The following is a 209,079-nucleotide window of genomic DNA, read 5'->3' as shown; positions in this document are numbered from 1 at the left end:
ACTGTGAGGCCCAGCTCCTCGAGGTGCTCGAGTAATGCGGCCCTGTGTTCTATGAGCTCCGATCGTGATCGAGCCAGAATCAGCCAATCGTCCAAGTAGTTCAGGACTCGCATGCCCTGAAGTCTCAGGGGTGCGAGCGCCGCGTCCATGCACTTCATAAATGTACGAGGTGCTAGGGACAGGCCGAACGGCAGGACTGTGTATTGATATGCCTGGCCCTCGAAGGCGAATCTCAAGAATCGCCTGTGATGGGACGCTATTTGTATTTGGAAATAGGCGTCTTTCAGATCTATCGACATAAACCAGTCCCCGTGGCGCACTTGCGCGAGGATTTTCCTGGTCGTAAGCATTCTGAACTGGCGTTTCACAAGCACTCTGTTCAGCTGTCGTAGATCTAAAATGGGTCTGAGACCCCCATCCTTTTTCGGTACCAGAAAATATCTGCTGTATAGGCCCCCTTCGCTCTGAGCCTGAGATAAAGGTTCTATAGCCCCTTTGCTCAGTAGTTTCGCTATCTCGGCACGAAGTAGATGAGACACTTCGTTTTTCACCGTAGTTTCGACACGCGCCGTATAACGGCGCGGGCGTCAAGCGAATTGTAGCGAATAGCCTCTCTTTATAGTGTTCAGCACCCATTCTGATACCCCGGGAAGCTTTGACCACGCATCTGCGTGAATAGCTAGAGGCAGAATGAAATCCGGGCTCCGGCCGCGACAAAACGGCAGCTCGAGAGCCCGGGCATACTGGGAACACAACACCGTGTTTACAGCGTTCGAGGCGGGGGGCGCGCTGATCACAGCGGGCGGCCTGGCCGCGCTCAGCTTTTTTATGGCAGATTGTGCAGAAAAAGCGAGCGGGGGAGATCCCGTAGGAATCGGCGTGTCTGTGAGAAAATGTGGGCGCGGGGCTGCGGGCACATTCATTACACTGAAAACATTGTCGGTCATGGCCGACTGAATGTGTGTTGGTTTCGTTTTTACAGAAACCAAGGGACACGCAGCATGTAGTGTGAGCGGGCATGGTGACATGGGCGCGTTTACTACATTGTTTGCACAATCGACCTGAGTCGATTTTATTTGTGCTAGCCCTGCACCGTGGCGGGCTGTGTCTGGGTGTGGGAATGGGCACTGGGTGGGCATTCTTACAACACTCATAACACCATCGGCCGTGGCCGGATTGTTTGTGCGAGCCCTGCATTTTTGCGGGCTGTGTTTTGTGTGTAGAAATGAGCCCTGGGTTGTAGGCATTTTGAATACACTCATAACACCATCGGCTGTGGCCGGAATACCAGAAAATACACCATTTATGTGATTTATCTGGGTCGCCGTGGGAACAGCATTTGTGTGCAGGCAAGCGGGCATGGTACTGGCTTGCTTACTGCAAAATACACTGGAACAGTCACATTTTCTGGAACTGAACGAGCGAAAATTTCAGTGGAAGTCTGGCCACGGCGAGACTGAAACACCGTCGATTTCCTAGGAGGCTAGGAAGACTTGTGTTGGTTTCGTTTTACAGAAACCGTGGTAGTGTTTGTGGGCACTGGGTTGTGGGCACATTCACTACATTTAATGCACAATTGACATGCGTCGATTTCATTTGTGCGAGCCCTGTACCGTGGCGGGCTGTGTTTGTGTGTAGAAATGAACACTGGGCTGTGAGCATTTTATTACACTTATAACACCATCGGCTGTGGCCGGAAAACCCGAAATACAATGCTTACATGATTTTTCTGGGTCGCCATGGAAACGGCCTTTATGTGCAGGCAAGCGGGCCGTGGTACCAGCTTGTTTACTGCAAAATACACTGGAACAGTCGCATTTTCTGGAACTGAACGAGCGAAAAGTTTCGGTGGAAGTCTGGCCGCGGCGAGACTAAATTTTTATCTGCTGCGAGAGCCAGGATCGAACACGGGTCTCTCGCGTGAAAGCTACAGGTTCTGCCACTGGGCAAAGGGAGAACTACACTAGCGCAAGCAGATAAGAGAGTGTCATCACAGTTTTGTGTGTGTCGGCGTTTGTATGCAGGTGTGCGTGTTATACAACAGGCTCATTGCTGCAATAATGACATTTTCAGCCGCTCAAACTAGGAGCTGAGAAATGTTTGAGAAATGGAGATTAGTCCGGCCTCGGCGGGGACTAAAACACACTCTTTTCTCATTTGCCGGTGACGCACGCCCATGGGGGGCGGGGTAGATTTCTTATAACGTAAAGAAAGCTAGCCGCGGTTTTTAGGGCTCGCGGTCTTGATGCTGGCCCGTTTCCTTGACGACTCGCGGACAGAAGGCGGAGGTCCACAGAGCTCGCCTGTTGCGCGGGGGTTGCGCGGGCGCCTCCCAATCGAGGCCGATGCTTCCCACGGCCTGAGAGAGGAGACGCATCAGCTCATTCTCAATGCCGGCTCTCTTACCAGTGGTCTGGCGGGAAACGCTAGCGGAGGGGAGATCCACGGAGCTCGCCCAATCCTCACTATCGGATGCCAGAAGAGAACACGCCTCGGTGGGTTCGTCAAACTCGTGGATGGACGCGGCGGCAGGCGGCGGCCGTTGTCCGTCAGTGAGCGACTCGAGCGAAACCGGCGAAGCTGGCGGGCGAACCGGCGAGCTTTGGCGGGCTGGAGAAAGCTCGGGAGCGCGCTGGGCGCGGCGCTTCTTGCGGCGCGGCACCACGGCGGGCTGCGGTGAAGGCTCGGAGAATGATGCCAGGCGAGTCCTCAGAGTCACCATGGGCAAAAACTCGCAATGAGGGCATCCGCCGTCAGCGAGCGCGAGAGCCGCGTGATCCTCACCCAGGCAGGAAACACAGATGACGTGCCGGTCTCCATCGCTGAGCGGGGCGCGGCATGAGCCACAGGAAGGCATCTTTAAAAAGATGCAGCTCTTTTTGTGAGAGAAGTGTGAGTCGCGTCAAGTAAGCGAGCAAACACTCTCAACAGAGTAAATACACACAGAGTATGAAAGGATATAGAACGCCGGAAAGCGCAGCAGGTACGGCAGTTGAAGGCGGCGAGGCCAGCGACTCCAGAGCTCGTCCCGCTGAAAGGCTTGCTTCGACGGCGCGGCTTCTCACTCCGGATCCAGCGATGCGTGTGCTTCGCTGAAGAGGTAAAAATCAGCTTGTATCAGCCTAACGAGCATATTTATAGGGTGAGACCACGCCCCTTCTGGCGGGACGTGACGATATGGGCGCGAATTGCCCCCATTGGTCATTACGTCACGCAGAGTCTCTCTCGATAGGCTGCTGCATTTGCTGCAGAGCAACCAATAGGCGCGCGAGCTGTTTCGCCTATGTCTGCTTGCTGCTGCAAAGCGTTTTACATTAATAAAAAATTAAGGATAATTTTTGGCTTCAATATCTCGCGGAAAAGAGTTTTTCCCCCTAGCGTAAGCTATTACGCAGTACGAGAGATACTCTCGTAAGAGAACTGCCTTGCAATTTCATAGCATCCCTTCAGTGCAACACACGTCAGCAGATTTGTCTATGAATTTATAATTTAAATTTTATAATGAGGTCTTATTAAAAAGTCAACACCTAACACCACTCTGTAAAGGCAACTCCACTGAGAGGAAATTGCCTGAACAAATGTGAACTAATTAAAGCTTTCATGTCAAGAATCACTGAATGTGTAAACCGTGTACTGTTACCACAGGAAACGAGCCTGATAGCTTAGTGATGTTTCTAGGAAACGCAATGAACGTGAATTTTGGTGCATACAGTGGAAAATGTTTGGTCTGTAATACATTAAGTGGTTTTGTGTTTAATTCATTTGAGCGCGCACGTGAATACAGATGCAATAAGGCTGAGTGCCTGAAACTGTTTTAGATTGTCACAATGATTGTGCCCGATATCCTGGACCGTTTCAAGTCTTTCTTTCCTCAGGACCGGGGCACAGACCTCTCCATCAAAGAAGTGTCCCCATATTTTGGTTCTCTTTTTTGAAACTCTGTCTGTGATACTGTATCAGATATATGGATATACATTTTCTTTACCTGCAGACTAGTAGCTATAAAATGTGTTGGTCGTCCATAAGCTGCACACATGCAATAAAGAGCTGCTTCATCACATGACAGCATTATCGAGGTTTGTTTCATACAATGGATTGCAGGTAAATATCACTCCATCCAGTGCTATTTTTGTTTTCAATGCAATTTTTGTAGGTAAGGAGCAAGAGGGGTTTTCTGCACTTCCACCTGAACATATGAGATCGGGCCGTATTGAGAGCGCACACAAATAGGTCCCCGCTTACCGCCAATGCGATAAATTAAATGTATGAAACCAGCCAAACAAACAGAGTTCGCTTGAGGGAAGAAAAAACTCTTCGAGAAGTGGTGTCTATAGTTAGATCACAAGCCTTGAGCAGTTGCAAGAGCTCATCTTAGTAGAAGAGGGAAGTGTACACACACACACACACACACACACACACACACACACACACACACACACACACACACACACACACACACACACACACATATACATTAAGTGCATATAGTGATAGATGCTCACACTAAGTTAAAATAGCATATTTTCTTAGCTGTAGATGTTATTTACACCAAGTGAAAATAGCAGCATTTTCTTAGCGATAGGCCTTTGGTTACAAAGTGAAAATAGTGATAGATTCTGTTTACTGTATAAAAGTAGCAGTTCTTTGCAATAAGTGCAAATAGTTTTTTGATGCTATTTAGCCTAGCCTACTTATAAATAGTGGCAGATAGCTTTTGCACTTCAGTATTGTTGTACATTAAACGGTATGCAGTAATAACATATAGAGTGTAAATGACTATAATCATTAAAATTATTAAATGGTTGCCGCCTTATCGGGACAATAAAGCCCGTTTACACCTAACGCTAACCGATAAACAGTTTATTATTAAACAGTCATTAGGCACATTATTTCCACTTTTCAAATATTTTCTTCATTTTTTATTGTAAATAAATGCCTTTTTTTAAAAGGGAGAAGAGCGAGTTCAGCAAAAGGTGGATTCGAACCCGGGTCGAACACGTCAAAAGCTACTTTCAGGCACCTCACTCCCTACGGCAGAGGTCTTTAATCCTGCTCCTGGAGAGCTACAGTCCTGCAGAGCTTTGTTCCAACCCTAATCAAACACACCTGAATCAGCTCATCAAGCTCTCCAGGATCGCTTGAAAATACAAAGGCAGGTTGGAACTAAACTCTGCAGGACAGTAGAACTCCAGGAGCAGGATTGAAGACCTCTCCCCTACGGCCCACTGCATCCATTGCAGTGGCGCGTGTCTTTTTTAATCTTATGTGGCCCAACCAGACATCAGTCTAAATAGCCTTTGACAACAAGACAACAGACACTCCGATTTATATACCATAAATTTGATTTTATTCAGAAATCATAGGCTACATTTGTTTTACCAAGAGAGATAGGCTAAACAATTCAACAATGTGAATGTCTCAGCAGTGCATTATTTGTTTGTATTCAGTGCATTTCACTGTGTATTTGGTAGTCGCGATTTCGACACAGGCTTTGCAAACAGACTTTTACGATATGGATCTGCCAGCAACGCAACAAACATGTAAGTATTCATGTTTATTCTCATGCCTTATGTGATCAGTGATTTCTGATGTGTAATTATTTTAGTTCAGAGATCTTTCTCTCAAAATCATTACTGTGACTAAATGATAATCTTCACATCGTTTCGCTTAGTAGGATGAAAATAATCTTATTTAAACTGCGATTTTCCCGAAACCATAGTTGCTAACCTAACCAGCGCATGTTTATCTGGACACTTGCCAAATTATATCAATGACGCTGTTACACTGCACAATGAAGCTCTTACTGTATTTACATCGTGTTTGCATTGTTATTTTGTGAAAGCATTCGTGAGAGTGCAGAAATTGCGTTGCTATGATGAGATCACTTCATTCAAGCGATCAACAGACTATCTGTTATCTGCTCAATGCTCATCACTGCAACCTTTCATGTGTTGGGAATGGATCTAAATATAATGCCATAATAATTTATTTTCATGATTCGTTAATCTCGATAGCTAATAGTAAAAACTAGGGCCGGGACTCGATTAAAAAAATTAATCTAATTAATTAGAGGCTTTGTAATTAATAAATCGAAATTAATCGCATTTTAATCGCATAAATATTTGACCTGAGAACAGTGAGAAGTAATTTTTTTCACATGGATTTTTAGTATACCATTGAATAATGACTGAATACATAAGCTTAAGCAACACAATATTGTTTATTTTTGTTCAACCAAGTCCAGCAGACCAGTGCAATTTTTGCCATTAAGTGTAGCAATAGCATATTGCTACACTACACTAATAGCAATAGCGAATTCCTTGTTGCATAGCTTGCACACAACCATAGACAGTAAAAGAAATGGACAGAGCGACCCCATTGATTTCAACGGAGAAGACTGAAGCCCGATTATTGCACTTCCTGTCTGATGTCTGAGCGACTGCGCAGGCTCAAACTGAGCGTGACGACAGTCTGGCAGTTGAAAATCTTCTAGCTGTGCCAAGCCAAATCTGAATCACCTAATTCCTCAAAAACGTTGTTGAAATATTTTGTCCCATTGCTTTTATAGACTCTCTATTTATGGGCTTCTACCTTGACTTTGTGCCTCCATGTCCCCCCGATTGCCTCATAGGCAGTTAAAGATTGCTAGCGAGCTTCTCCTCCTGTCTATACGGTAATGTCTCTATTGTGCGACAGAAAGTCCCGTGGTTATGACGCAATCTTTAGCCTATTTTTAAAAAAACGGCTTCTACGGGGCCGTAACGTAAGATACAAAGTAATGGAACATTTTATACATTGTCGTGTTTCTTTAGAAATAAATAATGGACAAATGAAGTCTTTGGACGCCTCAGATGTAAAGTTATTCGCTGTCAAAGTGACGCCAAAATGAATGGGAGTCAATGGGATGCTAACAGCAGGTGATGGTCTGCTACAATGGCGGCTCCCGCGAGGCTTCAACTTCCGGCTAATGGATTACCCCCTTGCACACAACCATGCTCTTATCGACGCTTCCATCCGTTCGTTTTTTTGTAACAAAATTTCCCAGCCACCGGCCAACCAAAGCGATCTCGTCAGCTTCTTCGTCATGAACGCTAGTTGGTGCGCCAGTATAATCGGTCCGCCGAAACTCATCCAGTGAGAAACGTTCCGCGGTGCAAAAATAAGTGCGATTAAAATAACTTGTGTAATTAATTAACGCGTTAAAGTGTGTAATTAATTAATCTTAATTAACGCGTTAAAGTCCCATGCCTTGTTAAAAAGGTAAAAGATTTCGAGAGAGAGAGTTCCACAAGTAATGCTTCATATGCAAACATGTCAGGCAATCACAGTTAATGGGTGTTTACACTGAAGTCTCACACAGACACTCCCCTTCAAACAGAGCGTTCAAATCAGAAGCTAAAATCAGGCTAGGAAAAAATGCCTTTTATTTCTAAATTATGAAAAAAAAATTATGTAAAAATCATACTAACATTATAAGGGCACCCCACGAAACATTATAAAATAATAAAATAATCCAGTTCATGACCCCTTTAAAATAAGAATAATGAATTAAAGTTGTACACAAGCTGTGTTCTTGTTCATGATGAGAGAAGCTTTAGTAGACTCAATAGCACTGCAGTGCATTTCCCCCTCTATCCATAGTAGCCCATGTGATGACAGCTCATTCTTGACAGCTTCACAGGCAGTGATTGCCATGGTCTGCATCAACAACAATAACTGATGATGGTCTTGTTTTCCAAGAACCGCATTGAGTGTGATTTCTGGGAGCACTCATTTGCCTTGGACAGTATAGAGCTGACGGGAACAACAACCACCAACATTTAACATAATAGCGTTTTTTTTAAAACAGATTGTTATTGATTGTGTTACACTCTTTTGTTTAATCAGGTAAAGGAGAAAAATCCTTACTGTGATTTATAAAGAAACAGGCAAACTTCATCCCCTCCTGGCCCTCACGAATGAACACTTGCTTATTTTAAGTATACATGGAGTTTATTCATGGAGTTTATTCAACTTTATTCATGGTTAATGTTGGTACAATGAACATTAAATGCTGAATAAAAACAATATTTACAGCACTGATACAGAGAATGTATCAGAATGTATCATATCTCCCCATCTGACACTCAGACCCTGAAGTTAGGCACGTCGTGACCTTCAAGGTCGCAGATTTGGGTTACTGGGCACCAGCCTGTCCAGAACAATAACTCAGTCAGTCTCCAATAATGCAGTTGTTCCTTAACCTGTAGCTAAGAAGACTAACACACACACACACCGACACACATCTTTTTCAAGGTTGGATTGGCCAGGCTCTAACTATAAACAGGAGAGTCCTCTCAAAACATCAAGATACTACGTTCTTTCTCTCAAGGAGAGGACACTTAAATATAACACAGTAAAGTAAAGCTTTAATACGAAATGGTCCCTTAAACTATAGACTTCAATGACCCTTATATGTTTTAACACGTTGAAGACCTTTCTCAAACACAAAACGAGTCCATATTTAATTTCTGGAAGCCGGGCTAAATGAGCAAGCACTGTTACTGCATTCCTAACATCAAATATAGACATAAGAGAAGAACATTTCAGTAATCACATTGGTAACTTCTACAACAAAGTAAACTCTCATACGCCTAGAGAAGTCATTCAATTTATGTGATGTTTAGAAGGAAACATATTGATTAATACCTTGATTATAATCACTCATTGCATATACATTGAAGCAGCAGTGGATTCCAGAATCCACCCCCTTCAGTACTTTGCCAGAAAACAATTTTTGTTTTCAAGGTTGGATTTTGGGTTGCAATAACCCCCAGGCTTTTTGTTTATTTTATCACAAGTCATCTCTTTTTCCATTTCCAATTCCATTTTATGTGAAATGCCATTTTATTGTGATTGAAGTAAACAAAGGCTGTGTTAGTCATGCAACATCATGCATGAAGTGTATAAAAAAATCCATAAAATTTACGGTTAAAAAAATGCAGCTATGGTTGAGAACTTTACCTTAAAAATAAAGTAGCATTTTAGGTTTTAAAGACTGACCTTAAATTTACAATAAAAAAGAAAAAAAGAATGGGAAAAATAAATTCTTATATTTCATGACCTGATTTAATGTTAATATACCAACCATCATAGCAACCCACATAACACTAAAACAATGCAATAAACATTTAATTAATTTAACAATCCGTCCTTCGGATGAGACGTTAAACCGAGGTCCTGACTCATCATTAAAAATCACACGGCACTTCTCGTAAAGAGTAGGGGTGTAACCCCGGTGTCCTGGCCACATTCCCTCCAATGGCCCTTGCCAATCATGGCCTCATAATAAGCCTCAATTGGCTCTATCACTCTCTCTCCTCTCTCCCCTCTCTCCACTATAGCTGGTGTGTTGTGAGCGCACTGGCGCCGTTGTACTGTGGCTGCAGTCGCATCATCCAAGTGGATGCTGCACACTGGTGACGGTTGAGGAGAGACCCCGCCATGACTGTAAAGCGCTTTGGGTGTACAGTATATGAAACACGCTATATAAATGTGTAACCCGGGGAAAAATGGGTAATATAATAAATCAGACCTGGGTCAGAGGGTTGTTAAATTTGTTTATTTTCATATTGTACATTTTTCCAGTTCTGTAAAAAGAAATTTACATTGTTACCTTTATTTTACATGTAAGATGTTTACTTTATTTTATAAAGTGAAAGTTACATTATGCTCATTGGCTGTGTTGTGCGATTGCCGAAGAAGAGAGGAATGACGTCAGACAAGGAAGAGGACAGTGTACAGAGAGCACGAGGAGTAGAGACCGTAATATGTTAATAACATATTTATCTGGTAACATCTGGTAGATTAGGGTGACTAATCCTGATAAACTATCGGTTGATATCTCAACGATGAACAGTGCTTTGACGAAGAGCTCAATTCAGTTTGTTTAAGGACAGTTGGAAGTTTGACGCGAGCTGCTGACGGCTAGTGAGTGATCGGCGGTGACGAGAGACTGCCTGTTTGTTGACTAAACAGACGGAGCTACAGTCTGGGACATTCGATTGCATCGCCATCGAGAGAGTCGCACCGGGACCGAGACAACACGAGTGATCGGCGGGGACGGTGCTGTTGCGCAACACACATGTGGTGAGCTCATTCATTTGATTTGATTTTGCTCCACGGAGTGAAGCAGCCACGAGTTTTAGGCTACAACGAACCCGAGCGTCGATTCAGGCCTGCAACGAGAACTGTGGTATTTTTGGTTTGGGGATATTTTTGCCGGCTAGTTTAGGAATTACACTGTCAATCATCTTTTGATTGTTTGCCAATTCATATTTTTGTGTTATCATTTTATTTTATATTCAGTAAAAAGCGTGGTCATTCGTTTCAATTGTTGTTGCTATTGTTATTTCATTTCCATTTCCATTTTATCATTGCGGGTTCATTTGAGAGCAACAGCACTGATTAATCATTTGCCCTTATTAAAATAATATTAGAATTTGAAGAATTCAAATTAAAAGTAAATTAACAAATTAGAATTAAAAGAACACAGGTTAGCTTTCCCCCATAAACAACTGTTGGGGGCGCTACATAAAATGGAGGCACCGCTGGGATAAGGGCTTTTGGTCAGCTGCTTCAAGTGTTGTGCGTGGCAATAGCAACAGTAAAATGGCTGACAGATCAGAGTTAGTAGCTGAGCTGAAAGGATGGTGTCGTGGTGAGGGTCTAGATGAAGCTCACTCGCTTATGGTGATGGTTCCTGAGCATGTTGAAATTGCTCAGATTGAGGATACACTGCATACAGTGAAATGTCTAGGCCGCGTTCGTGTGCGAGGAAGGACATTTAGTGTTAAACATAACATGATAATGGCTTTGTGTGAGTGTAAAGAACAGTTGAAAGCTGAAAATGTCCCACAGGAGATTTCGCCTATGGATGGTGGAGAGGCTTGGCCTCTTGTTATAATTGGTGAAGCCCCTGCCGCTGTTGATGAGTTCAGTCGCAAACTGTTGAGTTTGTTACAAGCAGAAGGAAAGACAGTTGAAGATCTTCGTGATTTTTTTCCATGCGCTGAACCGACTACCAGCACTACGGATGTTCTGCAGATAGTAGGTAATTTGTTGGAAAAGACTACAAAGCCGTCGCTTGACACGGGTAGCTATCGCCGTCTTCGTCTCTTTTCTGGTGTGTTGCCAACGCCATGTGGAGAAGAGCAGTTTGATAACTGGTTAGAGCAAGCTCAGTTGATGGTTGAGGAAAGTGAATGTGCAGACAAAGAGAAAAGACGCAGACTAATGGAGAGTATTAAAGGGCCAGCTCTCGAAATAGTCAAGTCTGCAAGAGTCACTGATCCTGAGGTGAGTGCGGCAAAGTGCTTAGAAGCCCTTGAAAATGCTTTTGGTACTGCAGAGTCTGGCGAAGACTTATATTTTGCGTTTCGCATGATGCGACAGCAGCCAACTGAGAAATTATCTGAGTTCCTGCAGCGGTTGGAACAGGCGTTAGTTAAAGTTGTGCAGCAAGGAGGTATTTCCGTCACCTACATGGACAGAGCCAGGCTAGAGCAAGTGCTGAGAGGAGCTACTGCTTCTGACCTTATGCTGGTAAATCTTCGTTTGAGAGAGAGAAGAGATAAACCACCTACTTTCCTCCAATTGCTGAAGGAGATAAGGTCTGAGGAGGAATATGAGGCTTCAAGGGAAAAGGTTAATCCCTCCGTACAGTGTGTTCAAGCTAAACAGGAAGTGGATGTGAAACAAGCTGAGATTCAGAGTCTAAAGGCTGAGGTGAAAGAGCTTAAGACTATGGTTGCCTCGGTGGTAAGAAAACCCATATATAAAGTACAGGAGTGTGTCGAAAAAAAGCCTGAAACGAGCACACATGGTCCGACCCCTCTGGATGCTGAACTGATAGCCCTGAAGAAACAAGTGAAAAGGTTACAACAGAAAGTTAGCAACAAAGAGATTGAACCTGATGTCACAGTTTCAAAAGTTGAAGTGTCATCCAAGAGACGACAACCACAAAACCCCTCAGAGGAGCAGTTCTGCTATCGGTGTGGGGAAAATGGCCATTTTGCCAGTAGGTGTCCAAACCCAGAAAACCCGAGCAAAGTGATTACCAGATTGATTCACTTTTTGAAAATCAGTAGGAGTCAGCAGCAGACAGGTGGTGATGCCAATGCAAAAGTTGACTACTCCGTGAAGAGGAGTTTGGTAAGAACAGAGAATTCTGCTGTTATACCAGAAGGGTTAGTGGGTCCCCCTAGCCTGATTCCTTTGAAGGTTAACGGATACCCCTGCAAGGCATTGCTTGATAGTGGTTCCCAGGTAACCATTATTTTTGAACAGTGGTATAAGGAACACTTATCAGAAATTCCGATACAACCGGTGTCAGGTCTAGCCTTATGGGGTTTGAGTGAGTCGGATGTCAGTTATCCTTATCGGGGTTATGTGGTGATAGACCTGGAATACCCTGAGGAAGTGGTAGGCAGTAGCCAAACTGTGACTGTTCTTGCTTTGATTTGTCCAAGCATAAAGAGTGCAGACCAATCTCCAATAATTTTGGGGACGAATGCTAGTCATGTCAGGCGTTTAGTGCAGCAATGTCATGAGAGAGGTGTCAATCTTGCACAGACATTGGGCATTAAGGTTGGGAATCCAGAGGATAATGCCGTCCCAGCTAATCATGTACAGGCTGATGTGAATGACGAACAGGATGTCGGGTGTGTAGTTTGGAAAGGATCTGATTCACTGATTATAGATCCTAAAATGGAAGCAGAAGTGGTGTGCAAACTTGAGCTAAACCAAAAGGTTGATAAAGAAATACTGATGGTGGATTCTTCCATTGAGTCTCCTTTACCTGGTGGGGTATTTCTTCAGCCTATGGTTGTGCCAGGGCAAGTAGTGGACTGTGAAAGTTTCCGGGTTCTGATTAAGAATGAGTCCACTGCACAAGCTTCCATTCGGACAGGAACAGTGATTGGACATGTGTATCTGGCAGACTCCGTTTGTACGTTATCCCCTTCGGACGAAGCTGTATTTGATCCGAATTTGATTGATTTTGGAGATTCCCCGGTACCTGAAGAGTGGAAAATTAGGCTTAGGCAGAAGTTAGCCAACCATGCTCATGTGTTTTCCACGCATGAGTGGGACGTTGGGTTAGCTAAAGGTGTTGAACATCATATCCGTCTGTCTGATCCTCGTCCTTTTAGGGAACGTTCTCGTAGGCTGGCTCCCGCTGATATTGAGGACGTTAGAAAGCACCTTCAAGGAATGCTACGAGCAGGGATCATTAAGGAGTCGAGAAGTCCCTATGCATCTCCTATAGTGATCGTGAGAAAGAAAAATGGATCTATTAGAATGTGCATAGACTATAGGCTGTTGAATAGTCGTACTGTGCCCGATCAGTACACTACTCCTTGTATAGAGGATGCCTTAAATGCCCTGTCTGGTAGTAGGTGGTTTTCGGTGCTTGATCTCAGGAGCGGCTATTATCAAATAGCTATGACAGAGGAAGACAAAGAAAAGACTGCCTTCATCTGTCCAGTTGGGTTCTTCCAATTTGAGAGGATGCCGCAGGGGGTAACTGGAGCTCCGGCAACTTTTCAACGGGTAATGGAGAGAGCCGTCGGTGATATGAATTTGTTGCAAGTACTCGTTTATCTAGATGACTTAATTGTCTTTGGCCGATCGCTCGAGGAGCATGAAGAGCGATTGCTCAGAGTGCTTGATCGCCTTGGAGAGGTGGGGTTGAAGCTCTCACCAGATAAGTGTCAGATATGTCAGACGCAGGTAAAGTACTTGGGACATATTGTGTCGGCCGACGGTGTTTCTCCGGATCCATCCAAGATTGAGGCGGTTGCGAAATGGCCCATTCCTACTAATTTGAAAGCATTGCAGTCCTTCTTGGGCTTTTGTGGCTATTATCGCCGATTTATCGCTAACTATTCTGCGATAGTGAGGCCTTTGACCGACCTCACTAAAGGATACGCACCGACACACAAGAGTGGCAAATGTGCCAAGACTGAGCATAAATCGTATCTCAAAGATTCTGAACCATTTGGGGAGAGATGGGATCAGTCTTGTACAGACGCTTTTGGCCAAATTATTAATCGTCTTACGCATACCCCGGTTCTTGCATTCGCCGACCCACAAAAGCCATACACCTTACATGTTGACGCAAGTCAAAAGGGACTTGGTGCAGTCTTGTATCAGGAGTATCCTGAAGGAATGAGACCGGTTGCGTTTGCCAGCAGAAAACTCAAGCCATCAGAGAAAAATTACCCTATACATCAATTGGAGTTTTTGTCTCTGAAATGGGCGGTTGTTGATAAGTTCCATGAGTACCTTTATGGGGCCAATTTTACCGTTCGTACGGATAACAATCCCCTTACCTATATCTTATCGACAGCCAAGCTCAGTGCAGTTGGTCACAGATGGCTTGCTGCGTTGTCTGCTTACGATTTTGATATACAATACCGTCCTGGCAAATTCAACGTGGATGCAGACCTTCTTTCTAGATGTATGCCCGAAGAAGAAGAATCCGAATGGGTTACCATACCTGAGTCAAGCGTGAAATCTGCTTGTCGGAGAGTTGATGTAGTTTCAGGGTTCAGTTCCCCTCGGTATGTAGATTTGTTGGGAGCATCTCCAGATTGCATCCCTGATCTCTATGCATTCCCAACTTGTCTGGAGTTGACAGCCTTAGAACGATTGACGAAACAGGACATTAAACATGCACAAGCTGATGATGGAATAGTAGGACCAACTATTCAGGCAGTGAAACAAGGGAAATGGCCTGGAGATCTTGAAAGTAATGGGAAGTTGTCTATCATGAAGCGGGAGATGAGTAAGCTGACATTGAAAGATGGAATACTCTACCGTATGAGACAGAGATCGTCTGGTGAGAATGACTTGCAGTTGGTTCTTCCAAGTGAATTTCATAGCGTGGTGCTTAGAGCAGTGCACGATGATTTCGGACACTTCGGAGTAGACCGAACTCTAGACATGATCAGAAACCGATTCTTTTGGCCTAAGATGTCAGAAGAGGTCGAAGAATATATAAAGAACTGTGGGAAGTGTGTCATCCATAAGTCTCTGCCGAAGAAAGCTGCTCCATTACACCAGATCATTAGCAATGGCCCCATGGATCTGGTGTGCATGGATTTCCTCTCAATGGAGTCTGACTCGAAAGGATTCAGTAATGTTTTAATTGTCACAGACCATTTCACAAGATATGCTCAGGCTTTCCCTACCAAGAGCCAGAAAGCTCTTGAGGTCGCGAGAGTTCTTGTTGACAAATACTTTGTTCATTATGGGTTACCTGCCAGGGTCCATTCTGATCAGGGTAGAGACTTTGAAAGTCGTTTGATCCGGGAGTTGCTGAATCTGATGGGAATCCGTAAGTCTAGAACTACCCCCTATCACCCACAGGGTGACCCGCAACCCGAAAGGTTTAATAGAACCTTACTGACCATGCTCGGGACTCTCAGTCGAGAGAAAAAACGTCGCTGGAGTGAGCACATTGTTCATTTAGTGCATGCCTACAATAGCACTAAATGTGATGCCACTGGGTATTCACCCTATTATTTGATGTTTGGTAGGGAGGCTAAACTTCCTGTTGATTTGTGTTTTGGGATCATGTCTGACGTGGAGGAGGTTAACCACTCTCAATATGTGGAAAAGTTGAGAGAAAATCTGAGAGATGCACACCGGCTTGCAGAGGAGGTGGCAAACAAGAGACATCAAAGAAACAAGAGATTGTATGATCGACGAGTTTCTTTTCAGACACTTGAGGTGGGTGATAGAGTGTTGCTACGAAATTTAGGACTAAGGGGGAAACACAAGCTGGAAAGCAAGTGGGCTCCTGAGCCTTATATTGTGATGGAGAGGTTGTCTCATGTGCCAGTGTACAGAATCAAACGTGAGGATGGTAAAAGTGGAATTAAGACCATTCACCGAGATCATCTCCTGTCCATAGGAGATCTGGTCAGGGTCCCTACAACTGATGTTGAACCTGATTTTCCTGCAAGACGTGTGACTAGATCTAAGGTTCGTCAAAAGAGGGAGAGAATGTCTCTAGAGAATGAGAACGGGGGTCCAGAGGAGACTGATTTTTCTGATTATTCTTCTGACTCTGATTATTTCACTCCAAAGAGAAATGAGGCTCATCGTAGAGAAGTGATTCGTAGAGGGTTAGATCAGATTAGATCTGTGATGAACAGAGAAAAGGTGGTCACTCCACAGGAGCACGATTCTTCTGGCATTAGGTTATCTGCTGATGAGACTTCTGGGCAGGAGGAATGTTTGGTTCAGAGCACTTGTGAAAGTCAGAATGAAGATCCTGAAATGACAGTAGTGGTTGATGAAGACCCAGTATTGACAACTAAGCCAGTCAGTAAATTGTCTAGGGAACCTGATATACGGTCTAAAAGACTGATAAAACCAGTGCAAAAGCTTACTTATGATGAACCGGGTAAATCTAGAGATGAACCACTAACTATCATTCATAGAGGCCTGGTCATTAAAATTGGTAAAACCGAATGATGTGCATCTGCTTGCTGTGTAAACGGGTCCGAATGAGGACATCCGGCCAGTTTAAGAGGGGGAGGGTGTAACCCGGGGAAAAATGGGTAATATAATAAATCAGACCTGGGTCAGAGGGTTGTTAAATTTGTTTATTTTCATATTGTACATTTTTCCAGTTCTGTAAAAAGAAATTTACATTGTTACCTTTATTTTACATGTAAGATGTTTACTTTATTTTATAAAGTGAAAGTTACATTATGCTCATTGGCTGTGTTGTGCGATTGCCGAAGAAGAGAGGAATGACGTCAGACAAGGAAGAGGACAGTGTACAGAGAGCACGAGGAGTAGAGACCGTAATATGTGAATAACATATTTATCTGGTAACATCTGGTAGATTAGGGTGACTAATCCTGATAAACTATCGGTTGATATCTCAACGATGAACAGTGCTTTGACGAAGAGCTCAATTCAGTTTGTTTAAGGACAGTTGGAAGTTTGACGCGAGCTGCTGACGGCTAGTGAGTGATCGGCGGTGACGAGAGACTGCCTGTTTGTTGACTAAACAGACGGAGCTACAGTCTGGGACATTCGATTGCATCGCCATCGAGAGAGTCGCACCGGGACCGAGACAACACGAGTGATCGGCGGGGACGGTGCTGTTGCGCAACACACATGTGGTGAGCTCATTCATTTGATTTGATTTTGCTCCACGGAGTGAAGCAGCCACGAGTTTTAGGCTACAACGAACCCGAGCGTCGATTCAGGCCTGCAACGAGAACTGTGGTATTTTTGGTTTGGGGATATTTTTGCCGGCTAGTTTAGGAATTACACTGTCAATCATCTTTTGATTGTTTGCCAATTCATATTTTTGTGTTATCATTTTATTTTATATTCAGTAAAAAGCGTGGTCATTCGTTTCAATTGTTGTTGCTATTGTTATTTCATTTCCATTTCCATTTTATCATTGTGGGTTCATTTGAGAGCAACAGCACTGATTAATCATTTGCCCTTATTAAAATAATATTAGAATTTGAAGAATTCAAATTAAAAGTAAATTAACAAATTAGAATTAAAAGAACACAGGTTAGCTTTCCCCCATAAACAACTGTTGGGGGCGCTACAAATGCCTCATCCATTCCTTCATTCATTCATTCAACAACATAATATGCAACATAAAACCACATAACTGATAAGAAAAAAAGAAACTATTATTATAAATTATTATAAAAAACATCAAATGTGAAGTTACACAGGGAATTCTTGGAAAGGCCAATTTAAGTTTTTTTTTCTTTTCCACTTCCAAAAATTTTACATTTTTGAATGAATGAATGAATGAATGAATGAATGAATGAATGAATGAAAAGTTTTTAATGCTGACATTTTTATTAGATATATTTTAAGGGAACTTACTATTAACAATTAACAGTTTTTTTTAACAATTAATTATTTTTTTACAGTGTATCTATATATACAGTGCTGAGTAGATTATAAATTGTAGTCAGTTACTGATTTCAAATTACATGACAAAAAAATGAGTTACAGTAGTCCATTACATTACACATTTTAGGCAATATAATCAGACTACTTTTTGATTACTTTTAGATTACTTTTGACCTAACTTGTTTATCACATTCAATTGAATAGAAATGTTACACATGTGAACTCTGAAGCTCCCTCTGTCGGCCACCGAAGGGCTCCCTCTCCTGAATATTGACTTATACTTTTCACTACAATTCCCACAATCCCTCTCCTGGCCTGATTACTCAGCACCTGGGGCCGGCTTAGCTTAGTTTTGACATAAATGGGCACTAAGTTACAACTTACACAGTACTAAATATTTTTTCGTTGCACCATTAAACTTAGTTGAAGTGTAACGCTATGTATAAATTAATATTAACGGAAGCCTCCAATCAGGAGTAAAGGTTATAATAGAATAAAATAGCAGACTAACTGAACTGCATCAATAAGCTCTTGTTTTACCTGACAGACTTTAAGTCTTTAGACCTATATGATAATGCTGACATTTACACTCGCTTACATTTTAAGAGATTGAACAATTCTGACAATTCTGAGAGTTTCTATTGTTTTGATACTCCTGGTTTGCTGATCTTGGACTGTTGTTTTCCTGTTGTACAATTGTTTGCTGCCTGCCTACTGACTTTGTTCTGTTTATCTGGATTACTAATTGTTCGCTGCCTGCCCTGACCATCGCCTGTTTTTTTCCCATCATTTGCTGAATTCTTCCTATGTTATTTGACAACGTTTCTGAGTCTGCATCACAAAAGGCTCCACCAACAACTGATCCAGCGGCTTTCCAACAGCTTTCTACTGAATTATCTTCCCAGGTGACAAATTTGGCTAAACATAAACAACAACTCAACCATTTGACTACCCTCACGGAATCGGCACAAGTGTCAACTCCCATTGTCACCCCCGGCAACTACCATTACTGCCAACCCCGGCTCTCTTTCCCTGAGAAATATGACAGTAATCCGACTAAATGCCGTTTTTTTATGCAGTGCTCAATGTTTCTGGGCCATCAACCTGCACTATACCTCACAGACAACAGTAAAGTTTTGTTTGTTTGCTCTTTGCCCACCGGTAGGGCATTGGATTGGGCCAAGGCAGTATGGACCAGAGAGAGACCTTCCCCCCTTTTTTTCCTGATTCCACAAAGTATTTGAACATCCTGTCAACTGCTTGCTCTTTGATACGGAAAATCTACCGCTGCAGATCATGCCCTCACATTCTGTACCCTGGCTGCCCAAACAACATAGGTGGATGACAAACTTGAGCTGCTCTTCTGCAAAATGCTGAACTCTGAGCTCCAATCTGAACTTACATGCCGGGACGAGGGAAGGACTTGACAATTCGAGTTGACAATCTCATTCGTTTTCGCAAACCCCCTAGACTTCCAAGCACCGGACAATACGAGTACATGGTCATGCCTTTCAGACTAGTTAATAGTCCATCAGTTTTCCAGACATTCATCAACGATGTGTTCTGTAACATGCTCAACCGTTGGGTAATTGTATATTTCAATGATATCCATGTCCCATGTCAGAGCAGTTCTACAATGCTTCTTCTACAATCAATTTTATGCAGAAAGTGTGAATTCCACCAGTCATCAGTAGCATTCCTGGGCTACATTATCAGTTTAGAGGGGGTGCCTATGGATGATAACAAGGTCAAAGCTGTTGTGAACTGGCCGTTACCCACCACAATGAGGGAATTACAGAGATTTTTGGGGTTTGCCAACTTCTATTGCCGATTCATCAGGGATTTTAGCTTTATCGCAGCACCCATCACTTCCATGCTAAAAGGCTCAGGCTCAGATGGTCCGCAGCCACCCAGGCATTCCAAGATCTCAAGTTATGATTTACCTCTGTTCCCATACTGCACCACCCTTACCCCAGTCTTCCTTTTGTGTGAGAGGTTGACACATCAAACACAGGCATAGGGGCGATGCTGTCACAAAGTCACGGCACGGGAGGACCGGGAGCGACTGGTCATGAAGTAGCATTTGAGGAATGGCGGCATTGGTTTAAGGGAGCCTGATATCCATTTCTAGTGCTAACTGATCACAGGAATCTTGAGTATCTTCGCTCAGCTAAAAGGCTCAATCACAAGCAAGCTAGATGGGCACTGTTCTTCACTAGATTCCAGTTCACAATCACTTATCACCCAGGCTCACCCTCCTCCCTTCATCTGAGAACACAGCAAGACCTTAGGCATGCCGAGAGATTCCGCTACCGAAGCTCCAGCACTGGAGACGGCTGAACAACTCTTCCATTCTGTCTTTCGATTCTATGGATTACCAGATGATATCGTTTCAGACAGAGGGACACAATTCACCAGCCGGTTGTGGACAGCTTTCTTCTGTTTGCTGAACGTAAACATCAGCCTTACCTTTGGATACCACCCCCAATCTAACGGCCAAACAGAACGATTAAATCAGGAGATCACATATTTCCTTAGGACCTACTGCCTAAGCAATCAATCAGATTGGAGTCGATATCTACCATGGGCTCGATACACACAAAATTACCTGCAGAAATTATCCACTGGCCTCACGCCATTCCAGTGTGTGTGCTGGGTTTTCAATTGAGAACCCTCAGAAGTATCTGCCGCCAACAACTAGAGATGCAGTGAGGCAGTGTGGAATCAAGCACACGTTCACCTATTAAGAACTGCAAGCCGACAGAAGGAAAAAGCATATCTTCATCGGCGCCCCAACCCAGAGTACGAACCAGGCCAGTGGGTCAAAAACTGAGTCCCAGGTATGTGGGTCCTTTTACGATACTCAGACAAATTACACCTGTATCCTATCACCTTGAACTACCCGCTAATTATAGTATCTCTCCCACTTTTCACGTTTCCCTGCTCAAAACTGTCGGGAGGGGAGGAGGAACTTTGAGTACATAAAGTCTTGTTCTTGCCTCAGTTGACAATTCTGATCTTTTCTATTGTTTTCATACTCTGGTTTGTTGGTCTTGGACTGTTGTTTGCCGCCTGCCTACTGACTTTGTACTGTCTGCCTGGATTACTGATTGTTTGCTGTCTGCCTACCGACTCTGGCTTGTTTATCTGGATTACTGATTGTTCGCTGCCTGCCCTGACCATCACCTGTTTTTTTCTATCATTTGCTGGATTCTCCCTATGTTAATTGACTGTCACTTTGTTACCCATCTCTGCTTGTTTTACCCCTCTGTGTGCTCAAATAAAGCTGCAAATGGATCATTACTCAAACGTTTCTGGGTCGGCATCACAAGAATAATATTGTACCATAATGATATAAAAATACAAAGAGAAAGAAAATATATTCCCTTCTTTGCTATTAATTAAATCATAAAAATAAACAATTTGAAAATAATAAAAAATGTGCTTGAAAGAAAAAATGCTTTCCAAAGACAGCAATAAATGGTCAAATGACTTTTTGATCAAATGACTGAGTGATAATTCAAATAATAATTAATTATAGACAAGTGGCTGGTCTGTGTGTCCAATTTCACAAAACTAGAAGACTTTCTGAACGTATATAAGTGATATATCTTTATCGAAAGAAAAATTTAAAACATGAAATAGTAGTGAAAGATGAAAGATGTACTGCCATTGTGTGAGTAGTATGTAGTATGTAATCATGTAATCAGTAAAAAAGTAACTGTAGTCTGATTATGAGTATTCTAAAATGTATAACAATCTAATTACAAGTACTACATTTTAGGAAATGTAATCAGTTACAACCAAGCAAAATAGCTGAACTGCTACACTTTTTATAGCATGTATAACTTTATGACCTACACAGGTCTATGACTGCATGTGTCCGCACACATAAGTACATGTTACGACTGAATAACTTCTTGAAATGGAATGACAACTTGAAATCCATTAATACCACCCGCATCAATAATTTATCGACCTCCACATGAATAAATAATTTCGTCCACACTTCTGCTCTGCTGCAGATGATGACTACCAGTGGATGGTATTGACTTTATTATTCTGTCAAACTACTTTTTAATAAGGTTTGATCATGCAGTCCATAAGCAAGAGAATGATCCCAACGCTTACTTCAGATATCCTTTGGCCGCTTCACTCTTATGAATTTGAACTGAATGTGATCATGCAAGAATCATGTCAGTATGACTATGCATCTTTATTGATTTTATGTCACAAATAGCCTGTCAAAATAATGAGAATGCGTTTATGTGCCTCAGGTAACACTGCTGTATCTGAGGAATGTGGATGAACATTTCCATGAATAATTCTTCTGCCGTTTGGAAGGACACCAACACCAGGAGGCAAAGGGTGCCAGAGTCAAATCTCTTGCTCTTCCATCTTCTCTCATTGTCATGATCTTGCGGTTTTTCGAGCGTACCAGTGCATCTGGACTTCTTCGATTTAGAAGACAATACCCAGTTTCTTATGCACCAATTTCTTGTCAATTGTCTTAGACGCACATTAACACCAGAACAACAACAAAATACTGAAGTGCAGAGTCTCCATTCCAGGGCTTAAGTTGACAAATGACACCATCTTGAGACAGACAGCTACTATATAAGAATAGCAGCAGTCTATTAGAAAATAGGGCTATGAAGATGGAGGAGAACTATCTAACAGACAGAAAAAAGAACACGTGAAGAATGCTTTCAGAAATGAAATCAGATTTGAGAATATTAAAGCTCTGAGTAATGGGAAACCCACATCATCCTTGCTGACTTTAACTAAAAGCTGAATTAGTATTTCATAAGCGAATCCAATGGCAGGAGGAATGTTTGCAGGAACACTGCCAAAGCTGTTTTCTGAACGAGGAAAGACAAACATTGACTGCACATTCAATTTCCTTCGCACACTCTTTTATGAGTTTCATAATTTGTGATGTCAGCTGAAAAGGAAGCAGATGAAGACTTTTCAGAAATGAAAGATTATGAAAACACTATCCATTATCCATACATTATCCTGATGCATCTTAAAGCGACAACCTGAGCTTACAAGAAATTCCATATGTTTGGTGTTTTTATTAAAACGAATAATGAAATGACCCTTCACAATAGATAATGCTTTACAATGAACTCTGTTAGAGAGCTACGGCAATTTATCTGTTTAATAAAATACCTTACTCACATGTTCAGTAATAAGAACACCATCTCCACGTCGCTTTTACGTTATTTCAAATCCCTCAGTTCTCGCCATCTCCGAAAAACCCAAGCCAATGTTGATTCTTGTTTTATTACGAGCTCTGTCGCGTTCTCGTTTTGCCAGCAGACTCTGTTCGGATGGTTCCCTTGTAAGACTGGAGAAACTGGAAGAACTGGAAGAGAGGGCTACTCTCTGAGAAAACAAAGGAAATTAACATTTGAACTCTCTTGCTATATTACCATCCCCATTCGAGACACGATCACACTTGAGTTGATCACCTCCCAATTTACACATCATTTCCTTCACCCATCCCTACCTGAATTTCACCCAAAAATCTATATGTGTCACAACCACGCCAGGCTCCACCCTCACACGATCACAGCGCACTCCTTCTCCTGAGTACTGATTACACACCTGCACATCACCAGTACTGCAATCACCTCCGGCATTTAAGCCTCACTCTCACTCTCAGTCTTTGTCCGGTATCGTTTGCATCAAGACGCTAACACTGTGCTTACCTCAAGGACTTCTAAATCTACTTACCAGTCTCCTTGTATTATCTCCTCGTCTCCTTCGTTGTTCCTCGTCTCCAGTTAATTCTCCAGAGTTTCCGCTATTCCAGTGAATCTTCATCCAGTCTACATCTGCAAGTATACTAACTGTGTCATTCAAGTTTCATCGTCTGGATCTCTACACACCCTCGTTCCTTCACCTGCACTACCGATCTTTCACCGGGTTGTTCTAATAAACATTCCATTACCTGCATCCTTGTGTCTGTCCCTTCTGTCTTGTAACAATATGGGTTAATATGAACAATTACCATACAGTATTATACATGTTTGGTATCATATGAAATGTCTCAGTGCGACTGGTACAAAGGTCTCATTCCCACAGAAGTAAACCAAAAAGGTAATAAGGTGTGGAGAGTTTAGAGATATCTTGTTAACTGCTGTGTGTGTGCCCCCATGTAAATCAACTTCTGTCCCCAGTAAGTCTGGGATGGTGATTAATGCAAATTCCCACTGTGAACTCATGTTTACATTTGAAAAGAGGTTTCTGCCTTGGTCTTAGTATTTAGGATATGATCTGAGTATTTTATATGTTTTGTATTTATTATCTTTAAACTGATTATGAAATTGGCATGATACATTTACCCGGCATTATAAATTTTCCCGGCATAATATATTGTTACATTTGATTTTATTCCGGCTGACTCTGAAATTGTTTTCCCAAGTAGATTAAACGGATTCGTATGTTACCGCAAGTTTTACGTCAGATTAGTGACGACTGATATTTGGCACTAATTCAAGTGTTTTGCAAAGACAAGAAGTGAATTTCCATTTAGGGCAGCAAAAGTGCAGCTTGACCAACCTAAATACTGTGTTTTACCTTTGTTTTAATTTAATGTTACTTAAGATAAGTGTACGTGGGAAACCACGGCATGGCCAATCCAAAGCTATTATAAGACAAGTAAAGTTGGTTGACTTACACTCACCGGCCACTTTATTAGGTACCCCATGCTAGTAACGGGTTGGACCCCCTTTTGCCTTCAGAACTGCCTCAATTCTTCGTGGCATAGATTCAACAAGGTGCTGGAAGCATTCCTCAGGGAGTTTGGTCCATATTGACATGATGGCATCACACAGTTGCCGCAGATTTGTCGGCTGCACATCCATGATGCGAATCTCCCGTTCCACCACATCCCAAAGATGCTCTATTGGGTTGAGATCTGGTGACTGTGGAGGCCATTTTAGTACAGTGAACTCATTGTCAGGTTCAAGAAACCAATTTGAAATGATTAGAGCTTTGTGACGGTGGAAGTAGCCATCAGAGGATGGGTACATGGTGGCCATAAAGGGATGGACATGGTCAGAAACAATGCTCAGGTAGGCCGTGGCATTTACACGATGCCCAATTGGCACTAAGGGGCCTAAAGTGTGCCAGGAAAACATCCCCCACACCATTACACCACCACCACCAGCCTGCACAGTGGTAACAAGGCATGATGGTTCCATGTTCTCATTCTGTTTACGCCAAATTCTGACTCTAACATCTGAATGTCTCAACAGAAATCGAGACTCATCAGACCAGGCAACATTTTTCCAGTCTTCAACTGTTCAATTTTGGTGAGCTCTTGCAAATTGTAGCCTCTTTTTCCTATTTGTAGTGGAGATGAGTGGTACCCGGTGGAGTCTTCTGCTGTTGTAGCCCATCCGCCTCAAGGTTGTGCGTGTTGTGGCTTCACAAATGCTTTGCTGCATACCTCGGTTGTAACGAGTGGTTATTTCAGTCACTGTTGCCCTTCTATCAGCTCGAACCAGTCTGGCCCATTCTCCTCTGACCTCTGGCATCAACAAGGCATTTCCGCCCACAGAACTGCCGCTCACTGGATGTTTTTTCTTTTTCGGACCATTCTCTGTAAACCCTAGAGATGGTTGTGCGTGAAAATCCCAGTAGATTAGCAGTTTCTGAAATACTCAGACCAGCCCTTCTGGCACCAACAATCATGCCACGTTCAAAGTCACTCAAATCAACTTTCTTCCCCATACTGATGCTCGGTTTGAACTGCAGGAGATTGTCTTGACCATGTCTACATGCCTAAATGCACTGAGTTGCCGCCATGTGATTGGCTGCTTAGAAATTAAGTGTTAACGAGCAGTTGGACAGGTGTACCTAATAAAGTGGCCGGTGAGTGTATATCTGTAGTAGTGGCCATAGCCTACCTCTACTGAAGTAAACACTACTTTAATTTCATGTGTATGCAATCACGGGGGCTATACCAAAGTATCTTTGATTGTGTAAGCGTAACCGATCTTAGGTATATAGCAATTACCTCTGTTTGGTGACCGAAGCTGTCGAGCTTGTGATCGTGAGACCCACGTTAAACAAGGCGTGAGGACCTCTGAGCGACATATCTAATGAACGGGTAAAATATAAGTAAAGAGTTAAATAGAACAATCAAATGTATTGCTAAACTATTATAAAATTGACCAATAACCAAATGGCAATCTAACCTAAATTCGAGGTTGTGATAAAATGGAGTCAGATAAAAGCTTAAATGGAATTAAATTACTTTGCCACACAGAAAGACAGTAACACGCAGAGACCTTCACCCGTTCTATCGGATGCTGCCTTTGGACCGATCTAGATGGGCTTACACCCCGAAGGTTTGAGATAAAGGGGCTGTTTTCACAACACCATTTTCCACTTAAAACTGAAAACTTTGTATGAGTTTTGGCAGTTCATTTACACGACAATGGCGTTGTCATAGTAGTTTCACAGAACAACAAACAACAAAACGGATACAGAAGCACATTTATTGCTCTTGCCCAGGAAGGAATTTCTTTGTTGACTTATTCTTAGGGCGCTTTCACACCATGGGCCCTATTTTAACGATCTGAAACGCGAGTGTCAAAGCGCAAAGCGCAAGTAACTTTGTGGGCGGATCCCGGCGCTGTTGCTATTTTACCGGCGGGATAAATGTCTCTTGCGCCAGGCGCAAATCTAAAAGGGGTTGGTCTGAAGTAGTTTCATTATTCATAGGTGTGGTTTGGGCGTAACGAGAAATAAACCAATCAGAGCATCATCTCACATTCCCTTTAAGAGCAGGCGCGCTTGTTCTAAAGCGGATTCCTATTATAACGGCGGATTTGCCAGGCGCGCGTCAGGAGCGGTTCACAGCCGAGGAGACCGACGTTCTCGTCAGGGCCGTAAAGCACAGAGAAGTGACATTGGGGATGGAGAAACCCACCCAAATTAACTTCTGTTAAACAGGCGTATGATAATTTGGGTAAATGTGTAAGCTACATGTATGCTTTTATAATAAATTGTCTATCTATCTATCTATCGTTCGTAAGAATGTATGATTTGCAAAAATGAAAACTACTGCTTAGATGAGAGAATCCAAGTGTATGCGCGTTGTGCACACGCTACATTGATTATGGTCAAGCATGCGCCCTTAAAATAGCATAATGAACAACGCGCAACGCGCCACTGACTTTAGACTAGGTTTTTTTCTGGTCAGTGGCGCAATTGTTTTATAGAACAGCAAAATAGCATGAGGGAAAGTATGCGCCGGAACACGCCTCCTCTTTGCGCTGAACCGCCCCGGGGAGCGCAAGTGTATTTCTTAGTTAACCGACGTGTGTCTGTGGAGGGAAAAGTCCGCTTTGCGCAGGTGCAAAATAGGAATGATACATGCGTCAGTGTACAAAGTCATTTGCGCCGGGTGCAAGATAGGGCCCTAGCAGTTTTGGAGCGCACCCGGGTTCGAATGACGTCAGAGTTCGGTTCGTTTGGATGATGTGAACGCTGTCTTCCGAACTCGGGTGCGCACCCGCGAACCATACTCGAGTCCGCTTAAAAAGGGTGTTCTGGGGTACGGTTCATGTGAACCCCAGTACGGTTCGCTGCTGATATGAATGCACTTGTACCAAATCGCGGAAGTGAACCGCTATTGATGACGTATAATGTATAATGTGGTCGACAGGACAGTCTCAGCGCGCGCGTGTGTGTGTAGGCTACACTTACCTTGACGAAAAGCGGGATTGACGCACTGCAAGCAGAGAGATGATTTATGCTTGCCTCCGCAAAAATTGTCTTCGGCGGACAGCCAGCTGTCTTTGGAACGATTTTAGTACTTTTGCGGCAGACAGACGCAAGTGTGTTTCTGTTTCTTTTCTTTGAAAACAAAACCAAAGGTTAAAAAAAAGAAGAACAAATGTGAAGCGAGCAATTCTATCCATTTTGACGACTTTTCATTCATAGCGGCGCCGGTAACCAAGCAACACGATTACGCGCCAGCTGCAGCTTGATGACGCAAGCGTACCACGGTTCGGATACAAATAGCCTAATATAATATGAACACAGTCCATCGGGGGCAGGGGGAGCAATCGAACTCGGGTTCAGAACAGGCAATCGAACCAAGTGTGACAGCGCCCTTAGTGTTGGAACAGCACTCCTTTCTGGACGATGCCACAGTAAAATTAATAGTGAACTATTATAACCAACTAAGCTGCCAGAATAAAAAAAAAACCTACATGGCAACATGGCAAAAAGCCATTCTTCCATGCCTGGAACATTTATACCCATTGTTGTCGTCGCGCACACTGCTGACCTAGAACCAGTTCCCAGCCTGCCATCAGCAACACCACCTACGGACTTCAAGCCAGAGCCCCCCACAGACCCAGAGCTGAAGCCTACTGAGTCTGACCTGGTCCGTGAGCCAGCACCAACGGCCGTCCCAGAGGGCGTGTTAGTGGAGTAAGGAGGCATGGAGGGTGAACTGCATCAGGCCTCTATTAATTGTTTTGAGGTTTTGGAAAAGGATTTTCCCTGAAATTTCCCATCCCCACTTGTCCCGCCCAGCGCCAAGTCTCCTGCATCTTCGCTTGACCCGCCCAGCCTCATTCTCCCATCTCCTCTACCAAAGACAGCCAGTTCTCTGGCCCCGCCTCCGCTGGTTCCCTTCAGTTCCTCGGCTCCTCTTCTCTTTGCTCCACTCTGCTCCGTAGATCTGCCTCTGGATTTCCGATCTCCAGCGCTGTTTTGGCAAGTGGATCCCCTGGCTCCGCCTCGGGCCACCAATCCTGTCACTCCACCTTGGCCTGTCGACCAGTCGGCTCCACTTTGGCTCCTCCCTCGGCTCCACCTGGGACCGTCATCCTTACGGCTCTCTTGTTCCTCTGGCTCTGCCTTGGTTAGTTGTCGTTTTGCCTGCACCACGGACCTCCAGGCCATCAGCTGCGCCTCGTCCCTCCACCCCTTCGACTCCATGTGGCTCCGCCTTCCCTCCGGCTCCACCTCGGTCCTCGGTCCAATCGGTTATGGCTCAGTCCTCCAGTACCCTGGCTCCACCTCGGCCCGCATTGGCCTCCAGGACCTATGGTGTTGTCCAATTTTGTCGTCTCCATTGCTGGTGGTCGGATCTTTGACTCCACTTTGGCTTCTCCCACCATCGGTTCTGCCTTGACCCTTTGTCCTGGCTGTGGTCCAATTCGTCAGCTTTCTCCTCCCTCCATAATCTTCCCCTGGCTCCTTCCTCCATCATCTCCGCCATGGGGTTTCCATCTGCTGGCTCCTCCCAGTTTCCTTCTGTCTCTGACTCCTCGTCTGGACTTTATGGGAGGGGGGATGTAATAAGTCATGTTCAGGTCTTTTAGTTCATTTGTGTTTTAGTTTGGTTTTCCCCGTTCCTGTTTTGCACGTGTTCTCATTCATTGTTAGTTGCCTTGGTTGCTAATCAAGTTACACACCTGTTCTACGTGTTGTTTTTTAGATCCTTGTGTATAAGCCCTTAGTCTTCTGTTAATGTTGTTATGTGTTAGGGGGCTTTTACACTGGGCTCGTTTGCTGCGGTCCGAGCCCGAGCGTGTTTGTTCCCGGCGCCCCCCCGCAGTGTTGGTCTGGTTTCACACTCGACTTGATTCTATCGAACCCTGGTGCGTTTGCGCACGGCGCATGATAGAAAACAGAACGTGGGTCAATATTGTGTTTTTTATTAATCCGCTGCTATTATGCGCAGTTGAGTGAACAATACAGGTTTACTGTGCGTGTGTCACATAAGGTGGCCTTCTGCTGCTTGCAAACGGACTCTTTTGAGGAGACAGTGGATTTCCAAATTTGGTGCCCTGATTTCACGCGCAATGCACAAATACACTGCAGGCTGACACTCGCTTGTATCCAAGGTAAATCATCAACACTATCATCCCTTTCAAGTGTTTTATTTAACTGAATACATCACAATAAGCTAAAACGCATGCGCAGGTCACTTTACTTCCTGAACAAGTGCGCACCCGAGTCCGTGCTGCTTTCACATTCACGCGAACCGCGGGAGGGTTCGGGAGCAACCGAACTCAGACCACCTCCTCCAGGTAGTCTCGGTTTCGGTACCCCAGTGCGCACCCGGGTCCCAATGACATTAGCGATTTTTCATGCGAACCGTGCCCCGTTCCGAACTAAACTGCCAGTGTGAAAGCCCCCTAAATGTTTATGTGTAGTTGCTTTGTTAATTCTCAGAGTTCATTAAAGTCTTCAGTATCCTGTTATTCCTGTGTTTTACTCTTTGGCTATACCTTCACAGCCTTTCAATAATCTCCAAATAATGTCATAAGTGTCACGGATTCAATCAACAACGACACACCCAATCAGTCGCAACTCAGCGCAGCTGGTCCCGCCCATCATCTCCGGAGTTCTAATCGTTTCCACCTGCATGTCATCACCACTCACCTCTGAAGCACGCTGCTTATAAGTGAGTCATTAATGACATCATTTTCATTTTTGGGTAAACTAACCCTTTAAGACTGCTCTTATGAGGATACTCGCCAAAACTGACATTTTGGTATAAATGTGCGTGTTGCTGTTCGTTCAAGCGCGAAAGAGAATCGATTCTGGTGCGCCGTGTGCGTGTGTACAAGACATTCACAGACAGCGCGTTCTCTTTTGTCTTGTCGCTCTTTAAAAGCGTTTGCGTGATCAACAGCGTGATCATATAATGTAACACTAGCCAAAGGTTTGCAGAAAAAACGGATGCAGCGTTAATTGCGTTAAATATTTTATCGCGTTAAACTGGACAAAAATGTATCGCATGCGCAACGCGTTAACATTGACAGCACTAGTTTTTAAATGTAATAATTAGGTTTCTTAGTTTCTCCGTGTACTTTTCTTATCAGTGTACTACATTAGGGTTTTATGTTCTGCATTAGGTTTTATGTTTGATGTTATATCTTATGTTGTTTAATGAATGTTTCAGTCACATGATGATGGTGTTTTGTGTTTGTATGCATGAGTCGACATGTGTGCAGCCTCTATATATTTACCTCAGCTTGTGGAAAAGTTGTGATGAACTTTGATTCATCATGTGGTTTTCTGTTGACCTCCTGTTATTATGGTGGATGTCCGTTTATGTAAATAGTACATAATAGATTTTAGTAGCATTGTGGCCTTGCTAATTCAGCAGAAAAGGCTGTTAGATTTACAGGTTTCATTTTTTATTTTGTTGTAAATTACAGTTTTAAATTGTAAAATGTACAGGTTGTTTTGTAAATATGTTTTTTTTAAACAGAATTATTCTGGCAACCACAGCAACCAGTTTATTCTGTTTTATATATTGACATGACTCTTGTCTCTGAATGCCGCTGTAGACTGTTTTCAGCTTGAGTGTTTCCCTTCCTCTGAGGAATCGATTAGTGCTTTTTATGTCAAGTCACACTCGATCATAAGGCAATGTGATGTGAACCTTCAGAATCAATAGCGTTTTCAAATCACTTGCCTGACAACAGATATAAATGTTACTTCAGCTCAAATCAAAGAATAAAAACTGTATTTTTTCACCCAGGATCATTCAGCTGATGCAAATGTACATCCATGGGTAAAAAAACGACCTTTACCAATAAAGCAAATGGCTTGTATTACAAGAAATGGGAACCGTAAGCAAATTCAGTACAAGGTGCGGAAATTAGGGAACAACGACTATCTCTGGATTTATAGGTTTGATGAGACACCTAATTAGTCTCAAAGTGATACCAAACATTCTCTAAGGTCATAATGTGATTCTGTTCCCATTCTGCCCTTGAGCGAAGCACTGAGCTCCAGGAAGCTATAATGGATCACTGTGCATCAGATTCTTCTCTGTGCTCACCAGCTGTCCTGTGCTGTAAAACACTGTTTACACCACACCGTTTGTCCTGACCTCTTTACAGCTCCTGTCAATCACCACAATCTTTTTCAAGAATATTTCAGTCCACGAATGGTGTTTACTTGATATAATTATTCATCTCAAGTGCGGTGATGCAGGATGAATCTTGCAGTGAAGGAGCATTAGAAGAAGTATCAGAAGAAGAAGGCACCAGATGCTAGAGACCTTGAAACAACTGAAGAGCAGCAGTCGTCTGATGATGAGGGCCCAGCTGATGCTACGGTCACATTCTGGTCGAAAGATGGAACTTTGTCCCGGTCTTCATCCCTGCCTATGAGGCAAGGTAGTGAGATCCATCCTTGTGAGATCTATCCTGCATCGCCTCCTCCTCACTAGAATCTCGATCAATGATCTGATGAAGAACATCATGCACAGAGAGCTTCTTCGCCATTGTGCTGCTACAAAATGAATGCCAAGCAAGGCTCTGAGGCATTTATATGTGTCTGCGCTATAACATCTTTATTTGTACATTTCTGTTTAACACATCAAAGTCCCAAAACACAATGTCTTAATATTGTGTCTGAAAACTGTGATGAAACAAAGAACATGAAAGATTCTTTTGAAACGGGGTCACTGCAGACTAAAACCAGTTTGCATGTGTGTGTGTGGGTGTGAATGTCACATGGATGAATGGATATTAGATGCAGTTATGGGTAGGATCAAGTTTCTCTCTGTGAAAAAGAATGTGTGTAATACTCAAAATAGTTTGTGTGTTTTAATGTGTGTGTGTGTGTGTGTGTGTGTATGTGTTTGGGTACCGTGTTTATGCATGTATCGACACATGCACAGGTCCAAGGGCTCGATGTTTACAAGCACACATGCACATGTGTACATGAACATAATGAACATGCTCCTGAAAACTACATTTTTCTCTTATTTTCAGTCTCTCCCATTCACTTTCAATGCCCGTTCATTTTTGATCGTTTTGAAAACAAACTTGACTAGTGACACAGCTGGTGACCACGACACATTCAGTGCTGAAATGTGTTATTTTTTGACAGAAGCTTCGTAGTCGAACGTAACATCACTAAATTTTTTATTTTAATGATGTGTTGCATTGTTCAGTAAAAAGTAAAATATTACAATTTTAAAACAGGTCAGGCCAGAACAATAAATATTAGCTTCAAAATTGAAACATGTTATGTTTAAAACACAACAGTCTAGCAGTTTTGATGGGTCACCATAGGCATAATCTGTTCATTACGCTAGAGGTTTTTTAATGATAACGGCTTTCAGTTGCTTCCAGTGGGGAGAGGCTGGAGAAGCTGATGAGCTGCTGGGATACTTTGAATATGATTCCAACTCTGCGGATCCATTGGTTTTATGATTACTATCCTTTTATGATAAATGTCATAAACAACAGCATGAAATCAATGGCTTGGGAACGGTACAAACTGTGCTTTGAATTGAAAACAAAGACTGAGTTGAAAACAAAGACTAACCAAAAACGTACCAAATAGACATGATTTCATAATGCATTTTCTCTTATATAAAGGAATAGAGCAATGCAGTGAAAAGGTATTTTTGTAGGCAAACCCATAAGTTAGCATCAAACTGGTTCCTTTTACAAAAAACCCAAGTGATTTTTCCATTGGCTTTTGAATTAGTTTTCATCATGATAATCTTCACAAAGGAACACAACTTTAATTCCGAAGCCTAAATACAATCGGCAGAAGTAAAAATCTAAACGAAGGCTATGAACGAACTAGCTACAACACGGTTGCAAGACTTCAACGTCACCACTACCATTAAGCTTCCGACAACAGCAAGTCTTTATTTAAAAACATTTTCCCTGAGAGCTCGAGTTATAAAAGTTTGCAAGAGCACAATTACAAACACTATGCAAGTGAGTAGATAAGTTAACCCGTTCGATGTGATGACGTTTAATGTCCTCAAAAGCCTCTGCAGTCCCATTTAGAAACTTGTTAGCAACCCTCTTTTTGAAGGCAAGTAAAAGCTTTTAAAAATTCAGAAGGGTGTTTTACTGATTTATTTTATGTTGCGGAATAAAATGCGAAAATATCATGAGCTTATGTTCACCACAGACCTTATTTAACCAAAAAAACATTTGACTGCAGGATGATGGAACCGGAAGAGTTTAAACGCTAACTTGTTTGTGGGTTTATAGAGTCCCTGCAGCGCACTCGAAATTTAAAATTGTTATTCTATCATTAGCCTGTTACCCTCTGCTCCAATGATATATTGGTGACTGTAGGACATCAATTACATCGTTTGCGAATAAACGTCATTGACCTCAAACCTAATGCAATATGTCTCCAGTGGAGGGTAGAATACATTGGCTGTTGTATAACCTGATGGCAATACCAAGGTATATGAAACATCTCAAGCAAGCTCATAATCAGCCTTCAAATGATGGGAGGGGGAATTAAATGGGACATATTTGAATAAAACGGTCCAATAGCTTGGTGTTAATCCTGTGGCAGGGCTAAATGACTCATACTGAAGAGGAGGAAACGTCTGAATCAATATCTTATAAAAAACCAAATGACAAATTACTATAACATGCGTTTCTGAGAGCACACCTTTGATTTCACCTGTAAGGAATTGCTCAAGTACTTAGAACCATCAAGAAAAACAGAATCCTTAAAAAAAGAAGACTAATTTATTCAGCTCAGTCATGCAATTCGACTGTCTGCAGGACAATTAGCGGATAATCAAAGCCAACTAAGACTGTCTTTTAAATTTCTCTGCTCTTTAAATTGACACAGAGTTCTTGTCTTACTGTCATCCAAAACATTTTTTTTCAGTCTCTGGTCAAGATTTTCCTGCCATCAGTTGAAAAGAAAGCTGAAATGTTCATCATTTGCATATTGTAATGTATGTGTAAAATAAACTTCAACAGGTGAACTTCTCCTCATGGAGGATAATTGGGTAACGCTTCCTTTTACAGTCCTGTTACCCATGTACATACTATGTACTTATTATAAAAAATTACAATTACTGGGTAATAACTAGATACTAACCCTGAACCTACCCCTAAACCTACCCCAACCCATGTACTTACCTTATATTAGCCAGTACTTACTAGGTAAGTACACCTAAGTACACGTTTACTGTACTGTAAAAGGAAGCGTTACCGATAATTGTCAAGACAAACTTTGATGTTATAGAGGAGAAAACAGCAATGTCTAAAACATAATAATACGGCTCATGCACAATAGCAACTACGTTGGCCACAATATTTTATTTATATCTGCAATGCTATTTCACAGCATACATTGGTATTGATTGTATTGCGTCATCGCATGAACCGTTAAGAATGGCAATCTTAGAGGCATTGGAAGATTTATTGATCGAGGTGCAAATGCATCTGTTTTTAAAAACTTATTAAAAACATGTTTAGAAAACTTGTGACAGTGTTTAAATTTACTAGCGTGATATGTTCAAAGGAAGAAGGACGAAAAAGTCAGGGGTGGCGAGTAATCCAAGCTTTTTATTACTCAAAGAAAAAATTAACAAAAGAAATACTGTCAGACTCTCTGCCTCCACAGTAACATACACAGCAAAATAACAGTCTCTCCCTCTCCCTGCCCCAGGTCCGAACAGAGAGTGAATTCCCGTCCCATGAGGTAATAACGGAGGGTGAGGATGGCCCACCAAATGGCCAAACACTCTTTTTCTCTCTGTTTGAGAGCTTACGACTCGGATACAGAACCGGCCGCTCCTCCCCTCCGACCACCTGGGACAGGACTGCACCCAGCCCCCCGTCCGACATGTCAGTCTGCAACAAAAAGGGGAGATCAAAGCTTGGAGAGTGTAAGAGCAGCCCGCCGCACAGGGCAGCCTTTACCTTGGTTAGGGCCTGTTGGCACAGCTCCGTCCACTGGACCAGATCTGGTGCTTCCTTTTTGTGAGATCAGTCCGAATAATTAGGAATAAAGCTTCTATAATATTCCGCCAGCCCCAGGAACTGTCTCATCTGGTTTTTGGTCTTGGGATTTGGGCAGGATGCAATTGCAGCAGTCTTACCAATTTGGGGATGGGCCTGCCCATATGCCAAGTGAAAGCCCAGATACCGTACCTCCACACCGCAGGTTTGCCGTGAGTTCAGCCACCCTCCGCAAACTCAGGACAGTGTGTAGATGTTCCAGATGCCTCTGCCAATCTTTACTGTATATAATGATGTCGTCGAGATAGGCAGCGGCATACACGTTACGTATGTGGCCGGCGGATTGTGTCCATGAAACGCTGAAAGGTGGCGGGATCCCCAAACAACCCAAGCGGAAGAGTAATAAATTGGTGTAATCCAAACGACGTTGTGAAGCCTGTTTTTTCCTTGGATAATGGCGATAAGGGAATCTGCCAATACCCTGTCGTTAAATCCAGTGTCAAATAAAAGCGAGCCGGACCTAACAGATCAAGCAGCTCGTCAACTCGGGGCATTGGATAAGTGTCGAATCTCGACACTGCATTCACCTTCCTGCAATCGACAAAGAAACGGAAAGAGACGTCCGTTTTAGGAACTAAGACTATAGGGCTCGTCCAGTCTCTGTGATTCTTCTATCACGCTCAACATGGCCTTTAATTCACCCTGTACCACTTTTTTCTTGTGTTCAGGTAAACGTTAGGGACGGCTGCGCGCCACCTCCCAGGGGATCGTTTTGATATGGTGCTGTATAATGTCAGTGCGTCCAGGCAGGGGTGAAAACACGTCTGCAAAATCTGCTTGCAACTTGGCTAAATCGGTGAGCTGCAATGGCGAGAGGTGATCTAGGGATCAGAGTGAGCTGATTGGTTTTGACAGCTGCTTCTGGTCCGAGAGATGATACATTTTACATGAATCACCTCATTCGTTCGTATTACCTCATAAACCCCCTCCTCCTAAGCCTCTCGGATGACGTCAAGCACCCCAAGGGGCTGACAACCATAGAGAAGCTCGAATGGGGAAAACCCAGTGGAGGTTTGCGGAACCTCCCGCACTCGTTCCCCCACTGCAGACCTAGCTTTACCACGCCCCCCTCGCCACAACTAGCCTAAAGATAAACTAGGTGCAATGTGTTAGCACAAAGTGTGTAATGGTTTGCTTTATCTTGCTAACAAGCATCTCAGCATATATTTAATTACACATAATACATCCAATTAAAAAGTGTGGTACAAAAACTTAGCATAAAAACTCGCCCAGGAGCACAGGAGAAAGTGCTCTTTCAGAATAAATGTCATTCACAGTAATAATTACACTCAACAACATTTATCATAATACATTGCTTTTTAAGTAGCCTGTTACATGAGCACGGCTCTTCAGGTTTAGTGCACATTAACAATAACATGGGGAGTCTAATTTCAGGTGAAAGGTTCACATACAGCATTATCATATTCAGATTGGTTAGTGATATGAGGGCACAACATCTCTCCAAAGGTCTGGAAAGTGCATTGGGATTATTATTTGATTAATTATTTAAAGTGTAAGTCGTGTAACAGAGTTAAGTAATATTACATGTCTTGCTTACCGATTAGACCCTATTAAGTTGCAGTCATAATTGTTCAGCAAATTTTGAGGCGAAATACAGCCATTTCTATCCAAACGAGCTCAGCCATTTGTTACTTGAATGTATGATTGTGGTAACTTGAATGTGTTTTGAGTGGTTTTTAGTGTCTTGAAGTTTACGTCATTGCTAGGTGACTTCTTACCGACCCAAGTCCAACTGGTCAGAAAAGTCAACAAGCCATGCAATTTGAGGTATCATTCGTTTGCATAACAAAAAAAGACTATGCATGAGAAAAACAATCCAAAACCATTATCTTCCGATTCATATTTCCAAACATAAGAATATGACAAGCATCAATATTATCAAAACTTCTCTAATTATTTTATATTTTTATTCCCGGTGTTAAATATTGTTCTAAGATACTGCCTTTTTTATGCCTCAATTTATCTTCACTTACAGATCTTCATTCATACAATATGAATATTTCTTTTAAAATGAAAATCAGCACCTTGATCCTTTTTGCAATTGGTGCTCAATTTCCAGCTGATGCTTAAACGCATTGAACTCAGAGACGAGCACGACATGCACATGTCTGATTGTGCTTGCATAGCCCATTCCTGTCAGAAAACAATTGAATCCAGTAGAGAGCAAGGTACACAATGAAACATTTAGTGTCATTTGGGATACTGTGTGGGAGTAATATCAATAAATGTTTGTGGATTGATTTTATCTGTGGTGAGGTGTGTGCATGTATATTCATGAGTAAAAAAACGAAAACAATACACAGCCATTCTGTTCCTGCGAACATCACGCTCCTGAGATCATTACAAAAAGGCACTTGCATAAATAAACATGACAGTTCCACTGAAAGCATAAAGCAGACTTCAATTCTGACATTTAAGCAGGTCCTACTGTATCTGTACGGCTAATCGGGTAATTATTCCAGCAACTAGCGTGTGATGCTATATATTTGAAGGTATAAATGGAGATTTAAGAACAGGCTTTGAGATATGCAAGTTCAATATTGCTCATACCAACAATAGACTGATACAGAAAGATGATACAGAAAGACAGATTTGAGAGGGGAAACAAGCTCTGTTTCAAAACCTAGTGAGCTTAGCCAAGTGAACCTGAATATCACCCTAAATATCTTCTAAGGCAGCATTTATTGTATTAGAAACAATTTGGATGCTCTGTCTACATTGGCTGAAACTGTCATACAAATGGGAGACTCAACTTGCAATTGATTTCAATACAGGTGACGTGAGAGGAACATACTGCCTCCTTTCCAATCAAGCTGTAACTAAGTAGCACAACTGTTTTCAACATTGGGTACCTGCTGCCTAGAATTTGGCAAAAACAAGGTGCACACAATCCTTACTAGGTTTAGGAAAAGAGCAATAGTACAGCAATAGTGTGTAGTTTTTAAGCGTTGCCAGATGCATAAAACATATATACAAACACCATTTCCCACTGTCAAGGAGAAACCAGTCAGAAGCAGGACTCGGGCACAGGTCTCTGTCGTCCAAGTGAAGTGCTGCTGTATCTGATTCGCTGTAGTGTTGCATAGGAGGATTTATCAACCGTAAGTCCTTTATGGGGGGTCGGCACCAACGTACTATTTCTTTGGAGAGACGACGTCCTTTTCAAAGTCATATCAAGCCTGCTCTGAATACTGGATGAGCTGTGGGCGCGTTTTATATTAGCTGTGCTTGAACAAACCTGGTTTTCTCTGCTACTAACCATTTTTTTGGCACTCTTGTGAGAAGTACCGGATTTCCTCGACTCGACTCCCTTCCCATTCAGAGTGCCGTTGGATAGAGAGAGTTTGATCAAGCTCTTACTGGAAAGCGTTTTTCCGTGACCCACCTCCTTGCTGATGGCGGGAAGGACAACATCTTTACTCCTGCTTTCCTCAGTGGCCGTCAGCATTTGGCTGGTAGGAATCCTGCTAGCTGCAGCCGCCTGGTTCCGGAGCCGTTTCAACGTAGAGTCTCTGGAATGAGATGCACTGTTGCTAGTGCCATTGGGGAGTGCAGTAGGGGAACCTTGAAGCGACTTGCTTCCTTGAGTCCTTTCGTGCTCCTGCCTGGTTGCTGTTGAGCTGCTTTTGGCCCATGAACCATCGCAACTGATACCATTAAGGTCTGATGCTGGTCTGCTCTGGCCTTCGGGTAGCCTGGGCGAATCCGGATCTCGATAGCTACTTCGCTCCACACCGTTGAGACTACTGCTACAGCTGGGGGAACTCAGGGAATCGTCCTCACGAAGCTGGGCTTTGACCTGTGAAGGACTAGCCACGATGCTGACTATGGGCTCCTTGGTACATCGAGGCCGCCGGCCAGACTCAAGGTACTCCACCAGCTCGTCGTTTGCCAATTGTGGAGCTACGCTGGAGGGCTTTCTGCGTTCCTTAGAAGCAAATGACCAGCGCAGTGGAAGAACTTTGCTTGGGCCTGTCTTGGATTTTGAGTGGTAGCGCATACTCATGCTGTGACCCCGGACGCTCCGTACAAATGGCGTCGGCTCAACTACACCTAAAAGCAAAAAATGGAGGGCTAGTAAGTCATATGTGACACGCGTGGTCTGAAAACTGTTTGAGGAGAAAAGTGTTATGCAGAATCTTTTTTTATGTGCGTTTTTTTTTTACGGTGTTATTTTTGATAAAAAAAAGTCTCAGCTTACAAATTAATTTTACTGCACATTTCAAATTTTATTTGCGAAATTTGCTAATGTTGTTTTGATGTATCGTAAAATCATAAATTTACATTTATTCATTTAGCAGACGCTTTTATATAAAGCAACTTAGAAATGAGAACAATAGAAGCAGTTAAACTAACAATAGGACAACAATATGCAAGTGCTATAACCCTTCCCAGTTTAATAAATACAGTTAAAGGGGTCCTATTATGCTCTTTTATGAAGTCTTTTTTTTTTTTTTTTTAGGGTGTACTAAAATATGTTTTCATTCTTGATTGTTCAAAAGACTTTTTTATACATATTTTACATTATTACAGCACCTCTCTTCCCAGTCTGGCTCGAACACGCCAATTTCGATGAAGCCCCTCCTTCCGAAATATGAAATGTGTTGTGATTGGCAGCGCTTAGGCATGTTTGGGAAATGTCCTGCCCCTTCATAACTGCAACTTCTTTTCTATAGTAAATACTGAGGATGGTGTCAATTTCAAACCAATTTGAACCTGATTCAGACCCTGACAATGTTAACGAACAAGTGGATCGTGCAGAGTAGATTTCAGAGTGGTATTTTTTTTTCATTTCCTTATACATTATATATACAATGTTATCCACCATTTAATCGTGATATTTGTCGGAAAACTAAGGTAATACAAGCAGTAATCGATCACAAAACCATGGTTAATTTTCCTAAGGAGCGGTGCACAGTCTTACAAAAGCAAGAGCTTACAAAAGCAACCGAAAACAAGCTGTTCTCCATAAAATGTGCAGCGCACAGATAAACGGTGGGGTTACTGTATAATGTTCTGGAACAGTGTTTAAAATAAGTAAGGTCAAACAAATGAGTTTTGGAAATGTTGTGGAAAAAACAGCGTCTCTTCAACAAAGCGACAACATTGTTTTCTTTAATGCAGCTCAGCCAGTTAAAATGATCATTAACTGAGATTAATAAATGCTTTAGAAGAATTTTTCATTGTTAGTTCATGTTAATTAAGGTAGTTAACTAACAAGTGGAACCTTCCTTAATCTGTTAGTGATTATTTAATAATCTGAAAATGGTCAAAACAAGTTATGACAGCCACCATTTAATTTAAATGAAACAATCTGTACTGTATAAAGCGCTATATACAAAAATGGGACTTGACTTGATTTGATTACATCTAAAATTATAATAACTATTATAAGAAAGCCAGAGACTTTCCTTTAAAAACGACTCGAAACAATGGAGCAGGTTACTGTACATATGACTTCATTAAATTGTAAAAGAAATACCACTTATTGTTTTAAGTAGTAGTAGACATAAATCAAGAGTTCACTGACCATTATCTTCATTTAGAGGCTCATGGATGACAGGAACGTGCGGTGTTTGGGGCTCAGGAGCTGAAGATGAATTGGACAGCTTGCTAGTTGAATTGGAAATCCGGTTGTCTGCATTCAATCGGATGAGCCAGTGATCTGATATAGAGACGCTGGAGGAACCTGTGGGTCAAAAGTAGCCTAGTTAACATTGCTCATTTCATGCAAGTCAGAATGCTGTTTGTTTTCTGATAATAAACTGAAATGCACATGTAGCCGAATCCTAGCATTGTGGAACTGAGCAAACAGAATTATGGTCAAGCATTTTGGTTTAAGGTTCCTGAAAATACCAAGAACCCTGTTATCATTTTGCTCTAGCCTTTGTATGTGCGAGTCTCGTTTCTATTAAACCCCCATGAAGATGGAATGGGTCCAAACAAGTATTATGCTATGCATACAAATGATTGTGAGAATTTTATAAAAAAATGTCTCAGACGGGTTGACAGATTCGATGCATGTTTTTATGTGGTAAGGATGGTAATTCATTTAATCAAATATTTTCAACCTCTTATGCTTACCAAGGCTGCATTTATTTAATCAATATAGTAAAAACTAATATTGTGACATTTTCAGCCTCATTACTTCACTCTTCAGTGTCACATGATCCTTCAGAAATCTTTCTAATATGATGATTTGATGCTCAAGAAACATTTATTTTTATCATCAATGTTGAAAACAGTTGTTTTTTGCTGTTCAGAAAGTTCAAAGGAACAGCAATTATTTGAAAATAGTTTTCATATTCTTGGGTGAACTATCCCTTTAAGACAGCTATGGAAAGTAGGAACAACATGTTCCCTGGATCAGACATGCAGAGAAAAAGAGCTCTCATATTTACGTGCAGATTAAGCTGCAAAGTTTCATATTATAAAAATTGACAAATCACAAAAAAGGAGGACAATTTGACGAAGCACATTACAATCTTCAAATAGACATATTTGAGAGTTTATGAAGTTTATGCATAAATGCTCTGGGGCACGTTAGTGTGGAGGTGAATCATATAACTTTGATCTGAGCGCAACAGCCAACACTGAAGCTGATCGCTTTAAAGGAGAACTCCGGCGCAAAATGAACCTTTGGTCTAATTACACATTGTTACCTAGTCAACCGTTATCTGAGATTTGTTTTCATGATTCGCGTATACAGGCAGGAGCCATCTTTGAAATACAGCCTTTACCAGTCGATCTACGAACGCCGATCCAAGCCTGCTGTTCGCGCTCACCTTATCACAACTTATAGCTCGTTCACATCTCACCAGCGCACTTGGATCGGCGTTCGTAGATCGACTGGTAAAGGCTGTATTTCAAAGATGGCTTCTGCCTGTATACGTGAAGTTGACTGTATGTATAAAATATCTTCTTATTAAACTATCTGGACACTGACAAAGTTCTCAATGCTTCGGTTTGAAGGTAGGGACCCTCATTATGCTACCGTGTTAGTGTGGGGCTATTTTGAGCCTTCTTAGTGGTATTAACAAGCGATTTTTATTTGTCATTGATCTATGCCCAATATACTAGCGTTATACTAGCTTTATAGGCTAAACTGTTTTTAGAGATAAAACTATTTACATTCGATAATCATGAAAACAAATCTCAGATAACGGTTGACTAGGTAACAATGTGTAATTAGACTAAAGGTTCATTTTGCGCCGGAGTTCTCCTTTAACTCCACAAACGTGAACCTGACAGATCAGCTACTTTATTTTGAACTGTAGCTTGAGGCGGTTCACAACAGTTTAACTCCACAGAACTTGTTTCTACTGTAAATCAATGGGAGCTACTGATAACAGATCCATTTTAATTACTACCACAATGGACCGAGTTCAGACTGCACGATTTTAGCCCCGATTTTGGCTCGCCGACAGGTTGAGAAATCGCCGACAAATGCCCGAAATCACAGGCAAATCGGTGCTCGTTCACGCGAGTGTCAATCACGCAGTGTGAATGAGCAAAGACGCGATCTGAGAGAATCGCCGACGAGTCGCCGACGCCCGTGAGATATTTGGCATGCTAAATATCTGGACCTGTCGGCGATTCACAATCCTGTTGTGTGAATAGGCTTGTTTGAGATGCGCCTTGCCTCGCCTGAAATGTAGTCGAGAGTAGGCGGCTGCAGTGAGGGGAGGAGTGAAAAAGCGCAGGCAAGCCGGACAGATCGCTCTTCTCGCAGTGGATCTGACACCTGTGAGATCAAAGGCGGATATCGCGGGATTCACACTCGTGCACGGTGTTGCTAATAAACTGGATGTATTTTAAGTTTTGTTGCTTGAATATGAAAATAAATATAATGAACAAGACACTCAAAGTACTTATTTAATTCCATTTTAAATAGGCCTATATGTTTATGAATCATTTTTTTTCTTTACAAATATGTGTTTTTATTTTTAATTAAAAAAAAATTTACATCAAATAGATCGCACTGTCTGAGAGTTTGGGGATATCCACACATAATCTATACACATAAAACATGATATCAGAGTTTTAAAATCAAACATTTTAAAAGAGAACAATACATCACGGTTAAACCAATGAGCATTAAGCTGTGCCGCCAGCAAGTCGTTTCCCATCATGCTTTTGATCAGCGCAGTCGGTGGAGAGCAACTGCGCGCGACTGCAGAATCCGACACGTGCGCCTTGCGGTCGCGAGACTTTTTTGACCCACGTCAGCATGACATCAGAGCAAGGCGGACCGCACTCGGACACATTTCTAACCGGCATGCATCTCGCGCTGATCACCGGTGATCGGTTCTGCGCAGATTTTGCTCATCTCAAACAAGCCTGTTAGGTGTGTTCGACATCGGCTGCGGCTGGATGTAAGCGATCGGCGAGAGTAGCCGCGTGCAGGCGGGGAGGAGCTGCAAACGGAGACGTGAAGTCGGACACTTTCTGGTTCCCGTAGTGACCGCTCACGTGGTGTTTGTATACTTTAGCACAGCTGAAGTGAAATAAATGCAATATTTGCCAAATACACAGATGTTTCAGAGACATTTTCATTCAATACTTTATGTAGCCTACTGCTTCATACAGCGTTTGTTTGAACAAGAATAAAGTTCAACATAAGCCTACAGCTAGGCCTACTATCAATGAAGTGGAATCAACGTTTTTTAATCAGTTTTATTTTGATAAACATAACACAATAAATCGCGACTACATGAAAAGAGTGTTTACTGTTATTAAAAAACTGATTTGTGAGCTTTAGTGGAACTAAAGGTGTGAGAATAAACACGAAACGCACGTGATCGTTGTCATGCGGTGAATCCGGCCAATCGTGGAACAGCTGTGTCGTCATCACAGCTCGTGCAGCCCAGAGCAGCCGCTCTTCAGAAGCTGCGCTGGCTGAGTTCTCCGGCTACTCTCGAATCGCTCTCGCGGTACTTTGATGGCATACGTCACAGTCACGTGGCGTCGGCGCTGTATCAAGTCGGACAACATTTCTAACCGGCATGCACTGCTTCAAGTCTGCCGCCGATCGGTCTGCGCAGAGCTGCATGAAGTCGAACAAGCCTAATGTGTTCTGACTGAAAACTACATCGGCGATGACCGACAGCCAACGAGAGAGCAAGATACAGGGAGGAGGAGGAGTTAAAGACCAGAATATCAGTATTTTAATAGATAGGCCTATATTTACAATTATATCAAACAGAAACAAAGCACAAACATTTGCATGACCAGCAGCAACAGCAGGACATTTGCAAAATTATTTATTTACCCCGAACTCTCTTTGCAAAACACAGTCCTTGCTCCCCTCGTCTTCCCAACCATTTCCTGCATAAACTGTTTATTATTTTTTTTCATTTTCGCTACAAATCAGTGCACAGACAATTTGTAGGCTATCATTTTTAATAACAAATTCAGTGTCGCGCGAGAACTCCGGTCTTACGCACGCGTGATCTTCCGTTATTTCCTATCACTTCTCGCGTTCGTTTGGTTGTGAAACGTAGTTTGCGGGCCAGGCAGAAGTTGTCGGCGATTCTTTCTTTTGTAAAGTCATGCAGTGTGAAACCTCCTGTCGCCGATCCATCGTGCACTGTGAACACAGCAGCAACTGAATGTTACCCCAGATAGTCATGCAGTGTGAAAACAACAGTGACCCGATTATTTTGAAAATCGTGCAGTCTGACCTCGGCATAAGGCCTCTGCATGACATTTCATGACTAATTACAGCACCTTTAATTGACAATAACAATATTTATTATAATGTAAGATTCAGTATCATTGAAGAGCAGCTTACTGAAACATTGTTCTTATCCAATCTTAACACTAAAATGGATCACTTGAAACAAAAAAATTACCATTTACAAAAATATACCAAAATATGTACGTTTAAATGTGCCTTGCTGCACTATGGAAATATGTTAACATACCTTAAAAGTACACTACACGTTTCAAAAGTAAAGCTTTTGTTAGGAGTAATGGCTAAATATCTCAATTACCTATGAAATTCAGATTTGTTTTAACATATGGATTTAAATTCACACCCATTTTAATTGCATTTACTACTTACTGATGTGAACTTGATTCATGCAACCAAAGCGGATGTTCTTAACTTACAGTACTGTTCAAAGAATTGTGGTCATTAAGATTTTTTGAAAAGAAATTCATAATTTTATTCAAGGATGCTTACATTTTTTACAGTAAAGATTTATATTGCTACAAAAGATTTCCATTTCAAATAAATGCTGATCTTTTGAACTTTCAATTTATCAAAGAATCATATCACGGTTTCCGCAAAAATACATTGCTAATTATAAGAAATGTTTCTTGTCCAGCAAATCAGCATATTTGAATGATTTCTGAAGGATCATGTGACACTGAAGACTGGAGTAATGATGCTGAAAAATCAGCTTTGCATCATATGAATAAATTATATTTTAAAAATATATTACAATAAAAAAACATTGTATAAAAAACAATATATAAACTTTTTTTATTATTATTCTAATAATATTTCACAATATATAGATTTTTAATGTCTTTCTGATCAAATAAACGAGGCCTCGGTGAGCAGAAGAGACTTTCCAAAACATTTTTAAAAATCTCACCGATCCCAAACTTTTAAACACTGTTGTGAAAGAAACTCACTCAAAACTCCAACATTCAGTTGCCTTGAGAGTGGTCTATGATTGTAATAAACATAGCTACAAAGAAAGGATGCAAAATGCATTTAAATCTGAATTAAATCTAGTGATATGCAAGAATGCCAATTAAACACAGAATCCACCAGCACTGCAGGCAGATTTAAAAAAAGCTTAGACAGACGTTACTGCATTCATCTCACATCGGTTTGCTGTCACCCTGTGTTTTTCCACCTCTCATTTGCATAAAGTTGCATGAACACTGCTCGACTTTTTGATGTGCGAGCCAATGAATTGAATCAATGAATTGAAAACGCCCGCTCAGCTGGCTTCAGTGGAGGTATGCGGTTGTCATAATACATTTTATATACATTATATAACTTTGATACTTTTACATGTCAGTGCAAGATTTGATTTGTTGAAGAATCATATAGCATACATTCAGAGGACTGGAGAGAAGAGGAAAACAGCAGCAGGGACATTTGAGCAGAAAAAGAAAGTGACTTAATTTTGTCAGTATATGTGTGTGTGAACATGTATGAGACAAGCAACTCGAAACCATGTCTGTTCCCAGTGAGGCTAATCAGCAGCTCGTCCTTCCTGCAAGTGTTTTGTTCCTATTCCTTCACCAAGGTTATTGTTGTGGCAGCACAGTGATCAAGTGATCACTCTAAGACTGGTTGCTGAATTCATTTGTGTCATTTCTGTGTTTATATTTGGATTCTGAAGATGTGGTTCTCAAGATGTCGAGAGAGAAAGATGTTGAGTAGTGTGTAGAACTGTGTAGAAAAGCCCTTGGAGTCACCAAGAGGTTGGTTGTGCCTTTTTTCTCATCACTGTAATGCAAAACATTGCCGGATATACACTATTGTTAAAAAATGTGGGGAAATATTTTCTTAAGTTTTGAAGGAGGTCTCTTATGCTCACCACCTGCATTTATTTGATCACAAATACAGTAAAAACAGTAATATTGTGAACTATTACAGCCTAGCATTTCTGATACAAAAACACATAAAATATTTGAACTTCAGATGGTGGGATAGATACTGATGCTACGTTCACACCGGACGCGAATAGCGCGTCAGGCGCGAGTGATTTCAATGTTAAGTCAATGCAAAGACGCGTTACGCGCGTAAAAAATTCCTGCGGCGCGAATGAGGCGTGGAGCGTGGCGCGGTAGACGCGAATACGCCTCATTCGCGCGTCAAGTTCGCGCGAAATTGAGCGTCTGGCGGGTTACGCGCGTTACGCGCGAATGGTGCATTTTGTGCATTCACGCGTTTGACGCGAATTCGCGTCTGTCGCCAAAGTTGAAAAATTTGAACTTCTGCGTCAATTCGCGCCGCGTTAACCAATCAGGAGCCTAGCTGCTTGCTGCTGTCACGTGGTGAAGTATCTGGATGCTTCAATAAATTATTTTGTAATTTGACGGTGGTTCTAATGTAGTTCTAATGCACAACAAAGCAAATATTTTATCACATAAAACTTGATTTCAATATAGGCCTATGAGACATATTCATTTTGTATTGAAAGCTATTTATTCCATATCTAGATTAGGCCTATATGAAATATTATTATTATTTAAAGACAACCAACATTCGTGTCTGGACAGTGATGTGTGTGAGAGAGAAAAAAATCACAGGACAGATTAATCACTTTTGGAGGCTGGCTCCATTTATCATCAAAACAAAAATAAATGACAGATTAGGTGGATGAGGGCGAGGGTAATCCTCGCTCCGATGCGGGACAACAGGTCATCAAGCTGGGCGCGGGACAGGCAGAAGTACCGCTGACAGCGGCCGTCATCCAGGCGCAGCTCCTGGAGCGAGCAAATGGTGAAACTAGCCACACTGGGTTCGGTTTTGAAGGGTCTGGTGGACACAAATACGGCGACGATGACCCCTACGCCGCCGTTCTGCTCCTGTATTCAGAATATATGCTATTCAGAGCAAATACAGAGCGGTGACTCTCTCGATGAATGCTCGATCAACATAAAAAAAGATGGCCGCCAACGGGTTTCGATTCAGACACGCGTAAATTTCGCTTCAAAGTTTTGTTTTTTACGCGCGTCAATTTCGCTCTTGACGCGCGAATGGATTCAAAGTGGTCAAGCGTATAACTAGACGCGGTAGGCGCGAATTTGACGCGCTATTCGCGTCCGGTGTGAACGTAGCATTAGAGCCTAGAATGCACTACTTTGCGTAAAATAAATAGGAAATAAAGTTACTCTAGCAGTGATTTCTGTGTTCTGTAGAGTAGAGGTTTTGGTAAAAATAAAATAAAATAAAATAAAATTAGTAGTATTGCATTTTTAAATGGCACCCTTTCTAACAATTACCCAAAAGAACAGCAAAGCATATTTTTTCTTTGTATCGATCTTTCTAACAATGTAATTCAAAAGCAGTAATGTAATTTCCAAACTGTGGCAAGCAGTGCTGGGTCGAGAGCCGTGAGAGAACGACGTGAGTGTTTTGTTTATTTTGATAAATTAAAGTGTTGAATGTTCGCCGAATGTTCTTAGTGTAAAGTTACATTTCATGAAGAGATAGCACATCAGACAGGCTGAAATGATATGCTTAACAAAACTACACAACTACTTTTCTTGTACTCTCTTGATAATGCACTCTTTAGTACGTTTTCTTTGTTTGCCCTTGGTATGAGGATATACAGTAAAGCAGATTCGAGTGTTCACCTTGTAGTGAGCAGTTTGCTGACCAGGATGGAATGGCATCACGTCTCTGATAGAACAGGATATAAGCACCACGAGTGCACACTTCTCCCTCAGGCACCGGCTCAACAGTGCTGTCATCGTAGGCGTACCACTGACCGTCCACTGAGTTCCTGCAGTATGCTGTTCAAAACAGAGAATCATTATATTCAGAATGCAGCTTACTTCATGCTCAAGTATATCCTTGCATGGGGGCCAGAATTACTTGGACCATGGCATTGTTTTAATTTTAAACATTTACATACACATGCATACAAGTACTTACACTGCAAAACATAAATACAATTTACAAATTTGTACATAAGCATAAATCTAAAAAAACTTAATGAGGTAGGCCTACATGCACACTACTGTTCAAAAGTTTGGGTTCTTTTACGCTCACCAAGGCTTTATCAAAAGTACAGTAAAAACAGTAATATTGTGAAATATTATTACATTTTAAAACCATTCTAATATGCTGATTTTCAGTTGGAAACGGTGACAGATTTTTTTCAGGATCCTTTAATAGAAAGTTCAAAAGAACAGCATTAATTCGAAATATAATTTTTTTTGCAACAAAGTAAAAGTCTTTACTGTCACTTTTGATCAATTTAATGCATCCTTGCTAAATAAAAGTATTCATTTCTTTCAAAGAAAATCATACTAAACCCCAAACTTTTGAACACTTGTGTGCATTTAATATAGATTTAAAATGATATTTAGTGACTTACAAATGAGGAATATCACAAGTAATTAATAACAAGCCAATGATATTCACAGTATCACAATGCAGGGTTACAAGAGTAAACTAGTTCGAAAAACAACGTATGCTTCTGAAATGCTTTAAATTTACGATGCTCTAAACCAAGAACAGAAAAAGTTTACAAAAAACATAATTACAGAATAAATTTTTTTTTCTTTTAAACTCTGTCTCATGATATTTCCCCCCCATCTTGATTAATCTCGATCCATTATTAAGAAAGGGGTTTGCAGTAAAAATTAATTAGCACAGAATTCTCAGATAAAATATTTAGTATTTTGGCTTGTATACGTTGAAGTATCCAAATGATTTCAGCTTCAGCAAAATTTCTTCTCTGACAGCTACTTTATTTGGCAAATTCTGCCAGTTCTATCCAGCAGCTTGTGCAGAAATGAGGCTGGAATATTTTTCCCATTCCTCCTGTGTGAACATCAGGAGACATCTTGTGTCGCCTTTTTCCATGGTCTTTTAACTCTGTGCTTCAGTTGCAGTTAAATGGACGAAAGTGACCCGACCATCGCCTTGCATAATCTGAATCAAGCACCCTGCCCTAAATAGCTGGTGCTGAGATTTGTTTGCGGTCAATATCTCAATGAAATGTGAATCCTCTCCCCAGGACCCTGGATCTAGAAGATGAGGTCAATTTTCAAGTGTTCTTCCCTCATAATGATTCCATAAATCCTGTGACCTCACCACTGTGATCTCACAATGTGCAACACTGCTAAACAACCCCATCATTTTGGACACATGTGATCTGTGGGCGTGCTCAAATGGATTGTTTTATTATTTCAGTAAATTTCAGATACTAGGCAATATTAGTTTATTTTTATTTTTATTAATCAATATCAGCTGACATTAGACATTTATAAATGTTTTAAGGGTTCCAGTGTGTAGCGTTGAAACCCTATTGTAATTTCCAGGATTTTCAAGACCAAAACCGTAAGTCGTAGAGACTTGAAACTTTGAGGGATGGTAGTACCCACCCCGTCTACAACGTCACCGAGGCTCACTCCAATTGGCCTGGCAGTGGTGATACAGCGATCAAAAGTATGAAATCGTTCATAACTCCCTAAACTGTTGGTTGCAGGCTCAAGTGTTTTATATTTTTTTGTTTTTTTGAAAAACGCCTCAGGTTGCACATGTAATTATGGTTCCCTGAGAGGCCCAGCTGACGCTTTGGGGAATGCCTTCAGCATGAATGCATCTGAAGCACGTGTGCAACTAGTCCAATCTTCATTGGTGCTGCGTCACCTCGTGATGCGTGCCGGCATAAGCTATGAAGGGAAGCCGGCAACACAACAGCATCAGCTTTTGATAGGCTGAAACAAGCCGCTCCAAGGCATGCAGGGCATATGGAAAGGGGACACAGTGTCTCGTTCCCTTTCAAGGGAACTCATGCTGTGTCCCAGCGGACGCTTTGGGGAACTAAATACCCACTTCGCCATGCTGACAAATGCCAAGTGTGAAACTGTATAGGCACAACTCAGGACGAAAGCACTTGAGACCCACAGGTTCCGGCAGAAAAACCTTATAAATGTGTGCAGGGCTGACCAACCTGCTGCATCACAAACATCTTTGAGGGAGACTTCCGACAACAAGGCTTTTGAAGATACCATATGTCTAGAGGAAAAAGCTCTCACTAACAGAGGTGTAGGCATAGCACGCACCTCGAAATTATTGCAGTCCTACAGACTCTCGGTTGAGATACCAATATTCTGGAGCTGAACCCCCTTAGTCTTTTCCTTCTCTCTGGCCGGGGATGGTATATAGGACTGTCTAGGAGGGCTATCAGGTCTGAGAACCATACTAAGGTCAGCAATAATGGGGTTACCAGAAATCGACAAAGCTCGACCCGGTGAATTCTTCTAGAACTCGTGGGAGCAGAGCGATCGGAGGAAATGTGTACAGATGAAGCTTCGGCCCCATCTGCACCATGGGATCCAGCCCCAGTGGAGCTGGATGCACGAGGGAGAACCAGAGTGGAACAGGAGTCGTTTCTTGTAAGATGGAAACAGGTCCACGTCCGCCCCATTTATTCCACCATCTAGAGGTGGAGTATCCATTCCCTGGGGCTCAGCCTCTGCCTTGACAGGACGTCTGCTCCCAAATTCAAGTGCCCAGGGATATAGAGTGCTCTGGGGAAGAGAAGTTTGCCCTGGGACCACAGGAGGATCTGGTGTGCCAGCCTGTATAGAGGACGCGACCTCAGACCCCCCTGATGATTTATACACAAGACCACCGACTGTCTGTTTGAAATGGTGGCCTCTGAGATCTGGGAGGGAATGCCTTATGACTAGCAATGCAGCTAACATCTCTAGGCAGTTATATTCTAAGAGAGATGATGTTCCTTCCACAGGCCCTGGGTCGAGCGGCCTTCCATAAACGCTCCCCACCCTGTGAGGGATGTATCTGTCGACACAGTCTTGCGATGACAGGATGATTCAAAGACTGGGCCTAGGGACAGGAACCAAGGCTTCTTCCACATGACCGAGGAACGAAGGCATCTGGGTGTAACCTTGATCGTACGAAACGGGTTGCCCCTTGGGGAAACCCCCTGGTCCTGAGCCACCACTGCAAGGGTCTCACACACAGCAGGCCAAAAGGCATCACATTGGATGCAGCTGCCATGAGCCCTAACAGTCTGCAACGAACTTGTGCGGACACTGAGATATGCGAACTTGTCGCTTACCTCCAGGGGGACTGCCCTCAGAGGCCTGCGCTCAGCGTCAGGACCTCTTTCCCGAAACCTTCCTCAAGAGAATAACAGCCGATAGTGCAGCTTCGACCCCCAGGCTTTTTCATAGAGGGGGGGCTAAAGCCACAACACTCTCCTCTTGTTCCACTACCTGAGTCTGCTCGGGGTCGACCACTGAGGGAAGTACCCCGTTGAATCGAGGCAGACGAGAACCGTCCCTACAGTCTGCAGGACCCATTGAGGCACGTTTGTGATCAACCAAAGTTGCCAAAGATTAACCAGACAAGTAAACATGGTCTGGATGAAAGGCCGAAGATAATATATTAACACAGGCATCTAACTTCTCAAAGTCAGATGAGAATTTATCATTTAATTCCGCAAAATGAAATGCAGCCAAAGACCAACCAGAGAAAGTAAACAGTCTGGATGAAAGGCTGAATATAGTATATTAATACAGGCATCTAACTTCTCAAAGTCAAAGAGGAAACGTTTAGTGGGAGTGAGTTTGGTTTCCAGTGAAGGATCCAGCGCATTTCGTAGGAAGTGGCTAAAGGATGCAAAGAATCGTAAATAGTCAACATTTCAAACTCGATGACCATGAACACTGTCATTCTGTCAGTTCCACCTGAAGCAAAACGTGTTGCATACAATTAAGAAAGCTGTTGTCATAGTGTTTCATTTTTACCACAATGATGTTTAAAGAGTAGATGAAGTACGATACAATTTTCAGTGATAAACCTACCCTTACAATAACCTTTCTGTTAACTCTGTCGATCCGACTATCTGTGGGTGAGGTTGTGAAGTTGAAAATCCTAAATTTTGTCTCATCAGGTTTCACTAAAAGGCACATTTTCGATCATTGTTGACATATTTCTCTTTTGCTCACACACCTGTGTAGTGGCCTCCATGCATGCCTCCATGATGGTTACACACAGCGTACAGGTCGTATAGGAAGTCGAGTGAGTGTCGGCTGGCTTCAGGCCTGTGATGGGCCTGTTGTTTCCAGCCATGCGGTGGACGGACACAGTTGCTCCTCTTGACCACATGGCGGCCCATAGCAAGGCCCATGAGGGGGAAGTGGACCAGCGTAGAGAGCTTGTTACGCCGCTCTCCCACCTGTCGGAAGCGTTTGAGGTGAAGAATGAGGAGGTCTGGGAGGGTCCACAAGCTCATCTGCACTGTGCCCTGCTGCAGCTGCTTACAGTGAGGGCACTTCCATGCATCGTCAGGGGCCAGCTAAGTAAACATGGATGAACAATTATATACAGTACATCTCAAGGAAAGATTATTTGAGTGCTTTTTTGGGCTAAATTAATGGTCCTGACAGATTGAAATGATCGTAACTATTTCAGAACTTACTAATACTTATTTTATGAAATTAATTTAATTTTGTTTGTTTTTTAATAAAATATATAAATGCTTATATGGTCCGATTCTCATTTGCATTTACACTACCATTGTAAGTTTGGTGTCGGTAAGATATTTTATGATATAAGACGTTTTATGATATTTAAAAAAAAATAACTCTCTAATATTTAAATCTTCAATGATGAAAAACTGGAAAAAATAGTCTTTTATTCGACTGAAAGTCTAGTGCTGTCACTAAGGATTATTTTTGTAATCGAGTACAGCATTGTACAGCATGATCAAATCCTTGTTTAAAGGGGACCTATTATGCAAAATTCACCTTTACATGGAGTTTGAACATAAATGTGTCGGCGTGTGTGTCCACAACCACCCATAAAGGTAAATATCCACCCACTCCTCTTGTTTTAATCCCCATAAATCATAAGCAGTGTCTCAAAACAAGCGGTTTGCCTTCTAGCAACGTGACGTCACAAATGCTTAGGCCTCGTCCAAGACAGCTGATGGACTCTGCCCTATTAGCACAGACCCTGCCCTGAGTAAGCTGTACACAGTAAGCCATGTTTATCTCCAAGCCAGAGCATTTAACAGCAGCATTCAAGTAAGAAATGTATTCTTATTAAAGCTACTAAGTTATTAAATCAAGAGCAGTGAGTGATTTTCTCTTTACCTTTTATTGTTTGATTCATATTAATAGCATATATAGCAGAAGGTATGTATATTACGATGCTTTTACTTTAATACACAAATCTAATTTACACATGCGATTTGTTTTACTTGCTGTTTACGTTCACAGACATAACCAACTGTGTTTATGTGAACTTTGTGTGTTTTTGACATAACCTTGTGTGTATTTGACAGTTAAGTGCAGCCATCTTTCTGTGTGCATGCTTCAGGTGTGTGCACTCAGAAAACCATATATCAGAAGTTTAGACTAATATGGCTTTAAAATGCATGCAGATAATAAACTTTCATGATGATGAAGAACTTCAATGTCACTTGAGCATGACCACGATAGTGATAATCAAAACCAAACAGATGTTTTTGGCAGAGTATTGGAGGCAGAGCAGGAGCAGGGAGCAGCAGCTCATTTGCATTTAAAGATACATGCACGAAAACAGCATGTTTTTCCTTCAAATCAAAAATGGGCATTTGCAACATGGTATAATAAATTATCTGTGGGGTATTTTGAGCTGAAACATTACAGTCATATTCTGGTGACAACTGAGACTTATATTACATCTTGTAAAATGGGGCATAATAGGTCAACTTTAATATTGGCCAAACAACATTTAATTCAAATGATCACTTAATCTTTAATATTTGGCCACTTCTTGATGATAGAAATGCTACATCTTCTATAATCTCTTGAACAAGAACATGTGGGAATCAAAACATGCAAACTAAGAGTGAGGGTTTAAAGGCACAATATGTACTTTTTTAGGTATTTTATTATCTAAAATCAATATTTTTATTCATAAATATGTCCTCAATGGTGTACAAATACCTCTGCCAATTATCTGACTTATCCTCGTAAACGAAGAATTTATTATCTTTATATACATGGGACGGGTAGGTCCACGGAGGCTTCCATGTAGTTCCGCCATCTTGGAAAACTATAATAGCAGAGAGGGACAAAAAGTACTAAGCGCGTTTCCACAACGCGTTTTCGTTCAGAGCGAGCGTCAAGTAACTGAAAGCAGCAGAAACGGAGGAGCAGAGCAGCGAGAGGCGCTTGTCACTGCCCCGGCAAGTTTAAAAGGCTGCATTGCACTGTTATTTAAAAAAAAAAATCTTCCTCTCCCTACTGTTGAATTATCTGATGATGATATCTAACAATAGCCTGGTTCTACCAGACTCTCGTACATTTCATTTGTACAGAGAGTCTGGCCTCGCTCCATTGAGAAACGTTTACTTCCTTGTAGGCGGGTTCTCTGTTAAAGTTCAAAACCATTGGATCTGCCCAGCGTCACTCAGGATCTGCCATAGCCAATCACTAACGTGTGGTCGTGACGTATGTCATGCGCCGAAACCGGCTGGAAACAACAAGTCCGAATTCCATATTCATAAATCTAAATATCTAAATGCTAAACCTCTCTTTCTTATATTTGTGAAAGAATTTTAAAAATACCTCTTTTCAATTAAGTTGTCTGAGAACAAAAAAAGCCTTAAAAACATTATCTGTTTGTAATTATTTTCCTTTTTTCAGTGTCATGTAATTCTCTTAACTTGTTCATGTTTATTTTATATTATCCCCCTACTGTTTTATTTTTGTTTTGTTTTTATTATTATTTTTTGTTTGTTTTTGTATTATGTTTTCTGTTATTACTTGTGTATTGTTTTAAGCAATAAAAAAAACAAGTCCGAATGATCAGAGGATTATGTTTAGAATAAGATGTCTGTCAACGAGAGCTGCATGTTTTGTTCATCGAATTTAAGAGTTCAAGGAACAATTCTAAATTCTAAATGTATATTTGACACTAAGGACAGTGATGTATTCAGTCAACTGTCGAAGCTGGGTGTAATCATTAACAATACGCCGCTGCGGTCGTTTCGGATCTGCCGCAAATGCTGTACAGTGATCATCGTGCACGCCGAGCTGCCCAGCACCAACTCCTAACCTTTCTGCCTCCCTCACTTGGTCCTCCATTAGTGCAACAAGAGGAGACGACAACAACTATCGGCTTTGCATCCTATCGTTCGCCTTAGCTAACTCATTCACCACTAGCGGAGTGAGCTGGAAAATTAAACTTTTCCCGAACCACGTGGGGAGGAGGGCCACAACATCATGGCCACCAACAACACTTAGCAAACATTGATCTTGCTCCGGCTTTAACTTCTGGATATTCGGCAGTTTTGCAACAACGGACCGAATTGATTTTCTCACGTCTTTCTCCGCTGCCATTACTGAACTCCAACTCAAACTGACGCGCTACATCAACGTCATCGTTCTCAGCCACTCCCTCTGTTCGCTGATTGGACCGGTAAAAAAATTATTTCTGGAAACCAAAGTCTACAGCACAATCCCAGACATAGTACTGAAGGAAAATAAAATTGAGCGGAAGTGCGTAGGAGGGCGGAGCCAGGCTAATCTAACAATGCACGTACTTCAGAAAATATAACAAATAAATAAGGCATAACTACTAATTACAATAGTTCATGTTTTTCACAGTCAGTAATTCGTACTGTAACGTTCGTTTGTTCGTTGTGTCAAGTTGCAGTTTGTTTGAAATAAAAAACCTGTTCACCCGAAGGAAAACTCGACGAAGTGTTATTAGAAGACATCCTGTCATAGCTTTTTGGTACATTACGGCTACCGTAGATTTGAAAAAGCGAGGCCCTGGAGAGCACAATTCGTTTGAATGCAAAATACAATTTCACCGCTAGATGGGAGAAATTCCTAGCCTGGCTCTGCCCTCCTACGCACTTCCGCTCAATTTCATTTTCCTTCAGTACTACGTCTAGGATTGTGCTGTAGACTTTGGTTTTCTCCGATCAATTTTTTGTAGGGCCAATCAGCGAACAGTGGCTGAGAACGATGACGTCGTGCGTTATTTTGAGTTGTAGTTCAGTAATGGCAGCGGAGAAAGATGCGAGCGAAGCCATTCGGTCCGTTGTATCAACGCTGCCGAATATTAAGAAGTTAAAGCCGGAGCAAGAACAATCTTTGCTTAGTTTTGTTTTGGCCATGATGTTGTGGCCCTCCTCCCCACGGGGTTCGACATACATCACGAGCAAACGTTAGCGATTGGTGGCAGATCCAGTGACTCTGGGCAGATCCAATAGTTTTAGACTTCAATAGAGTACCCGCCTACAAGGAAGTTAACGATTGTCAATGGAGCGGTGCCAGACTCTCTGTACAAATGAAATGTACGAGAGTCTGGTAGAACCAGGCTAAGAAATTCCTACACAATGACCCTTTAAACATTTATTTTGAAATCACAATGAACAACAATTTGCATATTTAGAAACATATTGATGTATTCTCCTGTGTTGGCATTTAGGTTTATAAATGATTTACGTTACAAATCTGGTGAAATGGGGCACGTTGCGTTCCCAGATGAACGTTATAAGCATCCTAAACATTTTTTGTTAAGTTTGTTAAGCGAGCTGCTGAGACCCACGCGCTCCACACATGTAAATGATACAGTGCAACACTTTGCAATGAAACAAAGCGTGTTAGACTTTATATGGTTTCCCAAATGCACATTATTGGAAACCCAAACAAACTGACCCCAAACTTTTAAACGGTAATGTACATACATTTAAACTGATAAATTCAATGACTAATGTTAATGAATAAGTGCAAATTAAATTTGACCACTTTTATAGTGCTTTTTTGTCTTTTTTGGAGCTTGACAGCCAGTGGTCACTATATGTTTCCACGATATGGAAAAGTGCAAGACAATGCCTCTTTTTGTGTTCCACATAAGAAAGTTATGCTTATTTAGTCCTCTAGAACCACATGCATGTAATTCTTACGTGTTGATTATATTCCATTGTACAATACTTTTGCCAATGTTAATCTTTTCCTGTTTTTGTCCTCTTTCAAAAAGAAAGAAACACCTGCTGCACAAGAGCAAATGTTGCTGTTATAGTTGCTCAGAATCAAACAACATCCCAATCATGTGTTTCAGAAAATGTCCAGGTCTCAGCTGTTATGCATGTTTATCTGAAATAATGAAAGTTACTTGAAGATAGGGAGACCGGTGCTTGTATTTCCAGAATAAAAATAAATAAATAAATAAAATCATCCAATAATAATTTTACAAACATTTCAAAATTACAAAAGGCTGAAAAAGATCTGCCTGGCCAAGCGGCATTTTGACATTTTGTGTAACAGCAATTCGCTTCACTTTTTTAATTGGTGGAGAAAAAAATACAAATATACCAACTAACTGGGTAAATTTAGTCTTAAATTTAAACTTGGTTGTGATTTTCCATTGCATTCTGCTGCTGATATTCAGTATAATGTGTGTTTTTGTGTTGTTTACTTGTTCTTCTTTGGTGTACAGCTCAAAGCACTCATCCAGGGTGCAGCTGTGCTGCTGAACGTGGTGTTGTTGTTGAGCACGGACGCTTTCCGAGTCCTTCACCACCTCCTCCTGGATATTACCAAACAGACTGCAAACAAACACACAGTGTCCATATAGGTCATTTGACCATAAGGCCTGTTTTGTTGGCTTCATGTACGAAGTAACGAAGTGCAGACACAATTCTCTGTATTATCGCACGTACTCAAAAGGAAATAAAAGATTACATTACCAGTCTTTGATTCTGTGCTCCCACTCAACAATGAGCTTCACATGTGGAGGTCCACCTGAGCCGCACAGCTTTAGAGCTCTGAGGAGATAAAGAACAAGCCAAAGGGATTGCAAAGGAAATGAACAGACATACATTTTTTGATGTTATAAAAGTACTCAGTACAGAGTTCATTCTCAGTAAAGTACAATATTACACTATTTTTACTTTCTTTTCGATTTCTGGTTTCCAAATAAAAGTTACAAAGCCACTGCTTAGGCATAACCATGTTTGAATAATATCTGACCTCATATACTAACCACGCAGCATCAGAGCATGATGAAAATGCGAGCTAGATAAATAGTGATCTGCTTTAATAATACGGTTTCATAAACAAACATTAAAGATAATCTAATGTGACTTATTATTATTGCTATTATTGAGTTATTGCTATAGGGTGTTGATATCTGAATCTTTCCCATTATTTTTTTCCTCAGGGATTTTAAATAAGTCTTTGTTAATGAGTTGTAAGCCATGAACCAGCAAAAACTATTAGAAAATCGATAAAAAACAACAAAAAACAAAAGGTACAAGTCTTAAAGACTTTAATGAGGGAAAGAACTATAATAACAAGAAGCATTGAGAATTACATAAAAAAAATAGATTGAGAAATATAAAACTATTGATTGCTGATTGAAAAGCAAAAGGGTATACACAAAGTGTCTGTGCGTTTACATGCCTGTTCTTAACTGGTGGTCATGTAAATGCATTAACCCGTTTTCCTTTACTGTAGTAAGGTCATAAACAGCTTAAGTATAAACCAACCGAGACAGCTACATTTTTGCCTCTTACCCCATTTTCGCACAGCATGTGAACACATTAACTTGCATTCTGTTGGCTTATAGAAATGCAGATGTGTGATATGGAAAGCTTTCTAGATGTGGATTTAAGCGCATTGAAATATATTTCAAACTCTGTCTCTTTCTCGACCCAAGAAATTATAAAGAGTGCTTTCACACTTGGTTAGATTGCTTGGTCCGAACCTTCTCTCCCGATTCCCCTGCTGGTCTCTGTTCACATTGTATAATTTGTGTCCGAGCTGCGATGCGCTTACGTCATCAAGCTGCAGCCACTTACCCATGTCGCTAGTTAATGACTATGAAAGAGAAGGTGCCAAAATTAATAGGCCCTGTCCCAAATGGCACCCTAAACACTCACAGTCTTTCTCTGTGTCCGGACGTTCATGACGTAACGCAGCTTTGACTGACATGAAGAAGTCTGCTGATCTAGCACCAGTGCAGGCTCAGCAAAAGTGTGCATCGAGGGGCACATATCGACCGCAAAAAAATGACTAAATGGGACACCCTACTACGGTCTCATTGACTTAACGGTTACGCGCACGTTCCCAAGTTCTGAAAACAGTGTTCGCATCATCCATACGAACTGAACTCTGACATCAATCAAACTTGGGTGGGTGCGCACCAAAAGTACTAGTGTGAAATTACCCTTAAAAGGTCTTCTTATCTCGTGCAGAAGCGGTACAGTCAAAATGCAGCTTATTTATTTAACATCACATCTCACATGACAATCCAGCAGAATTAAAAACTGTAGCTGTCACCCCTGTTTTAAAGAAACCCGGCCTGACATGGCTAATTATAGACCAATTTCACATCTTCCATTTCTCTCAGAGCTGCTAAAAGACTATGTCTAACTATGTCATCACACAACCTTTATGAATTCCAATCAGGTTTTCTCCACAGAACTGAGACAGCACTCCTCAGGGTTGTAAATTATCTTCTTAGGGCCATCGACTGAGGCTCCATCTGCACTTTAATTCTCCTTGACATCTCCTCTGCATTTGACACCTTTTCTCACAGTATTCTCACTTCATGACTCTCTGCTCTTGGCATTTCTGGAACTATCCTGTCGTGGTTCATTTCCTACTAGTCTGACCGTCAGATTTACATTTCTAACCATCAGGCTAAAGGCTGCGCCACACTAAAGGATTTTTTTTTATCTTATAACTTAAGATTTTCAAAATGTGAGAGACCACAAACATGTTGATAAGAAATCATTGGGTTAACCATTTTGCTCCGTGTGGAGTGCAGCAATGTGACTAGGAAAGCACACCACACTAACAGATTCCATTCACAAACAACCAGAGTCCCGTCTGTGAACAAGGGAAATCTCGTAAAATCTCTTCTTCTTCTAGGGTTTATTGGCGGTTGGCAAACAAAATTTGCGGGGGAATAAAAAGAAAATTTGTAGTGGAGTGGAAACGGTGTGAACATGGACTTTACATCTTACAGAGTGAGTTGGAGGTGAGTCTTCTGTCAGCTCGCTGTCTGATTGGGTATCGTCAAAGCCCGTCTACATTCTCTGGTATCGTTTAATTTCACGAGATAATCTCCAGAGCGTGCGCGTGTTTATCATCAGGGTTCCCCCACACAAAAGGATTTCTAATCGAGATCGGGACGGATCTGATGTTCTACCAAGCAGATTCAGTAAATCTTAACACACCTCACAACACAGGAAAATCTGATAAGATGATCTGTAGAACCGTCAAGACAATCTGGACTTTACCTAGGATTGTCAGAAGGGGAGAATTCAGTCCAAAATCGCCCCGAATATCTTGTAGTGTGTGGCGGCCTTAAATCCACTACTGCCCCTGTCTCACATGGTGTTCCACAGGGTTCTGTTCTTGGGCCTTTACGCTTCATCATCTACATGCTTCCCTTAGTCGGTCACATTATCCGGTCACATTATCCGTCATCATGGCTTTAACTTTCATTGCTATGCAGATGACACCCAGCTCTACATTCGTTCCTAATGCACTGCTTCTTTCCCCACCAACTCCATTTCGGCTTGTATTGATGAAATAAATGCATGGATGACCAGTAATTTTCTCAAACTAAACACTGATAAACAAATATACTTCTGGTTAGTCCTCCTCAATTTACATCCCGTCTCTGTTGTCAATATTAATATTGCTGGGTTTCCTAGTTTGACCTTCGACCACTGTTAAAAACCTGGGTATAATTTTTGATTCTTCCCTCTCTTTCTCAACTCATATCTTATCACTTACCAAATCTGCCTTTTTCCACCTCCAGAATATTGCTCGTTTAAGTCCCTTCTTAAATATCAATGATACTGAGACCCAAGTTCATGCTTTCATTACTTTCTGCCTAGACTACAGTAATTCTCCCACTACAACGCTAAATAAGTTCCAATATATTCAGAACTCCGCAGCCAAGAAATACTCCCACATTACTCCTGTTCTATGCAGATTACATTGGGTACCCATTCGTTTCCGTATGCAAGGTACTTCTCATCACAATCAAAGCCCTTCATTGTCTAGCCTAAAAGGAAGGACAGTGAGAATTAACAAAATTGTGTACTTGAAAAAAACAAACAAGTTAGACTGTAGTATATTGAATTTCTCTGCAATTCACCTCAGAAAGTGTTGCAGAAACTAAATCTGAAAAATATGAGAGGCCTCTATTTTTTCATAGAACATAAGCAGAGTCTAAGGTTGAAGGTACAAATAAATGATTATTGCAAATAGGACCATAAAGAGAAGAAGAAGCAAGTTTAAAATGTTGTCTGAATTGCCTCCAAATCCTAAGAGAAGTTTACAACTGGATTTGTAGTGTATTTTAAGGAGCGACTGGAAAAAGGAGCACACACTAAGGCAGGAAGCAAAGACGAAAAGCAGGTGTCACGGGACGTGGTGGAGAAAACACGAGGAAGACGATGATAAACAGGAGGACAGGAATTTATTCAAATTTACCAAACTCAGGGGTCAAAACACACGTCAAACTACAAACGTAATACTAACGAGAACGGACAAAGACTGAATGAACTCAGGGAAACTAAATACAGAGACTGATGACAATAATGAATAGGAGACAGGTGACATGGATGAAGATAATTAACTAAACACAGGTGAATAAACTGAGGACAAACGAGGAGCGGGAAAACGACTCGGTTACTAACGTAACCTCGGTTCCCTGAGAGGAGGGAACGAGTATTGCGTAAGTAGCTTACGCTATGGGGAAAACTCCTTTTCTCGAGAAATATTGAAGTCTTTATGTAAAACGCATTGCAGCTGCACAGCATACAGCAATGAGCGAGGCAGCTCGGTCATTGGCTGTGCTGCGGCAACTGCACGAACCTATGACGGGGCGACTCTGAACCCGCTTCCAATGAGCGTGCTTCGCGCCCGCGCGCGTCAGAGCCCACCAAGATGGGCGTGGCCAAGGGCTATATATTGGGCGTCCCGTCGTCTGAGTTCTTTAGGTTCAATCGACTGAAGCGAACTGACCAAGCACAAGCACGGCAGCTTACGCAATACTCGTTCCCTCCTCTCAGGGAACCGAGGTTACGTTAGTAACCGAGTCGTTCCCTTTCGAGAGGTTCCTCCTATTGCGTAAGTAGCTTATGCTATGGGAACACCATGTAAAACGCCGTGCGTGCTGACTTCGCTCTATTAAGCCGGAGGCAGATGCCTGAGCCTTTAAGCAAAGTAATTATCCAACGAGCCGGCCGAAGGCGGGCTTTATAAGGGACAATGTGGAACGGCCCAATGGGCGTCCAGAGAAAAACACACAAGCACATTTTTATGTACTGATATGCATGAAAAATCCTCTAAGTCAGTCAGAGACGGACCCTATAAGGGAGGAGATAATGCTCAGCATGTACACACTCCAGCCTATGCATAGTTAGACCGACAGTATGTTGGAGTGCAATGAGGGGACCTGTAGGTTATAAAACCTGATAAATGTTGACGGTGAGGCCCAGCCTGCTGCCGCACAAATATCTTGAATGGGTATCCCACTCGACCACGCCCACGAGGAGGCCATGCCTCTCGTAGAGTGAGCTCTGATGCCCCGGGGGCACTGAAGGCCCTTGGCTTCATAAGCCAGCGCTATAGCATCAACTATCCAGCACGATATTCTCTGCTTTGAAACAGCGAGACCTTTGGTGCGGCCGCCAAAGCATATGAACAATTGCTCTGTCTGTCTGAACAGGGCAGAACGTTCCAAATACACTCTGAGCGCCCTGACCGGGCAGAGTAAATTAGCGTCGCTTTCGTCTGCTGGAGACGATAGCGCGGCCAGAGATATCACCTGTGCTCTGAAGGGTGTAGAGAGCACCTTAGGAATATACCCGTGTTTTGGCCTGAGGACAACTCTGCTGTCGTTAGGCCCAAACTCCAGGCAGGCAGCGCTTGATGACAGCGCGTGCAGGTCGCCCACTCTCTTGACCGAGGCGAGAGCCAGCAAGAGAGCAGTTTTGAGCGAGAGCTGTTTAAGGTGCACAGTTCGGAGGGGTTCGAACGGGGCACTTTTGAGTGCGTCCAGGACCGTTGCCAGGTCCCAGATCGGCACTGAGGGGGGGCGTGGGGATTCATCCTCCTGGCGCCCCTCAGGAAACGAACAACTAGGTAGTTTTTACCTAGTGTGCGTCCTTCCACAGGGTCGTGTGATGCCGCTATGGCAGCTACATATACTTTGAGCGTGGAGGGGGTGCGGCCTGCCTCCAACAGCTCTTGTAAGAAAACGAGCACACTCGGTACCTCACATGTCTCAGGGTTCAGGTTCCTGGTTTTACACCAGTCACTGAACACCTTCCATTTCTGGGCATATAAGCGCCTCGTAGAGGGCGCTCGCGCCTCAGTGATGGTTCTCAACACTCCACTGGGGAGGTTCCCGGGAACCCGTTGAGGGGCCATGCATGGAGGGCCCACAGATCGGGGCAGGGATGGAGGATCATCCCGTTGGCCTGCCTGAGGAGGTCTAGCCTCAGCGGAATCGGCCATGGGGCAGATTGCATCATCTGCATCAGTTCTGGAAACCACGTCTGGTTCTTCCAGAGTGGGGCTACCAGGAGCACTGCACATTACTCTTCCCTGATCCGACTGATGACCTGAGGTAGCATCGCGACCGGAGGGAAGGCATACAGCGGGCGGCTCGGCCAGATTTGGGCGAGCGCGTCTGTGCTCTTTGAAAAGAAGAGAGGGCAGTGCGCATTGTCCTTGGAGGCAAAGAGGTCGACATCTGCTCTGCCAAAGGTTTGCTATAACCACTGAATCGTCAGGGGGTGGAGAGACCATTCTCCTGGGAGAACTTTGTCTCTGGACAGCATGTCAGCTCCCTGGTTCAGGACACCTGGCACATACGCTGCTCTCAGCGAGCGCAGGTTGCGCTGGGACCATAGGATGAGTTCCCTGGCCATCGAGTGCAGGGAGCTCGACCTGAGTCCACCCTGACGATTTATATACGAGACTACCGTCATGTTGTCCGTTCGGACCAGGACGTGCTCGTCCTTCAGGTACGGAAGCAGGGCTCTGAGAGCCAAAGCGACCGCTTTCAATTCCAGACAGTTTATATGTAGGCGCTTCTCCGGGTTTGACCACAAGCCGGAGACAGGCCTGCCCAACCTATTTTGGAGGCATCTGTCGCTCTGATTAAAAAGTGGCCCGAGCGCCATGCGTGAGTGGGGACACGGCTTTTGAGCCAGCGTTGGAGAGGATGCATGTGCAACAATCCTAGCTGGAGTACAGCTGATGCCGAGGCCATGAGACCGAGCATCCTTTGAAATCGCTTGACGGGGGCGCGCGCGCCCGCTCTGAACGATGTTGCAAGGCGCCGGATAGTGAGCGCGCGCTCTGATGAGAGGCGCGGCGTCATCTGCACTGAGTCTAGCACTATTCCCAGAAAAGAAATATTCTGGCTGGGGGATAGCATGCTCTTTGCAAAATTGATTCTTAGACCCAGGCATTCTAGATGACTGATAATCCAAGACCTGTGTGTCACTAACTGGCTCTCTGATTGTGCTAGGACTAGCCAATCGTCGAGATAATTTAGTATTCGCACTCCCCGCTGTCTCAGGGGGGAAAGTGCTGCATCCATACATTTCGTGAATGTACGGGGTGCCAGTGACAGGCCGAATGGTAGTACTGTGTACTGGTATGACTGTCCCTCTAAAGCGAATCTCAGAAATGGCCTGTGATGAGGCGCTATCGGAATGTGAATGTAAGCGTCTTTCAGATCCACTGATAGAAACCTATCCCCCGGGCGAACTTGCGCGAGGATATGCTTGGTTGTTAACATTCTGAACGAGCGAATCATTAAAGCTTTGTTCAGATGTCTGATATCTAGAATGGGGCGGAGACCACCATCCTTCTTCGGGACGAGAAAATAGCGACTGTAAAAACCTGCCTCGCTCATAGAGGGAGGGACTGTTTCTATAGCGCCCTTCTCTATCAGTTTGAGCACCTCGGTGCGTAGAACATGTGAAACATCTTTTCTCACTTTGGTCTCGACCACCGCTGTGAAGCGGGGCGGTCTGCGAGCGAATTGAAGCGAGTAACCGTGTTTTATTATGTTCAAAACCCATTTCGGCATTTCAGGGATATTTTCCCAAGCTTTCGCTCGCACAGATATGGGCTGAATGCTGGCTGGGGGCGTGTCGCAGTGACGTATGGCTCCCGCCGGCAAATCGCCCTGTGCTAATACTGAGCTTACAGCTCTCAGAGGCGCGGGCGCGCGCTGAGCAGCTTTGTTGAATGCCGAGTGCAGGGGTGCATGTGAGATTACAGGCACGCTCGCCACATTCGTAATGCTCACAGTGTGAGTTGGGGAAGTGTTTAAGACTGTATGGACAGTGCTTATGGGTGGGGGTGCATAGACTGTGGTAGGCACGCGCGCCACTTTCATAAAACTTCCCGCTCATGGCGGGAGGTTTTTGGCCATATAAACAGTGTTTGTGAGTTGGGGTGCGTGCATAACAGCGGGCACACGCGCTACTCTTATAGAATTTCCCGCTTTTACTGGGGAAGTGTTTATAACTGTGGGAACAGTGCTTATGTGTAGTGGTGCATACATGACAGTGGGCACACAATCTACATTTATGGGGCGTCCAGCCTGAGCTGGGGAAGCATTTGACACTGCTTTGACAGTTTTGATATGTGGGAATGCGCACTTTAGTGTGGACACGTGACCCTTTAATGACACAGACAGAAAATGGCTCTTTATGTGATTTCTGTGTGTCGCCGTAAAAACGGCGTTTGTTTGCAGGTGAGTGAGCTGTGCGGCTGGCCCATTGGCTGCTGTACAGACATTTCCAGCCGCCTGTAAGGGGACTGGGTAATGTTTTAAACGTTTTGGAGAGAGCGGTCCGGCTTTTGCGAGACACACGCTCTCTCTTTTTCTCCCTGTAGCTAGGAAGACTTACGAGGCTCTGGGTTCAGCACAATCTTGGGCCGAGGTCCCCGTCGCTCGGGCGGTTGCTTCCTGTTGGCAGAGCGCGAGCGGCGTCGGAAGTCAGTTTCAGGTCTGGGCTGAGAGACGGGAGGTGCCGTCTTGACTCGCTGCTGCTGAGGCGGCTTTTGGCGGCTCTGCGATGAGCTAGATCGCTTGGGCAGGAAGTGACGCATAGCCTGCGAATCCTTACGGGCTTCGGTGAAGCGCTCAGCGAACTCCTTCACCGCTGGTCCGAACAGGCCGCTTTGGGAGATAGGCGCGTCGAGGAACGACGCCTTATCTGCATCCTTCATCTCTGTTAGCGTCAGCCACAGATGGCGCTCAAGGACAGTCAGGTTAACCATGGCACGGCCGATGGATTGGGCGGTGGCTTTTGTGGCTCGCAGTGCTATGTCGGTGGCGCTGCGCAGATCCTTGAATGCCTCAGGATCAGGTCCAGACTCGTCCATGGTGCGGAGAAGTTTGGCTTGAAACACTTGGAGGACAGCCATGGAGTGAAGAGCTGACGCAGCTTGGCCGGCGGCGGCGGCGGCGTATGCGCGACCGGCGAGAGCTGAGGTAGATCGGCAAGGCTTCAAGGGATGAGAAGCTTTGGCTTTCCATCCAGCGGTGGAGGGTGGGCACAGGTGATTGGCCACAGCCTCCTCGAGGGGCGGAGTCCCCTCGTAGCCTCTTTCTTTCGCGCCGTCCACAGAGGAGAGCGACGAAGAGAAAGAAGGCTTCAGGCGAGCGGAGTGCGGGGCTTTCCACGACTTCGTGAGTTCGTCGTGGACTTCCGGGAAGAAAGGGGAGGGCCTTTGCCGAGGAGCCTGCCGGCGCCCCTGCAGGAACCACTCGTCCAGTCGGCTGCGGGCGGGTTCTTCCGGGGAAGACCAATCGAGCCCGAGGTCTTCCACGGCCTTAGACAGGATGCGGACGATCTCCGAGTCCATGTTGGAGCCCACGCTCGTGCCCGCTAACGTCGATGGCGCGGGGTCGAAGGACGAGCCCGGCCAGTCGTCGGATGCAGCATCAAAGGAAAGGCTGTCATCCTTTTCGTCGTCATCCCCTGACGCGCCAAACGAGACGAGACCCATCGCTCTGCTGGAGGGGTGCTGGTCCGCCTGTGTGAACTGGACTGGCGGCGGGGAGTCTTCGGGTGGTGGTGAAGCACGCGGGGATTGGCCCGGCGTGACGTCACTGCAAACCGCGTCCTCTGGCGGCCTCTGTGAGCGGCGCTTCTTCTTGCGCGGCTCGACCAGAGGGGATGGTAGCACGGTGGAGGTGGGCTCTTTCGCCGCGAAAGCGGCGAAGCGAGCGCGCAGCTCGGTGAGGCCCAGGGCGTCACACTCGGGGCATCCGCCTCGAGTAAGGGCAGCCTCTGCGTGGTCCGGTCCCAGGCAGCGGGTGCAAATGATGTGACGATCTCCGTCCTGAAGAGGGCCTCGACACGAGGCGCAGGAAGGCATTTGAAACAACGCCCAGTTAATTTGCTCTTTTAGAAAAGTGTCGCGGGGGCGAACACTGGTAGCTTTGAAAGGATATAGGTGATGCGCGCCGGATGGCTTAGCAGAAGGCGATCGAAGGCGGCTGAAGGCGCCGGCGTCCTCGAAGCAGTCCCTTTTCCAGGCGGCGAAAAGACTCCAAAAATCCGGAGGATCCAGCGAAGAGAAGGTCTTTGCTGAAGGAGATTAAATCTAAAGAACTCAGACGACGGGGCGCCCAATATATAGCCCTTGGCCACGCCCATCTTGGCGGGCTCTGACGCGCGCGGGCGCGAAGCACGCTCATTGGAAGCGGGTTCAGAGTCGCCTCGTCATAGGTTCGTGCAGTTGCCGCAGCACAGCCAATGACCGAGCTGCCTCGCTCATTGCTGTATGCTGTGCAGCTGCAATGCGTTTTACATAAAGACTTCAATATTTCTCGAGAAAAGGAGTTTTCCCCATAGCGTAAGCTACTTACGCAATAGGAGGAACCTCTCGAAAGGGAACTGAATAGGACTAAACCAAAACACTAAGAAAATGGGGGAAACAAAGAGTCAAACTGTAACAGCAGGACTGTGCTTCTAACCTACACCAATCTATATGGGGAGAATTATACCAGCTGTGAGTTTTGCTAATATTTGCTGCCCAGTAATAAAAAAATTGGCAGAGCAAGACCCCCATCTTTTTTATGTCTCTGGAGATATGCCTTACTTAACCTGGGAGGTCAGCCCAGCCATATCACAGTAAAAAACGTTGGGTTATTTGTTTAACCAAACCGTTGGGTTACACATATTGGGTCAATATGTTGGGTTATTTCCCAAAAAATATTGGGTAATTTTTTTAAATCGTTCGGTTCTAGAAATAACCCGACTGTTGGGTTAAATAGCCTATTTAAATATTTAACTCAACTGTTGGGTTATTTAACCCAACTGGAGTTTAACCCAATGCATTGGGTTAAAATAACCCACAGTTGGGAAGGTGCTATACCAACCCATAATTGGGTTATTCGTTGGGTTATTTTTAACCCAACAATTTTAAGTGAGTAAAAATAGCCGCATACAACAGTTTAAAGAAGGACTTCGTTAAAAACACTGGAAGGGCCTGAAAAAAAAGAACAAAAACCTAGGTAAAATATCCATTTTGATTGACTAAACGGAAGCTTATCCCAACATTGTAAATTTAGAAAAATTATATTGATAAAATAGATTAAAGGAATGTGAAATATTTACTCGCAGGTAATGACACTTTGTGGAGGATAAATTAAATGGCAACACCTCAACTGGAATTTGTTTAGCCAAGTTATTTACTGGGAAACATTCACTTGTATTTATATTAAGCTTATAACCAGAAAAAGATCAGAAAATTTTAACAATATCAATATGAGTCCAAGGGTTTGAAACATTGATCAAAAGGTCATCAGCATAAAGCAAGACACGATGTTCTATCACCTCCCCTAACAATACCTGAGAAGAGCAAGGAATTTTTCAATGCTATGGAAAGAGGTTCTATTGCTAAAGCGAACAATAGTATAGAAAGACGACAACCTTGACGAGTACCTCTTGTGAGGGGGAAATATTGTGAACACAAAAAGTTTGTTCTCACACTGGCAACAGAAGCAGTGAACAGAAGGCATATCCATGATGTAAACAAAGGGCCAAAGTCAAGTCTATCTAACATAGTGAATGAATAATTCCACTCAAACCGCTCAAAGGCCTTTTCTGCATCTAATGAGATGATATGATATCTGCATCTATATCTCACTGGATGAAAAGGTGGATGGAAAAATAATAATATTCAAGAGTCATCGAAGATTATGATACATGTTGCCCCCTAATGAAACCGGTCTGATCTTCAGAGATTATTTTAGGAAGATCGGGATCCAGCACCTTAGCCAATAGTTTTACAATAGAATTTAACAAACTTATGGGCCTCCAACTGCCACATTCCTCTGGATTCTAATGAGTGAAATAGAGAGTGATAGTTAAGGGAAGAGAACCATTAGCTAAAGAATCATTATACATCTAACAATAAAGGTGGCAGATGTTTAGCAAACGTTTTGTAGAAATCAATCGAAAATCTATTTGGACCTGCTGCCTTACCCCTTTGCATAAACTGGAGACCTTTCAAAATCTCATCTAACTCTAGAGGCTTGTCAAGATCATCAATATGAGGAATATCTAAGAAATTATCCATGATGGAATCATCTTCAGGAGGCTCTAATTTATAAAGTTTGGAATACAAAGAGGAAAAAAACCATAATTGATATCACATGTATTTTTTAGTTAAAAACCAGATTATACATCTGAGTAATTAGACGAGAGGCAGCTACGCTGATAAAAATGATTTTGTGGTGAAGTAATACTACAGAAAAAAACGATGTAATTAAATGAAAAAGTTAGTTCAGGTAAGAATAAAAAAAAACTAAGTAAATTCTATATTAGTAATCAATTCAAGCGTGTAGAAATGAAAGCGTTAATATCAACGTCATAAAATTAAGTAAAATTTTAGGCCCCACCAGAGCCCTACTTAAATATTAATCCAAAACATAGACCTCTATATAAACTGAGTCAATAATAAGCTGTAAGTGTGTCTACAGTGTCCCACAGTTTTTCAAAAGTAAATCTATGGAACTGCAGTGTGCTCTAATTGAGAGGCATTGGGGCAGATTTCAGACTAACCCGCTTTTTTTCATGCTTACATTACGGAAACATACATAACATAACATTAACATACCTTGTAATATATATATTTTTTAAACCCGGAGGCAATAAGTACTACATTAAGGCAATTTTAAGATGGCATTCTATATGTTTGTCACTTGTACTAAAGTCTGACCATCAATATTAGAGCGCCACCCTCTGGCTGAATAATGCTACCTCTGCAAAAAGTGTGTATGCATGTGTTCATCATTTAGAATATAAATCTTACAAAATGTATCATAAACAAGAGCTAAGACCCAGAAACTGCCCTACCTAAATTTGCGGCCAGGAACCGCTACTGATCATCAAGAGAATTTCTGCAGGAATATGTGTAAGACGACGTTAAGATGATTATGAGATTAGTGTCATCTTTAAAAACAGCCGACAGTATTTTATGGTTTTGAGGGCTGATGTCATAATTTAACCCACTGTGATTTAACAAACTTCTTAAGGTCTGTATATACATTTTATGAGTGTGATAAATATTGGCAGAAGCTCAGAGGTTCCCTTTCAAGGGAACTTCGAGCTGCGCTTGAGACGCGGTGGAAACGCTCTGCGTGATTGCGTCATGAAGCACGTGTAAAATCAGTCCAATGGAAGCCCGATACGCCATGGGTGACGTCATAGACCAGGAAACTATAAAGCACCTTTGAAAACAGACCGCGACAGCTTCTGTTGTCTTCAGCAAGCGCTCTCTGTGATTCTGTCCTTGTCTATTTATTGTTGTTTGTCAAGCCCAATATATATATCACTATCTATCATTATGGCGAGCAAAGCAATATTATAGACGTTGTGTTGTTCCCTGCCCTCGTTACATCACGGGTGGGGACACACATCAGCTTTTTGTTGCTGTTTGGGAGTGGAGCATGCAACAGTCATTTCTCGAGGGATCTGACTGTGCATTGCGAGAAGCTGTCCGTGAGGACGCTCCGCTCCCGCCGGGCGTTCTTCGAGGAGGACGGTTCGGTTCGCGTTCCCCGAGCGGGTCTCTCTGTTGCCGAGGCTCGGAGACGGCTCGTATTTCGGGGTTCGAAAACGGATCTGACAGCGGGGGTTGTGACGGGCTCCGCCCTTTCTCAGCTTTCACATGCCAGATTTAGTGTGCTGCGATTTCCAGTTCCGAGGAATTGGTATCGTTAGTGTTTTGTTTAAAAAGAAAGAGAACAAAACAAATACAAATCTTTATAAAAAGGCAGATGTTTGAGTTTTCAATGAATACATTTTCCAGCTCATAACTCTGTTGAATAAAGAGGAGCTTTTTTAAAGAAAAAAAGGAGGTTTTATCTAGTGCTGTTGCCAGTTAAATATTTACTGGCCAGCTGAACATTATGAGATTGAAAATAAAGAAGAGTTTGTTAGATGAACTGTATCTTAAAACAGGAAAACTCTGTATCTCAGCCTCCTCGTCGGGGACTGTGGTTTTTCCCTATCTCCACACTGAGGTGTCGAGATCGTGGAATAAACCGGTTTGTATTTTATGTGTTTAATCCCCAGATGTCTGACTATAGTAATGTTTGGGTATTAAGTATCATAGTATGACATTGCCTCGGGTTAAAGAGACGCTTGCGAGCTTTCTCTCTCCCGAGTCGGCGTTATCGTTATTAACCCCGACGTTACCCACCAGCCATCTTAATAATGAATACATTTTTATTAGGCAGCGCTGGTGGGTAGAGTATATAAGGACATGGATGAATGTGAGGGGCGACTCTCTGAGGAGGGTCGCACCGCTGCCAGTTCGGTTGTTTCCTGCTGGTGGCCGCAGAGTGATATATATGTATATATATATAAGTTTTTTCTGATATAAAGATAAAGGAAAATAAAGATATAATTATGTCTGTTCTTCTGGACGCTCCGCTTTCAAGAAAACTAAGAAATAAACCATTCAGCGGCGTTCCAGAGGTTTCTTCCTCACCAATCTAATGTTCCTGAGACGGCCTATTATGCTCCTCTCAGCAAAAAAAAGTGCAAAACAGAGCGTCGCCATTCGGGCTCCTCCGCAATTGAGGGGTACCTGGGTGGCGGTCGCAGTCTAGCCAGTTAGAGACATGCAAGATCTGAGGACTGTTTTATCTCTAAAATAGCTTTGACAAAGAAGAAGCCCTGACGCCGAGGCGATCAGGCTTCTAAGGGTGGTCCCCTCTGGGGTAGGGATGGTTTTGAGAAATCGTTTCTCCTCAGCGCCCTTTGGGGTGCGACTCTCTGTGGAGGGTCGCAGTACTGCCAGTTCGGTTTCCCTGCCGGTTCGCCGTTTCAGGGCACCAAGGTGTCAGTGTCCCCAAACGAGCCTTCAAATAAGAAAAAAGAAGAGCAGTCAGTTCGGTTTCCCTGCCGGTTCGCCGTTTCAGGGCGCCGAAGTGCCTGCTTTTTTCAACGATCCTCCGAGGAGGGTCGTAGGAACTAAGCTAGTTAGAGGTAGGCAAGATCTGAGGACTGTCATCATCTCTAATAAAGCTTAGACAAGAAGTCCTGTCGCAAGAAAACGAGGCTATCAGGCTTCTGAGGGCTCCTCCGGGGCAGGGACGGTTTTGAGAAATCGTTTCTCCTCGGCGACCTCTGGGGTGCGACTCTCTGAGGAGGGTCGCAGCGCTGCCAGTTCGGTTGTTCCCTGCCGGTTCGCCGTTCAGGGCACCGAGGTGTCAGCGTCCCCATACGATCCTCCGAGGAGGGTCGTAGAATGGTCACCCTGCCGGTTCGCCGCTTCAGGGCGCCGTAGTGACTGTTCAAACAAATCCAGAGGCCAGTCTTGAGAGACTGGTTCCCCTAGTAAATTTCTGGCAGCGTGGAAACTACTGCCACATATTTCTCAGTGGGTCCTGCACACTATAGAAAAGGGTTTCAGAATTCAGTTCGGTTCTCGTTCGCCCAGATTTCTAGGGGTCCTCCTCTCATTGGTGGACCCCGAGCAGGCTTTGGTTATGGAGCAGGAAGTACTGTCACTTCTGCAAAAGGAGCTGTAGAAGGGGTTCTTCCTCCCAGCAGACAGCCATTACTTCATTGTTTCCGAAAGAGGATGAGGGAGGTTCCCGAGGTTTCCTTTCGGGGGCGAAGCATACCATTATCGGGTTCTTCCATTCGGCCTAGGTTTATTACCCCACACCTTTACAGTATGCGTGGATGCAGCTCTGGCTCTTCTGAGACTCCAGGGCATTCGCGTATTATACTACATCAATGATTGGTTGTTCCTAGCTCAATCTGAGTTTATGGCAGTTCGGCATCGAGATGTCGTTCTGTCTCATTAAGGATGTTGGGGTTGCCTCTCAACGCCAAGAAGAGTGTGCTCTGAGGACCACTTTTCTAGGTGTAGCAATTCTTACAGCCGTAATGGGGTATATCTAGGCCAGTCACTCACTGTGAAACAGTTTCAGACGGGTGGGTCTCATGGCAGTTGCGTCCAACGTATTACTTTTGGCCTTCTGTTCATGAGACCCCTGCAGTGGTGGCTCAGGACCAAGGGGTTTTCTCCGAGGGGAAATATGTTTTCGCATGATCAAGGTCACGCGGCTATGCCTTCGTGCTTCGGTCATGTGGAAGAACCTTGGTTCCTCGCCCAGGCCCAGTGTTGGGGGCTTCTTGTCGACGCATATTGCTATCGACGGATGCTTCCCTCACAAGTGGGGGCGATCATGAGTGGTTGCTCGGCGAATGGCGGACAACACACTGATGGTCTCGTATATCAGAGCAGATATCCTGTTGAGGCAGGGGCTGAGGCCCAGGGGATTGGAGACTTCACCCCAGGGTGGTGGAGCTTCTTAGGGAGAACTTTGGTCTAACTTAAGTCAAGTCGACCTTTCACATCGTTTGTACAACGCATTGCTCTTTATGGTTCCCCCTCACGCAGCCAGCTCTTCTCGGACTGGATGCGATGGTTCCGGTGTGGCCGAGGCTGCACCTGTACGCATTTCCCCCGATATCTATGCTCCCGGAGGTTCTGGAGAGGGTTCGCCGGGAAGGGGCTCATCTGCTACTAGTAGCCCCATACTGGCCGACTCGAGTTTGGTTCTCGGACTTTGTCTCTTCTGGACGGCTCTCCCATGGAGATTCCGTTCAGGAGGGACCTGCTGTCCCAGGCAGGGGGCACGATATTTCACCCTCGACCGGAGTTGTGGAAACTGTGGGCCTGGCCTCTGAGGGGGCCAGGCTCATAGAATCCAGTCTCTCGACTGAGGTCGTTGAGACATTCTCCATTCCAGAGCTCCTTCCACGAGAAGACTGTATGCACTGAAATGGAAATTATTCTCCACCTGGTGTGGTGAGCGTCAGTTAGATCCTGTTAACTGCCCTGTTGGTTCAGTTCTCGATTTTTCTGCAAGACCGTTTCTCTGCTGGATTATCTCCTTCCACCTTAAAAGTTTATGTGGCGGCTATTTCGGCCTATCATACCCCTCTGGGGGGTACTTCTATTGGGAGAGATCCTCTGATTACTCGTTTTCTCCGTGGTACATTGAGGTTGAGACCTGCACTGCACTCTAGAGCACCGGCTTGGGATTTAGCCATTGTACTTGAGGGTCTGGCTCTGGCTCCCTTCGAGCCTATTGAAGAGGTTTCAGAAAAATTCCCCACTTTGAAAGCTTTATTTCTCCTTGCTATTTCATCTATCAAGAGAATTGGAGATTTGCATGCCCTGTCGGTTGCTCCGTCATGTCTGGAATTTGCACCTGGTATGGTGAAAGCATTTCTATACCCTAGACCGGGTTATATTCCTAAGGTCCCAGTTAATGTTGGGGGCCCAATAGTGTTGCAGGCCTTTTATCCTCCACCTTTTAATACCCCAGATCAGGAAAAACTGAACCTGTTATGTCCAGTTCGGGCATTGGATGCCTACGTTCACAGAGCTGCCCTGTGGCGTAAGTCAGAGCAGTTATTTGTATGTTTTGGGTCACTCAGAAGAGGGTGCCCTGCATCTAAACAGGTTATGAGCAAATGGATAGTCGAGGCTGTATCATTGGCTTATGAAGCGGCCGGTCAGCCTTCACCTATGGCTGTACGGGCCCATTCTACAAGGAGTATGGCGGCCTCTACGGCCTTAATTTCGGGTGTTTCCCTTCTTGACATTTGTAATGCGGCAGGTTGGTCCTCTCCACATACATTTGTCAGGTTTTATGACCTTGACCTCTCCACTCCTGGGGCGAGGTTGCTTGCTTCTTAGTGTGCGCAAGGACTTCACACAGAACGGGCATTTGTCACTATGGCGTAGTGGGTATGGGGTTCCCACCGCGTCTCAAACGCAGCTCGAAGTTCCCTTGAAAGGGAACGTCTCAGGTTACGTATGTAACCCTGGTTCCCTGAGAGGGAACGAGACGCTGCGTTTGCCTGCCATACTTCCTGCATGCCCTGATCGACTTGCTTCAGACTTTTTCAGAAGCTGTCGCGGTCTGTTTTCAAAGGTGCTTTATAGTTTCCTGGTCTATGACGTCACCCATGGCGTATCGGGCTTCCATTGGACTGATTTTACACGTGCTTCATGACGCAATCACGCAGAGCGTTCCCACCGCGTCTCAAACGCAGCGTCTCGTTCCCTCTCAGGGAACCAGGGTTACATACGTAACCTGAGACGTTTTCTTTGACGTTTAAGATATGTATTTTTTAATTATAAACTCAATTAGACTATATCTGTAAATACTGTACAGTACTATGCATTATGAAATGAATCATAAATAAAGCTGAACTGAATGTTTGTTTCATTTGATATATTAAGCGTGATAAAAAATGTAATGCTTATGTCAGAACCTGTTATGCTAGAAAACTGTTTCCAAACGTCCTCTGAACTGAATTGTTGTTATTGGCAACTCTGAGAAAGATGATATTCGCTTACATTCTGTTCTTATCCATGTATGTGAGCACACACACACACACACACACACACACACACACACGCGCGCGCGCGCGCAATATTACCTGTCCACTGCAGGGTGATAAAGCGGCCGCCCGTCTTGAGGATTTAAGTAGCTATAAGATGCTGATCCTCCAACAACACGAATCTTGAACAACACCCTGAAATTCTAATGAAAAAGATTTGGAGACAATATCGATTTCTGCCATTGTCATGAAGGTGCAACAACACTAATGCTTCAATGTGGGCATTGTGATATTATATTGTAAAATATGCATTTATAAACATCAAGCCAGAGAAGTGACCGCAGATGGCTATATACAGTATATATATACAGTATATATAGCCTTTACTCCAGTCTTCAGTTTCACATGATTCTTCAGAAATCATTCTAATATGCTGATTTGCTGCTCAAGAAGCATTTCTTATTAAATCAATGTTGAAAACAGTTGTGCTGCTTAGTTCACACAAAAATTACAATTATCCCATAATTTACTCACCCTCAAGCCATCCTAGGTGTAAATGACTTTCTTCTTTCAGCCAAACACAGTCAGAGTTATATTAAAAAATATCCTGGCTCTTCCAAGCTTTATAATGGGAGTGAATGGTGCCTGAATGGTAAAGCTCCAAAGAGCGCATCCATCCATCATAAAAGTAATCCACACGGCTCCAGGGGTAAATAATGGCCTTCTGAAGCGAAGCGATGCGTTTTTGTTAGAAAAATATCCATATTTGTAACTTTATAAACTGTAATCACTATCTTCCTGTAACATCCGTCTACACATTCACAAGAGAGTCGAGTTCTGGCATTTGATGGCATATTCCCTCCCATTATAAAGTTTGGAAGAGCCAGGATATTTTTCAATATAACTCCGATTGTGTTCGTCTGAAAGAAGATTGTCATTGGATAGTAATTGGGAGATAGTAATCGGGATAATTTTCATTTTTGAGTGAACTAACTTTTTTAATATTTTTGTGGAAACCATGATACAATATTTTCTATATAAAATAAATTAGAAAGTCCAGAAGAACAGCATTTCAGGTCAGCTATTGTCATCCTTTGTGAATAAAATAATTAATTTCAATTAATTTCAATTAAAAAATCGTACTAACCCCAAACTTTTGAACAGCAGTGTATATATAAATCTGTTCGCAGATCCCCTAGTACCTTCACTGACACCCTGGGGTCCGTAGACACCTATTAAAAGGCCCTGGATGTGGACCGACACTGTTTTATTCTGGCTGGTGTGTCTGAAAGCACCCAGCAGGGGGCACCAAACAACTGCTGAAGAGCAATAGGGACGATCACAAGAAAGTGACAGGAAGATGTTTTAGAGGAAGTGATGGAATCTTGCGAGAGACTTGACTCCGTCATCAGCCTCCAACAAACTACTGATTCTCTGAAACCTAAAGATCTTGAATTGTGATTGTCTTTTTTGGGGTTGGCTGTTTAAAGTTTGCACATATTTTGTATTTTCTTGCATCCATAATTTATCTAGAGTTAAACTCTTATACTCCATTAGTTAAATGACTATACTGAATGATAACCTCCATGAAGTATGGTAGTCATAAAGTTCTTCTCACATGTGCCTGTGATCCGTTGATCATTAGATAGTAGAGTTTACTGAGGATGCTCTGCTGTAGCTGGTCCCACGACACTGATCTGTCCTCTCTCATCAGAAACGGAGGGCCAAATCTGCAGATAAACACACATGAGATTAATTTGTTTATACTATTAGTGAGTTTAAACTCAAATAGATGCAATTACTTTGTAAAAGTTAGCCAACATAGTAACACATTCATCATCTCCAAAAAGTATGAATGTTTCTGTTTTAGCTAATACGCTCATTTCATTGTTGCTTGTTTAAGATACACTGGTAAATACATGCGTATGGTGCAGGGAGAACAGGGCTAGTTGGCACACTTTTTTACCTCAGAAAATCTTTTGGTCTCGCATTGGTTTATTTTTGACAGTTAATTTATATAAACATATAGCTTAATTTTTGCAACAAAAAGCTATTGAACATTTCCATTATTGCCTAAGAAAAAATATACAGTTCATTGATCACGTTGACTTAAAATAAAAATGTATTTATGGTTTTAGTATAATAATCCTGTAATGAGATAACTTCATCCAAAGCTAATATTAACAAGCTAAAGTTCAGCTAAATAATTCATTCACATCCCACATTAAAATGTTTAAATTACGTAAAATTAAGCAACGTTAGCATCATGAAGTACCCAGATACATGTTATTGAACTTCTGTTATTATAGGCAAGGCCTAAAATATACCAATTAATTATATATAATATGTAACATGGGTCTTGTAGAATCTCTCTATCCACTAAGGGGTCCACATTTAAAAGTTTAAATATGTACTACTGCAAAGGTCTTATAAATCTCACGTGATTTCAGGTAGTGACTATATGTAAACATTGTCACATTGTTTGTCAGATAAATCACAGTTTAATTTTGGACACTATGTTCCAGTGTCCTTAAATCCACCCCACCCTTTTTAGCTTAGTTTTTTGCAGCAGGAGCTTAGTGATTAAATTTCCAGCCAGATTTCTGCAACAGGACCTGTACAGCATAAATAAAGGAGACAAAACAAACACAAGTGAGCTGAGGGAAAGCGAGTCTTTCAGAGTGTGATAAACACGTAATTGTGTTGGGTTTCGCCTCAGCCAAAAACAACTGGGGAGTTTTCCCTGAAAGGAGGCAGAGAGAGAACTGAGATCTGGACAAACATGCTTTGATGCTCGTAACGTCACAGTTCGCCCCGGGCAACAACAACAGGGTGAGATTTTCACCAAATTACAAAGCAATAAAGAGTCTGTCTGTCCGTCATGCGAACTAACTATCCATCCATATGCTTGATGCTGCAGACACTAAATAAATATCATAAAACAGCATTTTACCTCAATAATGTGGTGATGACAATTTTGGGGAGGTCAAATTCACCCTTGAGGCATCTTGACATATTGCAATGGTCTTTTTAAATCTATTTGCTATTATCGTATATCTATTATTAAATTACTGCATTACCTATTGGCAAGATTTTAATAGCCTAAACCAATGACTCAATTGCTATTTTGCTCTTGTTGAACATCATTTATTTGGCCTATGTGAAGTGAGATGGAAAGGAACGAGGGGAGAAAGTTATTACATATTAAACAAAGATAACAAAGAAATAATCATGCACAATAAGGAAATGTATTTGGGGTCAATTTAATAGGGTACATTTTTCATTTCACTTTGACTTCAAAGATGAACTTGCTAAAATCACTGCTTCAAGCCTACAACCTGCCACAAACTAAATCAGTGTGGACACAAATGAGAAAGTCGTTGCTGACTTTTTTAACTTTTCCACTATGTTTGATGTTGCACACTCTGAACATCAAAAGAGTGTTCTCCCACAATATACCTGCTCCTGTGATGAACAGCAAAGTCCTTTTGGGTAGAAAACTAATAATAGTTTAGTAATAGTAGTAATAATCTTAATGCTTCACATTGTTTTTTAGCATTATTTTAATTTATTTTAGTACTAAACTTAATTTTGTCAGTTAATTGCCAAGACAACATTTCTATTTTTTTTTTAGGTTGTCTAAGGATTTTTAGGGGTTTTCCATCTAATATTTATATTTTGTATTATTTATTGCTATTAATGAAAACAATGGATAATACAGTAGTTTTAGTTATGGTTAACAACAAAAACACTGTTCACAAACTGAAATAATGGGTTATATGGGAATCCTCAGCAGATACTCCTTATGGCATCTGCCTATTGTGGACGTTTCTAGATTTAAACATTCCCAGTTAATGAACCCATGACAACATTTGTAGGTGAAATATAGACCTTTCCACACTCTAACTTTACAGCGATAGGAATACCACTTTTATCAGAATCTGGAGGGGGGGGAAAATCGATCAAAATATCACTGCTTGACATCTACTCACTCTAGCACATCAGTAAGAGACAACTATCTGTTCTAAGCTATCTCTCTTCCACTTCCATTAAAGTGTGGGAGAAACTCACACCACAAAAGGCCATGAAACCAAATTTGATTTCTGGACGCATTCACACCTAAGAGAGTATTGATCTCTGAGCGACTGTCACTGTCAAAAGTGTGTCTGAAGGGTCGCTCTGACGTGACGCGTCAAAAAATCTTTGAGAAGCTTTTAGAGCAAAATTGAAAAGGTGCAGGTAAAAGTTGTCGCAATTTATATTTATCCAGGTCAGCTTTATGTGGCATAAAGTGGCCCTATTTTACAGTCCACTAAATGTGCTAGTTCAGACCTTTTCCACCCTGTGTGACCCTTCGAATTAAACATATCTTTAAGTTTCATTGTAAATTACCTTTGTTACGATTGGCTAACCTCTATATACCAGCATAGTGTTAATATAGTCAACAAAATTACTGGAGAAAATGTTTGTTAATGAATTTAACAACATTAAAAATGTGCATCATAACAATAATGTGCATCGTGAAAAATAACTTGTTAATTATATTATTTTAATACCTTAATACACACTATATTCAAAAGTTTGAGGTCAGTAAGTTTTTTGGGGGGTGGGGGGTGCAGAAATTAATACTTTTATTTGGCAAGGATGCATTAAATTGATCAAAAGTAACATTAAAGACTTTTACATTGTTACAAAAGATTTCTATGTTGAATAAATGCTGTTATTTTGAACAGCCTGTTCATCAAAGAATCCTGAAAAAAAAGCTTATTACAGTTTGCACAATAATATTTAGCAGTTTTCTGTTTTAATGAACTGTTTGAGCAGCAAATTAGCATAGCATAATGATTTCAGAAGGATCATGTGACACTGAAGACTGGTGCTCTTTCCGTAACAACACACTCATGTTTAAACTAATAGTTAAAATGTTTGAATATTTGTTTTCATTTTGCACGTTCGTGTCAACTAAAATGTTATTTCCGTTGACTAAAATTAGATGGGATTTTAAATTGACATTGAGTAAATTGACAAAAATGAATTAATAAATGTAGTCATGACAAAGGATTTTTCTCTTTAAAAGACAAAAAATAAGCCAAAATAAAATGTGTAAGCGTTAACAAGTTCACACAGGGTGGGCTGAAACTGATGAATATTAAACGTTATAACTGTAAAGACTTTTATATGTGGTTCAAACCTACAACTGTTTGGTTACAAATCCAGATCTGCAACCTCAAAAAAGTTGGTATTTTGTGGGTTACCTCACTGCCTGCTGTCCTGCTCCGGCTGCATTACACACCAACAGCAAGATCTTCACCATCCCATCGGCCTGGTTCAGGAACTCAGAGGACAGCGCTCCGGACGCAGCCAGTCTGTGACCCGCCGGCCCAGACGAGGTGTACAGAGAGGACGGAAGACTGTGGTGGAACCCTGCGATGAGAGGGGGAGCCAAGGAGAGGTAGAGGTCACCTCCTAACACTGATCTGCGGGCAGATTTACTGTCTGCGGCTCCATATAGATGAATAATGTCAAACTTTATTGTGCTACAAAACAAGGTGACATACACACAGATAGAGAGAGGAAAGGAGTGACAGGGAGACAGATGGAGACATGCAAATAGAGCACAGCAGACAGCAGACTGAACACAGTGGGGTGTTTTACCCACACACATATACTAAATATATGTCAAGCTTTCAGACGTTTTCTTCCTAATAAAGTATGACCGGGCAGCAGCCATTAAGAAACATGAAATTAAGTACCCAGAACAAACTAATAAAAAAGGCTGAGACTAGTATATTAGTTATTTTCCAGAAGTCACCCAGTTAAATTGATCAAGGACAAAACAGACACATAGTTTAAAGGTGACATCATTAAAAGCGGAAGTGTGTTATTTCTGCACCTTGAACATCACCGAACAGAACTGGAACTTTAAAATGTTTTTTAAGACGCCCCTCATTGGACAAGCAGATATATAGTTCCACCTCAAACTCATGCTATTGGTAAAGTCAATATTGTTGTGTCAGGCTGGTCTGGATGTGCAAAAAGAGTCATGGTACTTTTCAGGAGAAATAACTTCTCTCAGCACATTAAATCGAGACGGTCTAACTTGAATAATTTAGCACTTTAACACTTTAATTTAAATTAAATCTAGCAAACAGAACATCAGTATCAGTACCGTGATACAATATACACTGCAATTCAAAAGTTTGGGGTCTGATTTTTTTTAACGAAATTAACAGATTTGTGCAGACAGTAAAGACATTTATAATTTTACTAAATATTTCTATTTCAAATAAATGCTGTTCTTTTGAACTTTATATTCATCAACTTTATTTATCAAAAATTATATCACGATTTACACAAAAATATAAGGCAGCTTTGTGTGTTTTCAACTTTACTGTTTTTGTCAACTGTTTTCAACATTGATATTAATCAGAAACATGTTTTGACCATCAAATCATCATATTAGAATGATTTCTGAAGGATCATGTGACACTGAAGACTTGAGTAATGATGCTGCTGAAAATCCGTCACAGGAATAAATTACATTTTACATTAGATTTTAAAATTATATACAATATTACTGTTTTCACTGTATTTTAGATCGAATAAATGCAGCCATAGCGACTTCTTTCAAAGAAAAAAGAAAGAAAAAAACGTACAGATTCCAAACTTTTGTGCGTTTGTTATATATATATATATATATATATATATATATCATCGTCTGTCTAGCTTTCTGACCAAGACCCTTTCAACAATTCACTTTGATTTGCATTTATGCTGGCCTATGACTCAGCATTGCGATTTATGGGAAATCAACTTGACAATGTCGATCAGCAAGACCATTACACTTTATGAACACATTACACTTTACAACAGGAAGGTCACATGTGCCATCATGTACAGATGGGCCTGGCTTTTTAATCAAGAAGGGATGTTTCTATGGCTAAACATCAGGATGGCTGTATTACCCAGCATTCTGTCTCAAGGTCTTTTCATATCAGGTTTTCAAAATGAAGAATGGGAAGGTATCGGAATGACCTGTGCTGACTTTAAGTAGGTGCAATCGCTCTTCTTTCTTCTCACTCTACAAACCTTACTGAGTGCGTTTGAGGTTATCACTCAAGGGTAACACTGTGAGATTGTTAATTAAACACCTCTGCTCTCCACAGATCACACAGCAAACCACCTGAACCCAACAGATGAATTACCTTAAGACAACCTAATGAGACAGAACCTGGTTTCACAAATGCATTTATATTTGATATGCCCTGTTGAAGTTTTGATTTATATAAGGAGTGTGTTTTCAGAGCTGTAGTGCTGACTGTATTGTGGACTTCAGGAATGTTGTGCTTCATTCAGAATTAAAGAGGAACATGGCCGCTGCAAAAATGGGCTTTCAAATAAAACATGGCTGCCTATACAGTAGAAAGGCGTTTATTTTTATCGGTGCTACCTGACTACAGAAAACAGAGAAAATGGCTGTTGTCTTCCCTTTTGACAAATAGGCAGGACATATTCAACACCCATATGCACCGGGCATGTTGCTGTCCAAGGCCACTCGCGCCAGTCTGCTATAGATACGCTTACCAGAATCAAATACTGCCTTGCTTTTGCAGGAAATACTTCTTAGCAAACTTTTAGTCATAATGGAGTCGACTTGTATTGTTCCCAGGAGAAAGAATTCAACGAGTAAATGATTAGCAGGAGTGAGTTACTTTTGGAATCTAGTGAAGGAACCAGCGCGTTGTAGGTAGTGATGGGAGAAACTAAGCTATTCAAAGCTTCGAATCAAATGAACAAATTGCTTTGCAAATGATTGAATGTTCCAAGTGTTCGCAACACCACACCCCGGTGACCCCTGCTGGTCAGACCAGTGTAAATGCAACAAAAACTCGGGCCAAACATGCATAAAAACACCTATTATAAACCCATTGCAAATGCTTTATTTAAAGTAACATTTATCAAATGCAATTAACTAATAATCTAATAAGATTAAATATCAAGTGTCTGTATAATATGTGTTATTTTTTCAATTTTCAGGGCTTGTTTTGTTTGTTCAATGGATGGCTCAGCTAAACAGGCCAATAAGAGACTACTAACTACTATTATTACTTTTAAATTATAATAATGTCTACAACTACAAATAACAACTACAAATGAATAAAACTGACCAGAGATCAGGTAAAGACCATGGGCACTTGGTTTCTTAGTGAATCCACATGATTTGTGGGCCCCCCAGCGGTGAACCATTGAAATTTTGAAACATTTCGATGACATAACAAAGACTCGTTTATTGAAGTCACATGACTTTGGCAGTTTTATATTTGCTCCGAACCACTGATTCGAAACAGAAGACTCTAAAAGGTTTCTTAGCTTCATGAAGCAGTGTTTCGAAAACTGCCATCACTAGTTGTAGGCAGTGGCTAAAAGCTGCAAAGAATCGAAAATACTGAGAGAATGCCGTGACAGGAAATCTGAAAAATCTCTGTGTTTGGAGTCAACATTTCAAACTGGATTACCATGAACACAGTGTTTCAAAAAACTGTCGTTTTCATGAAAGCCAGGAGCTGTCAAAAGTCCGCTGGATGACGCGTTTTGCATCATCCGGCAGAATTTTACTGACAGATAAACGCGAATTTCTCAGCCCAGGAAACACGGAGAACGAGTAAACATTGTTCATGTACATATTGTACAACCGACACTGTAACTTCGTCAATTTTCAACCCGCTTTGTATTGTTACACTTTAAAGAAGAAAGATGCAGATTTGTAACTCAAATTTTAAATTCAAATAAAATTGATAAATTCATACTACATGAGTAAACTAAAAATACTTGTAAAAATAATTTTAAAAAAATCTTTACATTTAAATTTCCAGATAAAAAAAAGGAGCTTTTTGGCAGCAAACACTTAATTTGGGTTTGGTTCATACAGGGATAAAAAAGTACCCCATGTGTAAAATGAAATACTCTGCTGTATCTTTAATGCTGTGGGCCTAATTTTCTGCCAGAGGTCCTGGACATCTTGTTCAGATACATGGCAACATGGATTTGATCAAATACCAACAGATCTAAACCTGACAACCTCTGCTAGAAATCTTATAAAGCGCCATGTTTGGATCTTCCAACAGGACAGTGATCCAAAAACAAACATCAAAATCAAAACAAAAATGGGACACTGAGCACAAAACCAAGCATCTGCAATGGCCATCCCAGTCCCTGACCTGAACCCAATAGAAAACGAGTGGGCTGAACTGAAGAGAAGAAGCACTAACATGAATCTGGGAATCTGAAGGATCTGGAGAGATTCTGTAAGGAGGAATGGTCTCTGATCTCCTGTCAGGTGTTCTCCAAACTCATCAGGCATTATAACAGAAGACTCAGAGCTGTTATCTTGGAAAAAGGAGGTTGCAAAAAGTATTTAATAAAAGGGGGCAAATACTGTAATTGTTCCCAATGTGTTTTGGAAAAAACATTTATTTCATAATGTGATTTCCCCCCACTTGCATTTAAAAAAAATATATATATCAAAAGGATAAACAATGCAGCCATCTTTGATCATATTTAACAAGGGGGCGAATAATTCTGACCAGCACTGTATGATATAAAATGTGTTGGACATTTTAAAAGTTGTGATATCTGTGTTGACTGTTTTGAGTTAAGAAAGATCTATTTAACCAGAAATATATATATAAAATATTACTAAAATAATAGAAAAAATATTTAGGGGATCTAAAATGTATCACTAAGTCATGATTCAATATTTATACTTTGTTGCAAAACATTTGTGTGACAGTGAATCATTACTTTACATTTATGTAATTTTGTAAGATTACTCTTCCTGCCAATCCTGTGGTGCCAATTCAAATCACATTCTCATGATCTGAAGGTGAGCCATATATGAATTCTGCCCAACCCTAGTGAATACAGACTTGGCCACCCTATACAAATCATGGCCCCTATTCAGGCCTATCATCATGGCATACTGGACCAAAAATAAAATCACAGCAGATTTTATACAGCAATTTAATCCAATTTAAATCTAAATATCAATATACACATGTAATTTCAGTCAGAAAACGTCCCGGGTTACGTATGTAACCCTAGTTCCCCGAAGGGACGGACGCTGCGTGTAATCGCAGTGGGAACGCCCTCAGTGTGACGCGTCTGAAGCATGAATGAAATCAGTCAATGGAGAGAATGAGCGTACGGCGAGTGACGTCATCGACCAGGAAGCTATAAATATCCCCTGAGCACACAATACGCCAGCTTAAAAGTTAATGAAGCAAGCGACCCAAGGGGATGCCGAGAGTATGGCAGGACACGCAGCGTCCGTCCCTTCGGGGAACTAGGGTTTCATACGTAACCCGGGACGTTCCCCTTCAGGGACTACCGCTGCGTGTAATCGCAGTGGGAACGCAATACCCACATCCCCATAAAACCAAATCCCCGTCGTGTGTCATTAGGAGACACAAACCGACAAGAGAACCTGAGCCCCGGGAGTGGAGCTAAGATCGAGGGAATAAAATCTAACGAAAGTGTGCGGTGAGGACCAGCCTGCCGCATCACAAACGTCCTGAAGAGAAGCTCCTGAAAGAAGAGCTGTAGAAGCAGCCATACTCCGGGTGGAATGAGCCTTTACAGCCAAAGGTGAAGGCTGATGGGCCGAACCATAAGCAAGTGAGATGGCCTCGACCACCCACTTGCTCATCCTTTGCCTAGATGCAGGACACCCTTTCTTAGGTGACCCAAAAAGACGAACAGTTGTTCCGATCTCCTCCACAGGGCAGCTCTGTGGACATAAGCATCTAAAGCCCTAACAGGGCACAGCAAATTAAGTTTCCTCTGGTCTGACGTCAGAAAAGGCGAAGGACAGAAAGCCTGCAGAACTATAGGTCTAACAAAAGTAGTTGGCACCTTAGGAACATAACCTGGTCTCGGACAGAGAAAGGCCTTAACCATACCAGGAGCAAATTCCAAGCACGAGGGAGCCACCGAAAGTGCTTGAATATCTCCAATTCTTTTTAGAGATGAGATAGCAAGAAGAAGGATAGTCTTAAGAGTAAGAAACTTTTCCGAAACTTCCTCGATGGGTTCGAAAGGAGCAAGGGAGAGACCTTCTAAGACGATGGCCAGATCCCAAGCTGGTACCCTCGTGCGAACTGCAGGCCTTAGCCTCAAGGTATCACGAAGGAAGCGAGATATAAGTGGGTGTTTCCCGAGGGAAGGGGCGTGGTAAGTAGCTAAGGCCGCCACATACACCTTCAGTGTGGAGTGGGATAACCCTGTGGAGAGACGGTCCTGCAGGAAATCCAGCACTGTACCAACCGGGCAGTTAACTGGGTCCTGCTGGCGCTCTCCACACCAAGAGGTGAAAAGTTTCCACCTCGCGGCATATAACTTCCTCGTGGAGGGAGCTCTGGATTGGAGGATGGTCTCAACGACCTCAGCCGAGAGACCAGAATCTATGAGCTGGGCCCCCTCAGAGGCCAAGCCCACAGCCTCCATAGCTCTGGGCGGGGGTGATTTTTTTTTTTTTTGGATCGACCCGCTCGCCTGAGAGAGCAGATCTCTCCTGATCGGCATCTCCAGGGGAGAGCCGTCGAGGAGAGACACTAGGTCCGCAAACCATACTCGGGCCAGCCAGAACGGGGCTATTAGCAGGAGACTGAGCCCGTCCCGGCAGAACTCCCGTCTCCAGAACTCCCGGGAGCAGAGCGATCGGGGGAAAAGCGTACAGACGTGACCTCGGCCACGGATGTACCATCGCATCCAACCCCAGCGGGGCTGGATGGCTGAGAGAGAACCACAGCGGGCAGTGTGATGTTTCTCGAGAAGCAAATAGGTCTACCTCGGCACGACCGAAATGTTTCCATAGGAGTTCCACCACCTCGGGGTAAAGACTCCATTCCCCGGGCCTCGGCCCCTGTCTTGACAGGATGTCTGCCCCATGATTTAAATACCCCGGGAAATAAATAGCTCTCAGAGAAAGAATTTTCCCCTGGGACCATAGAAGGATCTGACGTGCCAGTTTGTAAAGCGGGCGAGAACGCAGACCCCCCTGATGGTTGATATAAGAAACCACCGATGTGTTGTCTGTCCGGACAAGAACATGGTGGCCCCTTAGGTCTGGGAGGAAGTGTTTCAGAGCCTGAAACACCGCCAACATCTCTAGGCAGTTTATGTGCCACAGACGATGATGGTCCTCCCACAGACCCTGAGCCGGGCGACCATCCATGATCGCCCCCCAACCCGTGAGAGAAGCATCTGTCATTAGCATAACGCGGTGACAAGGAGCTCCTAACACAGGGCCTTGGGACAGAAACCAAGGATCTTTCCACATGATCAGGGCGCGATGACACCGTCGCGAACTCACGATCATGCGAAGCGGATTTCCCCTCGGGGAGAATCCCTTGGTTCTGAGCCACCACTGTAACGGTCTCATGTGCAAGAGGCCAAAAGGTATCACGTTGGACGCAGCTGCCATGAGACCTAACAGTCTCTGGAACTGTTTTACAGTGGATGACTGGCCTAGCTTGACCTGATCTACTGCGGCGAGAATCAAAGCAATACGAGCAGGTGACAATCGTGCCTGCATCGCCGTTGAATCCCACACTACACCTAGAAAAGTGGTTCTCTGTAATGGAGAAAGAACACTCTTTTTGGCGTTGAGCCTCAGCCCCAGTCACTTGATATGAGCAAGAACGACATCTCGGTGTCGAACCGCCTGTTGTTCCGATTGAGCTAGAATCAAGCAATCGTCTATATAGTTCAGAATGCGGATGCCCTGTAACCTCAGCGGGGCTATAGCAGCATCCATACACTTCGTGAATGTTCGGGGTGACAGTGCTAGGCCGATCGGAAGAACCCGATATTGGTACGCTTCGCCCCCGAAAGCGAACCTCAGGAACTTCCTGTGTTCAGGGAGGATAGATACATGGAAGTAAGCGTCCTTTAGATCTATCGTGACAAACCAGTCCTCGGATCTGATTTTAACATCCCGAGTGACAGACACAGCGCCCTGTAACGTACTGGCAGGGAACAGCTGGTCTGGGCACTCCACAACACTCCTCGGAGGGGGCGAGCGTCCCTCGGGAAATCGCTCGCCGAGTCTCTCTACGCCCTGTGAAGGCAGGGTTAGTAGAGCAGACCCCTGAGGGCATCGGAAAAGACAGGGCACCGTGTTTTTGTGCAGTGAACTCAAGTCTTTCACGATGGGGACCACCCTCAGAGTCCTGACGTTCAGCACGTCAGGATTTTTTTTTTTTTTTCTCGATGAAGTACCGGCTGTAGTATCCTAACTCCCTGCTGGGTGGGGGAACCCGTTCTATAGCCCCTTTTTACAGCAGAGTTTTTACCTCCTGTTCTAATACCAGAGCCTGCTCGGGGCCCACCACTGTGGGCAGAACCCCTCTGAACCGAGGTGGACGTGTTCTGAACTGAATAGCGTACCCGTTCTCTATAGTATTCAGGACCCATTAAGAAACATTGGGGAGAATTTTCCATTCCACCAGGAACTCTACTAAGGGAACCAGCCTCTCGAGGCTGGCCTCTGGATGAACATCCCGAGTGACAGACACAGCGCCCTGTAACACACTGGCAGGGAACAACTGGTCTGGGCACTCCACAACCCTCCTCGGAGGGGGCGAGCGTCCCTCGGGAAATCGCTCGCCGAGTCTCTCTATGCCCTGTAAAGGCAGGGTAAGTAGAGCAGACCCCTGAAGGCATCGGGAAAGACAGGGCACCGTGTTTCTGTGTAGTGAACTCAAGTCTTTCACGATGGGGACCACCCTCAGAGTCCTGACGTTCAGTACGTCAGGATTTTTTCGACGCGGCCTTCTTGGCGATAATGACTGTCCTCAGATCAGCCCTACCGCGGGAAGGTCGCGCTGGAGAGCGCCCCGCCTCGTCCCTCCAGTTTCTCTGCGGGGGGGCACAAGACGCGACACTTCGTTTCTGCTGCGCTCTTTTTGAGGTACTCGGCGACTGGGACTGCCCTCGCTTAGCAGCCCCAGCGACACGCACTTTAAGGGGCATAAATTTCTGAAAAGCAGCCGCCTGTTTCTTCTCTTCCTGGAACCTCTCCGTGACAGAAAGAAGAGCGTCACCAAAGAGGCCCATAGGCGAAACTGGAGCATTTAAAAGGAGAGTCTTATCTTTTTCCTTCATAGAGGTCTGACTCAACCACAAGTGTCTCTCTGTGGCCACCATGGCTGCCATAGACCGGCCGATAGATTTAGCTGTCTCCCTGGTGGCCCGGAGAGTGAGATCAGCAGTCTGCCTGAGCTCATTAATCATTTCAACAGAAATTTCCCCCCCTTCACACGCATCTTTAAGCAGGTCAGCCTGATAAGCCTGCATAATGGCCATAGTGTGTAGACATGCAGCCGCCTGACCCGCCGCCGAGTAAGCCTTCCCTACCAACACAGAAGTATTTTTTAGTGGTTTAGAGGGCAGAGCCGGTGCTTTAAGTGAAGATGATGAAGCTGGAGAGAGATAGCTCGCGAGCATCTCCTCCGCCTCCGGCATCGTCACATAACCAGCAGATTTAGCACCAACAATGTTACCAAAAGCATTCGACTGATTTGTGTAAATTCTGCTTGAAACCGGTCTAACCCAGGTCTTTGAAACCTCAGCATGAAAATCTGGGACGAACGGTAAGCACCGGCGAGAAGGTTGAGGTCGTGCAGACAGAAATCTATCATCTAGTTTACTTTTATTACTAGACTCCTGTCTATCAGCTGGCCACTCGATACTGAGCTTTTCAACAGCCCGAGATAACACATCCATCAAACCTTCTTCATTTGCAGTATAATGTGACAAACTAGTTTCCTCTGATGCAAAACTTTCGCCATCCAGCTCCTCAGAACTGGATAATCTTAATTCAACATCATCATGTGCCTCCACCCGGGCAGAAGTAACCGCCGCAGCGCGTGCTTCCAAAGCCGGGTGAGAGGCACTGGATCCCGCCGGAGAAAGCTGAGATAGGGCGGGGCCCGTCTCAACGTCGCCGGTGAGATCCATCTGCGGACCCCAAGACAAGCGCCGCCGCTCTGCCTCAACAGAAGCGGGACCCGAGCCTTGGGGAGCTCGCAGCAAACCACTCTCCTCGAAGAGCGATCGCCGCGAACGCAGAGTTCTCAGAGGAAAGCGCTCGCAATGCTCACAATCGACTCCCTCGAGAGCCGACTGGGCATGCTGCACTCCCAAACAAGCCACACATAGCTCGTGTGAATCCCCACCCTGGATGTATCGAGTACAGGGGGGAACACACTTCTTATACTGCTCGCTCATATTGGTTTTTTTATATAATATATATAGTGATAAACTCCTGACAAAGCAGACAAACACAATCGACAGATTCAGACACACACAGAGCTTGCTGAAGTACGAAAAGCTGGCGTATTGTGTGCTCAGGGGATATTTATAGCTTCCTGATCGATGACGTCACTCGCCGTACGCTCATTCTCTCCATTGACTGATTTCATTCATGCTTCAGACGCGTCACGCTGAGGGCGTTCCCACTGCGATTACGCGCAGCGGTAGTCCCTGAAGGGGAACAACTCTTATATTTAGATGTGGTTGATATAAAAAAAATATCCCCACTTAATATCCTAATAATCCTCAAAAACATCCTCAAACTTGGCAATATTTACCTGAGATTCGTGCAGATCCACCCCTGATGTAAAGGGGCGGGGCTTGGAAGGCATAGATGACGTCACTCTCTGCGATGCTGGTCAAGTCATCGTCATCAAAGAATGAGCGCTTGAATCCTGTTGTGTAGATCTCTGTCAATATTACCTAGTACAACAGAGAATAAAAAATTGAAAACTGAATAAAATTACTCAATTGTTGCAGGATATTATCATTAAATAAAGATACAACTAAATATTCGGATTTGAAGCACATCATTTATTATTATTATTTAAATAATTCACATTTATTAATACCCAATAAGTTGTTACATTTTAGACATTAATATAATAACTAACCTAATGAATAAAACAATAAAATAATGATCTTATAAAGCATAGTTGTAACAAAATCACAAACAAGTACCATTGTATTCTTCGTACTAGTATTGGAGTAGCATGCAAATACCATAATACTGTATGTACTGTATATAATAATTCAGTATCATGGTGTATATCAAAGTCCTATAGTACCATCTGACAATCACTGTAGCAGTGGGGGAGGGAAGGTGGTTTGGTCAGGTGATATATTGTGTGCAGGCATGAGGTCTGTCTGTGTGATGCTGTGTGTGCACCTGTCACCTGATCAGGAGAGATCTTGCCCTCATCCGCCACCATCCTGCGCAGGCATGCCAAAGAGCCGAAGAGAGGCACAGCGAGCCCCACTCTCAGATACCGCTGCCCTTTACTGCTAAACACCAAAGTCACACACACTGGTCTGTAGAGAGACAAGAAAACACATCCTCTATGATCAAAAAGCAGCTTTCAAATTGTACTGAAATCAATGAAAGGCATGTCAAATCTCAAACAACCTCTTTCAAAGGCTACAAAAGCTAGAAGGTGGGTGTGGCTTCAGCAGGCTGGTGTGGCTAAAGGATTCATCTGATTGGCCACTCGGTTACACACTGCTGGTGTTAACTACACCGATGTCCTGGCATTCAAAAGTAGCTGTGTATTCTGAATGCAATATATACTACCCTTTAAAGATGTGGGGTATGTACGATTTTGTAAGGTTTTTGTATTAAGAAATAATTCTGTTTTCTGTTTTCTATTGTAATCTATTTTAAAATGTAAATTAGTGTCACATGATCCTTCAGAAATCCCTCTAATATGATGATTTGATGCTCAAGAAACATTTCTGATTATAATCAATGTTGAAAAAGATTAATATTTTTTATGGAATCTTTGATTAAAGTTTAAACAAACAGCATTTATTTGAAATAGAAATATTTTGTAACACTATTCATATCTTTACTGTCACTTTTGATCAATTTAATGCATCCTTGCTGAATAAAAGTATTAATTTCTTAAAGAAATTGTGACCCCAAACTTTTGAACTGTATAGCTCCAGCTGAAGTAACATCATCTACTACACCATTATTTATACTGTGATCTGGTTTTCATCTACTCTTCAGAAACAGTGTGACACTTCAGTGTGAGAGCTACACAACCCTAACCCTGCTGAGATGTGACCTAAAGCCTGAAAACGCCCTCCCCAGACATAAACTACTGTGAATAAGTGTGGCGTTAGTAAGTAGCAGTAAGGCAATTGGTCATGTAGACAGTGCCACACCTCCAGTGGCGGTTCTAGCCCATTTCAACTGGGGGGGCCAAGCTGGGGCCAGTTGTACTGTTAAAGGGGCCAGTTACATTTAGACCTTATTGTTGTCATATCATTTTCTGCACTGCTGCAGGCATTAACAGGCAAAATACCGTGTTTATAATCATTCAACAATGTATTTGCATTTCCATTATATTTTTACATTTGCATTACATATTCAGTATTAGTCACAGTAACTGTAATAGACATGATGTCCTTCTTTCTCTTCATTTTGAGAACTATAGAGCAAAAGCAATGGGGACCAAGAAGCTTATTAATTCATTTACTGAAAATAACTGACTTGATATGTCTAACCGTTTACAGGGTTCCTGCACACTTTTTAAAGTCAAATTTAAGGCTTTTTAAGACCTAAAGAAATCAAAATTAATACCGTACATTAGGGGTGTGCAATATTGACAAAAATATATTTCAATATTTTCAACATTTTGTTAATAATTAGATAATATTTTACTGATTGTGTTTTTGTGCTGGTGCCATGGCTGGTTTAAGCCTGTTGTTGACAGCTGACTCACGAAGATATTAATATTTTTCATATTCTATGCAGTGGTCAGTTCACAGCAGTGACAGAAATACATTTTTTAATTAAGGGGCAATATTTCCCACCTTAAATTGATTTCCAGGGGCATTTTCACCTATATATGGACATTTTTTCTAAACTTATTTAGAGTTATGCATCACCTTTTATGTCAAATACTAACATTCAAATTATACAGTAATTATACTTATTTATACAATAATACTTAATTATGCAATAATTATACAGTACCACTGTTACCAGTCAAATTAATTAATTCAATCAAAATCCATCTTTGCAGTGCAGAGGTGACACAGAAGTGGCATTCATATATTTACACTCCATTTACAATTGCATAAATAAAGCTATGAGATTTTTTTTAAATCAATATTTAAAAATGAAATTATTTCTAATTTTAACGTTTTAATTAAAGGATACTTTAAATATGAAACTAAAACCGCCAGTAGGCGGCGGCAAGTCCCTGTAAGAGGGATTCATTCATTCAAACGATTTGTTCAAACGGCTGATTTATTCGGGAAAGAAGCAAGTGATTCGTTCAAAACGCGGATTTCAGTCATCGCTGTGTTGCATTGAGACTCACTACGGTTTCATTATGAAATTCTAGTCGGCGAAATAAAGGGAAAACAAACAATATTGACAATATTGTGTCTAAAAAGTAACTCCCAATGTTAACTTATTGTTAATTTAACTGTTGTATAACATAAATATCACAGTTGCAATTGTGCACGGGAAAACGGCACTCTTGCTGATGTGATATTCTAATATAAGAACATAATATGATATAAATATAAGACAAAAACTAATTTGGGGACATAGCCTACCTATGAACTGCACACAGCAGTGAAAGGATAGACAAATGCTATGTCAGCTCACAGTGCCTCGTACATAGTTAAAACAATGATTACAATATCATAATAGACAATACACATCGCACACCCCATACGCACATAAAGAATGAACTTACAACTGAACTGACATTTACCAAATTTCTTCTTCTCTCCTCTCTCGCGTGCAGGAGACAGGCGTTATTCTGCCGCGATTCCCGCGAATGTGATGCGAATTGTCACGTGAAAATGCAAATCCACAAAGATAGAAAAATAAAAAAAATAATACGCATACAACGATAGCAAAAAAACAGTTTTGTAAAAATTATTTCAAACTCCACATTTAGGGGGGCCACAAGGGGGGCCAAGCTTTTTGTCACAGGGGCACGGGCCCCCCTGGCCCCCCCTCTAGAACCGCCACTGCACACCTCAAACAGTTACAATTTTGTTTTTTAATTGCAAGCCTGGTTTATATGAAGATATATATATAGAAATATCTGATGTGACATTATAGTGTATGTGGGACAATAGTTTTGCCTTACAAACGTAACAGCAGTCATTTCCTCATGAGGATTTCCCTGGCAATCCATCGGTTGCTGCTGGTTTAAGTGCTTTATTGTTTTTGAGCACAAAGCAAAAAAAGCTCACTATCCTGTACAACCCCTAACACAAGTAAAACAATTAAGTTTCTGCATGATTCCGAGACTTCAAATAACTTTTGTTGGGTAGAATTTACTCACCTCGTCTGTCTTAGAGGAATGGGAAGAGAAATGCAAAGAAAAGGATCAAACGTGTTGCTCTGCTTTAGACAATGTGGGCATGTCAGAGATGACCTAGAAAAAAAGGACAAGAAAAAGAGAAAGCAAGATGGTTGGTTAAACATCAACAACTCAGATTAGTGGACACACAAACATATTAAAATATTGTATAATAAACACACACAAAGCTATTAGCCATTGCATTGCTTGAATAAGCCTAAAGGGAAGTTCATTGGAAGAGGAAGTGATGTCACAGGGAAGCACAGAACGTCTCTTGGGAAGAATTATTGTTGTAGCTACGGAAACTAGTGCTCACAAAATCACAATTGCAGCTTTTTGCATCATCCTTGCCAGACATTTACAGCATGATTTCAAACGCAGTACATGTTCAGATCCTGTATGACTTTGACGATGAAGTCTGTCTGTCTGTCTGTCTGTCTGTCTGTCTGTCTATCTATCTATCTATCTATCGTATCTATCGTATCTATCGTATCTATCGTATCTATCTATCTACTTTAAATAGTGTCAGATGCTATTTGCACCTCAGTATTGTTGTACATTAAACGGTATGTAGTAATAACAGAGTGTAAATGATTATATTTATTCAAAGTATTAAATGGATGCCGCCTTATTGGGACAATAAAGCCGTCCCTACACCTACCCTTAACCCTAAAGGCCATTGCACACTGAAGTCCGAAATTTTTGCATGTGTTTTTCGTATTCGTGATTCAGTGGCTCTGAATTGTCAAAACACCATTCAAACTCCATTCAAACTGCTTGCTACGGATGCGAAAAACGCCGAAAATCGAACCCGATCCGATTTTTTTTATGACGGACGAAAGTTTCGGAGGCAGTGTGCAAGCGTGATGAACTTAACGTGAGGTCAAATTTTTTTTTTAACGTGCGAAAATTTCGGATGCGAATTTCGGACTTAGTGTGCAATGGCCTTAACTGATAAACACTTTATTATTAAACGCACGTTAGACACAATATTTACACTTTTTGAATATTTTCTTCATTTTAATTGAAAATAAATGCCTTCCGATCTGATATGTGATGGGAAAAGGGAGTAAAGCGAGTTTGGCAAAAGGCGTATTCGAACTCAAGTCGGTTTGCACCTTACTTCTACACTATTGTTAATGTTAATAATTCCGGCGTCTTCCATAATTGTATCTAGTCCAATTAGACCTCAGTGGGCGGAGTTTGTGTAAATAGCCTCTGCCAACAAGGCGGGTTATTTGCACTTAGTGTAAATAGACACTGCAGTTTATTATTATTATACTAAATTTTAAATAAAATTTTTAATTAAATATTATGAACACAATGTTATTTTGAATAACATGCACCAATAAAATTGGTGCAATAAACATGCACCTATATACTTTCGATTATATTAATTTCGATTTACAGTTTAACTTCAAATCTATTCTTCTTAGAATACAACACTCTATACTATACTAATGCCTTTTTAATTTAAACAATTCTCCACATCTTCTCCCTACTGGCACTTGTCAGTTGGAAAGACAAATAGAGAGAGGTGGAGAGAGATATTTTTAGAGAGTGAAGGAAAGCCCCGTTCATCTCCAGCAGCTGTCAGGGTGTTATGTGGAGACTTCAGGTTTTAATGCTGAGCTTTACGGTTGCAGTTCACCCACGTATGTAAAACACACATCAGCTGTCCTTACTGCTGAATACAAACAATACAGCAGCAGTGCTGTGTTTACACCGAATAGGAGAACATGATCCAATTATGTGGATAGTAAAATGACAGGTATAATAATCCAAATGATCTCAGTCTATAATTCAAATCTTTTGTTGTTCTGGAATCAGACTACACTGGTCGCTCTGTATGTTTTTGATTCACTAAAAATCAAATGGGACTCGGACTATACTGGTTGCTCTGTATGTTTCTAATTAAACAGAAGGCTGCATCCTAGTGAGTCTGTGTCCTTCCTAGTCCAGTCCTTCTCAGGCTTGTAGGCTTGAGTCCTCCTCAGCATTAAATGCTAGAATAAGACGGTCTGTAAGTGCACATGACTACGTTACACATGTTCCCGCCCCCATGTTCACGGCATAAAAATACTTTTAAAACTTAATTTTGGAAAAATACTTAGTATTAAAAATCTTTATAAGCTGGCTTTTTATTAATGCAGACAATCGTCTGTGGTGTCCCAGTGGCTCACATTATTGGCAGTTTAGTGATTAATTTACACCAAAACAAAAGATAGCATGTATGCCTGCTTCATCTCCGAAAAAACATACATTACATTTCATAATGAACTCAGACAAGCTCAGCTGCGACTCGTTTTCTGTCAGTTCTTTTACGCGAATAGAAATGTGTGCAAAGGATTGTTGGTGATTAGGACGCAAAGGATACACTTGATGCATCCTTCGAAACGAGCTGAATGAAGGGAGCCTTCCAAGGATCCTTCAAATTGTGAAATGTGTCCGGTGTGGTCCGACCTTGGGCCTTGTCCACACTAATACATTTTAGTTTGAAAACGCATATTTTTCTCTTCGTTTTCGCCTTCCGTCCACACTAAAACAGCGTTTTTAGTAATGAAAACAAAGCTTTTTGAAAACGCTCCCCAAAGTAGATAAATTTGAAAAAGCCGTTTTCGCGTTGTAGTGTGGACTGTCAAAACGGAGGTATTTAAAAACTATGACGTAAGTTTAGTCATCTGACGCATATTGTACCAATAGATATTCATGTTTATACCGGTATTGTGCCTGTTATGTACCCTGGAAATCCAGAGTTCTCACGAGAGCACAATTTGAATTTGCTCAGTCACTCTGGCATTAAGTAATGATGCTCATTAACTATGCCCTTGTAGCCGAGCTGCACCAATCACATCGGTGTCTCTGATATAGGCGGGCCAGAGGCGAGCTAAACAGATGACGACAGCGCTGTGACGTTGAAGTCATTAGTAAACATTGCAAGATGGTCGCTACAATGAACGAGTTAGACTTGGCTTTTTATCTAAAAGAGGAACAGAAGACGGCGCTCGAATCGTTCCTTTGCAAGAAGGACGTTTTTGCTGTTTGCCGACCGGATACGGCTAGCTACTCCACTGGCGTATTGTTGGGTTTGTTCGTAGTGTTATCCAATTGCGTGCAGTGAGATTTTCAAATGCATGCTTGGTGCCGCCCCTCGAGTTGGGCGATTTTTATTACTCAATGCCAGACCCTTAATCTTTCGGATTTGGGTCTGGATTTCCAGGCTACCTGTTATGTGCTATTCACTTTCACACTGCTGCTAAAATATGTTACTTTGCACACTCTTCATATCACAGTCCTGCAAAGATGAAAGAAAATGTACTGACATTTGCCGTCCTGCGGCAATACATGAGAGTAGTTTTAGACCAAACATATGGTGAGTGCGACCTGGACGTATCATTGAATGGTGAGATATTTTGTTAAATAAAATGATCCTGTCAAGAATTGTGTGGTCCCAGACAGCAACAGTGTCGGCCCAGATCCGGGCCACAACTGGTACATGTGGATTCAACGCACCAGATGTGGGCCGGATCTGGACCGACACTATATTGCTGTCTGGGATAACTTTATTATTTATTTTTCCGTCTGTATCATGTCAGTGAGCTTTTGTGAGGTTTTACGCATGCGCAGTAAGGTGAATTTAGTGTTTTCATGCATTTTCCAAAAGTTTCTCATCCACACTGAAACGTCGGGAAACGCCTAAAAACGCTAGTGTGGAAGGAGAGTGTTTTTAAACAAACGCCATTTTCAAATGTATCCGGATTAATGTAGACGTAATCTATGTAGAGGCCTTGCTATGACGTCATGCTGACGTATGCCAAAAAACTCTCGTGACGTGTCGGATTCTGCAGTTGCTCTCCACCGACTGCACTGATCAAAAGCATAATGGGAAACGACTTGCTAACGACAGCTTAATGCTCATTGGTTTAACAACTGTGATGTATTGTTCTCTTTTAAATTGTTTGATTTTAAAACTCTAATATAATGTTTTTATGTGTATACATTATGTGTGAATATTCCCAAACTCTCTGACAGTGCGATCTCTATGTGATTGTCATATTTATAAAAACATGTCTGTAATTAAAGTAAAAATGATCGAGAAACACGTCTTTCAAATGGAAACAAATAAGTACTATGGGTGTCTTTTTAATTATATTTATTTTCATATAAAAGCAACAGAAATTGAGCGTCAGAGTCAGTTCTGGCAGGGCAGGTAGTCAAGATGCTGCTAACGCTATCGGCCGACTACACGGTCTCATCAGCGATCGCTCAGCTGAGCTGCATCAGCGCATCTGCTGTTCATCTCCCCTCGCTGCTAATGACTACGCTCAAATCAGGGCGCCCTATTTAAGCAGATTCAGTTCGCTCCTAACTGCTCGCTCTCTGCAATCGCTGCTCGCTCTCTGCAACCCACCTCCTCCCCAGCTCCTCCTTGTCGTGTATAACATGGCATTTGCTTTTCTGTCATCGTTGCTGCTCTGTTCATATGGGGGAATAGTTCTGCTCTCCCAGTACTAAACTGTGAGTGTTCCCTAATGCTGCTGCTGTCCTCTGACTCTCTGCTATTTCATGGTGCTCATGAAAGGTCAGAGGACTCCCTGAACAGAGCCATACCGCCAAATTTTAATTATCAACTTGAATTGCAATTTATTCAATACAATTTCCTAATCATTTATTGTCATGTGTGTTCTTGACTTAATGGACCTGACAGAACTTACATTTAGAAGAGAGAACTGTCCATCTTGCTTGCACTTTTTTCACTCCTCCCCTCACTGCAGCCCACTACCACCGTGGCGACGCTCACATTAAACGAGCCTAATGTTACAGATCTCATGACCTCATGTTTAGCATAGGTTGTCACGTGACCCCATTACGTGTAGGTTTATTCTAGTTGTCGTCTTGGAAATAAAATCATGTTTAATTTTAATTTTTTAATTTTTTAATAATAATTACTATAATAATAATTAATAATTACATTTAATTTTATTATATTATTTTACTATATATTTTATTTTATTCTTTTTTATAAAAGGGAGGAGCTTGCACACAAAATGGTAGAATTATGTGACACTAATGACGATATAAATTAAAAACCCTTTTTCTTTGTTTTGGCCTGTAAATAAAGTTATTTTTGTAAAAACACAACAACACATCTTGTTTTTTAGTTTTTTTTTTAGCTTATTCACCAAAGTAATTCTTAATAGGATCTTTAGTATTTGATGTGGACGTTTTACAGTTTTTTATTATTTTTTCAAACAGAGTAAACTTTTTTTTTATTTTGTAGTTTTTAATATATATATATATATATATATATATATATATATATATATATATATATATATATATATTATGAACGAGCCAAGAAAGAGATAATCAAAATATGTTTTCCTGCCATGCTGGTTATAAAAAGGGTTGAGTCAGTTACATTGTGGGATGCAATACCTAGTGCCATGTGCTGTTGTATACTGGCAAATTTTTGTATTAATATCATATCATACTGTAATATATTTTGCATTGACAAATTAGGATCATATTATTAGTGCAAACAAACAGGCAAATACACCCTTCTGGAATAATATTTCTCCCTTATAAGCTCAATATTTACTGGTATCCAGACAACAGAAGGAGCTAGTTAAATATTTGGAAGACGTTGATGAGAATAACATTCGTGCCATGATCTGCATTAGTATGAAGGCCACTTGACTGGCAGTCATTTAAATTCCACACAGGGCCTGTCGTTGTATACAGTGCAATGAATCTGACTTTTAAACCTTCTCTCCTGCTGTGCTGCAACTAAAGCTCTTTCAACAGTTTCTTCCACAAGCGTTCAGAACCTCTGGGCCTCGGGATAAAAGTGACTATGAGATTATACTGTACCACCTGCAGTAACTAACATCAGAAAGAGACGGTTTGGCCTGAACTTTCTTGTAATTACTGGAAATCTCTGGTGCTGTGTGGTGTTGTGTTCGGTCCGACCTTCGTGGAAGTCGTCTCGGGTTATGACTATAACCCTTGTTCCCTGAGAAGGGAACGAGACACTGCGTCGAGAATCGACTCTTTGGGGACGCTCCCTTAGCGTGCGCCTCTGAAGTATGAATGAAACTATTCCAATCCTGATTGGTGTTGCGTCATGACGTAACGTGACGGCATAACCGGATGCATAAAAGCTACGCCGGAACAAACACAAACTAGCCTAGCGATGAAGCAAGCCGCTCTCAGGCCTTAAGGGGCGTGGCAGAACGACGCAGTGTCTCGTTCCCTTCTCAGGGAACAAGGGTTATAGTCATAACCCGAGACATTCCCTTTCGAGGGAACTTAACACTGCGTCGAGAATCGACTCTTTGGGGAACGAGTGCCCACTAGGCCACGCACCGAATAGGCCTGTCCCGGAGTGAAACTGTCTAGGCACTCAGCGAGGACTGAGCACGTGTGCACCAGGCGTATTAGGAAGGTGGAGACTGTAGAACCTAATAAAAGTATGTGGAGTAGCCCAACCGGCTGCCTCACAGATCTCCTGTAGGGGTACTCCCGAAAGAAGGGCCCTAGAGGAAGCCATGCCTCTAGTTGAATGAGCCCTCACGGCTAAAGGTGAAGGCAAGTTGCGCACCTTGTAAGCCTCAGTAATAGCTTGAACAATCCAATTACTAATAGTCTGCTTGGATGCCGGGAGCCCCTTCTTAGGTGACCCAAAACATACTAATAATTGGTCCGACCTTCTCCAAGAAGAGGACCTCTCAAGGTACACGCTCAAAGCTCTGACGGGGCAGAGCAAATGAAGCTTCTCTTCTTCTGCCGACACATGAGGTGGAGGATGGAATGCCTGAAGGACTGTAGACCGAGCCGTATTAGATGGAACTTTAGGCACATAGCCCGGACTCGGGTGCAAAAAAGCTTTTACTCTGCCAGGGGCAAACTCCAAGCAAGCTGGTGTCACTGCCAGGGCTTGGAGATCTCCCACCCTCTTAAGTGAGGTAATAGCCAAGAGAAATACCACTTTTAGCGTTAAGTCCTTAGGCGAAGCCGACTGCAAAGGTTCGAAGGGGGCCAGGGATAACCCTTCAAGAACTATTGCCAGGTCCCAGGTAGGAACCCTGGACCTGGTTGTCGGTCTCATCCTCCGAGTACCACGGAGAAACCGAATGACCAACTGGTGCCTCCCCAGAGGCCCCTCACTCAATGGTGCATGGAAAGCCGCAATGGCAGCCACGTACACCTTAAGTGTGGAAGGGGAGAGACCCGCAGAGAAACGATTTTGAAGAAACTCCAGAACTGAAGCCACTGGGCAGTTAACTGGATCCAACTCTTGTTCTCTACACCAAGCGGAAAAAACATTCCACTTGAGGCCATATAATCTCCTAGTAGATGGAGCCCTAGAACTAAGTATGGTTTCAACCACTCCGGCTGATAGACCAGCATCTAGGTACTGAACCCCCTCAGAGGCCAGATCCACAGCTTCCACAGCTCTGGGTGAGGGTGGAAGACTGTGCCCTCCGCTTGAGACAACAGATCCCTCCTCAGAGGAATCTGCCATGGCAGAGCTATCAGGAGTGATATTATGTCTGAAAACCATACTCGGGTCGGCCACCTTGGGGCAACCAGAAGTAAACTGATGCCCTCCTGACGGACCCTCTCCAGGACTCCCGGAAGCAGAGCGATCGGGGGAAAAGCGTACAGGCGAAGCCTCGGCCAGGCCTGTACCATGGCATCCAACCCCAGTGGGGCTGGATGTGAGAGGGAGAACCAAAGTGGACAGTGGGACGTCTCTCGAGACGCAAATAGATCCACTTCCATCGGTCCAAACCTCTCCCATATTAACTTCACCACCTCTGGGTGAAGTCTCCATTCCCCGGGCCTCAGCCCCTGCCTCGACAGGATGTCTGCTCCCTGATTCTGAATCCCCGGAATATACATTGCTCTGATAGACAGTATTTTCCCCTGGGACCAAAGAATAATCTGATGCGCCAGTCTGCATAGAGGGCGCGATCTGAGTCCCCCTTGTCGGTTCAGATAGGCTACCACTGACGTATTGTCTGATCGTACTAATACATGGTGACCTTTGATGTCTGGGAGGAAGCTCCTCAGAGCCCTGAACACAGCCATCATCTCCAGGCAATTTATATGCCAAGAATGATGATGGTCCTGCCACAGACCCCTGGCAAAGCGGCCGTCCATGACCGCGCCCCAGCCAGTGAGGGAGGCGTCTGTCGAAACGGTTTTCCGGCGACAAGACACTCCCAACACTGGCCCTTGGGACAGGAACCAAGGTTTCTTCCATATTTGTAGAGAACGAAGGCATCTGCGCGTTACTCTGATCATACGAAACGGATTTCCCTTGGGAGAAAACCCCTTGGTTTTTAACCACCACTGAAGGGGCCTCATGTGTAGAAGGCCCAAAGGAATGATGTTGGATGCCGCTGCCATGAGGCCCAGCATTCTTTGAAATTGCTTTACAGTGATGGCTTGGCCTAGCTTTAACCTGGATACCATCCCCAGAATTGACTCGATACGTGCGGGAGATATTCGTGCCTGCATCGTAATCGAGTTCCACACGACTCCCAAAAACATCGTGCACTGGGATGGTTCTAGCACACTTTTCTTTGTATTGAGTCTCAACCCCAATTTCTGAATGTGGCCAAGGACGACATCTCGATGCCAAACTGCCATCTCCCGAGACTGAGCCAGAATGAGCCAGTCGTCGAGATAATTCAATATACGAATGCCTTGAAGTCTCAGTGGAGCAAGGGCTACATCCATACATTTGGTGAATGTGCGGGGAGAGAGTGCTAGGCCGAACGGAAGAACCCGATATTGGTAAGCTTCGCCCCCGAAAGCGAACCTCAGGTATCTCCTGTGACATGGAAGGATGGAGATGTGAAAATAAGCGTCTTTTAGATCTATCGTGACAAACCAGTCCTCGGACCTGATCTGACTCACGATTGCAGGAATGGTTAGCATTTTGAACCTGAACCTCCTCAGAGACCGGTTCAAAACCCTGAGATCTAAAATTGGCCTTAACCCCCCATCCTTCTTTGGAACTATAAAGTACCGGCTGTAAAACCCGGACTCCCTGTCCAAAGGAAGAACATGGCTTCCTTTAGCAGCAGAGTCTGTACCTCCTGTTCCATCACCTGAGCCTGCTCTGGAACCACTGTAGTCTGCACTACCCCTGAAAACCTGGGGGGGCAGCGCGCGAACTGCAGTCTGTACCCTGATTTTATTATATGCAGGACCCATGCAGATATGTTGGGAAGATGATACCATGCCTCTACAAAATCTACTAGGGGTACCAGCCTCTCGAGACTGGCCTCTGGTGTTTTTCGAGCATCTTTCTCGACTACCTGAAGCGGAATACCGGCAGGGTGTAGTCGATACGGCTTTTGTGACCATAATTGATGCTTTTTCTTTATTAGAATATTTTCGCTGGAAAGAGATGCGGCCCGAAGCGTCGTTGACGGCGGGCAACATACATCGTTTCCTAGAGGGCTCCGCTGTGAGAACAACCTCGGTTGCCCTACAGTGGAGGGGACAGCCCTCAGAGGTCCTACCACTTCGGTTAAGACCTCTTCCCCGAAGCCCTCCTAGCCTGAATGACGTCCCTCAGGTCGCCCTTCTGGTTGGAGGACTTCGACTTTTGAGAGTGTTTCCTCTGTTGCCAAGCTCCAGGAGGAGGGGCTCTAGAGGAAACGCTCTCTCTCTGCTCTGCCCGGTGTGAGGAGCCGGCTGATGGCTGGGGCAGATCTTTTGGCCCCACCCTACTCGATTTGGATTTTGCCTTACGGGGGAGGTACTGCTGGAACGCCGCAGATTGTTTCTTCGCCTCCTGAAACCTGTCGACGACCGATGTAACGGCGTCGCCGAACAGGCCAGAAGGCGAAAGCGGCGCATCCAGCAGAAAGGATCTATCCTTTTCCTTCATGCCAGATAAATTTAGCCACAGATGTCTCTCCGTGGCCACCATAGCTGCCATAGAGCGGCCAATAGCGCGGGCCGTCTCTTTTGTGGCCCGAAGAGACAGATCTGTGGCTCTCCTTAACTCCGCAATATCTTCAGGAGTTGGCCCCTCCCCCTCATCCAAATCTTTCAGGAGGTCGGCCTGGTATGCCTGCAAGAGTGCCATAGAGTGCAGACATGAACCAGCCCGACCTGCCGCCATGTAAGCCCTGCCTATTAATGCAGATGTATCTCTGCAGGGCTTACTAGGCAACGCCGGGGTTTTTAGGGAAGATGCCGACTCAGGAGAAAGATAACCCGCTAAAGCCTCTTCCACTTTAGGCATCTTCCCATAACCCATATCCCGTGCCCCTATAACATTACTGTAATCCACCATACTGGGATTGGAGACACGGGATGAGTGCGGTTTATCCCACGATCTCGAAATCTCTTTGTGGAGATCGGGGAAAAACGGCAAACCCCGGCGCTGAGGTTGCGATCTGTGCTGCAGGAAACGCTCATCAAGCTTGCTTCTCACTTGCGTTCCCTGCTCATCATGTGGCCAGCTGATGTTAAGTCTGGCCACAGCACGAGTCACAACCTCCACCAGCTCCTCATAACCTTGGCCGTGAACTGGCGCGCCTAGATCACGGTCATCCGCATCAATGCTGAGCACATCTACTTCCTCGGAAGCAGAGAGCTCAAGCATCGGGACCTGATCATGGGCAGGAGAAGCCGCGATGCGGGCTCCTGCACCACTCTCAGAGGCTACGAGATCCTCGGATGAAGAGTGAGAAGGTGCCTCAGCAGTCTCAATCTCATCCACAAGATCCCGCTGCGAACCCCACGATCTCAATCGCCGCGCCGCCTCAACGGACGCGGGACCAGAACCATGGGGAACGCGAGCCTGACCGTGCTCATCAAAGCACGCCAGCCGGGAGCGCAGCACTCTAATGGGAAGTGCTTTACAGTCTACACAAGCAGCTCCCTCGAGAGCTGCCCGTGCATGCTGCGGTCCCAAACAATTCACACATAAAGCATGTGTGTCCCCACCCGTGATGAAACGAGGGCAGGGAGGCACACAAGCTTTGAATTGTTCGCTGGCCATAATAACAATATTTTCTGACAAACAACACCAAATAAGACAGACAGTTTTCAACACAGAGCGCTTGCTGAAGAGCGAAAGCTAGTTTGTGTTTGTTCCGGCGTAGCTTTTATGCATCCGGTTATGCCGTCACATGTTACGTCATGACGCAACACCAATCAGGATTGGAATAGTTTCATTCATACTTCAGAGGCGCACGCTAAGGGAGCGTCCCCAAAGAGTCGATTCTCGACGCAGTGTTAAGTTCCCTCGAAAGGGAACTGCATTCCTTCGAAGGAGGCTGTCTCTGAATTGGGACACATCTCTAAATTGTGCATTGCTGGAGGTACTTCCAATGCTGTGGACCTACTGCAACAGTGCATGCTTATTTTTTTTACACTGGCCTTGGTTCTGGAAGTATTTTTCAAATTTTAAAAAAATTCTTTGATTAAGGGTTATAAGCCCAACTACGAGGTGAATCAGAATATTACAAACTATTATTTGAAGAAAAATAGCATTTGAAAATTTAACAAAAAGACAAAAGGTACAAGATGTGGCTTTAATGACAAAAAGAATGACAATCCCATTAAGGATTGAAAATAATCGAAATATAATTGATGGAGAAATATAAAACTATTTATCTAATGATGTTTAATATATAATGTATGTATAATTTATAATTTGATTGTCATTTTCAATGCTTCATGGGACTAGTTCTTTCCCTCATTAAAGCCATTTTTTTCTTTCTTTTTTGCATATTATGTATACAAATATTTAGATAATTTGAGTATGTTCATTCGCAGACAGAGCCGAGTTGTGTTCTTTTGGTGTGATTTGCTTGTCATTATTCTCTGATTGCAGGATATTTCTGTGCAGAATCATGGGAAATTGTTTTTTTCTTCTTCTTTTTTTCTAGGAATTATGCTGTTAAACATGATGTATGATTAACAATGTTGCAGTTCACAGGTCTCTTTTTAAAGGTTATCGCTAAAAATCAGATCCACTATATGGAGAAAATGAATGTGATTCCCTTTCGAGAACGTTCCCTTCGTATTGCGTAGCTATACATAGTGGGAAAACTCATTTTCTCGAGAATATTGAAGCCTTTATTTTAAAACGCAGTGCAGCTGCACAGCCAGCACAGCACAGAGCTGTCTAGCTCCCTGATAGGCTGGGCTGCGAGAACTGCACGAACCTATGGCGAAGCAGCGAGGACACACAAACCTATCAGGACGCTTTCTGCCAAAGCGCGCCAGAATGGGCGTGGCTGCTGACTATATAAGCGGCCCATTTCGCCATAGGAATCAGATTTTATCTCCTTCAGCGAAAGATGCGTCTTCGCTGATTTCTCCTTGAAGCCTTCGCCGTCGACGAGCCCAGCAGCGGAACGAGCGACATCCTGCTTTCAGCAACTCGGCGCTGCTCTCCTGATTCGCCGTTTCCCTGCGGCCATCCGGCGAACACTAATATCCTTTATCAGCTTCAAGTGCTCGCTGCGGCAGAACTTTGAAAGAGCAAATTTCAAACATGTGAAGTTGTTTCAAATGTCACACTCCGACTGCACGGCATGCAGAGCCCCTCTGTCTCAGACGGACACATTGATTGTGCTTCATGCCTGGGATCCGGACACACTGAAGCTGCACTCACACAAGGCGGCTGCTCTCACTTTACGTCAGAGAGCGACACCACCCCTCGCGCCCTCCCGTTTCCCGCCCTCCTCGAAATGGCGGGGTCAGAGGATGCTTGAACGCTCAGAAACGAGCGAGCCCACGCCGTCCCCGTGTGCCTCGCTCTCTCCAGAGAGAAATGCTTCGCCCATCCTGTTCACCAAGACGGACCAGCGCCCCTCCCTCGAAGTGGCCGGCCTCGTCTCATTTGGTGGATCGGAAGAGGAGCATGATGACAGCCTGTCTTTGGCTGTATCAGAGACCGAGGAATGGCCGCTGCCCAGGCGATCGGAAAAAGCATGGCCATCTTAGTCGTCCTAGAGCGCCATCTTTGATTCAACTTGACAGATATCGAAGATGCGGACAAGGCTACCTTCCTGGACTAGCAGATCTCGAGTGCTGGTCTCTTCGGCCCCGCAGTTAAGGGATTCTCCGAGCACTTTACAGAAGCTCAGAAGTCGTCACAGGCTATGAGCCACTTCCTGCCAAAGCGATCAAGCTCAGTGCCGGGTCGCCCTAAGAAAGCGTCGACCCCACAGCCAGCTAAACCAGCATCTCAGCCCCGCCCAGCGGCTGAAACTCACCGGTGCTCCTAGCCTGCCAAGCGCTTCCCGTTCCCAGAGCGTCAAGGCCCCCGACCCAAGTGTAAAACTGCACCGCGTTTAAAATAAAGGCTTCAATATTCTCGAGAAAAGGAGTTTTCCCACTGCGTATAGCTACGCAATACTCGTTCCCTACTCTCAGTGAACCGAGTTTACGTTAGTAACCGAGTACGTTTTTACTTCCGAAACTCAGCTGTTGTGCTAAATTGTTGGATTTCAAGTGGTCTGCAAGTTGATTCGCTAATCAATGTTTGTTTTTCATTTTTAAATGGGCATTGAACAACACTATGATGAAATGGCAGATATTTCACGATTTATTTTTAAAAGTACAGCAAAAAACAAGAGTTACTTCCTTTGGGAGCAAATGTCTAGTATGCTGTTATTTTCAAAACTAATTACAGTTCTCATGAACGAGAGCTTCAGACTACGTCACACATTTAATCAGTGTTTTTATGTCGGTCTGTGTAGATATTTGCGTATTGACGTGCTCGGGCTTGCTGATGTGTGGACTGCAGGCCAGGTGTTTGTGCAGAGCTTTTTTTGTCAGCAGTTGGGTGATGATAAACAGTAATTTTCTACTCATGTCAGTGATTCATCATAAAATGTATGTAAAATGAACAAATTAACCAGCTAGCAGCAGATGGAGGATGGGAAAAAAAGAGATGTGGATGCCAAAGAGAAGGATAAAGTAATGTAATGATGTCTCAAAATGACAGTGAGAACACAGGTAACAGCTGAAGAGAGGCTAGATGAGTGACATAAACTGTTCAGACGAGTGTCAGTGGAGAACTGCAGGGAAGTGACTGGGAAAAACTGAAAATCTGCTAACTGCATTTCACCACTGGAGCGAGAAGAAGATTGAGAGGGAATATAAGATCTGAACTCTCTAGGTTATAGAATATGATTTAAACTCTCACATGTATTTTAATTTTTTTTAAATACTTTCTCTTATCTCAGTTTAACATGCGGAGGTAATATTAAACTCTGCTGTTTGTTTGAGCATCTCAACACAGTAATGTCAAGTCTGCCAAGTGCATAAATGTAAATATTATGAACAGGCCATTTAGTGGCTTGGTAGACTGTATAAATAAAATCTGCACTATATAGTTTAGTCACATGTTGAGTCTGCTTCAGTCTATGAGGCTACACATAAGAGGCTGCCTCTGCCTATTAGACTGTCTTTTTTTAATCACTTCTACCCACCTTTTCTCCTTGGCCTTTGACACCTGATGTTGACATTTTGTTAATTTATTTTATCGTTTTTTATGGTATGGCTATTTTTCTTATGTTTTATGTCTCTTGATTTGTTTTATTTGTATTATATGCTTTATAAAGTATATATTTTATGTATTTTATTTATTTTTGTGTACAGCATTTTGGTCCACTTTGGTGGTTTTAAAGTGCTTTATAAATCCGGCTCGCGTACCCCGAAGTGATAAAATAAAACAAAATTCTGTATCAAAATTTATAGGCAAGACAAGTAGTTTGTTTAGGCATGGGTTGTATGGAATTACAAACCTGCGCACATATTTTCAAAAGCACATGACTATAGAATCAATTCTTAATGCGCATGTGAACACATGTGAACGCCGTCAGCGTTAATCACAGGTTCGCGTTTAAAGTCTGTTTAGAGAGAACGACGTTGTCTTAGTGGCCCCTAATTTAATAACAAATGATCATTTCAACGGAGGTGAATCAATCAAAACTAACTTTAGCTGGAAATAACATTATTCAAGAACCGCTATAAAACCAAAACAATCTCTGTTACCTTAAATTATATGTTTATCTCTGTAAAGCTGCTTTGGAACAATCCATTGTTAAAAGCGCTCAGTGGTGGACGAAGTACACATACCATGTACTTGAGTAAAAGTAAAGATACTCAAGGTAAAATATTACTCAAGTAAAAGTAGAAGTGCTGCCTTTAAACATTCACTTGAGTAAAAGTACAAAAGTATTTGCCTTCAAATGTACTTAAGTATCCAAGTACTTTGATTTTTTTATGGCTATAATGTCCTATTATAATTTGTATATATATATATATATATATATATATATATATATATATATATGTATATGTATATATATATATATATATATATATATATATATATTTAAATTGAATTAATTTTGTGTGTGTTTAATTTTGGAGGGAAGGGGACTGTTCCCATAAGGTATAAAACATTTACAGTATTTACTGAATATATTTTTCTCCAGCGCCTATGATCATAATCATTAACATCTTAATGTTATGATACATTCACATAAACCTGCACAACCCCATTAAATATATATACACATATATATATATACACACACACACCTTGCCTACACACACACACACACACACACACACACACACGCGCGCGCGCGCGCACACACACACACATTATATATATATTCTATATTCTATGTTATGGGAGCAGCCAATTTCCCTCCAAAATTAAACACAAAAATGTATTAATGCAGTGTTTCTGCTAGGCTTCTCCCCAGAAAAAAAAGCTATTATATGCAATTCATTTTAGTGGCAACGTAAGCAATGTACATTATGCGTTAATACTTACCGATAATTGCTGCAATAATAGCTGCTGCTCTCTGTCCCGCTTCATTGTCAACGTGATTTGTTTGGAACTATTGAGAGCTACACGAATAATGTGACCGCACGGCGGCGAGATCACTGTCACAACCATCTATGTTCGCAACTCTCATATTTAACGGCTCTGGTTCACGCTTAGTAGATATCGCCAAGGCAAGTTCAAAACAAAGCGCGCGCGCTGTACTGTGATTGGTGGCTCGTTTGGCCAGTTACGTTTTTATCCACTCATAAATAAAAAGGAACGACTGATTTTGAAAATGTAGTAGAGTAAAAAGTAAGATAATTGACTTTGAAATGTAGTGGAGTTAAAGTAAAAGTCTCCCAAAATTTAAATACTTGAGTAAAGTACAGATACGCAAAAAAGCTACTTAAGTACAGTAACGAATTACATTTACTTCGTTACTGTCCACCACTGAAAGCGCTATATAAATGAAGATAACTTGACTTGACTATAAATAAAGTTTGATTGATTGATTGATTGATTGATTGATTGATTGATTGATTGATTGATTGATTGATTGATTGATTGATACATACAGTATGGTGTCCTACATAGTGTTGTTTTTTTTATAAAGTTTGTTACTACATAAAGAAACATAGCTTGAGTTGTCTGTGCAGTCAGTTTGAATGTGAAGTTGGTTTTATTTTAAACCGACTGGAGGAATTTGTTTTAGAACTTTAAATGGACCACCAATCAAAGACTTTGCTTTTTTGATGGAGACTTCAAATAGAGATCCCTTGTGGACAACCAAACCATCTGGCCTGATTGGAGTTGCTTGATGGTGATGGTTTGTTTGGATCTTCTGTCTAAGAACAGCTTGCTGCAGTTGGACATATGCTGCAAAAGAGGGGACCGTATCCCTGGAGTTAACATAAACTGATTCATCTCATGTCATAGCAAGTGGAGGGGGTCAGATTTGGGAAGTTGGTCCTGGGAATAATTTTTTTTTCATTCCAGGTCATAAGTCATCATTCTCTCAAAACTCTCAGAAAGAAAATTTGCAAAAATGTTTACCTTTAACGGGTACAACAGCTTGTCACTGGGACATATTAATATATAAAATGAACTTGGTATGCTTTAAAAACAGTGTCCAAAACACAAATACCTGTTGGTTTTAATATGCTTTTTAAACAAAATAGTGTAGATACATTAACTATCTACTGTATAGTTAAGATCTGTGCCTTTTTTGTCCTCTTCAGCAATTTCTCCACTTTAACAGATGTATTGGATGTATTCCAGTGGAAATTACTAGTAGTACACATTTTTTACGTGTATGCTATTTGCTACTAATATGCTTTCAAATGTCATAGTAGGATAAGTTGGTTCTTTAAATTAGGTTGTGAAAAATCCAAATGTATATATAACTTTGATATCATTTATATACATTTAACAATAACATATACAAGTTGGAAGTCAGTAATTTATTTATTTATTCAGCAACGATTCATAAAATTGACAGTTAAGACATTTACGTTGTTACAAAAGATTTCTATCTCAAATAAATGCTGTTCTTTTGACATTTCTAGTCATCAAAGAATCCTAAGAAAAAGTTCATGGTTTCAACAAAGATCTATTTTATAAGAAGGACAGCTGTTTTAAACATTGATGATAATAAGAAATGTTTCTTGAGCATCAAATCATCATATTAGAATGATTTCTGAAGGATGACTGAAGAATGATGCTGAAAATTCAGCTTTGACATCACAGGAATAAATTACATTTTGAAACATATTCAAATAGAAAGTTATTTAAAATTATAATACTCCACAATATTACAGTCCGTTTTTACTCGTTTTTTTTCCCTTCTTTGATCAAATAAATGATGCCTTGGTGAGCATAAGTGACTTCTTTCAAAAACATTTAAAAAAAATCTTACAACCCCAAATGCTGTGTGTTGCGTGTTGGCAGTACACTTACTTGTATTGTGCCTGGAAGTGCTCCTGTACAAAGCTGTGACGTACATCAGGCTGTGCCTGTGGTGGGGTCAGGGTATCAGAGGTGGGCTTTACATCCCCTCCTTCTGGACCCTGCAACAAAAACATAAAGGTCATACAGACATTTATATACTGTCCCCAAGAACGCCCCATGCATCTTTCCAGGAGGTGCTGGTGAGAATATCGATCGACCTGACTTCTGCCTCACCCAGTGAGCCAATATTGTGCTCTCATTTTTACAGTTTGTATTGAAGTTTTATGCTGGCAGCAGTGAACTTGAAAACAGCTAAAAGAAAGACAGGAGGATAAAAACCACAGGGAGCACTGCTACACTTCTCAAGGTCACAAAACAAGATAGAGATCGTAGAGACTGTTTGCCTTACCAAAAAGATTTTATGTCAGACAAAAAGGCAGGTTTAGATGCTACAACTAGTAGAACATGAGATGAAAGCAGAGTGGTGGCCTCTGAGACCTAAACGAATGAACAATTACCTTCTATCACCTGTTTTAGATCATGATAATAACCAAGATCTGAGGAATTTTAACCACAGTTTAGCTTTTTATATTACATTTGGTTTATATAAACATGTAGGTCAAGGCTTTGTCAAATTTAAATCTGTAAATGTTCAGAAAGTCAGACTTTTACTAGCATCTTAAGTAAAAAAACAAACTTGGAAGCATATTGTCCTTATCAAAGCTTTGCAGTTCGATTCAGTCGGTTGGTTCCTTTCAAAGGTGTCTGGCTAGGCAAAATGTTTGAGAAAGACACTCCCCACAATTCCTCGCTGTCAGCTGAGTCATGTCTGCCCCCTCACTGACAATCTGAAAGCGTTGGAATTTATGCTTGAAAAGAGGTTTTTCACGCAAGAAACTACACAGCAAAGTCCCGTTGAGAATGTCTACTTTTGCTAGTGTATGATTGAAACTTTCCCTTTACCACCCAAGAGTTTGAGTAATAGGGTGAGTTCATTCACCTCCTTTCTTTGACCCTCAAGAAGAAAGTGTGGTCTTTATCACCCCCTACCCCTTTTCTCCTTCTCTTCTCTTGTTTTATACCACCTGGTTTTCTCTCGTTCACTCTTTTTCAGCACTAGCCTCCTTAATACCCCTTAGCTATAATTAGGGCCTTGAGTTTCATGCAGAATGGTCCTCCAGAGCACAAATAGGAACAAATACTCTTGTCTCTTTCTTTTTCTTGTCTCTTTAATTACTGTTCATTGGGTCTAGTACTTTATTTGTGCTGAAAAAAGAGCAGTGTTGAGGAGTAACTAACTAAAAATGGTGCTGCTAATTTTTCAGTAACATAACTTTTCCAGTAACAAGCTCCTTTTTTAGCTACTGTGTTGCTTACTTGTTTTAGATATTGTATCGCAGCTGTAGATTTACATATGAGCAAACTAAAATAAAAATCAAACGCACTATCCTAAATTGTCCTCTCTCTCAATGGAACTAATACTAAGTGAATTGATCAATCTTAAATGATCTGATAATTCTATTTTGATTCATAGTGAATTGGTATATCCTTGAAGGTCTGATTCATTTTAGTATATCAGTTCATCCTAAATTATCTGATTCATTCTGTTCTGATTCATTCTAGAGAATTGGTTCAACCTAAACAGTTTGAATCATTCTAGTTTGATTCATTCAAGTGAATCTGTGTACTAAACATCTCTCTCTCTCTTTCATATGTAGCATTGGAAAATCAGATGTGTTCCAGTGAATCAGTTTGTTGGAACTGTACTTGTTTTTGAATTGATTAAAAAATTATTCCCTGTTGCTGTTCATTACTATATTTTTGACTGTTTATACTGTGGCATTTTTTTTAAGTTTAATTGAAAGTATATTTATTTGGTCAGTGCATAATTGAGATTCTAACACATTCAAATACCCTCAATGTTTTTTTGTGGCAGAAACATTAGGCTCTGGTTGAATTATATGTATTATATCTTGTGGTAGATATTTTGTTGTTAAAATCTTCTATTGTAGCGAAATACGTTTTCAAACAAGTAGTTTGACTGTGGTTAAACTGCTTTAAAACTGTTGGTTGGCAAGCTACATGCCTCTCAAAAGAGAAATCATCATAATTATATTGCAGTACAGCGGGTCTCTAATGGAACTGTAATTATTCTGATTTTGCCAACAAAAACTTGGAATTTTGCAGCATCAATTTCAATCATCTAGGGCCGCTGTCTCAGAAGTTTTCCCCCCAGTGACGTGTTTAGCCTTGTGTTTTCTACTGAGAGCTAAGTACTAAGTCCCACAGGCACTACACTATGAAATGAATTGTTGTACGAATACACATTCCATTGTTATCTGTGTAGGGCAGAAAGGAGGAAAAGACTTCAGTCCGTTATTCAACAAGTGGGCTTATCACTTCACTAAATTCTTCTGCCTGCCCCAGCCTGGTTAATGAGTGTTAAGATAAATGGTTAAGATAAATGGTCCCAGACCCTTAGTAGGGAATGTATCTCTTGATAGTAACTCGAGTACCATTCCATACTGCTGGAAAGAGAGAACCTATTGTTCATGAATGCATCGATTTAACTGAATTATAACCATAACACAATCAAATGAATCGCAAATAATCACCGAAAAGCCCCCAGTTGAAGATAATTCAATGATGTGGCAGATTAATAAGTTATTGAAAATATTGTGCCAAAAGTAGCTTTAGAAACCAACATATATTATTATCATTAAACATAAAACTATCCCTGGCCAGTGGTATACAACAAACCATTTTACAGTTGACTTTATAAACTGCCAGTGTTAATTTTATTGCATTTAACACAGAAAGTTGCCATTTTTATATATAACATTTTTTAATTCATGCACTCTTAAAAAATAAAGGTTATTTATTGGTATTGATGGTTCATTGAAGAACCTTTAACATCCATGGAATCTTTCTATTCCACAAAAGGTTCTTAATAGTAGTAAAAAAGGTTCTTTCATTTTTTGAAAATGTGAAATTTCTTCACATTGAGAAAAAAAATGGTTCTTTTAAGAACTGTTCACTGAAAGGTTCTTTTGGGAACCAAAATTGTTTTCCAATGGCATTGTGAAAACCCCCTTGTGGAACAAGTTGTGTGAGTGTCACTTTCTCTAAGCATTGCTTTTTCCCTCTATATCCTTGCAACATTGAAACCTGTGGAATCGCTGCTTTCTCTGACATAATAGGTCACAGTGCATTTTAACAAACCTACCACTGAGGCTGCTCTGTGAGTTATAGTGTTTTTTAACAAACATTAGTCTCGATTGTGCAGACAAACACACTGTTGTTAGTTAAAGGACATTATGGATAAATGAAATGGTTGAACTTCGTCTCGCCAGTACTATATTGTTCATGCTTCAAGAAGAATGAGACAGACATAAGGGTTTGGTTGACCCACTATGTGATCCTTGTTTTGAATAGAGTTGGTAGTGGATGAGTGAACTGGTCCAATCAGAGTAGGAGAGCACAAGCTGCTTGAAACACGGCCAAATGTACCCGGTGCCAAAGGTGTCGTTTGAAATGGCAGGTTGGACAGCACTTTGATGTGTTGCATCTGGAGCCTTTAAGTGAGTGTTTAAGCCAGCTTCATCTTTAACTGTGTCCTGACCAGGAAGAGGATCACTACTCCTAACCTCTTAAAGCCACCATGAAATCAAGAAGTTCTCACCATGAGAAGTTTTTTCATTCAAGAAGTCGTTTCACTAGGAAATAGGGAAGACAATACAACCGCAACTTCTTCCAGTTCATGCTGACAAAATTGTCACGATTAATTTTAAGAATTTAGATGATTCTGCTGTGCAACAATTGAAATACTGTACAAGTAGCTGAGAGTTCAAAAACAACATGCAATCCATTTCGGCAATGGTCACCTGTAGACTTTTCTAATTTTTGTATTTAATTGTTCCCTGACGAATTAAAATTATGTAAATTTACTTACCCTATTTTGTGATAAATAGGGAACAAACTCAAATGAAATTGGGGCTGTCAAGCTTCAAAACAAAAACACATCATAAAAGTACCATAATCCATCTCACCGGCATATTAAAAATGGGGTGCCACCGATTATGTCAAACATCTTTGATTCTGTAACAGAAGGTGCAGAAACATTTAGTGTTGTTTTAGCATTTAGTTTTCACAAGGGATTTTGCAGCAGCTTCAAGTTGCTGCATTGACCAACAGAAAGCTGAAAGGGATTTCACGAGGTGACCGCACCTTGTTTGGCATTGATTATCAAACTTAGTTTCATTTTCTCCCATTTCTGTTTCAGTTTCCCTTTGAATTGGAATATAGCGTAAAAGTCATATGGACTACTTTCGTGTTGCTTTTTGAGCTCAACAGCACCATGAAAAATGGCACATGTTAATTTTTTGGGTGAACTATTTCCTTAAAGTTTTTTTTTGCAAGGGATATGCAGTTAATGGAACAACAGGTGAGCTGGTCTGAGAAATTGAAATAAGGCCAGTATGTAGATTTGTTCTGCAATCATTAGCATATACAGAACATGTGTTTCTGCAAGCTTGCATGGATCTCCTTTTAATTAAAGCACTGCGACATTAAAAATGAATAGGAGAAATTATGTTTTAAATTAGCAAATAGGTGAAGCAGGCAGTTTTTACTCTCATCATTTGTTCTCATAATCATTACTTTCTATCCTCTGCCAGGGTAATTTTGGCTGAGCTTCCTAAATCATTATCAGTGGTGTTTATGTCCAGTGTCATCAGTCACAACCATCAAATATATGTAGAAGAAACTGCACTTTTCTGTGAAGATATATGTTATACGAAAACCACCTGAAAAGTATAGTCAGGCAACATGCTGTCACAGTAATGCCATTAAGATGAATAATTCACAACCCTGATCAGACAGATGGATGTATACCTTGTGGAGGGATAGATTCAGTGCATCTGTTGTAGTGGCCGCAACACAGCATGGCCCACATAAGCAAAAAGAGCCTTTTAAACCGCTTAAACATAGAAGCACACACATGCCAACACATACACCGGATACATTAATATATAATGGACATCCCACTCCTCAGAGAAAGACTACCTGCTGGGCTCCAAACTAAAAATATCCCCCCTTTTAAAAGATGAAGAGGAAAGAAAGGGATGAAGAATGGCACATCTACTTATGCCCTACAGGAGATCTCTCTCATTGACTTTATTTTTGCACTGATCTTACAATAGAAAGCTTGTAAAATAGTAATCTAAGCAATTCTACAAGGAATAACTAGTGAGTAATGGAGTAACTCTACAGCAGTGTCCCTAAAAAGTATGTGTAAGCTTAAGGCACACTTGATGCATGAATGGAATTGTTAACAAAATATCAAACCAAGTGGCGTTTATTTTAAATACAGACAGCATAAGCACACTTGCCGATCTAAACAATTAGGTTTTAAATTATAAAGACAATAAACATATACCGTTTAAAATTAACAATTTTATTGTGAAAAGCACTGTTCCAGAAAAACGTTTAAATAGAAAACTATTTTTACTGATGCATTACAACTGTTATGTATTTATTTACCAGTATTTATTTCATTTAATACATTGGTATTGGTTTGTAAATTCTTATTTCCTCTATTTTTACATTTGGTAATATTTCATTATTACTTAAAGTTATCTTTAAAAACACTAATAATTTGATAACACTGTAACATCAGTAAATCTCAAAATAGATATTAATATTTCAATACTGTACATTATAATAATGTTATTCTTAAATACGCTTTTTATTTTATCAGTTAAAATGGTGTGGAATTTTTATATTTGCCATTTATTGGATGTCGGCCATAACTAATGAAACATTTTATTAGACAAATTTTTTTTTTTTTGTCTTTATCAGCCAGAATTTTAACATTGTGCGTCTCTCGTTGGTTTTGTGTTTTATGAAATTAGCTTTTATGGCATTCAGACATTTTTGTGTGTATGTGTTTAAGTGTCCAAATAAAGGGGGCACTGCATGTGCCCTATCACTATTGTTTGCATTTCTTTCACATTTCTTCCAAAAGTTTTCTGCACAATTCCACGAGGAAGTAGGAAAACGAATGAGTTAATCTAGGTGCATGTCGTCTGCATGGATCTGTTTGCATTCCCTCCTTTTAGGAAAGTATGCATTAACTATGTAAATATACTGTGGTAAAACAGGGCAGGCATTTAATTAAAAATAATTATGTCCCATCAGTCTGTGAGAGACAGTTGTTAAATGATGTGTCTGGAGCTGTGGATGTTTGCCTTGCTAAATGTTAGCGTTGTTCATTCAGAATGTAAGCAAGAGAACGATGGAAAGACTTGTGTCAGAAGAAATGCTGACTGAGGAGAGTCAGTGTTTATACTAATTCAAGAGTGTTTTCATGTGCGCCTTTCGAATGTAATTACAAGATCTAAACACGATTTAATCAGATGATATCCACCTCCTTCCTCCGGTAAATAACTAGTCTTTTTGCTCTAAGGATGATGCTGTATCACTCTACACATAGTTCAAGACTTGCAAGACAATGTTCAAAGAGAGATTGGCCTTTTATGATTGTGAAGGGTCGTTATATTAATGATTAAAAGATGTTTTTGTTGTCTTCCCTTATATACTGTATGCATGTAGTTACTTGGGCAACCAGATAAGTTTCAGGACAATATAAATCTTAGATATCTATTAGAATAGTTGAGATGTTTCCTGATGCTGTAGTGGAAATTTTAAAGACTAACCATGAACTAACATTTATTTCTCTTTACAGGCCTAAAATGTCATATTTGTGAATAATAATGTATCAGCAATTTTTTTTAGCAAGGTTGTAGTTTCAAAAGAGTGGAAACTCTGAATATATCCTGACAGTTATTCTAAATTTAATAGTCCCATGACATATTGAGTAATCAACGATGAAATAACCACCAACCCCATGATTCTGATGATTCTTCTAATATCTAAATTTCCTTTGCCAGCCCAGTAACAGAGGGTGTGGGTGGGTGTTGTTTTGCACAAATTGAGCCAATCATATACGAGAAAAATTATACAATGATCACCAGTAGTATGTCGTGCTATTTTGTGTTCTGTATTTCTATCCTATATAAACTGTTGTATTTTTGATGGAGCTGGGATTCTCTCTGAAATGTGTATGAGGTCCTCTGGTCGATATTAAAGCATGTTTGAAGGATTGTCTGGAGTCTGTTTGATTATTGCTGCGCAGTAGGTTAGACACTAGAGATCTTGTGTGATAGTGTTTAGTGGAGCAATATAGAGAACTTATTCCAGAGTGATAGTGTTCAAAAAGGTTGAGACGTTGGCCAACTCGAACAGGTATTCAAGTATGCTGAGTAGAGTATAAATTCACAGGTGTCTGGGACAGCCGGTTTAACTTAAGTCAGGTGCAGGGGAAAATCTACCACAATATTTTTTTTTTTTTTTTTTTGTGCAAAACTCGTCTTGTGGAACCATACTTTTGACTCTTTTATCATAAAGCAGGGCTCTATGAGGTGAGGTTTTTTTTTCTTTTTTTTAAATTGTTTTCCATTTAAATTTTTCTGGTTTGTGTTCAGATGAAATGATTCAGATGAATATTTTAGGTGTTTAGATGCAGGGGAGATCTCATTAGTATGACTGATCAATAACATTGTGCAAACAGACAATCTCCCCATCTGTTTAGGAAGAGGAAGTGAAGCTCCGCTAAGCGAGAGCTAAGAATAGAAAGTCCAATAAGGACATGCACACACACAAAAAAAAAGTGTCTTTCAATGTTCCCTCTCTCCCTCTGTGTCTTTCCCTAGAGGTGGGCAACAATTCATCCAGCAATGCTGTGAGACTCTGGCTTCCTACCTTGTGCTGGTTTCTAAGGAGATGCCAGTGGGCAAATACACAAAGAGAGACAGAGAGACCAAGTTGAAGAGAGAAGGGGAAAGAAAAGCTAGTCCTCCGCGGAGAAGAGCTCTTGGCAAGCTCTCAGAACTGGATGCAGAGCAGCGTTTATTTCCTTTCAGACATCGTCAGGGAGAACCGAGTATGTGAAATGAATAATAATGAGGGGCACTTCATGTAGTGTATTTACCTCTGCGAAGCACCTGTGACGGAATGAAAGGGAAACGAACTCCGATGAAAGGAAGGATGTGATGTCGCTTCTCAGTATCACTTGTCACAAGAGTATTCTGAGAGTATTACAAAGCATTATTAAATTAGACAAAATGCTAAAAAAAAATTCAATATTATTAGTTCTATATTTTAACAACATGATGTTTATACAATCAATTCAATATTATTTACTCTGTTATTTTTATAAATATAGAGCACTGATTCTTGAGATAAGGGACAAAAGTACTTTTAAAAAAGTGACAAAGAAAAAAATCGATACTACACTAATTTGAATTGGATATCTTCATAAACACGGGTCTCATCTATCATAACATGAAAAGGAACAGGTTTTTATTTAACCACTTTTTATAAAAAATGACATTTACTCGCTTAGTAACTTGACATTTGTCAACTCCATCTGACACATTAAAATAGCCATTTTATATTACCTTCATTTAGTTGACAAATTTTTCCATTTTTAATATATACAATCAGTGGTTTTTCCAGTCTTACAAAGGGAAAGGATATCAAACTTCAAACAAAAAGTATCTGGTGACAGGATCTTTAAGGCACACATGAAAATGTCAAAATGTCCCATGGTATCTAAAAAAAAAGACGGTCCTCTATTCGTCATCTATATTTGAACTAAACTGTCAATCTAACAACTGACTTGCAAGAGGACACTATGTAATAGTGTACAAATGTTAAAGTGTAACAGGATCCAGAATTATCCCCATGCATTTCCTGACTCCTTCCAAAGGCTCACTGAAAAAATGAAAAGTGAATAATTAGACTCACAATGTCAGTGTTTCTGTAAATCTAAATTGGTTGGAATGTCTGCTGTAATTCCAGCTATACTTTAACACAGGAGTTCAGACAGGTAATTCATCTTTTTTAATACAGGGCCTCAGGAAGGTAAGTTCTATGATTTGCTTCAATTTCTCTCAACAAGTAAATATATAGAGAGAGTTTTATCTGTCATTACTGCCTTTGGTGTAAAGCCAAGCATTAGATATTTATATAATAGTTTGTCTAACCTGCTGGACTTGGGCATTGGACAAGAGGTGTTGAACATGCCTACGCTCTATGAAGTCCATAACATCAGGGGCTATGGCATAGAGCTCCCAGGTCCGGCTTGCTTGGAGGGGACAAGTTTCAAATTTTTCAAGTTTTCAGTTTCAAAAGAACATCTTTCACTGGACGGTAACAGACATCCCTCCTCCCACGTTTTGGGTGAAAATTGGCAGTTAGACCACGAGGATGCATAAACTCAACTTTCACGTCTTGGTGTTCTATATCTACATCAATGGACTTTCCTAACCACCAGTGATCATCATACACCACTGCCAGCCAATCTCATGTCTCAATACTGTTGATAGTTAAATCAACAATAGCACCCTCAGGATCTTTAATGGCTCCTCTTCCATTTCATCCACCAAATCTTCCATTTCATCGACGAATCCCCTGCTTCTCCCAACTCGTCTTCCATCTCCTCCATCAACATGGCCAATGGACGTCTCTTCCTGGCCTTTGCATCAGTCTGCTGCTCCTCTGAGCAGTCTCTTATAGAAAGAGTAGCTGGGGGAAAGCACTGGCAATCCAATGGCTCACTGCAAAAGCATGAAAGCTGTCTCTGGCAGATGCAATTTTGATGTGGGATAACCTGGTGTATTTGTCTTGTTGATGAAACCTGTTTGAGATGTTGTGTAACAAGTGTGTCATATGTCTCCAAGTTCTCTTCCAAAATATGATACAGTTGAACACCATTCAAACTGTTCGAGATCTTCTCAAAGAAATCTTTACCATCCACAACATCATTTCCTCGCAGAAGCAAGGAGTCTGCAGTTCTTTTTACTGTCCCTCCAATGCCGTCGGGGGCACCTCTTCCGTGGGATGTTGGGGAAAAATTCCATGTGGTCCTGCTGAAGCCCAGAGTGGGTGGTACTTCAGAAATGAGGTAGAAGTTCTTCTTATTCTTATACTGCTTACTGGGGCCATCTGACCAGAAGTGCACAGTAGTAACTGATGGATATTTAGTCCGTATATCTCTAAGGACAGGATCCATGTGAGTCCAGATTGCTGCGGCATCTTGTCTCTTAGACTCTGACACTGAGCAAAATGCCCCCTTTTCACCCTTGGTGTAATACATTCCAGTATGAAGAGTTAACTGAGGTAAGTTCTGGCCAAATTGGCAAGCCTGAATTTCAGAAGCATTTTTACACTTCCAGGATTCTGAAAAATTAACATGTAAAATTACTGTGTTCTCACTTCTCACTGCATGTTTTAATCAATTCTCTGTATGATTTTGCCTGATTGTGAACCAGGCACACGTGTTGTTGTCTCACTTCTAAGTTTCTCCTCATACAGATGAAGCAACTCTGAAAGACTCCCACTATGCAAGTTGAGTTTCATGTTGAAGTGGATCCCACTGGCTGTTTGGTCTTGAACTCGCTCCCACTGCCTCCATTGAACACTGATTCCACTTATCTCTGGAGCCAGAACTGTATGCTTGGTTTTGCACCGTAAACAGGTGCGAAGAAGGCAGGCCTCAGTTGCTGGAGCGCAACAAACTAATTGAAAACTATCCTCTAGTTTGGTTGACTTGAGAGCACCCGATGACCTTAGAATCTGAAGCATCAAGTCTGCATTTTCATGATGACGACACAGACATGTACTTCTGTTGGATGCCTTAGGTGCTGTAACATAGAAGGGCCGCAGAGTACAGAAGGATTCTCAGCTTCATACTCGGGTTCTTCTTGAGAAAGTCACTATGGAGGTTCAGCATTGAGTCTGTTAAAATCATCCTTTGATGTTTCATCTTGTTCCTGGTTATGGTGTCAGTTTTATCAGTTGTCATGCGAGATGAGTTTACAATGAACTCCTTAACAGTTTGGCTGATACGTTGGAGATATGTTGCCTTCTCATGTGTCGTCTGTTTTTTGTCACTCATTAACTTGTAGCTAACACCAAACTGGCGAAGCCTATGAAGCAGCCGATACTTCTTTAGAACCTTGCCTGATAATGCCAGTTGTCTGTGACCTGATTTTTCAATGGCTCGTCTCTGTGCCACAGGAGTAGTATTATTCCTTCTGAACTCTTGGCAGAGAATATTGTGGAAAAAAAGAGATCTCCTAATGTTGGGTTTCCGAAGTTGGCTTCCCATTATCATCCTCCCTGTTTCTGTTCGTGGAGAATCTACAATCGTTTTGTCTTTTAGTTTGACATTTGACTTTTCTATTTGAGCCTTCTTTTTCCACCATTCCTGCTTTCTTAGTTTGTGTCGCTCTTTTGTTAATTTCTTAACCTTTTCTTTCAATGCTTTTATCTCCCTTGCGTGTCTTTTCCTGTTTTTTCTCCTCTCCCTCTCAGCTGCAAGGGACGCCTGATTGAAGTAGGCTCCTTAACAGTCTGGTCCAGAGGACTTTCTGGTAGGGAGTCTATTTCATTTAGCCATCTATTCTGCATAGCTCTGGACCTTTTCTTTGCTTTTCTCCAATACTTTCTGCGGTGCCTCTTTGCTCTTGGTCCTAATTCTCCTAAAACTTGTTTAACCTTTTTGTTTTGGACCCTGTCCTTCCATGTCTGTCTCTCCTTTTCTAACTGGTCTCTTCTGCTTTCTGGGTTACTGTTAATTCTTGCTCTCCTTTTTCTCTGGTACTCTGTTTCTTTTTCTTTGCTCCTCCACTGACTGTTTTTGTCTAGCCATGTCTGCCTACAGTGCAGATAAAAACAATACTTTTTATTAAAGTTATTATGTGGCATTTGGGTATATTAAGATATTTTTTTAAGTCAATCAACATGTAAACTTAGATCATATTATTATGTCATGTAGTTGTTATACATTACTTAATGAGTATTTGGGAGATGATTAAGTTGAAAAAACATGTTGTTTTGTCAACTCCGTCAGACGTCAACTCCGTCAGATATTTTGTCTGACGGAGTTGACGTCTCACGGAGTTGACAAAACAACATGTTTTTTTTTCAACTTAATCATGTCTAATAAATGGTAGCCATTTTGATTTTCCTCAGTTTCCAACTGCCACTAAACTAAACCAAAATACCAACTTTTATTTCAAAATTCTTAATTAAAATCATCCCTACTTTGAAGACAGTGTTGACACATAAAAGCTGTGACCACAGGGATTTCAACTTGTTTGCTGAATATTAAAAAAATTATAAAACTTACGAGACCATGTGTTGGGCTGCTGCATCCATCAAAAGAAAGAAGTCAAAGGGGGTCCTCAGGGTTAAAGCTGACCAAAATATACCTGATTTATTTCGAATTTGAAAAATATCTGACGGAGTTGACATGAATTTATGACAGATTTTGAAAGGCTGTTGTTAATGTATAAAATAATGCAATGTTCAATTTTATTTAGCCAACCAATTAAACTCCTATTCAAATTTGTGCATTTTAAAACACTTTTTTTGCAGTTTGATACTGTGACCTCTACGGAGGACGAGTTCATTTGCATGGGCTTTCATAGTACAGTGCCGGTATTTTATAAAATCACTATGAAATAATATAAATAGACAAAACTAAGGGTCTAAACATACACAAGTCTTTCATATCCAACTTTTAAAGCCTTTTTCAATGAAATAATGTTTGTTTGTTTTTAAGGCAAATTGCAACATTTTGATGGGGGACATGTTTTGTCCCTTACTTCAAGAATCAGTGAGAGATATAGGTTTTTAAGAGATTGGTTGGTACACTTTACATAATGCTTACCTTTTTATAATACTGCTGAATCAGATCAAATGCATTTAATACTATAAAACTTGAAGAGACTGTAGGTTATCTCTATAGGTTGCATAGTATTTGCAGTCATTACGTTCCTGTGTATATTGCGTGAATGACGGGTGGTTGGGCAGATATTGTGTTGCGGTAGGTAGTATGCCATACGGAACCGTTGTCCACTGAAACTGCCTATTCACGCACCAGTGGTTGGCGCGTATGGTTGGGTTGCGGAGAGATTGTGAGATTGTGGTTAGGTCTCAGCAGCAGGAGGGACGTAGAGGTCAGTAAGCTGGGCTGAGTTGAGTGGGGGACGGAGGGGGGTGATTTTGGGACGCAAGAGTCACTGTCTTCATGTTTTATCATTTACGCCTGTGTTATGGAAATCATCATTATGAACAGCAGCTACGCTAATTATTTTCCCTTTGCTTTTCTGCTGTTATCTCGGGACGCGAGTCCCGAGAAAATGGCGTTCGTCAGCTCCAGTTTGTATCCAGCCTCTCACGGAGACTTCAGATGCTCCAATCACAAAGCCTATGAAGTGACGACTCAACACGGGCGATATGGACTCTCTATGGTGGACGGCACTGATCCTCAACAACTCGTCTTAAGACCGGCGTGCATACTTGGACTTCCAAAAAATACTCTAAATGTTCCGATCCAATCTGACTTGTAATGCTGCCCGAATCATGCACTGTTCCTTCGTTGGCCAGAGGAGAACTGGCCCCCCGACTGAGTCTGGTTTCTCCCAAGGTTTTTTTCTCCATTCTGTCACCTGATGGAGTTTTGGTTCCTTGCCACTGTTGCCTTGGCTTTTGGCTTGCTTAGTTGGGGACATTTAATATTCAATAATATTATTGATCTGCCTTACTTAAAGGAGCTGTATGTAAGAAATGTATTTGAATTAATCATAAAATGGCCCTGATATGTCACTAGACATTGAGAAATCATGTTCATTTCAAATACTTATATCACTGACAACAGTAGTCCGGCCAGGATATTGTCATTTAAAAAGTGAAGTTGCAGCCCTCAACTGATGTTGATGTTGTCATGTTGTGTTTTGGTCTGATGCTCCACCCTCCACCTATCGACCATTCACGAAGTCAGTAGTGTTGCGCCATCCGGGTTGCCAGCTCTGCTCTAGTTACCACAGCTGCAGCTACACACGTGTCGGATAAAAAAATGCAGCCGATCTGGCAACCTCGAGTCAGGGGGGAGGGGATACACCGCTCTACAGTAATTTTAAAGTGATTGCAGTACCGGTTTTGGCCACAATCTTACATACAGCTCCTTTAAGGTGGACGTTGACGTAATTTCTTTTAGAAACAAACTTTGTTATATTGTTTTCATGTTATCACTGTGAAGCGCTTTGATACAATCTGTATTGTAAAAAGCGCTATATAAATAAAGGTGACTTGACTTGACACTTTACTTGCATCTTCAAGGGTGAGGGTAATAAAAAATATATTAATTAATAAAAAATAAATATGAATTAATTAAAATGTTATATATATATATATATATATATATATATGATTAAAATAATACTAAAAAATCTAAAATAATTTATATACACAAATAATAATAATGAAATACTTTAATAAATACTTGTACTTATATATATATTAATGATTACGAATTAATATATTAAATTATTATAATAATAGTAATAATAATGAAATACTAAAATAATAGTGAGAAAAGTATAACGCAGAAGAATGTGGGGGTTTTTTTTGTGTTTTTTTTGCATAACTTTCTGAATCTGTATGCCTAGTTATCAGATCACATTAATGGAATTTCCAAACTGACAGAAGAACACCTGTGCCACTAGCAGAACATCTCTGGTGCTACCAAGTTGAAAAGCCCACCTCAGACAGTACAGCCCACGCTAACCTTTCTCTGGTCAGCCCAGTTTGCTGCTCAGGTTTGGATTGCTCCCCATGCTCCCCCTGGGCAGTTCCAGAAATTCCCTGATATCCCAGATGTCCAACACCAGCCCCTTTGTCTTGCAGATGTTCAACAGTAGGTGGTTTCCTCCACACCAGAAGTCCTCCAGCAGCTTCCTGTACTCTGACTCATGGACATTACTGATGTTATGTATACTGCAATGATAAGTCCACAGAAAACATCTGCAGGTGGCGTGACCCACTGTTTTATTGATAGAGTGAGACTATAAAAAAAATAAAATAAAAAAAAACACAGTCCCATGGCCTCACAAACTGCTGCAGAGATGATCATGGTCGGGCTTTCAAAAGCTAAACAAACTTCTTTAGACATTATATACAGGTTTGCAGTAATGCAAGGAATAACTTTATTTATTTATTTTTTATTCTGACCCTATACGACAAGCAGTTTGGAAAATGGATGGATGTGTTTTTTTATATTTATTTATTTACTTTTACTTTATATAACATCTGCTGCTTCACTGTCCATAAACAGGGGAGCCTAAAAGTGAGCCTAAATTTCAACCTGCTTTTACTACCTCTATAGTACTGTATGTATTGTGTGGTCCATCGATGACAAAATACAGTCATCATCTATACCGACAGATGACACTATCTCTAGAGTTACTGTAATAACCAGATTGATTAAAAAGAATGTGAAATGTTGTAAGAATTTTGGACACATAATGACATCACTGTAAATTAATTTAAACCCTCTATGAGGGCTGCAGGAGGGGGTTTGCACCTCTCTCTATCGCTCTCCTTCAGTCCATATGTCCTGAACAAGCGTCTCTTTCATCCACTCGTTCACAAAAGCTTCCTTTCATTCCGTTGAGAGATGGCTTCACACCAGTTCTGTTTCCAGAGTGATACCCAGTAAACATAGTGAAGGGAATGCCAAAAATCAGTGGCCTCGGGGTCAATGTGTGTGTGTGAGAGAGAGAGAAGGAAAGATAGATCTAGCTGTTTGTTTACAGGCATGCACTTGTCAACCTCCATTAGAACACACATGTATAATACATTTATAATGAATGTCTTCAAGAGTGAGTCTGAAAATGTCCGCTGGGCTCTGGCTATGTCTTCATACTTGGTATGAAGGAGGGTCATGCTCCTTTTAGGATGTGAACTGACTCATAAATGAGGCATTTTGAGGCACCATCCTTATCCTTACTGAGATACACTGAATCCGAGGTAAACAATTATTTTTTAATTATAAAAAAAATATAAAATGGATTTTTGAATTAAAGATGAATTAAATAAATCATTTTCACTGTTTATTTTTTTGTCATTTTGAAAAGTGACTAATTTACATTAGAATTTTTGAATTAATAAGTTGATTTTTGATTATCTATTCATCACTGCATGAGCTAAAAGGCCTACCTTGGAAATGGAAAGTCTGCCCCAGCTTTTAAGAACCAGTGCAGTCAATATAGTCTGGTTTGGTCTTCAGGACGTTTCTGAGGTTTTTGTACCAGGATAGAAATGGGTTTTAGAGGTTCCCTCCCATTAAAAATCGTTGTTGTTCAGATGTTTGACTGTGGGTGAAAAGCAGATCTCTAGCAGCTTGACACATAGCATGCATCAACATGAATACTGAATACGATATGAATACGACTATCAATCTGAATACTGATGTTTCTTTTACTGACCTTGCAATGGCTTTTAAGACTATATCCCATGTTCCTATAGCGTCATACCACAAGCCTTTATCTGTGCGCCTACATAGGCACATATCTTAAAGGAGAAAAAAGCGGGCTTTTAATAATGGATCAAGTTCAGTCAAAAAGGGCATCAACAGAGAGTAGATGAAAGTACTGCTCAGAGATAATAAGCCAGGCTGTAGCCACAGGCGTAGCCAGAGGAACTGAACCGGCTCGTGACACAAACGCACACATACACACAAAGATCATCAATTAAAGACAGTACGCCGCTGTGCTACCAGACTGTAGATTAAATGAGTTGTTTTACAGAAAATCAAAGACTCAAATCTTGGTTCATCACTAAGCAGCGGTTCAAATTTGTGTCTCTAAACAAATTATTAATTAGCGAACAAAACCAACTACATCAAACCACATCTGATAACCATTCAGGCACTGTTGAGTTCCAAAAGAGACAATTAGCATGGTGCAAACGGAAGAAAATCGTAGGCGTATTATGGTGTTTGTGCGCTAAAAGCCATTTAAAGCTAGTAAAAGTGGGCCGTCACACTTCTGAGCTATTGTTAAGCTAGTGTGCGCACAATGCGTATCACCAGCATTTCAATATGAATTCTGTAATGTCATTTATAAAACATGTCAATAAAACATGTCCTGTCAATAATTATGTTTGAAAACTGTGTGTGGAATTTTTTTCTCACTATTTTTATCCATCCCCTTCCCCGAAATTCAATGAGAAAGTAATAACGTCTCTCATTAAACGATGCAATTTGAATGTATTAATGAATGTAGCATTCAGGGCCAGTGATCAAAAAGCAGGGGACGATTTTAAAGACCTGAAGGGTATTCTTATTTAACTTACACTCACCTAAAGGTTTATTAGGAACACCTGTTCAATTTCTCATTAATGCAATTATCTAATCAACCAATCACATGGCAGTTGCTTCAATGCATTTAGGGGTGTGGTCCTGGTCAAGACAATCTCCTGAACTCCAAACTGAATGTCAGAATGGGAAAGAAAGGTGATTTAAGCAATTTTGAGCGTGGCATGGTTGTTGGTGCCAGACGGGCCGGTCTGAGTATTTCACAATCTGCTCAGTTACTGGGATTTTCACGCACAACCATTTCTAGGGTTTACAAAGAATGGTGTGAAAAGGGAAAAACATCCAGTATGTGGCAGTCCTGTGGGCGAAAATGCCTTGTTGATGCTAGAGGTCAGAGGAGAATGGGCCGACTGATTCAAGCTGATAGAAGAGCAACTTTGACTGAAATAACCACTCGTTACAACCGAGGTATGCAGCAAAGCATTTGTGAAGCCACAACATGCACAACCTTGAGGCGGATGGGCTACAACAGCAGAAGACCCCACCGGGTACCACTCATCTCCACTACAAATAGGAAAAAGAGGCTACAATTTGCAAGAGCTCACCAAAATTGGACAGTTGAAGACTGGAAAAATGTTGCCTGGTCTGATGAGTCTCGATTTCTGTTGAGACATTCAGATGGTAGAGTCAGAATTTGGCGTAAACAGAATGAGAACATGGATCCATCATGCCTTTTTACCACTGTGCAGGCTGGTGGTGGTGGTGGTGTAATGGTGTGAGGGATGTTTTCTTGGCACACTTTAGGCTCCTTAGTGCCAATTGGGCATCGTTTAAATGCCACGGCCTACCTGAGCATTGTTTCTGACCATGTCCATCCCTTTATGGCCACCATGTACCATCCTCTAATGGCTACTTCCAGCAGGATAATGCACCATGTCACAAAGCTCGAATCATTTCAAATTAGTTTCTTGAACATGACAATGAGTTCACTGTACTAAAATGACCCCCACAGTCACCAGATCTCAACCCAATAGAGCATCTTTGGGATGTGGTGGAACGGGAGCTTCGTGCCCTGGATGTGCATCCCACAAATCTCCATCAACTGCAAGATGCTATCCTATCAATATGGGCCAACATTTCTAAAGAATGCTTTCAGCACCTTGTTGAATCAATGTCACGTAGAATTAAGGCAGTTCTGAAGGCAAAAGCGGGTCAAACACAGTATTAGTATGGTGTTCCTAATAATCCTTTAGGTGAGTGTATATTTTAGACAAAATATAGCCAGTTACATTTGCTCCATCAGCGCAAATAGTTAAACTAAGGATTATGTCAAACTAGTCAAATTAAGGATACACGACAACGATGTAGGCTACTAAAAATGGAAAATTATTTCCTTTGCGTTCCTCGCGTACAGACGACAACACGGTCAAACCGATCCCCGTTAAAGGAGAACTCCGGTCAATTTTAACATTGAGCTCATTTTTTTGTACATTTGGAGTGCTGTCAGTACAGACAAAAACGACAAAAATCGGTGTTGCCTACACCGTGTTATCCTCTTTTTAAAATTCGCACCCTGTTGACTTCAATGGGGCAAGTTCTAAACCTGCTTTTAGCCTCTTAACATCCTTGATTTGTCATTACAAGTGGACAGCCATGTGAGTGGTGTTATTAAGAGTGACCACGGTCAATCTGACTGCAGTAGATGTGAAAAATATGAATAAAAATGATGTTTATTCAGCCAGCTCACATACCCGTATTTACTTCCTGTTTTCTTTCGAAGTCCACAGTAGTTGATTGTCGAGTTCGCGTGCGCGATCATTGGTAACTAATATAACTAATGATCGCGCGCGCGAACTCGACAATCAACTACTAATGAGCTCAATGTTAAAATTGACCGGAGTTCTCCTTTAACACGGATCCGGTAAAACCACTAAAACAGCTGCCAGGCCAGTAGTTGGCGATGCCACTTTTTAAAGAAACACTACGTGCCTATAGACCAGTGGTTCTCAACCTCTCCTGCAGGGACCCCCTGACACACCATGTTTCTGTTTTAACCCTGAAATGGCACACCTGATTCAATTAATTAAAGGCTTAATGAGTCATTATTAGAGTAGGAAGTAGGAATTAGTTAATTGATCAATTAGTCAACTACTCATTAAGCCTTCAATTAATTGAATCAGGTGTGCCATTTCAGGGTTAAAACAGAAACATGGTGTGTCAGGGGGTCCCTGCAGGAGAGGTTGAGAACCACTGCTATAGACTGAACACGTAATACTCATGCACATGATGTCACCGTTTTCACAAATTCGTGTTTTTGCAGTTTACACAGATACAATAAAGGTATCGTTTTCAAAAACGTGCACATTGAAACCAGTTTAAAACATTTTGCTTTTTCAGGCCCCCAAAACGCCGTCGTCTTGTAAATGAATGGCCAAAACGCATATTAAAATTGTGTTGTGTAAACGGCCCCTCAGCCAAAGCAAAGTCATTGCACATCTCTGAGCAACACACAGTGGTGGTGTTTCACCCATGAGCGCCCATTCCATTTTTCTTAATAAACCAATTCAGTGAAGGAATCAGTGATTCACTCATAAAGAAGCGGGTGACTTGTTTCGTTCCTGAAAGTATCTGTATTTTTGAATCAGTCGTTTGAGATTCAGCGACTCATTCATATTGAACGAATCAATTAAGTGAACAGTTTGAATAATCATTAAGACAGTCACTTGTCAACTTTAGATTTAAATAATTATAAATATAAATATATGAATACATAAAGTTTTTTTAAAGCTTTTAAAATGGATTGCATGTCTTTTAGCCTTGTTGTGCTGCATATAAATTTAAAAACTGTAAATTCAGGTAATTCACTTAATTTGTTCATATTTCCTGTCATTAGCCCTCTTGACATTTTCGTACCTGCAGAATTGTTCTTCTGCCTGTATACTGTTTAAAAATCGTACTTTTTTCGTCAAAATGATCTCTTGATTTTAATTCGTCAACTCAGTACTTCACAGTGGTGAATAGTTTCTTTTCAATCTCTCATGTTTTTTGCCAAAAGACCTCATCTGACCAAAGAAGCAGTCTACAATCAAAGCTCCTGTAATGTTCAGTGAACAAAGAGCGGCTTTGATAGTTTGAAAGTAGATTTTTGGAAATGTTTGGCCTCTATGCATGGAGAAAAATATACCTGCGTCCTCTAGTTATTTGAAAATTGTTTCTAAATAAGATCAGTGGCTTTATTTGAAAAAAAAAATAAACAGTCTTCTCCATTATCAGTGCTATGCTTTCTTTAAACACTAATATTGGAGATATGGTGCAGTGATAATGGCTATAACAATGTTTGAAAACTAATTTTCTGTAGTAAATTTGCTTCTTTTTTTTTTTTTTTTCTTGAATGCAGTTTAAGATTAATGTTATAAAAAAAGTAGGCCTACATATTGGATGTTTCTACTTGAGTGGCAATAATTGCGGAAGGTTCTGCAACTTGCTGCCATGGTGATGTGGCTTCATTTGAGGTCCAAGATGTAGGGATGTGCATCTCCATAGCTGAGGCCGATGCGATACGCATCTCGATGCATAGCCAACGATACGATACATTAAAGATACATATAAGCAGCTACCGATGCGATGCAATACGATTCACTACTATTACGATGCGGTGCGATCCGATTTCGATTCGATTCAACGCGATGCGATTCAATGTAATACGATGCAATGGAGCAAAATATGATGGCGCTATGCAATTCAATATGGTATAGATAGTTAAAACTTTTCTTTCTTTTATTCAGACATACAGCAAATCATAAAATAGCTTAAGTGCCATCTGCCAATCGGTGAATCTTACCATCCCTACCAAGATGAGTGGAAACCATTGCACACCTTCAAAATGCAATGGGTTTCAAATCAATTTCAGTCCCCATGAATATCGCCTTGTGAAAATCACAGCCACTGTGAAAAGCTATTAATCTGGGTAATGCCAAGGTTACGTACAAGACCACTCTATCTCAATGCAGGCTGTGGTGCTTGGTACGAATATCCATATTTCATAAACAGATGTGTTGTTTACGGGTGGCAGGGACGTGTAGACAAGACTCTCTCACCTTGCCAAGTCATGATAATGGTGAAGGTAACAGCTGGTTGGCCATATGGGGTTTTAGAAGAGCCATTGGTAACTCCTACTAACTTATTGATCTGTAAAATAATTATGAGTTCTCATATTGTAGATTTTTCAGGTGATGATTTGTGGTTTGAGGCATAATAATATAATGAGGGGAAATTTTTTTCAATTTTCAATTTTTGAGATTGAATGTTGCATCATTTCACTTCTTTCATGCCGTTTCATGCCCTAGGCAGGTTCTGAGAGACGCGCTTACCTTGCCAGTTGATTTGCTTCTGTTATTTCCATTGGGCACGGTTGAAGATGAGTTGACGTCCTCATGGAGGCGGTCCAGAAGCCAGAGCAGGAATTCCAAAGCGTCATGCTGTGAATTCCCCCGAAATTGAGCACCATATTTAGATACGGTCATCTGGAGATAAGAAACAAGATAAAGGTCACACAAATACTAGTGTCAGATTGTCTATTAATATAGACATAACTAGGGCTGTAACGATACACCAAACCCACGATTCGATTCGTATCACGATTTTTGACCCACGATTCGATTCGTATCGCGATTCTATCACGGGGGCGGGGCTTGAGGGGGCGGGGCTTGTGGTGAAAAAAAGAGATTTTGAGAGAAAAAAAAATACCGGTATTTTTATTAAATAACATTAGGAAAAACCTGTATAATCTAAACACCAAAGAACAATAATAACTATGCAAATTATTAAACTATACTAGGCAGTGTAGGCTGCTGCTTTTGGGTTGTGTTCTGTACTCCAACTAAATTGATTTCGGGATGGTGCCGTAGGATATGCATCTGCATGTTGGACGTGTTGCCGGTCAATTGAGGATTAATTTAATGCACTTTCTGAGAACTTATATTTCAAGTTTTGGCTGCAAATTTCACGTCTATAATGCTGAAATTGCCAAATTTTAAATAATTTATCCTCAACTAGTTTTGTGGTGTAGGTCTACGTATTTTATAATGTTAACTTCAAATAATACTAATAGTAATTTAAAGATGTGGTAGTTCTCAGGGCCTGAATTTCGTTTTGGAAAATGGGGGGGAAATCCCCCCTTAGATGATTCTCATGGGGGGGATTTTTTTTGTTTGAGGGGGAGAAAGGGGGGGCATTTTTTCCAAACAAAATTATTACATTTATCTTGCCTAAATGTTTGCGCTCATTGCATTTTTGCAATGAGGTAATATTGTTGTTAAGAATTTACACATCACAAGGAAGCTTGATTTAAATTGTTTAATTAAATTGAAAAAGGTAGCACAAATAAATACAATAGAATAAAGATACAAATAAAGACAATTAAAGAGAAAAGTTTTTGAATAGGTCTAACACTAGTATTCATATACAGATACTGAATAAAGTAATCAAATGGAAAATAACACTGGGTAGTATTTTAGTCCTGAATAAATTAAATACATAGGCTATTAAACCTGATTCCTTTAACTTAAAGCCATCTTTTGTTGTTTTGACAACAAAATTAATGACAGACACATATGGCTTCCGTCACTTTAAGAGCTAGTGCACGGATCCTGTGTTCATTATATTGGCATGCGTTTTATGCTTATTAAAGACAAAACCGACTATATTTAGAGTATAGCCTACTCACAAAGACCGAAATTGACAATTTTGCGTGTTAAAGCAATATAATCCGCGAAAAATAGTTACTGGCCAGCTGTTTTTGAGGCGGATTTTCTATGAATGTGCGCATAGAAAATAATCTCAGAGAGCGCGCGAGCACTGATTAGTTTAAAATCGCTTGAATGTTTAAACTGGTAAGACTTAAAAAGACTTCAGTCACGATGCACTGCTGGCCCGATTGTGCAAGTGAATATTCCGTCATGTCCCGACCTTACAGTCTATGGTCCCGACTCCTAAACGCGAGTGTGTATTATCGCCGCAGCGCTTGATGCTTGCCTTACACAACACATTATGAGAAGAGATAGAAGACGCGCGGCACCGCTGAACACTCACGCTGTTTGTGAAATTGCGTCTGGAAGATAGTTGTTAAAAGAATGATTTGCGGGAATGATTAGAATTATGCGCAATACCCGCGCCGAAATTCGAGCCCTGGTTCAGGACAGGAAGGATAACTCTGGGAGTTGGAAGGGGTTTGATCGCGATTCTGCCTTCCCACATCGCGATACAGGATCGTGGACCTGAGTATCGCGATTTCGATTTTATATCGCGTATCGTTACAGCCCTAGACATAACACAAAAAAGGTATTGAACATGTTCCCTTTATTCAGTCGACACACTCCATATATAAAATCCTGAGTTGTCTATAGAATGTCGATAACAGCCGCAGTGGATCTGACTCAGAACAGGCAGTTTGTTAGATACTGAGATGCAGTGGAGACCAGATGGAGGATGTAAATTGCATTCTGCTATACAGTGAATAATGCTTCTCACTGCAGATCATGACAACTACTGTGTAAATGAATAACTGAAGAATCCTCATCACATCTGTGGTAAAAAAAAAAAGTTCTGATGAAATGCATTGGCAGATAACATCAGCAGTTATTTTTGTGCTTGTTTTGTTTGTTTGTTTTTTGCTTTAATGTTAAAGATTTCTATTTCAAATGAATGCTGATCTTTTGAATTTTCTATTCATCAAAGAATTCTGAAAAAAAAAATCACAGTTTTAACAAAAACGTCTAGGTTAGGTATGTAACCCTCGTTCCCTTGAAGGAAGTAACAGAGACGTAACGTTGAAAGTGACCGACTGAAAGGGAACCCTAAATAGCACTACAACTGTTTATAATCAATGTGTGGAAGCTTGTTTCTGCTACAGAATAAAACATTTTAAAAGATAATTGCTACTTTTTATCTCACAATTGCGAGTTTACATCTCGCAATTCTGACATTTCTCAGAATTGCATGATAATAAAGTCGCAATTGCGTGTTATAAAGTCAGAATTGTGAGATATAAATGTACAATTGCGGTCCAATTCCAATTGGGTCCAAGTCCAATTCTGAGGGGAATTCAGAATTCACTTCTTTTCTCAGAATTTCGAGTTTATATCATGTAATTCTGACTTCATAACTCGCAATTATGACTTTATATCACGCAATTCTGAGATTAAAAGTCTGAATTTTAAGATAAAAAGTCGCAATTACCTTTTTTATGTTTTTATTCTGTGGCGGAAACAAGCTTCCATAGAAATATTTCTTGCACATCAAATCTTCACATTAGAACGAATTCTGAAGGATCATGTGACACTGAAGACTGCATGGAGTAATGATGCTGAAAATTCAGCTTTACCATCACATAAATAAATTACATTTTAAAAGTATATAATAGTAATAAAACAGTTTTTACTGTATTTTTTATTAAATAAATGCAACCTTGGTGAGCATAAGAGACTTCCTTCAAAAAAATGTAATGTAGTAATATATATATATATATATATATATATATAGTAAGGTATATATTATACTGTATATGATGTATCATAAACTGCTTTCTTTTAGCTTAGTCTTTTCTTTAAATGACAAATGTTTATGTGCGCAAGTCTAGTAAAAATCATCATTCCAAAGTAACTTGAAGGCAACACAAGTCTTACTAGTCCACATCATATTTTCAATCCAGTTTAAAGTAGTCTTGATTGTCAGGTGTATTTAAAATAATAATTTTAAGGCTGAGTGACATAAAGATTAATTACAGCAGCATTAACCATACGAACTCAATCTAGCAGCTGGAAGCAAATTGCAGATAATAATATGAAGCCGTAGGCCTAAGGACTGAGATAACATAATAATCTTAACATTAGTCATATAGTGAGAAAGTGGGTCATGTGGTCACAGAGTTTAAACCCATCTTCAAAAGAATGAAAGTCTAGATGCCCAAATGCCTTGTCCTCAAAGGAGTTATTCAACAATTCATTCAAAGCGCCTTCTAGTTAAAAGAATGTGACAGAAAAACTGCTAGATATATTTATATATAAACAAAGGTCAAAGGTCACAAGGCTTGTGTTGGGAGGATAAAAATGTAGCCTAATGTTTAATTTATAACATATAGTCATTAGTCACTGTAGACTATTTAAATTCTGGTGCTGTGAAATTTCTGTGGCATATGTGAAAGCTTTGAGAAATGTAGGCCTCTACTTATAGTGGTATTAAAAGATAGGATTCCTGTCAGTTTTATACTGTAGGAAAAGAAAAGCTTTCTTTTCTTCAATGAGTGCTCAGCCTGAAGAGGATTGACTTGCCCTTGAACGAGAGTTTTGTGCGCAAAACTACTATTAGTATGGAAGCAGATCCTTTAATTTAATGTGCACCATGCATTTTATTGGTGTCTTTTTTGGTTTTTGATCCTCTTGTGAATAAACACAACTGGTTTATAGACATTCACAGACTCTTTTGATTTTTCATTCATAGCCATATTCCAACAAAAAAAAGTTCTGTACTGCATTATGGAGAAACATTTTAGTATTTTTTTATATATTTCAAGACAAGAGATAAGTAAGGAAAAGTACCCAGAACCATCCATTAAATCGTCAAAAAATTAAAAAATAGTATTGGACAGTTGAAACATCAAAGCTTTGGTCTTCAAAGGCCCCTTTTGCTTAAAATCCTGAGAGTGAACCCAAATATAAGGATAAAATAATTGTGTTAGATCTCATTAAATTATTTGTCAATGCAATTGTCTTTCCAGTGTGGATGCATTTCAAATTGAAACATGGATTTCCATGAAAGTTTATAAAGACTGGATAAAGATTTTTTTTGAAGAAAAAAACCTTTTTGAAGACATTGCATGCATTCTAACTGATGAGCATAACTAGGAAAACTAATTTAATTTAATATAGATTTGTGAACTTTTAACATTTAATTCATTATCAGGACTTTAATAAAATGTTTTATTTTATTTCCTGACAACTTTCTGTTGCTAGTTGTTTGCAGGTAGTACATATACATTCTTATCTCAAACAACAATTTATTTTTTTAGATTTCGATATAGCATAAATTTTTGGTTTCCTGTAAAAGAAACAGTGTAAATTTGAAATCCATATTTATGCTAATTTCATAAACTTTTAGGAGTACACTGCTTTACATAGATTATGTCAGAGCCAACAGACATAGGGCCAGATTTACTAAACAGGGCAAATTAGCATGAGAGCGCAATCCCATTAAAGCACTGACGAGAGTGTAAAGTTCTGCGCGTGATCTACTGACAACGCGCAAATTAAAGAACACAGACGCAATTCTTCACTGCGTGTCTTTAGTAAATCCTTTTTAACGCCAAAAGAGGGTTTGTGCTAACGCAAACTGTTAGTAAATCTGGCCCATAGAGTACAATTTTGATTCAAATGACTTTTTATTCCCAATACTAACTTGAGCAGACTTGATGAATTAATGTAGACTCACATCAACTATTAACTCTGCTATGCTCCACTCTGAGTAGGATAGTTGGACATCAGTCAGGAACAGTACAACGTGACCTTGTGATCTGTGAAATACCATCCTGTCATCCATCAACTACATACCATCTCTATCAACAGCCTTTTTTCCCCGGCTTAAACAACTCATTGGTTTGAGTTCCAAGTCCAACTAGGCTGTCAAACGTACTGGTACTATTGGTTCCAGTCGGTACAAAAAAAAGTCGACCAGCATTTCTGAAGCAAATATAGAATAAATCTGAAAGGTTGCATTATTCAACAGAACACCGGGTATGTTTGGTACACGCTGATAGACGCTGCTTTCAGATGCTCTTGTTCGTGTTTGTTTGAGCGCTCTCTGAGCGTCAAAGGTTTCTATTTACAGCGTGTTCAAAGCGTTGAGCATTGTAGCAAATCACAATTATATTTGCTGATTGCGTGAACGCAATGGCCTATCAGAGGTGCTAGCCAGTAATTAAGCCGGGTGCACAGTGTACGATTTATAATAGTCTTTTTACCACTGTTTTTACAATGTCCATGTAAGCCATGTCACACTGTAGGATCTCACTTGTCATTCATGTCAGACTGTACGGCAGTCAACACATGTTAAAAAAGGACGCATGCAAGAAAGACTCGTCCGGAGTTTTACATCAATCCGTGACATGTACGGTGACAGTGAGCTGCATTTACACGCGGGACTGAAATGGCGGCAAACAAAAACAATCTCTAGCACTAATATTGATCATGGCTTGTCTTGAAAAGAAAACTGCAAAAAAGAAGAAAAAATTAACACGTCTGTGCGGAGCAAGTGTTGGTTTGTTGTTCTCTCACTAATTGTGTCATCAGGTTCTGCGCCCCAATTGGTTTTAGATTTGACAGTTGTTGTTGTAGGAGAAATCAGGACTGAGCGTCAAACCTTTAGACCAGGGGTGTCCAAACTCGGTCCTGGAGGGCCACTGTCCTGCAGAGTTTAGCTCCAACCCCAATTAAATGCACCTGAAACAGCTAATTAAGGTCTTGATTAGCTGTTGAAGGTCATTAGGCATGCTAAAAACTTACAAGCAGGTGTGTTGGAACTAAACTCTGCAGGACAGTGGCCCTCCAGGACCGAGTTTGGACACCCCTGCTTTAGACACTACCAGAATTTCATCTGGGGTCAACATTTATCGCAACAATCGTTAATCGGCTGTCAGTAAACCATAGGCGGAGTTTGGGGGGCCAATGATTATGTCTGATCTATGAATAATTTTTTTATTCTTTATTTTGGACTTTTTTTATAGACTTAACCATTGACTCATTTTATTTGTCTTATTTTAGCATTTTAGTCTAGAATGAGTAAAGCTGCTTGTTGTTAGGATGACAAAAAATTGTAAACTTAATTTTTTTAGGCTGCTCTGCCTCAGCAGTTTAACAGCACTCATCAATGTCAAAATTATAGAGACGGCCAAATTATCAAATCAAAGCGGGACACAGCACAAAAACTTTATGGAAAGATATAAGTATAAGACAACTGTTTTACGATGGAAATGTTCAGCGACCGACAGTAACAGACTATCTAGTGCTGCAAACTACTCAACTTTTTTTGAAATTTCACCGTTTTGAATTGTAAGTAATGCAATCATGATTCATGCAATTCATAAATGAATGTGACGAGACAAGAAATGTTTGCGTTTTCGACATATGAATAAGAGTGAATGTGTGCACATTTTAAAATAAAGCGTTATTTGCAAATAGTTTAAATTGATTACGTCATAACTACAATTAGACCTAGAACCAAAAAATGTACCATTCTTATTCAATCATTCCCTTATATCCCTTTTAATCCTTTCATTATTTAATTCCTTTATTATTATTTATATAATAAATATATTATAAATAATAAATTCAGCCTATGCGGTGAACATGTCAAAATAGTGATCAAAGACTTCAGATTTTGGCCAATCGTGGCCAAAACCCAGCTTTAGTCAGAATCTGCTTAAGTTTTTGTTTTGTTCAACATGAGCCGCACGCTTGCAAATCCTTTCATTATAACCAACAAAGTGTTAACAAGTGAACAATTAAGACAGGTTTTTTTTTAAACTATAACATGAATTTTCGCGAGTGCAGAATTCAGTGATCTTGTGCTTTAGAGATTGTCAGGGTCTTGCTCTGGCAGCTTTGTCTGTGTTGTCTTTGTTTCATGTCTCTATGTTTGTGTTGTGCTTGAACATGTGGTTTTGTTTGTGTTGGCCATGTGCTCCTCTGTTCCTGCCTCCTTGTTTCCCTGTACCACGCCCTCTTGTCTAGTTTGTCTGAGTGTCCTCGTTTGTCTGAGTGTTGTCACCTGTTCCTCATGTTCTCTGCTCCCTTGTTTCAGTCCTCGTTTACGTGAGTGTGTTCACCTGTTCCTTGTCTGAGTGTTCTCACCTGTTACTCTTGTTAACTCCCTTTATGTGTGTGCTCTTTCCCTCATGTGTTGCCAGTTCGTTGAATGTTGTGCTACTGTTTACATCTGTGCTACTTAGCTAGTTTCTTGTTACCTAAGTCTATTGTGTTTTATTTGTAGAAGTTTGTTAGTGCTTTAGTTCTGCCATTGGTCCTGTCTGTCTTGTCTCTAGTTCCAGTCCTGCTAGCAGAGCGTCCCTGGCTGCTTGCATTCTGTGCTTTGGTGCAAGCCTGGTGCTTAGCCTGAGATCCCTGAGTGCCTTACTGTTGTCCTTGGAGGTTCCTGTCTGGCTATTGCTAGTACTCTCAGGTCTCTTTCTGCTCTGCAAACACTACTCTCCAGCCTACAGTCTTCTTGTGCTAGCTACAGCTGCTGCTCTGCAAGTTTTGCTGCAACGGCTGTCTTTGTGTCTCATCCCTGCCTTTTGTCTGGACTGTTCACCTCTCCCACCACATCTTGTCTACTGTTTGTCAATAAACCTGTTAACACTCGTTCTGCATTTGAGTCCTCCTTCATAGACCCGTGACAGAGATTGACAGCCTTAGTGATTATAAAGGGCGGGCTCTTCTCTTGCTTTCTGTTTATTACCCATTCACAATCTGAAAATACAAATTTAGTTTTTCATGCTGCTAAGTAGGCCTACTCTGCAAAGTTTCTGGGTTGACAACTGTAGGCCTATTTAAATGCGATCGAATTAGAAGCTGCGATGATTGATTGACAGTGCTAATCAACGGACAAGACAAAAACGGGACAAATAATTTTTTAAGTACGTAATTCAACAGTTTTTGCTCTGGTACCGAAATTGGTACCGACTACCGAGAACCACGGAATTTTACTGGTATTGGTACCGACTACTGAAACTTTGGTACCCTGAAAACCTATAGTCAAGTCATCCTCATTTATATAGCGCTTTTAACAATGTAGATGTTCTACATTGAACACGAACAATGCCCTAGTTCGAACTCACACGTTCCACAAGATTTTGCTCTTCCAAAAATTGCACAAATTGAACCAGTCACCACTTGTAATGTTGTTGTCACTGTATAATTCAGGTCCTTTTTAGTCTAATTAGAAATAGCTTTCACTTTACTGACGCCGATATTAGGCAAATGAAGTTAAGCGCAGTGGGAGCCTTAAATTATAGTGTAGAGCTCTTGATTGTTTATAGATGGCTCCCAATTTCTTCAGTCAGGCACTCATTAACTCTCGCAGACGTCTGAGAAGCAGAGCGAGATTTGCAACTCATTAGACTCTGAATCAGATGAGGCTGTTGATTTTGTCTTGTGGCCTAATATACAGAAGCCTATTGTTTCAGATTTATCCATAAATGTGTTGGGGGGGGTTTCCCCCATTGGGTGGGCAAAAGCCGTACATTTTATCTTGAGTGATCTTGTAATTCTCCATTCGTCTAACAGTCAGCCCAGACTGGGGTCCTTCAAGGCAATACCGGTAAATTTCAGACTTTTGATAGTAGGGTGTGTGAAGAAATGGGCCTCTTTTTCTCATACTTTATGGCTACACTCCCACCTCTCCTCGATGACGCTTTTCCACAGAAATCTTTTCTGGATTTCTCACACCTGCTAGTTTCTTTAGCTACTCCTCCTACCTCAAGATACATGGCTTGCTAAATGTGTTTTATTGTATTGTCATTCTAAAAGTCTTAAAGAGTTAGTTCATCCAAAAATGATATTCTGTCATCATTTAGTCACCCTCATGTCATTCCAAATCTGACATTCATGGAGATTAATTATTGATCATGAAGATATTTTACAAAATCTGAGCTGCTCTTCCAAAAAATTACTGTTTTACTTTTGTGTGCATGCGTGTGTGTGTGTGTGTGTGTGTGTGTGTGTGTGTGTGTGTGTGTGTGTGTGTGTGTGTGTGTGTGTGTGTGTGTGTGTGTGTGTGTACTATTCCTTTAAGGTTTTTTTTCCTAAGTTAGTACAGGTCAAATCAGGGACACACACAGCAACTAGAAATTTCAAGGTTGCTGAGTGATTTTGTTAGCAATATTACTAAAGATGACAAAGGCTGGACTAATTAGGCAACATAACTGTTATCGTGAAGAAATTTGTACTTCTACCGTAGTAAACCATTAGCTTTCTGCCATCTGCCCTCTCTGTCTTTAAGACTGTAGTGGCAAGTTCTTTCGTCATCATTTCTCAAGCAAATGTATTACTCTAGTAGTAGATTTCTAAGAAAGCAGTGTTACATAAGACTTGCATTCCAGATTGTGCTCGTCTTTGTGGACCGTATCCAGTGTGGTGATGGCTTATCTGAGAGTGCACTCTTGTTTTTACATTTACTCTCTGGTGGTGATAATGCTATCTGTGGGAAGTTTCTCATCATGATCTATTTTTTGCTTAGAAGAGATCATCCTGTGGGAAAGCATTTGCTCGCATACTGAACAAAACAGTCACATCAGAGAAAGCCTCATCAGCTTATTTGAAGTTATTATGGGAAGCTGAAACGCGTCCAAGAGATTTTAAGTTAAATAGATATATTAATGTAAAAGGGAATGTATATAATTTGGGTGCTGACCGTACATGGTCACCATTTCCAAAATTTTCACCATTTTAATCACTCACGCATTTTAATAGGTCATCTGATGTGATGTGAAAATATTCTCGATAAATTCTGTATTTGGTCAAAAAAACAGCATGCATTCTAATTATAAAAACATAAAGACAGCATGCATAGTACTAATTATGTATGATTTGCATGATATTTGGAGACATTAAAAAGGTTCTTCTGAAGTGGGCTATCAGGCTGTAAAACCTTTAGATTTTTTATATGAACTCACAAGTTCCTGCAAGAATTTTAAGGACAATTATTGTTTTCTCCATGCGCATTAGAGCAGCTATAGGCTTTATTGAATACAATAGGTTATTTGAGGAACCTTCACGGGATGCCTGTATAGGTGGATAAAAGCATCAGATAAGTGAAAAAACAGTAGCCTAAACTTGAATGAGTTGAGTCTACCTTAAACTCAGCCGAGAGTTGAGGTGTGTATTGAAAAGTCCAAAGCGCTCGGACCAAAGACGCGAGCCGTTCCGTAACTTCTCCTCTCTCGTGCTGACCGTTCTCATCCATGATAAATCCGTTCATTCCCCTGTGACACAGATCCAGTTTATATCGCTCCAAACCCAGATATTCTGAGAGCATGTCCGTGTTGCTCAAGCACTGCACGACGGCGTTCATGAAGCAGGTGTTCCCGTGGTTCTTCAGACCCAACGCGCCTGGCGTTTTGTCCCCGTACAGCGAAAACAGTCGTTCTTTCGCGGAGGAACGGCATGGAAGAGAGGAACTTTTCCTCACTTGGCTGCCACTGTCCTCTATTTTCACATGTCCCGAGTTTCCAGCGCAAGGTGCGCTTTCTCCAAACCCACCATCATCATCCTCTGCATCTGACCGTTCGGTTGTTTCCCCACCGCTAGCCAAGCTTCCCAAACTTTTCAAGATCCTACTCACCAAACTTTCCACAGATTTAAACGATTTCCTCCGGAACAGTTTCCCTGTGCGTTTAGTAGACTTCCCCGAATCTTTTTTTGCGTTCTTGTCGCGTTTATCCATGCTTCTTGTTTATTTCCCTCCGTGTTACTAAAACGTTCAAGCACGTAGAGTGTTGTTATCCTCACCTGATGCTACGTCTCGATACACAGCATTGTGGACAGCAGTCGTTTCACGCGCACATCAGCCCTGAGATTTTTTCTTACGCTCGCCCTGGAGGAATGATTGACAGGTAGAGCGGTCAGTACGGCGACGTCACACTGCCAGACGGTTAGGAGCGAATGAATGATTGACAGCTCTCAATAGTGGTCAGCACGAGATATCCTGGAACTTCGTACTGTAACGGAGAAGCTGCCTTCGAGAGCGAGCGAAGATTGACAGGTGGAGCTATCAGTACGGCAAGCCTAGTGACCAGTGTGCGAAGTAGGCCTATATAATGACTTTCAAGGGGTCGACTATTTGAAAATAATTTTAAGGTGCTTCTATCTTATTAAATGTTGACGGTCACGTCAATAGAGGGAATTTGTTCATTCTAAATATCATCAGTAGGCACATACCAAACCTTCAATAAATCATATTTTCCCACGCAGGCATTAAAGACCTTTTACTATTTTCAGTTTTGTTTTTGTTTTTCTTTCAGATTTAAACACTGTGGTATATTTTGATAATGTGTATTTTATTGTCATGCGTGTTGCATTCATCGGCTTGATTTGTTTAGATCCAGTGAAGTCGTCGTCATCACAGGCGGGTAGATAAAATAAAATAAAAAGGTAAAAAAAAATTATGAAGAAAAAAACTCAGGCTGTTGTGGTTTGTTAAATTTTTTTGTACATTTCTTGAATCATCTTTTTGCAAACCAGTATGTGCATTTCTCAAAACAATTGTTAAAACAGCAGCACACAATGGATTACATGCAACAGCCTGTAACTTGCTCAAAATCCTTAGTTCATCTCTCAAAAGTAAGTATTTGTGTCAATGAACATATCAGTGCCATCAGAATGACAAGTCCTTGTGTCATTGTTCACAATATAACAAGATTATATCTTATTATAAATTAATAAGATTATATTTCCATTGTTATTAAGATTATAATTATATTGTTATAAGATAGTTATAAGATGTAAACTATGGCTTCCATTTTTATGACAATGATTGAACATGCAGAAGACTGCATCTGTCAGGGTTCTGCCCATGGCAGCGTTGTCTGTGTTGTCTTTGTTTCATGTCTCTATGTTTGTGTTGTGTGTCAGCACATGGCTTTGTCTTTGTCTGTGTTTTCCATGTGCTCTTCTTGTTCTGCCTCCTTGTTTCCCAATATTACGCCCCCTTGTCTAGTCCTCTTTTGCTTGATTGTTTTCACCTGATCCTCATGTGCATTTTTCCCCTCATGTCTTTGCTGGATCGTTGTGTGTGTTCATTGTGTGTATCCGGTTCTCACATATTATCAGTCAGTGCTAGAGGTTTCCTTGTTTGATTATTTCCTTTTTGTTAAATTCTAGTTTTTCTTTGGTCTTGTGTTTTTAGTCTAGTTCTAGTCTTTATTTATTTTTATTCTAGTTCTCTCAAGCCTTTTTTTTTGGTTTCACTTGATTTTTATTTTTTGCTAAGTAATCTTTTATTTATTTTTTCTCTAGTTCTCTGAAAGGTTGCAGTCTTGTTTTATTTTATTTTTTTTGTAAGTTCCAGTTACTTATTTCTAGATATAATTTATTTTATTTTATTTAGTGCCCAGTGCTGGTTACATCTCACCTATGTCAGGTCAAGTCACATTTGAGTCAAGTCACAAGTCACACAGGAAAATAATGCAACAAAGTTTGTTTCCAGAAGAAAATACCGTCAGTCCAGCTTAAGTAAGTTCAGTGATGTTTCATTTTTGTTGTAAAAAAGTTATTAATTTGGTTAATTTATATATACCGTCAACATAACCAACGTATTTTCAGGCGCTGAGTCATATCATTACGCCTGCTGCACTCATGGTACGGCAGTAAAGTTTCTTGATTATTACGCAGAAATGAGAGTAAAGTTCCTCGGTCTTAGTGCACGAGGTAATACAGAAGAGTCTAGTTTTAAATAGGAAAAATATCAAAACTCTTTGGCCTTTTTTTTTCTTTTTGAAATGCTAATGGTCTTGTCCACTTCAATGATGTATGCTAAGCTATGCTAAAAGTGGTACCGCCAGAACCGGAGATCGGCTGAATGGATTCAAAAACGGTAAAACTCAACAGTTTAACTCTGGGGGAGTTGTAAAATGAGCCTATTTCCAAAAAAAGTGGAGTATCCCTTTAACTTACCAGTCTAATAATAAAGTTGAGAGAAGAGAATCGGTTTTACATCCAGCTTCTTCTTTCAACCTGCGCCAACGAGCAAACTCCTTTCCAAGATCGACTCTTGTTTTTCCTTGAGCACGATCCCTCTCGCGTTTTCTCTTTTTTGCCTCCTCAGAAGCAGTTTTAAACTTTTTCCTTGCCTTAGTCGTGGCCAGGAGTTGAGCAGGTGGAAAAATAGTACCAAAAGCCTTTGCTCCATGAGTATATCAGAGCCTGTGGTCACGTGACGGTCATAAAGCGATACGTTCTCCAGGTCACATGACCTGGCCAAAGACGGTGTGCCTTCTCCAAACTTACATAGGCGGTATTTCAAGAGGGCAGCCCCGCTCGGAGCATTGATAGTATCAAGCGCTGTATATTGGCCTAAGGAATCATTTAAAGCTGCAGTCGGCAAGTCTGGCAGATTGAGTGGACTTAGGCAAAATTTTGAATGTTTACAACTCTCATGGCCCTCCCCCACTATCAACGGATACCCTCCCACCGAGTTCATGCTCGTCAGTGCGTGGGCACCAGATTTTCAGTGAACGCGCCCGTCTCATCAGCATCCATCAACACCATGGATTATTTGGAGGTATGCTGTCCTGGCTAATCTACCGATAGATTGCAATTGCTAACATCATTTATACTCTAAATGAGCTTACTTGATTTTCCGCCATCACTCTTCGTTACTGCACGAACTTCAGGCGTGTGCATGTGATTGTAACGTGCGTGAGGGGTGGTGTGTGCCCGATCTGTGATTGACAGTCAGATCTCACACCCCCCTGCGCTGATTGGACCCGATGATCCGGGAGCTGTGGATTTTTGCAAAACAAATAACACGCTCCAGGTGGAGTTAGAAGCTCAGGTTTTTTTCTAAAACCACTTTATTTATGTTGTTCTGTCGGATTATAGTGTCGATTTCACTGAATATGATCAAAAAAATGTTGCCGACGGCAGCTTTAAAATAACTCATATGCGTCAACTCTTTAGGTCACAAAGTCCGCAGTGTGCCTTTAAATTTAATGTCCCCAACTAAGCAAGCCCAAAGCCAATGGCAACAAAGGGGGGAAAAGGTGACAAAGGCGACAGTGGCAAGGAACCAAAACTCCATCAGGTGGCAGAATGGAGAAATGCCAAGCCTCTGGTTCCTTAATTTCCACCATTGCCATAGAGCCTGGAGTTTTCTCATCCCTGACCAGCCTGTTCTCCTGCCCTATTGTTTGGACTGTGTTCCTGCCTGTGTTTTGTCTTGATAAATATCACTCCACGCTCATACTGCGCCTGGATCCACCCTTCTCTGAATCCAGACATTATCTGTAGGCATATATACATTTCAACAGTACAAATGTACACATTACTCATGTGGGATATTGATTGCAAGAGACTGGACAGGATTCACATTACACATTTACTGTTGGTCTGTCAACAAATTACAGTACAGTGTCAATATATAAAAAAAAGACAAGACACATACTGTAAATAGTATGTGTGTGTGTGTGTTACATTGTGTCTCTAAAGTATATTTACTCTATGTGAAATGCAAGTGGACTACTGTAATAGCATTATAGTAAGTATACAGTGTTACAGTATAGTATAGTGAACATTGTCTGATTACATACTTGTTCTGTCTACAAACGTTTGAATGATTGAGGACACGGTTGTTCTCCCAGCATTCAGCTGTACCTTTCGACCCGCCTCGTCCAAGACTGAAAACATGGTCCACAACAGTGGCCCTTATTTAATCAGAAATATCTATACAATCTTGGCCTCTTACCTCTTCCTCTGTTTTACCTCCACACTGCTGACCATGTTTGTTTCCTTGTTGTTCTTTCATTGTCAGAATTTGTAGCACTGTGTTATGCTCTGTCTTTCCAAATTAAGCTCCATGACATGTACCTCTGAACTCTTTTAAAGAACTGGTTGATCATTGGTTGATAGGCCTTTACATTTCCCTTACATTTACATGTGTGAAATTCAAAATTCACCTCTGCAATTCATCAATTCAGGACATATTTACAAAATGTGTAGAAAATATGCTTGACAGTTTATGACAACTAGCTCAACCATTCTCAACCATATAATATATAGCCTATTGATCAACATGACAATTGATAATGTAGGAAACAGCAGACACTCGTACATAATCAATTGCATGAATGTACCAAAGCATTTGCAATTTGTTCAAAACAAAGAGAAATTGCTTTTACGATGTGCACAAGTGACCAGATGACGTGAAGGTTGAACAATAGTTTTGAGAATTTCAGTTGTGATCCGAGAAATGCACCAACGCGACTGAGAAAAACTGTAATATTAATGTACTGCTCTCCTCACACTGAATTGGTGTGAATGTTGTTATCGCCTCTGCCTATTTAATTTCACTCCATCACTCCCATGATGTTTGCACTGTGTCCCTGTTGCCATATGTCTTTTACTGGACTTTGAGTAACCCCACACCTTCACTGGTTTATCGTCACCTCTTGTGGACAGAGAACAGACGCTCAGTCAGAGTGAAATCCACATCAGTCCAGTTCCCCGGTTATCTCTTGACTGCCACGGTGATGGAATTTTTTTCTCAACAGCAGACCACCTACAGTTTTCCATTTCTACTGCATTCAAACTGCCAAAGCACTGAGGTGGTTTTAAACTCATTCTGTCCTCTTTACATCTGAACAATCAGAGGAGATGAATGTCTAGGATAATGGCCAAAATGCTCTTATTTTTAGATTTCCGGTTCTTTGTACTTTTTTTCTACTGAGATCTTATATGCAAATGACTTCAAAGTACAGAACATGCAGAGCTTAAAGACTTTTTGTGTGTATAAATGTCTCTAGGTTGGCAGCTATCGCTTTCAGTGTGGCAGCCCTTTGCAAAAGAGCAGATTCGCAGTTATTTTTATATTCGGAGGTACATTTACATCCTTTCTTTTTTTGTTGTTGTTTCTGTGTGATGAAAGCATGACATAAGCTCTAGTTGGTCTGTATAAACAGTTTGCATGTGGACTGGACTGGAAAATGAGAAGAGAAGCTCTAAGTCTGGTTTTAATTTATCTACCAGAGGTAATTCAGTTTAGTCTGGTTTGCCAAGCCACAGCATCATGGTTCTCTAAGGTTTTTCATTAAGTCTTCATTTTGAACCTTACCATGCTAACATTCCTCTCAACTGTTGTGAGAAGATCAAGACAGATTTTGGGGTCAATAATCAACATGATGATGGGGTCTGTTGTCTCTAAAAACAGTCATTATCTCTAATGATAGTATGCTGTTAACACAGCCTTGTGGTCCACATACTTTGCTAGCAAGCTGTGTAGACCAAATAGATTTACACCAAGGTATAAAATACTGATCTGAGCTTTACTTTGGACTAGAAGGAATAACTGTGAATTGTCCCTTTACACTCTTACATTTACATTTGATGATTTAGCAGTCGCTTTTATCCAAAGCCTGCAGTTGTAGAAGCAGTTAAACTACCAAGCAATAGGACAACAATATGTAAGTGCTGTGACCCTTCCCAGTTTAGTCTAACGCAGTATATAAAAAAATAAACAAAAAATAGATATAGAGTAGAAGAGAAGTAAAAATAAAGGTTCTTTAAAGTTTCTTTATTGGCATATGATTCCATGAAGAACCTTTAACCTAACCTTTCAAATGCACAACATTTTCTTTATTGTGAAAATGGTTATTTTAAGAAATGTTGACTGAAGGGTTCTTTGGGGAAACAAAAATGGTGGCATCTCTTTTGGAAACCTAGTGTATGTGTGTAAAAATAGGCATATTCTTTCTTTTACAGAAACTGCTCATGTTTTTCTTTTTCATTTACAGAGAGAAATTCTGAATCCTACTATGAAGGTGAATGACAATAAGAAGAAAAAAATCATCCATGGCGTGAGTGAAAGAGAGCTGAAATAAAATGTTGTTTTAGAATATATACTATATTCAAATCCACAATCAGTTTTAGCAAGATTATACAGGTTAATGCTTGGATTCTAAAAAACAGTTTCATAAATGACATTTCTGATAAGCTCCAGTATACAGCTTGATTTGTTTGACGTTGCTGCAGACCAATGCTTTGGTCTATGGTCTTGGATTCATTGGTTCTGGCAATGATGCCTGCCGACCCATAATGTGAATGTTTAATGTCAGTATCACTGGTGAAGACTTTAATCTAATCCTTTTTCCAGGCTGACAGATCTGAACGCTTCTAAATCCCACCACACAGATTGTCATGAGATCCATATCACCAATTTTAGATTACAGATATCGCTGTCATTGAACCTTTTGCAGATTCTAAAATGATTATTGCTCTCATATGCTGCTGAATTCCGTGTTAAATTCCTGACTGAGCAAGTCCTCCGATCAGACTCTGGCTAAAACTCCGACTGGGACTAGATGTTTGACTAAACCAAGGCAGACAGGGTAAGTGCTTCAGAAACCAGTTTGAATACACTCATTATTTTTGCAGCTTGAATTGGTACCGATATCACTATCAAAAGCCTTCATTTAATCTAAATTGATCTAAAGACAGTGATGAGTGAGGTGCACTTGAGTATTGGTTAGCCTGGGGCGCCATCTAGTGGTAAACAAGACAAATACATTGCTAATCTTTTTTATTGAATGACTGCTCTGTTGTGGCTAACACTAATTGAGTACACCTGAAGAGCAAGTAAAAATGGCATTCATCTCTCTTCTCTTGATGGCCTTAAAAGCCCTTGTAGACAGAAATCTGAATGCATAATGCCCTTTCAGGTCGTCAGTGTTCCTTCCTCGCAGTGAAAATGGCTTGAAATTTGTAATTTAGCTGAAAGGAGAACATTGCAGACTGAACTTATATGGTTACATATGGTTTACAAATATAGTTCACCCAAAAATGAAAATTCTATCATAATTTACTCACCCTCATGTCGTTCCAAACCTGTAAGAGTTTCGTTCATCTTCAAAACACAAATGGAGATGTTTTTGATGAAATCTGAGAGATTTCTGTCCCTCCATTGACAGCTTATTCAACTACCACTTTGCTGCTTCAAAAAAAGTTCATAAAGAGATTGTAAAACTAATCCATATGAATTGAGCAGTTTAGTCAATTTTCTGAAGGGACACGGTCGCTTTATATCATGAACTGATTTAATTGAGGCTTTTACTCACATATAAACATTGACCATGTACATGGACAGAAAGCTCTCAATTTTGAACGAAAAGATCTTCATTTGTGTTCCAAAGATAAATGAAAGTCTTACAGGTTTGGAGTAACATGAGGGAGAGTCATTGATGGCAGAATTTTCATTTTAGAGTGAACTAATCATTTAAAGTTAGTCTAATGCATTTTTGTTTTCCAGTGTTGTTCCCAAAACTAAAATGATTAAAAATCATTTGTGAATTGAAATGAAGCAAAAATAAAAGTTGAAACCCCTGAACTTAAAAAACGTACACTTTAGGCAGTTAGGCAACATTTCAATTTTTAAGTACTAATATTGTTAAAGCTGAAATATAATATTAAATATATTATATAATATTATTATATATTATTAAAGCTGCAGTCCGGCATTTTTCCTCTTTGTCGCCATCTCTGTTTGAAATCTGTAATTGCAGTTATTCGCGGAATTATTAACTTTGCGTGAGTTGCACATCGGCATGAAACAGCGCGGATGAACACAATGTTTTGAGACTGCGAGTCTGTCAGTCACCGCGCCGATGTGGAAACTGGCATTCAGAATCACACATTCTACTTTTGGAAGTAGGCCTACAGTATGACCATGACAACATACGAATTTTCATCGGAAAATGTCATCTGAACAAGTAAGTAACATCCACATCAACTAAGGGGGGAAAGCCTTGCAGTAAATCGTGCTGATTAAATATAACGATCGCGTCAAACCTTTCAAATTATACTTTGTTCTCAAATTATCAACATCAGCATTGTGACTACATTTAATGTGTATTATGATTACCCTGTAGTTCAGTTTCTATTTCTGTGCAGTCTAATTTCTAATTGTCATACCAATAAATTAATATTTCTTTACTGGTTTTCTTTGAGAAAAAAGAAAAGAAAAAAAAAACACGTATGAAAGATCTCTGTTGTAATGTTTTGAAATAGTTATGTTTAGAATACACAGTCTAAGAAGCGTGTTATGAGGAGTATACGCAATGGAGAGTTATGCATAATGTGCATTGACCATTCGCCCTCTGACACCTCTGTCCAGTTTAAAGTTCATATTGCTCAGAAATGGGCCAATTTAAAGGTCAAACCGGGGTCATATCCGGCACGGACCACCCATCCGTATGCACAAAATCCATTCAGGTCAACATGTGGTTGAAAGAAGACCCCAATATGCATGTGTGATAGATGACCATAAAAAGAGTCACAAAACGGGCTCAAACAAAGCAAGCGCTTTGCTGTCCTGTTGAAAGAAGGATTTTTTTTGTTGCTGACCTTTTCCAGCGTAGGAATCAGTTTAACAGTAAATGGCTCTTGTACACAAAGAATCACTTTCAGCCGAGAGAGAACCTTATGTTTCAAGATTCCCCTGTGAGTGGGAGAGCAAAGGACGAGCCAGACTATTAGACTTCATCAAACAGATCTCTGTTCAACTGTGTCATACTCATAACTGGAATGCTCTGACCCCAATAAATCATGCGGAAATATTTGTTCTTTTCTTTGTACATTTTAAAAAGGCTTGATTTAAAGGTGTAGATCAAAGTCGATTCATATGTAAAAGGAGATTCTTTTGATCAAATTAGAACGCCAACCAAAGTTACGATTTTGCAGTGATCTAAATGAGTTGCACATTGAACTTTCACCAAAAGAGGGCACTATTCTAAAAGAAATTGATTACTGTAGGATTAACTACCTTGGGATCATACTAGTGTAGTATTTATAAATATTTTTTTGTAGTATAAATATGTTTTTAAATTTCGTTTTTGCTTTTGTCATTTTTATTATCATTTTTATATTTCTATAGCTTTATCTTCTGTTTTAGTCATTTTAGTAATTCAACTTAAACATATGTATTAAGGCCAGGGCAACATTTCATTTGAAATGTTGTAAGTATATACTTAAATATATACTTAAGTATATACTTAAATATATATATTTAAGCTTCATCTAAAATGTAGCCTAGGTTTTTATTATATTTCAGCTTTATTTCAATTAAATAATTTGCAATAGTTTTAGTTAACAAAAACAACCCTGGTCAATCTTATATCAGATTTGACAGTTGTTTTAATAACTTTGTTGCAGAATTGGAACAATTTGTATTGTGAATAGCACTATACAAATCAACAGAAGTGAAATTCAATTATGGCTACTAATTAAACCGTTCAAACAAAGAAAACAAACAAATATGTGTATTTCATCCTGTGCATTTCAACATTTCTGTGTGAACAATCTGTGTGTGCAGACTCAAATAATCGTTTGAACAGAACTGTTTGCAAATGCATAAGCCAAGAGATAAAAGAATATTGAATTGGACTTCCCCATTGGCTTCTTTCCTGCAACTCTATTATAAAAGACCAAAGTAAGCCGGAGTCCGGACCTATTCAGATGGTGTTATGGAGGCTCAGATGCACTTGATTGGTTCAGTGAATATCCACAGGTATACCACAATTTTAAATTAGCATTCGGTTTATATAACATGGGAACAGAGGGTCAATGTGAAGTCAAATAGATCTGTAAGTGTGGAATAGGTGGTTGTTAGTGTATGGGTGTATTGTTCTATTGTATAAGGCAGGTCTTTGGATTTAGACACTATACGTGGAACCATAATCATTGGTAAAAAAAATGTAACACCCACATAAGCTCTTGCAGCTAAAGACGTCATTAAAAGATTTTTGTGTAATGTGTGTGATTTCCACCAGTCTTCAAAGACACATGAGTGCAGCACATGTGAAAATGACCCATGCTGCAGAGACAAATGTTAATGTAGCAAATTAACAGTTCCAATCATTCCATCATTTTAGCATTAGGTCATTGTAATATCATTCTTAAACGTTGCCCAGATGTTCCGAGTTGGCCTTAAGAATCCCATGAGGAGAGATAATGCATACAGGTTTGCTGTTTGGCCTGCAGTGTAGCAGTGCTCTCTAACGGAAAATTTGTCTGTACAGATTTGTCTGTTATAATTTAAAGATCAGCAAATAATCCCAATAATTGTAAAGATTTATGCTTTTCCTGTGAACTTTTTGTTTTACTATGCATTCTTTGTGTTGCATTGTGAAATAAAACTAGTAGTTTGCCAATTAATTTTGTCAGATTATCACCTTAACCAATTTTAGTGTTTTGTTCTTTACTCCTATTATACATATATGTTTACATCATTATATAAATGATGTATATATACAGTATATACATCATATTTTAATGGTTTAATCGAACTTCTTGGGTCATTGAAAGCAAATGTCTCCTCCAGGCATAACTATGTGTGTATACTTGTATTATTAAAAGTGAGGGTAAAGACCCTTATAACGTTGCAAAGGTTTCTATTACAAAAAATGTTGTTTTTTATTAACTTTTATTTTGTTACCTCTTCCAATAACCTGTCTTATAGACCACTTTTACAATCGGATCAATTCCTGATGGATAAAATCATCTACAATTTTCTCTATACTTCATTTAAAAATGCATCACATTATAAGTTAGAACTTGAATTTAAAGGGGTGGTATAATGCCCTTTTCACAAGATGTAAAATAAGTCTTTGATGTCCCCAGAGTGTGTATGTGAAGTTTTAGCTCAAAATACGCCACAGATATTTTTATATAGCATGTTAAAGTTGTCACTTTTTGAGGGTGAGCAAAAAACGCACCCTTTTTGTGTCTGTCCCTTTAAATGCAAATAAGTTGCTGCTCCCGGCACAGAGGGCGGAGCTTCAACAGCTTGCACTCACACAGACATGCACTGAAAATTTCTAAAACTTTTAGCCTTTTATGTTCAAACCGGAGTCAGACAATGATGGAGAGACTCAAGAAGAAGTGACACCATGTAGAATGCAACAGGACATTTCTGAATGGTTAGTTGATTAATTTATGTAGCTTATGTGGAGTTAACTATATCTTCTAGTCATTGATTAGGATATTCTGTCATGATAATCTATAAATCGCGTTCCCGGGGGCGGGGTTTATGTAAATTCTAGGGTTGGTGATGTCACTAACCCGAGAGGAATGTCTTGTAGTCCCTACCAGCCGTTTGTTGTAGTCCTTAAAAAGCAATTTCTTTAAAAGAAAATATCTCCCTTTGCTTTGAACTTTGAGCGTTGTAACTTTGCAGATTTTGCTTATGCTCAAACAGCAACATTACACAATAAATAAAGTTAGAAAAGTGAAATCATAATCAACCACGCCTTTAAACTGGTCATTTAGTCCTTAATGTTCTTTCACTTTCACACCTTTTTTTAATCTTTCATCTATTTTTATTAGTAATAATGAGTCTGACTCTGCCATCTTTCTTTTTTCTAGCACAGACAACTCTATCAAACATATTCGGAATGCGATTTGATAGATTATACGAATAAACAATTTGTGAACATATATACAGTGTTAGGATTATTTTTAAGGTCACCAGACATGTAGCAATTGTACCTGGTTTAAAAAACACACACAACTTACAAACAGAAAAATGTAGGAAATGTAATCAGTCATAGAGCGTAATTAGACCAGTGCAGTGAGGTCAGGGTAATTTGGCTAAAATAGGCTGACAGTGATACGACCCAGACTACTGCAAGTATCATTTTCAACACATTTCTTCACCCTTTACCCTCCAGAACACTTTACAAAAGAGTAAAGTAAGCGCGAGAGTTTTTACATATGATGTGAGCTTTGACCTTATAAAGCGGGTTTTAAAGGAAGTGAAAATTATGATTCACACAGGGCAGAGACACATTATATAAATTAAATATGTTTTATTGTTCTTCAGTATGCTTTTTCATTAATGTGTTTTGAATCACATTTTCTGGTATAATTTGAATCTCATTTAGGTGAATGATGGAGGGCACCACTCAGGCCCATTATGTTCTCAAGAGGACTAATTCAAACACTGTCCAAAATATAAATGCTGATTTGCTTAGCTTAAATAAATGTGTGTTATTGTGAGTACAAATTTGACAAGCTAAATGACAACCAACCATTAAGGCTGTTTTCCAATTTGTACTAGCATAACATATTTTTTTTCATGGCATTGCAACTGAATGGAAATGAGAAATGTATGCAACAATATCTATTTGTGATTCTCCCCTTAAAAAAACTAAGTTTAATCACAAACTTTCTTTTTGTGATTAAAAAATAAAGTTTACAAAAGTGATTGGAAGGAGATGAACAATCCAGTTTTATTGTCGTCTTCTGGCAGAGTTTGTCTGCCAGCAAGGTAGATTCGAAGAACAAGTTATTGCATTAGTCTGTTGGGGTTTTTTCATTTCATTAAACAATGTTGTCGTCAGTATGAATTTACCAATCATTTAAACACAATATCCCACCTCAATGTATTTTGTAATCCTATTTTCACATTATTGAGCCTGAAGCAGTGCATTCCTGTTGGGTAGAATAGAAACTCTTTTATCTCAAAGTCATGCTGTGGCCTCTGCAATATACAGTATGCATGTTCTAAGCAAGGATGGAGCAGCTTTGCCTTACTCTTGACCTTAAAAAGCCACTTCAGCAATGTCAATGAGCTCTTGTGTTCTTCTGAGACAGGTCTCAAAGCCATGATGTATCCCAGAATACATCTCTTCGGCTGCTCATGGACGCCAATTATGGAGTGATGTAACTAAGGATGTCCATTACAAGCCTGGTTATTCTCTGTCACACTCACTCCAGATTTGAAGCAGGTCTTCAAGTACTTCAAGGTCTTCAAGTAGTAGTCATCCTAGTGACGTGAGGACTTTTGTAAATAGTTTGCAAGGTGATGGTATCCTAATCATAGTTCACACTCCTTGTATTCTGTTGGTGTGCCCTTTAAATCCCAGGGAGAAGCTTCCTAAGAAGGAGATCAATTGTGGGCATCGATTGTGTCTTATAAATCTTATAAAGAAATTGATTCTTCGGGATGCTGCATTGGTGGTAGTTGAATTTATCATTCACTAGTTCACATACAAGTTTTAAATATTGTTTGATCATGTTGTCAGTTTCTAACAGGAGCATAGTGAAGTCAATTGAACATAGTTTGCTGTGTTTTAGAGCATTCTGCAGAATTCCAGTGCAGAAGATGTGGAAAAAGTCTGCAGATTCTGCTCATGAGAAACCGCAAAAAGGAATACAGCTATATTATTAAATAACGAGTTGCTGAAGGAAATACTGGAAGAAACATATTTCTTTTCACGTAGATAGGGTCACATGATCAGATTCTCTTACGCAAATGCAGGGAAAATGCCTGGGTGCGTGTCAGGGACTAACATTCCAATCAGCATGAGCCAAACTCCTCTATAAGAGCAATTACTGTTAATAGCAATATAAAAATATATTTTACTTTTAACTTTTATTTTCATGCATTCTCGAAGCTAAAACATTAAAAAGCTCTATTACTATTTATTTATTTAAGAAGTTATTTTAGCTGGAATCACAAGAAAAAAAATTTAGAACAAAATCTTGTCTGAAAGTTTAAAATCATTTTAAAATATTGAAGGTTTTACAAGGACGTACATACAGTCAGACAGAATACTATGAAAGACCACAAGATAGAGTACAGATGATTAAATAGATTTTGCTAAGCCATTGCTAGGGTGCTCTGGATGTTGCTAAGGCTTTGCTAGTGTTTTCTGGGTGGTTTTTAGGGCATTACTTTGTGGTGCAAATATTTTCTGGGTGATTGCCAGGGCATTGCTCAGGTGTTCTGGGTGGTTGCCAGTGTCAGGCCATATGCTTTTCCATCCATGTGAGTTGTTTTGTGTTGTTTTTTGTAGGGATGTCCCGATCAGGTTTTTTTGCCCTCGAGTCCATTTGATTTTGAGTATCTACCGATACCGAGTCCCGATCCGATACTTATATAATACATAAAAAAGAATATCGAAGAGAGATAAAACAGATCCAGGATGTTCCTTATTTTTTATTTAATTCACCTTATTTTAACATTCAACAACTCTGAGATTGTGCTCCAAAACGCGTAGAGCAACAGAGCACTTCTGTGAGGTAGCTTGAACAATCAAGTAATAAATAACATAAACTCTTCACATTTGGACTTTAGTGCTACAGTAAATATAGAAAAAGTCTAATATAAAAACAAATAGCACCTCAACTTAAAATACCCAGCAGGCATGTAAACAAAAAATAAAAATGTTTTAAAAGTGTATAAAAAAATTATGAGAATATATATACATTAGGGGTCTAACAGTTCACAAAATTCGCGGTTCGGTTCGATACGATACAGCAAAAAGAAAGAAATGCCAGAGAAATTTCCTATTTATTAAAAGAAAAAATATTTTTGAGTTTTCCTACATCTTGAAACTTTCAGGTTTATAAATGGGGGTAATCTTTGAAGGATGAACAAATAATGTTTTGGTCATCACATTAAAAATAACATTTAAATATATATTTATATAATATTTGAGTTTTGAAGTGCAACATTAAATCCATGTTCATTCACGGCACAATGTTTCTCGTGGTTCCCATGTCAGTGCTGTTTAATCTAATAGAGATCTACGGTTAATAGCGGTGAAATTTGAATGCTTCTCACTAGATTTTGCAGCAATGTTATTACTTCAAATGTTTTCTTCACTGGATCTCTTAGCATAGTGTCGCTTGATCTCGCGCGGCACAGATGTTGCTGGTTCGGTCCGAACTGATAAATGGTCCGTTAAAGTCCCCGTGAACCGGAAGTTACAAACGACTTTTCTCCAGTGTTGTGACGTATTTCCGAGAGAAACGGAATACTAAATGAGGCAAAATAGTGGGCGTGGCTTTTTTTCCAATTAGCACCTGATTGGATCTAGAAAAGTAGGTGTTTTCATTCAGCCTGTCTACTGTCAGTTGGAGGGGCGTGGTTACGGATGTTTGAGAAGACGCCCAAACTGTCAAACCTACGTCATCAGGGAAGGTCCTCCAATGCAAAGGGGAGGGGAAATTTCAGATTTTGATTAAAGATTATGAAGCCAAAAAAATGTTTTGTGTGGATTGACTTGTATGGATGAACTGTTCACCACAAAACGATCAATTTAGGCAAACAAAGTAAGTATGGTCAATTTTGAATTCATGGGGACTTTAAGCACAATATAATGAGTAGCGCAGTTTCGTTCCGCTTTCATTACGTTTGCAATTTGATGTTGCGCAATGTTTTGGTGATCGCGCCAGCTCGGATTTTGTCTGCAGGAAAAATGGTCCAAGGAATCGTTCGGTTTGTATGCGTACCGAACCAAAAGCCTCATACCGAAATGGTTCAATAATTACGAATACATGTACCGTTACACCCCTAATTTACATATATCCGAGTCCTGATCGGGAGGTAACGTCCGATTCCGATCGAGTCTAAAACCATGTGATCGGGCCCGATTTCCGATCGCGTGATCGGATCGGGACATCCCTAGTTTTCTGTTTGTCAGAGCGTGGTGTTCGGATCCCGGCTCTTTGCTTTAGTTTGGTTTCGGTTCTGTGTCAGGGTTTTGGCTGTTCATTTACACGACAACAGAATTTTAGGGACCTGAAATGGCAAGCTTTTGAAATCGGGTTTCAAAGTGCAATTTTTTAAAAAATGTTATAGTCTCTATGGTTGTTTTAGATATATACTATAGAGAAGCCAACAAAGAATTCACATTATTCTATACGTACATAACTCTGACTTTGTATTCACTATAATGAATGACTGCAGTTATGGTTGTGCAATGCCTCTTTCTAGTGCTTAGATGATGCTTAATGTTGCTCTCTACCCTGCATTTAAGTTATTCTGAGAATGCATGAGAAGTAGGAACAAAGAGTTGAGTGAAAAAAGGGCAGAAAATAGGTGACAGGGGAAAAAAATGGCTATGTGTGAGAATGATTCAATACGTCAGCTCCTGGCGGGAGTACAAACCCAAGCGGCGATTGGCTCCAGGAGGAGTCTGTACACCACGCTCATGCATATTCCATTCTGTTTCTTTATAAATCATGGCCTGTCACCTCCACATGTCTCCTTTTGGGTGTCGAGATAGAGCAGGAGAGTTAAAAACGCCACATTCCACCTGGGTGATCCACTGCTTTTATTTTTTTTGTGTAAATCAATGGGCACCCCTTTATAGGGACACACCAGTCCAACCTGAGTCCGCAGGATATTCACACTCCATCTGTCTGTCAGTTGATGCATTAGTGCTCAGCAAGACAGTTAACACTGAACAAGTCAGTTATCCTTTTACTAAGTAGTTAGCTCATACTTTTTATCCAAAGTGACTTACACTACACTTATTAAAAGTAACAATGGTTGTTTCATGGCTCACATCAGATGGAGATCAAACCAGCCACCTTCTTTTTATACAGAAGTTTGAACTGTTTTTATGGAAGTTTTGTACAGTATTCACCTTATTTTCCACGACAACAAGGGTGACGCCATTGCGTTCGTTTTGTCATCTTACTTCCGGCTGAGAGGGACCTGCGCTACTTGAGACGAACGGTAAAATATGTCAAGTATTATATGCTCAGTTAGGGTCTGCCATAACAATTGGATTAAGAGGAGAGAACAATTGAACCAACGGTGTTACGAACATAATGTGAAGCGGTCAGTGTTGTTGTGGTGCACTTTACGATTTACACCCACCACCTAAAGACGAGTGTAACGGGGTTCAGTTGTTATGGGAAGAAGGAGGCGGGAACCGGCGAACATTTAACACTTTAATAATAAAATAAACAAATACAAAATGAAAGTAAAGCCAGCAGCCCCTCACGGACGACTGCTGGCACACAAAAACAAAACACAACATAAGTTCAGGCCTGTTCCTCTCTCGATCTTCACTGTCGTCGCTCCTCCTTTTATGCTTCCGCTCCTCCGTGAGAGATCCGAGACCGGTGCGTCTCACAGATGTCGCTCATTACCACTCACGCCACCGGCCTCGTGCCGCTCTCACGTCACTCAGCCTTGTCCTGCTCGCCACAACAAGGAGCACCTGAGGCAATGGCAGAAGGCGCTAAACTTGAAGTGCCCACCCAATCGCCCTTATGTGTGTTCGTACCATTTCATGGACGGGAAGCCGACTGACGAACACCCTTACCCCAAGAAATGGCTCGGCTACGTTGTTCCGGTAAAGAAGTCACGCCGGGTGCTGAACAGGTTGTCAGATTCAGGTAAGCTAACTTACCTAACTGTTAGCTATGTGCTTGTTAGCCTAATGTTAGATTTGTGAAGTCCGTTCTATGAATTTCATTTAAGATCAGTAACGAGCCGTTAACAAAATACAACGAATCTTGCATGATTACCATTGCCCACCTATATGTCCTATTTCTTTTACTTTGTGATATGGACCTAAGGGTCTGAAATAAAGAATGAATGAATGAATATTTACGATAGTACAAGAAAGTATGGTACATTACAGTCTTACAATAGCTCACATTATTCCTGTAAGTTACAGAGATTGCCGATGCTAGCAGGCCAGCTAGCTACATCTCTCATTCAGATATTGATATTGACCTATGTAGAGTTAGGAGATTGTGTGTATACTGTCTCGTTTTTAATGCATCTCTCTCTCACACACTGTTCTGTGTAAGTATGGGTGCCATCATAAATTAATTCTCATGATCTATTTTAAGTACTAATGTAAAAATGTTTATGGTTATATTATTTCCATAGATGCATCGATGAGCGTCAGTGATGCAGTGGACAACTGTGAGGATGATCACATCCACATGCCCCAGACCTGTGATGCAGAAACACAATGGGAGGATCCATCTGTCTCTGATCACAACTACGCTTCAAAATCTCAACTCAACCTGAAGCCACCTACATCTGAAATAGGAACACAATGCGTTGAACCGGCGCCATTGTATATAACTGCTGAGAAACGACCACCTTTGTCAGCTCTACACAGGGTTGACATTGGATGCATTCCATTCAGCGTCGCATTCAACTCCACCTATGCCTATACTCTGGGGGTGATAAACATCTAATTAACACCTGCCCTGTCCGACCTCAATGCCCGGCGGTAAGCACCACTCAAATTCCTCCCAAGATTGCAACCTTGAACCGTACTACTGTTCATTTGTTAACCTCTTGTGTATGCAGGCCCGTCGCCAAGGGGGGGGGGGGGGGGGGGTGGGGGTGGGCATTAGGGGGCCGTGCCCCCCCCCCCCCCCCCCCCCCCAGATGACACAACGTGCCCCCCTAATCATATGGTCATTGAGCAAATTTACTATTGAGAGCAAAAAAACGTATCCACGTATTCCATAACGAAATGTCGTCAGCAGCATTTAGCACACAGGTGCACTAATCTCTGTAACTTTAAAAAACACATTGTCTTCAGAAATATGAAAATTAGTCGGAGCGTGTAAGGCTCTGCGCAAGGCTTACCTTCCCCTGGCCAAGCGGGCTTGTCGAATTTTCTGATTCATTTGCCTGCTAAAAACAACCTACTGTTTCCACGTAAAAAAAAGGTAATTTTTCTCAGAATTGCGTGATATAAAATCAAAATGGCAAGTTATAAAGTCAGAGTTGAGTGATATACAGTCACATTTGCGTGTTATAAAGTCAGAATTGTGAGAAAAACTCTGAATTGAGAGAAATCCATGAGAGAATTTCTTCTCGAAACCAAGCTTCGAAGGCGAAAACCAAGGCGAAAACAAGCTTCCATATACTTCTGATTGCTTTTAGAGGGAAAAGCTGTCCGTAAATGCTGGTCTAGGATCAGTTTTCTCCGTAATAAAAGAATATTGGCTAAACTGTATGAGTATTGGTGTTTTGAGCAGTGAGTGGATTGGTTCTACGCGCGTGCAAATCCTCTCGTTATAATAAGCAGTTAGGCTATGTAAATAAGGCATTATTGTGTATCAGCTTTACTGATAGCCTAGGAACTTTGTGAGATCGCGATGAAGTTGTATAACCGCTTTTTAAAGATAATAAAATAGGCGCTCTTTGCGAGCTTTCTGCCATGTCAAATCCTGCATATAGCCTAGTAAATGTTTTTAAAGGGGAAGCGCATATCCTCATGGTGTTGGTTCACCCTCCGCCTATGATCAGAAACTTTTTTGTGTTTTGGTGTTGTTTAAATATAGAATTTGGTCTATTTCAGTTATATTAGACTAAATAGAGGATGTTATTGTTTTTGTGACTGTCTGTTTTGTAGATCATAAAAAGTGTGCCCCCCCCCCCCCCCCCCCCCCCCCATGAAAATGCCCTGCGTGTATGTGTCTCAGCACAAGCCCTCCTCGACTCTGGTTCAGCGGGGAACTTCATTTCCACGCAACTCCTACAAAAGTTGAATGTCCGCAAACACAGAAGTCATCAAGATCTCAGAGTTCAAACCATCCAGGGTAAGCCGCTGGGCCGAGGTCGAATTCGCCATTTCACCCCCACACTGACGCTCTGTATCGGCTGCTTGCACTCGGAGGAGATCTCCTTTATGGTGCTGGAGGAGTCCACTGCTGAGCTCATACTGGGATGCCCTTGGATGGTCCAACACCAATCCACCATCGACTGGAAATTCGGGGAGGTCCTTCGTTGGGGTGAAGATTGTTTCCATTCCTGTCTAGCTTCGGTGAAGTTGAACCTGAAAATCCCCTCCGTTGCTTCATCTCCAGAGGGAAAGTCTGAGTTTCCCATTTGTTCCACTTCCATTGAGAGTCCTGAGGTCCAACACCAGGTGGAGATTCCAGCTGAGTATAGGGCGTTCCAGGATGTGTTCAGCAAGCAGTTGGCGACCAAACTACCACCTCATCGGCCATGGGACTGCGCCATCGACCTGCTACCTGGAGCCACTCTATCCAAAGGCCGTGTTTACCCTCTGTCCATCCCGGAGCAGAAGGCCATGGAGGAGTATGTGGAGGAAGCCCTTAAACAAGAGTACATTCGTCCATCTACATCCCCTGCCGCTTCCAGCTTCTTTTTCGTGGCTAAGAAGGACGGAGGCTTGAGGCCGTGCATTGATTATCGTCATCTCAACTCGCAAACTGTGAAGTTTAGTTATCCCCTTCCTCTGGTCCCAGCAGCACTGGAGCAGCTGCGTGGAGCCCGCATCTTTTCTAAACTGGATCTACGCAGTGCGTATAACTTGATCCAAATTCGTCGAGGTGATGAATGGAAGATGGCATTCATCAAGCCCTCCGGCCATTATGAGTACAGAGTCATGCCCTTCGGTCTGTCCAACGCTCCAGCAGTCTTCCAAGGGTACATGAATGAGGTCTTCCGGGAATATCTCAATAGATTTGTGGTTGTCTACATCGACGATATTCTCATCTACTCCTCATCTCTCTCTGAGCATCAACGCCATGTCTCTCTTGTCCTGGAAAAGCAGAGAGTTCATAAACTGTACCTAAAACTGGAGAAGTGTGAGTTCCACACCACCACTGTTCAATTTCTGGGTTACGTCATCGACCAACAGGAAGTTCAGATGGACCAGAGGAAGGTGGAAACTATCCGTAACTGGCCCCAGCCCTCTACTGTGAAGGATCTTCAGCGATTCCTCGGGTTTGCAAATTTCTATAGAAGATTCATCAATAACTACAGTCACATCAGCTCTCCTCTGACCTCATCTTTAAAGGGCCGGCCCAAGTCTCTGTCCTTATCTCCAGAAGCCATCTTAGCCTTCCAACAACTCAAAGAAGCCTTCCTGACCGCTCCCATCTTGGTTCATCCTAACCCTGAGATTCCCTTCGTTGAGGTGGACACATCCTCAACAGGAGTGGGAGCAGTTCTCTCCCAGCGGCAGGGTGATCCTCCCAAACTCCATCCATGCGCCTTCTACTCTAAGAAGCTATCCCCGGCGGAGCGGAACTACGATATCGGGAATCGGGAACTGCTCGCCATCAAGCTGGCTTTAGAGGAGTGGAGGCATTGGCTGGAGGGAGCTAATCACCAGTTTGAGGTAATCACCGATCATCGCAACCTGGAATACCTCAGATAGGCGAAAAGGTTAAATCCTCGTCAGGCTCGATGGGCTCTCTTCTTTACTCGCTTTCATCATCCTTCCTGTGAAGATTCGCTACCCGAACCTATTCTCCCTCCAGCCGTGTTCGTCAGCCCGATCGTCTGGGACATCGACGAGCAGATTTCCCAGGAGAACCGTCTTCATCCCGCTCCGCTGGGAGGTCCAGAGGGGCTCGTCTTTGTTCCTCGTCACCTTCGTGCTGCCCTTCTGGACTCCGCTCATACCGCTCCGGGCTCTGGACATCCAGGTAGCAGGCGTACCCTCTCGCTCCTCAGTAATCGGTACTGGTGGCCGTCCATCTCACAGGATGTTTCCCGGTACCTCAGAGGATGGTCAGTCTGCGCCGTTACCAACACCCCCAGAAGACTCCCGGAGGGCAAGCTCGTGCCACTTCCTATACCGCAACGACCATGGTGAGGCCGCTGAAGGCCGCTTTTGAGGCCGCTGAAGCCCTCTTCAATCATATTGTAGTAAAGTTCAAAGTTCGATATAAAAAGGATGGAAGAAGACAGGGGTCGGTGTGACTGGGTCTCGTACACTTTTATTTTCTAAGCTCATACAGGTGCGCCCGAGCGCCTTCACCATAGATCAACTACAGCACAGTCTCTAGTTACTCAAAATCACGTTGGTTCTCCGGTTGTGTGTGTACAAGATCCCAGTCCCTCTCTCTCACTCGAACACACGCATCAACCGGCCTTTATCCGGGCTCCCCACGCCAATCACTGCAATCAGAAACAGGTGTTCGTCATCTTGCACTTGACCTACTTACTTACCGCGCGGCTCCACCCCCGCTCTCCCGCTACAGACCTCGCTGAACCACGCCCCCCTCCTACACATATGTTTCGAAACTTCGGCATCCCCGAAGACATTGTGTCGGACAGAGGTCCGCAGTTCATTTCAAGGGTTTGGCAAGCGTTCTTCTGACTCCTCGGGGTTACTGTCAGCCTGTCTTCTGGATACCACCCTCAGACTAACGGCCAGACTGAGCGGAAGATCCAGGAGATCGGACGTTACATGCGAACCTATTGCCACCAGTACCAGGACAGCTGGAGCCAGTTCCTCCCCTGGGCTGAATACGCCCAGAATTCCCTTCGGCAGTCCACCACCGGGCTTACCCCCTTCCAGTGTGTCCTGGGTTATCAACCTCCACTCTTCCCTTGGTCCGGTGAGCCCTCAGAGGTTCCAGCTGTCGATTACTGGTTCCAGCAGAGCGAGGGGGTATGGGACTCGGCTCACGTGCACCTCCAACAGGCAGTGTGGAGGCACAAGGACCAAACGGATCGTCGTCGTTCGGAACCTCCTCTGTACCAGCCTGGGCAAAAGGTGTGGCTTTCGACCCGGGACATTCGCCTCCGCCTGCCTTGCCGTAAGCTGAGTCCTCGACATATTGGCCCTTTCACCGTGCAGAGGCAGCTGAACAAAGTCATCTACAGGCTAAATCTTTCTCCACAATACAGGATCTCACCATCTTTCCATGTTTCACTGTTGAAGCCCTTCACTGAACCTGTCACTTCTCCTCCCACAGAACCAGTCTCTGCTGACTTTCCTCCTCCAGTTCCAGTCGAAGATGAATCCATCTACCAAGTCCACACCATTTTGGACTCACGGCGACGAGGTCCTCGGCTGGAATACCAGGTCGACTGGGAGGATTATGGCCCTGAGGAACGATCGTGGGTTCTTCGCGAGGACATCCTGGATCCAGCTCTCCTCACTCAGTTTCACGCCGACCATCCTGATCGCCCTCTCCCAGGGGTCGTGGTAGACCTCGTCGCCGTCTTCGTCCCTCTTCTCAGTCGTCAAGAGCCGCCTCGGAGGAGGGGGGTACTGTCAGGATTCCACCAGCTTCAATCACTCCTCCCACTTATTTGCTCACTCCTCCCACTCGTTCATTGTCCCCTGAGTTCTGATCACCATCACCTGCACCTCATCATTCCACCACCTTTATATTCGACTCTCCTTCACACACTCATTGTCTGGTCTCGTCTCTACATGACACACAGACTCACCTGCTACTTACCTGTCATCCATTGGACTATCTTCATAACCCTTGTCATCGTATGCCACCTTCAGTCTTTAGCCATCCGTCTTCAACCCTTCCATGTGACTCTCCATCTGCATCTGAAACAGAGACTATAGTTATCCTTCAGTTAAGTTCCCATCTGCTTATCTACTGTTTGAATACTCATCTCTGTCTGCTTCTGCAATCCTGTTAATAAACATTGTTACACTTACCACCTGTCTGACTCCTGTTCCATCCGTGACAGTATCTCGTTTAACACAACCGATTTAAAATACATTCCACCCCAATTACCTAATATCCTATCCTTAACCCTAATTATTCTCATTCCTCCTTATTTACAAAGCTGCATGTGTCTTGTGGAAAGTAAAAGGCGGCCTGTCTGAAACTCATCTGACACACGAGGGAGCATATACTTAAAATAAAAGGCTTTTAGTCTAGCTACAGTCTTGGCACAGAATTGCTCATTGTATGGTACTTGTAGCAGAACTTGCTGTGATGGAACCCAGATGAGCAGCTTACAGGCCCTCAGTCCTGTACAGAACATGCCAAGCTGCACTTGCACATGGAAGCCCCGCGGACCATTTGGCTGCAGCTGAGGTGTCCCCTCCACCATCTTCACATCATACCTCTGACTTATGAACAGGTCCTCTAGAGACTCATCATTTTTAAGGAGAGGGCATTTGATCTCCAACAGTTCCTCTGAGTTCAAAACTCCATCAGGGCTTGATGACAGCCAGGGCTCGCTTGCACACACGACTGTGCCTCTGCGGCTGACTGTAAATCCACAACCCTCAAGCCACTGTATGGCAGATGCCTCGCTTTCTAAGCCATGGTGAGTGGCCGCATTCCCATGGAACCTGGGGTAGAGGTGCTCTCTGAGAAAGGTCTGAGGGTTGATTCTGATGGGGACCTTCTTTGCTGTGCTTGCAGTGATTCTAACTCAATGTGAGTCATGCCACAAGTGAGAGGAACTCTCTGTTCAAGAGTTACACGCTCAAGAGTTACTTCTTTCAGTGAGTATCCATGCATGTTTTTACTTGTGGTTACCATACCAATAGCTATGAGCTTGTAAAAATAATATATTTGTTCCAAGGAAAATTGTACACAGCTGTAAATAAGTTATTTATTATGGTCTAATAAATATGCATAATGTTGGGTACCACATTTCCAAGTAAATACAATACTCTTTTTTTAGGTTTACTTTAGCTTATTTATTAATACTGTTATGTTCCAATAATAAATAATGTTTCAATAAATAAGCTAAACCCACCGGCCCACCTCAACTTTTCGATTTTAATAATCCGGCCCTCGAATTCAACTAATTGAATAGCCCTGTTTTACAGGTTTGGAATGACATGAAGGTGAGTAATGAAGACATAATTTTCATTTTTGGGTGAACTAACTCTTTTAACTTTGTAATAAGTGATTCACACATGTACATGTATTGCAAGGCAGAAGCAGAAGTGAATTGCACACTGGCAACGGTGGACAACACTAAAACAGGCATTCCCTTAGTTGCAGACACATTTGGTTGAGGATTACCTTAGTTGTTCCTATGCTTTCATCATTCTATGTAATGTTCTCCCAGGGAGATGATGTTTGCTGTTTGATCACTCAGTGTACCCACAAACCAGAAGCTGCCAAAACGTCATTGTGGTTTGTCCTGTCATTCTGTGGTGTACAGTTCATCTCTGTTTGCTTCACGTCTGTAGTATGATGTAGCTAAAGAGGTTATACTTTACTTATTTTGAAGTTTTCTTTATGTCAGGGTTAGTTTAAATATTTCTAAAATAACAACTTAAATTAAAAAAAAAAAGTTAAATCATTTGTAAAAAAGTCAATGGAGTCCTAATTTTGATAGTTATGTAAATGCGTGTGCTTGTGAATGTTATGAAAGTGAATGACTTCAAATTGTTCTAACAGACATTGTACTCAGAAAATCAGAAATGATCAATCAGTTGACCACAACAGACACAAGGAACAGTGATCAGTGACCGAGATCATATTTCCTTATTACTGCCATTTAATGTCCAATGCATACACTGTACGTCACACACAATATTGGAAATATGGCTTGGAAATCTGCCCTGTGAATTTAATGAACTATTAAATGACAGTGATGATTTTGAACATGGACATTTGTGAAAGCTGGCTTCCTGTAAACACACAGATGTATTTCTGGGTGGCCGTGTGTGATAGAGGGTCAGCGCCTGTGCGCTTGCGTGTATGTTGGTGTGTCTTGCGGTAAGACCTTGGTTTCCTCTGTTGACTGAGGGCTTTATTGCAGAGCTATTGTACCCAAACATTTTCTTTGGCCTCTGATTCCAGATTCACCACAAATAGGCTCTCATTGCCAACCTTTGTGTTTCCTCAGCTGGGGGCTAACCTCTATTAAACTCCCTTCTATTATAAAGAATCTCTTGCTCTCCTTCTCTCAGTTCTTTTCCCTTGATCATTCGGTAAAATGCACATTTCTGTCTCCATATTTCTCACAAAATGGCTTTCTCTCTGCTGTAAAAATACAATGTCTACTCTTGCGTGTCTAAAACCGATTTGGTCGGAAACTTTATGCTCGTAATGCCTGAGTAATGTGGTTCAGGGATCCAGACTAAAAATAAAAATACTATGGGCCACTGGCTCCTAAAATTAATGCATTTAAGAGCCAAATTACTTTTTGAGATGCCAAATTACTGAATCACTCAGTATAGATGGTTATGAAGCAAATGTTCTTCATTTGGACATAACTGCAAAATGACTTACAATTCAGTGAGTCAGTTGTCAGCTCAGTAACTGCTTGAACCGTGAGCGAGTTGTTAGAGTGATTTAAAACTGTCGAGTTCAACTGTTCAAGACTAATATGCGAGTCTTTTTGACTGATTCATCTAAGAGTAGTTTGTTAGTTACAGGTTGCACTGCATTTGCTGTTATGTGCAACAAGGAGAATTCAGCATGGAAATAATATGAATCTGTGCAGAAAACACTGTTGTACACTCTAAAGATTAATTGTTTTAAAACCAAATATTGAAGTTTCCCAATGGCAACTAGTTTTAAATTCATGCACATTTATTTTTAAATGGCCATTCACACCAAGGATGATTTTTGAATGATCTTCTTTGTCTTCACCTTCTTCGTCTTCTCCTTGTGTGTCTTCTCTGCCACTAGTTGGCATGTAATGGTAGATTTGACATATAAATCATATCTAGTCCATGAGTGTGACTAAATCTAGTTCAACCTAACGTTGTTATTGTTAATCATTTTCGTTAAAAGAAATGAGGCTGAAATAAAATAAAATAAAGATATTTTGCCATGGCAACTAAATGAAATAAAATAAGTTGAAGTTGAATACTAATTATGCCTGCTGGCGACCAAGAGGGGGGCGAAGGGTGCAAGGCAGTTCTACAGGGTCGGACACCACCAGCCTCGCCCTCTTGGGACCCAGGGACAGAGGAATTTGCTCTCTTGACAATTTGGGTACCACTGGACTCCGGGGAGCCAGTGGCGGAACAGTAACCATCTGAAGAGCTCGCCCCCCCGTCCCTGGGTGGCCTGTTTCAGAGACCCTACATCTGACACTTGCCCCCTGGCTTAGCAGTGCCTGAGACAGACCGGGCGGCCTGCCTGCTGCTGGCTCTACGCTGGGGCCCGGGTGGAGGCTGCTGCGGGGGCCCCGCGGAACCGGAGGCAGCAGCAGAGGGGCGCCCTTGGCGACGGGCAGGTGGAGGAACTGCCACTGGCGGCGGGGTGGAGGCAACAGCGGGCCGCAGGGGCAGGATGTGTCGGGAAGGCCTCCGTCTGCGCCTGGGAGGCGGAGAGCTGTTGGGTGCAGCTCTGCACCACATCGCCGAACAACCCAACCTGGGAAATTTGGGAGTCCAGGAACCGAACCTTGTCCACATCCGCCATCTCAACCAGGCTGAGCCAACGATGGCACTCCTGGACCACTAATGTGGACATCGCTAGACCGACCATGCACGCTGTGACACTCGTGCCCCGGAGGGCGAGGTCAGTAGCAGTGCGGAGCTCACTCATGAGCGCACGGTCTAGACTACCCTCGTGCATGTCCATGAGTGTTTTGGCCTGATAGACTTTTGGCCTGAACGCCATGGAATGCAAAGAGGAGGCGGCTTGCCCGCAGGCTTTGTAAGCTCTGACCACCAAACCTGACGCGAGCTTACAAGCCTGCGAGGGAAGACAAGGATCCCCCAGATGCAGCGGCCGTCGGGCACAGGTTCACCTGTGTCGCGACAAACCGCTCCACTGGAGGGACAGCCTCATAACCCTTCACCGCTCCGCCCTCAAGGGTAGCGAGGGGGAAAAGCTATTCAGGCAGTTTCTGGCAGAGAAAGGTGCCGTCCACAACCTGGTAAGCTCTCCATGCACTTTGGGAAAGAAAGGCACTGGGGCGGGCCGCGCTGGTTCTCAGCTCGCCCGCCCCAGTGCCTTTCTTTATCCCGAGATACCAATCATCCAACAGACTACTGAATGGGACACGGTGGAGGCGTTTCACCGTTTCACCGTTTCAGCATAGCTGACATTTCTGGATCTGGCTTGGGCAATGTTACACTCCCAGCGGGAGATAACACAGCCAAGTCGTCATCTCCAGAGGCCAGCTCACCCTCTGATGCTGCTAGTCGACATTGACTACGTCCTCCGTTCCCTCCTTCAGGGAACGGTGAGTTGCATACGCAACCAGGACGTTATCAATATCGCAAATCTAATAAAGTTTTTCATATTTATTTATTTTTTAAATGTAATACACATTTATAATGCTATATATCATGTTATATTACCTTGCCAGCAAATGACTAAAGAAATTAATCAATGCTGCTGCGAGGGTGTTTTTGATACAACATCTGAGGGAGTGACTCCAAATTTTACATCTTTCTTTCTTCTGATTAATCTCTCTATCAATCTCTCTATATGTTCCCCTCTTTTGTGAAGTCGTGGAAACAGATTTTTTTCTGTTGCTATGGAACAAATGGAAATACAAAAATGATATTTGCTGCCTCTCCCGTTCACCGCTATAGAAGTTTACCCAACTATGACAATTTCCACTAGGAAATTTTCACAACCCGTAAATGTGAAAAAGGGTCCATAATGACTAATTGACTTGTATCATGGTTCTACAGTGTTCAGACAGCCAGCAAAAATCAGATTTTCTGCATATCCAGATTTTATCCAGATGGGTTTGTGAAAGTCTGGACTGATTTAAACCATGAATGGAGGTGGTTTGAAATGCGCTTCCAATCAGATTTTTACAGATACGTCTGACTTGTTAAATTGGATTTCAAACTACGTTACTCTTAGCGCGACACACAACGATAACGCCAAAACTGGTGTTGAAAATGCCAGAAGTATTCAGTGTTTAAATGGTATTTCCAAAAATTTCTGTATTTTCCTGTGCGACAGTGGAGTTCTGCATCCCAATTCGACAGGGCGCTCATTTGGAGAGCGAGATGATGCACCTCCATCTTTCCTGCATCGGTTTTGAAAGCCTCGTCACAAATGTTGGTACTATGTCGTTGCCAAAGCAACCCATGCAGGTTGGTTATGTCTGTGCACACAAATCTTATTTGATCACAATTAATACTTGCGGACTGTCCGCCTAAAAAGAGCTGATTTGCCTGCAGTCTTAAAGGGGTGGTCCAGAATTTTGGACATCGGGCCTCATTTCCAAGTTAGCCTTAGTGTTATTTATCAGTGGAGACAGTTTTCAAAACTTTTCATCCAGTCGTTCCAGTTGCATAGTTTGCCGGTGCTAGGCTAGCGCGAGTCAATGGTAACTGCTAGCCTGCCATTAAAAACAGTACACCAAAAGCAAATAAATTATAACGCCAGACTATCGATGTAAATGTCTGTTAAGAGAATAATGTTAAAAATCAAACTACTGTTGCATCTCAATGATCGCAATACATTTACAGGAACTAGTTTCTCAGCAGCGGCGGAATTTTACTTTGCTCTGGTTAGTAGTACTGCGACGAAAAGTAAACACAGAAAAGAAGCGCTACAGTCTGGACTACCTGGACTACTACCTCTCTCTCTCTCACTACCTCTATCGGTTGCCTAGGTCAGTGGTTCCCAACCTTTTTTTGTCTGAGACCCCCTTTTTCCCAAGAAAATATTTTAGGGCCCCCCTTCACATTTAATAATATTATCGCTCTTGTAAGCTTGCAGCAACGATGACAAAATATGTTTTTTTCAAACAAACGGTATGTTTACTATAACTAGATATGTTTATGCACAAATAATAGCCTATAATATTGAAAATACAATAACAAAAACATCAGTAGGCCCTTTGTAATTTAAAAACATAAGCCTAGGAGAAGCCTATAAATTGGCCCTATTTGAAATGCAAAAACAAAAATATTCACACTGGTGTGTAGGTAAAAAAGAAGAAGAAAGAATATAGGCTATTACTAAATGACTGTTGTCTGGGGCCTCAATACTTGCATGTTATTTGTGAGGCTTTATCAATGTGAGGCTTTATTTTTTACGCTTTTGGCGCTCTAGCGACTAGCGAGCGATAATAAACTTGCATTTATTAACAGAATAATGCGTCTTTAGGAAGAACATTGTAGCCGGAACTACTTCTTTCTGTGTACGTCTATGACGAGTCACACAGGTACTGGGCTACTCCGCAGCGGCAGCGATCCGAACCAGTGTAAAATAGTCCTAATGTAAACACTTATTATAGGTGTACCATAGTGGTTCAGGATAAGACAAAAACACGGATTGGAAAATGGATTCATGATGAACTCGCTCATTATATACATTTTGTAAATTTTGAACAGAAAAAGTTAAGGACTTTTATTTAATGCTCATTGCTCAAACGTTTCAAAATATGACGCGACCCCCCACAGAGCTCGCTGAGGCCCCCTTGCGGGCCGCGACCCCCCTGTTGGGAACCGATGGCCTAGGTAACTACATATCACTCCGCCGCTGCTGTAGACTGCGCTAATAAATACAGGGAACAAAGTATAACTATTGCAATGCGATGAAAGGTTAGTTTGATTTCTAACATTATTCTCTCAACAGACATTTACATCGATAGTCTGGTGTTATAATTTATTTGCTGTTGGTGTACTGTGGAGTGGGTAAAACTGTCTGTCTCCACTGATAAATAACACTAAGGCTAACTTGGAAATGAGGCCCGATGTCCAAAATTCTGAACCACCCCTTTAACATAGCCTAAATAATCTGTGAACTCATCTAATTAAAAATATTTGTTGTCGATATGTGCCCGTTTAAAAAAAACATTAATTCATTTTAAATTATTTGCAGTTGTGGTAATTCTCTTCTCTTGACCCATCTACTTGATGATTGCCGCTTGGTTATTGTTGTAATAAATAAGGTCTTATGAGGCTTTCCTTTTGAGTAAGGGTTGATTTGAATAAATCACATGAATGTTTCTTAGTCTGAAAGCTGGCGAAAGTCTGGATTTATATCAAAGTTTATAGAAAAGGTCAAGGTCACAAGCACTTAACCTCTCTCATATAGTGGGGGAGTGCACATCTGTACTGCAGCTTTCCAGCTGCACTCGTCTCCTAACCTTTCCTCCTTCCATTTCTCCACGTTTGGAAATTTACAGGTGTTAGGTCAGCTGCTTTATGTTGTTGTGATATTGTTGAAAGGGAGTTTTGAATTTCCCATGACTTCTTCAAAGAGTATCATCATGAAAGCACTTTATGACACTTGACAGTATGTTCTCTTAATATTGTTTTAACAGACGTTATGAGAACAACATTTCTTAAAATTCCCTTCTGCTTTTTGGGAATTTGTATAAAACTCAGATTTACAAACCAACTGAATTTTTATATTTCACCAAGCTACTTGTAACATTTGGTGGTTTTAATATAAACGCTCTCATATATTCTTGAGCACGATCTTCAACTCTGAGCAAGGTTCAATGTGTCTAACTTTTGACCTGAAGGAGAAGGATAAATTTACTTTTGGCTATAGGGATATGAAATGGGGCATCGGAATGAGATGTTGCCTGGGGGAAACTTTAAAGTTGTAGAAGTGGCAAAGATTTTAAAATCTCCCGTTGTGAGTCATGTGGAGAAATATGAGGGTGTGAAGATGGATGAAACAAGGCTTTCAGTCAAAAGCATGACATTTTGTATAAAATATGAGCTCAAGCTTGTCCAAATTAAGCTGCTTTGGATTAGATTTGGATAAGGATAAAGAAGTAAAAACAGGATTTTTTTCAGAGATAAAGATGACATGATGACAATAATCATCAAAGTTATATTATCTGATTATTTTCTTTTATTTAAATTTTTATATATACACTCACCGGCCACTTTATTAGGTACACCTGTCCAACTGCTGGTTAACACTTAATTTCTAAGCAGCCAATCACATGGTGGCAACTCAGTGCATTTAGGCATGTAGACATGGTCAAGACAATCTCCTGCAGTTCAAACCGAGCATCAGTATGGGGAAGAAAGGTGATTTGAGTGACTTTGAACGTGGCATGATTGTTGGTGCCAGAAGGGCTGGTCTGAGTATTTCAGAAACTGCTAATCTACTGGGATTTTCACGCACAACCATCTCTAGGGTTTACAGAGAATGGTCCGAAAAATAAAAAACATCCAGTGAGCGGCAGTTCTGTGGGCGGAAATGCCTTGTTGATGCCAGAGGTCAGAGGAGAATGGCCAGACTGGTTCGAGCTGATAGAAGGGCAACAGTGACTGAAATAACCACTCGTTACAACCGAGGTATGCAGCAAAGCATTTGTGAAGCCACAACACGCACAACCTTGAGGCGGATGGGCTACAACAGCAGAAGACTCCACCGGGTACCACTCATGTCCACTACAAATAGGAAAAAGAGGCTACAATTTGCAAGAGCTCACCAAAATTGAACAGTTGAAGACTGGAAAAATGTTGCCTGGTCTGATGAGTCTCGATTTCTGTTGAGACATTCAGATGTTAGAGTCAGAATTTGGCGTAAACAGAATGAGAACATGGAACCATCATGCCTTGTTACCACTGTGCAGGCTGGTGGTGGTGGTGTAATGGTGTGGGGGATGTTTTCCTGGCACACTTTAGGCCCCTTAGTGCCAATTGGGCATCGTTTAAATGCCACGGCCTACCTGAGCATTGTTTCTGACCATGTCCATCCCTTTATGGCCACCATGTACCCATCCTCTGATGGCTACTTCCACCATGTCACAAAGCTCTAATCATTTCAAATTGGTTTCTTGAACATGACAATGAGTTCACTGTACTAAAATGGCCTCCACAGTCACCAGATCTCAACCCAATAGAGCATCTTTGGGATGTGGTGGAACGGGAGATTCGCATCATGGATGTGCAGCCGACAAATCTGCGGCAACTGTGTGATGCCATCATGTCAATATGGACCAAACTCCCTGAGGAATGCTTCCAGCACCTTGTTGAATCTATGCCACGAAGAATTGAGGCAGTTCTGAAGGCAAAAGGGGGTCCAACCCGTTACTAGCATGGGGTACCTAATAAAGTGGCCGGTGAGTGTATATTGGCCTTTTTATATCAGGACTTATTAACTGGTTTTGCATCAAGACTAAAATTTTACATTAAACATCAAGTGGTGATTGATAAAATATTATTTATAATTAAATAAATAAATAAATGAATTCAATTATTTAGTTTCATGCTTTTGGCCGTGAATAATTCACAGCACAAAAAACATTGTGGTCGACACAATGTTTATTGTGTTGACTATATTAAACAAATGTGTTTAAAATAGTAGGCCATATTTTCTTTTATGCAGTTTTATTCAGGATGAAGGCATTTCATGCTGGCATCTGCCTAATTTGATATTTGTCTAGTTACAGAATCATTTATTTAAATATTTAGAGTTGAATACTTTGACTGGACACATGGCCTTTAACGGTAACAATAAAAGATATGGAAAGCTTATCATTCCCTATTTTTTGTCATCCTAATTATGCACAATTATATGATTAGCTGCATTTTATTATTTTTCTGTAGCATAATTTTAATCGGAATAAATCTGCAACTCATGTTTGTGTTGCGATCCACTATTTGAAATGGATCGCATGTCATTATATCAAGTTTATAAACGAAAAATACATTAGAGATGATCTTTGTTTGGCATAACTCCTTACAAGTAACATGCATAAATTTACACATTCATTTTTGAGTTACTTTATTAAAAGGTAATGCACGTTACTTTTCAGTTTAATTAATTTTAAATTCCATTTGAATTCTCTCTTCTCTATAACGTAATCGCTTAGAGATGCACAATCATGTGTGTGTAGGAACAGACAAAAAGTACAAAAGTAACAAAACATATTACTTTCAACTTTCAATAAAGAGAGTTTTAGGTAATTTAAGAGGTATTTTGTATGGCATACATAGCTCAAGGGGTCAGGAAATATGTGTTTTTTAAAAGAAAATGAAGGTGTATGTTATGTATGCTGATGAATTACTGTGTTACTCTTGCAAAAAAAAAAAAAAAAAAAAAAAAACACCTGCAAGGCTTGAAAGAGAGCAAGCCTCAGCCAGGTGAGAAAAAGTGGCGCAAAAGAAATGCAACACATTACTTTCCATAAAAAGTAACTAAGTAATGTAATTAGTTACTTTTTTAAGGGAGTAACGCGATATTAGCCCCTTTCACATACAGTCTTTACTGGTAAATTACCGGTAACAGATCATGTGTGAACAGGACCATTTCAAATATACAGGTAAATTGGTTCCGGGCCGGCAAGTACAGTAAAGGAAGTAACATTACCAGTAAATTATCGGTACTGTATATGCTCTATGTAAACGCAAAATGAAGATTACCGGTATTTTGCATGTACGAGGTCAGAACGCACTGACATAAGAAGTGATTTGGGCCAATCAGAAGCCGTTGAAAAAGCAACGGCTCTGAGCCATTCATAAAATTGTGACGCAGATGACGCGTTTAACTCAGCACTGTTTACAAATGTCTTCAAATAGGAGTGATACCGAAACTAAAGCGCTTCTCCTCGTCTGGGCGGATGAAGAGATTTGTAAACAACTTTAGAGGTCACTTCCGGGTAATGACATCATCACCGAGTTAACTGGTATTTTGGAACTGATGTGTGAATGGTATATTACCGGTAAAAAGCCAGAACGCTTTTGCTTGTGTGAACAGCACATTTTTGAATTTACCGGTAAAGTCGTTCTCTCAATTTTACGGTAATTTACCGGGATTGCTGTGTGAAAGGGGCTATTGTAACGCATTACTTTTGAAAGTAACTTTCCCCAACACTGGAGATTTAAATAGTATAATTTTAGCAAGACAACTTCCAAGAAAATGTGTTATAAAGATAGTTCCCTTCTGAGAGTACTCTCTTTAGTTCAAAGAATACTGTTTAATTTGCTGGTGTAAAGTGAGCTATTTGTCCATGAAGTGACTGATGGATGAAGTGCTTATGGTAAAGCTCAGCAGATCCTGGCCCCGTTCCCGCGCGGTCACACCTTCACATCCAACTTTCCTCTAGCTAACATCCCATTTCCTGTTCTAACACCTCACCAACTCCGTGTTCCCCTTTTTCTCCCACACATTCCCTCACTCTCACTCTCACTTGTCTTTCCTCTTTTTTTCCCCTCTGACTATCTCTCTTGCTTCCCTCAAGGTCAGTCGAGAAGCCACAGCAATAACGCAGAGGGTGACACACAGAGCTTTGAAGTGTTTTTTCAGGGACAGAATCACCTGGAGTTGTGAAGTTGTACGTAAGGACTAAGGTATTTGTTCTGGTGCTGCTGTGGTTACGGGTCTCTTGGGTGGCCCCCACGGGCCCTTGAAGATTCCGGAGAGAGGGAGCAAACGGACAGGATTAGGGCCAGGTCCAGCCAGAAGTGGAACTAATGGGTCCATGTGTGCACAGACACTTCTGAAGACCAGATGCTGAGGGGAGAGGGGGGTCTCGTTCTCTCACACCATTGTTCCTCAATAGAGACAGGAAGTGAGAAGGAAAGTAAAAATAGTTTGAAGTAGAGTGTAGTTTAATAATACTGTGATGTTTGATATCACCCAGTCATCACACATATACTACCAGTCAAAAGTTTGAAATATGATTTTTTTTTAAATGTTTTTGAAAGAACTCTCTTATGTAGTAAAAGTAGTAAACAGTACTATTGTGAAATATTAATACAATTTAAAATAGCACTTTTTTATTTTAATATATTCATTCATTCATTCTCCAAACTGCTTTTATCCTCTGGAGAGTCGCAGGGATGCTGGAGCCTATTATTTTAATATATTTAAAATTTTATTAGCTGAATTTTGTCAGCATCATTACTCCAGTCTTCAGTGTCGCATGATCCTTCAGAAATCATTCTGATATGATGATGCTGAAAATTCAGCTTTGTCATCTCAAGAATAAATTGCATCTTAAAACATATTCAAATAGAAAACGTCTCAGGTTACTACTGTAACCATAGTTCCCTGAGAAAGGGAACGAGACGATGCGTCATCGACGCTTTGGGAACGCCCCCAGCGTGAATGCGTCTGAGCATCAATGTCAACTAGTCCAATGGAAAGAATGAGCGTCACGGGCGGGTGACGTCATGACCAGGAAGGCATAAGAGCACATCCGGTGAAACGCGGCATTAGCTTCAAAAAGTCTAAGCAAGCCGATCACAGGGATGCAGGAAGTATGACAGGGTGATGCATCGTCTCGTTCCCTTTCTCAGGGAACTATGGTTACAGTAGTAACCTGAGACGTTCCCTTTCGAGGGAACTCGCGATGCGTCATCGACGCTTTGGGAACGAGAATACCCAAAACGCCAGAATTCCAAGTACCTGAGTGTCAGTCTGTTGGAACTAAGCACTAAGCACCTGAGAACCTGGGGCAGCATCCAGGTCCAAACTGTAAAACCTGACGAATGTGAGCGGTGAGGACCAGCCTGCCGCATCACAAACGTCTTGGAGAGAAACCCCAAATAACAAGGCTTTAGAGGCCGCCATACCCCTCGTAGAGTGAGCTCTGACCACCAAGGGACACGGATGGTCAGAGTACTCGTATGCACGTGAAATAGCCTCGACTATCCACTTACTAACCGTCTGTTTAGAAGCAGGAAGACCCTTCTTAGGTGATCCAAAGCAAATAAATAACTGGTCGGACTTCCTCATTGAAGATGTCCGATGAACATAAGTATCCAGTGCTTGCACTGGACACAAGAGGTTCAGCCTTTCCTGGTCCGCAGATGTAAAAGGAGGAGGACAGAAAGCCTGCAGCACAATAGGCCTCGGAATCAAGGTCGGCACCTTAGGGACGTATCCCTGTTTCGGATATAAGAATGCCTTGACCATCCCCGGTGCAAACTCAAGGCAGGTGGGGGAAACCGAAAGGGCCTGAAGGTCTCCAACTCTCTTAAGGGAAGAAATAGCTAGCAGAAAGATAAGAAATCAAAGGGTATGCAAAGGGTAAGAAATTTCTCTGAAACCGAATCTAAGGGCTCGAACGGAGCCCTAGACAGGCCTTCTAGTATTATAGCAAGATCCCAAGCTGGCACCTTAGTGCGAGTTGCAGGCCTCAGCCTCAATGTGCCACGAAGGAAACGTGTAATCAGGGGGTCTCGACCCAACGATGTACCCCCCACCAGGGCGTGGTAAGCCGCAATGGCCGCCACGTAGACCTTGAGCGTGGAAGGACATAGACCTGACGTAAAGCGCTCCTGCAGGAACTCGAGTACTGTGTTCACAGAACAGTTAACTGGATCCCACTGATGTCGGTGACACCATACAGAAAAAACTCTCCATATAAGCGCATAAAGTTTCCTAGTAGCTGGAGCTCTGGAGCTTAGGATGGTCTCAGCAGCCTCAGCTGAGAGACCACTCTCTATGAGTTGGGCCCCCTCAGAGGCCAAACCCACAGGTTCCAAATCTCTGGTCGAGTGTGAAATATTGTGCCCCCGGCCTGAGACAGAAGGTCTCTCCTGATCGGGATCTCCAAGGGAGGACCGCCTAAGAGATGGATCAGGTCCGCAAACCAGATCCGACTCGGCCAGCGTGGTGCTACGGACTCGTTCCAGAACTCCTGGGAGCAGAGCAACAGGGGGAAATGCGTACAGACGTAGCCTCGGCCTAGGAGGATCTGGTGCGCAAGTTTGCAAACCGGACGCGACCGCAGACCCCCCTGACGGTTCAGATAAGAGACCACTGATGTGTTGTCTGTTCGTACAAGCACATGATGGCCCCTCACGTCTGGGAGAAACTGTCTCAACGCATTGAAGACAGCCATCATCTCCAGGCAATTGATGTGCCACGAAAGATGATGACTTTTCCACAGACCCTGAACCGAGCGGCCTTCCATTACCGCTCCCCAGCCGGTGAGGGAAGCATCTGTCGAGATAGTAACACGATGGCAAAGAGCTCCCAATACCGGACCCTGGGTTAAGAACCAATGTTTCCTCCATATAATTAAGGCACGAAGGCACTGCCGCGTGACCTTGATCATACGAAGTGGGTTTCCCCTCGGGGAGAACCCTCTGGTCCTTAGCCACCACTTTAAAGGTCTCATGTACAGCAGGCCAAAAGGTATCACGTTGGACGCTGCCGCCAAGAGACCCAACAGTCTCTCGAACTGTTTCACAGTGCGTGACTGGCCTAGCCTTAGCTCTTTGGTGGCTGTCAGGATAGCAGCTACACGAACGGGCGATAGAGTGGCCCGTATCATCACTGAATCCCATACCACACCAAGGAAAGTGGTTCTCTGTACTGGAGAAAGAACACTCTTCTTGGCATTGAGCCTCAACCCCAACATCTGCATATGAGCGAGAACGACACCTCGGTGCCGAACCGCCAACTGCTCTGATTCCGCCAGAATCAGCCAGTCGTCGATGTAGTTCAGAATACGTATGCCCTGAAGCCTGAGAGGGGCTAGAGCTGCATCCACGCATTTCGTGAACGTGCGGGTTGATAAAGCTAGACCGAAAGGAAGAACCCGATATTGGTATTCTTTGCCCCCGAAAGAAAACCTTAGGAACTTCCTGTGCTGAGGGAGGATGGAGATATGGAAGTAGGCGTCCTTCAGATCTATCGTGACAAACCAGTCCTCGGACCTGATTTGAGTCACGATCTGTTTGAGTGTCAGCATCTTGAACTTGAGTTTCTGTACTGAACGATTCAACAGACGAAGATCTAAAATGGGACGCAACCCCCCATCCTTTTTTGGAACAATGAAATAACGGCTGTAAAAACCCGACTCTCTGTCGGGTGAGTACACCTGTTCTATAGCTTCCTTTGCTAACAGGGCCTTTACCTCTTGCTCCATTACCAGAGCCTGCTCGGGATGCACCACTGTGGGCAGCACCCCGTTGTAACGAGGAGGACGAGAACCAAACTGGATTCTGTCCTTTCTCTACAATCTGCAGGACCCAATGAGAAATATTCGGCAGAAGCTTCCACGCTGCCAGAAAATTTACTAAGGGAACCAGCCTCTCGAGGCTGGTCTCTGGTGTTATCGAGACAGCCAATTCCAGAGCCTGAAACATAATGGCAGGAACTACCTGAACTGGCCGCTCTAAAGCCCCCCTCAGAGGGCGCGAAACCGATTCTGTGCCGCATGCAGACCGCTGCGCCCTGAAGCACCGAGGGTGGCAGGGTTGGCAGAACGGGCTCGTGAGGACCCCGAAATGGAACGGGCACCGTATAATGAGGTGTACACCGCTCTATTTCGGTCGGGGCTGTCCTCACAGGCCTGATGCATGAACATCAGGACCTTTTTTTTTTTTGAGCCAAAGTCTTCTTCGCCTGAAGAGCGGTCCTCAGATCCGGCTTCGACTTAGAAGACTTCGGCTGAGAGGGTTGCGTCTGTCTCCAGTTTCCACGTGGAGGTGCACGAGACGCAACACTCTCTTTCTGATGCACACGATATGATGAGCTTGATGGCTGGGGCTGCTCACGCCCAGCAGCCCCAGGGGGCTGGACACGGCGAGGGATAAACTTTTTGAAAGCGTCCGCTTGCTTTTTTGATTCCTGAAATCTCTCGACGACCGTGTGGACTGCGTCACCAAAGAGACCAGAAGGTTCAAGCGGAGCATCTAACAAAAAAGCACGATCTTTTTCTTTAATCTCCGAAAGATTCAACCATAAATGTCTCTCAGTAGCTACCAAAGCTGCCATAGACCGCCCAATTGCTCTTGCGGTCTCTTTAGTAGCCCTGAGAGAAAGATCGGTAGCCGACGAAGTTCTCGAATATCGTCATGACTAACTCCCTCACTATTATCCAGATCCCCCAGCAGGTCAGCTTGATAAGCCTGAAGCACTGCCATAGTATGCAGACATGCTCCAGCTTGACCTGCTGCCGTATAAGCTTTGCCCACTAACACCGACGTGGCTTTCAGCGGTCTAGTGGGCAAAGCCGAGGCTTTCAGAGACGATGCGGGACCAGGGGAAAGATAGCTGGCTAAATTCTGTTCCGCCTGGGGCATCGCCTCATAACCATATTCTTTCAGCCCTCTAATTCTTGAATAAATATTAACTTGAGGGCTGAAAAGTCGTGATGAGTATGGCTTATTCCATGATTTAGAAATCTCATTGTGAAGATCAGGAAAAAATGGAAGCCCTCGTGGTGGAGATGAAGCAGTAGAAGATAAAAAGCGCTCATCTAATTTACTCTTAGGACGAGCGCCCCCATTATCAGATGGCCATTCAATCTTTAATTTATCTACAGCCCGCGACATAACATCCACCAGCTCATCATATGCTGGGGAAATAAATTGTGAATCTCTTTCCCCCATGTGTGTGCTTTCACTCTCCAAACTCATAGCATCGACCTCCTCGGAGGAAGAGCAATGAAGTAATGGAGGGCTCTCTCCCCGGGCGGAAGAAACCGCAGAGCGTGCTTCCGACACCGGGGGGGGGGGGGGGGGGAGCGCTGGATCTTTCGGGTAAGGAAGGAGAAAGAGCCCTCGGACCCGTCTCCAACTCCTCCGAAAGATCCTTTTGCGATCCCCAGGAATGCATTCTCCGCGCTGCCTCGGCAGACGCGGGTCCTGATCCCTGCGGATCGCGAGCCTGCCCACTCTCTTTATCAAAGAGTGACAGGCGAGAGCGGAGCATGCGAAGCGGTAGCATCTCACAATGCTGGCACTCAGCCCCCTCGAAGGCTGAGACCGCATGCTCCACTCCCAAACAAATGACACAAAGCTTGTGTGTGTCCCCACCCGTTAAATAACGCGGGCAGGGAGAAGCACACTGTTTGTACACTTGTTTAGTTTCCATCCTTTTCCGCAACAGACAACAGTAAATAGACAGAGACAAAATGACACAGATCGCTTGCTGAGACACAGAAGCTAATGCCGCGTTTCACCGGATGTGCTCTTATGCCTTCCTGGTCATGACGTCACCCGCCCGTGACGCTCATTCTTTCCATTGGACTAGTTGACATTGATGCTCAGACGCATTCACGCTGGGGGCGTTCCCAAAGCGTCGATGACGCATCGCGAGTTCCCTCGAAAGGGAACAGTTAAATTGTAATAATATTTCACAATATTACTGTTTTTACTGTATTTTCGATCAAATACATGCAGCTTTGGCGAGCAGAAGAGACTTTCAAAAACATTTAATATATATATATATATATATATTGCAAACTTTTGACCAGTAGTGTCTTTTATACATTTTTATGGCCATGAAATGTAAATTAATGGTTGCATGAATGTATGAATGTTTATTAATTTTACAACTGCACTATCCAGCTTATTTTTAACGCAAAAGCGGATGTGTCTGGCTTCCGGTGTCATTCGCTTCCAGTTATTTCTAGCTGAACAAAACAGCTTGTTATGCTGCTTGATACTGCAAACTGGTATTTCTTACCATACTTGGCTAAAAATGCCAGTTTGCACTTACAAATAGTTTTACCGTTTACTGCAATTTGTTATTCTTAGTTATTTCCCTATAGTGGTTAGTGAATCGCAAGTTTTACAAATTCACGGAAAATAGTTTAAAAATAAGGTGGATAAAGCAAAAAAAAAAAAAAAACTGAATGCGAGATAAAATCCACAGTAGGAGGAGGAACAGTAAACATTCCCAAGTCACAAGTGACCTTCCTCTGTCCCTTGATTATTGAAATGAATTTGTGTATTTTATATTTTAAAATATGATACAGTATTGATTTAGAACAGATGATGTATCATATTTTCCTGTGGATGAGTCAGGTCTTGGCTGGGACGGGGATTGGGAGGTGGTGTTTTGGCTGAAGGGTTCTTCTTTCACTTGGATTAATCTCTCTCACCTTTTTCCTCCCTCTAAAAAAAGGCCCTGATAATGGGTTCTGACTTAATGGCCTAGAATAAAAAAATAAAAAAAGATGATGTATTTTCTAAGTGCAGCCCAACAGATTTAACATTTATAATCTACCAGCTGTTGGAGCGTCTTGAACGTGCAGCTTCAGACTAACAGAGGGCAGCGTCTTCCTGTGGTAAAAATACTAAGTGTTAGTCATTCTTTTATTATATACAAACATTGATGAACTTTCTCAGAGAATATTATTAATACAAAATGTTTGAGGACAGATTTTTTTTAATTGATCTGGTAAAAGGTCCTTTTCCGGGACTTAATCTACCTGGTGTACTTTGTTGGCAAGGAACTTGATCAGAATCCATCTGATTTTGCACTTCTATGCGGTCATCATTTTCCCATAATACTTGTCTTAACACTTTGTTTTAGATCATAGTTCAGGCTTGACATCAAATCCTGAAAATCTGGGAGCTTTTAAGCAGAATTGGGATCAATCAAAAGGTTTCATTCTGGCTTGCAATGATCAATGCCTGACTTGTAACACTTTACAAGTGCAGACTTTGGCAAAACAGGCCTGAAATCTTCTCTTAAAGCATTGTAGTAGCTAGTAACAGTTTTATATCGACATTTAAGGCATTTTGCTGGTGATCCAATATTTAGCTTGCTCTTATCCAGAGAAAATTACAAACATCTTTTAGTGTTTTCATGTTAAATCTGGCATAGAAGGAGAGAGAAACTCTGACACATTTCAAACAGGTGTCATATGATTATGTTTTCATGCATCTTGGCACTTAATGTGATTTTGGCAAGTAGGACATGTTCCTGGATCAATGTCCTGGTCCTGGAACAAAGTTTCTCTCAACCAATCAGATTTTCGGGATAAGGAAGGAGTTATACCTGGGATTAGGAACTTTAGGAACATTAACAATGTTAAAATCAATCATGTCCCAATAGGTTTAGGCAGGGGAATCTCGTTATATTCAGTCCTTTTCAGTCCTTTCATACAGGTCGATATCATAATTTGATTATGAAGCATTCAGGAAAACGCTGCTAAATATGCAGTGTTTGTTTCAAAGTATGTCATGCATATCTCAAGCTCTTTGTTAAGGAGGAATGTGAATGGGATGGGGATATTTGTCAGGCACCAAATGGAGATGCGAGCGCTCTGTTCATCGTCAGCTAGCAGAGGACATCGCCTCCCGTATGTGTTTATCAGAGTCTATCCTCCGTTACGCTGACCGAGAAAAAACTGAGGCAAGGCCAGATGGGAACTATTACTATCCCTCTCAGTGTTTCAGTCTGCTCTATTGGCATTACAAGATACGCTACATGTGTATTGCTTAAGCAGTTGTGGGTTAGCTGAAGATAATAAAAAGCATAAACTGTAAACAAAGCAAGAAACAAATATTAGTAGTAAATCGAGGTTACAATAAGAAGTCAGAAAAGTAGTCCACAGTTCATAAACATATTAAATCATTTAGGCACTGTCAGAACGTATTTATTAAAAAAAGAGTTCATCCAATAATGTATATTCATCATTTACTCACCTTCAAGCCATTCCAAACCTGTTTGACTTTTTATGTGCAGTGAACAAAAAATAATATTTAATAATAAGTATAAAATTGAATACAAAATTAAAATTATAATTGTAAACAATTATACAACAATTGTAAAATATGTATAGAAAATTATAAACAATATATAAAAAGGATAGAAAACAATTTGTAGTAATTAACTATCAGTTATGATATTTTTATATGATGCTTTTCCATACTGGCAAGTTATTATTTTTCTCTCTAATTTGTCTCTGTGTCTTTTATTTTTGTACTTTTAAATTGATCTGATTGCTATATTTAATGGGTTTTCATCGTCTTATGATGGCTAGTTCTAATATGATACAATGTTTATATGGAAGAATTGGTTCTTAAAACGTCAGGAAATGGGTAATTTATACAATATCAAAAAAATATATAAATTACTATTTTGAATATATAAATTACTATTTCAAATGCTATTTTGAATTGGATAACTCAAATTCAAGTTCACACTCTTAAAAATAAAGGTTATTTAATTGGCATTGATGGTTCCATGAAGAACCTTTAACACCCATGGAATCTTTCCATTGTACAAAAGGTTCTTTATAGTGGTAAAGGTTCTTTTAGATTTTTAAAATGTTTTTCACACTAAGAAAAATGCTTCTTTTAAGAAAGGTTTTTTGTGGAGCCAAAAATGGTTCTTATATGTCATCGCTGTTTTGGAACCTTAATTTTTTTAAGAGATGACTGAGAGCGACAGCGTTGTGTTGATGCTAACAAGTTTGCATGTGCTTCTTCTAAATGCTAGCTAACGGATGAAAGAGGTTGATAAGGATGAAAGTTTAAGTAGGTGTTGAATTTCTAATCTAAATTCGTTCTGCAAGTCGTCCAGAGGTCTCTCGTGCTGATTTCGTATTCATCGTTTGAGATGTCAGTCCCTCTGAGAGAATATAGTGTGAGTTCTAATGTGATGGCCAACATCAGGTGAAAAGAAGCATGATGCAATATGACTCACCCTCAGAGTTGACCGAAATGAATTCAACGGCAACAAGCCAACCTTCATCTAGTGTTACACTCCCTCCATCATCCAGAAGCGCTGGCAGAGAAGCAGAAAGAATGATGTAGGAATGTCGGAGTGAAATCCTTTGGCAGAACTGGGTCTTGTTTGCACAGTAAACCTCACAGTCTTGTGTAGCGCCATGAAGGGAAATGCCCACATTGTTGAGTTGGGAGACCCTGGTTACGGTGGAGCGAGGGGCCTCCACCAGGCAAGTTTGGAGAAACAACAGGATGAAGGTCAGCTAATATAGCAGTTAATTCCACTTCCCTGTCCCCATGGCTCCCAGCTGGGGTTTATTTGAAGATCCCAGACGTCAAAGTCACCGAGTACTTTGTTCGGCTGGTGAGTGCCGCAGGCCAGTGCCAATACTTGAGAATATTAATGTATTCTGATGAAATGGGGGTCAATAGGGATTGCCTGTGAAGGATGGAAAATTCCATGCTCTCACCGTACTGTTGTATTTCTGTCCGCACTTATTTTGTAGTTGTATTCCCATTGGGCTGTTAATCCAACAGCGCTTGACAGTGGAGTTTCCTTTTTTTCACAGGGAACACTCCGATCTGATATTTTTTTAATGTTCGATGAATCAGTGCGTTAAAGTTTTTATCTTCTCGGGACCTGCGCTGCTCTTCAGTAATGCGTGGATTGATTGGTTAGCTTTTTTCAGTGGTTATATTCCTTAAAGATCTTTCAGAGAAGATCTTTTACTTTACTGTTGTGCTGCAGTCATGAATGTCACCTTAAATCTTAAAGTCTTTTTGAGGAAATATGGATGATAAAACGGCTGAAGAAATCCCACTTACACTTAAGAATTCATTATTTGAATTAACAAATAATATAATGACATTTTGCTTCTGAAGTATACACTCACCTAAAGGATTATTAGGAACACCTGTTCAATTTCTCATTAATCCAATTATCTAATCAACCAATCACATGGCAGTTGCTTCAATGCATTTAGGGGTGTGGTCCTGGTCAAGACAATCTCCTGAACTCCAAACTGAATGTCAGAATGGGAAAGAAAGGTGATTTAAGCAATTTTGAGCGTGGCATGGTTGTTGGTGCCAGATGGGCCGGTCTGAGTATTTCACAATCTGCTCAGTTACTGGGATTTTCACGCACAACCATTTCTAGGGTTTACAAAGAATGGTGTGAAAAGGGAAAAACATCCAGTATGCGGCAGTCCTGTGGCCTAAAAAGCCCTGTTGATGCTAGAGGTCAGAGGAGAATGGGCCGACTGATTCAAGCTGATAGAAGAGCAACTTTGACTGAAATAACCACTCGTTACAACCGAGGTATGCAGTAAAGCATTTGTGAAGCCACAACATGCACAACCTTGAGGCGGATGGGCTACAACAGCAGAAGACCCCACCGGGTACCACTCATCTCCACTACAAATAGGAACAAGAGGCTACAATTTGCAAGAGCTCACCAAAATTGGACAGTTGAAGACTGGAAAAATGTTGCCTGGTCTGATGAGTCTCGATTTCTGTTGAGACATTCAGATGGTAGAGTCAGAATTTGGCGTAAACAGAATGAGAACATGGATCCATCATGCCTTGTTACTACTGTGCAGGCTGGTGGGGGTGGTGTAATGGTGTGGGGGATGTTTTCTTGGCACACTTTAGGCCCCTTAGTGCCAATTGGGCATCGTTTAAATGCCTCGGCCTACCTGAGCATTGTTTCTGACCATGTCCATCCCTTTATGGCCACCATGTACCCATCCTCTGATGGCTACTTCCAGCAGGATAATGCACCATGTCACAAAGCTCGAATCATTTCAAATTGGTTTCTTGAACATGACAATCAGTTCACTGTACTAATGGCCCCCACAGTCACCAGATCTCAATCCAATAGAGCATCTTTGGGATGTGGTGGAACGGGAGCTTCGTGCCCTGGATGTGCATCCCACAAATCTCCATCAACTGCAAGATGCTATCCTATCAATATGGGCCAACATTTCTAAAGAATGCTTTCAGCACCTTGTTGAATCAGTGCCATGTAGAATTAAGGCAGTTCTGAAGGCGAAAGGGGGTCAAACACAGTATTAGTATGGTGTTCCTAATAATCCTTTAGGTGAGTGTATATTTTTATATTTATTGTTATTTTAAGAATGTTTAGACATTTTTACTGAACTGTAGCATATTGGCAATTTTTTCATGGCCAAGCAGCACTTAAATCTTTTTATTTCAGTATCAGAGTAAAAAAAAGTAATAAAAAAAAGGTAAATGTGACTTTTGCAAGTTGATTCTCTTGTGCATATTCTATGAATAATTGACTCAGTGCAGTTGAATTATTGAAAAATAATGCACACCCTCTGGTATGCATTATTTTTCAATAATTCAACGGCCCTGAGTCAATTATTCCGCTTATACTACTGTAACCACACCTTAAAATATTCTTCAGATCATGTATTTCAAGACATTTGTTAGGTTTTTGTCCTTAAAACACTCTTGTGTGTAGGACTAATTTCTTACGCATCTAAACCAAGCATACGTTGCTAATTCCAAAGCGTAATTTTAGAGCTAGTAATGAGGCTTGAGCCACTGATATTAATGCAGTTATTAGAGAGAGAGAGAGAGAGAGAGAGAGAGAGAGAGAGAGAGAGGGGGGAGGGGGGAGGGGGAGGGGGAGGGGGAGGGGGAGGAGGGGGGGGGGGGGTAATTCAGCGTATGTGAATTACCTAAGTGTGTGTCTCAACATTGTTTAGCAGCAGCAGCGTCGCTAATAATAGCGAACCTGTAAGTTTATCTTCTCCAAGAACAGTGCCGTTATTACCTCGCTAGTGAGAAATGTCATGTACCTTTTAAGTTGTTGCATTCAACAGCCCTGTAGTATAAATGTGCTGAAGTTACAGTTTTGTCAGTTATGTATAATCGCCCTTAAATGTTGTAATATGTCATATTGTAAATTCCAATTCACCATTTTGTAGCAACAGTGGGTTTGCCACTGTTATGAAATTATAAGGCATAATAAAGATATTGATATGACTGAAAACAACAGTACATCAATATTTACATGTTATTTCTCATAACTGTGACATGACATCTCATAATTTGTGACTTTTTACTGTAATAATTGAATATACCCATGTCTGCATGCAGCGTCAGATCAGTTTTAGCCTACATTCTAGTTGAAAATGGCAATTACATAAAATTATTTTCGGTAAGTAACTGAGAAATCGCACTACGTGATCTCTAAAGTCTTAAAAAAGGAATCCAATTAAAAGTGTATGTTGCATCCAACTCGTGCTTTCAATCAGGTGGAAATGACCTAAAATTATTGAAATTGTATTATTATTTTTTCACTCTGAGGTAAAACAGTCTTCCCTAAATTTGAATTTATAAAGTGTATAAGTTGGTTTAAGGTTTTTTGTTTTTTTTTGCACTAACACTTAAGATTGTATGTTATGGCCTGGAATGTGAAGAGCACATCTTAGTTGTCGTCCCACTGGCGAAACAAGAGCATCGAGCTCACACCTGCCTTTGCCCTTTCTTGAAAGCGTGTGAATGAAAATTAAGTGTGCTTGAGCATTAGCCAATTGTCTTTTTCGTTGTTTACTTGCAGCTGGCGAGAGCATAGCTATATCCCAGGGAATGGCTGACATATATAACATACAGGTCGTGAGGGCCAAGTGGCTTAATCCTGTATGGAAATGTTAATGAGATAAAAGCAACCCAACCTCACATTCCTGTGCACTGTGAGGAATCCCAGCCACTCTTATGCACATAAGAGGCGGCTTTGTGCCCGTGTCTCGTAAGCCAGAAATTAGTACTGAAAGAGAGCGGGAAATGGAGAGAATGAGTGAAAGGAATAAGGGAAAAGGACAGAGAGAAATGCCAAGGGCGTAGGTGTCAAACACTTGGGCCCCTATTTTGTGTGCATGTGTATGTGTGGCTGGGTGAAGCGCTTGATATTGAGCACCTCTTTGAATCCTGCTCTGATTTGGACTCCATTAAGGCGCCTGGGCATTTGTTTCTCATGGAGCAATTCTCAAAGGCTTTGGGCCATTCTGTGAAAACGATGTGAGAGAAGAGAGAGCGAGAGACGGGGAGAATTAGAGGGGTGGGAGAAGGAGAACTGGGAAGTGCACATGCTCAATGTGTATTCGCTTTGTTTCCAAACTGGCAACAAGAAAGCGCTGAACCCTGATGCTCACGAGACAAGACACCAGAAAAGCATTGCGACTGTTTGGTTTGTTTTTTAAATGAACATTTGTATGGGGTTTAAAGAGGGTTGATGGCCTGCTTCTGCCTTACATGAGTATATGCTGGGGTGAATTAGGGTAATCTGGAACATTATTGAATAAAAAGTAAATAATAGGTTCACTGTAAACCCTAACGCTCAAAATACTTAATTGGTTTGAGTAGGAAAAACTTAAATTAAACTAATTAGTTCAGTCAAATTAACTTTTATGAGTATTTAGCACTTTCTTTTTCTTTCAAGTTCACAGAATGGATATATTTTAAGTAAACTGAACTGTTTCATTGTTTTGAGTTTTATGAAATTATTTCTTTTAATTTAGACGAACTTAAGTTTAACTGAAACGGCTGGGATGTATATTTCCCAGCATGCTTTGCCGATGGCACTCGAAAGGGAGAGTAAATGCTAAAATTAAGTGTAATACAATGTTTTTTTTGTGCAAGATTAATGTTAAGCGGGTGATTTAGTAATGATTAATGTTTCGTTATGCTAATTTAGAAGAATTTCTGTTAATGTTGGTTTTAGGATAGTTACCATCATGGTGACAAGTGGTGCATGAGCTTGATTTGAGAGCAAATAAAACCTTTATATTGCTACAAGTGTTACTGTGCATACTATTGTTAAGAAGTTAACAAAATAGTATGTTAGCAAACTAGCTTGTTAAAGCTAGCTAAGTTTATACTAATAAAAGTGTTCACATTGAGATTACATGAAATTTTAAGTTAAATGTATGAATTAGTGTACTCAAACATTTCAAGTTAAGAACAATTCAAATGTACAAATACAAAATAAAAATATGTCAGTTCTGCTTACTTAAACTTTGAATTTCTTAACTTAAAAAATTTGAGGCAATTTATTGCCTTAAATTTTTTGAGTTGTGCCAACTTATTCGGGTTTACAGTGTTGAAATTGCAAAACGTCCCAGCCAGGTAACCTTAAAGGAGAACTCCGGTCAATTTTAACATTGAGCTCATTTTTGTGTACATTTGGAGTGCTGTCAGTACAGACAAAAACGACAAAAACCGGTGTTGCCTACACCGTGTTATCCTCTTTTTAAAATTCGCACCCTGTTGACTTCAATGGGGCAAGTTCTAAACCTGCTTTTAGCCTCTTAACAACTTTAATATGTCATTACAAGTGAACAGCCATGTGAGTGGTGTTATTAAGAGTGACCACGGTCAATCTGACTGCAGTAGATGTGCAAGATATTAATAAAAATGATGTTAATTCAGCCAGCTCACATACCTGTATTTACTTCCTGTTTTCATTCGAAGTCCACAGTAGTCGATTGTCGAGTTCGCGTGCGCGATCATTGGTAACTAATATAACTAATGATTTAACTAATAAGAATAAATATTATCCTTTTGCTATACTGCTCAGCCACACGTCAAGTAGTCACTAACTGAATGTTATTTTTATGTGTATGTGCGTACGATCTCGTGTGATGACATTACCCCTCCGCTCTCGATTTGTCGCACACACTCAGTAGCTACATATTAACATAACATCAGTCACTGCATGGAGTGCGTGTGGTCGAGCAGTTTGGCATCCTTAATATCGGTCAGAAAACACACTGAAGAGATGAGTAACACATGCAAATGAAGTAGCATTTGTAAGGTAAAACTATAATATCGAGCAGGGACTATAAAGAGCCGTAATTCCCATCATGAGGAAACAGCCGATTAGTCATGTGGATTTAATGTTCGCAAACGTCAGAATTTATTCGGTAAATACATTTCCATCTCCCAGCCATTGATAGCTTCCTTTTTCTGCCCCGTCCAGGTATAACCACTGTTCCTTAAACTTCGAACTTGCAAACTATGCTTCCAACGATGTCTCCCCAGCTGGCATTTTAACGTTGAGTCACTGTTGAAACAACGTCAGGTGCCAGTGTTGGATAACCGTTGGATTTTGTTTAGATTTTGCAAATCTAATCAACGTTGAAATTGCAACGTCATTCCAACGTCGTTTCTCAACATAGGTGAATTCGCCAACATTAAATCAACATTGATTTTAGTTTAGATTTTGCAAATCCAATCAACGTTGAAATTTCAACGTCAATATAAAGTCCTGCTTTTCAACAGTTTATTTTGTTAAACCGTTTTCACTAAAGTATTGATGTGTTCAACAGTAACACCAAACACCTTGAAATGGATACATAAACAATGGTTCCGGACATGCCAGCTAGAAAGAAGCAGATTGGTCAAATTAATAAAGACATTTCACTGGCGTAAGAAAAGTGCTTTATTACATGGCTGCATGGCTTTATTACATTTATTACACATCATACTATAAACTTTAGAAAATTGGCCCAAACATTAGGCAACATGTACGGCTGGTTAAAGGGATAGTTCATCGCTTTAAATCTTCCCTCGTTACTTTCTGCCACCGCCACCCATCCTCTCTGGTGCATATTTAAGGTATTTGGCCATGTATTGGTCTACTTCTGTATTTGTTGTAGCAAATGAGCTCAAGACAGCGTCTGATGAAAAAAAAAAAAAGATCAGTATTAGCAAACACTAACCTCTCAAATTAAAATATTTTGCAAATATCACATTTTGTGGCATTGCCAATGTTTCAAGTATATAAATTAGTATTTATCAAAGTGCAAGTTCATTGATAATCATGTGCTTGGGCAGTTGTTTTATTCAGAAATATTATTACAATTTAAAACAGCGGTTTTCTATGTGAATATATAGTGATGTGTAATTTGTTCCTGTGATCAAAGCTGAATTTACAGCATCATTACATTACATCATTAAAGACTTCAGTGTCACATGATCCTAAAGAAATTATTATAATATGATGCTCAAGAAACATTTATGATTATTATCCATGTTGAAAACAGTTTTTTAAATTTTTATTTCAGGATTCTTTGATGCATAGAAAGTTCAAAAGAACAGAATTGATCTGAAATGGAAAGCTTTTGTAACATTAATCACTACCATTCAAAAGTTTGGGGTCAGTGAGAATTTTTTTATATATATATATATATATATATATATATATATATATATATATATATATATATATATTTTTTTTTTTTTTATTAGAAAATACTTTTATTCATCAAGGATGAGTTAAATTGATCAAAAGTTACAGTAAAGACATTAATAATGTTAGAAAAGATTATATTTTAAATAAATGCTGTTCTTTTGAACTTTCTATTCATCATAGAATTTTGGGGGGGAAAAGAAAAATAAAGGTACACGACTGTTTTCAACATTGAAAAGAATAATTTATGTTTTTTTGAGCATAAAATCAGCATATTAGAATGATTTCTGAAGGATCATGTGACACTGAAAACTGATGTGTAATCAGCAACAGTAATGATGTTAAAATTCAGCTTTCAAATTACATTTTACACTGGAAGACTCCTAATTATTCATCAGCAAAAATAAGAGAATAAAATTACTTTTTTCAGACATCGGGAAGTCTTCCTTCCTCAAGTTGTTTGAGTGTGCATGCGTCGACATCGCCTTGGCAGCATTTGGGGGATCCCTTTCAGCTCTCATAGATTTCTCAGGAGGCTGCCTAAGGCTTCGGTCGATAGTCGTTCTTGGGGTGTCACTGATCATATACAAGCACAACCAAGACAGATACAAGTATCTTAAAGAGCTCCAGTATTTTTTTCCCATATGCCAAAATATGTTCCTAACAACACTCACCTCCTACTGCTCCTTGTGGGTTCAGAAGCATTCTGACACCATGAGAAGGACTCAGAGGAACTCCGCCTCCGTTTCTGCAAAGGTGACTTGAACAGACTCCTTCGGCTACATTATATGGTAAAAAAAGAAAAAAAGAAGAAAAAAATTACATAAATTAAAAAGGACATTGGTATGACCGTTATTGCAAATGAAGTCTAATTCTCAAATTAGTGGGAATGATCATTTTGCATTGCACTTTTTTTTTTGATGGATTAGCCTAGATAATGTATTAGCTTAGAGAAATAGTGATTTCAATAGGAGGAAAACAGTTCATATGCAGAGCTATAAGCTACTCTGTTGACATGGTCCTGCTCTGCATAATATTTTTAATGTGATAGTCTAAGTTGTGTTATATACATTAGGCTACTACATCCCGGTACAACGCAATTTAGCACCATTTCGATGGAAATTTATCAAATAAATTACGATGTATCAAAGCAAGCCTAGTTGTATCCATTTTTCGGATTCTGCCGCCTGTAACCGGTAGGCGTGATTTGGGAGTGGCCTAGTAAGGGCAGCAAAGCAAGTGCATTCTGGGAGTTGTTGTCTTTCAGCCACATGAGTAAAAAATACATTTTCTGCCTTTTCTCAGTCTAGAATGCTTCAATTTCAAAAATAATTTCACATTTCTACTACATAAATGACCAATATTAAATACACATTCATCTTCCCACAGCTGGAGTATCCCTTTAAACTGCTGTACACGTACGTGTACACACACACACACACACACACAACGGCGGTTCGCTGTTAAACTAGTCTGCCCGTACACACACACACACACACACACAGAGAGAGAACGGCGGTTGGCGGATATCTAACACACAACGGCGGTTCGCGGTTAAACTAGTCTGCCCGTACGTACACACACACAGAGAGAGAGGGAGAGAGAGAGAACGGCGGTTGGCGGTTAGCAAGCACACAACGGCGGTTCGCGGTTAAACTAGTCTGCCCATACACCCAATATTAATTAACACAATACGTATTAATATATGGACAAGATTCAGGCACACTCAATTTATTTTGTTTCTTTTTCTATAAAATGTGGCTTTAAAAACTTTGCTTACCGTTTGAGCTGTCACCTCCAAATTCACGACGACACAGACCCACTTCGCGCATGCGCAAGTGTCTGTCTGGACCGTCTGAGCCAATAGAATCCAGTTCTAGTCACCGCCTTTGTGTGATGGACAACCACTGTCCTCCAATCAAGCTTCGATGTTCCAAATTGAGCTCTCGTGCTCACCTCACACACCGACTCAATCAGTAACGGACGTATTTTTAAACTTAAAATATGCGCGCATATTGTCATTGGCTAGTTTCCTGGAAGACAGAAAGATTAACCAATCATGAAGTACACCGGTGAAACAACCAATAACAGTATTTTCAGCGTGGTTACGTAGCGAAATGTGTATATTTAGTTTATTTGCAGTCTATTTAATTGGTCAGATGGTGTTTTCATGAATAAAAAATGCATGGTAAACTGTTAGGCAAGCACACAGTATTGTAAATCCACACAAAATCACATAAAGCAAAAAGTTTCAGCTTGAGGTTGAAATTATTATTGGAGAGTTGTCTATAAAGATAATAATTATATTTTAACATATCCATTGAAAGACGGTATTATCAGAATATCATTAAATGCTAATAATGATCATAATAATACTTTATAAGGCAGATATTTATGTTGTATGTTGTTGAAAACATTACGTTGTTTCAACGTACAGATCATGTAAAAATTTCAACGTTGATTTAGAAGTGTTTTTGTTAACATTTTTCAACCATTTAGCATTAAACGTTATATCAACGTTGTTTCACCGTTGAAACAACAACTGACATTATTTCAACCATATTTCAACGTTGAAGGTCGGTCATATGCCGGCTGGGTCTAGGAACATTTAGTGCCTTTGCTATCTTTTTGTATCCTGTTCCTTGTTTATGAAGGGCGATGATATCTTCTCTTAACTTTTTGGACCATTCTTTTGACCATATTTCTAACATGCAGTCAAATGTGACACTCAAAAAACCTAGCCAGATCATGTATTTCATGTGTTCTAGCTCAAGCACACCTGGTGCAACTAATGAAGCCCTTGATTAGTTGCATCAGGTGTGCTTGAGACATCACCTTTTTTTTGTAGATTTGTGCAGTTGTGAGGGATTCTATTCAGGGGGTTGAATAATTTTGAGAATTAAATTATTGCATTTTCAGTTGAATTTGGGGAAACCACTTGAAACATTTGTTTTGTTGAGCTATTTCAATTACTTTTGTTTGATTTGTTCATTACTAACAGCTGAAAGTCTGTATATTTTGCCAATAAACCTGATTTGCAATGGGGGTTGAATAATTTCGATTGCAACTGTAGATAACATCTGCATGTCTATACAAAAAAACAAAAAAAATAATCTTTGCAAATTAATGGCAAAAAAAAAGGGAACTCAATAAACTGCACGAGACAGTCCAGGAGCACCTCAGGACTGAAAGAGATCAAAAAGGAAGATTGTTTACTGAGAGAGAAAGGGAATGATTCTTCATAATAGAACATTTGAGATGGAAAAAAACTAATTAAACATCTCTCCTTGAAATGAAAGCGGAATGAATGCGATCTACAGTAAATGGGGAATGTTGACTAACCTCAAGAAGTTTAATGAGGTTTCTTATGGAGTCATTTCCTTCAGAAGCTGAGGCTGAGAAACCCAGACAAACAGCGTTGATCCGTCCTTCCCGTCACAACAGCACACGGCTGAGGTTCAGCTACCCATCTGATGCTCTGAGAACAAGATACGCTATTTGGTGCTAGCGCTGGTGTAGTCGTGTCTTGGGGTGATCTGAATTTGACCTTTCCAGCCCTACACACACTTGCAGACATTCCGGAAGCCGTTGTTTTAGGAGGTACCTGATGGCTGTTAACAGAGACACAATGGTGGGAGTGTGTCTAAGATAAATGTTTTGAGAGCAGGCCGGGGAGTTTGCATTTAACTGGTGCTTCCCTTAGAATATCACCCTAAATTATTGGAAATGTACACTTTCCATTTAGACACATCTGTTTAAAATGTCACTGTCTCCTCTGTTGCTATTGGTTGTCCTGACACTGACTGACGTAATTCTTTAGCAGTATATTCAGTATATTTGCATGCATCCACCATACATCAACTTAAAAAAAAAATGTTTTAAATTGTTTATTTCTTTGTTAAGAAAACTGCCTTTGTACTTTTATACACCTGCTGTATTGCTCAAATGGATGTTTAGGACAAAAGGCAACTTCCACCATGCAGAAGATTTCTGAAAATGGCTTAGTTTTCATTTGAATAAGTGCCACCAAGTGCCCACCCTGTTACCAGTGGTCTGTTTTACATGTTTCATGTATCACTGGGTTAGTTAAAGCTGAAATACACGGGCCCTGACATTTACATGTTGAAGCCCTTCTGAAAGGCTCTGGTGTTTATTGAGGTCCAGAGAGCCAAAGTAAATGATGATGCAGCTTATCGCGTCTGCTGCTGGGTTTTGTTGCAAAAACAGAACTGTATTTTACTTCCATTTGACATTTATTGTTCACACTAACTCTTTGCTTCGCATTTAACAGGCCCTCCATCCGTGCGGCACTTGACGTACAGTATTTGGTTGTGTTTAACTTGGCTTACTATTCTGGCTTTCGGAATTGTTACAATTATAACTTTTTATTGTTATTTAGTTGGTACCGTTAAATTAGCCCAGAATGCTCATCTGTGTAGTCTCTTTCTGGCCATGATGGAACAAAATAATATCACTAGGACATTTGAAATTTTATAATGTTCTATTACTACTACTATAGAATAAATAAATAATAAGCATTATTATAATATATATATATATATATATATATATATATATATATATATATATATAATGTGTGTGTATGTGTGTGTGTCTGTGTATATATACATTTTATTTATATAAATTTACACACACACACACACACACACATATATATATATATATATATATATATATATATATTATTTATCATTATAAGTTATATTATAATAAATTATAAAACAATTTCAATATAATCATAATTACTATAGCAATAATAATAAGAATTATTATTATTATTATTATGAAATTAAAATAATTATTATATAATTATAGTTTTTAACTACGTTCATCCATATGAAACATGTTGGGGTTTATAAAGTCCAAACCCATTTATAATTATAAACAATAAAATAACTGCATCTTATTAAAAAAAATTCTACTATTAATTGACATTTTTTATTATTGTGCCACAATATAATTGAATATGATTACAAAGTATACAGTTTGAAGAATTTTTTTTTTTTAAGTTTTCTTTTTTTCTTGGTCATTAGTGGCTGTACTAAAAAAAACTGAGATAATATATAAAATATCATATTTGGGACCAAAAATAAACACACAGCCATGTGAGTTCATGTATCATTAAATATGTTCATTTATGAGAATCATAATATATTAGTATGCATTACAGGACAATACACAGCTTTTGCAAAGTACACAGTAAAACATCATATACAGGAGGACCATGAACATTGTAAATGTCTTTTACAAAAAAACGAAACAAAAAAAAATCTGTTCAGTCATTTTCCTAAATGTCTGGAAAACTGGTCAAAGTCTACTTGTGAGGTCAGGGTGTCTCCAAAGACCTAGACCATCTGTGAGTTTTAATAAACCAAAGTCACTGACTTTCAGTTCGTAGTCGCTGTCAGAGATTCAGAGCTGGACAGTGACTGGATGTTAAAGTGTGTGTGTTTGTGTGTGTGCACGCGCATATTTTCATGTCACATAGACATAGTACATCCCTCTCTCTACACTATCAACTCGTGTAAACAAAGAAAATCTAAAATTCCTTTTCTTATTTTCAGAATATTCATAAAATAAAAAATGGTTAATTGCATGTGAATATAATCTACTAAATATTGTACAAAAAAAGAAAACTATACAACTATACAAAAACAGTAGAGCATATCACTGTAGTAAAGTACCAGAGCAAAGAAAGGTACCACACAAGTGATAACACAGAAAATTGTTTGTTTCCCTAAATAATAAGAGTCATTTTATCTGATTTATTTTGGTACGATGTAACCTTACGTTTGCATACACTGGTCAACACAGCCATGAAGACTATTCAGGCTTGTGTTCATTGTTCTGTTATATCCTTGATCCCTGTATCACTAAACCTTAGCAATGACTTACAGTATGTCTCAAATTTAGTATCTAGAACATTAAAATTTCATCAAACTCTAGTCATCTTGACATGCTGAAGGACATTGAGCTTCTCTGACTTCTCTTAATGATGACAAATCTACTTTTGCAATATCAATATCTGGAAAATCTCAGATGTCTTCTGTATAATATAATAGGAATCTGCAGTAAAGAGGGAACATGTTGTTCATAATGAAAAATACACTTTTGTTTTTTCAAATCAAAAATCATAAAGTGGTTAAAAAAAATAATACTCTATTTGTCTAAACTCATACTACAACTAGTTATGGAACAGAAGGTAGACTTCACACTTTAAAGATCACCACAGTTATCAAAGTATCAAAGGCCAAAAGTATCAGCGTAGCTTTTGGCACCAAATAATCCTTATGGTGTCATGCGATTTTGAACCAATCACAGTTCTTCCAAACAGCAACAGTGAGGTATTGTCAACAGATTCTCTATCTGAGAGGAAGGAATGTAAAGGATGTTATATCTAATTTTGGCATGTATTGGCTCAACAGATCTTTATAGTTCCCTCATAATCACGTATGCTGCATTCTCATAAAAACTGTACAGTGTGGCCCAAAAGTCTGAGGGAGATCATGAAAGTGCTTTTATTTTGCACTTATTTCATTTTCTCTGAAAGAAGGGGAATGGGATTGCAACATCATCCCAATGAGTCAAATGTGCACCACAGGTCAAATAATTTGTAACAAAATAAATTCGCAGATTCGTGAATATTTTGTCATTTAGATTCTTCTTTGTTTTACATTTCTGCAACTATGTATAATTCCAGGTTTTAAATCCAGATATTCAATGTGCCTTCAGACTTTCGGACCCCACTGCATATGCTTTTAAATGTCGACCGCCAACACCCTTCTTCTGAAGTGAAGCGCTCATGTAGATACATTGACTCAGTAGCTTGTTTTCTTTTTATATTTGTGGACAAAGGCAGAAATCATAAAGGATCACACATAAACGACTTTACATATATGTATACTTAATAGTAGGTGCAAATTCTGCAAAATTGAAGATATGAAAAAATAAAATCTTGATGGGAACAACAAAACAAAAAAAAAACACTAAACGGCGGAAGGCAAAACTGCACAAGTGGTTGTCCTTCACCACAGTTCTGATCAATCGTCAATCAATCTGCTCCGACTTGTAGGTGCTCGGGTCATTATTTTGTCTTTCCTTCTCTCCTGTTCTTCAATCCCTCTAGCACTTGCCCCTCTTGTCACGCTGCTGGAATTTCCGTAGCCGACGGGCCCACAGGTCCTTCCACGGGATGAGCAGGCTGCCCTTGTCCGCCACCACGCCGCTCTGACCGCGGGAGTCGTCGTCGTCAGAGCCCATGAGCAGGTACTTCCTCCCGGGTTTAATTTTGTGGCACTTGCAGGCCACGTCTTTAGCGCGGACCCACAGGGGCTGGTCTCCTCTGCGAATGCGGTGTCCGCCCTGCTTATAGACGGATATGATGTTGATGGTGAATTTCCACCATTCGCCCGCCTTGTCTCCTTTTAGTACGTGAACCTGGACCACTGCGGAGAGAGAGACAATCAGATTAAAAGATCAGAGAACAGCAAAATGAGGACACTTTTAATTCAGACCCCAAAATATGTCACAGGTCGGTTTTAATTGGTTTGTGAACAGCAGGGAAAAATTCAAAACATATAATATAAAAAATATATTAATAATATAGTGACACATGTAAATGTTTGACCATGTAAATGTAAAGCCACAATATAAACTTTGACAAGACAGTGTTTAATAATGTTTAATAATGTCTGTCAGTCCATCCATATATATATATAAACAATTATGTCAGTATATTGCAACAGTATTATAAATAGTCAGATCTTTTTTTATACACAGAGAAATAATAAAAGAAAGGAACAGATACACACAAAAAATCATAATGCATTTTATGTAGATATACAATATAATATTATTTTTATCATTATTTTTGTTTTTATTATATTAATAACAAATTATGGTTAGTATAATAAAATATATATTTAATTGAATAAATATATTTAATTTTGAATTTTACACACAATTTTTATTTTTATTTTTATTTTATTTTTAAATAAAGTTTTCTAAGATTAGCAGTTTTGGGACTAGGCCGAGTCATTATTTGTTGTCCGATATAAAATCTGGGTCCTGAAGCAGACCCAGTTGAGCCACAGTTACCATTGTATCATTTGGTAAAACCACAGTATATTTAAAGTGATGTTTGACCACAATGGAAGTTGCCATAGAAAAGCTTTCCTTCCATCTCCTGATACTGATAAAACGGAAAAGATGGAGACCTGCCCATTCCGTTCTCTTCATTATCTTTTGTGTGAAACTTTGAGCTTTTATGTGACTTTAAGAGAGGGGTGGGGAACTCATTGGCCAGAACATCACATCCGGCGGGCCGAGAACAGTCACAATCTAATACTGTACATTTAAATAAAGTGTTAAACGTTCTCACCCAAAATGGATTTCTGAGGTATAATATTCATTATAAGAAAAACAGTAAGACAGAAGCAGATGCACAATGGAAAAACAATGAGAATCTAAGATTATCAGACCAATGTTATTGAATGAGTATACATTAGTCCCTATATCTGTGAAAAGTGTAATAATAAGAATTATGTTATCATAGAAAACCTATATGAAGCTTTACTTGTAAATATGATGTATTTTTGGCCACCCTTGAATGGGTCATTCCATTGTCATTACCTGAGCAACTTTTCCTTGTTTTCAATTGTTCAAAATCTTAAAACATTCAAAACTTTTTGTATTGAAAATTATACCATCATAATAATTTTTGTTTAACTAAAAACAAATAATTATACAATATTATTCCCAGAAAAAACATTAAAAGTCCTAAAATGTTCTTTATTTACAGGTTTTTTAAATGAAGAAAAAAAAAATCTGATTTGAATGTGTTCTCAGTATTTTGCAGCTATGGAGCAAACATAAAAAGTTCTACATCAGATGTTAACATCCAGCCCATGTGGTAACCGCTAACAAACCCAGTCGGCAGAAATCCCCTCGGGTCATGCATTTTAACTATCATCAGACTCGCAGATTGCGAGCTAATCTGTACTTGACATGAAGTGTTTTCACACGGGGAGGACGCCCAGAGGGGGGAAAAGACCTCGATTACGCATTTAGCATGGACCCGGTGTGTAACGGGGAGGCATCGCTGTGCTGCCCTGAAACACTCACACACACCCTGCAGCCAGTAACCCGTGAACCAGTGGCACATCATGTTTAAGAAATATGCCATTACAGCATTGTGTGAAAATGACACAGGAAGTGCTCTTTCTTTCCTAGCACTCTTTCTTTGCGCTCTTGAATGTGAACACTCTCTTTAGAGAGGGAGGCAAGGATCGCCCCGATCGCTGAATGGAATGTCCCAATTGAGCAGCAGGGGGGGAGGTTGCGAGCAAATTGCACCCAATTTGAGAGAACGCACTCCCACAGCCCCTCCATTCATCGCCTGTGTTTCTCTGGGCCGGAGCCCACTTCGCCATCCAAATAACAAGAGATAAAAAGAAAAGAAGGGTGTGCGGAGGGTAGCGCGGCTGAGAGAGGAGGGGGGCCAGTGTTTATCATCCCAGCCACAGAGAAGTTGCCAGAAGAATTGCGGATGTGTTTCGACCTCATGAGCTATCTGAGCCCGGCCGGCGGTGCCCGGTCCAAGAGCAGCGTGAGAATCCTGCTCCGGGTCTCGCTCTTGACCCGCTCTCGTTTCTTCACAGCGGGAGACGGCAGCGAGCCGAAACCTGACTCAAAATGTGTTGTTGAGCTTATTTAAAAAGGTTGAAAACAATTGCTTTGACTCATTAGTGGTGTTTGCTAAATTGTGTTCAGCTTGTATTAGAATTGCGAATTTGAGTTTTTTTATGATAAAAATGCCTAAAAAGTTCCATTTAGAAACTGAGGACTCGATATACCATACTTAATTGACTCTTTATGCTTGTTCTCAAAAGTAACCACTTAGAAACCATCCAGAACACATTAGCAGCCGCATAGAAAAGTCCTTGCAACTTCTTAGAATATGTTAGCAACCACATAGCATTGTCCTTGTGATCACCTAGAACCAGTGTTGGGACAAAAAAAGTTATTTTTAAAAGTAATGCATTACAATATTGCGTTACTCCCTAAAAAGTGACTACTTGCGTTTCTTATTTGCTTTTTATGGAAAATAATGCATTACGTTACTATTGCGTTACTTTTTCTCACCTGGGCTGGGCTTGCTTATTTTATTTTTTTTAAGTTGTATTTTTGGAAAATGTTAAGGCACTTTCACACCAAAAGTAAAATGAATAAGCCTCAGGCTGAAGGAAATGCAAATTCACGCCTGTACAGTAGAGCAGCTCAAACAAACCTTTCAGCTGTGCTGCCGTTCTGGATCACTTAAGAATATGACGCAGGAGAAGAAAGTTCAACACTCTTCAGCACAACACAAATGTGATGTTTAACCAAGTAATTTTTGCTTAGTATGGTTGAATTGGATCATCAAAGGTCAGCACCAAAGACATTGGTTA

At 41.1% G+C, this 209,079-nt stretch overlaps 1 protein-coding gene across 1 annotated transcript; it reads right to left on the bottom strand.

Moving 5' to 3' along the window:
• Positions 1 to 38,440: 38,440 nt before the first annotated feature.
• usp43b (ubiquitin specific peptidase 43b) lies at positions 38,441 to 147,654 on the bottom strand. The gene is made up of 15 exons (XM_056240857.1): positions 146,736 to 147,654; positions 136,205 to 136,357; positions 114,617 to 114,726; positions 96,808 to 96,900; positions 93,670 to 93,805; positions 93,052 to 93,196; positions 82,657 to 82,825; positions 79,020 to 79,131; positions 77,501 to 77,604; positions 59,201 to 59,278; positions 58,930 to 59,059; positions 53,461 to 53,806; positions 49,101 to 49,259; positions 41,302 to 41,460; positions 38,441 to 39,824 (listed from the first exon to the last, which is right to left on the bottom strand). The coding sequence occupies exons 1-15, from the start codon at positions 147,324 to 147,326 to the stop codon at positions 38,779 to 38,781; spliced, it is 3,531 nt and encodes a 1,176-aa protein (XP_056096832.1). The 5' UTR covers positions 147,327 to 147,654; the 3' UTR covers positions 38,441 to 38,778.
• Between the last annotated feature and the right edge of the window lie 61,425 nt (positions 147,655 to 209,079).

The sequence above is a fragment of the Rhinichthys klamathensis genome, unplaced genomic scaffold, assembly GCF_029890125.1.
Source record: "Rhinichthys klamathensis goyatoka isolate OS25496 unplaced genomic scaffold, OSU_Roscu_1.1 h1tg000616l_1, whole genome shotgun sequence".
Classification (NCBI taxonomy): domain Eukaryota; kingdom Metazoa; phylum Chordata; class Actinopteri; order Cypriniformes; family Leuciscidae; genus Rhinichthys; species Rhinichthys klamathensis.
The sequence above is the reverse complement of the archived record's forward strand: the minus strand, read 5'-3'. Positions and strand labels throughout refer to the sequence as shown.

Excerpts from the sequence above, each read along its gene's own strand:
- usp43b (XM_056240857.1), bottom strand. The coding sequence starts at position 147,326 with ATGGATAAACGCGACAAGAACGCAAAAAAAGATTCGGGGAAGTCTACT. Across the intron at positions 93,806-96,807 it reads ATTCCTCTAAGACAGACGAG|ACCAGTGTGTGTGACTTTGG; the intron begins GTGAGTAAATTC and ends GTCTCTCTACAG. Across the intron at positions 39,825-41,301 it reads GCCTCTAAATGAAGATAATG|GTGTAGTTGAGCCGACGCCA; the intron begins GTCAGTGAACTC and ends TTTTGCTTTTAG.